The sequence below is a fragment of the Desmodus rotundus genome, chromosome Y, assembly GCF_022682495.2.
Source record: "Desmodus rotundus isolate HL8 chromosome Y, HLdesRot8A.1, whole genome shotgun sequence".
Classification (NCBI taxonomy): Eukaryota; Metazoa; Chordata; class Mammalia; order Chiroptera; family Phyllostomidae; genus Desmodus; species Desmodus rotundus.
The window spans coordinates 5,649,283-5,917,571 of record NC_092332.1 but is presented as its reverse complement, the minus strand read 5'-3'; the positions used below and the strand labels follow the sequence as shown (position 1 = coordinate 5,917,571).

The 268,289-nt window shown below is 41.0% G+C and overlaps 3 protein-coding genes and 3 pseudogenes across 3 annotated transcripts; 5 read left to right on the top strand and 1 right to left on the bottom strand.

The window, feature by feature from the left end:
• The first annotated feature begins 19,538 nt into the window (after window positions 1-19,538).
• On the top strand, window positions 19,539-20,314 carry LOC139440614 (ubiquitin-conjugating enzyme E2 D2-like). The gene is made up of 2 exons (XM_071220441.1): window positions 19,539-19,628; window positions 19,835-20,314. Exons 1-2 carry the CDS (start codon window positions 19,539-19,541, stop codon window positions 20,312-20,314), a joined length of 570 nt encoding a protein of 189 aa, XP_071076542.1.
• A 39,999-nt stretch (window positions 20,315-60,313) lies between these two features.
• On the top strand, window positions 60,314-159,687 carry LOC139440597 (gamma-taxilin-like). The gene is made up of 10 exons (XM_071220430.1): window positions 60,314-60,365; window positions 79,460-79,763; window positions 81,564-81,655; window positions 137,527-137,697; window positions 139,287-139,481; window positions 142,274-142,393; window positions 143,923-143,997; window positions 147,275-147,367; window positions 155,940-156,035; window positions 156,912-159,687. Exons 1-10 carry the CDS (start codon window positions 60,348-60,350, stop codon window positions 157,230-157,232), a joined length of 1,485 nt encoding a protein of 494 aa, XP_071076531.1. The 5' UTR covers window positions 60,314-60,347; the 3' UTR covers window positions 157,233-159,687.
• Window positions 159,688-182,536: 22,849 nt separating this feature from the next.
• LOC139440613 (coiled-coil domain-containing protein 112-like) lies at window positions 182,537-199,714 on the top strand (annotated as a pseudogene).
• Window positions 199,715-220,156: 20,442 nt separating this feature from the next.
• LOC139440598 (lys-63-specific deubiquitinase BRCC36 pseudogene) lies at window positions 220,157-241,695 on the top strand (annotated as a pseudogene).
• Window positions 241,696-261,022: 19,327 nt separating this feature from the next.
• Window positions 261,023-266,657, bottom strand: LOC139440599 (ubiquitin-conjugating enzyme E2-17 kDa-like). Its single transcript, XM_071220431.1, has 2 exons — window positions 266,642-266,657; window positions 261,023-261,441 (listed from the first exon to the last, which is right to left on the bottom strand). The coding sequence occupies exons 1-2, from the start codon at window positions 266,655-266,657 to the stop codon at window positions 261,023-261,025; spliced, it is 435 nt and encodes a 144-aa protein (XP_071076532.1).
• A 56-nt stretch (window positions 266,658-266,713) lies between these two features.
• Window positions 266,714-268,289, top strand: part of LOC139440612 (histone-lysine N-methyltransferase PRDM7-like) — a 5,639-nt pseudogene continuing 4,063 nt past the window's right edge.

Below are 268,289 nucleotides of genomic sequence, written 5' to 3'. Positions count from 1 at the left end.
GAACTATGATTGAAAAAATATTCACTCAGTAGAGGGCTTTCTATTGTATGTGAAAAGGGCTAACACGGAATGAAATCAAGTAGGGATACATGGTGAGAGGCTCAAGTGGGGACGTGTTTGTATTGTATGATTTTGGAAAACAGAAACCTCGGCCTTGAGGCTGGTGGTTTCTCTCTTTAACATGACTTAGAGATACATATATTTGGGAAACATCAGTGCAATTCCATCCATAGAGATTGTCAAATGGCCATTGATGCTCCTTGGATGTTGCTAGTCTGGGAACTTGGTAGAGAAGGAAATTATGTTGAGCTTTCCCCATATCTAAAGATGATGCAGTGCATGGAAATGAAAAGGGAAATAGACTGTGAAGGAATCCCTTGTGGGACCCGGAGCTTGCATTGTCACCACAATGAGAAGGATACATAGGGCCATTCCTATCCAGAGACAAAGCATATGGCTCTGGCAGCCTTTTCGGCATCCTCTCTGACCATAGGTTCCTCTTTCAGCACGGCCAGAACCAGAGACGCATCCATGTCCCTCCTGCTGTCTGGCCTTTTGCACGCAGAATTCGCTAACCCTAACCCGAACCCGAACCCTAACCCTAGTGCTGCATAGGAGGCCTGGGGTTGGGGCCATGACTCTGTGTAGGCCACTGCCCCAAACCATGGAGAGTGGGCCACCTCCTGTCCTCTCCAACACCCAGGAAGGTGGTATTGAGCATATCCTATGGAAAAGACCCTTGCCAAGCCCTTGCTGTGGACTGAGTTCAGGGACAGCACCTGGCTGAATTCTGTGCACCTCAACTGCATACAGCATTTACGAAGCCTCTGACAGAGCAGCTTCTGTAGGGCACCTGCCTTGTATCAGTGCCCCAATGGAGTTTACTATTCCACTGACACCACCTCAGAGCTCTTAACTGTTGTCTGGTTAAACACCTGTTTGTTAGTTGAAGTCCTATGGGAAAATAAACATAACAAGAGCACAGGAGATATGAACAACCTTGGTGATTCCTGGTCACCCATTCCCAAATGATGTCCACATAGGCCAGGTGCACAGAATCCCCCTGGGCAGCAGTGCGGGAGGCCAGAGAACTCACAGTTAGAACAGGGTAAACATCTATCTCTCTGTAAGCAAGGGTTCTGACAGAGCTCTGAACTCAAGATGTTCTTAGGAACAGAAATGACCTGAATACAAAGAGAAGACAAAAACAGCGAGTGAAGGATGCTGTCATATCCTTTCCTGCATGAGGAAGACCTAAGCACGATGGCCCCTGTTTTTGCTTTGGTGGGTTGACAAAAGAGGGACACCCAAACCCCATGACCTGGAATAGTGACCTTTGTGTGCCTCTCCTGGTGCCAGGCTTGTGAAGAGTGCATATGTAAACACTGTAGATTTCCATCCCAGTGAGCTTGGCAACCCGGTCACCAACATGGTGACCTGCAGAAATGGCTTGATTTCCTGCACCATGACCTTCCATTATCAACCCCAGATTCTGAGACCTCTTGAGGGCACTCATTGGAAGGCATGATGTGTGGAAAAAGCTACAAAATCAAAAATAATTAGGATAGGGTACTGTGGTCAATGTCCATGATCCTGCCTAAGAACCACCACTCAGTGTCCCATGCCAGCTCTCCTCCCCAGAAATCCTGGATCCCTGTACCTAACACCATCTCCATGATTTCAAAACTCCTTCCACAGGAGCAGAAGGCTGAGAGGACATTGACATCCTGCAGTCGTGACCTTGGGGTGTTCATTTTCTCCACAAATTCAGGAAACTGGACAGCTTTCATGAGCCCTAAGAATATTAATCACACTGCACATTCACATTTGTATGAAAACTAGGCAAAATTGTGCTATCCAGACACTTCCTGAAACACCATTCTTGCCCAACAAGAGGGGTTAGTTGAAGCAGAGCCCTCCCAGGGGGAGGGGTGTGGGACACAACATAAATGGGGAAACAGACTTTGGAGGGAGAGAGTTGTTGACAAACGGAGGTGGTGTTCTTTACTGTCAATAAAGAAAAAATGGTGCAGTTGTGCCCACGTGTGTAATGAACAGAAAGCTCCAATTCAGACTGTAAATTGATGTCCTTCTGGATCAGGAAATGCGCTCCCTCTTTTTCTCTAAGTCACTATTTTCTTTAAAAAAAAAAACCCTGAATATTATCAGAAAAAAAAAATCTAATCATTCAGGTGTTTGAGAAGAGAGAAGATGATGGCATCTTACCTGTTTTTGAGAATATTGCAGTTGCTGGGATAGTAGATGTTTGAGAAGGAGACACTCTGTCAAACAGCTGGAGCTTGCCGAGCAGGGCAGACACTGGCATATTCCAGGTGTTTGATATAACTGAACAGCCAGGCTACTCCAGCTATGTGACAGCATTACAGGTGCTGGTATGCTGCAGAAGTCTGAGAACTTTACAGATGCTGGAAGAGTACAGGTGAGTGAGAGCACAGCAGATGCCGTGGTAGTCCAGGTGCATGAGAAGAACACTGGAGATGCTGAGGAGGTTCCTGTTTTGGAGAAAACCGCAGGTGCTGAGAACAAGTACTGGTGTGTGAGAACAATGAAGATGCTGGGGTAGTCCGAGTGTTTCAGAACACTGAAAAATCTGGCATAGGCCAGGTGATTGAGAACACTGAAGATGCTGAGGAATTCCAGATGTTGAAAAATATTGCTAGGGTTGGGATCATCCACATGTTTGAGATCCGCTTGATGCAGGGATATGCTAGGTATCTAGGCACTATTGCCAACTCTGGAAGAAATGAGGTGCCCGAGAAGGCAGAAGATGCTGTGAAAAGTGCAGGTGTATTTGGAGGATACAGATAGCGGTGCAGTTCATGTTTACAAGAACTCAGAAGGTGCTGGAATATTGTGAGTGTTTTTGGAGTATCATAGAGGGAGGAAGAGGGCAGGTGTTGGGAGCAAAGTGAAACTAGGATACTCCTGGGTTTTGAAAACACTGCAGAAGCTGGAATAGTCCAGGTGTTTTGGTTCCTGGAAAGTTGAAGATGTCCAAGCATCTGTGAACTTCAGTCATGCTACCTCTGGTCCAGGTGCATGGGAAAACTGCAGATGCAGCGACATCCTTGGTGTTTGAGATCATTGCAGGCGCTGAGTTAGTCTTCATTTTCAGCACTTGGCATACGTTGGGAAGAGTCCAGGTCTTGAGAAACACTGCGGATGCTGGGAGAGTCTAAGCATCTGAGAACACTGAAGGTGGTGAAATATTGCAGGTGTTTGCACATGTTACAGGCTCAGAGAGGATTCAGGTGTTTGAGAAGAAAAAGTCGCAGAAGTCCTCCAGGTGATTGAGAACACTGCTGAGGCTGAAATACAGCAGGTGTTTGAGAACCCCGAAGATGCCAGGAATATTTTGTGTGTTTGAGTTCCTTTAAGATGCTGGATTGCCCCGGTGTTTGACAACTTTGAGACCCTGTAGTATCCATAATTTTTTCAGTGCCAGATAAAGGTGTGACAAAATAATGAAAATTGTATGTTATTTTGTCAGTGGAGAATAAACTTGATGGTTCCATTACCTCCCTTTATATGTGTGTCCATCATTATTTTTTTTAGAAAGCGTCGCCTCTGAGAGCCGAAATGGCCTCTGACATGCTTGTGTTCCTCTTGCAGCCCTTCTTCACAGTGTACAGTTTGCAGTGACTTTCAGGCACCGTGTCATCTTCAACATGCACCCCATCGACACCAAAGTAGAAAGCCCTTTTCCAATTAATTTAGGTTTCACGACATGATTGGGTGCCATACAGCGAACAGTTTTCTGTTTTGTGCACAAGTCATAGTTTTGATATTGACATGTTGGTACCCTACAGACTATATACATGATAGGACTCTAAAGTAGTAAGTTCAGTTTAAAAACATTCAAAAGTTGTTCTTGGTTCTTTGTAAACATGCATGAATACTAACAACTTGAAAATATCCAAATAGGAAATACTTTATCAAGAGAGTTGCAAGACTTTCACTTCAAATAGGCATAATTAACGGAAGATTCTTTGTAAAGTTTCTCTCACTGGATTAACCAGCATCACATGTGTCCAAACTTGACATTCTTTATCTGAAAATATTCAGAACAAATTTGCTTTCATTCTCTTGTGGAAAATTCACCACCCCTTTTATTTATTTGACATTTGTTGAAGGCCGTGGAAACATATGCCATACCATTTTTTTTCTCTCGAAATTAATATTTGTCTTATGTGAACAGTTATAAAAATTTATAGTTGCTAAATAGTTTTTAGTTTTATCAGTTTTAAACAAAAATTTATAAACAAGAATTTGCAATAACAATATTTACACTTTTTATATGCTCTTGAGCTTCAATTATTTTTTTTGTGCGACTGATAATTTCTCATCTCCCCACAAAGTTTCTTGGATAGTTTATTATCTTCTATCCTAATGGGCAGTAATCTTTTCTTCAACACCCTTAAACAAAATCTGGAAAATGCACTCAGATATAATCAAGCCTCATAAGGAATTTTGACATACAATATCTGAACTGCAAGTACAGTATTGGACTTTCAGATAAAGGAGACAGTAAATCTGTCTTTATTTATTTTTAATTAATTTATTTTTATTCAGTTACAATGGTCTGCATTTCCCCCCCATCCCTCCACCTCACCCCAGCCAGGCCCACCTCCCTTTCCCACCTCTACCCTCCCCCTTGATTTTGTCCTTGTGTGCTTAATACTAGCTGCTATAGACTGCTCTCCCCACTATCCCCTCCCCACTTCCCTCGGGTTATTGTTACATTGTTTTTAATTTCAATGTCTCAGGGTATATTTTGTTTGCGTTTTTCTTTTGTTGATTATGTTGCAGTTAAAGGTGAGGTCATGTGGTATTTGTCCCTCACCGTCTGGCTTATTTCACTTAGCATAATGCTCTCCAGTTCCATCCATGCCATTGCAAAGGGTATCAGCTCCTTCTTTCTCTGCTGTGTAGAATTTCATTGTGTAAATGTACCATAGTTTTTGTATCCACTCATTTGCTGATGGGCACTTAGGTTGCTTCCAGTACTTGGCTATTGTAAATTGTCCTCATATGAACATTGGGGTGCATAGGTTCTTTCAGATTGGTGTTTCAGGGTTCATAGGGTATAATTCCAGCAGCAGAATTGCTGAGTCAAAGGGCAGTTCCATTTTTAGTTTTCTGAGGAAATTCCATACTGTTTTCCACAGTGGCCTCACTAGTCTGCATTCCCACCAACAATGTACTAGGGGTCCCTTTTCTCCACATCCTCTCCAAAATCTGTTTGCTGATTTGTTTATGTTGGCCACTGTGACTGGTGTGAGATGGCACCTCACTGTGGTTTAGTTTTGGAACTGAATAACACAGTAGAAGGAATCAAAAGCAGGTTCGATGAAGCAGAGGACCGGATCAACAAAGTCAGTTTTTTCTATACTTTCTTCAGATTATTTATTTTTATTATTACCTTATCCATGCAAAGGCTTCTGTATTAATCATCCATGCAGTATATGTTTATTGGGAATGTATTATGTACTGGAGTTTGCTACTTAAATGCCTTGGACAAATACGACAAAGGTAAATTAGGCAGGGTCTCTGCCCTCAGAAAATGTGTAGCCTAAAGTAGCTCCCATCTTTAACACCTCCAGCAGTCTTCTATTATATACTTTAACTTGTTCATTGGATGTTTCTTATACTCATTGGACAATAAGTGAAAGAGTCATATTCCATTTAAAAACTAGTTCCAGTCCCATCTCACCCAACTTAATCAATGCGAATATAATTTTCCCAAGTTATGGCTCTTAAATTAGAAGTGTATCTGACTTTTCTCCCCCTGCCATCTTTACCCATATTACAAGATGTTGACCCATCTTCCCCAAAGTTTCTTTCTCCTTCATCTCTCCCATTGCCATTTCTACTGCTACAACTGCAGTTCAAATGTAGCAGGAACATGTCAGTGATGGTCTCTATGTGACACATCTGTCCTTAATTAAAGAATTTTAGTTGAGGGACACTGGGCTGGGGTGGAGGGATGGGGAGAAAATGCAGACAATTTTAACTGAATAAAAATTTAAAAAAAAGAGAGACACTGAAAGAAAGAACAACCTGACAGTAGCCAGAGTGAAGGAGGGAGATGGATAATGGGGGTGGGGAAGGGGGAAGGGTTATCAGGAACATGAATAAAGGACCCATGGAGAAAGCCAAAGGTGGGAGGAAGGATGGATGGTAGGAGGTAGTGATGGATTGGGTGGGAGGGAGTTGGGGGTTAAACGGAGTTTGAGATGGTGTTTGTGGGAGGTAATACGGTCAGTGAGAAAGGAAAAGACTTTCCATTGAACAATGTTTTCCTATTTGAATATTTGAAACAATCCTCTGTTCCTCTCTGTACCTGTCGTCAAAACTTCTGGTTGTCTCTAAAAGACTCACACCACCTCATCACTATGAGGAGCCTTGGAAATTATCTAGTCTAACAACCTACTTTCACAGATAACAGGTCTTGAAAGTTAATTGACTTGTGTGGACTCTTAATTTGGGCATGGTTGTCTAAGTTACATCTAACTGCTTTTTATGTCCATAGAGTCCTTACAGTTTGGCTTTGTTTGCAAACTATTTCAGATGTATGAGCATGTACGTGCATGTATGCTTGTGTATAACTTCATATTTTGGGTTTCATTTGAATCAAAATTAATTGCTAATTATTACCTGATAAAAACATTGGTTCTGAATCTGGTTTATGCTTTACACCACAATTACCATTTGGTTCATTCTAAGTTCTTGTCTCTGAATTAAACCTTGTAGTATAAGACAGAATTCTATAATTTCTCCTTAGTATCCCCAGCCTGTTAGTGTAGTTTGGAAAGTGTTTCATTTACTCAAACATAACCCTGGAGTGTAAGAAGCGTTGCTAGAAAAGTCAGGGTTTTCTCAAGGCTTGAAAAGTTAATTATTATGCTTTTGTAAATTACAAAGATTAAGTGTATAATTCCTAGGCTTTGGCCTTTTTCAAACCTCCTTCTTCTAATATTCAGGAATCTCTCCATTTATCTACAAGTTGTTGTAACAAGGAAGTACTTACCCTTCACCCACCTCCCCCACTTGAAGCACTCTAGCAAGCAAGTCATTAGGTCTTATGTATTTATATACATGAAGAATATTCACATGCTCTTTGACTAGGACTTCCCACAGAGTACCACACCAGTATGTTTTATATCATGTTACAAGCAGCTGGACACAATAGTTATAAATTGTAGAATAAATACAATGGTCCTTTATAAATTTTGTCTTTCTCAAATTTCTGTCTTGACGTGATTACCTTACATTTTTTCACTGTATAGTTTTCCTTCTGTCATGAATGAGTGTTGTGGAAAAGCTGTATTTCTTCCGTGAAAGAAAGCACTCTGATGGGGGAAGATGGCGGCAACATAGGTGGGAGCGCAGTCCACTTCCCCTTAACGCCAGTGAAATACCTAGCTGATCTGAGGAGCAGAGCGAACAGCCAACAGTATCCCAGCATATATGAAGATCAGAGACCAAAGATACAGGACATTGAAAGATCTGACGGTAAGAAGAGTGCTCAAAGACAATAAGGTCCCCGGACCCGGGACTGCGAGGTACAAGGGCAGCAGAAGCGCCAGCCCAGGCGCAGGGGCTGCTGCAGGAGTCTTGGGAGAGGGCCAGGCTGAGCTGTAAGCAGCCGGGTGCTTGATTGGACCAGGGGGGCTTGAAAAGGAGGAATTTCTCAAAAAGAAAAAGAAAATAGAGACACTCAGGGGCTAGTTAGAGAACTCTCTGTAGCAGCCGAGGCCCCTGGCACCACTCCCCCCTCCGCCCCTGGACTGCGAGCACGGGATAGGCAGCACCGGAGCCACAGCGCTCACAAAGGTCCGGTCTCGTGCGCGCAGATTAGCGAACGGGGGCCCATACATGAAACCCCGGAGGGGCGCCCACACCTGAAACCTCTGAGATCATTTGGAGCAGAGGCTAGCTGCTCCACCCACAGGCCCAAAACCTCGGAACCTAGTGCCACGTGATTCAGTCCCAGGGTGGCCCCGCCCGCCTGAGACACTCAAGCCCAGGGTGGCCGGATTGGCCCCCCAAGCACAGGGCCGCTGGCTCGGGGGGCTGCGCAATCACCAAGCGCAGGGCAAGCTGGATGTGTGTTTTCCAAGCACAAAGCCGCTTGCGAGCAACATAACCCCAAGGCGGCTGAATCCACCGCCAGTGCGCGAGCATCCCAAGCCCAGGCGACTGGATCTGCTGGCTGCGCGCCCCAAGCACAAAGCCGCTTGAGAGCGTCACAAACCCAAAGCGGCTGGATCCCCCTGCTGCACGGGAAGGCGTCCCAAGCCAAAGCGGCCTGAACTGCCCCTTGCGTGTCCCAAGAACAAAGCTGCTGGATTGGCTGATCAACGGCCTGTTTGCCTGCCAGGGACCACACCTACAATGCCTACCTAACACTTGCGCACCCTGCAGGGCCTATTAGCTCTCTAGGACAAAGGCAGAACACCCAGAAGAGGGGAGCTGCAGTGCTAGGGGAGTCTGCAGGCTGAAGAACAGCGAAGAGTGTGACCCAGGAAGGGAGAAAAGTGAAACCAATCCTTCCAACCACCCCCTTCCCTTGCACAGACAAGACACCAGCAGAACTAACCTGACCAGTTTAAAGCCAGCAGAAGATTTTTTTTTCTTTTCTTTTCTTTTTTTCTTCTTTTTTTTTCCTTTCCCCCTGAATTCCTCCTTCCTCTCTCTTTTTTTTTCTTCATTCCTTCTTCCTCCCACCCTTTACCATTTTTATGTCTTCTTCCTGCCTTCTTTTATCTATTTCTATGCTTTAATTTTTGTTAAAATATCTTCTTATCTTGCCTCCGATCTTTCTTTATTCCTTCTTCCTTCCTTCCTTCTTTTCCTCCGTTTCTATTTCCTTTTTCCCTCCTTCCAATCTTTCTTTTGTTTTTGTTTTTTTTCTTTTCTTTTCTTTCTTCCCCCCTTTCTCTTTTTCCCACAGGTGAGACAACAAAACCTGGAGTGCTGAAAAGACTAGAGTTAGACCGTGTTAAACCCATAAACGTCAGCTCAAGACCAGTGAGCACAGGAGATTAAGGAGACAGCACCACCGAATCCCATTGGCATTCTACCATAGAAGTTCATATCATAAATCCAGGGAGTCAGAATAGAGCAATTTAAGAAGCAGAGGCCAACAAGAAGAGCCTCACAAACAATGGGAAGACAAAGAAACAATCCCCAAATGAAAGGAAAGGAGGAACTCTCAGAAAGAATGCTAACCGAAAAAGAGGCAAGTCAACTATCAGATACTGAGTTCAAAGCAATGGTCATCAGGAAGCTCACTGAGCTCTCTGAGCTCAAAGAGAACTACCAGAAACTACAAGGAAACTACAAGGACTCACTGCAAACTATATCAACATGAAAAAGGAAATAGAAAATATCAACAAGAGCCAAGAGGAAATGAAGAATACAATTTCTGAATTGAAGAACACAGTAGAAGGAATAAAAAGCAGACTTGATGAAGCAGAGGATCGGATCATTGAGCTGGAGGACAAAGTAGAAAGAAACACCCAGAAAGAGCAAAAGAAGGAAAAGAGGCTCAGAAAGAATGAAGAGGCAATAAGGGAAATGCAGGACAACATGAAACTTAACAATATCTGTATAATAGGAATACCAGAAGGAGAAGAATAAGAGCAAGGGATAGAAAACCTGTTTGAAAAAGTAATGATGGAAAATTTCCCTAACCTGAGGAGAGAACAAGTCACCCAAATCCAGGAATCACAGAGAGTCCCAAGCAAGAGGAACCCAAAGAGACCCACTGCAAGACACATCATAATTAAAATGGCAAATTTCCAAGACAAAGAGAGGATCTTAAAGGCAGCAAGGGAGAAAAAGGAAGTAACATACAAGGGAGCCCCAATAATGTTAGCAACTGACTTCTCAATGGAAACGCTCCAAGCCAGAAGAGAATGGCAAAAAATATTCCAAGTAATGAGAACCAGAGGCCTGCAACCAAGACTACTTTACCCAGCAAGGCTCTCAGTCAAGATAGAAGACCAAATAAAGAGTTTCCCAGACAAAAGAAGTCTAAAAGAATACAGCTCCACCAAACCAGCTCTGCAAGAGATGCTAAAGGGGACTGCTTTAAGGAAAGGAAAGAAAAGAGAAAGTCAGAGGAACAGAGGTAGGAAAAAAGGTCAATGAATAACTACCTATCGATAATAACCTTAAACATAAATGGATTAAATGCTCCAATCAAAAGACATAGAACAGCTGAATGGATAAGAAAACATGACCCACACATATGCTGCCTACAAGAGACCCATCTCAGGACAAAAGACTTACACAGACTGAAAGTGAAGGGCTGGAAACAAATTTTCCAAGCAAACGGACAGGAAAAAAAAAGCAGGGGTAGCAATACTCATATCAGACAAAATAGACTTCCAAAGAAGGGCCGTAAAGAGAGACCCAGAAGGTCACTTCATAATACTCAAAGGAAGAATCCACCAAAAAGACATAAACATTGTAAATATATATGCACCCAACATAGGAGCACCCAAATACATAAAGAAAATCATGGAGGATTCCAAGAAAGATATTGACAGCAACACAATTATAGTAGGGGACTTTAACATGCCACTATCAAAAATGGACAGGGCTTCCAAACAAAATATCAATAAGGATATTGTGTCATTTAACAATAACCTAGAGGAAATGGACTTAACTGATATATACAGAGCTTTGCATCCCAAAGAAGCAAAATACACATTCTTTTCAAGTGTCCATGGAACTTTTTCAAAGATAGACCACATGATAGGACACAGAGCAAGCCTCAACAAATTCAAGAAAATTGAAATTATAGCAAGCATTTTCTCTGACAAAAAGGGGCTGAAACTAGAAACCAACCCCAAGGGTAAAAACCAAAAACACTCAAAATCATGGAGACTGAATAGCATGCTATTAAACAATGAATGGGTCAAGAACGAGATTAGGGAAGAAATCAAAAACTTCCTGGAAACAAATGAAAACGAACTCACAACAACCCAAAACCTATGGGACACAGCAAAGGCAGTCCTGAGAGGAAAGTTCATAGCAATACAAGCCTACCTTAAGAAGTTAGAAACAATTCAAACAAACAACATAACGCTATGCTTACAAGAACTGGAGGAACAACAACAACGACAGCCCAGAGCAAGCAGAAGGAAGGAAATAACCAAGATCAGAGCAGAGTTAAATGACACAGAGACTAAAAGCACAGTTCTAAGGATCAATGAATCCAGGAGCTGGTTCTTTGAAAAGATAAACAAAATCGCCAAGCCTTTAAGTAGGCGCATCAAGAAGAAAAGAGAGAGGATCCAAATAAACACAATTAGAAATGAAAGAGGAGAGATTACAACTGATACCACAGAAATACAGAGGATTGTAAGAAATTACTATGAAGAACTGTATGCTAAGAAATTTGAAAATCTAGATGAAGTGGACACATTTCTAGAAAAATATAATCTTCCAAAACTGAATGAAGAAGCAGAAAACCTGAACAGACCAATATCAGCAAAGGAAATTGCAGCAGTCATCAAGAAACTCCCATCACACAAAAGCCCTGGACCAGATGGTTTCACAGGAGAATTCTACAAAGCATTTAAGGAAGAGCTAACCCCCATCCTTCACAGACTATTCGAAAAAATCCAAACTGATGGAAGACTCCCAAACTCTTTTTATGAAGCCAACATCATCCTAATCCCAAAACCAGATAAAGACACAACGAAGAAAGAAAACTTCAGGCCAATATCGCTGATGAACATAGACGCTAAAATTCTCAACAAAATATTAGCAAACCGCATCCAGCAATATATTAAAAAGATCATCCACCATGACCAAGTGGGATTCATCCCAGGGATGCAAGGATGGTACAATATTCGCAAATCAATAAACATAATACATCACATCAACAACAGCAAAGACAAAAATCACATGATCATATCAATAGATGCGGAAAAAGCGTTCGATAAGATACAGCACCCATTTCTGATAAAATCACTCAGCAAAGTGGGAATAAAGGGAGCATTCCTCAACATAATAAAGGCCATATATGAGAGACCTACAGCCAACATCACACTCAATGGACAAAAACGTAGAGCTTTCCCACTAAGATCAGGAACAGGACAAGGATGCCCTCTCTCACCACTCCTATTCAACATAGTGTTGGAAGTCCTAGCCTCAGCAATCAGAGAAGAAAAAGCAATAAAAGGCATCCAAATTGGAAAGGAGGAAATGAAACTGTCACTGTTTGCAGACGACATGATAGTGTACATGGAAAACCCTATAGACTCCACTCAAAAACTACTCGACCTAATAAATGAATTTGGCAAAACAGTTGGATACAGAGTCAATACCCAGAAATCAAAGGCATTCCTGTACACCAACAACGAAACTGCAGAAACAGAAATCAGGAAAAAAATCCCATTCGATATAGCAAAAGAAAAATCAAGTACCTAGGAATCAACCTAACCAAGGAGGTAAAAGACCTGTACTCATAAAATTACACAACACTGAAGAAAGAAATTAAGGAAGATACAAACAAATGGAAGCATGTACCATGTTCATGGATTGGAAGAATTAACATCATCAAAATGGCCATACTACCCAAAGCAATTTATAGATTCTATGCAATCCCTATTAGAGTACCCATGACATATTTGACAGATATCAAACAAACATTGCAGAAATTCATATGGAACCATAAAAAACCCCAAATAGCTGCAGCAATTTTGAGAAAGAAGAACAAAGCAGGAAGGATCACAATACCTGATATCAAGCTGTATTACAAAACCACTGTAATCAAAACAGCCTGGTACTGGCATAAAAACAGGCACATAGACCAATGGAACAGAACGGAGACCCCAGAAATAAACTCAAGTCTATACGATCAATTAATATTTGATAAAGGAGGCAGGAGCATAAAATGGAGCAAAAACAGCCTCTTCAACAGATGGTGTTGGGAGATCTGGACAGCTACGTGCAAAAAAAAGAAACTCGATCACCAACTTACGCCATACACGAAAATAAACTCAAGATGGATAAAAGACTTAAATATAAGCCATAACACCATAAAAGTCCTTGAGGATAACATTGGCAGGAAAATCTCAGACATTCCACGCAGCAACATCCTCACAGACACATCCCCTAAAGCAAGGGACATAAAGGAAAGAATAAACAAATGGGACCTCATCAAAATAAAAAGCTTCTGCATGGCTAATGAAAACAGTAGCAAATTACAAAGAGAACCAACAGTATGGGAAAACATATTTGCCAATGATACCTCAGACAAGGGCCTGATCTCCAAAATTTATAAAGAACTCACACTACTCCACTCCAGGAAGACAAAGAACCCTATTAAAAAATGGGCAAAGGACTTGAACAGACACTTCTCCAAGGAAGACATACAGAGGGCCCAGAGACATATGAAAAGATGCTCAGCATCACTAGCCATCAGAGAGATGCAAATTAAAACCACAATGAGGTATCATCTCACACAAGGAATCTCACAGTCAGAATGGCCAACATAAACAAATCCACAAACAAATGTTGGAGAGGATGTGGAGAAAAGGGAACCCTCGTGCAGTGTTGGTGGGAATGCAGACTGGTGAGGCCACTGTGGAAAACAATATGGAATTTCCTCAGAAAACTAAAAAGGGAACTGCCCTTTGACCCAGCAATTCTGCTGCTGGGATTATACCCTAAGAACACTGAAACCCCAATCCAAAAGAATCTGTGCACCCCAATGTTCATAGCCGCACAATTTACAATAGCCAAGTACTGGAAGCAACAGAAGTGCCCATCAGCAAACGAGTGGATCCAAAAACTATGGTATATTTACACAGTGGAATTCTATGCAGCAGAGAGAAAGAAGGAGCTTATACCCCTTGCAACAGCGTGGATGAAGCTGGAGAGCATTATGCTAAGTGAAATAAGCCAGGAAGTGAGGGACAAGTACCATATGATCTCACCTTTAACTGGAACATAAGCAATAGAAGAAAAAAGCAAACAAAATATAACCAGAGACATTGAAGTTAAGAACAATCTAACAATAGCCAGGGCGGGGGTGGGGGGTGGGGGCGGGGACAGTGGGTAGAGGGGATTACAGGAACTACTATAAGGGACACATGGACAAAACCAAGGGGGAGGGGGGAGGGGGGGAGGGAGGTGGGTTCACCTGGGGTGGGGTGGAGGGATGGGGAGAAAAGGCATACAACTGTAATTGAATAACAATAAAAAAATAAATAAATAAAAATTTAAAAATATGAAATGAGACAATTAAAAAAAGAAAGAAAATAAATAACCTGAATGACTTTTGTCACATGCAAAAAAAAAGGAATCACTCTACTTTTAATTTTTCATGTAGTATTAACTGCAATCTAGGGAGATTTCGCTGGCCTTCTCCTAATTTTTTTCATAATAATGCTTAAAATATCATCAGGAAAGGTAAAAAGTAACAAAAATGCAATATTCCTGAAATGTTTATGGAAAGAGGTGAAAAATGTGAGCAGCTTTAATGGTAGTTTTTCTTACTGAATGGGAAAAAAAGTAGCATAATGATTTTAAAATTATTGGTCTTTAATATTTATGAGCTGTTATTTAATTCATCAAAAATACTTAACTCCACCAAAAAAGTACTTGACCGAATAAATGAATTTGGCAAAACAGCTGGATACAATCAGGGCCCTGATTCTCCCATTTCCATTAAGTATGTTAACTTTTTATATACAAAACCACCTACAAGTGGAAAAATAAGCTACTTTATTTGGCTTCAAAGTGGCACATTAAAAATTGAGGTTAATGTCAACAGTACTTCACCATATGTTCTGCCTACCATGTCTATTTATATATGCTTTTCATAGTTAATGAAAGTAGTAAATTAATTTTTACTTCCCCAGAGTTTACAATTTATTTTATCAAATGTTTTATTAATCCTAGAAGTTTTTTCTATGCGGTTGCCACCTATGATTCATGATTCCTTATTGATATGTTACACCTTGACCTTGGAGTAGAAGGAAGCTTTACTTCTTGACAGTATTTTTTAGTCACTTTGTAGTTTGAGAGGCAGATTTTATCCTTTCTGATATTTACCAAAGTCCACATTTCCAAGTTCCTAATAATAAATACATTACATTGTTATTCCTGAGAACATGCTTGGACCTGTTATTGTTTCAGAATGCACATTGAATTTGGTATTTTCTGCTTACAGTACTCTTCATTTTCTCAGTACTTTATACGAAAATGCATGACCTTTTGCACTTTGATGAAGCAGAAGTAATTAAGGCCAAACTGACGGAATTTTAAATATGTCCAATTCATCTAGCCGGAAAGAATGACCAAAGGTAGTCGCAGCTATGTCTTCCATTTTAAGTAATGACGTGAGTGGTTCTAAAAAAATACCAGAAGGGGTGAATTGTTAAAAGTCAGAAGATAGTTGTAAACATACTTCATTACATCCCAAGTACAGTGGAAACCAGCAGTTTCAGAAAGGAAGAAAAATATCTACAGAGTAGTTTTATGGAAGTGGATTTGAACTAAACCAAGAAAGGACTGCAGGGTGGAGACAAGGTGACGCGCTTACCCTTACAGAGCAAAATACTGTCATGCAAAGGAAAAAGTTAAGCTAGTATGCAGAAGCTACATGCGTGATACTATTCTGGATTTAACGTAGCATTAGAAGGCTGTGGTTCACATCATCTTTCCAAGTGTGAAAGCGACACAGACTGAGACTTACGTCACAAAGGCTAAATGATTTTCCCTGCCACGGTTTTTCCAGTGGTGTCTCAACCTTACTGGGACATCTGAAAGTTGCATTGTAATATACAGCAACCAATCTTGTAGGAGAATGTGAGCGACAAATCCCAAGGCTCATAAACTCATCTCAGGCTCTGTGATTTCACAGCTGCATTTTAATGTGATCTCGTGCTATTTCCTGCATCATTAAATATGACACACCAAATTGTATTCTCTTTAGCCATGAGTTAGCATGACTGCCTTCTAAACATGAACTTGGAGTGAACATGACTTCACCTTGACATCATGCTTTCTTTGCTTCAATTAATTTCAGTGCTTACCCTGTTTCAGTTAACTGCATAACATCTTTTAAAGTCTTATTATTAATGTAGGTTATTTCTGAAGGCAGCAAATCATATTTTTTAAATATATAATGTTATGCATATATATTTCCCTACTCTGGCTTTACAGTAGATGGGGAAAGGAAGTATTAAAGGATATAATAAATAATCCTAACAAGAGAAATCATTGTTAGTTGCCTTTTCAATACTCACCATCACCACCTCCCTTCTTTCTTGCTGTCAGAAGTCAGATTTTGCATGGGGGAAGCACTTTAAAAGTCTTCAGCCCTGAGTTTCATTTTATCTAGCCCAATCAGGGCAATGTGTTTCCCAATTTCACAGTCCACATTATAGATGTGAGGGGCCGTGTGATCCCAGTCTGGACTGCAGGCACAGAACACAGTCTGCCAGCGTCACCCTTGGAAAACAGTTTCTTTACCCTTGAAAACGGAAAGGCAAGGTGTTACCAGTTTCTTGTCTCCCATTCTTCTGCATGGAATGCTCCTGCTGTATCTGGATTACAGCAGCCATCTTGACAACAGTAGGGAAGCCAAAGGACACCCAGCAATACAGTTAAGCCACGTGAGAAGTGTCAACAGCAACTACTTAGTTTCTTCCCTTTCTTGTCTGCAAAAAAGTAAAACTATGCTACCTACTTAGGCATTAATTGTTTGCATTATTTTGATTATTACTGACACAAAAAGTATTGCAAATTGACCCATGCAGCATGTTTTCTAAACATAACAAATGAGTTAGGTTTTGTCTCAGTAATAAGCTAACTATAAATCTCATGGACTAAAACAAACACATATCTCTTACTTTTGAGTCTTCAGTTTATCTATGATTTTGTTTAGTCTCGTCATCTTGTCTTGGCTTGAATTCTGGTGGAATGTAGAACTGAGGTTTGAATGAGGTGTTTTCCCATATGGAGGCCAAGAATGAATGTGTATCCATTACCTAGAACATTTTTTAGTAGGCAGCTGTCACAAGCTAATGAGGAGTGGCAATAATTAGCAATTCTTGGAGATTTGCACATCACATCTGTTCTCTTGCCATTGATCGAGAAAGTCACATGCCCAAGGTCAACATTATAGCAGGGAAATACATTCTCACAGCAGTAAGGGGTAAAGGGGAGAGTGAACATATTCTGTGCATATAATGTACAACAAATAATTTTAACTATGGAATTATTATGTTGCATAAATAGTTACATTCATTTTTATCGCTACTAAATATAATATTATTAAATAACAGGATATTTATTTTACTTATTTGTTTTTAAAGATTTTATTTATTCATCTTTAGAGAGAGGAAGTGAGGGAGAGAAACACCAAAGTGTGGTTGCCTCTCAGGCGCCCCCTAGTGAGGACCCAGTCCACAACCCAGTCATGTGCCCTGACTAGGAATTGAACACCCAAACTTTTGGTGTACAAGAAGGCACTACAACCAACAGAGCTACACCTTCCATGGCTCCCTTCCCTTTATGCTTAGTGTATGTTCCTCACACCATGTGCTAAAGTGGTCTTTTTGAAAGCAGAAATTATTCACATCATATTCTACTTCAAGTACTTCCAGGTTCCTTACAGCATTTGGAATAAAATCAAACTTCCTCAATTCATCTGAAAGTCTGTTCACAATCTCAACATTGCCTTCTTGGCTTTAGGCATTCTTCAAACCACACATTTTTCAACACACCAAAATGCATTTAATTCCTGGAAATAGTCATGCTTTCTGTCACATCAGGTCTTTCACAGCTGCTTACCCTCCTGCCCCAGTTACAGTCTTTCCATTTTTCCTTCCTGCCTTTTTACCTTGTCTAAATTCTACTTACCCATCCTACCTAACTGCTAGTGATCATGCCTGACTCAGCTCAGATAGAACTCACTCTGAAGAGTCACCTTTGGTCCTTCGCCTTCTTATAGCCAGGGATCCATAAATATGTTTTTATCACAGTATTTATAATGTGCCATTTTTTTTAATTTTAATTTTTCATTGTTATTCAATTACAGTTGTGTGCCTTTTCTCCCCATCCCTCCACCCCAACCCAGCCAAACCCCCCTCCCTCCCCCACCTCCACCCTCCCCCTGGATTTGGTCCATGTGTCCTTTATAGTAGTTCCTGTAATCCCCTCTTCTCGCTGACCCCTCCCCACTCCCCCCTGACCATTGTTAGATTGCTCTTAACTTCAATGTCTCTGGATATACTCTGGTTTCTCTTCAGATCGCATAACGTGCCATTTTAATGACGTAAATACATGTAAATGAAATTTCCGCTTCCTCCATCAGACCATGAATGCCTTTAAGTCAGAGATCATATTATATTTGTCTTTGCACCTAACATAGATCCTAGCTCACCATGTTCAGTAAATTAGTGATGATCGTTACAGGAAGTAAATGCATCTAAATCTCATGCTCCTGCGAGTGCTGGGACCAAGAGTAAAAATAATTGAGCCCTCCGGCCCTTTTCAACACATTATGTAGGTTGAAAAAAATTCAACCTATGACATTGGATTGAAATAAATTTCCCAAAGAATACAATGAAACTCGAAATGTGTGCAGAAATACAGACATGGCTTGACAGTGGGTAACTAAGTAGATTAATGGTGTGTGTAGAAGCTTCTGGTCATTTTGAACATCTACTGGTGGAGCTAATGTTCAAAATGAACCTACTCTTCTGTGCCCTGGTCATTTCACACTGCAATCAGCAGCACAGAATGGGGTAAATATGGTGAGAATCTTGAGGAGAGCGGCCAGAATACATTGCCCTTCAATACACTCTGAAACTTATTGTTTTCTCGTTAAATCTCACCCCTATGCACATGTCATGTGTGAGGAACAAGCACTTGATTCTGATCACAAACTCCTAAAATATCTCCTAGGAGCTGGCGTTAGGTCCTGCACTTCCACATCGGAAAGCGGTTTTCATAGGAGAAAACCCACCAGCAGTGTGACCAGGAGCAGAAAAGGCAGACAAGATTGTAGTGCTTTTCCAATGTATTCCTCTTCTCATGGTAAAATATCCCAGGGGCTCCCTTTCTTGTTGTGCTTCCTTATTCTTTACAGAGGATTAGAACCATTTTTTTTTCACACAAGTTCAATATTTATTTGTTTGTTTGTTTGTTTACTTATTTTATGGACAGCTCTAATATGTTGCTATACTAGTATTACTATAGAATTATTGTTATAGTAATGACTGCCTCTCATTTAGGCCCTCTGTCTCCCCTGGCCCGGCCCCCACTGACTTGCTGATGTCCTCAGCCAGCCCTTGTGACGTCACAGAGCATATTCCCTCCTCCAACGGGGCCGCAGGGTCGGTTGGGGCAGGCCGGTAGAAACGGTTGGGGCAGACCGTTAGGAGCGGCTGGTCCTGTCACCGGGAGACTGTGTGTCCAGGCAGGCAGCGCAGCCTTAGGCCTTAGGCTCTGAGCGGCAGACAGCAGTGGAGGAGGAAAAGATGGAAGAGCTAGGGATGCAGGAGCCAGAGGTGCAGCGGGAGGAGGTACAGGAGCCAAGGATTGAGGAGCCAGGGACCAGTGGCGCACAGGTGAGCAGTAGCCCCTCAGGTCCTGCTGGTTCAGGTGAGTCCCCAACTGTCCCTCGCCCCGCCCCCACCATACACTCCACAGCCCGGCTCCAGCTTCTCACCCACCGACCTGGGGTGGCTGCCCCTCTAACCCTGGTCCCCGTAAGCCACGCCCATCCTAACCCATGGTCCGCCCTGACCCGTGGTCCCCCCTTTGTCCCTGTCAGGATATCCAGGCCATCCCCGCTCCCTTGGACACGTCCACGGCTCTGAGGAGACTGCACAAAGAACTGACGGACATCAGGAACGACCCCCCGCCCATGTGCTCCGCGGGGCCGGTGGACGACGACATGTTCACGTGGAAGGGGACCATCATGGGTCCCCCGGACAGCCCCTACGAGGGAGGGGTGTTCTGCCTAAACATACAGTTCCCACGCAATTACCCCTTCAGGCCTCCGCTGATATACTTCACCACCCCCATCTACCACCCCAATATCAACCGAAAGGGATATATCTGTCTAGATATTTTCAGGTCCCAGTGGTCTCCTATAATGACCATATCCAAACTCTTGCTGTCCATCAGCTCCATGCTATGTGACCCCAACCCCAACAATGCCTTCGTTCCGTCCATTGCAAGAATGTACCTAAAGAACAGGGACACCTATGATACCATGGCCCGAGCTTGGACCAAGAAGTATGCCATGTGAGTGAGGGGCAAATGGTAACCCATCACCTCAATAAAACACCTGGCTGTTGAATGGGCTGTGCTTTGACTGCTTTCTTGGAGGCATCCTTTCCCCATCTTTCTGGGCACATGGTGAATACCTGCCACATCAGGGTGTGTGTGGAGGGCAGTGGGGACACACTGGGGGTGGGCCAAGGTCAGGGAATGGGGAGGCATGGGGGCTGGACACCTGCCACATCAGAGTGTGTTTGGAGGGGTGACGGGACCATCGGAGTTCTTTGGGGCCCCCCTTGTACCTAGTAAACTCTCAAATTTCTTGCATTGAATTGTTTCAAACTGAATTGACTGAGGCCCTACATCTTTTTTTCTCCTTACTTATGTGGGGGGATGTATTGCTCAAAGCATCATTAATCACAGCATTAAGTGAAAGCGCTCCCCCTTTAAATTATGTTCATATGCAGTTCCATTCCTTCACATTTCTAAAGCTATATAGCTTGAAGCCATGATTATCTGTAAAGATGTATAATTTTTGATATTTTTAACTGCTATGATGTAGACACATCCAATCTGCTTCTACTTTTCTTAACATTTACATTTTGAGCTTAATAAAGTACCACTGTAAATATTCCTATCTTGTCACTTTAGAATTACTTTCATTCTTTCAAAGACATAAGATCAAAGTGATATTATTACAGTGGGACAGTACCTGATGGATTTTGTATTTTCAAAGTAGGAACACAATGAGGAGAACAAACCTCAAATTCCTACTTTAGTTTAGACTTGTATTTTCATGAATGTTTATTATGTGTGGCATGATCAATATGTAACCTAGTTTTGGTCAAACTTATAATTGTCATAGCCTTCATTTTTGCTTCATCAACCTTGTCAGTTCTGCTCTATAATGAAAGTTGTTTACTAATTATAAATGTGCCTTGTCGTTGGAAAACATTTTGAATAATCCGTCACAGTGAGCTTACCAGAGTATTGGAATCACTGTGAAGCATGCAATTTAATTTTTAAGATTGATATTTTAAGACTGATGCATAAATATATTTATTTCTAAAAGCCCACAGTAATGCATGATATGTCACAGGTAAATTGGATGTCCAGAAATATTTCTCCAGAATGAAAGGACTGGTAAACAATAATATAAACTCTCCAATATCCATAGGGTAGGCTTTTGGTAGTCCTTATGCACTTCATATACTTGAAAGAAGTAATTGTGATTTATCAGTTTATGGAATGTATATAAAGACAATAGATTAGAATTTGTTGTAAAACTCACACAGAATTATCAATCATTTCCCACGAACATCAACACAAAGACAGGTCAGAACATTACGTAAGTGACTATTGAAAAATATAAGTTAACCATCACTCATTTTAAAAATGTGGCTTAAAGCAAGTTAATGTAAGGAGCAAACGCCCTGTTATCAATAAATATAGTGCCCAAGTGATGATAGAAAGGTTATCGGTTTAGTAATACTAACATCTTGCATTACCATCTTGCACTTTACAGTTTAAAAACCACATTGTCACCCTGGCTGGTGTGTCTCAGTGGATTACGTGCCAACCTGCAAAACGAAGGGTCGTTGGTTCAATTCCCAGTCAGGGCACATGGCCCCGTCTCCAGTGCGGGGCGCGCAAGAGACAACCACACACCGATGTTTCTGTCCCTCTCTTTCTTCCTCCTTTCCCCTTTCTCTTAAAATAAATCAAATCTTTAAAGCAATAAAAATTACATTCTTGTGTACAATCACATTGGCATTTGTTTTTCACCCTCTTTCAGGGTTGTCAGCTGGGATTAACATTTTCATTTTACACAAAAGGACTATAACGCTTGCAAGGGGTAAGTCCTTTACTGAAGATCAAATAATGTGAGAAGTCCATAAAGCAATGTCAACATTTTGAAATTAAGAAGTATAAATCCTTTCGAACCTGTGTGGTTTTTGCAAACCAATGTCACCCCTATAAATTTGATCTTAAAACACTGAGTAAACTGGATGAAATATGCTTTAAAAAAACTAAGTTTGTGGACAGAAGACAGTGGACAAGTAGGTGGAAGCTGAGTCCACTTGCTCTTAGCCCCCAACTCAGATAATGGGCTGATCTTCTGAAAAATAAACTGAACAGTCAACAGAATAATAGCTGGTTTGAAGTTTGGAAGCCAAGGTGTACAGAAGATACTTCACAAGGGTGGTAAGGAGGTTTTATGGGTCGATAGGGAAGTACCTTAAGCAGAAATAACCTGTGTGTGGTGCCTGCAGCTGTGGAGCGGCTGGTCAGAGATCGCAGCTCTGCAGCTTCCTCCCCTCCCAGGGGACCCAGGTGGGGGTGCCTTGGATACCCAAAGTCAGGGATATCCAGGCTAAACACACACACACACACACACACACACACACACACACACACAGCAACACACCCATAGCTACAGCAGCAAATGCCAACCAGGAGAGTACCAGAGGGAGAGAGGGGAATTCTATCTGCACCTGGGTTGGGCGGAGACAGGCTGCGACCAGCCCTGACTGGGAGAGACTCTTGGCGTTTTGGAGAGGTGGTGTGCCTGGAAAGCCCAACAGTGACTCAGCACTGCAGTGGGAGTGCCCAGAGAGACTTTTTCAAAGGGGAGCTGAGGTGTGCTGGGCAGGGACCCTGTGCACAGCTGCCCTGCCAGCAAGGGGAAAGGATTGAGAATGCAGTTTGCTCCCACTCAGTGCAACTGAGCAGAGAGATCAGAAAGGTGCACAGCAAGAGGATTTCTTGGCCCCAGCTGAGCACAGCTGTCAGGCTGGAGGCTACTCAGAGTGGAAAGTTAGGAACTCTTGTTTGCTGCGAAGTGGGGGGCTGGGAACAGGATGGGAGGGAATGGAGCACTTGAGATTATTTCCAACCAGACAGAGATGCCATCCCCAGGGGAGATCAAACCTCTAGGAAGGGGTGGTTGCACCCAGCACCCACCTCCTGCAGTCCTGCAGGCAGGAGAGCCTGAAGAACCCCCTACAGGGTGCATATCCACAAGAGAAAGACAGAAAGAGAAATGCCAGACAGGCCCATTTTGAACTTCTCTCAGGGAGACAAAATACACTGGTGCCTAGGGTCCTATTCCACTGAGGCCAGCAAGGCAGGGAGATCAGAACGTGGTGCAGCAAGGCGGAGAATCAGGGCCCCGCCCAGCCTTGACTCTCACACAGAGCTGCCATCTGCACCAAGCAGGAGAGAGTGGATCCTCTCACACAGATTGGCCTGTCCCTTGAAACAAAGACCTAATTCATCAGAAAATATATATAATTGGAAATCAGCGGCAACAGAACAAGACAGGTGGTGCAGGGGCCGGAGGGAACACACACACAATTTTCCCAGAACACTGAACAGCGCCTCCCAGAGAAGACTCAGGGGTCCCACCTTCCCAATCTCAATAGAAGCCCCCACTAGAGGGAGGTGAAGGTGATATAGGTGGAGCTGCCCAAAGTTTGATGGGACCTTGGGACCTTGGTTTGATGGCACCTGGGACCTTGACCTGATAAAAACCAGAGGCAGATTCAGAAGGAGAAAGAGAATGTGAGCACCAGACTCTGCTGAGATTAATTTCACCTCATTCCTCTTCAGAATTTGAGTTATTTTGTTTTCTTTTGCACAGCCTTTTGAGACTTCTTCGCATCCACTGTATTCCAACTAATTAATCCACTATTCTTTGTCTTTTATTTCTTATTCTTTTTATTTAGATTTTTATGCTATTTTTATTTTATTTTCATTTCAAATCTCACATTGTACTCTTCCTTTGCTTTACTCCATTTTGCCTCCTTCCTGCCATTTCTTATTTTCATTGTAAATCTTATTTTCACGCTACACTTTGTTCTTATTCCTTACTCTTACTATTTTTCCTGCCTCTATCTTCTCAAAATGATTCTTCCTGCACTTAGTCAACTCTCATTCTTTTCCCCCTTCTTATAATATTCTTATTTTCTTTCCACCTTTATTAATTGTGGCTTCTTTGGCAGGGATATTACAGTTGCTATTAGTGAAGATATTGCTGCATGGAATATCTCAGATGTTTTTGCTGCCGTTTCCCTTGAACACTCTTATGGTTTGTATGTCCATGAAACCTGTATTGCAAGCTTTTGTACACCGTGAGTTTAGTTTTGTGAATGGTGCAGGTTGGAGATCGAGTTTCACTTTTTCGCATGTGGCTGTCCTGCTTTCCCTTCACGTGTTGTTGAAGGGGCGATTTTGACCCCATTTTCCGATTCTGCACCCTTTGTCGAATACTCAGGGACCATAGAGACATGGACGGATTTCTGGGCTCTCTGTTCTGTTTCGTTGTGCTATGTGTCTGTTCTTAGGCAAGCACCAGGATGTTTTGATGACAGTGGCCTCATAATCAAGCTTGAAATCGGGTGTTATCCCTCCTGCCTTGTTCTTCTTTCCCAAAATTGCTGCAGCCCTTCGGGGTTGTGTGTGGTTCCATATAAATTTCTGAAATGTTCGTGCTCTATCTGTGAAATATGTGACCGGTCCTTTAATAGGGTTTGCATGGAATGTGTAAATGGCTTTGGGTTGTATGGGCCTTTCAATGATGTTAATTCTTCCAATCCATGAGCGTAGGACATGCTTGTGTTTCCTCATGTGTTCTTCATTTCTTTCCTCAGTGTTGTGTACTTTTCTGAGTACAGATTTTTTACAGCCTGGCTTAGGGTTATTTCTAGGTACTTTATTTTTCTTGTTGCTATATCAAATGGGACATGTTTCCCTCTGATTTGTGTTTCTGGGGTTTCCCGATTGGTGTACCAAAATGCCTCTGGTTCCTGAATATTGACTGTGCATCCCGCTGTTTCACCACATTCACTTGTTAGGTGGAGTAGATTTGTGGAGGAGTCTCTAGGGTTTGGCATGGCATGACACTATCATGGCATGTGCAAAAACTGACAGGATTGCTTCCCCCTTTCCATTTTGGACCCCTTTGGTTTCTTTTTGTTGTCTGATTGCTGAGGCTAGGACTTCCAATACTAGGTTGAATAGCCAGTGGTGAAAGCTGGCATGCTCGCATTGTTCCTGGTGTTAGTGGGGAAGCTGAAAGTTGTTGCCCATTGAGTGTGATGTTGCCTGTAGGTCTCTGGTACATGGCCTCTATTATGTTGAGGAATGCTCCCTCTGCTCCCACTTTGCTAGGTGTTCCTCATCACAAATGAGCGTTGTGCTTTATCGAATGCCTTTTCTGCATCTATTGCCATAATCACGTAATTCTAGTCTTTCGTTTTGTTTATGTGATGTATTGCGTCTATTGCTTGGTGAATATTATAGCATCCTTGCATCCCAGGAATGAGTACCACTTGTTCACATGTATGATCTTTTGAACGCATTGCTGGAGGCGGCTTGCCAAGATGTTGTGGAGGTTGGAGAGTGCACGTCCATCAGCGATATTGGCCTGGAGGATTCTTTCTTGGTTATGTCTTTATGTCGTTTTGGCATTGGGATGAAGCTAGCATCATGAAAAGAGTTTGGTAGCCTTCCACGTTCTTGGAGTCTTTGGAATAATCCGTGGAGGACAGGGGTTAGCTCTTCCTTACAGGCTGTGTGAAATTCTTCTGTGGAACCATCCTGTACAGGGCTTTTGTGTGTCGGGAGGTTTCTGATCACTGCTTCAATGTCATCAGCTGCTTTTGCTCTGTTTAGGCTTTTGCCTCTCCTTCATTCAGTTTCGGAAGTTTCCGTTTTTCTGGAAATATGTCCATTTCACTGAGGTTTGGCCATTTCATGGCATATGCTTCTTTGTAGCCGTTTCTTGCACTCCTTTGTATTTCTGTGGCATCGGGGTAATCTCTCCTCTTTCATTTGTGTTTGCGTGTATTTCGGTCCTCCCTCTTTTTTTCTATTCGAGTCTGCCTAAAGTGTTGTTTTTTTGTGTTCAAAGAATAAGCTTCTGGACTTACTGGTCCTTGGAATTGTGGTTTCAGTGTGTGTGCCATTTCAGTCTGCTGTGATGTTGGTTCTCTCCTTGCTTCTATGTGGTGTGGGCTATCTTTGTTGTTGTTCCTGCAGTTCCTGTAGGGGTAAGGGTTAGGCAGCTTGCTTGAAAAGTTTCTACCTCGTTTACGTAGGCCTGTACCCCTATGAACTTCCCTGTCAGCATTGCCTTCACTGTGTGCCATAAGCTTTGGTTTGTTGTGAGTTCATTTTCTTTTCTCTCCAGACACTTTTTGATTTCTTCCTGCATGTCCTTCTTGACCCATTCATTATTTCATAGCATGCTGTTGAATCGCCATGAGTTGGAGTGTTTTCTAGTGTGTTCCTGGTGGTTCCTTTCTACTTTCAGTGCCAAGCGGTCAGAGAAAATGCTTGATATGATTCCCCTTTTCTTGAAATTGTTGAGGCGTGTTTTGTGACCCATCACGTGGTCTGGCTTTGGATATGTTCCATGTGCATGGGAAACGCATGTGTATTTTGCTTCTTTGGGATGAAAGGCTCTGTCTATATCAGTTAAGTCCATTTGATCTAAGACAGTGTTCAATGCTGCAAAACCGTTGTGGATATTTTTGTTTGGAGGATCCATCCATTTTTAGCAGTGGGGTGTTAAAGTCAGCTGCTATCATTGTGTTGCTGTCAATGTCACTCCTGGAGTCCTGCCTGATTGTCTTTAGGGTTTGGGTGCTCCAATGTTGGGTGCATATGTATTTGAAAGGTTTGCATCTTCTGGATGGCTTATACCTTCAGTGTTATGATTTGACCTTCTGGGTCTCTTTTTAGGCCCCTGCCTTGGAGGTCTATTTTGTCAGGCTGAGTATCGCTACCCTGGGCTTTTTTCCCCTGGCCGTTTGCCTGGCAGTTTTGTTTCCAGCCCTTCACTTTCAAGGTGTGGAGGTCTTTTGTTCTGACGTGGGTCTCTTGTAGGCAGCATATGTGTGGGCAATGACTTCCTATCCATCCCTGTGTTCTTTCGTCTTGTGTTTGCAGCATTTAATCCATTTCCATTGAAGGTTATTATTGATAGGTACTCATTCGTTGCCGTTATTTTGTACCAGTGTTCCTCCCTCTGTCACTTCTTTTTCCTCTGTTTTCTTAGAGTGGACCCTTTAGCACCTCTTGCAGAACAGGCTGGGAGGAGGAGTATCGTTGGAGCCTTCTTTTGTCTACACAGATCTTTGTTTGGCCTTCCTTTTTAATTGAGAGCCTTGCTGGACAGAGTAGTCTCAGTTACAGTCCTTTGGTTTTCATGACTTGGAATATTTCTGGCCCAGCTATTGTGGCTGGTAGCATTTCCATTGAGAAGTCAGATGCTAGGCTTATCGGGGCTCCCTTGCATGTGTCCTCCTGTTTCTCTCTTGCTGCCTTGAGGATTCTGTCTTGGTCTTGGGGAGTTGCCATTTCAATTATTATGGGTTTTGGAGTACGCTGCTTCAGGATCCCCATGATTGGGACATCTGTGTTTCCTGGATTGTGTGACTTTTTCTGTCATCAAGTTAGGGAAGGTTTCCATCACTACTTTGGCAAACACATTCTCTATGCCTTGCTCCTCTCCTTCTCCTCCTGGTATCCTAATTGAAAGGATATTATCACGTTTCATGTTGTCCTGCAATTCCCTTAACCCCTCCTTGTTTTTCTGAGACTCTTTTCCCTCTCTTGCTCTTTCTGTCTGTTTTCTTCTGCCTGGTCCTGCAGTTCGCTGGTTCGATCATCTGCTTACTGGAGCCTGCTTTTGATTCCTTCTACTGTGTTCTTCAGTTCAGAAGGTGTATTCTTCATTACCTCTTGGACCGTTGTGCACACCTACTCCCTCCTCTTTCATGTGGATATAGTTTTCATTGAGTTCATTGTACTTTCCCTGTAGTTTTTCATCAGTCTGGGAGCCCACTGAGGTCATGTGTGATGGTTGTTTTTCAACTACAGCTTGTATGCATTTATCCGCCACAGTACCCTTCACCCAGCAACCCCAGCTCCCTCTCTGCCTTGTTTCTAACCTCCCATGGATTTGATTGATGTGTCTTTTGCAGTGGTTACTGAAAGCCCTGCCCTGTTTGGCTTCTACACCTCACCTCTTCCTACTCTCAGTTTTTTTTTTGAAGTTCAGCATTGGTGGTTATATTTTACTCGTTTGTTTTCTTTTGTTTTGTTCTTTAGGATGCCGTTAAAGGGTAGATTCTGTTGTATTTGTCCCTCACCACCTGGCTTATTTCACTTAACATAATGCTGTGCAGTTCCATCTATGCTGTCACAAAGGGTAGAACCCCCTTCTTTCTCTGCGCTACATAGCATTCTATCGTGCAATTGTACTATAGGTTTCTGGTCCACTCATTTGTCGATATTCACCTAGGTTTCTTCCAGTACTTGGCTATTGTAAATTGTCCTCATATGAACATTGGGTGCATAGGCTTTTAAATTGGTGTTTTAGGATCCTTAGGGTATAATCCCAGCAGCGGAATTGCGGGGTCAAAGGGCAGTTCCATTTTTAGTTTTCTAAGGAAATTCCATAGTGTTTTCCACAGTGGCCACAGCAGTCGGCATTCCCACCAACAATGTACTAGGGTTCCCTTTTCTCCGCAACCTCTCCAACATCTGTTTGTTGATTTGTTTATGTTGGCCACTCTGACTGGTGTGAGATGGCACCTCATTGTGGTTTTAATTTGCATCTCTCTGATGGCTAGTGAAGCTGAGCATCTTTTCATATGTCCCTGGGTCCTTGTATGTCTTCCTTGGAGAAGGGTCTGTTTAAGTCTTTTGCCCATTTTTTAATTGGGTTGGATGTTCCTGGAGTGGAGTTGTGTGAGTTCTTTATATATTTTGGAGATCAGGCCCTTGTCTGAGGTATCCTTGGCAAATATGTCTTCCCATACTGTTGGTTATCTTTTCATTTTAATGCTGTTTTCTTTAGCCATGCAGACACTTTTTATTTTGATGAGGTCCCATTTGGTTTTTCTTTCCATTATTTCCCCTCCCTTTAGGGGACATGTCTGTGAGGATGTTGCTGCGTGGGATGTCTGAGATTTTCCTGCCAATGTTTTCCTCTAGGACTTTTATGGTGGTATGACTTATATATAAGGGTTTTATCCACCTTGAATTTATTTCTGTGGATGATTGAAATTGGTGATCACTTCATTTTTTTTCACCTAGCTGTCCAGATCTCCCAACACCATTTGTTGTAAAGGCTACTTTTGCTCCATATTATGCTCCTGCTTCCTTTGTCATGTAAATTGACCATAGAGACTTGGGTTAATTTCTGGGCTCTCTGTTCTGTTCCCTTGTTCTGTGTGTCTCTTTCTGTGCCAGTACCAGGCTGTTTTGATTCCAGTGCCCTTGTAATACAGTTCGATATGAGGTATTTTGATCCCTCCTTTTGTTCTTCTGTCTCAAAATTGGTGCAGCTGTTTGGGGTCGTTTATGGTTCCATATAAATTTCTGAAATATTTGTTCTATATCTGTGAAATGTGTCATGGGTATTTTAATAGGGATTGCATGAATCTATAAATTGCTTTGGGTAGTATAGCCATTTTGATGATGTTAATTCTAATCCATGAGCATGGTATGTGCTTCTGTTTGTTTGTGTCTTCCTTAATTTCTTCCTCAGTGTTGTGTAGTTTTCTTGTTACTATATCAAATGGAATTTTTTTTCTGGATTTCTGCTTCTGATATTTAATTGTTGGTGTATAAGAACGCCTTTCATTTTTGAGTATTGACTTTTTATCTGGCTGTTTTGAAAAATTCATTTCTAAGGTCAAGTAGTTTTTTGGTGGAGTCTATAGGATTTTCCATGTACACTATCATGTCATCTGCAAACAATGCCTGTTTTGTTTCCTCCTTTCCAATTTGGATGCCTTTTATTGCTTTTTCTTGTTTGATTGCTGTGGCTAAGTCTTCCAGTACTATGTTGAATAGGAGTGGTGAGAGAGGGCATCCCTGTCTTGTTCCTGATCTTAGTGGGAAAGCTCTAAGTTTTTGTCCATTGAGTATGATGTTGGCTGTAGGTCTCTCATATATGGCCTTTATTATGTTGAGGGATGCTCCCTCTATTCCCACTTTGCTGAGTGTTTTTATCAGAAATAGGTGCTGTGCCTTATCAAATGCTTTCCCACATCTATTGATGTGATCATGTATTTTTTGTCTTTGCTTTTGTTTATGTGGTGTATGATATTTATTGATTTGCGAATACTGTACCATCCTTGCATCCCTGGGATGAATCCCACTTGATTATGATGTATGATCTTTTTAATGTATTCCTGGACGCGGTTTGCCAATATTTTGTTGAGGATTTCAGCGTCTATGTTCATCAGCAATACTGACCTGAAGTTTTCTTTCTTTGTTATGTTTTTATCTGGTTTTGGCATTAGGATGATGTTGGCTTCATAAAACGAGTTTGGGAGTCTTCCATCTTCTTGCATTGTTTTGAAATAACCTGTGGAGGATGGGGGTTAGATCTCCATTAAATGCTGTGTAGAATTCTCCTGCAAAACCATCTGGTCCAGGGCTTTTGTGTGTTGGAAGCTTTTTGATGACTGCTTCAATTTCATCAGGTGTTATTGCCTGTTCAGGCTTTCTGCTTCTTCACTCAGTTTTAGAAGGTTATATTTTTCTAGAAATTTGTCCATTTCATCTAGGTTTTCACACTTCTTGGCAAATAGTTCTTCGTAGTAATTTCTTACAGTCCTTTCTATTTTGGTGGTATCAGTTGTAGTCTCTCCTCTTTCCATTCTCATTGTGTTTATTTGGGTCCTCTCTCCTTTTTTCTTGATCAGCCTGCTGAAGGGCTTGTCAATTTTGTTTATCTTTTCAAAGAACCAGCTCCTGGATTCATTGATCCTTACTTTTGTGGTTTCTGTCTCTATGTAATTTAAGTCTGCTCTGATTTTGGTTGTTTCCTTCCTTGTACTTGCTCTGGGTTGTCTTTGTTGTTGTTCCTTGGGTTCTTGTAGGTGTAGAGTTAGGTTGTTTATTTGATATCTTTCTATTCTTTTTATGTAAACCTGTATAGCTATGAACTTTCCTCCAAGGACTGTCTTTGCTGTGTTCCATTGTTGTGAGTTCATTTTCATTTGTTTCCAGAAACTTTTTGATTTCTCCCCTAATCTCATTCTTCACCCATTCATTGTCTGATAGCATGCTATTCAATCTGCATGTTTCTGAGGGTTTGGGTTTTTTTTTTTTTTTCCTTGAGGTTTCTTTCTAGTTTCAGTCCCTGGTGGTCAGAGAAAATGCTTGATATGATTTCAATTTTCTTGAACTTGTTGAGGCTTGCTTTGTGTCTTATCATGTGGTCTATCTTTGAAAATGTTCCATGTGCATTTCAAAAGAATGTGTATTTTGCTTCTTTGGGATGAAAAGCTCTATATATATCAGTTAAGTCCATTTCATCTAGGGCATTGTGCAATGACACAATGTCTTTGTTGAATTCAATATCTGATGGTTAACTTGCCTTTTTTTCATTCAGCATTTTTTCTGAGGCTTCCTTCTTTCCTTTCATTTGGGGATTGTTTCTTTGTGTTCCCATTGTTTGTGAGACTCTTCCTGTTAGCCTCTGCTGCTTATGTTGCTCTGTTCTAACCCCCTGGGTTTATGGTGTAAGTTTCTGTGACAGAATACCTGTGAGATTCAGTGGTACAGTCTCCTTGTTCTCCCGATCTTACTGATCTTGGGCTGTGGTTTATGTTGGCTCTGTGCATGTCTTTGTTTGGGGGTCTTGCTGGGTCTTTCTTTGGTGGGTCCTTCTCACCAGCTGATTATCTGAGGGTCAGTCTGTTCCCCACCTCTTGTTTTCTGTGGTGCAGGTGTGGGCAGGTTGTGTTGGAGCTGGTTCTTCCATGTGTCCAAGTTTTGAGACTTTTCTCTTGCTCTTGTTCCTTTGTTTGTTCTTAGTAATTTCTTCACTATTTAGTTGTATTTCCAGATAGATCCTGGGTTTATTTAGTGTGACTTCCACTCCCTCCTTCACCTTCTTCTGCTCTTATCTGTTGACGGTTCCTTTGTTGGTGGGTTTCCTCCTCCGTGAGGTATCCTGGTGTTCACAGCTTCTACCTGCTCTTTTTTATGATCGGTAGTAGGGGGAAGGCAAAATGGTTTAAGAGAACAGGAGTGTATTATATGATATTTAAAATACCAGCTCTTAGCAAAGAGATAGGAGATCCTTTGGATATATATAGTGTTAACCATGATAATTCTCCCACCTAGCCACGTTTTAGAAAGGGTGGAAAGAACATAAGACTCTTGTTGTGCGGGGGAGGATTGTGAGTTGGATCTAGAAAGCTGTGAGCTTATGGGAGGTCAGATTATGAGGTAAAGTGAGAGTAAAGGGTAGAAACTAGGTGTAATATGTGAGAGAAATAGAGTTAACCACACCAGTAATAAAGTTCAGGAAACAGTGAAGTGGGCTGAGATCTAGGAGGGGTTCTGTGTAGTATTTACAGATGTATGGAACAGCTATTATTTACAATAGTAATGGAGCAACAATCATATGACAGAATCTATGTGATCTGGATAACTAGAATAGGGAGTATAGGTCCTAGAGTAGTGTGCTAATGGAACCCCAGTGAAGTGAAAGACAGTTAATTAACAATACACTGTGAAAGAGAGAACAAGGGGAAACCAGTCAAACAATGCAAATTAACCAGTCAAGGGAAGAAGACTAAACAGAAAGAAGAGAAGTACAAGAATACTAATAAAGTGAATTATGTAAGAATAATGAAAAAAAATAAAAATACAAATATACAACAGCTTGCAAGTTCTTGGAGTAGCAAAGCGAAATTTGTTTCACTGTCTCAGCTGTTGAGATGCCCCTCTTTGGGTTCAACTCTGGTCTTTTCACAGCTCCAGGTTTTATTGTCTCACTTGTGGGGATTGAAAAAAAACCCCAAAATGAAACAAAGATGGAAGCAAGAAGAGATATAAAGGGAGAGAAAGAAGGAGTAGAACAAGAAAGAAGGAAAGAGAGGAAGAAGGTGTTAAGAGAAAGAAAAAATAAAAAAAAATAATAATAAAGAATTATTTTAAAAACAAAAACAAGCCTGCTGTCTTCAAACTGGCCAAGCCAGTTTTGCTGGTCTTTTTGACTGCAGTCAACTGAGGGGGCCTAGCCCAGTTCATCTCCCTTCCGGACCACCAGCACCTGGGCAACCTCCTGCCCAGCTCTCCAGCGGCCCCTGGACCCACAGGTTCAGGCACTCACCCTCCTCTGGCCTATGGGTGTGCTCGTGGGGGCCTTCCGTGATGTACATTCTCCCTGGTCGGTGCCTGTGGTCTCAGCACCCCCACCCCGAGGTGTGTACTCTCCCCTCCGGTGCTTCAGATTTGGGCTCGGTACTCCCCAATCCCCCGCGGGAGTGTAGGGTAGCCACTTGGGGAGGAGACTGGAGCTGCTGCTGCAGGAGAATTCCCCAAAGTCCCCCCCCCCCAGGGGTCTTTTTCTTTTTGAGAAAATCCTCCTGCTCAATTCTGCCACTCCATACAAGGAAGGGCCTGTCCTCTCACACAGCCCACCTCTCCAGCTAGACCAGGGACTGTGTGGGTCAGGGCACCACACAGCCCAATTCTCAACTCTCCCCAGCCAGCGTCCACTGTCTCTGTGGGTTACCACTTCGTCCTTATTCCCCTCCCTGCGACTTCAAGCAACCAGGTCTCTCTCAGAGCTGCTCAAGCCTTGTTTGGCAGGGGAGGGAGCCCTTAACTCAGCTGTCTCCCAGGAGTCTTGTAGCAGGCCCAGCGGGTGTGGGCCTGGGGCTTCAGTTGCCCTGGTCCCCGCACTGGTCCCAGGCACCTTTTTTCCTGAAGCAATACCCTTCAGGGGCACTGCTTCAGGTACCAACTACATATCTTATCGTGTGTTTTTTCAGTGTCCTCTATACTTTTTGGTCTCCTATCTTCATAAATGCTGGGGTACTATTGGCTGTTCACTTTGTTCCTCAGTAGATTGGCTAGGTGTTTCACCCATGTGCAGGGGGAAATGGACTCTGCTCCCACCGATCTTGCCGCCATCTTCCAGTCCTACATGTTTAATTTTAAAGACACTACCAAACTATATATTGAAGCCACCATACCATTTTAACATTTAAAGCATATGTTAAATAAGAAAACTCCTTTGTTATTAATTTATTCATATTTATTATGCATATTAAATAATATTCATTATGCATATTTTAAATGTAGTTAAATCCTTTATTTTGCCATTAGAAAATTAATCTTAGATTACAATATTTTTACTTTATATTCACCCCATGGTAGAAGAGAATGGAAGCCTCTTCATGTTTCTACTATCGAATATGCTTGATCTTTATCAAATATGCTCGATATGTTTACCTCTGTAATCTTGTAAAAACAAGATGGTCTCCACAGTGCTCAAGAATGTGTTTTTCTCCTCTATTTTTTTATAAGTGGAGAATATACAGCAAAATAAAACCAACAGATTTTTCCAATATTCTGTAGTTTGCGAGTGGAAAATGCAAGATCTTACTGGGTTGACTTAAAAGTAAATTTTAAAGAAACATAAAAGAATTTAATTTTTATCCCTTTTTTTCTTTACATTTTCATGTAGGTAGACCCAAAGATCAAATTGCAGAAATTGCTTTTTCTAAAAAGAATAAAAACTGCTTAGAAGGAAAGCTAACATTCTATATTTAAAAGGCCAACATAAATGACAACTGGGGTGACAGTTTCACCCACTGCAAAAGAAAAAAGAGTCCATGCTTTCAACTGCAATATTTGTGACTCAACTGGTAAGTTTTGTTGAGAAGTCATTACATGCTACACACTCTACTAGGCATTGTGGGGAGGTGGGAGTTTAACAATAGAGGTTAAAAAGTATAATGGCTTCCAAACCATTTCTGTCCAGTTGGCAACATGCGTATCCCACATGAAGAGATTTGAGAGTGATATAGATCAGCATACAGTTAATGGTAATAGCTGGTGTGTACAGGGATTGTGGGCCAAACATTGGGCAGACAGCTATGCATATGTTTTGCACTCGAGTCTCACAACCCTGTGAGGTCACTGTCATCATCCCCATGTACAGATGATTATAGATAAGGACACTGAGGCTTGGAGAGCCAGTTAAAATCTAACATGTCATTTGCCATGGTCTGGTTTTCCATGCTCACTGAAAATGTCTCTCTCAAGTACATATCTTTCCTGCGTCAGGGATGTAATGGACAGGTCCCCTCTCTGCAAATGTACAGCCTGAGCTGGGAGGCAGCTGTAGGGTATAATCTTTGGCCAGATGTGGCCCTGAGACTTAGTCATATTAGACCTGCATATTAAACTCACCGGAGCTCCACAAAGCACGAATTAGAGCACAGAGCTTTTCCATTCCGGAGAGCTTCATCTGCTTTGTTTTCCATCTTTATTTTAGCCAGAGAACTCTTTTCTGAAACATTTTACACTACGAGTGAGGGGAGAAGATAAAACAGAGTTGCTTTGGTTGAAGAAGAAGGTGGGGGAGGAGCCAGAGACCCACCTGCTCCCACCACTTTTCTCCCCTGGATACCCCTGAGAGGCTCATATTTAAGCAGTTATAAAGCTTCACTAACTCTTGCTTCTCTGAACCAAGGAGCCATAAAAATATTATCCTGTTGACTGCAGCAGGATGAGATACCTGGTGCGAAGATGAAAATGATGCCCAGGCAAGCAGGTAAAAGAGGATACTCCTCATGTACTCTGGTACTTAGAAGACTCTGGTGTCCACAGAGGCGTGGTTCACCTGCTCCTCACCTTCTCTGACACCCAGATTCCACAGTTATAGCATCCATGTTCAAATGCAAGTATTTCAGAAAGGAGTAAAAGTTTAAGCTATTGCCTATCATTTGCACCTAAGTCTAATAATAAAGGGTCAGAAAGTTTTTAATAGCTAGGAGACAGAGGATGAAAAGAAAGACTGTCCAAACTGGGAAGGCAGGGGCTAAAAAAAAAAAAAAAAAATCTCTGCTTCACAATGTTGCTGAGACCCAGCCTTGAGTGTGAAGTTTTTGGCAAGAAACCTTCCTGCTGATTCGAGTAGGTGAAATCCTGTCCGAGCAGAGGCACCTCAGGGCACAAACTAGCTGGACAAAATATTTGCTTAGACTTTCACACAGGCCTTTAAATAGAAAACAGAACACATATGACCAGATTTGAGAATTTGGTGTGTAGCATGGGGTCATTTCACTGCTCTTTAATACAAGCAAATCTTTTGAAGTAGATTTTATTGCTTCCAAATTCTTTGTATTCTTTGGAGGCTTTATTTCTTACTTTGTGGCATCATGTGGGTTTCTTTTGATTTCTTAGATGAAAAGAATATGATAACATATTCAACATCTTTAAAAGGAAAAAAAAAGAAACAGAAATCCCAAAGTCATACATTTTCTAGAGAGGGAACTTTTACCCTTGTGTTTCTGTTGTGAGTCTTTGATAATCTGCCAGGATTTGATTTTGAGCCATTAATTCATTAGGATGATATAAAAATCTATCTCCTCTGCTCCATTGCCAACAGCTTGAGTCATTCCTCAGAAAAGCTAACTTTACAGATGACAGCTTGCAGAGCCCATTGGCAAATTTCCAGGTTAGAGATTTCCAAAAGAGGAAAATTTCCTGGAGAGTTTCAGTGTGAAGATTTTTGGCAAGACTCTGTCTTTTGACTGTTTTGAACCCTCATCTTTCCTTTGTATACACCTCAAAGATTAGAACAAGATGTCAGACTGAGCACATGTGCCTACCTCTCCAAATCTTTTCAATTAACATGATCCTTTTTTTTTGATCCTTAGTTTCTTAATTTGAAATTTCAGTTTTTTAAATTTTTATTGTTATTCAATTAGTTGTCTGCATTTACTCCCCATCCCTCCACCCCACCCCATCCAAACCCACCTCCCTCCCCCACCACCAGCCTCCCCCTTGATTTTGTCCCTGTGTCCTTTATAGTAGTTCCTGTAATCCACTCTCCCCACTGTCCCCTCCCCACTCCCCCCTGCCCATTGTTAGATTGTTCTTAACTTCAATGTCCCTATTTATATGTTGTTTGCTTTTTTTCTTTTGTTGATTATGTTCCAGTTAAAGGTGAGATTCTATGGTGTTTGTCCCTCACCACCTGGATTATTTCACTTAGCATAATGCTCTCCAGTTCCATCCATGCTGTTGCAAAGGGTATCAGCTCCTTCTTTCTCTCTGCTGTGTAGAATTCCATTGTGTAAATGTGCCACAGTTTTTTGATCCACTCATGTGCTGATGGGCACTTAGGTTGCTTCCAGCACTTGGCTATTGTAAATTGTGCTGCTATGAGCATTGGGGTGCCTACATTCTTTTGGATTGGTTTCTTTTTGGATTGGTTTCAGGGTTCATAGGGTATAATCCCAGCAGCGGAATTGCTGGGTCAAAGGGCAGTTCCATTTTTAGTTTTCTGAGGAAATTCCACATTGTTTTCCACAGAGGCCTCACCAGTCTGCATTCCCACCAACAGTGCACTAGGGTTCCCTTTTCTCCGCATCCTCTCCAACATCTGTTTGTGGATTTGTTTATGTTGGCCACTCTGACTGGTGTGAGATGGCACTTCATTGTGGTTTTAATTTGCATCTCTCTGATGGTTAGGGATGCTGAGCATCTTCTCATATGTCTCTGAGTGTTCTGTATATCTTCCTTGGAGAGGTGTCTGTTCAAGTCCTTTGCCCATTTTTTAATTGGGTTGTTTGTCTTCCTGGAGTAGAGTCATGTGAGTTCTTTATATATTTTGGAGATCTGGCCCTTGTCTGAGGTATCATTGGAAAACATGTTTTCCCATACTGTTGGTTCTCTTTGTATTTTAGTACTGTTTTCTTTAGCCATGAAGAAGCTTTTTATTTTGATGAGGTCCCATTTGTTTATTCTTTCCTTTATGTCCCTTGCCTTAGGGGACTAAAGTTTTTATTTTTGAACTATAGTTTGCATCCACTAGTATATTCTATTACTTGCAGTTGTACAACATTAGTGGCTGGATAATCATATACTTTACAAAGTGACAGCCCTGATATTTCAAGCGCCCACCTGGCACCTTACATAGTTATTACAATATTACTGACTATATTCCCAATGCTGTACTTCATATCTCAGGACTATTTTGTGACTACAAATCTATACTTCCTAATCCCTTCACCTTTTCACCCATCCCCTCGGCTCCCCCACCCCGTTGGAAACCATCAGTCTATTCTCTGTGCCTATGAGTCTGTTTACATTTTACTTGTTTATTTTACTCTTTAGATTCCACACATAAGTGAAATCATATGGTATTTGTTTTTCTCTGACTTATTTACTTAGCATAATACTCTTTAAGGCCACAGGATTTGATATATATATATATTCATTCATGAATTTAATTGGGGTATCCTAAAGAGGTTTAAGAAATCATATGTATTTTTTATGTTAATGAATCAGTTTTATTCAAAAATATAATTTTATGAAATCAGAAAAGAAGCCCTTCACTCCTGAAGTCATTGAACCCGATGTGCTGCCCACTCCTCTGTGGCATTTCCTGGACCTGTGTCTTGGGGAGAGGGCTTCACAGCTTACCTCTTGGTTGTTGAGAGGATCTAGAAGACAGACAGGTGACCAAGAACAACGTTTTATTTCAGACACACACACAGAGAGACTTCCAACCAAGATGGGAGCATATGTAAACACGTCTCACCTCCTTGTACAACTACATCAAAATTACACATGAAATATAGGACAGCCATCACTGAGAACCATCAGAAATATAGTTGAATGGGAGTCCAACTACTACAGAATTAAAGAAACCACTCTAGCCAGACTAGTAGGAGGGGCGGAGACACAGAACGTGCTGGTCCCACATCCACATGTGGTGGATAAAACTTGGGAGGTATATCTTAGGAGTGAGGAGTCCCAGCCCCACACCAGGATCTCCAGCCCAGGTGGCCAGTGCAAAGAAGGTAAGTCCCCATGATTCTGGATGTGAAACCCAGCAGGGATTGAGTTGGTGGAAGAAACTTTGGAAGTCCCAAGCAGTTCTCTTAAAGAACCCATAATGCACTTGCTCACACTCACTCCCTCTGTGTTCTAGCACTGGAGTAGCAGCTTGAAAGGCACCAGTGGAATGCAGGGAAACACTGAGTGTCTGGCATCAAGGCGAGAGCTGGGGGACAGCTTTCTCCCAGACAGAAAGGCAGGCAGAGGCTGATGTCTATTTCCTGTGCCCTTACCAACAGGGCCACAGAGCCAGCAGGCTGATGCCATATCTGAGAATCCAACAACCTGGCCAACACTGTTTGCCCCACCTTGGAGATCCCCAGAGACTCCATCCCACCCTAATTATGGGCAAAACCAAACTGCTTTTTTCCCATGTGGATGGCTGGTTTGGGATCATGTTTCACAACTTCCTCTCAAACAAGGAACAGCCAGTATCAGTGCGCACCCAGCTCCCCTACCTTTTGCTAAGTAGCCCCAGGCCATCCTAGATTCACAGTTTGGCTTTGCCTAGGAACCTCAAAGTCCAGCACAAGTAGCGGCTACATCAGATTACTCTACAGTTCAGGCAGGATGGCCTTGGGCAAAACATAGGTGGAGGCTGACCTTGGCCTGCACCACCCAGGATATCAAAGAGGCTGTGCACCCAGTGGACAGCTACAGACCACATTGGAGCACCACTATCATGCCTGGGCATAGCTGGTCCTCCATGGAGGGCAGAGGGTGGCGGTCAGTGGTCAGAGCCAGTCTTTGCTGCTGACAGGCCTGGGTAAATCCCTCCCCCTGACCTGCCAACAGAAACTGAGTCTCAACTACAAGCGAGGGTGTACACACCCCACACTAAGGGTACACCTCCAGTACCCAGCTTGGGCGATAGAGGAGGCTGTGTCATTGGACCCTACAGGACACTTACTACATTTGGCCACACAACCAAAACACAGAGTCAAAGCAGCTCTGCCTAATACATAGAAACAAAGACAGGGAGGCTGCCAAAGCAAGCAGACAACAAGACATGGCCCAAATGAAAGGACTGATAAAAACTCCAGGAGAAGAGCTTAAAAAAAATGGAAATAAGCAATCTATCACATGCAGAGTTCAAAGCGCTCTTTTGTAAGGATGCTCAAGGAACTTAGTGAGGACCTCAACAGCATAAAAAAGATCCAGTCAGAAACAAAGGATACACTAATTCAGATAAAGAACCATTTACAGGGAAACAACAGTAGAGTGGATGAAGCCGAGAATCAAATCAATGACTTGGAACATTTCCTATTCTGTCATTTATATAAGGAAACGAAAAAACAACCAAACAGAACTAGAAGAAGAAAAAAAGAATCCAAAAAAATGGGAATAATGTAAGCATCCTGTGGGACAACTTCAAGCGTACCAACATTCACATAATAGGGGTGCCGGAAGGAGAAGAGACAGGGCAAGACATTGGAATTACATTTGAAAAATAATTAAGAGCGGGGAAGATGGCGGCAACATAGGTGGGAGCGGAGTCCACTTCCCCTCAACGCCAGGGAAATACCTAGCTGATCTGAGGAGCAGAGCGAACAGCCAACAGTATTCCAGCATATACGAAGATCAGAGACCAAAGATAGAGGACACTGAAAGATCTGACGGTAAGAAGAGTGCTCAAGGACAATAAGGTCCACGGGACCCAGGACCGCGCGGTACAAGGGCGGCAGAAGCGCCAGCCCTGGCGCAGGGGCTGCGGCAGGAGTCTTGGGAGAGGGCCAGGCTGCGCTGTGAGCAGCCAGGTGCTTGATTAGACCAGGGGGGCTTGAAAAGGAGGAATTTCTCAAAAAGAAAAAGAAAATAGAGACACTCAGGGGCTAATTAGAGAACTCTTGGTAGTAGCCGAGGCCCCTGGCGCCCCTCCCCCTCCACCCCTGGACTGCTACGCTCACCTGAGGTCCGGTCGCGCGCGCGAGCAGATTAGCGAACGGGACCCACACTTGAAACCCCGGAGGGGCGCCCACACCTGAAACCTCCAAGATAATTTGGACCAGAGTCTAGCTGCTCCACCCACAGGCCCAAAACCTCGGAACCGAGTGCCACGTGATTCAGTCCCAGGGCGGCCCCGCCCGCCCGAGAGACTCAAGCCCAGGGCGGCTGGATCGGCCCCCAAGCACAGAGCCTGTGGCTCAGCGGCCTGCGCGCACTCACCAAGCACAGGGCCGGCTGGGTGCCTGTTTTCTAAATACAAAGCTGCTAGCGAATGTCCTAACCCCAAGGCGGCTGAATCCGCCACCTGCGCACCAGCGTTCCAAGCCCTGGCGGCTCTATTGGTCCGCCGGCTGCGCGCTCAGGGCACAAAATAACGTCACAGACCCAAAGCGGCTGGATTCCCCTGCTGCGCTCGCACGCGTCACAAGCCAAAGCAGCTGGATTGGCTGATCAACGGACTGATTGACTGCCAGGGACCACACTTACAAAACAGCGAAGAGTGTGACCCAGGAAGAGAGAAAAGTGAAACCAATCCTTCAAAACACCCCCTCCCGTTGCACAGACAGGACACCAGCAGAAATAACCTGACCGGTTTAAAGCCAACAGAAGGTTTTTTTTTTTTTTTTTTTTTTTTATCCTTTTTCTTTTTTTTTCCTTTCCCCCTGAATTCCTTCTTCCTCTCTCTCTTTTTCTTTTTTTTCATTCCTTCTTCCTCCCATCCTTTACCATTTTTATGTCTTCTTCCTGCCTTCTTTTATCTATTTCTATGTTTTAATTTTTGCGAAAATTCCTTCTTATCTTGCCTCCGATCTTTCTTTATTCCTTCTTCCCTCCTTCCTTCCTTTCCTCCTTTCCTATTTCCTTTTTCCCTCCTTCCCATCTTTCTTTTGGTTTGTTTTGTGTGTGTGTGTGTTTTTGTTTTTTTTTTCTTTTCTTTCGCCCCCCCTTTCTCTTTTTCCCACAGGTGAGACAACAAAACCTGGAGTGCTGAAAAGACTAGAGTTAGATCGTGTTAAACACATAAACATCAGCTCAAGACCAGTGAGCACAGGAGAGTAAGGAGACAGCACCACCGAATCCCATTGGCATTCTACCATAGAAGTTCATATCATAAATCCAGGGAGTCAGAACAAAGCAATTTAAGACGCAGAGGCCAACAAGAAGAACCTCACAAATAATGGGAAGACAAAGAAACAATTCCCAAATGAAAGGAAAGGAGGAAGTCTCAGAAAGAATACTAACTGAAAAAGAGGCAAGTCAACTATCAGATACTGAGTTCAAAGCAATGGTCATCAGGAAACTCACTGAGCTCTCTGAGCTCAAAGAGAACTACCAGAAACTACAAGGAAACTACAATGAACTCACTGCAAACTATATCAACATGAAAAAGGAAATAGAAAATATCAACAAGAGCCAAGAGGAAATGAAGAATACAATTTCTGAATTGAAGAACACAGTAGAAGGAACTAAAAGCAGACTTGATGAAGCAGAGGATCGGATCAGCGAGCTGGAGGATAAAGTATAAAAAAACACCCAGAAGGAGCAAGAAAAGGAAAAGAGGCTCAGAAAGAATGAAGAGGCAATAAGGGAAATGCAGGACAACATGAAGTGTAACAATATCCGTATAATAGGAATACCAGAAGGAGAAGAAGAAGAGCAAGGGATAGAAAACCTGTTTGCAAAAGTAATGATGGAAAATTTCCCTAATCTGAGGAGAGAAAAAGTCACCCAAATCCAGGAAACACAGAGAGTCCCAAGCAAGAGGAACCCAAAGAGACCCACTGCAAGACACATCATAATTAAAATGGCAAATTTCCAAGACAAAGAGAGGATCTTAAAGGCAGCAAGGGAGAAAAAGGAAGTAACATACAAGGGAGCCCCAATAAGGTTAGCAACTGACTTCTCAATGGAAACGCTCCAAGCCAGAAGAGAATGGCAAAAAATATTCCAAGTACTGAGAACCAGAGGCCTGCAACCAAGACTACTTTACCCAGCAAGGCTCTCAATCAAGATAGAAGACCAAATAAAGAGTTTCCCAGACAAAAAAAGTCTAAAAGAATACAGCTCCATCAAACCAGCTCTGCAAGAGATGCTAAAGGGACTGCTTTAAGGAAAGGAAGGAAAAGAGAAAGACAGAGGAACACAGGTAGGAAATAATGGCAATGAATAACTACCTATCGATAATAACCTTAAACGTAAATGGATTAAATGCTCCAATCAAAAGACATAGAACAGCTGAATGGATAAGAAAACATGACCCACACATATGCTGCCTACAAGAGACCCATCTCAGGACAAAAGACTTACACAGACTGAAAGTGAAGGGCTGGAAACAAATTTTCCAAGCAAACGGACAGGAAAAAAAAGCAGGGGTAGCAATACTCATATCTGACAAAATAGACTTCCAAAGAAGGGCCATAAAGAGAGACCCAGAAGGTCACTTCATAATACTCAAAGGAAGAATCCACCAAGAAGACATAAACATTGTAAATATATATGCACCCAACATAGGAGCACCCAAATACATAAAGAAAATATTGGAGGATTTCAAGAAAGATATTGACAGCAACACAATTATAGTAAGGGATTTTAACACCCCACTATCAAAAATGGACAGGACTTCCAAACAAAAGATCAACAAAGATATTGTGTCACTTAACAATACCTTAGAGGAAATGGACTTAACTGATATATACAGAGCTTTTCATCCCAAAGAAGCAAAATACACGTTCTTTTCAAGTGTCCATGGAACTTTTTCAAAGATAGACCACATGATAGGACACAAAGCAAGCCTCAACAAATTCAAGAAAATTGAAATCATATCAAGCATCTTCTCTGACCACAAGGGTCTGAAACTAGAAACCAACGCCAAGGGTAAAAACCCAAAACACTCAGAAGCATGGAGACTGAATAGCATGCTATTAAACAATGAATGGGTCAAGAACGAGATTAGGGAAGAAATCAAAAACTTCCTGGAAACAAATGAAAACGAACTCACAACAACCCAAAACCTATGGGACACAGCAAAGGCAGTCCTGAGAGGGAAGTTCATAGCAATACAGGCCTACCTTAAGAAGTTAGAAACAGTTCAAACAAACAACCTAAGCCTATGCCTACAAGAACTGGAGGAACAACAACAAAGACAGCCCAGAGCAAGCAGAAGGAAGGAAATAACCAAGATCAGAGCAGAACTAAATGACATAGAGACTAAAAGCACAATTGTAAGGATCAATGAATCCAGGAGCTGGTTCTTTGAAAAGATAAACAAAATCGACAAGCCTTTAAGTAGGCTCATCAAAAAGAAAAGAGAGAGGATCCAAATAAACAGAATTAGAAATGAAAGTGGAGAGATTACAACTGATACCACAGAAATACAAAGGATCGTAAGAAATTACTATGAAGACCTGTATGCTAAGAAATTTGAAAACCTAGATGAAATGGACACATTTCTAGAAAAATATAATCTTCCAAAACTGAATGAAGAAGAAGCAGAAAACCTGAACAGACCAATATCAGCAAAGGAAATTGAAGCAGTCATCAAGAAACTCCCATCACACAAAAGCCCTGGACCAGATGGTTTCACAGGAGATTTCTATAAAGCATTTAAGGAAGAACTAACCCCTATCCTTCACAGACTATTCGAAAAAATCCAAACTGATGGAAGACTCCCAAACTCTTTTTATGAAGCCAACATCATCCTAATCCCAAAACCAGATAAAGACACAACGAAGAAAGAAAACTTCAGGCCAATATCGCTGATGAACATAGACGCTAAAATTCTCAACAAAATATTAGCAAACCGCATCCAGCAATATATTAAAAAGATCATCCACCATGACCAAGTGGGATTCATCCCAGGGATGCAAGGATGGTACAATATTCGCAAATCAATAAATATAATACATCACATCAACAACAGCAAAGACAAAAATCACATGATCATATCAATAGATGCGGAAAAAGCATTTGATAAGATACAGCACCCATTTCTGATAAAAACACTCAGCAAAGTGGGAATAAAGGGAGCAGTCCTCAACATAATTAAGGCCATATATGAGAGACCTACAGCCAACATCACACTCAATGGACAAAAACGTAGAGCTTTCCCACTAAGATCAGGAACTAGACAAGGATGCCCTCTCTCACCACTCCTATTCAACATAGTATTGGAAGTCCTAGCCACAGCAATCAGACAAGAAAAAACAATAAAAGGCATCCAAATTGGAAAGGAGGAAATGAAACTGTCACTGTTTGCAGACGACATGATAGTGTACATGGAAAACCCTATAGACTCCACTCAAAAACTACTCGACCTAATAAATGAATTTGGCAAAACAGCTGGATACAGAGTCAATACCCAGAAATCAAAGGCATTCCTGTACACCAGCAACGAAACTGCAGAAACAGAAATCAGGAAAAAAATCCCATTCGATATAGCAACAAGAAAAATAAAGTACCTAGGAATAAACCTAACCAAGGAGGTAAAAGACCTGTACTCAGAAAACTACACAACACTGAAGAAAGAAATTAAGGAAGATACAAACAAATGGAAGCATGTACCATGTTCATGGATTGGAAGAATCAACATTATCAAAATGGCCATACTACCCAAAGCAATTTATAGATTCTATGCAATCCCTATTAGAGTACCCATGACATATTTCACAGATATAGAACAAACATTGCAGAAATTCATATGGAACCATAAACGACCTCGAATAGCTGCAGCAATTTTGAGAAAGAAAAACAAAGCAGGAGGGATCACAATACCTGATATCAAACTGTATTACAAGGCCACTGTAATCAAAACAGCCTGGTACTGGCATAAAAACAGGCACATAGACCAATGGAACAGAATAGAGAGCCCAGAAATAAACTCAAGTCTATACGATCAATTAATATTTGACAAAGGAGGCAGGAGCATAAAATGGAGCAAAAACAGCCTCTTCAACAGATGGTGTTGGGAGATCTGGACAGCTACGTGCAAAAAAATGAAACTCGATCACCAACTTACGCCATACACGAAAATAAACTCAAGATGGATAAAAGACTTAAATATAAGCCATAACACCATAAAAGTCCTTGAGGAAAACATTGGCAGGAAAATCTCAGACATTCCACGCAGCAACATCCTCACAGACATGTCCCCTAAAGCAAGGGACATAAAGGAAAGAATAAACAAATGGGACCTCATCAAAATAAAAAGCTTCTGCATGGCTAAAGAAAACAGCACCAAATTACAAAGAGTACCAACAGTATGGGAAAACATATTTGCCAACGATACCTCAGACAAGGGCCTGATCTCCAAAATATATAAAGAACTCACTCGACTCCACTCCAGGAAGACAAACAACCCAATTAAAAAATGGGCAAAGGACTTGAACAGACACTTCTCCAAGGAAGACATACAGAGGGCCCAGAGACATATGAAAAGATGCTCAGCATCACTAGCCATCAGAGAGATGCAAATTAAAACCACAATGACGTATCATCTCACACCAGTCAGAATGGCCAACATAAACAAATCCACAAACAAATGTTGGAGAGGATGTGGAGAAAAGGGAACCCTCGTGCACTGTTGGTGGGAATGCAGACTGGTGAGGCCACTGTGGAAAACAATATGGAATTTCCTCAGAAAACTAAAAATGGAACTGCCCTTTGACCCAGTAATTCCGCTGCTGGGATTATACCCTAAGAACACTGAAACACCAATCCAAAAGAATCTGTGCACCCCAATGTTCATAGCAGCACAATTTACAATAGCCAAGTACTGGAAGCAACCGAAGTGCCCATCAGCAAACGAGTGGATCCAAAAACTATGGTATATTTACACAATGGAATTCTATGTAGCAGAGAGAAAAAAGGAGCTTATACCCTTTGCAACAGCATGGATGAAACTGGAGAGCATTATGCTAAGTGAAATAAGCCAGGAAGTGAGGGACAAGTACCATATGATCTCACCTTTAACTGGAACATAAGCAATAGAAGAAAAAAGCAAACAAAATATAACCAGAGACATTGAAGTTAAGAACAATCTAACAATAGCCAGGGCGGGGGTGGGGGGTGGGGGCGGGGATAGTGGGAAGAGGGTATTACAGGAACTACTATAAAGGACACATGGACAAAACCAAGGGGGAGGGTGGAGAGGGGGGAGGGAGGTGGGTGCACCTGGGGTGGGGTAGAGGGATGGGGAGAAAAGGCATACAACTGTAATTGCATAACAATTAAAAAAAAAATACGACCTAGCATTAACAAAAAAAAAAAAAAAGAAGAAAAATAATTAAAGCAAACGTCCCTAATTTAGTGAAGGAAATAGACATGCAAGTCCAGGAATCACAGAGAGTCCCAAACAAGATGGATGGAAAGAGGCTCACTCTAAGATTCATCACAATTAAAATGCAAAAAGTTAAGGAGAGAATCTTGAAAGCAGCAAGAGAAAAGCAGTTAGTTGGCTACAGGGGAGCTCCCATTAGACTGTCAGCTGATTTCTCAGAAGAAACTTGGCAGGCTAGAAGGGATTGGCAAGGCATATCCAAAGTCATAAAAAGCAGGGACCTACAGCCAAGATTGCTCTGCCCAGCAAAGCTATCATTTAGAATGGAAGGGCAGATAAAATGCTTCCCAGACAAGAAAAACCTGAAGGAGTTCATCATCACCAAACCATTATCATATGAAATGTTAAAGGGACTCATTTAAGAAAAAGATAAAAATTATCAAAAGTAAAATGGCAACAGATAGAATCTATCAACAATCGAATCTAAAAAACAAAAAACTAAGCGAACAAGAAGACAAGAGACAGAATCATGGATACAGAGAGCATTTTGAGGGGTGCCAGGTGGAGAGAGGTATGGGGAGTGGGTGAAAAGGGGAGGGGATTGAGAAGTATAAATTGGTGGTTACAGAATAGCCATGGGGATGTAAAGTACCATCTAGGAAATGGAGCAGCCAAAGAAATTATACACATGACCCATGGACATGGACAATGGGTTGGGGATTGCCTGAGGAAGTGGTGGGTGCTGGGTGTAAGAGGGCAAACAGGGAAAATTGGGACAACTGTAATAGCATAATAATAAAACAGAATTTTAAAAACACTATTTCAGAAGATACTAGGAGCCATGAAGAAAACAGACTTAGGTAATATGACTAGAGAGTGATAGGGACTATATTGGTTTTCTATTGCTGCCCTAACAAATGACCTCAAACACCACAAACTGTGTGGTTGCAGGTGCTGTGGGTTGGAAACCTGAAGCGGGCTCATCGGGTTGTGCTGCTTTCCAAAGGGTTGGGGAGTGCCTATTCTCTGCTCATGAGGTGCTGCCAAAATCCACTCCTGATGGAACAGTTCATTTGCTGCATCCGTAGCAAAGCCACTCCCAGCTTCCATGGGCCCCCTGCAAGCTAGGCCTGTGGTCCCTTCCTCCAGCCTCAAAGCCAGCAACACAGGTTGATTCCTTCCCATAGCATCTCTAACCCAAACTCTTGCTCCCTTCCCACCTTCAAGAACCTTGGTTACCTTGTCCCACCTGGCTGACTGGAGCCTCTTGCCATGTTACCTCTGTGACCTGTCTTACATCTGTAAGCTCTTGCCACATGCTACTCCACAGTGCTGGGTTGGGACTTCTGCAGTGACTCCCCAGCAGGGTCAGGGAAGGGCTTCCCAAGACCTTGCCATTTTTAAACTCAGACTTGGCTGTTAAGACAGAGCCGGCCACAGGGAGAACTGGGAAAGCCACCCCCAAAGGGACAGCAAGTGTCCCCAGGTCAGAGAGAGCCAGGCTGGCTGGGGTGCAGGGGAAAGACGGCTAGTGAATAAAGAGCCCTCGGGTGGGTTGAAAATGTTATAAACCATTAAGGAGAAGGCATGAGATGACATGATCTACTTTGTATTTTTTAAAGATCACCCTATGATTTGACCACCCTCTTGTTCCCATATCTATGCAGTCAACTCTGTCCACATTGTTCAGGAAGAATATCCAGAGGGAAGAATACAAAGTACCTCATTCCAGCTAGCATAGCACTTCAAAGGTCTATGAGAAAAGAACACACTGTCCACATGTTTCTAAAGGAAGTGTACTCCTTGCTGTCCACATTCACTTTCTCTTCCCCTTTCTTCTTCTTAAAAAATGAGAACACATCATTCTGGAGTCACCAGGATGGAGCAGGTCTATAGCCACCCCACTCCTACCCCCCACTGATGACAACCACAAGCTCAGGACAAAATGTAAATGTCTGGTAACTATGGACTCCGGACAGGAAGCAGCAGCAAACAGACTGGGGCAGGGAGTCAGACCTTGATGGACCACCAGCACAGTGGTGAGCTGATTCGTTTTCCCTCTTTGACCTCACCTTTGTCCTAAAGATGGTGAGTCTCAGCATTGCTCCATAGGCAGGACGGGAACAACACAAAGAGGCCGGACAGGGGGCCTGTCAGAGTGTGAGGGGGGGACTGCCAGGAACCTGTCCATCTTCTCCTCTCCTGGTCCTGCTCCTACCCTGAAGCTGCAGCCATGGACTTGGCATAAACTCCTAAAATGCCAAAAAGTCCCCCATCTGTGGTGAGGACTGGGAAAATTGACTCCTGTGCTCCATAATTTGGGGGAAATCTGGCTTATTTTGTCTCTTGCCACTTTGCTCTGAAAACCACCCAGTTACATGAAGTGTCAGCACAATGCATTGGGGGAGAGGAATCTATGATTCTGAGAGAAGTCAGCACTTTTAGCTGAAGGGGTGAGGAAGGTGTCAGAGACTCTAGAAGACATGCTGACAGTGAGCTGAGCACACACACAGCTTACTGTGGAGGCCAACACGGGCTCTGTGCCACACTGGTGTTGAGGTCACCCCATCAGATGCTGAGACAGAACTGGACTCTGCACTTAATGTTCTCACAGACTTAGACAGTGGCCTCTCAACCTCTGCCATTCAGTGGTGGGAAGACAGACTATGAAAACTGGCCCAGTAAGAGCAGCACATCCATTGGTAGCTTCATGCAAAGTTACCAATAATTGAGGGAGAAAATAATTGAATTTGAACAGGCACAGAGGTCAAGTGGAAGAAAGACAGAGCTCCAGGGCCCAGGCTGCAGTCCCTCCCCTCCACGGAATTTATTTCTGAGACCAAGTTCATTTTTGCAGATCGTTTATGTTTTCAGTTTTTCTGTTTCCTGTGTTAAAGACTAAATTTCTTTCCCGAAAGGTAAACATATGAGGGGGGCTCCCAAGCCCCCTGGAATTTACTTATAAAAATTATGTATTTATTCTTACATGTTTAAACTTCAGTCACTTCAAAGTACTCTCCATTTGATGCAGTGTGCCTATCGAGACTTTTTTTTCCACTTCTCAAAAGCATTTTTGAACTCATTGCTTTTGACGCCTTTTAGTGCCTCTGCTGCTTTTTGTTTCACCTCTTCCACATCAGCAAAACGTTTCCCTTTGAGGACTGTGTTCATTCAGAGAAACAAACAAAAAAAAGAAGTCGTTTGGGGTGAGATGGGGTGGATAGGGAGAATGGGGCATGGGGGTCATGCCATTTTGGTCAAAAACTGCTGAACACTCAGTGCAGTGTGGGCAGGTGCGCTTGTAAATCACCCATCACAAAATGGGCAAAGGTGTTGAAAGAGTCTTCAAAACAATTCCCTGAAGCCAAATGCAGCCTCTCACAACAATGCCAGCTGGTGTCCTGACACAGATGGGTTCCTAGGACACTCACCTAGTGGGGGAAGCCTGGACTACAAGGGGCCTGCCCTCTAGCAGGTAATTCTGGTTTATTTGGGTCCTCCCTCATAAGCAAGTGAAGAGCAGCTCTTGGCCCTCAGTGTGGGTTTGGGGAAGGTGCTAATTCAGCATGAGTTCCAGCAAGTGCACAGATCCAACTGGACCTCAGCACCCAGGGAGACAAGGCTCAGTTTTGTGCCCCTAACTAGGTTCACCTGGTGGGGTCAGCCTGTGTGTGCCGATGGCCCACCAACCCTCCTGGTTCAGATGATAAAAATGGAGGCAGTGTGATCCACGCCCCGTGATACGTCAAGGGAGAGATTCCACTCCAGTCATCACTGGGGGCAAGGGCTGGGGATGAGTAACAGGCCTCCACAGGGAATTGCTCCAAGTGTCCCCCAAAATGCTTCACCTTCCAGGACACTGTTTACCATGGAAGCACACTCATGGATAGGGCATGGCAACTCACGTTTGTGCATCCGTGTGGTCACCTTTCTGCCCTTACTCCCAGTCACCCCAATGTGTGTTGTGACTTGTTCTATAAGCCACCTCACATGCCTGGAGATGGGCAGGAATAAAAGACAGAGAAAGAGAGATAAATGGGGAGCTCTCTGCTTTCTCCAGGAGGTCAGAATAACTGAGAATTTGCTGGAGGAGAGACCCAGAGCTCTCGGCCAGATTCCACTGTATTTGAGGCATTCATGGAGTATGGCATATTTAACCAGCTCACAAAAGCCTTTGACCCCTCTGAGGTTTTCTCAGCTTGGCTTTCCCACCATGAGAGCCCAACTCTATGCATTGGGTCACTTGGTGAGTAAAACCATTGTTTGCCTATGGGGATAGGAAGTGTCAGACCAAATGACTGCAAAGGAAAAGAAAACATGATAGCTACCCTCACAGATATGTCTTGGAAGTCAGTGCACTGCTGACCACACACAGCTGTCACTTGAGAACATTATAGCAATTCCTCTTAACAGCAATTCCTCTTTTATCACCATCAACCCCATCTGCTATCAAACCTGCAGAGAAATATGAACTGTCACCACCTTGGGGAACTTCTTTGACAATACTAGAGTGGGAGCCAGAACATGATGAATTGCCCAGACATCCAGGAGACAGCTCAGTTTTACTCATACTTGACAAGTGGATCAGCATTACTGTGATATGGTATGGGCCATCTGTTCCAATTTACCCTAGTAGACTTCCCCACTAAGGGGAAGATAACATGCTCAGGTGTTGTGTAATTTGGCTGTATCGTGGTTAAGGTGAATCAACACCTTACTGCCTGTCAAAGATACTTGGGTAGGGAATTAAGAATAATTTGTTGTGCCTTAAAATAGCCTATGTGGAAGGTTATAATGAGTGTTAATATGTAAAATTAATTCAGATTGTAAAAGGTCTTGAATGCTATGCTTAGGAATTTGGGCTTCTAGACACAATGAGGAGCCTTGAAAGTAATAATATAATCTCAACCATAGTATAATTATATATGTTATTTGTTACATAGCTTTGTTGGCAATATGAAGGATGCATTAAAGAGATAAGGGTTGAGGTATAGAGTTAGTTTGGAGCAATATAACACAACCAAAGTGGAAAACCATGGGCACATGATGGATATTGATGGGTTATACAACTGCAAGTACAGTAGAATTCTAAAGGCTGCTAGATTAAACACCTCAATTTCCAATTAAAGAGTAAATAATGTTAATTGGTACATAAGAAACTACACGCTGTCAGCTGATTTCTCACTACAAACTTTGCAGGGCAGAAGGAATTGGCAAGAAATATTCAAAGTGATGAAAAACAAGGACCTACAACCAAGATTACTCTACCCCGCAAAGCTATTATTTAGATTTGATGGGCAGATAAAGCGCTTCCCACACGAGAAAGAGCTACAGGCATTTATCACCCCCAAAACAGTAATAAATGAAATGTTAAAGGATCTTTTTTAAAAAGGAGAAAAATATATTTAAAATATGAACAATAAAATGGTAATAACTACACGTCTATCAACAACTGAATGTAAAAAACACAATAAGTGAAGAAGCAGAACAGACAAAGACTCATAGAGGGAACATTTTGACTGGTGCCAGGTGGGAGGAGTGTTGGTGGGATGGGTGAGAGAGTTGGGGGGATTAACAGGTACAAATTGGTTGTTACAGAAAAGTCATGGGGATGTAAAGTACCGCATAGGGAATACAGTTTATAATATTTTAATAAGTGTGGGTGGTTTCAGATGGGTATGAGATGTATTGGAATGATCACTTAGTGAGTTATATGATGTCTAACTACTGGGATGTATACCTGAAGCTAATATAATATTATATGTCAACTGTAATTGAAAGAGATTGAAAAAAATACAGTGCTAATGATAAATCAGGAGCAGAGAGAGGCAGTTTCAGGAAAGTAGGATTATGGGAAGTGAAAACATTAAGAGATGTTCTAGAGCAGGGTTGTCAAAATTTTCTTGAAGGAGCATATAGTAAATATTTTAGGTTTGCCAACTGTAAAATCTTTGTTCCCTTGAACTCTGTTGTTACAATAGAAAAGTAACCATAGAAAGTGGAGTAGCTGTATTTCAATAATTTTTTTTACAAAGCCAGTGCCCAGGCAATAGTTTGTTGGTGCCCTGTACTCCAGTAGTGCTTCTCAAAACTTTAATGTGTGTATGTATCATCAGAGTAACTGGTTAAAATGTACATGGTGATTCAGTAGGTTTGAAGTAGAGTGGTACTTGGCCATCTTTTGAGTAGCTTTCAGAGTGTTGTGTCAAAGAGGTAAGGAACAGGTTAACTATAAGTGTAACAACCATAATAAGTTCATGTTTTTAAAACAGAAGTCATTTTAAAACTCTCATTTCTACTTCAGTCTAACCCATTAGCCTAACTTCTACACATATCCCATTCTATGCATGTGAGATGCAACTGATTAATGTTTCTCTCCCTCTCTTTCTCCCTCCCTTCCCCTCTCTCTAGAATCAATAAAATAAAATAATTTAAAAATAAAAATAAAAAAGTTTTAACAAAAATATGTAGTCAAAAACTAGCGGTTTCTTGTGACTAAGACTTTTAAACTACCTACTCCAAATGAAGAAACTATTATGAAGTATCTGAAATTCACAGTAAAATTTTTCAAAAATCCTGTCTTACAACACATTTCCACTACATAAAAGTGTTTCGTATTGAACTAAATTACTGTCTGTGGGAAGTACGTGACATGAAAAGATGTGCTGGAAAAAAATCCAGTGATTGGTTTAATTAGCTTTTAATTTTTAAAGCCTCTTATCTGCCAGTTATGCTACCTCTCTGAAGAGGGAAAGACAGAAATCATCCAATGTTGCCTAATATCTCTGAAATATAAGTCCATAAGTTGCCTTTGAAGCTAGGGATCTCTAAATTTACAGACTTGACATAGAAAATATTTCTTAAAAACTAGTCACCTGTCAGAACATGCTATGGGGATGAGGAAAAAAAAGGTCCCTCCAACATTTCAGGACACTTACAAACCCTACTGTATAGAGTCAAGATAGATTTATAAGCAAAGACAAACATTTCTTTGCTGTGGGAGTAACATTATTTAAGCTTTGTGTATAAAACACATTTGACTCCTTGCTGTCTATGCTTCATGAGTATTCTGAGCTTCACTTCACATTACACTTGTGAATAGAAAACATACTTCTAGTGTTGAATAAATTCAAGGCGGTAAAACAGACTAATTTTTAATATTTTATTCCTCTAGTATAAGTAAGAGAAATTACTCTCTTCAGTTTAAATGTATGGTTCTCTTGAACCCTTTTATTGGGCACATGTACCATTGTGATAATAGATGCTTATGATAATCAAGTTGAAAAGAACATTGGTTTTCTCAATTGTATTTTGCCAAAGTATCTCTCAAAAGAAAGTCTTAAAGTGTTTCTTTTGTTTTCTTAACATTTTATTTACTTTAAGAGAGAGGGGCAGGGAGGGAGAGGAACATCAATGAGTGGTTGCCTCTCTCACACCCCATACTGGGGACCTGGCCCGAAATCCAGGCATGTTCCCTGACTTGGAATCGAACCAGTGACCCTTTGGTTTGCAGACCTGCATTCAATCCACTGAGCCACATCAGCCAGAGCTGAAGGTGGTAACATTTTTATAGGTTATTAATTTACACCATGCTCTATTTTTGTTACTGTGTGGTAGGATGTAGGGTAAGTGGAGGCAGTCTGGCTTCCTCTCCCGGGTGTCTGGGTAACTAAGGGAAGTCGTGTTCTCATAGCCTTGAGACTGGGTTCAATAAACTGTTCCCATAACATGAAGTGGGCTCGCATGTGTAGAATTATGCTATGCTATATGATTTTCTGGCTGGAAGCCGGCTTTGTTTGCCTCCAGTGCTTAAGCCAGTAGGGACTCTCTGCTGGGTGCCATGACATGTGCCACACTGGGTAGCCAGGGCCACACTGCATGCCCCACAGAGGGGACAGGTGACACTCAGACAATTGCAGGGACACCCACAGCTTGCAGCATGCATGGCTTGCCCACCCGTAAACAAAGACGTGTCTGACATCCCAACGGCTCTGAGAATATCCCTCTGTCTGCCCAAATACCATGGACATGTCAGGGCTTGAATGGTCACAACACAAAGGACAACTTAAAAATAATATTTAAAAACTTGGAATACTCACATAACACTATGAATATTGATTCCAGCCCCCCAATTAACTTTAAAGTTGTCTCTAGTACTGTTTTTCTGCTTCAATACTTCAATACTTTCCATAAATTCTCAATTAAGTCCTTTATTAAAGGAACAGAAAATATTAATAAAATACAAAATGATTATGATGAGATAATAAATGGCCATGTTCAGGTTTATGTAATAAAAGATGGAAGTAATCCTATTATTAAAACAGTAATGATCAACTATAACTCAACATTGCATAAAGAGTCTGGAAATGTTTGAAAATAAAATGTGCTGCCATGGCTGGCATGGCTCAGTTGGCTGCATGTCCTCTCGCTGACCGAAAGTTTGCTGGTTTGATTCCTGGTCGGGACACATGCCTGGGTTATGGGTTTTAGTCCCCATTCGTGGTGCATATGAGATGCAACTGATTAATGTTTCTCTCCCTTTCTTTCTCCCTCCCTTCCCCTCTCTCTAGAATCAATAAAATAAAATAATTTAAAAATAAAAATAAAAAAAGTTTTAACAAAAATATATAGTCAAAATGCTAAAAAGTTACTACATAACTTGGACTTTTTTATTAACCCAGGGAGATCTCTTTTTCTGTGTTTAACCAATTTCAGAATGAAGATCTTATTTGGTAGTAGACATTCTCTACAAAAAAAAAAAAAAGTAAGATAAATGTTGACTATCTTTTGATTTAAACTAAAAGCTTCCTTTAAATTCCTTAGAATAATGGCTAATAATCATCAACCATCAGGAAGAAGAGTGAGATGAGAACCCATTCTTCTGAAATTATTAGTGGCTTTCTTAATCACCCATTAACAAAGAAAATCATTCTTTTAGTTGATGATAGTGGCATTAAAAATTTACTTGTGGCAGGAAATTCAAATAATATTTGTTTATTTACTTATCTGTTTGTTTATTTATATGTGATTCCATAATTGCTACTAGGAGTGGTAAAAACACTAAACGTGGTAGCAGAATTTAAGTTTAGTAGCTCAACTCTCCTACATGAAAGTGTACATATGTTTTCTGGATCACTGACTAGGCTCTGGGAAGAAATTCACCTTGAGTACTTAGTCTTGTCCTTTTCTTGCTATTTTTTTCTTTTTTTAATTTTAATTTTTATTGTTATTCAATTACAGTTGTGTGCCTTTTCTCCCCATCCCTCCAACCCACCCCAGCCAAACCCCCCTCCCTCCCCCTCCTCCACCCTCCCCCTTGATTTTGTCCATGTGTCCTTTATAGTAGGTCCTATAGACCCCTCTCCCCACTATGCCCTCCCCACTCTCCTCTGGCTATTGTTACAATGTTCTTAATTTCAATGTCTCTGGTTATATTTTGTTTGCTTTTTTTTTTTTCTGTTGATTATGTTCCAGTTACCCAGCAATTCCACTGCTGGGATTATACCCTAAGAACCCTGAAACACCAATCCAAAAGAACCTGTGCACTCCAATGTTCATAGCAGCACAATTTACAATAGCCAAGTACTGGAAGCAACCTAAGTGCCCATCAGCAAACGAGTGGATCTTGCTATTTTTTTCTGATCCCATTACATTTATTAGAATAATCCTGAATAGTATTAGGTTATAAAGACAGGCAGAAGAATGTGTGTGGGGGGAAACAACAGAAAATAAAAGTATCATTTTTAATTGATACTTTGCAATTGTTTGTTTACTTGTTTGTAATCATGCTTTGAATTATTTAAAAAGTCTGTCAAATACGAGTAAAAAATATGCAGACATGAAATTAAAAAGATAATTTTAATGTTCCTTTCCTATTTACAGCACCATAACTACAGGTATATATTACCCTAAGATGATAGCATCACTCTCATTTTTTGATGTTGTTTTGACCTTTAAATTGTCCAAGTAGCCTAAAGTGATGAGGAAAATGGGGATTGGATAGGGAGGGAAGAGTTTATCCAGCAGAACTGCTGAGAGACAGAAACACTAAAAGTTATATAGAGAGACTGATAATATTCCCCAAAAGCAGAATATACACTTGTGTATAACAAGTGTCCTTTCTTCATTAGTATTCACAATTCAATAAAATAATGGGATTGAGAAAATACTTTATCAATTTTTCACAAAAAATGAAGACCTGCTGAATGTTATTTTTGTTTAGTAAATTTTATGTTTAAGTCTCATGTTCCTCTTAAAGAAATGCCAAGTACTGGAAGCAACCTAAGTGCCCATCAGCAAATGAGTGGATCCAAAAACTATGGTATATTTACACAATGGAATTCTATTCAGCAGAGAGAAAGAAGGAGCTTCTACCCTTTGCAACAGCATGGATGGAACTGGAGAGCATTATGCTAAGTGAAATAAGCCAGACGGTGAGGGACAAATACCATAGGATCTCACCTTTAACTGGAACATAATCAACAGAAGAAAAAAGCAAACAAAATATAACCAGAGACATTGAAGTTAAGAACGATCTAACAATAGCCAGGGGGGAGTGGGGAGGGGACAGTGAGGAGAGTGGATTACAGGAACTACTATAAAGGACACATGGACAAAATCAAGGGGGAGGGTGGAAGTGGGGGAGGGATGTGGGTTCAGCTGGGGTTGGTCGGGGGAGGGATGGGGAGAAAAGGCATACAACTGTAATTGAATAACAATAAAAATTTAAATTAAAAAAAGAAAAAAAAAGAAATGCTTAAAGATTTCTTATCTTTTTTCTAACTGATATTTTCTGACTAAAGTATCAAAGGAAAATAGTGAGTAAAAAAATACACAAACACAGCTTTAAAGACATTTCTGAAAACGTTTGTAAAGTTATAAAGGGAAAAAGTCATTAATTATTTTAGAAGACCCATTGTATTGGTATATTTTTTTTGAGTATGGAGGGAGGCTAAAATATTTTCTGAACACCTACTATATGCTAAATGCCATTTTGGTTAGAGATCATCAATGTATAAGGCAGGCATAAAATATAAAACCTCTCAAAGAGCTTACATTCTCAAGGGAATAAAAAAGACAACCAAACACAGATCATTTCAAAAACTGATAAAAGCTCTTAAGATGATAAAATACAATGACATAGGGTGATTGTGGGTAGAGTAGAGAGGGGCAGATGCCTTCCCTAGGTAAGCAGGGGAAATCTATGGGAATTTGAATTAAGATCTGAAGGTAAAATAGAAAAAGAGCATTTTAAGCATAATGCAAGGCATGGCTCTGGCATGGCAATGACTTTGATGTTTAGTTTTGGGGTTTGGGGGGGGTTGTTTGTTTGTTTGTTTTTAAGCCAAAGAAAGAATTCCATAGGACTCTGAAGAAACAAACAAACAACAAACAACCTAACTAACTAACAAAAACTCTACCATCTAGAAAACCACTGAGAGAATTAAGGTGCTGGGTTTCTTCAATGCTATGTGTTAATTCTTATACCATGAATATCAATTAAAAAATCTCATGGAGGTTTAAACCTGGATCACATCTTTGGTAATTAGGACTCAAGCAGATCTTCCATTGTGTAAATGTACCATAGTTTTTTGGTCCACTCATTTACTGACAGGCACTTAGGTTGCTTCCAGCACTTGGCTATTGTGAATGGTGCTGCTGTGAACACTGGGGTGCACAGGTTCTTTTGGATTGGTGTTTCAGGGTTCTTAGGGTATAATCCTGGCAATGGAATTGCTAGGTCAAAAGGCAGATCCATTTTTATTTTCCTGAGGAAATTCCATGCTCTTTTCCATCTATGCAGCAGAAAGAAAGAAGGAGCTCCTACCCTTTGCGACAGCATGGATGGAACTGTAAAGTAAAATAAGCAAAATAAGCCAGGCACTGAAAGACAAATACCATGTGATCTCACCTTTAACAGGAACCTAATCAACAATACAAATGAACAAGGAAAATATAACCAAAGACACTGAAATTGAGAACAGGCTGGCAGTGACCTTATCAGGGGAAAAGGGTGAGGCGTTTGTAGGGACAATGATAAAGGACACAGGGACAAAAACATGGGGTGGGGGGTGGAAATGGGAGGGAGGGGGGAGGGCTGGGGGTTAGGCTGGGGTGGGGAGAAAGGCAGAGAACTGTAGTTGAACAACAATAAAATTAGAAAAAAAAAAAGACATCTTCCATTCCTACAGAAACATTCCGACTCAGTTCATCTGCATTTTATACTTTGCTTAAACTTAAAACAATTACATTGTTTTCCTTTGTTCAATGAAAAGGACAATATATTTGTCTCAACATTAAAAAAGGTCATAGTTAACATGGGCACACTTGTTAGTTGGTATCTATTAAAAGATACTATCCAGATTAGGGGTTAGCAAACTGTTTTGTAAAGGACAAGATAGTAAGTATTCTGGGCTTTATGCACATATGGTGTTTGCCTCAGATACTCAGTTCTGTTTTCCAGCATGAAGGCATTGATAGACAAATATGAATTAATGACTCTGGCTATATTTAAATAAAACTGCATGTATATATACTGACATTTCAATTTCATATAATTTTATGCCATGAAATACCATGCTTCTTTTGATTTTGTTTCAGCCAGTGAAACATGTAAACACTATTCTTAGTTAGAATGTTTATTCGTATATGCACAGGCTTGAGTGAGCATTGGCCGTATTATAGAAGTCCAACTCAGTGTTTGTAGTCCGTCAGTCTTATCTACTGTAGGGCGAAGCCAGATCCCTCAAAATACGTTAGAAGCATTCGCTGAGCTCTTCGAACAGTGAGCTTTAGGAGTGTTGTAGTTCGCCGGCTGCTGCTGGGTGATTGGTTATAGAGGTTTCGGATGCTTGCGTCATATCTTCGCGACTAGGGAAAAGACCGAGTGCGGTGTGGAGGCGGCGCTGTAAGGAAAAGGAAAGCCGGAAATGGTTGGACGATGATGGAGGCATACGAGGTCAGTCCGAGAGATGTTCTGTTTACCGCCTGGGTTATAAAGCGAACAGTATCGTTTGTCACTAATTTTAGTCCGGAGACGCACGTTCGCGTTTTTTTCTCCTACGGTGGTGACAGCGGCAACAGGTGTATGGGGTTGGACCGTAACCACGCAGTACAGGTTTCTGGTGCTATTTTGGAACTGGCCAGTGATCATGAGGGGCACCAAGTTGCATCCCGGACTGATAGATAAAGGGGTCGAAACAAGGGCTTGTGAGTTGCGACACTACGTGCGTGGAGTCACACACTGTCACCGTAGAATCCTTGGAGTCCTGTTTCGGTGTCCTAGCCTGCGCCGATGGCGCCGCTGACAGGTGACAATAACGGACAAAAGTTCCTGTTCATACTGCTTTCGATGATGATATACAACTGTTCTGGCAACAAACGTTTAATCAGTTAGTATGTTAAATAACTAAGTTCAAAGGTTGAGTAATTAATGACTTTTTTTGGACCACTTTTTCTGTTCAATAACTTGGTATAAGTAGAATCTATTTGTGTTTCTGTTATTTTATTTTGTATACGCACTTGCACATTTCCTTTGTTTTCTGATGTTTTTATTGCACATCTTTCTACTTTTATTTGTTTCCTCATTTAACTGACTATTGAGTGGTATTGAAATACTTGATTAAATATTACTTTGGAATTTTCACTTTCAAAACAAATAAATTCGTATATTTGTAAAAATTACTTTTAAGTAAGTTCTTTATGACACTTAAATTTTAAAATTTCTTGTGGATAACAAACTTGGAAAACTATTCTTCAATTCTAAATTAATCTCTGCGCCTGTTTTTTTTGAAGCAGACATAAAAAGACCCCGTGGCAGCACCAGCAAGCACAGTTTTCCTTGCCTGTGCACATTTAAACTTTAAACTTTAAACTTTGCTCATTTTTCTGCTGCTTCTCAGACTGCATAATTTGTTTTACATTGTCACTTAAGGACATATTTTCATTGATTTTTGAAGAGAGAGAGGACGTGGGAGAGCAAACGGACGAAACATCTCTCTGTTGCTTCCCTTAGCGCGGGGAAGCAGGTGGAACCCTCAGCCCTTTGCAGTTCAGGACAGCGCTCCAACCCACTGTGTAATTTTCCTTGACCTACCTTCCCGTTCGTGGATCCTTCTGCCTGCTAAAACCTGCTGTTGAACCTATCTACTGAATTTTTAATTACAGTTACTGAACTTTTCAAGTCTCCAGTTTCCATTTGGTTCATTTCATTATAATTTATATTGGTACTGTTACTTTGTTGATACTTTTCCCCCCAGCTGATTTCCTTTAGCACTTTATGCTAGCTCTGGTTTTTCCTAGCTCTGAGTTTATTTACAGCACTTGATTTCACATCTGTATCTAGTATGTTCAATGCCAGCTCTTCCTCAAGGACAATTTCACTTAACTTCTTTTATTCGTCTGACTTACCCAGACTTTCATGTTTCTTTACATAACTTGTAATTCTTTTTGTTGGCTACTGAATATTTGGAATATTCTGTTTTGGCTGTCAAACAAATACTAATCTTGATTTAGATAACAGACCTTATCGAAAGAGACTACTGGAATAGAGAGAATATGCTGACCTAAGACCTGTGAAAGTGTCTCACACTAAGCAGAGAATGATTTCTATTTTTCCCTATTGGGGCGAGAAAGCAGGCTTAGTAGAAACTTTTTAAGGGGAAATCGAGCAAACAAAGGTGACTGAGCCGCAGCTGATTGTTGCAGTTAGCTGTTGATAGAGGCATATTCTGTGTTTTAGTGCTTGATCGTGAGTAAGCCAGACCTCAGGGGTCTGTGGGAAGAAAAGTAGCTTGAGTAAGGTTTGGTCAAGAAAAGGCAATACTTTCTCTCTGCTGCATAGAATTCCATTGTGTAAATATACCATACCTACTATAAAGGACACATGGACAAAATCAAGGGGCAGGGTGGAGGTGGGGGAGGGAGGGGGGTTCAGCTGGGGTGGGATGGAGAGATGGGAAGAAAAGGCATACAACTGTAATTGAATAACAATGAAAATTAAAAGAAAAGAAAAGGCTATACTTAACTAAGAAACAGGCAGCTATGAACACCAAACTCTGGAAATTGGACAATATCCTCCTAGTCTTTACACTTACTGTTTCACTGATTTGTCGCTAAGTGGGGTTTAAGGCACGTTATTCACAAAGTGTGCTGGACTGTAACTCCCTGGAAAGTAATCCATTCTAACTGGGAAATTTCTCCAGGGTAACTTTTGGAAAGACTGCTTGGAATTATGCTGTCAGTTATTTAAAGTGTCCCAGGTTGTCTTCATTTTCGCACCACCACTTTCCCTTCTGCCTCCCCCCACCCCAATTATCCTTTCCCACCTCCCCTCCTCCTCTGGTCTGGTTACTGTTACTGTTTGGGGTTCTGTGTGTGTGTGTGTGTGTGTGTGTGTGTGTGTGTTTAACATTTTAGAGAGATGGGAACAGAGGAAGAAAGAGAGGGAGAGAAACATCGGTGTGTGGTTGCAGGCCCAGGCATGTGCCCGGGAACTGAACCAGTGACCCTTTGGTTCGCAGCCCACGTTCAATCCACTGAGCTACACCAGCCAGGGCAGTTTGTTCTAAATTTCAGTGTCTCTGGTTCTATTTTGCTTGCTTGTTTGTTTTGTTGATTAGGCTCCACTTATAGGTGAGATCCTATGCATTTGTCCCTCACCGCCTGGCTTGTTTCACTTAGCATAACGCTCTCCAGTTCCATCCATGCTGTTGCAAAGGGGAGGAGTTCCTTCTCTCTTTCTGCAGCATAGCATTTAATCGTGTAAATGTACCATGGTGTTTGGATCCACTCATTTGCTGATGGGCACCTAGGTTGCCTCTACCACTTGGCTTTTGTTAAGTTGTGCTGTTGTGAACATTGGGGTGCATAGGATCCTGTGGATTGGTGTTTCAGGGTTCTTAGGGTATAGTCCCAGCCATGGAATTGCTGGGTCAAAAGGCAGTTCCATCTTTAGTTTTCTGAGGATATTGCAGACTGCTTTCCACAGTGGCCTCACCAGTCTGCATTCCCACCAACAGTGCACTAGGGTTCCCCTTTCTCCACAGCCCCACCAGCACTTGTTGTTTGTTGGTTTGTTTGGATAGCCATTCTGACCGGTGTGAGGTCATATCTCCCTGTGGTTTTACTTGGCATCTCTCTGATGGCTAGTGATGTTGCGCATCCTTCCATATGGCTCTGGGCCCTCTGTATGTCCTCCGTGGAGGAATGTGTGTTCAAGTCCTTTGCCCATTTTTTTAATAGGGTTTCTTGTCTACCCAGAGTGGAGTCGTGTGCGTTCTTTATATATTTTGGAGAGCAAACTCTTGTCTGAGGTATCATTGGCCAATATATTTTCACATACATTTGTTTCCCTTGTCATTTGGGGGAAATTTTCTATAGCCATGCGAAAGATTTTTAATTTGATGAAGTCCCATTTGTTTACTCTTCCCTGTATGTCCCTTGCTCTAGGTCGCATATCAGTGAAAGTATTGCTGTGTGGAATATCTTGAGATTTTCCTGCCTATGTTCTCCTCTAGGACTTTCGTGGTGTCACGACTTATATTTAAGTCTTTTATCCACCTTGAGTTTATTTTGGTGTGTGGGTACATTGGTGGTCGAGTTTTACTTTCTTGTATGTAGGTGTCCAGATCTCCCAACGCCATTTGTTGAAGAGACTATTTTTACTCCATTTTATGCGCCTGTATCCTTTCTCGAATATTCATTGACTGTAGAGACTTTGGGCTCTCTTCAGCCTCCTTTTGTTCCGTTCCATTGGTCTATGTGTCTGTTCTTATGCCAGTACCAGCCTATTTTGATTACCATGGCCTTGTAATGTATAGTATGATGTCAGGTATGGTAATCCCTCCTACTTTGTCCTTCTCTCTCAAAATTGCTGTGGCTATTCAGGGTTGTGTATGGCTCCCTATACATTTTTGAAATGTTTGTTCTACGTCTGTGAGATATGTCATTGGTACTTTAATGGGGATTGCATTGGATCTATAAATGGCTTTGGATAGTATGGCCATTTTGATGATGTTAATTCTTCCGATCTGTGAACACAGAATATGATTCCATTTGTTTGTGTCTTCCTTAATTTCTTTCTTTCACTGTTGTGCATTTTTCTGAGTACAGGTCTTTCACCTCCTTGGTTAGGCTTATTCCTAGGTACTTTATTTTTCTTGTTGTGATGTCAGATGGGATTTTTTCCCTGATTTCTGTTTCTCATATTTTTTTGTTGGTGTTCAAAAATGCCTTTGATTTCTGAATGTCGACTGTCTATCCCACTGCTTTGCCAAGTTCACTTATTAGGTCAAATAGTTTTTTGGTGGAGTGTACAGTGTCTTCTATGTACACTATCATGTCATCTGCAAGCAATGACAGTTTTACTTCCTCCTTTCCAATTTGGATGTCTTTTATTTCTTCTTCTTGTCTAGGACTTCCGATACTACATTGAATAGAAGTGGTGAGAGCGGACATCCTTGTCCTGTTCCTGATCTTAGGGGGAAAGCTTTTAGTTTTTTCCCATTGAGTATGATGTTGGCTGTAGGTCTCTCATACATGGCCTCTATTAGGTTGACGAATTCGCCCTCTACTCCTGCTTTGCTGAGTGTTTTAATCACCAGTGGGTGCTGTACCTTATCAAATGCTTTTTCCGCATCTATTGATACAATCATGATTTTTGTCTTTCCTTTTGTTTATCTGATGTATAACATTTATTGATTCATGAATATTGTACCATCCTTGCACCCATGAGATGAATCCCACTTGATCTTGGTCTGTGATCTTTTTGATGTATTGCTGGGTGCAGCTTGACAATATTTTGTTGAGGATTTTAGCGTCTGGGTTCATCAGCAATATTGGCCAATAGTTTTCTTTCTTTGTTGTATCGTTATCTGGTTTGGGAATTTGGTCATGCTGGCTTCGTAAAGAGAGTTTGGGAGGCTTCCCTCTTCTGGGATTTTTTTGGAATAATCTGAGAAGGATAGAGGTTAGCTGTTCCTTAAATGCTTTGTAAAATTCTCCTGTGAAACCATCAGATAAAGGGCTTTAGTGTGACGGGAGTTTCTTGATTACTGCTTCAATTTCACCAACTGTTATTGGTCTTGTTCAGGCTTTCTGCTGCTTCTTGACTGAGTTTTGGAAGCTCATATGTTTCTTAAAATTTGCCCATTTCACCCAGGTTTTCAAATTTCTTGGCATATAGTTGCTTGTAGTAAAATCATACAATCCTTTGTATTTCTGTGACATCGGTTTTTATCTCTCCTCTTTCAATTCTGATTTTGTTTATGTGGGTCCTCTCTCATTTTTCCTTGATGTGTCTGCTTTAGGGCTTTTAGATTTTGTTCATCTTTTCAAAGAACCAGATCCTGGATGTATGGAGCCTTTAGATTGTTGTTTTCATCTCCATGTCATTTAATTCTGCTCTGATCTTGATTATTTCCTTCCTCCCACTCAATTTGGGGTTTTGTTTTTTTTTTTTTTTTTGGTGGTCTTCCTCCAGTCCTTGTAGGTGTAGGGTTAGGTTGTTTATTTGAAACATTTCTATTCTTTTTAGGTAGGCCTGTATCACTATGAACTTCTCTCTCAGGGACTGCCTTTGCTCTGTCCCATATGTCTGGGACTGTTGTGTGGTCATTTTGATTTGTTTCCAGAAACTTTTTGATGTCTTCCTTGATCTCATTATTGGCCCATTCATTTTTTAATAGCATGCTATTCAATCTCCATGAATTTTGAGCATTTTTGAGTTTTTTCATTGAGGTTGGTTTCTAGTGGCAGTCCCTTGTGGTCCAAGAAGATGCTTGATATGATTTCAGTTTTCTTCAATTTGCTGAGGCTGGTTTCGTGTCCTATCATGTGGTCAATCTTTGAAAATGTTCCATGTTTATTTGAAAAGAATGTGTACTTTGCTTCTTTGGGATGAAATGTTCTTTTTATATCTGTTAACTCCATTTGATCAAGGATATTGTTCAATGCTGCAATATCCAGGTTGATATTTTATTTGGAAGATCTGTCCATTGTTGGCTGTGGGGTGTTGAAATCCCCTATTGTAATTGTGTCATTGTCTACATCCTCTTGAAGTCCTCCAAGATTTTCCTTATCTATTTGGGTGCTCCTATGTTGGGTGCATATATGTTTACAATGTTTGTGTGTTCTTGATGGATTCTTCCCTTGGGTATTATGAAGTGTCCTTCAGTGTTTCTTTTTATGGCCCTTATTTTGAGGTCTTTTTTTTTAATTTTTAAAATATTTTTTGTCTGATATGAGTATTGTTACCCTGACTTTTTTCCCTGGTCATATGCTTGGAGTGGTGTTTGTTTGTTTGTTTGTTGTGTTTTTGTTTGTTTATTTGTTTGCCCCCCCCTTCACTTTCAGTCTGTGTAGGTCTTTTGTTCTGAGATGAGTCTCTTCTGGCAGCATATGTGCACCTCATGCTTTCTTATCCATTCAGCTCCTCTATTTCTTTTCATTGCAGCACTTAATCCATTCACACTCAAGGCTTCTAATGATGGATATTTATTCATTTTCCCCCTTTGTGCTGTGTTCCTCTTTCAGTCCCCCTTCTCCTCCCTCTTCTTATGGCAGTCACTTTAGCATCTCTTGCAGTGCTGGTTTGGTGGAGGACACGTATTCTTTCAGCCTTCTTTTGTCTGGGGAACTCCTTTTCTTGCCATCCATTTTATTTTTATTTATTTATTTTTTAATGGTAAGGCTGTCCTTTGATAAACTACAGTCAAAAAATCCTGTACTTTTCCACTTTATTATTATTATTATTATTTTAATTTTTATTGATATTCAATTACAGCCTTTTCTCCCTGTCCCTCCTCCCCACCCCAGCCGAACCCACCTCCCTCCCCCATTTCCACCCTCCCCTTTGGTTTTGTCCATGTGTCCTTCATAGTAGTTCCTGTAATCCCCTCTTCCCACTGCCCCCCCCCCAGGCTATTGTTAAATTGTTCCTAACTTCAATGTCTCTATTATATTTTGTTTGCTTTTTTCTTCTATTGATTACGTCCCAGTTAAAAGTGAGATCATATGGTATTTGTCCCTCACCGCCTGGCTTATTGCACTTAACATAATACTCTCCAGTTCTATCCATGCTGCTGCAAAGGGTATAAGCTCCTTTTTTCTCTCTGCTACATAGAATTCCATTGTGTAAATGTACCATTGTTTTTGGATCCACTCGTTTGCTGATGGGCACTTAGGTTGCTTCCAGCACTTGGCTATTGTAAATTCTGCTGCTATGAACATTGGGTTGCATACGTTCTTTTGGATTGGTGTTTGAAGGTTCTTAGGGTATAATCCTAGCAGCAGAATTGCTGGGTCAAAGGGCAGTTCCCTTTTTAGTTTTCTGAGGAAATTCCATACTGTTTTCCACAGTGGCCTCACCAGTCTGCATTCCCACCAACAGTGCACTAGGGTTCCCTTTTCTCCGCATCCACTCCAACATTTGTTTGTGGATTTGTTTATGTTGGCCACTCTGACTGGGGTGAGATGGTACCTCATTGTGGTTTTCATTTTCATCTCTCTGATGGCTAGTGATGCTGAGCATCTTTTCATATGTCTCTGGGCCCTCTGTATGTCTTCCTTGGAGAAGTGTCTGTTCAAGTCATTTGCCCATTTTTTAATTGGGTTGTTTGTCTTCCTGGAGTGGAGTAGTGTGAGTTCTTTATATATGTTGGAGATCAGGCCCTTGTCTGAGGTATCATTGGCAAATATGTTTTCCCATACTGTTGGTTCTCTTTGTAATTTGGTGCTGTTTTCTTTAGCCATGAAGAAGCTTTTTATTTTGATGAGTTCCCATTTGTTTATTCTTTCCTTTATGTCCCTTGCTTTAGGGGATGTGTCTGTGAGGATGTGTCTGCGTGGAATGTCTGAGATTTTCCTGCCAATGTTATCCTCAAGGACTTTTATGGTGTTATGGCTTATATTTAAGTCTTTTATCCATCTTGAGTTTATTTTCGTGTATGGCGTAAGTTGGTGATCAAGTTTCATTTTTTTGCACGTAGCTGTCCAGATCTCCCAACGCCATCTGTTGAAGAGGCTGTTTTTGCTCCATTTTATGCCCCTGCCTCCTTTATCAAATATTAATTGATCGTATAGACTTGAGTTTATTTCTGGGGTCTCCGTTCTGTTCCATTGGTCTATGTGCCTGTTTTTATGCCAGTACCAGGCTGTTTTGATTACAGTGGCCTTGTAATACAGCTTGATATCAGGTATTGTGATCCCTCCTGCTTTGTTTTTCTTTCTCAAAATTGCTGCAGCTATTCGGGGTCGTTTGTGGTTCCATATGAACTTCTGAAATATTTGTTCTATATCTGTGAAATATGTCATGGGTACTCTAATAGGGATTGCATTGAATCTATAAATTGCTTTGGGTAGTATGGCCATTTTGATGATGTTAATTCTTCCAATCCATGAGCATGGTACATGCTTCCATTTGTTTGTGTCTTCCTTAATTTCTTTCTTCAGTGTTGTGTAGTTAGTTCTGAGTATAGGTCTTTTACCTCCTTGGTTAGGTTTATTCCTAGGTACTTTATTTTTCTTCTTGCTATATCAAATGGGATTTTTTTCCTGATTTCTGTTTCTGCAGTTTCGTTGTTGGTGTACAGGAATGCCTTTGATTTCTGGGTATTGACTCTGTATCCAACTGTTTTGCCAAATTCATTTATTAGGTCGAGTACTTTTTTGATGGAGTTTATAGGGTTTTCCACGTACACTATCATGTCATCTGCAAACGGTGACAGTTTCATTTCCTCCTTTCCAATTTGGATGCCTTTTATTGCTTTTTCTTGTCTGATTGCTGTGGCTAGGACTTCCAATACTATGTTGAATAGGAGTGGTGAGAGAGGGCATCCTTGTCTTGTTCCTGATCTTAGTGGGAAAGCTCTAAGTTTTTGTCCATTGAGTGTGATGTTGGCTGTAGGTCTCTCATATATGGCCTTTATTATGTTGAGGACTGCTCCCTGTATTCCCACTTTGCTGAGTGTTTTTATCAGAAATGGGTGCTGCATCTATTGATATGATCATGTGATTTTTGTCTTTGCTGTTGTTGATGTGATGCATTATGTTTATTGATTTGCGAATATTGTACCATCCTTGCATCCCTGGGATGAATCCCACTTGGTCATGGTGGATGATCTTTCTAAAGTATTGCTGGATGCGGTGTGCTAATATTTTGTTGAGAATTTTAGTGTCTGTGTTCATCAGCAATATTGGCCTGAAGTTTTCTTTCTTCGTTGTGTCTTTATCTGGTTTTGGGATTAGGATGATGCTGGCTTCATAAAAAGAGTTTGGGAGTCTTCCATCAGTTTGGATTTTTTCATATAGTCTGTGAAGGATAGGGGTTAGCTCTTCCTTAAATGCTTTGTAGAATTCTCCTGTGAAACCATCTGGTCCAGGGCTTTTGTGTGAATGGGAGTTTTTTGATGACTGCTTCAATTTCGTCTGCTGTTTTTGTGTGTTCAGGTTTTCTGCTTCTTCTTCATTCAATTTTGGAAGATTATATTTTTCTAGAAATGTGTCCATTTCACCTAGGTTTTCAAATTTCTTGGCATACAGTTCTTCATAGTGTTTTCTTAGAATCCTCTGTATTTCTGTGGTATCAGTTGTAATCTCTCCTCTTTCATTTGTGTGTATTTGGATCCTCTCTCTTTTCTTCTTGATGAGCTTACTTAAAGGCTTCTCGATTTTGTTTATCGTTTCAAAGAACCAGCTCCTGGACTCATTGATCCTTAGAATTGTGCTTTTAGTCTCTATGTCATTTAGTTCTACTCTGATCTTGGTTATTTCCTTCCTTCTGCTTGCTGTGGGCTGTCTTTGTTGTTGTTCCTCCAGTTCTTATAGGCGTAGGGTTAGGTTGTTTGAAATGTTTCTATCTTCTTAAGGTAGGCCTGTATTGCTATGAACTTCCCTCTCAGGACTGCCTTTGCTGTGTTCCATAGGTTTTGGGTTGTTGTGAGTTCATTTTCATTTGTTTGCAGAAAGTTTTTGATTTCTTCCCTAATCTCGTTCTTGACCCATTCATTGTTTAATAGTATGCTATTCAGCCTCCATGATTTTGAGTGTTTTGGGTTTTTTCCTTTGGGGTTGGTTTCTAGTTTCAGTCCCATGTGGTCAGAGAAAATGCTTGATATGATTTCAATATTCTTGAATTTGTTGAGGCTTCCTTTATGTCCTATCATGTGGTCTATCTTTGAGAAAGTTCCATGGACACTTGAAAAGAATGTGTATTTTGCTTCTTTGGGATGCAAAGCTCTATATATATCAGTTAAGTCCATTTTCTCTAGGGTATTGTTAAGTGACACAATATCCTTGTTGATATTTTGTCTGGAATACCTGTCCATTTTTGACAGTGGGGTGTTAAAGTCCCCTACTATAATTGTGTTGCTGTCAATATCTTTCTTGAAGTCCTCCAAGATTTTCTTTATGTATTTGGGTGCTCCTATGTTGGGTGCATATATATTTACAATGTTTATGTCTTCTTGGTGGATTCTTCCTTTGAGTATTATGAAGTGACCTCCTGGGTCTCTCTTTACGGCCCTTCTTTGGAAATCTATTTTGTCTGATATGAGTATTGTTACCCCTGCTTTTTTTTTCCTGTCCTTTTGCTTGGAAAATTTGTTTGCAGCCCTTCACTTTCAGTCTGTGTAGGTCTTTTGTCCTGAGATGAGTCTCTTGTAGGCAGCATATGTGTGGGTCATGTTTTCTTATCCATTCAGCTGTTCTATGTCTTTTGATTGGAGCATTTAATCCATTTACGTTTAAGGTTATTATCGATAGGTAGTTATTCATTGCCCTTTTTTCCTACCTGTGTTCCTCTGTCTTTCTCTTTTCCTTCCTTTCCTTAAAGCAGTCCCTTTAGCATCTCTTGCAGAGCTGGTTTGGTGGAGCTGTATTCTTTTAGACTTCTTTTGTCTGGGAAACTCTTTATTTGCCTTTCTATCTTGATTGAGAGCCTTGCTGGGTAAAGTAGTCTTGGTTGCATTACTGGTTCTCTGCATTACTGGTACTGCATTACATGCCTCTGGTTCTCATTACTTGGAATATTTTTTTGCCATTCTCTTCTGGCTTGGAGCGTTTCCATTGAGAAGGCAGTTGCTAACCTTATTGGGGCTCCCTGTATGTTACTTCCTTTCTCTCTCTTGCTGCCTTTAAGATCCTCTCGTTGTGTTGGAAATTTGCCATTTTATTTATGATGTATATTGCAGTGGGTCTCTTTGGGTTCCTCTTGCTTGGGACTCTCTGTGTTTCCTGGATTTGGGTGGCTTTTTCTCTCCTCAGATTCAGGAAATTTTCCATCATTACTTTTTCAAACAGGTTTTCTATCCCTTGCTCTTCTTCTTCTCCTTCTGGTATTCCTATTATTCGGATATTGTTACGTTTCATGTTGTCCTGCATTTCCCTTATTGCGTCTTCATTCTTTCTGAGCCTCTTTTCCTTCTCTTGCTCTTTCTGGGTGTTTCTTTCTACTTTGTCCTCCAGCTCGCTGATCCGATCCTCTGCTTCATCAAGTCTGCTTTTAATTCCTTCAACTGTGTTCTTCAATTCAGAAATTGTATTCTTCATTTCCTCTTGGCCCTTGTTGATAGTTTCTATTTCCTTTTTCATGTTGATATAGTTTGCAGTGAGTTCATTGTAGTTTCCCTCTAGTTTCTGGTAGTTCTCTTTGAGCTCAGAGAGCTCAGTGAGCTTCCTGATGACCATTGCTTTGAACTCAGTATCTGATAGTTGACTTGCCTCTTTTTTGGTTAGCATTCTTTCTGTGACTTCCTCCTTTCCTTTCATTTGGGAATTGTTTGTTTGTCTTCCCATTGTTTGTGAGGCTCTTCTTGTTAGCCTCTGCTTCTTAAATTGATCTATTCTGACTCCCTGGGTTTATGATACGAACTTCTATGGTGGAATGCCAATGGGATTCAGTGGTGCTGTCTCCTTAATCTCCTGTGCTCACTGGTCTTGAGCTGACGTTTATGGGTGTAACACTGTCTTACTCTGGTCTTTTCGGCACTCCAGGTTTTCTTGTCTCACCTGTGGGAAAAAGAGGAATGGGGGCAAAAAAAAAAAAAAATGAAGGAGGGAAAAAGGGATTAGAAAAGGAAAGGAAGGAAGGGAGTAGGAATAAAGAAAGATCGGAGGCAAGATAAGAAGGAAATTTTTATCAAAAATTAAAACAACAGAATAAATAAAAGAAGGCAGGAAGAAGGAATAAAAAAGGTAAAGGATGGAAGGAATAAGGAATAAAAAAAGAGAGAAGGACAGAAGGGGGAAAGAAGGAAAGAAAAAAGAAGAAGAAGAAAAAAAAAAAGTTATTCTGCTGGCTTTAAACTGGTCAGGTTAGTTCTGCTGGTGGTCCTGTCTGTTGAACGGGAGGGGGTGGTTGGAAGGATTGGTTTCACTTTTCTCCCTTCCTGATCCACACTCTTCACTGTTGTTCAGCCTTCAGTCTAGTTGCTCATGGTCCTTCTGCTTCCCACTAGGCCTTTAGTTCACCAGGTGTGGCTGTCCTTGAGTTGCACCAATTACGGGCAACTCACACTCCACCTTCTTGCTCTTTGCTGTCTTAGATGCTAGGGGCTTTTGGTGCTGCTGTGGGGTAGTTCAGCCCCCTACTGGGTCGTGTCTTTCTGGGGAATGCAGTCTCTCCTAGCCCTGCAGCTCCCCTCTGCTGGGCGTTCTGCCTTCCTCTTGCTGGGCGTTCTGCCTTCCTCTTAGAGAGCCAGTAGGCCCTTCAGAGTTCTGTGCCCCGGGGCTACGTAGGAGTTTTCAGAACCAGTGCTTTTTTTGGCTTTGGTCGTCTGCAGGCAGCCAGGCTGTTGATCAGGTTGTGTGGCCGATCTCCGCTTTGGACTTCGGTTGGTTGTGGATCCCCTGCTTTGGGTCTGTGCGCGAGGGGCAGCCAGCCACTGATGTAGTTGTGCGCTCACCCAGGAGCTTTTTGTCTGTGCTCCCAGGCAACTGGGCGCTTAGTAGGGCGCCTGCCCAGCGAGGTTTCAGGTGTGGGCCCCAGGCCACTGATTGGGGTACGCACCCACTGGGGCACTTTGGGACTGGCGCTCAGGCAGCTGGGCCTCTTATCAGGGCTTGGGCTTGCCCGGGGCTTCAGGTGTTGGCCCCTAGATGCCCGCCCGCCGGGCTTCTGGTGAGCGCTGGGGCTGCTTTTCCACATTCACAGTCCAGGTACTGAGGGGGGAGGGGCGCCAGAGGCCGAGGCTGCAGCAGAGAGTTCTCTAACTAGCTACTATGTGCCGCTATTTTCTTTTCCTTTTTGAGAAATTCTTCCTATTCAAGTCCCCCTGGTCCAAACAAGCACCTGGCTGCTCACACAGCCCAGCCTGGCTCTCTCCCACGAATCCTGCAGCAGAACCTGCACCAGGCCTGGGCTTCAGTCGCCCTCGTCCCTGCGCGCCTCCCGGGGATCTTATTGTCCTTAAGCACTCTTCTCACCGTCAGATCTTTCAATGTCCTCTATCTGTGGTCTCTGATCTTCATAATATGCTGGAATACCGTTGGCTGTTCGCTCTGCTCCTCAGATCAGCTAGGTGTTTCACTGGCGTTGAGGGGAAGTGGACTCTGCTCCCACCTATCTCGCTGCCATCTTCAAAACCCCCCTGCCATCCATTTTAATTGAGAGCCTTGCTGGGTAGAGTAAGGTTGGTTGCAGGCCTTTGCTTTTCATCACTTTGGTATATCTCTTGTCATTCTGTCCTGGATGGGAGTGTTTCTGTTGAGAAGTCAGCTGCTAGCCTTATCAGAGCCTCTTTGTATGTTACTTCTTGTTTCTCTGTTGCAGCTTCTAAGATTCTCTCTTTGTTTTTAAAACTTGACATTTTAATTATGATGTATCTTGGTGTGGGCCTCTTTGGGTTCCTCTCGACTGCGACTCTCTGTGCTTCTTGGACTTGTATGGCGTCTCTCATCAGGTTAGGGAAGTTTTCCATCATTACTTTTTCAAACAGGTTTTCTATCCCTTGCTCCCATTCTCCTCCTTCTGGTATCCCTATTATACGGATATTATTATGTTTCACACTGTCTTGCATTTCCCTTAACCTCTCTTTGTTGTTTTTGAGTCTTTATTCCCTTTTCTTGCTCTTTCTGGGAGTTCTCTTCCTACCTGGTCCTCCAGCTCGCTGATCCAATCCTCTGCTTCCTGCAGCCTGCTTTTGATTCCTTCTACCGTCTTCTTCAATTCAGAAGGTGCATTCTTCACTTCCTCTTGGCCTCTGTGGATTATTCCTGTGTCATTTTTGGTGCTGATATAGTTTGCAGTACGTTCCTCGTAGTTTCCCCTGTAGTATTTCGTAATTTGCACTGAGCTCATTGATCTTCCTTATAACCATTGCTTTGAACTCAAAATCTGGTAGTTGACTTGCCTCTATCTCATCCTCTTTCTAAGGATCCCTGCTTTCTTTTCCCCTGGGGGTTGTTTCTTTGTCTTCCCATTGTTTGTGAGACTCTTCTTCTTTTCCTCTTCTCAAATTGATCTGTTTTGACTTCCTGACTTTGTGGTGTGAACTTCTATGGTAGGAGACCTGTGAGATTCAGTGGTGCAGTCTCCTTGGTCTCCTGAACTTGCTGCTCTTGAGATGCCGTTTATGTTGGTCTCTGGATGTAACTGGGTTTTGATTGTGGTTGGGTCGTTCTTTGGTGGGTCCTTCCCTCCAACTGGTTGACTGAGGGTCACTCTTCCCACCAGTCTTGTGTGATGTTGTCCAGGTGCTGGCAGCAGAAAACCACAAAGCCCAGGAAACAAACACACACTGGCAAAAACAACTCCTCCCTGCTACCCACCCACCTCGCACCCCCACAATCCCACTATCAACAGCAATTCCACCAGTATTAATAAGGATGTACAGAGATTAAGACCATTATAAGAAAGGAGAACAGATATGAGATGACGTAATGAAGGAAAAATGATTTTGAGAGATTAGAGGAAGGAGCACTAATAAGAGTTGGCAGTTGGAGCTATGCGAAGAGACAAAGTAAAGTTTATATCATGAATATAAAAGGGAATGAAGAATGTGGAATGGGGCATGAGAAGGGAAGCATATAGTTTTAGGTTTAAACAGAAGTTAAAGTAATATAAAATAAAGTGAGAGAGAGAAAGAGGAAGGAAGGAAAATACTGAATAATCAATAAAAAATATAGGAACCAAATTGGAGAGAAAGATCCACCACAGCACTATCAACAACAAATGACCTAAAATTAATATAGGTGGTATGGAAATAAAGAGGGGAAAAAAGAAACAAGGAAAAGTCTAAGAGATGGTTAGAGGAATGGGAGGTGATTTTGAAATGATAGAGGGAGAGGGAATACTAAGTGAGGAACAAAAACCAGGCTATGACAGGAAAAAAATTAAAATTTGGGATGTAAGGGAAGAGAAAAAAGAAAGGAGAACAAAGGAAAATAAAAGGGCAGGATGAAAGAGAAATAGAAGAATGAAAAACAGCAGGCTAAGACGGCACTATGAAAAAATTTGAGACAAAGAAAGAGTAGGAGAGGGGACCAATAACATTTGATATTTGAAATACAACATTAGTGCAGCTCTAGAAATAAATTTGAAAAAAACAATGCAATGACGACTGCCCTTCCCACAACCAACTAGCAAAGATTGCTAAAGGTGGAGAGAGGACGTGGGCATTTTAACAGCAGGGAAAAAGGATGTGGGATGACCATTCATGAGAAAATTGGTTTTGTGTGTCTGGGCAGAAAAGAAATAGTGAGAGTGCAGAATGGAAACAAGTTGTAGCAAGAGGGAAAGCAAAATTTGAAATGAAAATAATGCAGGGAAAAGAGGAAGGTGAAACTGGGTAAGAGATGGGAGGGGCAAAAATAGGTGAATTGAAATACACTGTAGTATAAAATCTAGTGACTTAATCTGTACAATCTTGCTGGACAAGAAATGAATGTTAAAAAACTACGTGGGAAAGAAATTATCGCAAGTCATGAAGACAAGCACATGGCTTTCATCTCCGTAGCCTCTAGTATTTACCCCTGTTATTTTTCTTTTTGGATCCATGTCTGGTGGTGACCCCGTCTGACCTTAGGCACCCTGTTGGAGACGTCCAGGGATCTACTGTCTGTGGCTGTCTCCTTGAGTTGTTAATCGGGTCGCTCTGCACTCAGCAGTCAGGCTGAAGCTAAACCAGGACCAGGGCATCGACCCTGCTGGGATCTATGACCATGTCACTCTCGTGAGAGACAACCAGAGTTGGAATGTTTTAGGGCTCATTCTGTAGTTGGAGAGTGTACCGCCTAGGCTGTCTTGGTTTTGCTGTTGGGAGAAAGAAAGAAGCAGCAGCCTTAAAGTGATTGAGTTTCTTTGATTTTTTTTTTTCCAGAAATTTGGCTACATAACATGTCCTGTTAATTACGTAGGTGAGGGGAATGATCTCTTTCTGCAAACAGCTGCAGTCCGCAGCCCAGCTTCCCTTTCCAGGCTGTGTAGATAAGAGGGAAGGAAATGATATTAGGAATCATTTTGTGTCCATGTTTATTGGGCAGCCTTAATGCTTAATAACACTAGATGCCTGTGAATGATAGGGAGTGTGGGTAATCCCTGAGCACCTTGACTGTCACCCCATTTTTAGAGGCTTTTGTGATAAAAAAAAAATGTATGATTTTCAGACTGCAGATGATCTACGAAAGTGATCACAAGACAAATTAGTTCAAGGTCTACAATGGTGTGTCTAGAGTCAGGTGATTAGAGTAGAGAAGGAACCCTATAACCTGAGAAGGTGGTCAGCAAGGGGGTACTCCTGATGAGTAGCAGCCTTGAGCAGGTTTTAAAGGTTGTAGTTGCTCAGACTTTTAGGATAAGGTGGAGTCAGTGTTCGGTGTGCTACTTCCCTCCCAACCTGGAGACAACTGGGACAACTTTTAACGTATGTTGCAAGTCTAGCATATTAGTGGTAGCTAGAGCATTGAGAGTTACTGAGTTCTGTACACCCGTGTACATCCTTGGTTCTTCACAAGTGGTGCTGAGGCAAAACAGGATCCTATTGGGTTTGACCTTAACTGAACCATCAGTAAACCAGACCCAGGCATTTGGAGAGCCTCTGTTAATCTCCCTGGGCCAGACACTTGATAGGCAACATTATTCCAACACAATAATGGACACGTTTTTGCATAAAGTTGAGATGCTGTTGGGTCTAGCTAGGTAAATTCTTGACCATGCCATTTTGATATGACCAATGAAGCTTGTTGGGCCTTTTCTACATTATTAGTTTTATGAATAGACTCAGTTAATCCACTCCAAAAAGAGAATATGAGCCTTGAGAGTCAGGAAGGCTCTATGGACTTAAGTGTTCAGTGTTAGCAGGAGTGTAGGGGCAGGCTGATACAAAAGGGATATATAACTGATATGTATGGGAGGCTGCTTATCTTTACCACAGAGACTTGGAACAAAATGGAATCCTGAGGGCTTATGGGCCCCAAAGGGATTCTATCTGTGGCTTTTTCAAAGGGGAGAACTCCCACTGGCACCTAGGGGATGGGTTAAGTAAAAGCTTACTACACTTCATATGCAATGTTTATATGTGTATGTGTAGTAATTTGTACTATATATTCAAGTATAAAAATAACAATAATAGTACATTTACTTAGCCTTGAGCTGATTTGTTTGTTTTGCTTCATTTGTTTACTGTGAACCCTGCCTAAACCCCATCAGTTGAATTGACTAATTTCTTGCCTCACAGAACCAAATGGCACAGTTAATTGGGTACCTGTTTCCAATACGACCATAAAAGTTTGGACTTTCTCTTCTCTGTAGCATACATGATGGGTGTTTTTGGACTTTGGTTCCTTTGGGGCACAATAAACCTTGGCCCAACCCTAACATCTTTCACCTTAACGGGATCTAAAGTCAGAGTATACACAGGGTACCTACCCAGGGAGAAATCAGTGGACATGAAGAGAGGAAGAGTTTGGTCCAAATGAATAAGCAAGATGTGCTTTCTTTTCTCTTTTGCTTTTGAGTAGTTTTGAGAGCTTAGCCTTCATTTCACCTTGAAGGCAAGCCTGATTAGTCTTATGTAGTAACTTCTTTTTTTAAAAAAAAATATTAAATTTATTTTTAGCGAGAGGGGAAGGGAAGGAAAAAGAGAGGGAGAGAAACATCAATGTGTGGTTGCCTCTCATGCGCCCCGCTGCTGGAGGCCTGGTCTGCAACCCAGGCATGTGCCCTGACTGGGAATCCAGCCGGCAACACTTTGGTTCACAGGCCTGTGCTCAATCCAGTGAGCCATACCAGCCAGAGCTTAGGTAACTTTTAAAAGTCCTCTGTTCATCTGCTCTCCCACTGTCTCTCTTCTCAGGTTTTTGACTCTAGTGATTGTTTGTTTGTTTGTTTTTCTCTTGATTGCTGCCCTTTACTCTAGGTTGTTGAAGTCACTAATTATGTCTTTAACGTCTTTATCTAAAAGCTTCCTGGGACAGTTACCCCAACGGCAAGAAAAGGCACACTCGTGTACCGGTTTCTCAGGGAGCTCTCAGAAAAGTTGTATGGGTCCAGAAGCTTTTCAAAATGTTGTCTGTGTTGTTCCCTGTGGTGCTATTAGCCTGCACTGATAAATACTGCGGGTAGCTGTCCCTAGCGTGCTCTTGGCCTGGGGTGTGGAACTGTAGGTGGGAGGTTGGAAATCGCACAGTGCTCTGCTACTGCAAAGCAACTGCTATTTTATTCACTTGTATTAGGCTGTTATTTCGCACTATAAGTGTTCAGAAGATTTCAGAGTTCTTCGGGAGTTGATGCTGATAGATCCTGCCAGTGCTTTGTTGTTGAAGCTACAGTGCCTTGGAGTTTCTAATCCACCATTATGGTAGTGCCTCCTCTCCGTTTTCCTTTAGTGACGCAAAGCGGCATTACTATTTTATTTAAAAACAACAACAACTATGAAACCTTGCCAAATGATGACTTATGCCTGTTGATTATACCATGTACAAAAAGTAAAAACTGCATTTAAATATGAAGAAAGTAATGCAGAAAACTGTATTTTTATGTACTGCATAGTTTTCCTCCCTTGATTACATTTGATTTAACCCTTTTCTTCCTGCTTTTTTCTTCCCTATTTCCTCTAGCTTGTAATTGGCACAATGGGAGAATCTGGAATTTGCAGACAAGAAGTAAAAGCAGTTATGTTGCATAACTCCCAACCAAACCATTTTCTTCAGCATCAAGACTCAAATTGTGGTGGCACAAGTAGCAAATACTCGCTGGACGAGGATGAAGGCAGTGACTTTATAATAAAAAACAGTAATTTGATGAGTCCAGCGCTTTACACACAGGAGCCAAGAGAGAAACCTCCTCAGCTAGATGGTGGAACACATCCCTCTGATAGGCCACAAGATTCAGAATGCAACAGGAACAAAGAAAAAACCTTAGGTAATCATGTCGGTGCAGTGGCTGGACATTTTCATGCACAGCTCATTTACTTATGTTTTTGGTAGCACATGTGATTAAGGGATGTGGCCAGGTTTGAAGTAGGATGTTGTTTAGCTACTACACTTACTTTTTTGTTGGTCATGTCAGTGTGCCTGTCTGCTGCAATTTTATGCATGAGGTGAAAATGCAGAGTGGGAAGCTTAGTAAAGCTTAGTTATTTCACTCTGAATTATCAAGAATTGTTTGTCCTGAAAACATGTGTGGCCAGTTTTGCACAGGTGGTGTTCGATTTGCCTTGTGGTTTGACCTTTTAAAGTAGTCCAGCCAATACTTACAGTTAACTCTGTATATTTGCTCCATTTCCTTAAACGATGCTCACTAAAATTTAGAAATGACCTATGTTTGACCTATGACCCCTGTTTACAAAGTGAGTTATGGATTTCAAGTTAGGTTTTCCTCCCTTGTACTGTTGACTCACTGGTTGCCCTTCAGTATTTAATTCCAATTTTATGTAACAATTACCTAGTCTGATTTGACTGATTTCTGCATGTGACTATAACTAGGATTTTCTTTCCTTAATCTGTCACTCTTAAATAAGATTATTGAGTGGAACACAGCTTCATCACTGCTAGGTTCTTGCCACCTTACACAACCCCTGTCAGGCAGCCATGGACCAGCAGGCCACTTCTAACTTTAGAAATCCTACACAAGGCACTTTCCGAGGGGTTTTCAGGTGACCTCTGAAACCAATGTAACCTTTAAAGCTTGTAAGAATGTGGAAAGTATGTATAACCTTGCAAACAAGACATATCTTCAGAAATAGTGCCCCAGCACTGTATGAAATACACTTTCAGGTTAAAATTGTTTAGTTTAAAATGGTTAGAGTTTCTAATCTTCAGAAAATTACAATTTACCTTTATTTCTTTACACATTAAGTAATTGTATTCCTCTTTTTATTTGGCATTGGACTTAATAAAAGATTTTAGTACTAAAATTTCCTGTGCATAGGAAAATGTTCATTTTGAAGTCAGCCTATTCGTCCCTCCCCCTACCCAGCAGACTGTAAGATGTGCAAAATATTAAAGTTTTCTTCAGATTAAAAAAAGAAGCAGAAAGAAATACTTGTGTATTCACAGACAGGACATTTAATGTGAACATTTTAGCAAATAAGTATGTACCTACCCTGCAGGGTAAGAAATAAAACTTTATTATCTACTTTGAACCATCATTTTTTTCCCATGTATTTCAGCCATCTCCTTCTCCCCACCACAACTTTTGACGTGCTGTTTTTAAAACTCTTTCCTCAAGGGAAGGGCTCATTGCCGTCCCCCTTTTGGTACTATACTTGGTTAATACCCAGATTATGCTTAGTAAATCATCACAAAACAATTACAACTCTAACTGGTCACAGGAAAAATTCTGTGTCACGTGAGACTATATGCATTTAAGATACATGCAGACTGTGTGGCTTTTTGAATAGCTTTCTGAACTTCCTTGTGTATTTGTCTCTGATAGGAGGGAGTTCTTAAAAACCTTCCCACCCTTTGTAAAACATCTTAACTTGGAATCAGTGATTAGGCAAGTATTTTTAAGCTTTTAGTCAGTGTTCTTACTGTTTAAGTGCAAGTTGGCCAATATCTACCAGTGTTACTTGGTACATGAAGATGTTTGGGTGCAGGAAGCTAATAAATCCTAATTTGAAATTAGTTTCTCTAATTTAGCTGATGAATCTCTATACTTAACAGATTGAAATAATTTTACCTTCTGGTTATTTTCTTCTTTTATATGATTAATCATTAGGGAAAGAAGTATTATTATTGATGCAAGCCTTAAATACTCTTTCAACTCCAGAGGAGAAGCTGGCAGCTCTCTGTAAGAAGTATGCTGATCTCGTGAGTATTAACAGAGCGAGGCCCATATAAAATATGGCAAACTGTGTGCGTGCTTGATAAGGTTTTCATATACCATTGTAATATAGCTTTATATGTAAATTATATTTGATTTCATAATTGAAGGGAATAATCTAATTTCTTGGAAGTTAGGTTGGTTGTATGGCCTTGTTTTATGATGTGCTGAACATTATAATGCTTTCTGAGATGTGGAATAGATACCCTAAAACTTAGCCAGCCTCAGCATTTCTAGGTCATCATGTTCATTTGTATGTGTACATGCCTCTCTTTTGGGAGTGAGTGATTTCTGTGTTTAAATTCAGAAATTCTAGACATGAAAGAATAACTAGGGGCAGGAGCTTTAGGCATTTTGATTGAAATTGTATGTCCTGTGAAATAGTCTTTACAGTGATATTTTTCCTTTTTTATTGAATTTATTGGGGTGGCACTGGTTAGCAAAATTATTTCAACCAGTCTACTGCAATAATATTTAAAAGCAAGCAATACCTGACTATTTAGTCAGGGGCAGTGATCACTTTTCCCCTTAGATTGTGAAATAAAATACATGACAACAGTTAACCCATCAATAGTCATCTGGTGGAAATGAGTAAAAATTATACCCATTTTTTTTGTCAGATAGTTAAAAATGTAATACATTGTTTGGTGTAGAAGTTTAGTAATTAGTTTATTTGTGCCATGAGCTGAAATAGGTTGGAAATTGCTGCTCTAGTGGAATAGCCACATCATGAAAATCAAATGAAAAGTGGAAGAAAAAGAAAACTGAAACACAAAAATAAAAGAAAAAGGTGGGTGGACGAAGGACAATAAATTAGGTAGAAAAACTAGCGGAATAGAAGGCGAGGTAGTTCACTTGGTGATGGGACAGATGCAGCCAGCCATGAAAGGAGTAGAAAAGAAAGAGTATATTGACTTGCACAGTATTCTAGGGTAGTCTCAAACTCATGAAGGTCACTTGGGCATCTTGTCAAGTTGCAGTTCTGATTTAGTACATGTAAAATACACTTTACATTAGATACGAAGTGGGCTGGGGGAGATAGCTAAGATACTACATTGTAACAAGTGCCAGGTGGCCAAGGATGGCCAAAGCTGCTGGTCCAGGCACTAGACCAGCACGTCCAGGAATCAAGTGGTGTTTTATTTATTTACTTAGAATTTGAGGGGGTGGGTAGGGGACAGTGGAGGATATGGTAAGCATTTGTTTCAGGAAGTGGTGCATTAGAGACTTGCCTAAGGTAGTACCCTCTCTTGGAGGGCAGCCATTCTTGTGAATAATAAAAGTACACATATTTGGGTTTTAAAACATGTTTTTAAATGCATTCCCTAAAAAGTAGAGTTAGGATATGTAACAGTGAGACCACCTAGAACTGTATCAGTCAAAGAAACAAGAAGAGGGCTACATGGAGGTGAGAGAGACTGATGTGTACACCCACACCCCAGAGTGGTGACCCACTTTGAGAAGGAATTCACAAACTTAGAGCTTCTCCTTTATAAGCAAAGTGTTTGTACCCTGCATTAGGCATGGCAGCTTTTAACATAAGCACCTTTCATGGCTAGCTGCGTCTGTCCCATCACCAGGTCAACTACACCACCTTCTATTCTGCTACTATTTCTACCTAACTTACATTCCTTCCTCTACTCATATTTTTCTTTTCTTTTGTTTAAGTCTTCTTTTTGTACCACTGCTCATTTGGTTTTCATCATCTGGCTATTACACTAGGGAGTATCTTACATATCCAAAAATGCCCAAAACATCTGATTTTGAAAAAAGGCTGGGCAATCCAAAAGGCTGTAGTGAACCGAGAAACACTTCTTACAGGGTTGATGCCCAGACTCTCTAGCCCCAGTGAGAAGCAACCGTTTCAAAAGTTTACACTGTTATGTGAAAGAGATTCCTTTGCTAATCTAAAGATCATGGGCCTGAGGGTCAGGGACCTGTTGGGATACTCTTCATGAATGCAGGTATTGGTGAGTACCATTTTCATACTGTCCTACCTTGCTATAGTTGTCTGTTGATTTTTTCTTCAACTGTAGAGTCTATGTTTTCACTTTTTCTTTTGGTATTTTCATTTTTACCCTTCACCTGGTGGTTGTGCTTTTCCCCATGTCTTGCTAAAGCTGGTGGGAGACATCTCTTTCTTTTTTCTTTTTCTCACCAAGGGCCATCTTTGTACTCTACATGTGTTATGCTCCAATGTGCTAGTATCTCTGGGAGGTGAACTTTTAAACATGTCTGGTGCCCTGGTTTTTGTGGCTGCTGCCCTGGGGATATGTCCTGATCCCCTGGCTCCCAGAGCCAGGGGACTTGCACTTGTGGTTCCCTTGAGACCGTAATAGCCAGGGATACAGCTCTTAGCAGACTGTGACCCCCAGGGTGCTGCACAGACATCAGAGTGAAATACAACCCTGTCTTTCTGAGAAAGATGCCTACTTCTTTGTGTAGGAGCTTTGGCCTGAGGGTCAGGCTTCTGGTAAGGCACACTCCTGGAGCTGTGTGCTCCCAGGGAACAAAGGCTGCACATGCAGGCTTTGCACTCTCACATTGTCTCACTACAGCTCCCAGTATCTCCTAGAAAGGAGCTTATACTCACACCTATTGTCTGGAATTGTGATTTTAGTGCCTGTCACCCAGGGACACCTCCAGGTCACCTGGTCTCAGGGCAATCTCAATGCATGCTTCCACCTGCATTCCCACAGGGCTGTGTATGTACTTGCATATTTTAAAAGTTACTGAGTTTCTGGCAACTTCTAGCTGCTGGTGAGATTGTCCCCCTCCACTCTTTGGACAACTGAGGTCTTGGCTCAGCTGCAGTAACTGGGAGCTATTAAAAATAAAATAGGATGCTTGGACACAGTTTCAAGAGTCCAACAAGAGCTACAGCAAGGTAGGACAGTGGGTTCCTCTACACGAGGCCACTCCTTCAAGCCTGAAACCGGATTGTTTCATCTTACATAGAAAAAAATAGACTCAGCCAAATGGTTGAGAGGAATAGAGGGATATATAGTCAAACCTCAGTTCTCAAATGTCTCCCATTTCATACAAGTTAGTTCGTGACCAAGTTCATGGGGAAAAAGTCTCTGTTGTTCAACAAAAGTTCATTTCTTGACATGACAACCCTTTCATGCTGATATCCTGTATGATTAGTCACGTACCCCTCAGGTAACAATGAAAGGAGACAGTATGTTGGTATGAGTTGGTTTACCACTATACCTTGTGTTGTTAACATCTCAGCAAATTGTGTTGTGAATATTTATGGGTTTTTTGCCTTTGTTACTGCTTATTGTTAAACACTTATAGTAAGTCACCATGGGTCCTAAGCAGCTTACTGATAGCAGCAAAGTGAAAGGGGAACTTGTGAGAACAACATAGAACTTAAAAAATAATTGCCAAGTTTGGTAGAGGTACTTGCATGTCTGATGTGCGCACTGAGTTTGGCAAGGCAAAATCGACAAGTAGGGCAATTTTAAAACATCAAGAGGCCATCAGCAATGCTGATGTTGCTATGGGTGTGAGAGTGCTCACAAAACAATGATCACAGACAATTGAAGGGGTGGGAAAATTCTTGTTGATTTGGATAAATGAAAAGAAGCCACTGATAGCATTTCAGTGTCTATGATATGTGAAAAAGTGAAGATGCTGCGTTCTGGCCTCATGGAAGACACCCCTGGAATGAGTGCAAAAGTGAATTGTTTCAGTCTAGTAGGGGGTGCTCTGAGAAATTTAAGAAAAGAAGTGCATTCTAAGTGTAGTGAGGCATGCGGAGGGTGCCAGTTCTAACAAAGTGGCTGCTGATAATTTCATCATATAATTTCAAGAATACATACAGGCTGAGAGATCTGTTCCCCAACACGTGTTTGACGGTGGTGAGACAGGACTCTTCGGGAAGAAAATGTCAGATCAGAGTAGCTGCATCACACAGGAGAAGTCATTGCCTCAACACAAGTCAGTGAAGGGCAGGCTGATGTCACTGAGTGGGAATGTGAGTGGGGCCTTGAAATTGGAGCCTCTGCTCACCTAGTATTCTGAAAACTGCAAGTTTTGAAGAAAAATAACTTCATGAAAAGCAGGTTAAATGCGATGTGGGGGGCTAACGGCAAGGCTTGGTTAACATGGCAGTTTTTTATTGAGTGGATTCATAAAGTGTGTGTCCCACATATGAAGTCATGCATCCAGGAAAAACAGTGGCCACTCAGAGCACTTCTTGTAATGGACAGTGCTCCTGTCTGCCTCTAGGCTTGGAGGCTGAATTGGTGAAGGAACACAGCTTCATCACTGCTAGGTTCTTGCTACCTTACACAACCCCTGTCAGGCAGCCATGGACCAGCAGGCCACTTCTAACTTTAGAAACCTTCAGGGAGTTCTGGAAGGAACACTTTAATATCCTAACTTGCTTGAGGCTTATTGTCAAAGCAAGGAGTGAAGTGGCTTCCAGGACCATGCAATCAGCCTGGGAGAACTGCAGCCTGAGTCTGTTGCTTAAAGACCTATTGTGGGCTTTGTGTGTTGTGGACAATATCGTGTCTCTGGACAAGTCCACAGGCTTGAAGGTGGATGATGATGATGGGGAGGATTTGGTGGAGGCCCACAGCACTGAACTGACCCCCGAGGAACTTCTAGACCACCAGAGGGACCAGCACCAGACAGCAGCTGAAGGATTCCCTTCAGAGGCAAAGGGGAGGGAGGATATTCCTACTTCAGTAATCAAGAAAACACTTGGGAAATGGGAGAAGTTCAAAGTTTTATTGAGAATTGTCACCCTGACAGACAAGTAGCAAAGCATTCAGCAACTTGTTCAATGACAATGCACTGTCTCACTTCACACAAGAGTGAATGTGCAGGCAAAACCAAACATCATTGGATAGAATTTTAGTGAGACAGAGGCCCAGTGAGCCTGAAGTAAGTGCTAGTGGAGCAGAGAGACAAAAGAGAGAAAGAGCCCCAGAAGAACAGCCACTTGATGTTTTTACGGAAGGGGACACCCCCTTCCAAACAATAGCATCCCTCCATCCCTCCATTCCTCTTCTCCATATTCAGTCATCACTAGTTCTCAACATTGAAGGTAAGTTCTAGTGTGCATGTAAATTTTTACTTTTTACTGTGCATTTCATTTCATTTTTGTTAAAATACCATTTATATTGTATTGCTTTTGTTTTTAAAATGTCTGTTTGTAGATTAAACACTACATTAGACATGGGCTATACATAAGAAATGTTAAAATGGGGAATCATTTCTGGGTCTGGAATGGATTAATTCAATTTTCTTTCTTTCTTTCTTTCTTTCTTTCTTTCTTTCTTTCTTTCTTTCTTTCTTTCTTTCTTCTTTTCCTTCCTTCCTTCCTTCCTTCCTTCCTTCCTTCCTTCCTTCTCTTCCTTCTCTTCCTTCTCTTCCTTCTCTTCCTTCTCTTCCTTCTCTTCCTTCTCTTCCTTCTCTTTCTTCTCTTTCTTCTCTTTCTTCCTTTCTTCCTTTCATCTCTTTTCAGTGACCACAGGGGAGGGAGAAATGGGACAACAGGGGAAAGAAGGGGAAGGGCCAAGTCAAGGAACATGTATAAAGGACCCATGGACAAAGACAGCAGGAGTGTAGGAGGATTGAAAGTGGAGGGGGAGGGCAGTGTAGGGCAGAGGAGGGTAATAGGGGGAAAATGGGGGCAACTGTAAATGAACAACAATAAAAAGTCAATTTACATTATTTCTAATGGGAAAATATGATTTGGTTTTTGAACAACTTGCTTTTCGTACAGGCTTCTGGAATGAATTAAGTTTGAGAACCAAGGTTCCACTATATTCCAAATGAAAGAGCAGGATAACCCCCCACCCCACACCAAAAAAAAAACCCCCAAAAAACGCCTTAATGAAATTGAGATAAGCAGTTTCCCTAGTAAAGTGTTGAAAGTAATGGTCATAAAGAAACCCACTGACCGTGTAAGCAGAATGGTTGAACACAGAGCTCCAAAACAGATGAGAATTATAAGAAAGCACCTATTGAAGTTACAAATTATTGCACTGAAAAAAAATACAGTAGAGGAATTAACAGCAGATGAACTGGAAAAAAATGGTCAGTGAACATTAAGAAGACAGTGTAGTCTAACTTACCCTGTCACAGCAGAAAATAAATAAATACATACATAGAATTTATTTTAAAAAAACAACCCTGAAGATAGTTTAAGAAAAATAAGGGACAGCATGAAGTGGAAAGAAACTAACACCCAGATCCAGGAAGCACACAGTTTTCCAAAAAGGGACAAAAAGAAAACCACAGCAAGACACATCATAGTTAAAACATAAAACTTAAATGCAAAAGAGAGAATACAAAGCTGTAAGAGAAAAACAAGTTGTTATGTACAAGGGAATCCTATTAGACGGTCAGCAGGATTTTTAGCTGAAACTTTGCAGTTCAAAAGAGCACTGGCATGATACAGTCAGAGCACCAAAAGAACATCCAGTTAAGAATACTGTGCTGGCAACATTTTCCCTCAGAATTGGAGAGATACACATTATTTTCCCAGACAAATGGTAAAGGAGTTCATTACCACTAAACCATCCTTAGAAGAAATAGTAAAGGGACTGAAAAGAGACAGTGCTAATTAGTTGCCAAAATAATGAAAATGTGAAGCTCAGTGGTAAGGGTAAATGTTTACAAAAGGCAATAGATTAATTACTTATGGATGTAGTGTGAAACTTGAAAGGCAAAAGTAGTCCAAATAACTACAAAAACAATAATTAGTTAAGAGATACACTAAATAAAAGTTGTAAAATTAACATTAGGATAAAAAGAGTGGTGGGGAGAATAAAAATGAACAGCTTAAGAATGCATTGATTTTGTCCATGTGCCCCCCATAGTAGTTCCTGTAATGGGGGAGGGCAATGGTTCGGCTGGGGTGGGGTGGAGGGATGGGGAGAAAAGGCATACAACTATAATTGAATGACAATAAAAATTTAAAAAGAAAAAAAATAATAATTATATTACCAAAAAAAAAAAAAGAATGCATTGAAAGTTATCAACTTAAAATAGGCTATTATAAACATGGGAGTTACATATATATGTGTGTATGTGTGTGTATGTGTATGTGTATAGGTATGTATGTATGTATAGATGTGTGTGTGTGTCATAACCCCAAAGCAAAACCTATAGCAGATAGAGAAAAGAGCCAGCCACACCATTCACTACTTTGTTGTCTGTGTCCATGAGCTATACATACATGTTCTTTGCCTGCCCTCTGGGATCTGTCAGTCTGTTGCATGCCTCCATGCCTCTGCTTTTGTTTGTCGGTTAATTTTGTTCATTAGCTTCCACATATCCATGAGATCATATGGTGTTTATCTTTCACTGACTGGCTCATTTCACTTAGCATAATGTTTTCCAGGTCCATCCATGCAGTCAGAAAGGGCAAAGGTTCCTTCTTTTTCATAGCTGCCTAGAATTCCATTGTGTAAATGTACCACATCTTTTTTTTAACTCATCTACTGTTGGGCACTTGGGTTGCTTCCAAATCTTGACTTTTGTAAATAATGCTCCTGTGAATATAGGGGTGTATACAGCCCTTCTGATTGGTGTTTCGGGATTCTTAGAATATATCCCTAGAACTGTGATTGCTGGCTCAAGTGGCAGTTCAATTTTTAGGTTTTTAAGGTAACTCCATACTGGTTCACACAGTGGCCACACCGGTCTGCACTCCCGCCAGTGGTGCACGAGGGTTTCCTTTTCTCAACATACTCACCAGCACTTGTCGTTTGTTGATTTATTGGTGATGGTCATTCTCAGAGGTGCGAGGTGATACCTCATTGTGGCTTTAATTTGTATTTCTCTGATGATTAGTGACATTGAGCATCTTTTCATATGTCTATGGGCCATCTCTATGTCCTCTTTGGAGAAGTGTCTATGAAGATCCATTGGCCATTTTTTAATTGTGTTTTTTTGTCTTCCTGGTGTTGAGTTGTATAACTTTTCCTATGTATTTTGGAAATTAACCCTTTATCAGATGTATTGTTGGCAAGTATGCTCCCCCATTTAGTTGGCTCCCTTTTCTTTTTTGTTTATGGTTTCTTTTGCTATGCAGATTCTTTTCAGTTTGATGCAGTCCCACTTGTATATATTTTTCTTTTTTTTTCATTTGCCCTAAGAGACATTGGCAAAAGTACTGCTACACAAGATGTTTGAGATTTTAGTGCCTGTATTTTCTTGTAGGATTTCTATGGCTTTGTGACTTACATTGAAATCTTTACCCATTTTGAGTTTATTCTTGCATGTAGTGTAAGTTGGTGGTCTATTTTTTTTTTTTTGCATTTATTAACACCAACCCAATTTTGTTAAGAGAACTTACTGGAGACACTGTTTTTACTCCATTGATGCTCTTGCCTCCTTTGCCAAATATTAATTGACCATAGAGACATGGGTTTATTTCTCGGCCCTCTGTTCTGTTCCTATGATCTATGTTTGTTTTTTGTGCCACGACCAGGCTGTTTTGAGTACAGTGGCCTTGTAGTATAGTTTGATATCAGGTATTGTAATCCCTCCCAATTTGTTCTTTCTCAAGGTTGTGGAGGCCATCCAGGGTCTTTTTGATTTGGTGAATATTTGTTCTAGACCTTGAAATATGCCATTGGTACCTAAGAGACGTTGCATTGAATCTGTGGATTGCTTTGGGTACTGTGGACGTTTTAATGATGTTAATTCTTCCTGTTCTGCAACACGGTATATACGCTTTCACCTTTTTGTGTGTCTTCTTGTATTTCTTTCTCTAAGGTCCTATGGTTTTCCGAGGACAGGTCTTTTACCTTGTTGGCTAAGTTTATTCCTATGCTCCCTTTTTTGTTGTTGTTGTTGTTGCAAAGGTAAATGACTTTTTTTTCTTAGTTTCTCTGAGAGTTCCTTGTTGGTGTGTAAAAGTGCCAGAAGCTTCCTGGTCCAGGACATTCTGCTGGGAGTTTTATGATTACTTCTTCAATTTTATTATGTGTTACAATTGTGTTCAAGATTTCTTATTCTTCCTGATTGAGTTCTGGAAAATTGCATGGTTTTAGGAATTTGTCTGTTTCACCAGAGCTGCCCAATTTGTTGGCACATAGTTGTTCATAGTATTTTTAGCATTTTCTTACAATCCTGTCTACTTCTGTGATGTTCATTGTTACTTTGCCTCTTTCACTTCTTAATTTATTTGGATGAGTCTGGCTAAAGGTCCATCAACCTTGTTTATCTTTTCAAACAACCAGCTTGGTTTCAATGATCCTTTGCTTTTTTGTTTTTTTTGTTGTTGTTGTTTTTAGTCTATGTCTTTTATTGCCACTCTGATTTTTATTATTTTTCCCTATACTCACTCCGTTTTTGTTTTTGTTTTTGTTTTCCTAATTCTTTTAGGTGTAGGGTTAGAGTGTTTATTTGAGATACTTCTTGCTTTTCGATTTAGGCCTGTAATGCTATGAACTTCCCTCTCGGGACTGTGTCCCACAGATTTTGAGTCGTTGTGTGTTCCTTTTCATTTGTTCTCAGGTATGTTATTTAGTAGTCCATGTTCTATTGTATGTTTTCTCCATTATCAGTTATCATCCCTAAACCTCTTCCCCCCACACCCATACCCCTCCCCCTGTAGTCGCCACACTGTTGTCCATGTCCATGAGTTCTTTTTCCTTTCTGCTTGATCCTGCCACCCCTCCCTCAAATGTCCCCTAACAAGAGAGATCATTTCGGTTTTCAAAACTACTCTAAGAATGTTTTGTTAATTGCATTTGTTAATTTGTCATGGCCACTGTTCTGAAGTCTGTTTTGTCTGATACAGGTATTGCTACCACAGCTTTTTTTAAAAAATGTCCATTTGCATGGAATTTCCTTTTCCATCCCTTCAGGGTGTCAGCCCGTATAGATTGTTCTGTTCTGAGATGGGTCTTGTGTACAGCCTCTGTGCAAGTCATGTTTCCTTATCCATTCAGCTCTATGGTGTGTTATGCTCAGCACATTTAATCCATTTACATTTAACATTATTATTGGTAGGTATTTATTCATTGTAAGTAATTTTGTTTGTGCCTGTGTTGTTGTCTCTCTCCCTCTTTTGTCATCTTCTTTCTTTGCTGTTGTTATTCAAGCACAGTTGTCTCCATTTCCCACCCCCAACACCCCCTGCCCTACCCATCCCTGCCTCTTACCCCGGATCCTACCAGGATCCCTTTAAAGTAGTCCCTTTAGTGTCTCCTGCAGAGCTGGTTTGGTGGAGATGTGGAGATGTACTCCTTTAGACTTCCTTTATCTGGGAAGATCCTTATTTGGCCTTCCATTTTAATTGAGAGCCTTGCGGGCTACAGTAGTTTTGGTTGCAGAGCTTTGCTCTTCATTACCTGCAATGTTTCTTGCCAATCACTTCTGGCTTGGACGGTTTCCATTGAGAAGTCAGATGCTAATCTTATCCGGGCTCCCTTGTATGGTACTTCCTGTTTCTCTCGTGCTGCCTTTAAGGTTTTCTCTTTGTCTTGGGAATTTTCCATTTTAATTATTACGTATTTTGGGGTGGGCTTCTTATGGTTCCTATTGATTGGGACCCTCTACATTTCCTGGATTGTATGACTTTTTGTCTCATCAAATTAGGGGAGTTTTCCATCATTCCTTTTTCACACAGGTTTTATATCCCTTGTTTTTCTTCTCCTTCTGGAATCCCTATAAAGGAACATGAGGTCACCAACAAGAAAAATGATTGTGAGAGTATAGGGGGAGGTGATTTAATAAGAGAAGGGATTAGAAACCAGGTGAATTAATAAGAGTAGGGAATAGGAGAACAGGAGAAAATAAAATTTACTGCTTAAATAAAATAGTGAGGGAATAGGGCAAACTGGTGTAAAACAAGGAATAATATGATACAAGGTTTGGAGAAAAAAAATAGTGGCAAAATAGGAACCACACTGCAGTAAAACAACCACCTCAAGGACATCCACAACAAAGGACCAAAGATTGGTAAAGGTGGAAAGAGAATAATAACATTATAAGCAACAGAAATGGAAGAAAAGGAAAAAAAGAGATAAGATTGTGAGTTGTCTAAAGGAAAGAAAACTAAATTTGATAGGGTAGAGGGAGGAGAAATAATAAGTGTATGTATTAAGACACCAGGCTAAGATAGGGAGAAGATAAAATTTAAAATGGAAGTAAGACAGGGCAGAAGGAAGGTGAAATGGAGTTGGACAGGGAAACAGTAAAGCACATCTTGGTCTGTCCTGGATTATTTCTGTGAATGTATAGTTTCTGATGAACTAGCTGTGTGTTCCATGTGTGGGACCAATCTGTGTAAAAGGGTCAGCCTTTTCCTGCTTGGTGCTGATGACAGCTCTGTGTGAGAGTGGAGGCTGGGCCAGGACAGGAAAACCTCTTGTTGTGCCAATTTCTAATCTCTGTGCTCTGCTCTTTCTAGCTGAATAGGGCCTGAGGAGGAGCCATCATAGTGTCATGTAAAAGCTCATAAAGGGCTCCTTTGGAGATTCTCTTTCCCCTGCGGATTTGTGGCTGGGGTTCTTGAGCCTGGCCTTACCATACTGAGGAGATTGCATCCTGCAGGTGTGGGATGGGCATGCCTTTCCATTCTCAGTGGTCTGTATTCCACCATTTGGATGGCCCTGCCTGGCTGCAAAGAATCTCAGTGGCTTAGCTCTAGCCAATCCAGGTCCTGGCTCACTGCTTTTTCAGGAGGCTCAGAGCCATTCTGCATGCATTCTTCCAATGCCCACTACCCCTCCCCTACACTGTGGCTGTCAAGCCACTCTTGAGTGGGGTCCCGCAGTCCTTTCGTAGTGCAGCCAGCTACATCCAGTGGGCATGAACCACATTTTGAATCTGGCCTCTTTGCTGGCAGGGCAGCTGTGTGCCTTTGTGTTCCCCACTCATCCACACCTCCACTCCCCTCTTTTGAAAAGGTCCCTTTGTGGCACCCGCACTGTGGCTGCGAGCCACTCCCCAGCTCTAAAAGGCAAAAAGTCTTTCTCTGCCCAGGCTGGCCACAGCCTTCCAGTGCCTCCAACAGTCTCAGGAGCCGCAATTTCCCTCCTGGACTCCTGGTTGGCGCTGCAGCCATAGACATGCCACTCACTGTGTGTGTGCTGCCCAAGTCTCCCAGACTTCGTATATCCTTCCAAGTCTCTCTCAATTAGGGTTGGGGGTTCCCTGTGCCCACACCCCACTACAGGAGGGGTGGGAGCCACCAAACTGCGCTTACTCTCCTCTGCTCTCAGCTTTGCCTCAGGCACCTTGCACAGGGTACTTCCCACGCAAATTTAAAATCTCTTACTGGATGGTGCAAAGCCTCTTCTGCATTCCCTGGCTTCAAGAGTTCATATCTGCTACGATTCCATTGATAGTTCAAGGCACTGGCTGGATGTTCGGTTGAGAACCATCTGTCCTGGGGACAAGAGCAAGTGGCACATGGAGAAAATCAAGGGGGAGGGAGGGTGGTTCGGCTGGGGTGGGGTGGGGGGATGGGGAGAAAATGCAGACAATTGTAACTGAATAAAAATAAATCTGCATCAAAAGAAGAATATCTTTTGTAACTATGATGAGTATGTTAACTAGACTACTGTGGTGATTCTTTTGTCAGTATACCACTAAATTGAATCATTATGTTGAACTCCTAAAATCACTATACATTATGTCAAGTATACCGCAATAAAAGTAAAAGTAAAAATAGCATAATTAACCTTCAAGCAAATACCCAAGATGTTTGGGTATTATTATGCAGATGAGTACTTTTCAGCTTTGAACCTTGGAACTCATTAAGACACCAAAGTTCTTAAAACACTAAGTGTACTTACGAGAAAAAAGAAGGTGCCAGATTTCACTCTTTTCATATTAAACCCTGCTCATTGAGATACACCTGAGAGAAGATCAAATGGTGCATTCAAACAGGACATGCAGACAACATATAACCCACAAAGAATTAGCAGCAAGAAGATATGAATGGCATCTATGGATTAATAAGGAAAGAACAATAGCAAGTAGAAAAAAGGACAGAAGACTTGAGAAATTTCATTGAAAAGGAAAAAACAAAGACGTTTGATCCTGTTAGTAATCAAGGAGTGCAAATTAAGAAAACACAGTATAGTGGTCATACCAGAGGGAAAGGTGTGGGGATACTCAAAGGCAAACGGAGGTGGTGGATAAGTGGTGATGGAAGACCATTTAACTTTGAGTAGTGGGCACACAGTGCAATACACAAGGGATCTACTATACAAATGCAGACTTGAAAACTATGTAATCTTATAACCAGTGACACACCTGCCAGGTGTCCCCAGTAAATGCAATAAAATATAAAAACAGGAGATGCCATTTTAGCTGTAGCAGTTAAGAACTTTGATAATAAAAAGTGTTGAACATTGGGTGGATCTATAAATTGCTGCTTGGGATGTAAATCTGTCAGCCCTTCTAGAGAAATTGATGTTAATTCTCCCAATCCATGAGCATGGTACATGCTTCCATTTGTTTGTGTCTTCCTTAATTACTTTCTTCAGTGCTGTGTAGTTTTCTGAGTACAGGTCTTTTACCTCCTTGGTTAGGTTTATTCCTAGGTACTTGATTTTTCTTGATGCTATATCAAATGGGATTTTTTTCCTGATTTCTGTCTCTGCAGTTTCATTGTTGCTGTACAGGAATGCCTTTGATTTCTGGGTATTGACTCTGTATCCAGCTATTTTGCCAAATTCATTCATTAGGTCGGGTAGGTTTTTGGTGGAGTCTATAGGATTTTCCATGTACACTATCATGCCATCTGCAAACAGTGACAGTTTCATTTCCTCCTTTCCAATTTGGATGCCTTTTATTGCTATTTCTTGTCTGATTGCTGTGGCTAGGACTTCCAATACTATGTTGAATAGGAGTGGTGAGAGAGGGCATCCTTGTCTTGTTCCTGATCTTAGTGGGAAAGCTCTAAGTTTTTGTCCATTGAGTATGATGTTGGCTGTAGGTCTCTCATATATGGCCTTTATGATGTTGAGGAATGCTCCCTCTATTCCCACTTTGCTGAGTGTTCTTATCAGAAATGGTGCTGTATCTTATCAAATGCTTTTTCCGCATCTGTTGATATGATCATGTGATTTTTGTCTTTGCTGTTGTTGATGTGATGCATTATGTTTATTGATTTGCGAATATTGTACCATCCTTGCATCCCTGGGATGAATCCCACTTGGTCATGGTGGATGATCTTTTTAATGTATTGCTGGATGCGGTTTGCCAATATTTTGTTGAGAATTTTAGCATCTATGTTCATCAGCGATATTGGCCTGAAGTTTTCTTTCTTCGTTGTGTCTTTATCTGGTTTTGGGATTAGGATGATGCTGGCTTCATAAAAAGAGCTTGGGAGTCTTCCATCAGTTTGGATTTTTTCAAATAGTCTGTGAAGGATAGGGGTTAGCTCTTCCTTAAAGGCTTTGTAGAATTCTCCTGTGAAACCATCTGGTCCAGGGTTTATGTGAGATGGGAGTTTTTTGATGACTGCTTCAATTTCGTCTTCTGTTATTAGTCTGTTCAGGTTATCTGTTCTTCATTCAGTTTTAGAAGATTATATATTTCTAGAAATGTGTCCATTTCACCTAGGTTTTCAATTTTGTGCATACAGTTCTTCGTAGTAATTTCTTACAATCATTTGTATTTCTGTGGTATCAGTTGTAATCTCTCCTCTTTCATTTCTAATTGTGTTTATTTCGACCCTCTCTCTTTTTTTCTTGATGGGCCTACTTAAAGGCTTGTTGATTTTGTTCATCTTTTCAAAGAACCAGCTCCTGGATTCATTGATCCTTAGAATTGTGCTTTTAGTCTCTGTGTCATTTAAGTCTGCTCTGATCTTGGGTATTTCCTTCCTTCTAGTAGCTCTGGGCTGTCTTTGTTGTTGTTCCTCGAGGTTTTGTAAACGTAGCGTTAGGCTGTTTGTTTGAAATGTTTCTATCTTTTTAAGGTCGGCCTGTATTGCTATGAGCTTCCCTCTCAGGACTGCCTTTGATGTGTCCCATAGGTTTTGGGTTGTTGTGAGTTCATTTTCATTTGTTTCTAGGAAGTTTTTCATTTCTTCCCTAATCTTGTTCTTGACCCATTCATTGTTTAATAGCATGCTATTCAGTCTCCATGATTTTGAGTGTTTTGGGTTTTTTCCTTTGGGGTTGGTTTCTAGTTTCAGTCCCTTGTGGTCAGAGAAAATGCTTGATATGATTGCAATATTCTTGAATTTGTTGAGGCTTCCTTTATGTCCTATCATGTGGTCTATCTTTGAGAAAGTTCCATGGACACTTGAAAAGAATGTGTATTTCATTCCTTTGGGATAAAAAGCTCTATATATATCAGTTAAGTCCATTTCCTCTAGGGTATTGTTAAGTGACACAATATCCTTGTTGATATTTTGTTTGGAAGACCTGTCCATTTTTGACAGTGGGGTGTTAAAGTCCCCTACTATAATTGTGTTGCTGTCAATATCTTTCTTGAAGTCCTCCAAGATTTTCTTTATGTATTTGGGTGCTCCTATGTTGGGTGCATATATATTTACAATGTTTATGTCTTCTTGGTGGATTCTTCCTTTGAGTATTAAGAAGTGACCTTCTGGGTCTCTCTTTATGGTCCTTCTTTGGAAGGCCCTATTTTGTCTGATATGAGTATTGCTACCCCTGCTTTTTTTTCCTGTCCTTTTTCCTGGTAAATTTGTTTGCAGCCCTTCACTTTCAGTCTGTGTAGGTCTTTTGTCCTGAGATGGGTCTCTTGTAGGCAGCATATGTGTGGGTCATGTTTTCTTATCCATTCAGCTGTTCTATGTCTTTTGATTGGAGCATTTAATCCATTTACGTTTAAGGTTATTATCGATAGGTAGTTATTCATTGCCATTATTTCCTACCTGTGTTCCTCTGTCTTTCTCTTTTCCTTCCTTTCCTTAAAGCAGTCCCTTTAGCATCTCTTGCAGAGCTGGTTTGGTGGAGCTGTATTCTTTTAGACTTCTTTTGTCTGGGAAACTCTTTATTTGGCCTTCTATCTTGATTGAGAGCCTTGCTGGGTAAAGTAGTGTTGGTTACAGGCCTCCAGTTCTCATTACTTGGAATATTTTTTGCCATTCTTTTCTGGCTTGGAGCATTTCCATTCAGAAGTCAGTTGCTAACCTTATTGGGGCACCCTTGTATGTTACTTCTTTTTTCTCCCTTGCTGCCTTTAAGATTCTTTGTCTTGTAATTTTGCCATTTTAATTATGATGTGTCTTGCATTGGGCCTCTTTGGGTTCTTGTTGCTTGGGACTCTCTGTGTTTCCCTGATTTGGGTGACTTTTTCTCTCATAAGATTAGGGAAATTTTCCATCATTACTTTTTCAAACAGGTTTTCTATCCCTTGCTCTTCTTCTTCTCCTTCTGGTATTCCTATTATTCGGATATTGTTAAGTTTCATGTTGCCCTGCATTTCCCTTAATCCTTGTTCATTCTTTCTGAGCCTCTTTTCCTTTTCTTGCTCTTTCAGGGTGTTTCATTCTACTTTGTCCTCCAGGTCGCTCATCTGATCCTCTGCTTCATCAAGTCTGCTTTTCATTCCTTCTACTGTGTTCTTCAGTTCAGAAATCTTATTGTTCATTTCCTCTTGGCCCTCGTTGATAGTTTCTATTTCCTTTATCATGTTGATATAGTTTGCAGTGAGTTCATTGTAGTTTCCCTGTAGTTTTTGGTAGTTCTCTTTGAGCTCAGTGAGCTTCCTGATAACCATTGGTTTGAACTCAGTATGTGATAGTTGACTTGCCTCTCTTTCCGTTAGCATTCATTCTGAGGCTTCCTCCTTTCCTTTCATTTGGGGATTGTTTCTTTGTGTTCCCATTTTTTGTTAGACTCTTCTTGTTAGCCTCTGCCTCTTAAATTGATCTGACTCCCTGGGTTTATGGTATGAACTGCTATGGTAGAATGCCAGTGGGAATCAGTGGTGCCCTCTTCTTAATCTCCTGTGGTCACTGGTCTTGAGCTGATGTTTATGGGTCTAATGCGGTCTAACTCTGTTCTTTTCAGAGCTCCACAATTTACTTCCCATCTGTGGGAAAAAGAGAAAAAAGGGGAAAGAAAATAAATGGAGAAGGGAAGGAGGGAAAAAGGGAATAGAAATGGAAAGGAAGGAAGGAAAAAGGAATAAAAAAGACTGGTGGAAAGATAAGAAGAAGGAATTTTAACAAAAATTAAAACAAAATAATAAAAGGAGGCAGGAAGAAGGAATAAAAAAGGTAAAGGATGGAAGGAAGAGGAATAAAACAAGAAGGACAGAAAGGAAGAAGGAATTCAGGGGTAAAGGAGGAAAAAGGAAAAGTCTTCTGCTGGCTTTAAAGGGGTCAGGTTACTTCTGCTAGTCTTCCTGTCTGTGAAAGGGGAGGGGGTGGTTTGAGGGATTGGTTTCACTTTTCTCCCTTCCTGAGCCACACTCTTCGCTGTTGTTCATCCTTCAGTCCAGTTCCTCCAGGTCCTTCTGCTCCCCACTATGCCTCTCGTTCACCAGTTGTGCTGTCCTTGAGTTGCACCAATTAGGGGCAACTCACACTCCACCTTCTTGCTCTTTGCTGTCTTAGATGCTAGGGGCTCTGGTGCTCCTACGGGGTATTTCAGCCCCCTACCTGGTCAAGTCTTTCTGGGGAATGCAGTCTCCCCTAGCCCTGCAGCTCCCCTCTGCTGGGCTTTCTGCCTTCCTCCTAGAGAGCCAGTAGGCCCCGCAGGGCTTTATGTGCAGGGGCTAGGTGGGAATTGTTCAGAACCAGTGCTTTTAGGTGTGGTCGCTTGCAGGTAGCCAGGCCATTGATCAGGTTGTGCAGCTTATCTGCGGCTTTGGGCCTGGGTTGAGAGGCCTATCAGCCACATTGGGCCTGTGTGTGGGGCATCCAGCCTCTGATCTGGGTGTGCACCCTCCCAAGATTTCAGGTGTGGGCACCCAGCCCGGAGCTTTGAGTCTGTGCGCCCAGGCAGCCAGGCCGCTTATCAAGGCGTGCACCCACCCAGAGTTTCAGTTGTGGACGCCCAGTGCGCTGATCTGGGTGCGAGCCAGCTGGGCTTCAGGTGTGCGCTGGGGCTGCTTATCCCACATTCACAGTCCAGGGGCTGAGGGGGGGAGGGGCGCCACAGGCTGAGGTTGCTGCAGACAGTTCTCTAACTAGCTGCTGAGTGCCTCTATTTTCTCTTTTTGGGAAATCCTTCCTATTCAAGCCCCCCTGGTCCAGACAAGCACCTGGCCTCTCACACAGCCCAGCCTGGCTCTCTCCCAAGAATCCTGCAGCAGACCCTGCACTCGGGCCGGGGCTTCAGCCATCATGGTCTCTGCACAGGTCCCGGGGACCTTATTGTCCTTAAGCACTCTTCTTACTGTCAGATATTTCAATGTCCTCTATCTTTGGTCTCTGATCTTCATATATGCTGGAATACTGTTGGCTGTTCGCTCTGCTCCTCAGATCAGCTAGGCGTTTCACTGGTGCCGAGGGGAAGTGGACTCCACTCCCACCTATCTCGCCACCATCTTCTGGTGCCTATGGATGAATCTTAACAACATAATCTAGGGTCACTAAAAATTCCTGAAGTAAATAAAAACAAAGTAAATGGAAAATTAAATTAAATTAAAATGGTATTAAGTAACGTAAAAAGGAAAGTAAAGGAAGGATGAACACAGTGTTCAGGTTATAATTATCTTGAATTGGGGAATACAAGGGGATAATAAGAAGGGTAAGCAATTGTTAATGTATAGGTGTTGTGTTTGGGACAAAATAAGTCAACAGGCCTTGGAATTACCAGTGAGTGTGTCGTGACTCAAAAATGGTGATTAATTCAACTCTGGGTATCTGGAACCTGAAATACAAAGAAAAATTAACCATATAGCCATCACCTGGAGGGAAACTATTCTTAAATTTTTTGTAAGCCTTTTGTCTTGTATATTTGGGTGTGTCTATTTTGTACAAGTAGACAATATTTTTGTGCATATAATTTAGTATTTTTCCACGTACCATTACTTTTTTATGTATTTATAATTCACTTTTTAAAAAACAGAATGATTATGGTTCAATACACAACTTCTTTACAACCAAACAATAAAACAGCACAGGAAAATTTTTAAAAACAAGATATTTCATTTGCAATGCTGGAGATATGGTTAACATTTTAGTCACAAATGAGCTCTTAAGAAACCAGTTACAAAGACACTAATAATCCAAGGGAACTAGAAAAAAAAGAATATGAAGTAATACAAATGGCAATTACGAATTAAGACTATGATGACTGAGCTGAACAATGAATGACAAAAGAATAATTTCTCTGTACTCATACTGTCAAGAACAAAAAGACTGTGTTGCACAGTCTAAATTCATAAGCACTGACGGATTGATGAGGAGTATCTTTATAATTTTTTTTTCATTTTCTCCCCACCCTTTTTATTATTGTTGAAGTACAGTTGTGTCCCTTCCCGCTCCCCTCCACTCCCCCCAACCCCAGCCATCCCTACTTCCCACCCTTGATCATGGCCCCCTTTGGTTTTGTCCGTGTGTCCTTTATACCTACTCCTGAAAACCCTTCCCCTTCTCTCCCCCATTTTTCCCTCCCACCTCCCTTCTGGTTACTGTCAGTTTGTTCTTAACTTCAGGGTGTCTGGTTCTGTTTTGCTTCCTTGTTTGTTTCCTTGATTAGTTTACACTTACAGGTGAGATCCTATGGTATTTGTCCCCCGCCGCCTGGCTTATTTACTTATCATAATGCTCTACAGATCCATCCATGCTGTCACAAAGGGTAGGAGCTCCTTCTTTCTGCTGTGTAGTATTCCATCCTGTAAATGGACCACAGTTTTTTTGATCTATTAATTTACTGGTGGGCACTTGGGTTGCTTCCAGCACTTGGCTATTGTCAAGTGCTTTTCTCTAACCATGCAGAAGCTCTATATTTTGATGAGACCCCATTTGTTTATTCTTTCATGTTCCTTGCTCTAGGGGACTTAGTGGTGAAAATATTGCTGCGTGGAATTTCTGAGATTTTCCTGCCGATGTTCTCCTCTAGGACTTTTGTGGTGTCATGACTTATATTTACAACTTTTATCCACCTTGAATTTATTTTTGTGCATGCTATGAGTTAGTAGTCGAGTTGATTTTTTTTTTTTTTTTGCAAGTAGCTGTATATATCTCCCAACACCATCTGTTGAAGAGGCTGTTTTTACTCCATTGTATGCCTCTGCCCCCTGTGTCAAATAATAATTGACTGTAGAGACTTGGGTCTATTTCTGGGCTCTCTTTTCTGTTCCATTGGTCTATGTGCCTGTTCTTATGCCAGTACCAAGCTGTTTTGATTATAGTGGCCTTGTACTACAGTTTGATATCAGGTACTATGATCCCTCCTTCCTTGTTGTTCTTTTTCAAATTTGCTGTGGCTCTCTCGGGTCATTTATGGTTCCATGTAAATTTCTGAAATGTTTTTTCTATATCTGTGAAACATGCCATGGGTCTTTAGTAAGGATTGTATGAATCTATAAATGGCTTTGGGTAGTATGCACATTTTGATGATGGTAATTCTTCCAATCCATGAACATGGTGCATGCTTCCATTTGTCTGTGTCTTCCTTAATTTCTTTCTTGAGTGCTGTGTACTTTTCTGAGTACAGGTCTCTTTCCTCCTTGTTTATGTTTATTCCTTGGTACTTTATTTTTCTTGTTGTGATATCAAATGGGATATTTTTCCTGATTTCTCTTTCTAATATTTCATTGTCGGTGTTCCAAAATGCCTTTGATTTCTGAATATTGACTCTGTATTCCTGTGTATTGCCCAATTCACTTATTAGGTTGAGTAATTTTGGGGGGGAGTGTATAGGATTTTCATTTTTTTTAAGGAGAAATTTATTTATTTATTTATTTATTTTTAAATTTATTTATTTATTTTTATTCAGTTACGATTGTCTGCATTTTCTCCCCTTCCCTCCACCCCACCCCAGCCAGTCCCACCTCCCTCCCCCACCTCTACCCTCCCCCTTCATTTTGTCCTTGTGTCCTTTATAGTAGCTCCTATAGACCCCTGTGTACACTGTCATGTCATCCGCAAACAATGACAGTTTTGCTTCTTCCTTTCCTGTTTGGATGCCTTTTATTCCTTTTTCTTGTCTGATTGCTGTGGCTAGGTGTCCCAATACTATACTGAACAGAAGTGGAAAGCAGACATCCTTGTCTTGTTCCTGATCTTAGTGGGAAAGCTCTAAGTTTTTGTCCATTGAGTATGATGTTGGCTGTAGGTCTCTCATATATGGCCTTTATTATGTTGAGGAATGCTCCCTCTTTCCCACTTTGCTGAGTGTTTTTATCATGAATGTGTGCTGTACTTTATCAAATGCTTTTTCCACATCTATTGATGTGCTCGTGTGGTTTTTGTCTTTGCTTTTGTTTTTGTGGTGTATTGTGTTTATTGATTTGCAAATATTGTACCATCCTTGCATCCCTGGGATGAATCCCGCTTTATCATGGTATATGATCTTTTCAATGTAGTACTGGGTGTATTTTGCTGCTGTTGTTTTGAGGATTTTGGCAACCATGTTCATCAGCGATATCGTCCTGTAGTTTTCTTTCTTTCTTGTGTGTTTCCCAGGTTTGGGGATTAGGATGATGCTGGCCCCAGAAAAACAGTTTGGGAGTGTTTTGCCTTCTTGGAATAGTCTGTGAAGGATAGGGGTTGGCTCTTTCTTAAGTGTTTTTGTAAAATTCTCCTGTGAGTCCATCTAGTCCAGGGCTTTTGCGTGCCAGGAGTTTTCTGATTACCGCTTGGATTTTGTCAGCTGTTATTGGTCTGTTCATGCTTTCTGCTGCTGCTTCATTCAGTTTTGGGAGATGGTATTTTTCTAGAAACTTGTCCATTTCACCTAGATTTTCAGATTCCTTGGCAAATAGTTGTTCATAGTAATTTCTTACATTCCTTTGCATCTCTGTGGTATTGGTTGTAATCTCTCCTCTTTTCATTTCGATTGTGTTTATTTGGGTCCTCTCTCTTGTTTCCTTGATAAGTCTGTTTGAGGCTTGTCGGTTTTGTTTATCTTTTCAAAGGACCGGCTCCTGGATTTATTGATTCTTAGAATTGTGCTGTTAGTCTGTGTATTCTTTAATTCTGCTCAGATCTTGGTTATTTCTTTCCTTCTATGGGCTGTCTTTGTTGTTGCTCCTCCCATTCTTGTACCTGTGGGGTTAGATGGTTTATTTGTAATGTTTCTGTCTTTTTTAGATAGGGTCATATGGCTATACACTTCCCTCTCCAGACTGCTTTTGCTCTGTCCCAAATGTCTGGGACTGTTGTGTGTTAATTTTCATTTGTTTCCAGAAACTTTTTGATTTCCTCCTCGATCTCATTCTTGACCCATTCATTGTTTAATTGCATGCTCTTCCATCTCCATGAGTTATGAGCATTTTTGAGTTTTTTCCTTGAGGTTGGTTTCTAATGTCAGTCCCTTGTGGTTGGAGAAAGTGCTTGATATGATTTCAATTTTCTTGAATTTGTTGAGGCTGGTTTTGTGTGCTGTTATGTGGTCTAGCTTTGAAAATGCCCCGTGATTATTTGAAAAGAATGTGTACTTCGCTTCTTAGGGATGAAAGGTTCTATAAATTTATCTGTTAAGTCCATTTGACCTAGGACATTATTCAATGCCACAATATATTTCTTGATATTTTGTCTGGAAGATTTATCTGTTGTTGACTGTGGGGTGTTAAAATCCCCTAGTATAAGTGTGTTGCAGTCAATATCTATCTTAGCATCCTCCAAGATTTTCCTTATATATTTGGGTGCTCCTATGTTGGCTGCATATATGTTTACAATGTTTATGTCTTCTTAAAGGATTCTCTCCTTGAGTATTATGAAGTGTCCTTCTGGGTCTCCTCTCATGGCCCTTGTTTTGAAGTCTATGTTGTCTGATGTGAGTATTGCCACCCCAGCTTTTTGCCCCTGTCCATTTGCTTGGAATATTTTTTTCCAACCCTTCACTTTCAGTCTGTGTAGGTCTTTTGTTCTGGGGTGGGTCTCTTGTAGGCTCCACACGTGGAGGTCATGATTTCTTATCCATCCAGCTATTCCATGTCTTTTAATTTGGAACATTTAACTGGAACATTTAATCTATTTTCCTTTGTAGCTGTGTTCCTTTCTCTCTCTCTGTCACTCTCCCCCTCCCCACCCCATCCCCTTGTCATAAAGCAGGCCCTTTAGCATCTCTTGCAGAGCTGGTTTAGTGGAGGTATACTGTTTCAGCCCTCTTTTGTCCAGGAAGCTCCTTATTTGGCCTTCCATTTTAATTGAGAGCCTTGCTGGATAGAGTAGTCTTGGTTGCATGCCTTTGGTTTCCATTACTTGGAATATTTCTTGCCACTCCCTTCTGGCTTGGAGCATTTCCACTGAGAAGTCCGCTGCTAGTCTTATCAGGGCTCCCTTGTATGTCACTTCCTGTTTCTCCCTTGCTGCCTTTAAGATATCCTATTTGTCTTGGAATTTTGCCATTTTAATGATGATGTGTCTTGGAGTGGGCCTCATTGGGTTCCTCTGGATTGGGACTCTCTGTGTTTCCTGGATTTGTGTGACCTTTTTCTCTCATCAAATTAGGGAAGCTTTCCATCATTACTTTTTCAAGCAGGTTTTCTATCCCTCGCTCTTCTTCTCCTTCTTGTATCACTGCTATATGGGAATTATTACATTTCATGTTGTCCTGCAAGTCCCTTAACCCCTCTTTGTTCTGGTTGCGCCTTTTTTCCATTTCTTGCTTGTTCAGGGGTCTGTTTTCTACCTTGTCAGCCAGCTCGCTGATCTGATCCTCTGCCTCATCTAGCCTGCTTTTGATTCCTTCTACTGTCTTGTTCAATTCACAAGTTGTATTCCTCATTTCCCCTTGGCTCTTGTTGATAGTTTCTGTTTCCTTTTTCAGGTTGATATAGTTCTCAGCGAGTTCCTCGTAGTTTCCCTGTAGTTTTCGGTAATTCTCAATGAGCTCATTGACCTTCCTTATAACCATTGTTTTGAACTCAATATCTGATCGTTGACTTGCCTTTATTTCATTTGGCTCTCTTTCTGAGGTTTCCTCCTTTCCTTTCGTTCCCTTTCATTTGGGGATTGTTTCTTTCTCTCCCATTGTTTGTGGGTCTCTTCTTGTTAGCCTCAGCTTCTTAAATGGATCTGTCCTGACTCCCTTGGTTTATGGTGTGAAATTCTGTGGTAGGAGATCTGTGAGATTCAGTAGTGCAGCCTCCTTGACCTCTTGAACTTGCTGCTCTTGGGCTGCTGTTTGTGTTGGTTCTCTGGATATAATTGCGTCTTGATTGTTGTTGGGTGGTTCTTTGGTGGGGCCTTCCCTCCAGCTGGTTGAGTGAGGGTGACTCCGCCCGCCATGTCTTGTATGCTGTTGTGCAGGTGCTGGCAGCAGAAAACCACAAAACCCAGGGAACAAACCCACATCCACAAAAATATCTCCCCCACCGCCGCATTCTCACTATCAGGAGGAAATGAACCAGTTTTAATATGGGTGTAAAGAGACTAAGACTGTTATAAGAAAGAAGAGATATAAACTGTAGTACAAGTTCTAGTGGCTTAATACGCACAAACTTGCTGGACAAAAAATGAATGTTAAAAAGTTACAGAGGAAAGAAAATAATTGCTAACCAAGGAGAAGACCAGAGTGGATTTCCTGTCGGTAGCCTCTAGTATTTACCACTGTTTTTTCTTTCTGGATCTGCCTCTAGTGATGTCAGATGTTGACCCCGTCAGACCTTAGGAAGCCTGCTCTGAGACTGCTAGAGATCTGCTGTCCATGGCTGTCTCCTTCAGTTGTTAATCTAGTGACTTTACACTCAGCAGTCAGGGTTAAGCCTCTAAGGGTGGTGCAGAATTCCTCATTGGATCAGGGCTATTGTTTCTCCTCAGGCTACTGCTGCCTGGAGGCGAGCAGTCTGCCTGAGCAGGATGGCTGCTGCTCTGTGGGGGATGACTCAGCACCGGGATCCCAGTGGCCGCTTCTCAGTTCTTGGCCCTAAGCCTCCATTCCCAGTCTCTCCTCAGGTATCTCTAGTTCACTCTGACCCCCTTTGCCAGGGATCTGTGGCTGTGGCTGTGTCATTAAACTATCAATCTGGTCACTCTGCACTCAGCAGTCAGTCTTAAGCACTGCAGAGCAGGGGCAGAGACCCTCCTGGGGTTGGGGCTGTTGTTTCCCTTCAGGCTGCTCCTGCTTGGAAGGGAGTGGTCTGCCTAAACAGGATGGCTGCTGTGGTCTGGGGGATGACTCAGCACAGGGTTTTCCTGTGGCTACTCTGTCCACTCTCTCCCAAAAGCTCCCATCCCCAGTCTCTCCTCAGGCGTGTCCAGCCCACTCTGTCCCCACCTTTTCTGGAACCCCGGGAAAGTGACAGCAAGTGAAAATTTGTGCGTCAGCCCTTTAAATGGCTCTTTGCGTCTCCAGCCATAGCGATGTCTCTGGCAGAGCCAACCCTGCCGCTTTTCACTGCCAGCTGTTCTCTGTACTTTTTGGGCTCTGGTGCTCTAGGCTGGGGATCCCAGCTTAGGGATGAGACCCCACTCTTCTCAGGGGGGTCCAACCTGCTGCTTAATTACCCCTCCGGTGCTGCCACCTGTGGGCACCCAGCCAGCCCTCTCAAGTCTCCACCACACTCCTTAGCAGACAGGTTTTGCCAAAGCTGATTCTTCTGGGTGTCCAAGGTTGTAAGGCTTCTCTCTCACTGTTGTTCAGTTGTTTGTTCCAGGTGGTTTCTCCACAGTTTAGTTGTAATTCCAGATTGGTCCTGGGAGGAGGTTAATGTGGCTTCCACTCACTCCTCTGCCATCTAGCCCGGTCCTATCTTTACAATTCTTATAGCTTATTGCTAATAAATGTAAGTATTGAATTACTAAGAAGAAGAGAGCAACATTTTACAGTCTCTTAGTGTATATTTGAGTGCAGTATTTGAAGTATCTTTGTTCTTGTGAAGCTGAAAAAGCATAGGCAGCAAAGCTGGCACAGCTTAAAAGCAAAGGCTTTTTGGTTTGCATCTTGGCATTGCTACTAGATACCTGTATGACCCTGGGCAAGTAGCTTTACTCTAGTCTTGGTTTATAAATTTTGAAAATGGAGGAAATAATACTAGGTGACGTATAGGTTTAGTAAATGCTCAGTAAATACTGGTTGTTTATGAAATGGAAAAATATCTTCTCATTGTGTTGCTTCAACTTGTCTTATGTATTAATCAGTTGTGTTTCTGTATCTTAGGTGGTCTTAATTTTCTTTGCCCCTTCCTTTTGCTTTGGGATATTGCTGTCCATTTTTTAGTTTAGCAAAGAGAACATAACTTTGCTTTGACTCAAAAGCTGTGTTTCAAAATCTCAATCCTCTTTGCCTACTTCCAAAATGGACAAGGTAGAAGGGGGGAAAAAAAAAAAAAAGAAAGTCAGGGATAGTCCCTGAAGATGAGATAGCCACATCCCATTCTCTTACAGTTTTTTCAGGGCCTCTTCCTCTGGGGCAGATACTTTAAGAGCAGTGATTCAGTGCCCTGCAGGACTCTACTTTCTCTGAAAACTTCAGGAACAACAATGTGATGGCCCTTCCCTGCTTGGAACATGGATTGTGTATATAAGGTGAGCTTAAACCTTGCTAAATACCTTCTGGATTTGAGAAGGCAATCCCTACTGACACTACTGCAGTGGAGAAGCAGGCGGTGGGAGCAGGCAGGGTATTGGCAGTTATTATTAACCTCTACACTTAACCATAAGTGCCAGTGCCTGTTGTCTGTGGGAAATAAATTCCCAGGCCTTGTTCTTTGAGTACCAGACCACAGTATATTTGTAGACTCCAACTTGTGCCCATTCTTCCTCAAGGAAATCAGAATAATCCTCACATCGTGACCTAAACACAAATCCATGGAGGCTAGGCTCTGGGAAATGGAAGATGTCTGCAAAGTGTTCTTCTTACTATCCCACCAAACAAAAACAAAAACTCACAGTATCTTTGATACTGCTATCTCATGAAAGGGAAACACCAAAATTCATATCCAGCTCTATGGTCAGTACCTCAACTTCTGTTCAACTACTATTTACTAAAATTTGGTTCTCTGCTGGGAACTTTTCTCGTTTTTTTGTTTTTGTTTTGTTTTTCTCTCTCCTATATCTGAAGGCTGGGAGGTAGATCCTTCCTGTTTCTGCCTTAAAAAAAAAAATCAAAAACACCCCAACCACCCATGTTTCTTTAGATTTAAGACAAACAGAAGTGTCCTGGTAATCTTTTCTTATTGCTACCATGGACCAGCCTTCCTGGTCATTCCCCACTTAGTGAAGACTTTGCACTGACCCACTATGGTCCCAACACCCCAAATCCTACCACAGGCTAGGAGCTTGCTCATTGAGGTCAGCGCATGTAACACTGGGGCCATGGCTTCTTTTTTATCAAGTTATGGTAAAATATACATAACATTACAGGTATTGTTTCAACCATTTTTGAGTGTGCACGTTCAGTGGTATTATGTACTTTCACGTTATGTTGCAAGCATTGCCACTGTTCACCTTAGAAATTTTCATCATCCCAAACTGAAACTCCATAACTGCTCATGCTCTCTCCTCCCTCAGCCTCTAGTAACCATCATTCTACTTCCTATAACTCATATTCACTACTCTAATGACTTAATATAAGTGGAATCATACCGTATTTGATATTTCTTGCCAGGTTTATTACGCTAAGCAGGGTGTTCCAGGTTCATCCATATTATAACAGGTATCACATTTCATTTCTTTCTAGCTGAATAATATTACCTTGTGTGTGTGTGTATTACACACAATGTGTATGTGCATGCATGTGTATGTGTGTATACAAGTATACACAAATATAAATGGATAAACAAAATTTGATTATTTCTGTATTTTGACTGTTTTGAATAATTCTGTTACGAACATGGGTGTACAAATACATATTCAAGTACATGCTTTCAATTCTTTTATATGTATCCCAGAAGTGGAATTGTAACCGAACAAAACGGAGGTCCAGCCGCACCAAAACTGCAACATAGCATTGCAACAAAATCCAAATTGATGAGGCAGGTGCTGGTGGAAAAGGAACGAGGTTTATCCGGGTGCCATACAACCTGGGAGAATGGTGGGCTCTGGTCCCACAGACCCATCTCAATCTCTGTGCTCAAGCCTGAGGATCTTATAGGGATGGGGAGCAGATGGCTTCTCCCCATGCCTCCCCCACATCCAGTTATCTTTTTGTGCTCCTCCAGCCCTTATCCATTAAATTAGTTTACAGCACACTGAGAGCTCTATCCATTCATCTTTCTAGCATTCGGGGCCTTTAGGTACATACCTATTGCTAATATTTCCAGCTTTTTGTTTGCTCAGTGCAAGAGCCTCAGTGCCTCCATCTTGGTCAATGGGGAGACTCCTGCTGCTTCAACATAACAAAATTGCTGTATTATACAGTAATGTTATGTTAACCATAGTGGCTGCACTCCATCAGCAACGTGCAAGGATTCCAATTTTGCCACATAATATAAACGCTTGCTTTCTGGGTTGTTTTTTTCCCCCCCTGAAAATAACCAAGCTGATGGGTGTAAAATGGTATTGTATTATGATTTTGTTTTTATTTTCAAAGTCATTAGTAATTTGGAGCATCTTCCATATGTTTATTGGCCATGCATGTGTCTCCTTTGGAAAAATGTCTCCTCAGTCCTTTGCACAGTGCTTGATGAGGTTTTTTTTATTTTTCCCTCTCTACTTTTAGGAGCTGTTTGTGTATTGTGACTAAAAATATCTTTTCACATATGTGACTTCCAGATATTTTCTCCCGTTCTGTGTGTTGTCCTTCACCCACTTGATAGTGTCTTTTGATGTATAGCACCTTCTATTTTGATGAAGTCAGATTTGCAGGTTTCTTTATGTTGCTCGTGCATTGCTGTCATATCTAGGAGTCATTGTCAAATCCAATGACATGAAAGATTTTCCCTATTTTTTCCTAAGAGTTTTATTGTGTTGTTACATTTAACTCTTTGATCTGATTTGTGTTAATTATTGTATATAGTGTTAGGTGAGTGTCCAAAACTGTTCCTTTGTTTGTTTGTTTGTTTGTTTTTGCATACAGATACTGTTTTCCCAACATGTTTGGTTGAACAGACAGTGAGTCCTTTCTCCATTGAATGGTTTTCAGCACACCTGTTGAAAATCACTTGGCTGTGTATTTGAGAATATTTTTCTGTGGTCTTTACTCTGTTACGTTGGTGCAGATGTTAGTCTTTGTGCCAGTTTATTTTGATTACTGTAGCTTGGTAGTAAATTTTAAAGTCAGGAAGTGTGACACTTTCAGCTTTGTGCTTCTCAATATTATTTGGCTATTCTGGATCCCTTGAGATTCCATATGATTTCATGATGGATTTTTCTACTTTTTCAAAACTTATCATTGGTACTTATATACGGATTGCATTGAATTTGTGGATCACTTTGGGTAGTTTAGCCATTTTAATAATTTTCTGATATTAGTATAGCTACTCCACCTACCTTTTGGTTCTGTGTTTGTGGAATATTTTGGTGCGGAATGGATAATTTTTATACTTATAGAATAGTTATTCTGCCCCAAGCCTATTTGTGTTTTGGATCTAAAGTGAATCTGTTGTGGACACTAACAGTTGCATCATGTGTTCTTTATTGAAATTTTTATTGTGATATATCATATAACATTCTGTTAGTTCAGGTGTACAGTGGTACAATTGGGTATGTGTATATAATGTGAAATGATTCACTGTAAGTCTAGTTAGTGTCTGTCAACACTCATAGTTACACAATTTTTTCTTGTGATGAAAACTTCTAAGATTTGCTGCCTTCGTAGCTATCAAGTACACAACACAATGTTACTGACTGTAGTCATTATACTGTACATTATATCTCCAGAAACATATTTGTATTTTAACTGGAACTTTGTACCTTTTGACCCACCTTCACCCATTGTCAGCCAGCCTCTTTCCCTGTCACAGCCCTCATCTCTGGCAACGTGCATTCTGTTCTCTGTCTCCGTGACTTGGCTTTTGTTTTAAATTCCACATATAAGTGCACTTAACACAATATTCATCCTTTTATGTTGACATATTCACTTTAGCATAATGCCCTAAAGTCTTGTGTGTTGTTACAAATGACAGAATTCCCTTCCATTTTTATAGCTGATTAATATGCCATTGTGTGTGTGTATGTGTGGGCATGTGTGTATAACATTTAAATTTTTTATTATTCAAGTACATTCAATTTTGTATTAATTTAGGTGTAGAGAGTAATTTAGTTGATTGAGAGTGATCAGACAACTATACAAAGTGTAGGACAATGTTTAATCATTCATCTATCGATAGATACTTAGGCTGTTTCCATGTCTTGGTTATTGTGATTTATACTGCAACGCAGATACTGTTGTAAGTTATTATCTCCCAACTCCTTTACACAAAATGCTCAAGTGCTGGGTCATGTAGTACTTTCATGTTTAGTTTTTGAAACTTTGTTCTCCACAGTGGTTGTACTAATAATGTACATTCCAACCCACAGTGCACAGGGAATCCCTTTTATTCACATTCTTGACAACACTTGTGATTTTTTTTTTTTTTTTGGTTTTGTCTTCTTCATAATAGCCATTCAAATGGGTGTGAATGGTATCTTATTTTGGTTTTGATTTCCATTTCTGTGATGACTGTTGGTACTGAGTACCTTTTCATGTACCTGTTGGCCATCTCTATGTTTCTTTAGAAAGGGTCTAGTTGGAATTTAAACCATTGTTTAATGAGATTGCTTGTTTATTTGTTTTGTTTCTGTTCTTTGCTATTGAGTTGTAGGAAGCCTATGTGTGTTTTGGATATTAAGCTTTTTTGAGACAGAACTGGAAAATATTTTGTCTTATTTCCACAGGTTTCTTTTTGCTTTGTTGAAGGTTAGCGTTTGCTGTGTAAAACATTTTTTTTGTTTGTTTGTTTGCTGTAGTCCCCCTTGCTCACTGAATTAAGGGGCTCACAACCTGTTTTCTTCTAGGAATCCTATAGTTTCAGGCCTTACATTCAAGTGTTTGGTCAATTCCTAGTTCATATTTGTGTATGGTGTAAGAATCATTCTTTTGAATGGGCTCTTTGTTACATGTCTGATTTAATGACAATATCGTACAATTTTCATAAATAAATTATGGTATACTTATTTTTAGTACTTTTATCTTTTGGCCCTTATGCTAGCTTTATAAGTTCTTAGTTCACCAATTTCACCTTAGACTGTGCTCAGTTTTACTATATGCTTAGGTTTAGCAGTACGATTTGTAATCTTACATTATGCTATTCTGAATTTTACTAGGTAGGTTGAGCTTTACCAGTGAGATTTATAATTCTGTATGTTTTTCTGTTACTATTTAGTGCCCTTGCATTTCGGCTTAAAGAAATCCCTTTAACATTCCTATTAGGGCCATTCTTTTGGTGATGAATTCCTTTATCGCTGTTTTGACCCAGAGACAAATTTGCTGGCGTTTCCGCCCCCCCCCCACTCCCATTTTTCATGTGTTTCAATATATCGTGTCCTTCTCTTCTGGTCTGCATTGCGTCTGCTGAAAACTTCCTGGTAATTTTATGAGGGTGTATCTTGTACACAACCAGGTGTTCTTCTCTTGGTGCTTTTAGAATCTCTCCTTGTCTTTAACTTTGGACAGCTTAGTTATAATGTATTTTGGTGTGGTGTCTTTGGATTTGTGTGACTGTTACACTCCAGGCTTTGTAGATTCAGATGTCTGTTTCTTTCCCCAGGTTTGAAAAGTTTGCAGCCATTGTTTCTACAAATAACTTCTGTGCCCTCCCCCTTTCTCACTCTTGTCTTCTCCTTCTAAGAGCTCTATAATGCAAATGTCGGTTTGCTTGATGTGCCATAGCACCCTTAAAGTACTTTCACTTTCATCATTTTTGTTTGTTTCAGCTCTGAATTGTGTGAGTTCCACTTTCCTCTGTTTGAGTTCAATCATTCTTTTTCTGCCTCATCTAATCTGCTGTTGAAACCTCTGTTTTGTTTTTCAGTTTAATTGTATCATTCAGCTCTAGGACTTCTATCTGATACTTTCTTATATATTTACGTTTTTTGCGGAAACTCTCAGTTTGTTCATTTATTTCTCTTCTGAGCTTGGTGAGCCTCTTTATGTTTGTTTTTTTAAACTCAATTTTAAGTAAATTGGTCGTCTTTAGTTCATTATTTTTTTTATATGAGGTTTTCTCTCTCATTGTGGGAAGAACATACTCCTTTGTTTCTCCATTTTCTTAGTCATTATTTGATGGTTCTTAAGCCTTAGATATTACAGCCCCTCTTCCGATCTTATAAGACTGGCCTTGAGTACAGTATGAACCCTGTTCAACCTTGTGTAACATAGCTGTTGCCTGTCTCCTAAATTTTTGTTATTGCCCAAGCAGTCTACTTTATTAGTAGCTCCCAGTAGTTGAGGGTGTGCCAAGACTTGTCTGTGTGTACAAGGGGGGATCTCAGTCAGCATCTAGTTTAAGGCTGATTGGAAGCCACACCCTGAGGCAGCAGCTTTCACAATACGCAGATACAATGTTTCAGGGGACTACTGGAAGAAGGCCATGTGTATCTCTCTCTCTCTCTTTGCTGGAGCACTGGCATGATATCCCATTAAGAACATTCTCTTTCTTTGCTACCATCCCATTGAACATAGCCCTGCTGGCCACCAGAGCCAGGCTATCAAAGGATGTGTCCTCCGGGCCACAGACACAGATTCAGTGTCTCTTTTCTTGGAGATACTGGTGATGGGGGAGAGTATAAAGATAGTGCCTTCTGCCATCCACCTTCTCTGGAGAGAAAAATGGTTGACTCCTGGATATGTGTTTAATTAGACACTTGGCCCTCAAGCTAGAGCTCTGAAGATATGCCAATAAGGCTCCTTCACAGAAAGACTGGGGTTGCATTTCAGTCTGCTGTCTCTGCCCAGTGCCAGGGGGAGGGATGTGCATAGATGGCAGGATGAGTTTCTCCATTTGACCATAGAGTGCAAGCTCAACTGGCGTTCCGAACCAGGCAATCAAGGGCATTATATGTGTGGTGGCCACAACAGTCAAAGTGTCAGATAAGTGCCTAAGTTGCTTTCTGAGGCATATTGGTGACCTGGTACTGAGCACAAAGATGGCAGTCACTGGCCTCCATTCCCTGAAAACATCTTTGTAGGCATCTACATGTGTGCCAAACCAGACACCCACCCCGCAAGCTGAAGCTCTAAGCAGATAGGTCCCTTCTGTAGAAAGACTCAGGGTTTATTTCAGCCCGCTGTCTGTGTAGTTCCTGTGGATAGCTTGCCAAGAGCTGTTTCTCTGGTTTTCCCTTATTCATCCATTCAACTACTTATAGTCTTGTTATAGTCCCTTGGGACTCATGAACAGAAGCCCCCACCTGCCACCAGAATCAAAGCGATCAAGGAGTGTCTTCAGGAGCACAGTCACAAAAACCAGGGCACCACAGGTAAACACTAGGACACCAGGCAGATGTGCACACACACAGGTAATAGGAGAGGGAGCAAAGAAAGACAGTGAAGATAGCACCCACCTCTGAGACCTCTGGACAGGATTACAGTGGCCCTTAGATGGGTGTTTAGTTAGATATTTGCCCTCAGGTCACAGCTGTAAATATAGGTTAGGTTAGTAGGTTATAGGTTAGTAGGCCTTTTTCACAGAAAGGCTAAGATTTCAGTCAGCTGCCTCTGTGCTGGGACCAGGTGTCAGTTGGTTGGTTACTGCACAAATGAGTCCCTTAAGACCTGTTTCTCAGTTCCATTATTGACTGTGGGTCTCTTAGACATAAGTCTTGCTGACTGTCAAATTTAGATGTTTGGGGGACTTGTCACTCAAGTGGAGGTTTAAAATGTGGGGTAGCCAATATGGAGTTCCATATGTAATTGTACATTTGCTGTGATTGTGGGATAAAGTCAAGTCAAAAGTCTCCAACATCACCATCTTGACCTGGAATCCTGTTAGAGAGTAAAAGGCACTGTTGTCAACTAGCACTCTTTTGACCTGAACAGGTCTCACTTTTGGAAGCACCTGGATTTGTTCCAAACCCATTCTGCCACTCTCTGCTTGTGATTAGGGAATTTACTCCATTTACATTTAAAGTAATTGTTGATAAGAAGGACTGGTTTTTACCATTGTGTTTTACTCTTTGTGTTCTGCATTGCTGTGGACTTTGTGTTTATTTTTTGGTAGTAAAATGTTTTAATTTCCTTGTTGCATTCTTTGTATATTCAATAGCCTTTTTTGTATTTATTATGGAGATTGCATTTAACAACCTGATGCTATTCACACTGTTCAGCATATATACCAGCTTAAATTCAGAAGCATACAAAAGCGGTTTACACAGCTCTGTCACCACTCACTTTTAGTTATTACTCGCAAAACTACTGATTTTATGCACTCTGTGTCCAAAGTAGGCAACTTGGTTTTTTAAGTGTATTAGTCTCTTAATTTATGAAGAAACACAACTGGAGTGTGAAACACAATTACAGTAATAGTAGCTTCTATATCACTTTGAGTTTTGTCCAGCTTTCTTTTATTTTGACCTGAATTACTCCCTTGAGGATTTCTTTAAAAAACAAACAAACAAACAAACAAACAGAAAACCTTTATTAATTGATTTGAGAGAGAGAGAGAGAGAGGAGGGGAAAGAGAGAGAGAAGAGAGAAACATTGATTTGTGGTTCCACTTATTTATACATTCTTTGGTTGACCCATGCATGTGCCCAGACCAGGACTCGAACCCCATAACGCGGCCATATCACGATGACACTGCAAGCAACGGAGCCTCCCTGGGGCATTTCTTTCAGGATAGTTCTAGTAATCACAGTAATCACAAATGCCTTCCTTTGCTTTTATTTATCTGGGAAAGGTTTTATTTTCCCTCAGTTTTGAAGGAGAGTTTTGTCAGCTATAGGATTCTCAGGTGAAGGCTTTTTATTTTTCTCCCAGCAGTTTGAAGGCACTGGCTTCTGGTCTCCCAAGATTTTTGCTAAACAATGAGCTGCTTTGAAGATCTCTGTGTCTTCAGTACTGCACAGTTTTATCACAGTATTTCTCAGTGAAGGCATCTGAGTTCATCCTTCCTAAAATTTTAGTTTGCTTCTTGGATTTGTGGATTGATATTAAGCATCTATTCTGGGAATTGTTTGGCCTTTATTTTCTCAAAGAACCTCTCTGTCCCCACTTTACTTCTCTTCTTGGACTACCACAGTGCATGTATTGGTCCACTTGATTCTGTCCCTCAAATCCGTTGGGCTTTTAGATTGTTTCCCAGTCTTCATATATCCTGGAGTTGATCATTTCCATTGTTCTAACTTGGCATTCACTGTTTTGTCTTTTCTTTTACCTGGTTACATCTGATTCTGAATCCATCTAGTGAATTTCTCATTCCAATTATTTTACTTTTCAACTCCAGATTTTATTTTATTTTATTTTATTTATTTTATTTTATTTTATTTTATTTTATTTTATTTATTTTATTTTTGGTGGCGGTGCGGGGAGCAGTGGAGCAGGGTTCTTTTTTTGGTTCTTTTTTTTTTTAATTTTTATTGTTATTCAATTACAGTTGTATGCCTTTTCTCCCCATCCCTCCACCCCACCCCAGCTGAACCCACCTCCCTCCCACACCTCCACCCTCACCCTTGACTTTGTCCATGTGTCCTTTATAGTAATGCCTGTAATCCCCTCTTCCCACTGTCCCCCCTGCCCCCGGCTATTGTTAGATTGTTCTTAACTTCAATGTCTCTGGTTATATTTTGTTTGCTTTTTTCTTCTATTGATTATGTTCCAGTTAAAGGTGAGATCATATGGTATTTGTCCCTCACCGCCTGGCTTATTTCACTTAGCATATTAGCATAAGCTATTTTCACTGGGATTTCACTAATCCCACCAACAGTGCACTAGGGTTCCCTTTTCTCCACATCCTCTCCAACATTTGTTTGTGGATTTGTTTATGTTGGCCACTCTGACTGGTGTGAGATGGTACCTCATTGTGGTTTTAATTTGCATCTCTCTGATGGCTAGTGATGCTGAGCATCTTTTTTCTCAGCATCTTGTGTCTCTGGGCCCTCTGTATGTCTTCCTTGGAGAAGTGTCTGTTCAAGTCCTTTGCCCATTTTTTAATTGGGTTGTTTGCTTTTTTTGGTTCTTTTCTCAGTATTGATATATCCATTTTATTCATACATTGTTTCCTTACTGTGTATACAAGTCTTCGGTAATTCTCTCATCTGGTTTTCCTCTGGGATGGTTTCTGTTGACTTTACTATTTTTTGTTTGAAAGAGGGATATTTTTCTATATCTTTGTATGCCTTACAACTTTTTTCTTACTGAAAATGGGTCATTTAACTTCTATCATGTAGTAATGCTGGGTATTGGATTCTCTTCAATGAACGAGGTTTTTTTTGTTGTTGTTCTGTTAGTTTTGTGCAGTGTCTGTATGTTGGGTATTAGCCTAAGATAAAAACTTAAAGTCTCCTTAGGTTTTCTTTGTTCCTGGGCTTTGTATGCCAACTTCCTTAATTTTGCCAAATATATGGTTGTTTCTGTACATCCCAGTGCATCAATATCTGGCTTGCTGAGTTGGAAAGAGGGATAAATAAAGTGGGAAAATAATAGTAAGCTTGACTCTGTTTGCAGAATCCTCTGCATGCCTCTTCACATGGAGGCTGCAACAATGGTGTCTCATATCTGTGCCTTCATCTTCATGATCAGGTGTACTCAGAATACAAATTGCCTGATATTCAAGGGGCTGTGTCCTTATTGCCCTAACTCTTCTAAGCCAGTTCAGGAACATTAGTATGACCATCTGCCTTGGGGATGTGCAGTGGAGGAATGAGTAGCTGCTACATTACTGGTTGATTTTGGTTGTCCTAAAATCAACCAAAATTTACCGCTATTTATCAGCCAAGAATTTCCCTGGAAGGTGCATGCCTTTCAAAAACAAAACCAAAAAATTCCAACTTCCAAAATGATTATGTCAGACAGTCTCTGCAACAGCAGTTGTTGGCTAGGTGTGGAGACAGATTCCTGGCTCTGGCTACTCTGCCATCTTCCATTATGTTACTTCAGCTTCTTATTCTTTGACTGTGTCCCCCTGGCCATTCTCTGCTGTGGTCACCTCATGTACCATGGGACCTTCACAGTTACAAGTACAGGTACCCCATGCAAAGTAACCACCATCAGTCCAGCATAATTTCATGAAGGATTCCTGCTGCATTTGTTCTGTCTAACCCTGTTTACCATCTACTGTCCACCTACCTGCCATCTTAATGTGTATGTTTTCCCCCTAGATTTCACAGATCATAACAACCACTGTCTTTGGAAATACTTGTTTTTCCTTTACTCATGTATGCCACTTGCCTGGAAGGACTCTTACTCTGGGTTCTGAAAACACAGCCAGGCAGATGAAAATGCAAGTAGGGGTACATGGTGTGTGGTCACTATATGATAATACCTCCTTCTCCTTAGTCACTACAGTAGTATAAAAGCCCCATATTATTGGTTACATTTTTATTAACTATTAACCTCAACTTCGTTTCATCTTCTCTCTCTCTTTTTTTTTTGAAGTCACTTTTTTGTTTGTTGTAGATTTTTTTGGAAAGATTCTTTATATATATATATATATTGTTGTTGTTCAAGTACAGTTTTCTGCTTTCTCTCTCTATTTTGTTGTTTTTGAAGTTACTTTTTTGTTTGTTGTAGTTGTTTTTTTGGAAAGATTCTTTTATACATATATATTTTTTATTGTTGTTCAAGTACAGTTTTCTGCCTTTCCCCCCACCCCTTCCAGTGCTGCAGTCTTCCCCACTTCCCTTCCGTGTTCCCACCCCCGCTTGTTATTGTCCATGCATCCTGTATAGTTGTTCCTGTAAACCCTTCACCCTTTCTCCCCATTTTCCCCTCCCCTCTCTCCTCTGGTCACTGTCAGCCTGTTCTTAATTTCAGTGTCTTTGATTATGTCTTGCTTGGTTTTTTTCTTTTGTTGATTACGATCTACTTATAGGTGAGATCATATAATATTTGTCTTTCACTGCCTGGCTTACTTCACTTAGCATAACATTCTCTAGTTCCATCCATGATGTCGTGAAGGGAGGGAGCACCTTCTTTCTCTCCAATGCATAGAATTCCATTGTGTAAATGTACCATACTTTTTTGACCCACTCATGTGCTGATGGGCACTTAGGTTGCTTCCAGCACTTGGGTATTGTAAATGGTGCTGCTATGAACACTGGGGTGCATAGGTTCTTTTGGATTGGTGTTTCAGGGTTCTTAGGGTGTAATCCCAGCAGTGGATCACCCTCTCTCTTTCTAAGCAGATGACTATGGCTTTTACTTTTTAGACAAAGAGAGGCCATCAGACTGCCAAGGTATCTAATTAAATCTATAACTTAATTGCATCAGTGCCCATCTTCTCGGGGTCTTTCTTTTACTTTCATATCATTAATGTTTATTAGCTCAATGACTAGTACCTAAGTCAGTTAGGTTTGATATATCACCTTTAGTGTTTCTCAGCTGCAGTGTCAGTTTGTTACTGCTGTTATCAATGAAGAGTAGAGTTACAATAGGCATGACTGTCTTTTGACTCATTTTCTTCTCTAAGAGAATCTTTGGAGTGGGAAATAACGAGGTTGAGTGCGTGCAAAGTCTATACCCACTTTCAATGTGCCATTCTTATAGTCCATGATAAGATGAAAAAGCAAAATTATTATTTAGCTAAATGTATTGAGGTAATGTTGACTAATATCATAGTGTAAATTTCAGTTGTACAACACTGTGATTGAATACTGTAGACTGTATTTGCATGCTTACCACCAAAGGTTAAGGTTTCTTCAGTGGAAGTGTTTTTAATAGCTGTAAATACGTTGTTGCTTGACAGGTTTCCTGGATATCGCACTCTTGCTCTTGAACAATTTTAATGTATCAACATTTATTCTTCATGAAAGCTTTACTGAATTCTCAGCAAGACTGCTATCTCATGTGTTAGTGCAAAATAAAATAATTTGCTCTAACTACAAAATTGGCTTCCTCACTCATAAAGATTCCTGAATGCTGCTTATTTGTTTTGGTGTTTGTTGTATGTTATTGTAGAAAAGTAAAACTACATAGTATTTTTTTTCCTACCACCACACTGTAGTTTTCAGTCTACTACTAGATATTTTAATAAACAAGCTTGTTCCCATCTGTCAGACCATGATAATGCCTCTTAGAAAATTATAGAAAGATAAAAAACAATAATTATCCATTTCTACCTTGAACAAAAATCTCATGTTGGTCAGCGGGTAGTTTTGCTAAACACCATATTCTTTCAGGAGATAGATGGCATATGTAATGCAGTGCACCACAATTCCCTCACTGAGTGCTGAATATTCCGTAACACTATTAACTGGCAAGCATGGTATTTGCCCCTCACCACCTGGCTTATATCACTTAGCATAATGCTCTCCAGTTCCATCCATGCTGCCACGAACAGTAGGAGCTCCTTTTTTTCTCTGCTGTGTAGAATTCCATGGAGTAAATGTACCATAGTTTTTTGACCCACTCATTAACTGATGGGCACTTAGGTTGCTTCCAGCACTTGACTCTTGTGAATTGTGCTGCTACGAACACTGAGTTGCATTGGTTCTTTTGAATTGTTGTTTCAGGATTCTTAGGGTATAATGCCAGCAGTGGAATTGCCAGATCAAAAGGCAGTTCCATTTTTAGTTTTCTGAGGGGATTCCATACTGTTTTCCCCAGTGGCCGCACCAGTCTGCATTCCCACGAACAGTGCAATGGGGTTCCCTTTCCTCCGCATCCTCTCCAACACTCATTGCTTGTTGATGTGTTTATGATGTCCATTCTCAAAGGTATGAGGTGGTATCTCCTTGTGGTTTTAATGTGCATCTCTCTGATGACTAGTGATGCTGAGCATCCTTTCATACGGCTCTGGGCCCTCTGCATGTCCTGCTGGAGAAGTGTCTGTTCAGGGCCTTTGCCCATTTTTTAATTGGGTTGTTTGTCTTCCTGGTGTGGAGTTGGATGAGTTCTTTATTTATACATTACAAAGAGCAAACCCTTGTCCAACATGTCACTGGCACATATGTTTTCCCATATGGTGCATTACCTTTTCATTTTGCTGATGTTTTCTTTAGCCATGCAGAAGCTTTTTAATTTGATGAGGTCCCATTTGTTCTTTCCTTTATGTCCCTTGTTCTAGGGGACATGTCTGTGAGGATGTTGCTGCATGGAATGTCTGAGATTTTCCCGCCTGTGTTCTCCTCTAGGACTTTTGTGGTGTCATGACTTATATGTAAGTCTTTTCCATACTGAGTTTATTTTTGTTTTTGGTGTAAGTTGGTGGTCAAGCTTAATCTTTTTTGCATGTAGCTGTTTCGGATCCTCCCACACCATTTGTTAAAGAGGCTATTTTTACTCCATTTTATGCTCCTGACCCCTTTGTCGACTATTGATTGACCTTAGAGTCATGGTTTATTTCTGTGTCTCTGTTCAGTTCCATTGGTCTATGTGTATGTTCTTATACCAGTACCAGGCTGTTTTGATGACAGTGGCCTCATAATCCAGCTTGATATTACGTATTGTGATCCCTCCTACTTTGTCGTTCTTTCTTGGAATTGCTGCAGCTATTCGCGGTCGTTTATGGTTCCATGTACATTTTGGTATGTTTCTTGTGTATCTGAGATACATCATGGGTATTTTGATAGGTATTGCATTGAATCTATAACTTGCTTTGAGTGGAATGGACATTTTGATGATGTTAATTCTTCCAATCCATGAACACAGTACATGCTTCCATTTATCTGTGTCTTCCTTATTTCTTTCTTCAGTGTTGTGTAGCTTTCTGAGTACGGGCCTCCTACCTCCTTGGTTAGGTTTATTCCTACGTACCCTATTTTTCTTGTTGCTAATTTAAGTGGGATTTTTTTTCCTGATTTCTGTTTTCTGATATTTCATTTTTGGTATACAAAAATGCCTTTGGTTTCTGAATATGGACTTTGTTTCCCACTGCTTTACCAAATTCACTTACTTGGTTGAGTACTTTTTTGGTGAAGTCTATTGGATTTTCTATATACACTCTCACGTCATCTGGAAACAATGCGAGTTTTGCTTTCTCCTTTCCAGTTTGGATGCCTTTTATTTCTTTGTCTTGTCTGACTGCTGTGGCTAGGACTTCCAGTACTATGCTGAATGGGAGTGGTGAAAGTGGACATCCTTGTCTTTTCCCTGACCTTAGTGGGAAAGATTTTAGTGTTTTCCCACTGAGTATGACGTTGGCTGTAGGTTTCTCGTAAATGGCCTTTCTTAAGTTGAGGTGAGCCCCTTTTACTCACACTTTGCTGAGTGTTTTTCTCTTTTTTTTTTTATCATGGATGGATGCTGTACGTTATCAAATGCTTTTTCTGTATCTGTTGCTACGACCATGTGATTTTGGTCTTCCCTTTTGTTTGTGTGATGTATTATGCTTATTGTTTTGTGAATATTGTCCCATTCTTAGCATCCCTGGGATGAATCCCACTCGATCACAGTGAATGATGTGTTTAATGTATCACTGGATGCAGTTTGCCAAATTTTGTTGAGGATTTTAGTGTCTGTGGTCATCAGCAACATTGGCTTGTAGTTTCTTTTTTTCTTTGTTGTGTCTCTGGTTTTGAAATTAGGATGATACTGGTTTCATAAAAAGAGTTTGGGAATCTCCCCTCTTCCTGGACTTTTTGGAATCGTTTGAGAAATGTAAGGGTTAGCTCTTCCTTTAATGTTTTGTAAAATCTCCTGTGAAACCAACTGGTCCAGGGCACTTGTGTGCAGGGAGCTTTTTGATTAGTGCTTCAATTTCACCAGCTGTTATTGGTCTGTTAAGGCTTTCTGTGTCTTCTTGATTCCATTTTGGAAGATTATGTATTTCTAGAAATTTGTCCAGTTCACCTAGCTGTTGAGTTTCTTGGCACATTGCTGTTCATATAGTTTCTCATGATCCTTTATATCTCTGTGGTATCAGTTGTACTTTCCCCTCTTCCATTTCTGATTTCATTTATTTGGGTCCTCTCTCTTCGTTTTGTTGATGAGTCTGGTTAAAGGCTTGTCAACTTTGTTTATCTTTTCAAAGAACCATCTCCAGGGTTTATTGATCCTTTGAATTCTTCTTTTAGTGTCTATGTCATTTAAATCTGCTCTGATCTTGACTATTTTCTTCCTTTTACTCACTCTGGGCTTCTTTTGGTTGTTGTTCCTCCAGTTCTTGTAGGTGTAGGGTTAGGTTGTTTATTTCAAATGTTTCTGTTGTTTTGAGTAGGCCTGTGTCACTGTGAACCTCCCTGTCAGCAGTGCCTCAGCGCTGTCCCATAGTTTTGGGACTGTTGTATGTTTATTGTCACTTATTTGCAGAAACTTTTTGATTTCTCCCTTGATCTCATTCTTAACCCATTCATCATTTAATAGGATGCTGTTTAATCTCCATGAGTTGGAGTGCTTTTCCCCTTGAGGTTGGTTTGTAGTTTCAAGCCCTTATGTTCTGAGAAAATGCTTGATACAATTTCAGTTTTCTCGAATTTGTTGAGGCTTGTTTTGTGTCCCGTCATGCTGTCTGTCTTTGAAAATGTTCCATGTGCACTTGAAAAGAATGTGTATTTTGCTTCTTTGGGATGAAGAGATCTATATATATCAGTTTTGTCCTCTTGATCTAGTGTGTTGTTCAGTTCCACAGTATCCTTTTGATATTTTGTTTGGAAGATCTTTCTATTGTTGACTGTGGGGTGTTAAAATCCCCTACTATAATTGTGTTGCTGTCTACATCTTTCTTGAAGTCCTCCAAGATTTTCCGTTTACTTGGGTGCATGTTAATTTACAATATTTATGTCTTCTGAATGGATTCTTCCCTTGAGTATTGTGAATTGTCCTTCAGTGTCTCTTTTAATGGCCTTTGTTTTGACGTCTGTTTTGTCTGATATCTGTATTGCTTCCTGGCTTTTTATTTTTATATTTTTTCCTGTCCATTTGCTATTCATGTTGTTTGAGTACATTACTCATTATGCTATGACAGTTTCCCAATTTTCTTTTCCCCATCATCTGCCCTCTGCCCTGCACCTCCCCTTCCATCAGCATCCCACCCCGGTTAGTTCTGTCCATGGCTTATACATATAAGTTCTTTGGTGTCTCTATTTCCTCCTCGTATTCTTAACCTCCCCCTGTCTATTTTATGCCCAGCAATTATGCTTCTTCTTCACTGTACCTTCCCCCCTCCCCATTCACCTCCTCCCCCTCCACATTGATAACCCTCCATGTGATCTCCATTTCTGTGATTCTGTTCATGTTCTAGCTGCTTGTTTCGTTGTTGTTGTTGTTGTTGTTTCTGGTTTGTTGTTGTTGTTGTTGTTCACTTGTTGATAGTTATGAGTTTGTTGTCATTTTATTATTCATAGTTTTTGACCTTCTTCTATTCCTTAGGTAAGTCCCTTTAATATCTCATATGATAAGAGCTTGGTGATGATGAACTTCATGAACTTGACTTTATCTGGGAAGCACTTGATCTGCCCTTCCATTCTAAATAATAGCTTTGCTGGATGAAGTCATCTTGGATGTTGGTGCCTTTCATGACTTCAAATACTTCTTTACAGCCCCTTCTTGCTTGCAAGGTTGCTTTTGAGAAATCTGCAAAATGTCTTATGGGAACTCCTCTGTCAGTAACTCTCTCCTTTCCCCTTTCTACTTTTAAGATTCTCTCCTTATCTTTAATCTTGGGTAACTCAATCGTGATGTACCTTGGTGTCTTCCTCCTTCAGCCCAAATTCTTTGGGAGTCTCTGGGATTCCTGGACTACTAGAATTCCTGGAAGTCTGTTTCCTTCTCCAGAATGGGGAAGTTCTCCTTCATAATTTTTCAAATAAGTTTTCCATTTCTTGCTGCTCCTCCTCTCCTTCTGACACCCTTGTGATTCAGATGTAGGAGGTTTTGAAGCTGTCCCAGAGGTTCCTAAGCCTCTCTTCATGTTTTTGAGTTCTTATTTCTTCATTCTGTTCATGTTGGATGTTTATTTCTTCCTTTTGTTCCAAGTTGTTGTTTCAAGTCCCAGTTTCCTTCTCTTCACAGTTGGTTCCCTGTATATTTTCCTTTATTTTACTTTGTATAGCTTTCATTTCCTCCTTCATTTTCTGACTGAGCTCAATCAATTCTCTGAGCATCCTGCTTAGCAGTGTTTTGAACTCTGCATCTGATAAGTTGTCTATCTCCATGTTGCTTAGCTCTTTTTCTGGAGCTGTGAACTGTTCTTTCATTTGGGACATATTTCTCCATCTCAGCGTACCTGTTTTGTTGTAAGGGACGCAACCTTCAGTGCCAGCCTGGTTGGGGCAACCCTCTTTGTGGCATTGTGACATTTTGCAGGGAGGGGTCAGAGAGACAACAATGTCACTCACTCACTCCGTGCCAGTCCCACTTTCCAACAAACTCTCCTGTGAGAGTGGGCGTTTCTCCCTGCCTTTGCAACCCCCCTGGGATATTACAGCTAGAGGTTTTGAGTCTTTGGTTCTGGTCAGCAGGCCACTCTTTGTGCACACGGTCTGCAGCCTTGCCACGGGTCCTCTCCACCCAGCTGCCTGTCTCTGCCCTTCTGACCAGCCTGGATGAATGTTTCTTTTAGTCCTTGGTTGTGGGAGTGCCCTGCAGTTTGATTTTCTGGCAGTTGTGGTTGTTTATTGTCGCCAAAGTCGTTATTATCCTTCTTTTGGTTGTGGGAGGAAGTGAAGCGTTTCTACCTATGCCTCCATCTTGGGTCCCACACCTTCTATTATTTTCCAGCCCTTCACTTTCATTCTGTGTAGGTCTTCTGTTCTGAGGTGGGTCTCTTATAGGCAACATATGTGTGGATCACGTTTTCTTACACACTCAGCGACCCTATGTCTTTTGATTGGAGCACTTAATCCATTTACATTTAAGGTTATTACTGATAGGGACTTGTTCATTTTTCCTCCTTTGCACCTCTCTTTGTCACTTTTTTTTTTTTTTTTTACCTTTTCTTAATGCAGACCCTTTAGCATCTCTTGCATTGCTGGTTTGGAGGCAGTGTGTTCTTTGATGCTTTTGTCTGGGAAGCTCCTTATTTGGCCTTCCATTTTAACTGAGAGCCTTGCTGGACAGAGTGGTCTTGGTTGCAGGTCTTTGCTCTTCATTACCTGGAATATTTCTTGCCATTCCCTTCTGGCTTGTAGTGTTTCTGTTGTGAAGTCAGCTACAAGCCTTAAAGGTACTCCCTTGTATGTTACTAGCTGTTTCTCTTTTGCTGCCTTTAACTTTCTCTCTTGGCCTTAGAAGTTTGTCTTTTAAATTCTGATGTGTCTTGGAGTGGGCTTCTTTGGGTTCCTCTTGATTGGGACTCTCTGCGCTACCTGGACTTGTGTGATGTTTTCGCTCATCAAATTAGGCAAGTTTTCCATCATTACTCTTTCAAGCACGATTTCTATCCCTTGCTCCCATTCTCCTCCTTCTGGTATCCCTATTATACGGATATTATTGTGTTTTCATATTGTCTGCATTTCCCTTAACCCCTCTTTGTTGTTTTTGAGTCTTTTTTTCCCTTTTCTTGCTCTTTCTGGGAGTTCTCTTCCTACCTGGTCCTCCAGCTCGCTGATCTGATCCTCTGCTTCCTGCAGCCTGCTTTTGATTCCTTCTGCTGTCTTCTTCAATTCAGAAGGTGCATTCTTCACTTCCTCTTGGCCTCTGTGGATTATTCCTGTGTCATTTTTGGTGCTGATATAGTTTGCAGTATGTTCCTCGTAGTTTCCCCTGTAGTGTTTCGTAATTTGCACTGAGCTCATTGACCTTCCTTATAACCATTGCTTTGAACTCAAAATCTGATAGTTGACTTGCCTCTATTCATCCTCCTTCTGAGGATCCCTGCTTTCTTTTCCCCTGGGGGTTGTTTCTTTGTCTTCCTATTGTGTGTGAGACTCTTCTTCTTTGCCTCGTCTTCTTAAATTGATCTGTTTTGACTTCCTGACTTTGTGGTGTGAACTTCTATGGTAGGAGACCTGTGAGATTCAGTGGTGCAGTCTCCTTGATCACCTGAACTAGATGCTGTTGGGATGCCCTTTATGCCATTTACGTTGGTTCTCTGGATGTTGCTGGATTTTGATTTGTGTTGGGTTGTTATGTGGTGGGTCCTTCCCTCCAGCTGGTTGACTGAGGGTCACTCTTCCCACCAGACTTGTGTGATGTTGTGCAGGTGCTGCCAGAACAAAATGACATAGACCAGGAAACAAACCCACACCCACAAATATAACACCCTCACCACAATCCCAGTCTCAACAGGAAATTAACCAGTATTAATAAGAGTGTAAAGACTTAAGACTATGATAAGAAAGGAGAATGAAAATAACATGATGAACCAAAAGAAATGAATTTTGGAGGGTAGAGGGAGTAGCACTAGCAAGAGTTAGGTGTCCAAGCCATGCAAAGAGAGAAAGTAAAATTTACATCATGAAAAAAAAAGAAAGGAAATTGAGAGTGTGTAATGGAGGATGAGAAGGTAAGTGTATAGTGTTAGGTTTAAACAGAATTTAAAATAATATAAAATGAAGTGAGAAAGAAAGAAAAAAGGAAGGGGAAAATATAAAAGAAAAGAAAGGAGGCAGATTGGAGAGAATGATACACCGCGGCACTATCAACTACAAATGAGCTAAAATTAATAGTGGGGGTAGAGGGGGATGGAATAAGAGTGAAAAAGGAAGGAAAGAAAAGGTTAACAGATGTCTAGAGGAAAGGGAAGTGATTTTGAGATGATAGAGGGAGAGGAAATTCTAACAGAGACACAAAAACCAGGCTAAGATTGGAAAAACTAAATTTGAGATGAAAATAGAAAAAGGTAGAAAAAAAGAGCAAAAAGAAAAAAAAGAGGCAGGATGAAAGAGAAAAAGAAAACAAAGAAAAAGAACAGGCTGAGGCAGGGCACAATTGAAATTGGAGGTAAAAAAAAAAAGTGGGAGAGGGGGTTGGTAAAATTTGATACTTGGAACACAAAACTAGTGAAGATCTAGAGATCAGATTTTAAAAATGCAAGAACAACTACCCTACCCACAACCCACCTGCAAAGATTGCTAAAGGTGGAGAGAGAACGTGGGTATTTTAAGTGCGGGGAGAAAGGATGTGGGATGACCATTGACAAGAAAATTGGTTTTGAGAGACTGGACGGGGGTGAAATACTAAGAGTTGTAGTGAGAGAGAAAACAAAAGTAATGAGAGGAAAGGGAAAGGTAAATTGGGGTAACAGATGGGAGGGGCAAAGTATGTGATTAGGAATACACTATAGTATAAAATCTAGTGACGATATATACAACGCTGCTGGACAAGAAATGAATGTTAAAAAGCTATGCAGGAAAGAAATTATCACAAGTCATGGAGAACACCAGAACGGCTTTCATGTCAATAGCATCTAGTATTTACCACTGTTTTTCCTTTCTGGATCCACCCCTGCTGATGTCAGATGGTGACCCCGTCTGACCTTAGGCACCCTGTTGGAGACATCCGGGGATCTACTGTCTGTAGCTGTCTCCTTGAGTTGTTAATCGGGTCGCTGTGCACTCAGCAGTCAGGCTTAAGCACCAGAGGGCCAGGGCATGGACCCTGCTGGCACGGGGGCTACTGTTTCCCCACAGGCTGCTGCCGCTTGGAGGGGAGTGGTCTGCCTAAGCAGGATGGCTGCTGCCCTATGGGGGATGACTCAGCACCAGGGTCCTGGAGTCTACTCTCTCAGTTCTGTCCCCAGAGCTTCCGTCCCCAGTCTCTCCTCAGGCATCTCCATCCCACTCGGCCCCACACCTGTGCCAGAGCCCCAGGTAAGTGACTGCAAATGAAAATTTGTGTGTTGGCCCTTTAAATGGCTCCAGCCATCCATCTCTGGCATGGAGCGACCCTGCCTCTTTTCCCTGCTGGTACTTTTTGGGCTCGGGTGCTGTAGGCTGGGGATCCCAGCTTAGGGTTTAGACCCTACACTTCTCAGGGTGGGGTCCACCCGGCTGCTTAATTATGCCTCTGGCACTGCCACCTGTGGGCTTCCAGCCAGCCCTCTTGTGTCTCTACTGTACTGCCTACCAGCCACATTCTGCTCAAGCTGATTCTTCTGTATGTCTGTGGGTATACAGCTTCTCTCTCACTGTTGTTCATTTGTTTGTTCTGGGTGGTTTCTCTAGAATTTAGTTGTAATTCCAGATTGGTCCTGGGAGGAGTTTAGCGTGTCCTGTATTCACTCCTCCTCCATCTTGGGCTGTATTCCTATGTCTTTTTTTTAAACACTGCTGTTCACCCTATTACAGATGTCCCCATTTTCCAACCCATTGCCTACCCCCTTCCCTGTGTCCATGTCCCTGGGTCAGGCATACATGTTCTCTGGCTACTCCCTTCCCCTTTTTTCACCCAGTCCCCTCCCCTTGGATGGCTGTCGGTCTGTCTGTGGGCCCATGCTCTTTCTATCTTGTGCCTCAGTTCACTTGGTTCACTACATTCCACATGTAAATGAGAGCATATGCTATTTTTCATCCACCCACTGGCCTATTTCACTTGGCATGATGTTCTCCAGGTCCCCCATGCTGTCACCAAAGGTAAGAATTCTTCCCTTTCTTACGGATGAGTACTATTCCATTGTGTAGATGTTCCCACAGATGTTCCTACCCACTTGGTCTGCAGAGGGCACCAGTGCTGGGGCCAGACTCTTAGCTCTTGTAAATAAGATGCATGTATACTTTCAGATTGGTGTTTTGGGATTCTTTCCACACATCCTAGAAGCGTGGTCTCTGTATCAAAAGGCAGTTCTGTTTTCGGCTGTTTAAGGAAAGTCTGCCATTCCTTTTCACAGGTGCTGCACCATCCTGCATTCCCATGAACAGGGTCCCTTCCCCTTTCTCCACAGCCTCAGCAGCATGTGTTGTTTCTTGATGGCAGCCATTCTGACAGATGCCAGGTGATATCTCATTGTTTTAATTTGCATTCCTCTGATAACTAATGATGCTGAGCCTTTTTCACATGTCTGTTGGCCATCTGTATGTTCTCTTCAGAGATGGCGTCTATTCAGGATTATTTGTCTTCCTGGTGTTGAGTTGCATAAGTTCTTTATACGTTTTGGAGATTAAACTGTCATCCGACGTATCACTGGCAAATGTGTTTTCCCATACAGTGTGCTCCCTATTCATGGCAATGATGGTTTCTTTAGCAGGGCAGAAGCTTGTTAGCTCGATGTAGTCCCATTTGTTTACTTTTTTCCTTTTTCTCCCTTGTGCTAGGAGACACTTCACCTTAGCAAGCAATAATTGCTATGCAAGATGTCTCATATTTTACTCTGTTTACTTCCAGGATTTTTATGATTTGGGGACTTACATTTGAGTCTGTTATGCACTTTGAATTTCTTCTTGTGTATGGTGCAAGTTGGTGGTGTACTTCCACTTTTTATTGCTTGCTATCTGTCCTTTTTTCCTAACACCATTTCTTGAAAAGACTTTCTGTACTGCATTATATGCTCTTGCCTCCTCTGTCAAATAAATTAACCGTAAAGCTGGGTGTATTTCTTGGATCTTTGTCATGTTCCACTGATCTACATGCCTGTCCTTATACCAGTGCCAGACTGTTTTGAATACAGTGGCCTTGTAGTATAGTGTGATTTGTGCAACTTTGTTTTTCTTTCTCAAGATTGCTGAATCTAATTGGGTGTGTGTGTGTGTGTGTGTGTGTGTGTGTGTTTTGTTTTTGTTCCACATGGATTTTTTGGAATATTTGTTCTAGATGTGTCAAATATGTCATTGGTATTTTCATAGGAATGGCATTGACTCTATAGATTGCTTTGGTTAGCATGGCCATTTTATTTTATTTCTTTAAAAGAGTTATGTATTGTTAGAGAGCTGAAGGGAGGGACAAAGGGAGAGAAACATCAATGTGTGGCTGCCTCTCACATGCCCCCTACTGTGGACCTGGCCCAAAACCCAGGAATGTGCCCTGACAGGAATCGAACCAGCAACCCTTTGATTTGAAGGTTGGCACTCAATCCACTGAGCCACACCAGCCAGGGCAGTATGGACACTGTAATGATGTTAATTCTTCCAATTAACGTATACACTTCCACTTACTTGTTTCTTCCTTAATTCCTGTCTTCAGTGTTCTGTAGTTTTCTGAGTATAGGTCTTTTACCTCGTAGGTTAAATTAATTTCTAGATACTTTGTTTGTTGTTGTTGTTGTGTTTGTTGCCCATTTAAATGGGCTTATTTTATTAGTTTCTCTTTCTGATAATTCATTACTGGTGTATAAAATGCCACTGATATCTGAGTGTTAATTTTGTAATCTGTTACTTTGCCAAATCCATTTATTAGCGGTAGTAGTTTTTGCTGGGGTCTTTAGGGTTTTCTGTGTACAATATCATGTCATCTGGGAGTAATGACGGTTTTACTTCCTCTTTCCCAATTTGGATGCCTTTTATTGCTTCTGGTCTGATTGCCATCACTATGGCTTCCACTACTCTCTTGAATAAGAGAGGTGAAAGCAGACATCCCCACCCTGTTCCTCATTTTAAGGTCTTTTTCCCACTTAATATGATATTGCCTCTAGGTTTGTCATATATGGCCTTTATTATGTTGAGGTGCGATTTTTCTATTTCCACTTTGCTGAGAGTGTTCTTCATGAATGGCAGCTGGATTTTATCAAATGCTTTTTAAATTTTTTTTTTGCTTCTATTGATATGTATGCTGTGATTTTTATCCTCTTAATTTGTTTTTGAGATGTATCACATTTATTGATTTGTGAATATTGTACCAACCTTGTATCCCCAGGTGAATCCCACTTGATTGATCATGGTGTATGATCATTTAATGTACTGATGAATATGGTTTGCTATTTTTGTTTTGAATTGTTAGCATCTATATATTCATAAGGGGTTAAGGCTCATAGTTTTTTTGTAGTGTGTTTATCTGCTTTTGGAAACAGGATAATGAGGGCCTCATAAAAAGAGCTTTGAATTCTTTCCTGCTCTTGCATGTTTTGGAACATTTTGAGAAGGGTAAGTTCTATTCTTCTTTGAACGTTTGGTAAAATTCACCTGTGAAGAAGTTTGGCCCAGGAGTTTTGTTTGCATTGAGATTTTTTTTTATTCGTGCTTCAATTCCTTAGTTTTTATCGCTCCATTCAGGATATGTGATTCTTCTTGATTCACTTTTGGAAGATTGTATGTTTCTAGGAATGTATCCATTTATCCCAAGTGGTCCAGTTTGCTGGCCTGTAGTTATTCAGTATATTTGCTTACAGTTTTTGTATTTATGTGATGTTGGTTGTCACTTCTATTTCATTTATTTTATTTTATTTGATTTAGGCATTCTCTCCCTCTCCTTCTCCCTCTCTCTCTCTCTCTCTATTGATTAGTCTGCCTAAAGGATCGTCAATATGTTTTATCTTTTCATAGAACCAGCTCTTGGTTTTATTGATCTTTTATATTGTTATTTTAGGCTCTGTTTCATTCATTTCCATGCTTACCTTTATTATAGCCTCTCTTCTATTTACTCGGTGCTTTGTTTTTCTTTTTCTAATTCTTTCGGGTATAGGGTTAGATTGTTCATTTGAGATTTTTCTGTCTTCTTGATGTCTGTAAACTTCCTTCTCAGCACTGGTCTTGCTATCTCCCATAGGTTTCTGGTTGCTGTGTGTTCATTTTCATTCATTTCAAGGTATCATTTGACTTCTTTCTTGATCTTACCACTAAGCCCTTCATTATTTAATAACATCCTATGAACCCTCTCTGCGTTTGAATTTTTTTCGCTCTTTTTTCACTGTTGTTGTATCCACTTTTTGTTGTTGATATCCACTTTTATACTTGAGTTAGGATCCAGGAAAATGCTTGATATGAGTTCAGACTTCTGCACCTTAAAGACTTATTTTGTGCCCTAACATGTGGTCTATCTTTGAGAGTGTTCCATTTGCACTTGAAAATAATGTATATTCTGCTGCTTTGGGATGCAATGATTGGCAAAAGCCAATTAAATCCATTCTATCTAGTGTGTTGTTTAAAGTCCACTGTTTCCTTGTGGACTTTATGCCTGGCAGATCTATCCATCGATGCCAGTGGGGTGTGAAAATCCCCTCCCATGGCTGTATTGCTATTGATTTCTCCCTAAAGTCCAAGATTTTCTTTATGAATGCAGGTGCTCCTATATTTGGTTTATATATCTTTACAAGAGCTATGTCCTCTAGTTGTAGCAATCCCTCTACTGCTACTTTGTGACCTTCTGTGTTTCTTATTATGGCCTTTGATAAAGACTGCTACCCCAGCTTTTTAATTTTATTTGCAGGGTGTATTTTTTCTCTTCAGTTTCAGCCTTTGTAATTTTTGTTGTGCTGAGGTGGGTCTCTTGGAGACAGCATATATATGGGTCATGTTTTCCTATTAATTGAGCTATCCTGTGTCTTTTTATTGGGGCATTTAATGCACTTACATTGAAGGTTATTATTGGCATGTACTTATTTATTGCCAATTCTTTCTTTATACTATGTTCTCCCTCTATTTCTTGTTCTAATTGTCTTCCCCTTAACATTTCTTGCAATGCTCATTGGTGGTAATGAAGCTTTTTATTTTACTTTCAATTTTAAATGATAGCCTTGCTGGGTAGGGTAGTCTTGGTTATAGGTCTTTACTTTTTATCACTTTGAATATTCCATGGCCATCCATTCTGGCCTGCAGTGTTCCTTTTGAGAAATCAGCTGATAGTCTTGATAGGACTCCCTTGTAAGTAACTAACTATCTCTCTCTTGCTGCCTTTAAAATTCTCTTTGTCTTTAATTCTTGCTGGGGTTTTTTTGTTTGTATGGTTTTTTTTTGTTTTCAATGATGTGCCGCCTTGTGGGTCTGTTTGGATTCATCTTGACTGGGGCTATCTGCGCTTCCTGAACTTGTGTGACTTCTTGCTTCACCAAGTTAGGGAAGTTTCCTGCCTTCATTTCTTCAAACAGGTTCTCTATTCCTTGCTCACTGTCTTCTCCTTCTGGTAGCCCTGTGATGAAGAGGTTGTTACAGTTGATGTTGTCCCAGAAGTCCCTTAGACTTTCGTAATTTCTCTTCTCTTTTTTTGTTCATGCTCTGCATGAGTGCTGTCATCTCATCCTCTAATTTGCTGATTCAGCCCTCTGCTTCATGTAACATGCTGTTGATTCCTTCTAGTGTATTCTTCATTTCAGATACTGTATTTTTTTCTTTAATGCTTTCTGTGTGCTTCTTACTGTTTACTATCTCTTTGTTTAAGTTCTCACCGAGATCATCCATCTGCTACTTAGGGCATTGAGCATCCTTATAACCACTGTTTTAAACTCGGCAGCTGGTGCTTTGGTTGCTCTCATTTCATTTCATTTTTTTTTGGGGGGGGGATTCCTGTTTGTTTGTTTGTTGTTTGTTTGTAGCATTTTTCTTTGCTCCCATTTTCTCTGTATATTAGGTATATCTGCTTTGACTCCCAAAATCGTGATGTTGGTTTTATTATGAAGGTGTCTGGTTGGGCTCAGTGGCACAGTCTTCTAGATCACCTGAGCTAGGGACTCCAGGGATGTTTCTTGTGGCTTATGTGCACCCCCCAGCTATAGTTGAGTCTTGAATGCTCTTGGCCCTTTCTTGGGTGCAGGTAACCTGCACACTGGGTGGCTGCAAGGGTTCAGCCTGAACCTGAATCACCATGTATGAGTCACTGTGCAAAGGCTGTCCCCGAAGGCATTGTTGTTCCCAGCAGGGTCTGGTGCCTGCAGGAATCCCCCTTTGGATGTGCCACTTGTGTGGCTAATTGGGTTGAGCTCTGGTGTTGGGTGAAGCCCACCACTACTTGTGTTGGTTCTGGGTCTACTTTGCTGGGGTTCAGTTGCAGGGCAATGTGACACGTGTGAAGGGGCCTTCAGCTTCCTCTCTGTAGCTACCATGCTGTTCACTGTTTGTGTCTGTGTCTAGTGGACCTGAGTGTGCATGTGAGGGGCCAATCTGTGTAAAAGAGTCAACTTCTTCCCACTTAGAGGTTAGGGCAGGTCAGTAAAAGGACTGAGGCTCCCTGAGGTCTACCTCCACCTTTCTGCTACTCTGCCTCCCTCCCAAGGTTGCCTGGTCTTTTTCCACAGTCTTCTGAAAAAAAAAAAAGACTCTAGGATGGGCCCAGGCTGGCCACAATCCATGGCTCCTGGTACAGTTCGTGAGCTCGCTAGTGCAGGGCAACTGGGGTCAGGAACAGGGCTTCTGGGTGCCTTAGTTTGTGACCACAGAGTCAGGCACTCAATGAGGGGAAAACGGTCCCTGCTTCAAAGACAAACCACATAGTCTTTGCCAGAGTCTCCAACTCTAGTTTCCCCTGGACGGTCTTGCCGCAGGTTCAGGTTTGGTGCAGCCTTTCATCCTCTCTGCAGGAGCAAGCTCAGCTGCCCTGGACTCAGGGATGATAGACCAAGAATCTCCCATTGGGGATGATGCTGACCCAGCTCACAGAAAGGACCTAAGTTCTTCATCCTGGTGCCTCACAGTAGCTTTTGGGGGACTCACACTTAACATCCCTGCTCTGAGTCTCTCTTCCTTTCCCACATGGAAACGAGACCAGTGGACATATCCAGGACTTGGGGAGATGATCCAAACAGCCTCCCCCTGGGGCTGTTGTCTGCAAGCCTGTAGGAGGGATGCAGGCACCTTTCCAAGGGTAGCATGGGCTACACTCGCAGGGGGTATTGGAACCCTGTGAACTGCCCCCACGCTGGTTCTATAGCAAGAGGGGAGTTCATCCCTGGAAGTTTGTGGAAGTTTGAGTTTCCCAGGTGAAGTGAATCCCACTGATTTTCACCTCCAGATGCTACGCCAGTTTCCTATTCCCATCTCTGTTTCCCTGGGTGGGTGATATCTAAGTGGGATTGAGACCCCATGCTGCTGACCCCAGAGGGGAGGGAATTTCACAGGCTTGATACCCCTCAGGCTTCTCAGCTGCACACATGGGCTGGGGCAGGGGCTATCTCCCCTTCCCATCTCTGCCTTCTCTACCAGTCTCTATGTGGCTTTGACTGCATTTCTTGATTATGAAATTTCAGTTCAGTGAGCCTTCAGTTGATTGTTCATGTCTGTTGCTCCAAAATGTAGTCATAAATCAGGTTTGGGGAAAGGAGCACGGGGACACAGTGACCACCTACTCTGCACCACCCCCAGAATCCCTAGATGGTGTTGATTCATATGAAGTTTTCTTAAAAGATTCGTATATTTTTTTAGTTTTAGAGGTTACTTTATTGTTGTTCAAATACAGTTGTCTGCCATTCCGCCCCACCACTCCCCCCCCCACCCCAACCTCGTCATCCCCAGCTCTCTCCCCTGATTCCACCGCCCCCTCCCCTGGGTTTTGTCCCTGTGTCCTTTACAGTTGTTCCTGAAAACACTTCTCCCCTTTTCCTCCTACTGTTCCCTCCCACCTCCCCTCTGGTTACTGTCAGATTGTTCTTCATTTCACTGTCTCTGGTTCTGTTTTGCTTGCTTGTTTGTTTTGTTGATTAGGTTCCACTTAAAGGTGAGATCACATGGTATTTGTCCCTTACTGCCTGGCTTATATCACTCAGCATAATGCTCTCAGTACCATCCATGCTGTCGCAAAGGGTAGGGGCTCCTTTCTCTCTGCTGCATAGAATTCCATCGTGTAAATGTACCATACTTTTGTGATCCACTCATTTACTGATGGGCACTTAGGTTGCTGCCAAATTGGTTTTTAATACAAGTAAAGTAGATTAATACTGGTTTGCTTTGTACACTCAATCACTTGCATATTTTCTTTTCACAACTGAAGTACAAGAGATTCCATGACTGTGATTTTTTACTTGTAACTCAAAGGTTCATAGTGTACTTTGTAAATGTAAAGTGTGCTTGTTATTTTAGCTGGAGGAGAGCTGGAATGTTCAGAAGCAAATGAAGATTATGCAGAAGAAGCAAGCTCAGATCATGAAAGAGAAAGTTCACTTGCAGAGTGAACATAGCAAGGCTGTTTTGGCAAGAAGCAAACTAGAATCTCTTTGCAGAGAACTTCAGCGTTACAACAAGACATTAAAGGTTATTGGTTCATTGCTCTGCTTTCAGGAGGTATACCTAGGCTGATTTTATACTCACTGGCTATCTGTTTGAAGTAAATCCTTGCTTCTGTTGATGTGGTGGGATATATACACATATATCGATATCTATATTATACCTATCTATATCTCTCATATATATTAGTATATATATATATATATATATCCACATATCCATATATCCATATATATGGCTCATGGTTGACCTCTTGTGTGCTTGCTCTGGTACATTAGGTTCCTGAGGAGAGGGATTTTTGGAGTCCTTGAAAAAGAAACTGCCTTTCTTTTTTATTTCGCTGGTTCTAGTGCTATGTGGTCAGGTCATTGTAAATCAAAGACTCGCTTTTTCCACCCAACTTTTGGTTTTGGGTTCAAGGAAGAGCCCTTGAATGTATCTCATTTGATTACAGGAAATCTCCCGTGCTCAGGAAATGTTATGTCCATAGTCCTCCAGCTTAGGAACCTCAAAGTTGTCAGATGCCTTGCTAACCATTTAATGTAGTTGATTACTGTCTCCTTCTTGGGTAAGGGATTAAATGCCTAGGTGAAACGAAGAAATTAGTAGCAATAGACTTGAGTCAGAATTACTTTGAGAAGGAGAGGTATGATGTCAAGCTGTACCATGGCTGCTAATAGGCTAGTTTGCATAACTGCTCTCAGACTTCTTTCAGCTATTCAGGAACTAAGTAACTTTAACTTATACTTTGGCTAATTATAAAGGAAGAGGCAGCAGGCATCAAATTTTGTGTCAGTGAGGAAAGAGAGATAAAGAGCATGGAGGATACAAAAGAATCCCTATATTGGGAGCATATCTGCTTTTAGCAATGGGTAAGAGATACAGTTGGAGGATGATGTCAGTTAAGCAAAACCTCAGATTACCCTGCCACAGAAAACTCCCAAGGACCTAGAGTATACGACCGTTTCTGAAATGAATATTCATCTTGTGTAAGGGGGTTATTTTTTTTCTTGCTTATGAAACCTTGGATTTTGATATAATACAAATAGATGGTTGACTCCCCTCCTTACACAAACATAAGTCAACATTTTGACTGGCTTGGTAAAGGCTTAGGTAATGTTCTCTTTGATGCTTATATCTTAGGAAGAAATGAAAGTAAGCTTTTTAAAATGAGTATTTAATTTGTCCTATGCTCTTTGAAGAGGTGTGTCATTAAAAAGTAAGCTGGTAGGTGTGAAATATCTCTTCAGCCTTATGTAATAAGAATGATGGCCTGCCTAAAGCCTGAGGAGGGCATCTGGGAAAGTAATGTGGAAGAAGCTGATTGTGTAGAGAAGCTCCTACTTGTACTTTAGTTCAGTGAATAGCCAGGAGGTCAGATAACACTTACTTTATATCAGGGCAACTTGTATCTCTCTGACAATTTAATTAGGAAGATCTGCCCACTTCTAAAAATAAGAGCTTTCTGGTAATACATCAAGAGAAGAAACTGTAGCTCAGAAGCAACATTTTCGGCATGATTATTGAACCCAGATAGCAGCAGCATCCTTTATATCTTATAAAGCATTTTATCTATGGGTTTAATGCAATTAACAGAAATTATTTTGGATAATAAGGAAGAAAATATGGAGCAGGCACGAGAAGAGGAAGAAAGTCGTAAAAAAGCAACCTCACATTTCCAGTTAACTTTAAATGAAATCCAAGCACAGCTGGAACAGCATGACATACACAACACCAAACTGCGCCAGGAAAACACTGAACTGGGAGAGAAGATGAAGAAACTCATTGAAGAGTACACACTGAGGGAGGAGGTAAAAATGTTTTGTTTATTTAGACAGCATCTCGTTACCACCAAAACGTTTTCCATTCATTGCTAATTTAAAACTTTTCTCACAGGATGATATTTTAGAACTTTTGTATGTGTATCATCAGGCATTTATTAGGAAAGTATTGGCACTGTGTGAACTAAAGGACTAATTATATCATCACTCCATGGCCCAGGTGTCAGTGGCTTTGGATGTCTGAGATCATTTTTAGGAGATATGTTAAGTACTACTTGTGTGCGATGTGGTACTAGAAGGTGGTGATTTTAGCATAGAGATTGTTTTTCCCATACCCAACCTAACAATAAATATCAGGCCCCCAAATACCCTATCTCAGACTTCCATGATAACCTGTTCCATGTGTAAGTAGCAATGCATTCTGCCAACTGTATTATTTGGAAGAGAAAAAATGGACCTCCTTTTACTTCATTATCCACTCCTCTTAGAGGTCTCACACATACACACACACACAGTGAAGTTAAAAAGTGTTACAGAAATGATCTGTGCTTGCAGAACCTGATTATTGTGTTTATTTTACAATCTACTCTGGCAGTTAGATAGGGTCTAGATTAGAAGCCAATAGGTGATTAAAGTGCTCGTTTTAGTTTCCTTACTTTTAGAGGTCAAATATGTAGGAGAAGAGGCTTTGGGTTTTTGGAAGAATGCCTCTCCTGCCTTTATTATGCTTTAAGGTAGCAAAATGTTGTTTCTGTTATTTATGTATGTTGAACTCCTTACATAAACAGATTTAAATTAATAATGAAAAAAGATTGTGACCAATTAACATGGGTTAAAATTGCCAATTTTGTGTATTTTACTACCAACAAAGTTGTACCTGTTGCAATTCAAATTTTATATTGTCTTAATTTATACTTTTACATACTCTTTGAAAACATATTTAAGGTTTGTCAGTATTTTCCAACCATTTTCTTCCATCTCATTATGGGAAATTTCAAGCTTAAAAGTAGATTATACCACTTAGCTTCAAAAGTTATCCACTTTTGGCCCTGGCAGGTGTGGACTGAGTGCCAGGCCTGCGAACCAAAGCATCGCTGGCTCCATTCCCAGTCAGGGCACATGCCTGGGTTCCTGGCCACGTCCCCAGTAGGGGGTGCAAGAGAGGCAGCCACACATTGATGTTTCCCTCCCTCTCTTGCTCCCTTCCCCTCTGTCTAAACATAAATAAAATAGTGTTAAAAGAAAAAAAAAGTTATGGACTTTTGTGTCAAGCAGCTGTTGTTCTGTCTGTTTTTAAACAAATCTAAGATGTCACTTAACACTATTTGAATGTGTATACTTGAAATGACAATATTATTTTTGAAGCAGAACCACAGTAACATTGTTAGAGCTAATAATTTAATAATAACCACTTAATCAAATGCCTTGTCACTGTTTAAATTTCTCTGCCTCATCCACCCCTTAAGATTGTTGGAATCAGATCCAAACAAGTTTTATGCATTTTATTAGATACCGTGTCAAGCCTTTGTAATATAGACTCATTTTCCTATTAGTAGATTTACAAACTCTTCATTTTGTTAAGTGGAATCTTAAACTTTTAACTGTTTTTAATAATGACAGTGTACTTCTCTATAACATAGGGAATTTGCAAGGTGTATTTTCATGTCGTATCACTTGTAAGTCTTGTGCATTTTAGGAGTTACAGAATTTTCTGTCTCTTTTGGTCCAGATATAATTTCATAATCTGCCCTGGCTGGTGTAGCCCAGTGGATTGAGCGCCAGCCTGTGAACCAAAGGGTCAGCAGTTCAGTTCCCAGTCAGGGCACATGCCTGGGTTGTGGGCCAGGTCCCCAGTAAGGGGCGCATGAGAGGCAACCACACATTGTTTGTCTTCCTCTCTGCTTTCCTTCTCCTCTCTCTAAAGTAATAAATAAAATCTTTTTAAAAATAAAAAATTAAATTAAAAATATATACTTTAATAATCCAATCAAATATTTTTGATCAAAGGCACATCTAAGGTAGTTCTCAGAAGTTAATTAGGTTTCCTGTTATGAACCAGCATTTCTTGCTATCACATGGGATGTTTTTAGCTGAAAAAGTTAGTATTTCTCCATCTGAGAAGGATGTTCTGATGACTTTATTGTGCATGACTAGCACTTAGCAATTTTGTTGGGAAATAATAATGACCTCCCCTCTTACCAGGTATGTATGTAATATGTGCTAGGTTGCAAGCACCTTAAATATTTTAACCATTGCATTGATTTTTACAAAAACTCTGTAAGGTCGATGTGGTTATCAACCTTTGTAGATTCATTAAGAAAACAGATTCATTAAGGGGCAGAGTTTGTCCAAGGCCATCATCACTAACAAGCATCTGACCCTATGCTATTCCATTTCTACCATTATACCATGCTGCTTGCTACCCACAGAAATTTGGGGAACATTAATTAGGGGGGAATGGTCAGGAATTTTTGTGTAGGATGAATGAGTTTAATATTAATAGTTTGATCTCCATCCTTTTCTTGATAGCTTGGGCCTAACTTTTAATGTAGAGCAGAAATGGGAAGTTCAAAGCTGTTGATGGGGACAGGCCACCTCCAACAACATTGGGTGCACATAGTAGAGCGAAGGGATGGTTCCTGTGGGTGCAGGATGGTTGCAAGATATTGTACATAGATGTTTCTGCAAGCATAGGGACAGAGAGATTTGATGTTATTAGCAGAAAGAACACAGAAGCAAGTAATTGTAACTCGTGTTATTTCTCTTCACCAATGTGTATTATTTTTTCATTAAGTGATGGAAAAATTTTGTTTTTCCTGTAGCATATTGATAAAGTGTTCAAACACAAGGAGCTGCAACAACACCTTGTGGATGTCAAGCTTCAGCAAATAACACAGCTCATAAGAGAAGCTGATGAAAAACATGAAAGAGAAAGAGAGTTTGTAAGTTCTATCTCTTAAAGAACATTATTGCTAAAACTGTAACCAAAGCCTTTAAAAACATCTAAGCTAATTATTTTACATACACCTGAGTCATGCAATTTGCGTTTTCACTGACTGGATTGAAAAACTTATAATACATTCACCCTTTTATTTCTGATAACATTTTCATATAAAAACACATAGTAGGATTTTTAGACCAAATTAGTGGAAAGACCTACATAGGTTTGTAGGGGGAGCGGGGCCTACTTTCTTGATTTTTAGGGAATGATCATTAAGCTGAGAATTATGGCAGTCATTTGGCAAGTTAGGCCTTGAGAGCTAGAGGCAATTTTATTTCACACCGACTTTATAAATTGTGAAAATAGTGAGATTCCACATTTAACATATGCAAACTAATATATATGCTTAACTTAAGTGAAGTGATAAATGATTATAATAGTATGGGCTGGTCCACCTAGTGTGTCATTCAAGCAGTCTAGGCTCTGAGGTAAGCATGGTGTGAAATACTCAGTTCCTAGGTGTGAACAACTCATACTAAATGCAGGGCTATGGTTTAGAGTGATGCATCTTCACAGCATGAACCTTTAGTGTAAGCCAACACTAGCATCCAGTGCACACCTGAAGAAGCAATTGCCATTTCCATCGTGGAGTATAAATGTGTGTGTGTGTGTACATAAACATGCATGTATACATGTATTACATGTGTATACTTTGTGGTGGGTTTAAGGACCTTTTAAGACTTAATTGCACTATGTGTAACATTTTGCTTGAGCAATTTTTGATGACTGAATTTCATAACTGTTACCATGCAACTTCATTGTATAATTTCGTTTGAAACCCGTGTGCATCATGTGGGGCAAAAGCAGGTTTACACTGTGAGGACATGGAACAAAATACAAATTTTTATTCTTGTACTGGTATCTACTATTGTATTACTTTTCATACAAACAAGTGTAAACTGGCTTTGCCCCACAGTTTATTCACTAGAGCCGTCTTCCCCCCATGTTTGAAAAAGTAGTCAGAAATCTGTTGTCTATTTTTTCTTTCTTTTCCTCTTCTTTCTTCTTTTATTTATTTCTTCCTCCCTTCCTCTCTCTTTCTCTCTCTTTCTCTTTCTTTCTTGGCCCTATAGTTATTCTACCTCACCTTGCCTCTGATGGAGCAGAAGGGCTTCTGAGCCATTCAGATAAGTGAAGATTCCTAGTCCTGTTTTTTTGCGTCTATTTCGTCTAATTATTTTCACCTAAAACACCTCAATGTAACCCTGAGTTTCATACACCTCATTAGGCCTTCGGGACTCTCTTCTCCTTAAGCAGCTCAAAGATTATTCCTACATTCCTAAGTGTTAAAAGTGGTACACAGCACACATAGGGGTAATTGAAATTGATGAACTAGAATGTTTTACCCACTGACCTGTGATTCTTTCTAAAATAATGACAGTAAATACTAATGTTGACTATCTGTTCAATTGACATTTTAGACATGTGTAATTACTATTAGTGTTTTGCCAGAATGTTTCTGTTTTCTAGTTATTAAAAGAAGCAACAGAATCAAGGTACAAATATGAAGAAATGAAACACCAGGAAGTACAATTAAAGCAACAGGTAACTTGCCAACACAGGAATGAGGCAATTTCTGAGTATTCTTGCTCCCAGGCAGAGCCAGGTAGAAGAGAAGGGTAGGCAGATTTCTTGCCCTTTTGGAATTTTTCTGTTCACTTAAGGAGACTAACTTATTGTGATTGGACTAGGACTTTTCTTGATTTTAGCCTTGTAAATCCCATGCCCCAAGAAACCCCTCAGTCCCAGGATAATCAGGTTAACTGCTCAGCCTATTTTCATTGTGGCCTTTCTATGTTAGGTATTTTTATAGTATCTTTGTGATTTTGTTCTTCAATGGAAGTAAAGCAGGCAGACAAATACACATTTTGTTGTATGTGTAGTTTAAAAAACCACATGCTCACACAGGTCCACTACCAGCTAATGTTATATGTGTGAGTACTTTTGAAAAGAATTGGGGTTTTCCCTGTTTGTCAATCATTCCTCTTCTGTTGTCCCATTGTAGTCTATTACTTGTGAAATTAAGGAAGCAGATGTACAAACTCAAAGTAAAAACAGAGGAAAGTGTGTGTTTTTCATCTCTGAAACATTACTGATACCCACCTGGTTTGTACAGAAAGAAGCAATTAGGTATTTGTATGTATACTTATTCAGTTTTGGTTAATTAGATTATATTCTGTTAAAAAAACACTTCCTGTTTAAAATTTATTATATAATGCAAGTGTAAGAACTCCATTAATTAGTTCTAAAGTATACTAATACTTTAAGACTGCTGTGTAAATTCATGAGCAACCCTTCTGTGAGTGCTGTTTGTCTCTGGGAATGTTTTACAATGTAGTGATACTCTGTTAAGCTACTAATGTAACTTACTGTGGAAACTGAATAGTAGTCAAGTAGGAGAAGTTTACTGAACTTTCCGTCATAAGCTGTGATCTTGTTACTATGGTTCTAGAAAATTTAAACCCCTTACTTATTAGCTTTATACACTGAGTTGTTCATAAAAATGTGGGGAAGGTATAAAACATCTATGTACGGGTTTGAAAGATGTTCTCTAACATAGGAAGGAGGGATTGATAATTGTTCCAGTAGTAAGTCACTGGAGATCCTTTTTAGCAAGCTCACCAGGCCACCCACCTCTGATTCTGTTGTGCTGTTACCAGTTTCTGACCTGTCACTACAAGTCTTATGTAATCATTACTTTGTGTTGCTTGCTGTTACCTCTTCCTTTGCCCACTCCTTAAATGTGGCTGTCCTTCCCAAGATGCAGTCACATTCTTTGCTCTTACCATGCCAGTTTCCAGCTTTGTTGACAGTCTCGTCGTGTTGGTGTGTCTGAAGCCACTGTTTGTGACCTGGCCACATGAGCCCAGGTGTCATGTCAGTTTTCACCAACTGACTACCCAGGGTGGGCCAGCATTGACCTCGCAGATGGGGCTGTCTACCTAGATGTGCCATCTTCACTAAAAACGGGTCATGCCAAGACTGTCTTAACTTGCAACCTCCCGCTGGCCCTCAAAGGCCAGAACTCCCTCAGTGTGCCTGAGCACTGCAATTGTTCCTCCCTTTAGGCCAGCAGCCTCAGAGGTGCACAGTTAGTGTGTGCCCCTTGAAAGGCTGCACACAAATCCTCAGCATTCTTCTTAGTTTGCCCCTAAATTTCCATTCCTCCTCACCCTCGCCCTCACCTTTTCAAAACAGCAGGCATGTTTTGTCTGTCTTCTACTTTCCTTGTCTAGCTTCTCACTGGTAACATTGCTTTCAGTCAGCTTCTCCTTTCCACATACAGCAGAACTTGCTTCTCAGTGCTCCCCATGTGGCCCATCCCACCCAGTAACTGGTGGGCTGGTTCTGTCACATCACATCCTACCTCCTCCCCATCCGGTTCACAAGTTGTTGGATATTCCTCATGCAGCACCAATTGAAAGCAAAACTGAAAGTTCTGTTTCTTGGCTGCTGATTAGCTTTTATTCTCTTCCACTTTTCTTTGGCAAACCACTTGGTAACACTCACCCTTAGCCATGGACTCCCATTCGTCCCTTCCAGTTACCACATACCAGACACATTAAGCAAACAATTCTAGGAATAAAAAATTATAAATTTTAAATTGCATGCCATTCTGAATTGCATGATGAAATCTTGCACCAGATATTTTGTCCTTCCTGGGACATGAATCATCCCTTTGTTCTGGGTGTTCACACTATAATGCTACCTGTTTATCTAATTGATACCCATTTACCAGGGGGAGAAAGAGATAGACTACATTCATATAACTTTTGTTACAGTGCATTGTTACAACTTTTATTATTGACTATTGTTTTTAGTCTCTGGCTGGGTCTAGTTTACAAATTAAGCTTTATCTTAGGTATTATGTATAGGAGAAAATATAGTAATATGTATTTTTGGTACTCCCTGTGGTTTGAGGCATCCCCTTGGGGTCTTGGAACCTGTCCCTTGTGGAATACAGTACTTCTCTGGGACTCTGGTTTCTCATCCTCACTGTGATATCATTATATTAGGTTGTCTCTAAAGCATTCCATCCTGATCTAAATAAGTAAAATAATTTAACCAAACCTACATATTATGCCTAAAATTTAGGCATAGTTCAGGGTCACCCACATGCTTTCTTTTCTGGCAGCTACAGAGACCCCCACCCTGACAAAAATGATGACTCCATTCTACATTCAGTGAGCATTATTTTTCCAGCCAGCATAAAAATTCCTTAATAGTAGGGGTTTAAACAAATTGGTGTTTCTACGTTTTTTTAGCTTTTCTTTGTCTCAGCTGTACTCCCACTAACTCCCACTAAATTCTTTCTTCTCCAACCAAACCATTCTTTGGCATCTGTTTTACCTCCCTCCTATGTTCAGGGAAGAAAATAGCATTCATATTAAGCTTAGCTTAGAATTATTCAGATAGTACACTTTAAAAGAAGGACTCTTTTGCAAGAACAGTTTTTCAAGTGTAAGCAGAGGACTGGTGCATAAAACATTATGGTTATATGAAATGTATAGCTATACCACTGTACATTATAATGCTTTTTATTGTAATTGATGGAATGGAGCTAGTGGATATGTCTACACTTTAAGGATTTGCACAGATTAAAGCAACAAAATGTCATAAATTTTCAGTGCAGCTCAGTGGCTTATAAGAATTCCAGCCATCCTGTGATTTTGGTCACTCCAAAATTTAGTATGTGTTTGTTCTTACTTTCATCACATACAACAACTCACTGATGTTTAGCCATATTGTGTTCTTTCTATAGCGATTGGGATTTTCAAATCACTTACCTGGGACTCAGAATATTTGATACTTTCTTTCGCAGCTTTCTCTTTATATGGATAAGTTTGAAGAATTCCAGACTATAATGGCAAAAAGCAATGACCTCTTTACGAACTTCAGGCAGGAAATGGAAAAGGTATTTTACATATCCATAGTGGAATATTGCTTTTAAATTTATATGTGATTGCCTCAGCATAATTCCTGTTTGGATGAGCTTACAGTCATCTCATACGATCTTAACTTCAGTTTTTCTAATCCTCCATTGCCATATTCAGTCACTGTGTCCAGAAATTACCTCAAGGTGATAATAGTCATCATACTCTTGAAAATGTGTCATTTTTTAAAATTATTTTCTTTATAATTTTAATTTTTTATTGTTATTCAATTACAGTTGTGTGCCTTTTCTCCCCAACCCTCCACCCCACACCAGCCGAACCCCCCTTCCTCCCCCACCTCCACCCTCGCCCTGGATTTGGTCCATGTGTCCTTTATAGTAGTTCCTGTAATCCCCTCTCCTCGCTGACCCCTCCACACTCCCCCCTGACCATTGTTAGATTGTTCTTAACTTCAATGTCTCTGGTTATATTTTGTTTCCTTTTTTCTTTTCCTCATTATGTTCCAGTTAAAGGTGAGATCTTACGGTATTTGTCCCTCACCGTCTGGCTTATTTCACTTAGCATAATGCTCTCCAGTTCCATCCATGCTGTTGCAAAGGGTTAAGCTCCTTTTTTCTCTCTGCTGCATAGAATTCCATTGTGTAAATATACCATAGTTTTGGGATCCACTTGTTTGCTGATGGGCACTTAGGTTGCTTCCAGCACTTGGCTATTGTAAATTGTGCTGCTATGAACATTGGGGTGCACAGGTTCTTTTGGATTGGTGTTTCAGGGTTCTTAGGGTATAATCCCGGCAGCAGAATTGCTGGGTCAAAGGGCAGTTCCATTTTTAGTTTTCTGAGGAAATTCCATACTGTTTTCCACAGTGGCCTCACCAGTCTGCATTCCCACCAACACTGCACGAGGGTTCCCTTTTTTCCACATCCTCTCCAACATTTGTTTGTGGATTTGTTTATGTTGTCCATTCTGACTGGTGTGAGATGATACCTCATTGTGGTTTTAATTTGCATGTCTCTGATGGCTAGTGATGCTGAGCATCTTTTCATATGTCTCTGGGCCCTCTGCATATCTTCCTTGGAGAAGTGTCTGTTCAAGTCCTTTGCCCATTTTTTAATTGGGTTGTTTGTCTTCCGGGAGTGGAGTTGTGTGAGTTCTTTATATATTTTGGAGATCAGGCCCTTGTGTGAGGTATCATTAGCAAATATGTTTTCCCATACTGTTGGTTCTCTTTGTAATTTGGTGCTGTTTTCTTTAGCCATGAAGAAGCTTTTTATTTTGATGAGGTCCCATTTGTTTATTCTTTCCTTCATGTCCCTTGCTTTAGGGGACATGTCTGTGAGGATGTTGCTGCGTGGAATGTCTGAGATTTTCCTGCCAAGGTTTTCCTCAAGGACTTTAATGGTGTTACGACTTATATTTAAGGCTTTTATCCATCTTGAGTTTATTTTCGTGTATGGCGTAAGTTGGTGATCGAGTTTCATTTTTTTGCACGTAGCTGTCCAGATCTCCCAACACCATCTGTTGAAGAGACTGTTTTTGCTCCATTTTATGCTCCTGCCTCCTTTGTCAAATATTAATTGACCATAAAGACTTGAGTTTATTTCTGGGGTCTCTTTTCTGTTCCATTGGTCTATGTGCCTGCTTTTATGCCAGTACCCGGGCTGTTTGGATTACAGCGGCCTTGTAATACAGTTTGACCTCAGGTATTGTGATCCCTCCTGCCTTGTTCTTCTTTCTCAACATTGCTGCAGCTATTCGGGGTCGTTTATGGTTCCACATAAATTTCTGAAATGTTTGTTCTATATCTGTGAAATATGTCATGGGTACTCTAATAGGGATTGCATTGAATCTATAAATTGCTTTGGGTAGTATGGCCATTTTGATGATGTTAATTCTTCCAATCCATGAACATGGTACATGCTTCCATTTGTTTGTGTCTTCCTCAATTTCTTTCTTCAATGTTGTGTAGTTTTCTGAGTACAGGTCTTTTACCTCCTTGGTTAGGTTTATTCCTAGGTACTTTATTTTTCTTGTTGCTATATCGAATGGGATTTTTTTCCTGATTTCCGTTTCTGCATTTTCGTTGTTGGTGTACAGGAATGCCTTTGATTTCTGAGTATTGACTCTGTATCCAGCTGTTTGCCAGATTCACTTATTAGGTCAAGTACTTTTTGATGGAGTCTATAGGATTTTCCCTGTACACTATCATGCCATCTACAAACAGAGTTTAATTTCCTCCTTTCCAATTTGGATTCCTTTTATTGCTTTTTCTTGTCTGATTGCTGTGGCTAGGACTTCCAATACTATGTTGAATAGGAGTGGTGAGAGAGGGCATCCTTGTCTTGTTCCTGATCTTAGTGGGAAAGCTCTAAGTTTTTGTCCATTGAATGTGATGTTGGCTGTAGGTCTCTCATATATGGCCTTAATTATGTTGAGGAATGCTCCCTCTATTCCCACTTTGCTGAGTGTTTTTATCAGAAATGGGTGCTATATCTTATCAAATGCTTTTTCCGCATCTGTTGATATGATCATGTGATTTTTGTCTTTGCTGTTGTTGATGATATGTATTATGTTTATTGACTTGCAAATATTGTACCATCCTTGCATCCCTGGATGAATCCCACTTGGTCATGGTTGATGATCTTTTTAATGTATTGCTGGATGCGGTTTGCCAGTATTTTTTTGAGAATTTTAGCATCTATGTTCATCAGCGATATTGGACTGAAGTTTTCTCTCTTCATTGTGTCTTTATCTGGTTTTGGGATTAGGATGATGTTGGCTTCATAAAAAGAGTTTGAGAGTTTTCCATCAGTTTGGATTTTTTCAAATAGTCTGTGAAGGATAGGGGTTAGCTCTTCCTTAAATGCTTTGTAGAATTCTCCTGTGAAACCATCTGGTCCAGGGCTTTTGTGTGTTGGGAGTGTTTTGATGACTGCTTCAATTTCGTCTGCTGTTATTGGTCTGTTCAGGTTTTCTGCCTCTTCTTCATTCAGTTTTGGAAGATTATACTTTTGTAGAAATGTGTGCACTTCACCTAGGTTTTCAAATTTCTTGGCATACAGTTCTTTGTAGTAATTTCTTACAGTCCTTTGTATTTCTGTGGTATCAGTTGTAATCTCTCCTCTTTCATTTCTAATGGTGTTTATTTGGATCCTCTCTCTTTTTTTCTTGATGAGCCTACTTAAAGGCTTGTTGATTTTGTTTATCTTTTTAAAGAACCAGCTCCTGGATTCATTGATCCTTAGAATTGTCATTTCTAGTCTCTATGTCATTTAGTTCTGCTTTTAGTCTCTATGTCATTTAGTTCTGCTCTGATCTTGGTTATTTCCTTCCTTCTGCTTGCTTTGGGCTGTCTTTGTTGTTGTTCCTCGAGTTCTTGTAGGCATAGGGTTAGGCTGTTTGTTTGAAATGTTTCTATCTTTTTAAGGTCGGCCTGTATTGCTATGAACTTCCCTCTCAGGACTGCCTTTGCTGTGTCCCATAGGTTTTGGGTTGTTGTGAGTTCATTTTCATTTGTTTCCAGAAACTTTTTGATTTCTTCCCTAATCTCCTTCTTGACCCATTCATTGTTTAATAGCATGCTATTCAGTCTCCATGATTTTGAGTGTTTTGGGTTTTTACCCTTGGGGTTGGTTTCTAGTTTCAGTCCCTTGTGGTCAGAGAAAATGCTTGATATGATTTCAATTTTCTTGAATTTGTTGAGGCTTGCTTTGTGTCCTATCATGTGGTCTATCTTTGAGAAAGTTCCATGGACACTTGAAAGGAATGTGTATTTTGCTTCTTTGGGATGAAAAGCTCTCTATATATCAGTTAAGTCCATTTCCTCTAGGGTATTGTTAAGTGACACAATATCCTTGTTGATATTTTGTTTGGAAGACCTGTCCATTTTTGATAGTGGGGTGTTAAAATCCCCTACTATAATTGTGTTGCTGTCAATATCTTTCTTGAAGTCCTCCAAGATTTTCTTAATGTATTTCGGTGCTCCTATGTTGGGTGCATATATATTTACAATGTTTATGTCTTCTTGGTGGATTCTTCCTTTGAGTATTATGAAGTGACCTTCTGGGTCTCTCTTCATGGCCCTTTTTTGGAAATCTATTTTGTCTGATATGAGTATTGCTACCCCTGCTTTTTTTTCCTGTCCTTTTTCCTGGTAAATTTGTTTGCAGCCCTTCACTTTCAGTCTGTGTAGGTCTTTTGTCCTGAGATGGGGCTCTTGTAGGCAGCATATGTGTGGGTCATGCTTTCTTATCCATTGAACCAGTCCAAGTCTTTTGATTGGAGCATTTAATCCATTTACATTTAAGGTTATTATCATTAGGTAATTATTCATTGCCTTTTTTTTCATACATGTGTTCCTCTCTCTTTCTCTTGTCCTTCCTTTCTTTAAAGCAGTCCCTTTAGCATCTCTTGCAGAACTGGTTTGGTGGAGCTGTATTCTTTTAGACTTCTTTTGTCTGGGAAACTCTTTATTTGGCCTTCTATCTTGATTGAGAGCCTTGCTGGGTAAAGTAGTGTTGGTTACAGGCCTCCAGTTCTCATTACTTGGAATATTTTTTGCCATTCTTTTCTGGCTTGGAGCATTTCCATTCAGAAGTCAGTTGCTAACCTTATTGGGGCACCCTTGTATGTTACTTCTTTTTTCTCCCTTGCTGCCTTTAAGATTCTTTGTCTTGTAATTTTGCCATTTTAATTATGATGTGTCTTGCAGTGGGCCTCTTTGGGTTCTTGTTGCTTGGGACTCTCTGTGTTTCCCTGATTTGGGTGACTTTTTCTCTCATAAGATTAGGGAAATTTTCCATCATTACTTTTTCAAACAGGTTTTCTATCCCTTGCTCTTCTTCTTCTCCTTCTCGTATTCCTATTATACCGATATTGTTACGTGTTATGTTGTCCTGCATTTCCCTTAATCCCTCTTCTTTCTTTCTGAGCCTCTTTTCCTTTTCTTGCTCTTTCTGGGTGTTTCTTTCTCCTTTGTCCTCCAGCTCGCTGATCCAATTCTCTGCTTCATCAAGTCTGCTTTTCATTCCTTCTACTGTGTTCTTCAGTTCAGAAATCTTATTGTTCATTTCCTCTTGGCCCTTGTTTATAGTTTCTGTTTCCTGTTTCATGTTGATATAGTTTGCAGTGAGTTCATTTTAGTTTCCCTGTAGTTTCTGGGAGTTTTCTGTGAGCTCAGAGAGCTCAGTGAGCTTCCTGATGACCATTGCTTTGAACTCAGTATCTGATAGTTGACTTGCCTCTCTTTCCGTTAGCATTCTTTCTGAGGCTTCCTCCTTTCCTTTCATTTAGGGATTGTTTGTTTGTCTTCCCATTGTTTGTGAGACTCTTCTTGTTGGCCTCTGCTTCTTAAATTGATCTATTCTGACTCCCTGGGTTTGTGGTATGAACTTCTATGGTTGAATGCCAATGGGATTCAGTGGTGCTGTCTCCTTAATCTCCTGTGCTCACTGGTCTTGAGCTGACGTTTATGGGTGTAACACGGTCTAACTCTGGTGTTTTCAGCACTCCAGGTTTTCTTGTCTCACCTGTGGGAAAAAGAGAAAGGGGGACCTAAGAAAGGAGAAGGGAAGGAGGGAAAAAGGGAATAGATAAGGAAAGGAAGGAAGGAAGAAGTAATAAAGAAAGATCTAAGAAGGAATTTTAACAAAATTAAAACAATAAATAAAAGAAGGCAGAAAGAAGCAATAAAAAAGGTAAAGGGTGGAAGGAAGAAGGAATAAAAAAAGACAGAAGGACAGAAGGGAAGAAGGAATTCAGGGGGGAAAGGAGGGAACAAAAGAAAAGTCTTCTGCTGGCTTTAAACTGGTCAGGTTAGTTGTGCTGGTCTTCCTCTCTGTGAAATGGGAGGTGGTGATTGGAGGGATTGGTTTCACTTTTCTCCCCTCCTCAGCCACACTCTTTGCTGTTGTTCAGCCTCCAGTCCAGTTCCTCAGGGTCCTTCTGCTCCCCACTAGGCCTTTCGTTCAGTTGTGCTGTTCTTGAGTTGCACCAATTAGGGGAAACTCACACTCCCCTTCTTGCTCTTTGCTGCCTTAGGTGCTAGGGGCTCTGGGTGCTCCTACAGGGTAGTTCAGCCCCCTACTGGGTCAAGTCTTTCCAGGAATGCAGTCTCCCCTAGCCCTGCAGCTCCCCTCTGCTGGGTGTTTTTCCTTAGTCCTAGAGAGCTGGTAGGCCCTGCAGGACTCTGTGTGCATGGGCTAGGTAGGAGTTGTTTAGAACCGGTGCTTTTAGGTGCGGTCACTCGCAGGCTGCCAGGCCATTGATCAGCACATCTGGTGCTTTGGGCCTGGGTCGAAATCTGTCATTATTAAAGAGAATTCTCCTTCTCCTAATAAGGACAATATGTTGTTAGAAGTAGCTATCTCTTAAAACTCACTTCAGATGATCTCTACTTGTTTTTTCTTCTAAAAGTGTTGTGTACATTACCTTTTAGAGATTCAGACCAAGGAAAGTAATATATTTTGGTTTGAATAGGTTATTTCTGAGGATATAGCTAGTGCCTAAAGTATTTTTTACTTTTTAAATTATTTTTTAATAATTTATTTACTTTCAGAGAGAGGGGAAGGGAAGGAGAAAGACAGGGAGAGAAACATCAATGTGTGGTTGCCTGTCAAGCGCCCCTAGCTGGGGACCTGGCCCACAGTCCAGGCATGTGCCCTGACTGGGAATCAACCCGGTGACCCTTTGGTTTGCAGGCCCGAGGTCAATCCAGTGAGCCATACCAGCCAGGACACTACTTTCTAAAATTTGACTTTACTACATACAGGGACATCGCTATAAAATTTAAAAGTTAGTATTAAAATTTCTCATAGAAAGCTTGGTGGTGTGGCTCAGTGGATTGAGTGCCAGCCTGCGAACCATAGGGTCACAGGTTCGATCCCCATTCTTGGGCACACGCCTGGGTTGTGGGCCAGGTCCCAAGTAGGTGGTGCATGAGACACAACCACACTCCCTCCCTTCCTGTCTCTGAAAATAAATAAATAAAATCTTTAAAATAAAATTTGGCATAGAAATCTCTTTTGGGTCATTCCAGTTCAGAATATGGGGTAAAGGGCAAGTTCAGTGAGTACCATTACCTGCCTCTGTCCAGAAATTAATAGGGAGCAGCACCTCAGTGTGGAGCATGGACTGTGGAACTAACATCTGTTCTTTGTGACTTCCTTGGGGCAAGCTATTTACTTTGGCATTTGCACTTTAAAATTGGATTTTAAGAAAGGGTGGTCAGTAGAGGATAAGTAACAATAAGGTCTGGCATTTTATAAATAGTCAGTGGATATTAGTCATCATTATTATTACATCTTGAATAGCAGTTGAAAGGAGGTTTTCAGTAGTCACGTTTGTCATGTTAATAAGTGTCCTTGCATTATTTATTGTAGACCATTGACAAGTTGTTTAACCTTACTGTTCTTCCATTGTTAAAAACAAGAATAACAAAAGTATCTGCAGTATTTCAAACAGGCCTTGTGCATGTTAAGTGCTCCAATTAGCATCTTCAGATGTTTTTAGACCTACTGAGATGGAGAATTCAGAGAGCCTGAGAAAATTAGTTTTGCCCTCCAGCTGAGGCCCCAGTTGAGGGGAACTGTTATGTACAGTGAATGTGTTAGCTGGACTGTAGCACATGCATGCTTTTGATACAGAACATTTTAAGACAGGGGCTGCCCATTTCTCTACTGTGGTGAATCCTCTGGACTAGGCCAGTTTTGTGTGTGTCTGTGTGCTGGTGGCTATACAGATCCTGGCAGGTCAGCACTCAACTCAGATCTTCTCCATGCTTTTCCCATGGGCTCTGTCACACTCTGCCTTGTGGTGCAGTTTTGTGGTTAATAACCCGTGACATAGGGCATTGGTTCTGTCTTATCCTTGTTTCCTCTAACACTGCCTGGCTTAATTAGTGTGTCTACTTGAAGCAGAGCTGATGATGTGCAGACCAACAATAAAGGAATATTGGAAAGATGGGCGTTTGATAGTCATCATTGATTCTCATTTGGAATTTCTGAAAATGAGGATATTGTAGCAGTTGAATTAACAATACTCCCCTTGTGTTTAGATCCATTTTATCTTTGGCAAAATCTTAAGTAAAAGTCTTGTGACTTGCAAGGGTGATGAAACCTAAGGATTTAATAATTCTACCTCCATCTTCCTAGACACCTAAAATCTCCCTCCCCTAGTTCTGCTACTGTTCTGGTTTTAGATTCTTAATTTCTTTGTGGCCTAAGAATCTCTATCCTTCCAAGAATCTGATGAATTACTTTAATGTGCTGTATCACATTTTGAATTTTGAGAACACTCAGAAACATGGAATCCCTCCCCGACCCCTAGGAAGCAGGAGGTCGTGTATCTTCCTACGTCAGTTGCAACAAATTGTATTCCAACCTTAACTGAGAGATTTGAGAGTATCTAAAGTTAGCATTTTGTCTTCCTCTAACATTGAGAAAATTAAATTTGTTTTTTTATAAAGACATTCATACTATCAGCTTGTGAGACAAGTGCAGTGATGAGAGAGGAAAAAGGAACATTATAAAATGTCTCTGTTGTAGGGCAGGGAATAATACTTAGAACTTAAATTTGCATTGTGTTGATTCACAGATGACAAAGAAAATTAAGAAACTGGAAAAAGAAATGATAACATGGCGTACCAAATGGGAAAGTAATAATAAAGTACTTCTGCAAATGGCTGAAGAGGTGAGAAGGTTTTACGTTAATGGTGAATGCTCATTTATTTCAGTATTAAGGCAGGCTGGAATGTCTGGGTATTTGCTAAAGTAACTGCAGGTATGATTATTAAAGTTTGATTAGTTTCCTGCAGTGAGTTAGGTTGTGTTGACTGTGGTATGTAAACTTCTTTCCCCAAGTAATTAGCTCAGGTTTTTGTTGCAGATTTTGCTTTCTTCTACAGTAAATGAGCTTCTGCCGACTAAAGGTTTGTGACACTTCCTATGCTGCTTCCCTCACAGTTTTTGATTCATTAAATCTAGGGTGTGGCCCAAGAATTTGCATTTCTAACAAGTATTTGTGTAAAGCTTATGTTGCTGGTTCAAAGGCCACAACTTTAGAGTCTCTCCTCTTCCATACAGACAACTTTATTCACATTTCCTGCGGAGAGAACACCAACTTGTGATTCAATTGCTTTTTCACCCTGATTTATCCTTTCCAAAAGACAACAAACCATGTTTTTGTCAGACTTCGAAATAAAGCTGAAATGTATCTCAAGTGCAATTAGTATATTTTACACCTTCATAAACTTGATAGGGCTAGTTTATAACATTTCAGAAGATAAAACATGAGGGCTCTAAAATGGTGGAAGAGAAGGAAAATTCTTCTTATTTCTGGCATCTTAAGATGCTGGATTTTCTTATTACTTGACACAGTCATGAAGTACATTTGGGTTACCTAATGTTTGTATTGCTTCAGAATAGTTATACATATCAGTAATCAGAAAGGTCAAAGGCATGAAAAAAGTAGTTCCCAGGTTCGCTCAGATTACTTAATTTTGTATTTGGTAATATAATTCATATTTACATATAAAGAGGTTACTAACATTCTATCTCTTTTTTTCAGAAAACTATTCGTGATACAGAGTACAAGTCTTCTCAAAGGAGGCTGGAACGTTTAGAGAAGCTGTTTAGAGCTCTTCAAGTGGAGAGAAATGAGCTCAGTCAGAAGGTGGAAGACTTGAAAGAGCAGGGCTCTGGGAGAGCAGCAGATGTTGATTTAGCAACACCTGGGATACATCCCTGTACAGCTGCTGATTCTCAGAAAGAGCTGAACACTTCCTCCAGAGGAGCTCCAGGAATCTACTTGCAGGATGAGACCAAGGGAGGAGATGAAACAAAACACAGTTCCAAAGACCCTTTCCACGTGATCTCTCCTGGGCATTGATTCAGTTGCTGTAGTGACAAGTGCTTCACTTTGTATATAACTTCTCCGTAGCAGTTAGAATAGATTTTCTGATGAGAGTTCTCTACTTCTGCATTTTCTTAGAACTGTTGCTTAGCAGTCTTGCGTTGTTTTAGTGCATACATTTCTACAGTGGTATTACCTATCTGCCTTATTTCCCCCCTCATTGGAATACGTCTACTCGTTGCCATATCGTTTCAGTGTTACCGCTTAGTGTGTTCATTGCCTTATCTCTGCTTCTTGCATCTAATTGTAAATTTAGATTCGTTCTAACAGTGGCTCCCTATGTGAAAACTAAAACTAATTTAAACTCTCTAGTGCACTAACATAAGAACAAACCATATAAAAACAATTAGTTTTGTTTATTGGCTCATTTTAATGCCATCTAAAGTTAAGACGAGTATGGGGTACGAAACAAGCATAGTATGTTTGATTCATATGCAGCTTTTTGGTAATATCTTTAACACTCGACAAACTGAGATGACTGCCGAGTCTCAAAGTAGGGGCAGCTTATGTATATGAAGATGCCATTGTAAAGAAACTGGGGTTTGCAGGCAAGTCATTGGACAAATAGGCTCAATATTTGTGTGTCTCAAAAAGCTGTACTGCTTTAGTTTATGTTAGAGAGAAGTCTAAAGAAAAAAAATCGGTTAATAGGGCTCTGCACTTAGAATGGGGAAATTTCTGAGCATTGTGATTTCATTCCTTATTTATGTCAATGCCTAAAAGCCACATATTTTATTTCAATGATCCTCTCACACCTATAATCTAAAATTGGTTAAAAATGCAAAGTTATCTAATAGGGAAAAGAGCCAAGAATCTAAGTAAAGTGTAAACTTCCACCGCTGACCATGATAATCAACAGGCCAGACAGAATAGGAAATGTAAGTGAAATTTGACTAAATATTGTGCCAAAATTAGCAGAATCAAAACATCCCACCCCCCACCCCCACAACAAGCTTTTATGAGTATCTCCTTTAGCTCTCAGATGAAATTTTGGGCCCAGCTCTGTGCGTAGAAGTGAGGATACGAGTCAGAAATACAATTTAACTTAGAATTGATCCTAGTGATCAGATCGTACCAGCACCCAGCTGCATCTAAGCTTTTAGCACTTTACAAAGACAGTTTTGTGGCCCATCACACTTCTTTGTCACTTGTTTTGTGTGGAATATAAATCTTGGGTTGAGAGCAATGTGGTTGACAGAACTTGGTCTGTCTACTCTTTTGGTTGTACTGGGTATGTTAGGTAATATTGTGTGAAATAACATATTAAAAGGATCCAGATTGTTTGAGAAGCTTTTGGTTTCCTTTCATCACGTTTCCTCGTTACCAAGTGCAGAAAGGCAGGGTGGGGCAAGGACCTGATGAAAAGTGTTCCCTTCTAAATGACCTGTAGCACACCCAGTATCTACTGTATTCTAGAACTGGAGTTGGCAAACCAGAACTGTCACTGGCTAGCGCTGCCTTTACGAGGGTATTTGAACAAGTCTTAAATGTTTGATAGCTGACCCTTTGGCAACCCTTGTTTGAAAACACCGTAGCTGGCCCAGGAAAAGTTTACACGCCGCCATCAATTAAATTGTGAGTGTTTGTGCCATTTTGTGGGAAGTTCTGGAGTTCTAAAATTCATAGTGGTAGTGGGTTCCAATGTAGGGAAGTTAACGTGGGTGTGAAAGAGCAGACCGTTTCATATTCAGAGCTACAGAAATACATTACGTGGTTCTTGAGACATTTTTTTTAGTTACTAGTGACTAGAGACATATAGTCACTACTATGAGACATAGTGACTGTCTTATTACACCTGTTACCACAGTTCATTCTCTTCCGGGTTCCAGAAATAACTACCTCCTTCAGCCTGCAAATGAAAATAACCAAACGAAAAAGAAAGGGATGTAGTGCTACCCACACTGCCTTATTTTTACAGCTCACCCATCTTTCATAGACATAACAAAATTGACGAGGCAGTCTTACTTCGTTTTTCAAAGACATTTTGTAGAATTTTATTTCATCTGCTCTGTCAAGGTTTAGTAAATGTGTAATGATTAATTTAGTAGCCTCTGTGTATTCTTTCCATTTAATGACCCTAATTGTATTGCCCTCAAGTTCAAACACAATTTTTGTAAACAGCTGGCTTCTCAGGTTTTAAAACCTAGTTAATTATAGCACAATTCAGATAAGCAGTGGGTAGAGGAACATACCCTCAGTTTGTCTGGCAAAAGTCACTTAGCAAGACCTCTCTCAGCATATAGAAAGCTAGAAGAATGAGGTTTTTTCCTTTGTTTGAACCTTGTCAGAATTGTAAGAATTACAGCCACAAGCTTTTTATTTTTGATATTTGAAAACTTGCCTTAAAGTATTAGACAACATGGTGCTAGAAACATTTGCACACAGAAACATTAATATGTGTGCTATAAATTGCCTAACTTTTAAATTTTATTTCCAGATATTTTTCTACCTAATTTACTGTGCTGACATTGGTTAATAAAGTTATGTAGCGTTAAGGTGTGCAATTCTGTAAAACATCATCTGTATATTGTATTGCGTCTTCTCCACCCTAAGTCAAGTCTCCTTCCACCACCACTGATCCCCCTTTACCCTCTTTGACCTTCCCCACCGCACTTTCCCTCTGGCAGTTGCCTTACTGTTGCCTGTTAGTGTTTTGTTTTGTTTTGCTTTTGCCTCAGTCCCTTCACCTGTTTCACCCAGCCCCCAAATCCCGTCCCTTCGGACAGCTGGCAATCTGTTCTCTATATCCACGGGTCTGTTTCTATTTTGTTTGTTTTGTTCATGATCGTCCACACTACACATGACTGAGATCATATGGTACTTGTCCTTCTCTGACTGGCTTTTTTCACTTAGGATAAAGCTCTCCAAGTCCATCCATGCTGTTGTGAAAGGTAAGCAAAATTCTATGTTCTAGCTGAACAGCCTGGGAGAAGGCTGATGATTTGTTTGGGTGCCCAGTTTAGGCACAAATGAAAAGAGGTCAACAGGAACGTAATGGTTCCACTTAAAGGTCAGATCACATGCTGTTTGTCTTTCACCACCTGGCCTGTTTCACTCAGCATAATGCTGTCCTGTTCCCCCCATGATGTCTCAAAGGGCAGGAGCTCCGTCTTTCTGCTAACGCCATAGCCCACTGTGTAAATGTATCAGAGTTTTGTGGTCCACTCCTTTACTGATGGGCGCTTAGGCTCTTCCCAGCACAAAACAACAAGCAAGCAAAATATAACCAGAGACGTTGAAATTAAGAACAAACTGACAGTAACCGGAGGGGGAAGGGTCGTCAGGAACATGAGTATAGAACACTTGGACAAAGCCAAAGACGGGTAGGATTGAGGGTGGGAGGTGGGGATGGGTTGGGTGGTGGGCAGTGGTGGGCAGGAAATGGAGACAACGGTACTTGAACAATAAAAAAAAAAAGTAACGTAATGGGATCAGACATGAATCAGTTTTCTGTTGCCACAACCAAAATAAAAAACTTTCTACATCAAAGAACTTAAGAAACTGAAAGATAACTTTAAAAATGGGAGAAACTGTTTCTAAAACATACATGTGATTCAGCATATAGTATCCAGAAAACACAAAGAACTCTTACAGCTTGACAACAAAAAAGAATTAAAAGCTGGGTAAAGGACTCAAAGGTATATAATAAAGATACGAAAGGAAGCTCAACATTAGTAATGTTTAGGGAATTGCAGGTCAAAATTGTGAGAGACCACTTCATTCTCACTAGGCCACTTTACTTTTTTAAATTTTTTAAGAAGATTTTACTTGTTTTCAGCCCTGACTGGTGTGGCTCAGTGGGTTGAGCTTGGTCCTGCCAACCAAAGGGTTGTGGGTTCCATTCCCAGTCGGGCCACGTGCCGGGGTTGCAGGCCAGGTCCCCAGCAGGGGGCGCATGAGAGGCAACCACGCTTTGATGTTTCTCTCCCTCCTTTCTCCCTCCCTTCCCTTCTCTCCAAAGTTAATAAAATCATTCTTTAAAGATGTTTATTTAAATAAAAATATTTATTATATTTATATATCATAAATAATAATATTTTTGTCCGTATGTATTTCTTTTCAGGGAGGGGAGAGGGAGAGGGATAAAAACATCGATGCGTAAGAGAAACATCGGTAGGTTGCCTCTTGCTCACCCCCAATGGGGGACCCGGCCGGCAACCCAGGGATGTATGTACCCTGAAGGGGAGTTGGACCAGCGACCTTTCGGTTCACCAAGCTGCACTAGCCAGGGCTCATGAGGACATTTTAAATAGCACTAACAGTAGGCAAAAGAAGGGTAAAGATCAGGAATTGGAACTCGCCCTGGGTGGTGTGGTAGAGTGGATTGAGCGACGGCCTGTGAACCAAAGGGTCTCTGGTTTGCTTCCCAGTCAGGGCACATGCCTGGGTTGCGGGCTAGGTTCCCCAGTGCCCGGCACGCGAGAGGCAACCACACACTGATGTTTCTCTCCCTCTTTTTCTCCCTCCCTTCCCTTCTGTCTAAAAGTAAAGAAAGAAAAGCTTTAAAAAAAAATTTTAGAACAGATAGTGGGACTCATGTAAATTCTTTAGGCAAGGGTGATATGACAGCTGCTGTGGAAAAAGAGTTCGGCGGTTCCTCATACACTTTAATTATATGACACGGCTCTCCAACTTTATATTCAAGATAATTGAAAAACGTGCCCACATATGTTCATAACACTATTCACCATAGCCAAAAGGAAACAACCCTTATTTCAATGGATGAATGGGTAAGTATGTACATTCTGACATGTTGGGAGCCATGCTGCCTGGTTTGAGGGACTTGCAGCCTCATTAGCAGAGAATAAGGTCCCATTGCTAGATCTCAGTGAAAAGGCCTTGGGGCCATGAGCCACTAAGGAGACAGAACATTTCCTCCTGGCAGGAGTGCAGCCCCTGCCTCCCGCACTTCTCCCTGCTTGGCCCGGGCAGATGGCTGGTTAGCCAATGACAGGTAAGACTCTTCAAGGGAGGGACGACCTAAGTCAGGCACAGTCACGATGGACCACCTGGGAAGGACTTAGGAGTCTACAGAGAAAGGGCAGAAAGACCCTCACCCCTTGGCTTTGTCATAGCCTGACACCTCAGTCTTTCTGTAGAATCTCCCAGTGTCTTGGTTGCTTTGCTCTCCCCACGTGACTCGGCCTGGGAACAGTGCCAGGGGCAGCTGTGTTCTTGTCCTGGAACAGATGGCTCCCAGGGGCAAATCTGGGCAGAGGAGGAATACACGTTGTTTCCTTTCAGACCTGCACTGCCCTGTAGCTGTGAAACAGACACCTGAGCTAAAGCCAACCCTGACCTGAGACAATCCCTGTGTGTCTCCAACTATTATCTGTAAACGAAGTCAGTTTCTCATGACTGTAGCTTTTTGGACATTGGTGGATGAGCTCTATGTGCATACTATGTATCTCTGTGTGAGCTGAAGTCATTACAAATGCAGGAAAGGACATGATCAGGACCTTTCTCCTTTGAGAGACTGGCCACCTTACCTGCCCAAGCAGATCATGTCTTGGTAGATTTATTCTCATCGGCAACGGTGGGGGAGCTCTGCAGGTGGAGCTCCTGCCCGCCACACACACACTGACATGGCCATACAATAGTATATCTTTCAGTGATTAACAAAGATGAAAGAATACCTTTCACAATCCTGGCAAATCTCAAAAACATGCCATGTTGAAGAAGCAGCATGCCAAAGGTACACGAGTCCATTTATATCAACTTTTGTGAAGCATGCTTTGTGTTTGTTTTCATGATGCTTTGCCATGTGCAGTTGCTGATACTGGAGGGACAGTCCCTCCCAGCGCTATCTAATTCACATCATAAAAATACTATTCATTTTTCACTTAGATGACAGTCAATATCACATGTTTCACGTGTACAATGTTAGACACATAACGTACGAAGTGATCATCCTGATGAGACTAATACCACCTGCCCCCATCCACAGTTATTACAATATTGCTGTGCACATAAAGCATTGCACATCAAAACGTTTCACCACTTTCAGCCAGCACCCCAAAGCCCTCCCATCTGGCATCCACGGTCTGTCCTCTGTAGCTGTGCATTTGTTTCTATTGCATTCATTTTATTTTTTAGATCCCACGCATAAGTGAAATGATAGGGTTTCAATTTGTCTTTCTCTGTCTGCCTTACATTTTTTAACTTTGCTGTTGGCACTATTACAGACATCCCCATTTTCTCCACTTCTGCCACCTCCACCCAGCCTCTGGACCCCTTCCCTGTGTCTGTACCACACTCTTGTCTGTGTCCATGGGTCACACGTATACGTGTCCTTTGGCTACTCCCCCCTTCTTTCACCCAGTCCCCCTCCCGTCCCCTCTGGCAGCTGTCAGTCTGTCCATGTGTCCATGCATCTGTCTCTATTCTGTCCTTCACTTCAGACTCCACGTACAAGCGAAATGTGTTATTTGTCTTTCTCTGACAGATCTATATCACTTAGCGAAATACTCTCCGAGTCCAATCATGCTGCCACAGATGGCAAGCTCATTCCTTTTTATGCATGAGTAATGCTCTATACTATATGTGTATTCTGTCCATAAAATTCCAGCCATTATTAATATGACAAGAATGGTGGGGGGAGGCAGATGGCGGAGGAGTGAAAGGAAGTCGCAATGACCTCCTCCCGGGACCAGTAAGGGATTAAAACTGACTTGTGGAGAAGTCACCAGTAGCAAACAACTGAGCATTAGTGAGAGAGAAGCCTTGCGACCTCAAACACACAGAAGAATCAGCTTCAGCACAACCTCTCTGCACCTGCACAACAGCATATAAGACATGGTGGGCAGACTGAGCCTCAGTCAACCAGCTGGAGGGAAGGATCCACAATAGAATGGCCCAACAATAATTACAACCCAATGACATCCAGGGGGCCAACATACATGGCATACAGGGCACCCCAAGAGCAGCACGTTCGGGAGATCAAGGAGAAGGCACTACTGAATCTCACAGGTCTCCTACCACAGAAGGTCCCACCTCAAACCCAGGGAGTCATAGCAGATCAATTGAAGAAGCAGGGGCTAACAAGAAGAGTCCCACCAACAATGGGAAGACAAAGAAACAACCCCCAAATGACAGGAAAGGAGGAAGCCTCAGAGAGAATTCTAAATAAAAGGCCAGTTGACCATCAGATTAATATCTGATTAATATCAGATTAATATCTGAGTTCAAAGCAATGCTTATAAGGAAGCTCAATGAGCTCACTGAGAATGACCAAACACTACAGGAAACTACAGTGAAGTCACTGAAAACTATGAACATGAAAAAGAAAAAAGAGACTATTGACAAGGACCAAGAGGAAACGAAGAATACAATTTCTGATGTGAAGAACACAGTAGGAGGAACCAAAAGTAGGCTGGGTGAGGTAGAGGATCGAATCAGCGACCCGGAGGACGAGGGAGAATAAACACCCACAAACAGCATGCAACAGAAAGAAAGGAAGAAAAAAAAAATAAAAGACTCAAGAAGAACAAAGAGGAGTTAAAGCAACTGCAGGACGGCAAGAAACATAATAATTTCTGTGTAATACAAATTATTACACAGAATGTAATGGAAACCTTTAATGGAAACATTTCCTGATTAGATGAGAGAAAAATGTCACACAAACACAGGAAGAATCCTAATCAAGAGGAAGTCTAAGAGGCCAACTCCAAGACACATCATACTAACAATGGCAAAATTCTAGATGAAGAGAGAACCTTAAAGGCATCAAGGGAGAAGCAGGAAGTAGCATATAACAGAGCCCCGATGAGACTAGCAGCTGACTTCTCAATGGAAACACTTGAAGCCAGAAGAGATTGGCAAGGAATATTCCAAGTAATGAAAACAAGAGGCCTGTAACCAAGACTGCTCTATCCAGCAAGGCTCTCAAGTGAAAAGGAAGGCCAAATAACAAGCTTCCCAGATAGAAGAAGGCTCAAAGAATACACCTACTCCAAACCAGCTCTGCAAGAGATGCTAAAGGGTCTTCTTTAAGAAAAGGGGTGGGGGCGGGGGGAAGAGAGTGAGAGAGAGAGGAACACAGTCATGAAAAAGATAGCTATGAGTAAGACCCTGTCAATAATAACCTGAAATGAAAATGTGTTAAATACAAATGGATTAAATGCTCACAACAAAAGACAGGGAATAGCTGAATGGATAAGGAATCACGACCCACACATACATGCAGAAAAGCACTTGATAAGGCACAGCATGCATTTATGATAAAAAAGAAAAAACACTTAGCAAAGTGGGAGCAGAGGGAGCATTCCTCAACATAATAGAGGCCATATATGAGAGACCTACAGCCAACATCACACTCAATGGGCAACAACTTTCAGCCTCCCCACTAAGATTAAGAACAATGCAAGGATGCCAGCTTTCACCACTGGCTATTCAACCTGGTATTGGCATTCCTAGCCACAGCAATCAGACAAGAAAAGGAAATAAAAGGCATCCAAATTGGAAAGGGGGGAGTAAACCTGTCACTTTTGCAGATGACATGATAGTGTACACAGAAAATCATGTAGACTCCACTAAAAAACTACTTGACCTAAGAAAAGAATTTGGTAAACAGCGGAATACAAAGTCCATATTCAGAAATCAAAGGCATTTCGTACACCAACAATGAAACCTCAGAAACAGAAATTGGCAGGGAGTAGGTGGTGGAAATCCCATTTGGTGTAGCAACAAGAAAAATAAAGTACCCAGGAATGAACCTAACCAGGGAGGTTAAAGACCTGTACTCAGGAAACTATAAAACACTGACGAAAGAAAATAAGGAACACACAAATAAATGGAAACATATACCGTGTTCATGGATTGGAAGAATTAACATCATCAACACGTTTATACTACCCAAAGCCATTTGCAGATTCAATGCATCCCTGTTAAAGTACCAGTGATATATTTCACAGACAGAGAACAAACATTTCAGAAATTTGTATGGAAGCATAAACTACTCCAAATAGCGGCAGCAATTTTGAGAAAGAAGAACAAAAGGAGGGATCAAAATACCTCATATCGAACTGTATTACAAGGGCACTGGGATCAAAACAGCCTGGTACTGGCACAGAAAGAGACACACAGACCAAGGGAACAGAACAGAGAGCCCAGAAATAAACCCAATCTTTACGGTCAATTAATGTTTCACAAGGGGGGCAGTAGCATGAAATAGAGCAAGAACGGCCTCTTCAACAAATGGTGCTGGGAGATGTGGACAGCTGCATGGGAAAAAATGAAACTCAATCACCAACTTACGCCATACAGAGAAATAAATTGAAAGTGGATAAAAGACTTAAATATAAGTCATGACACCACAATAGTCCTGGAGGAAAACTTCAGCAGGAACATCTCAGACATTCCACGCAGCAACATCTTCACTATATGTCCCCTAAAGCAAGTGACATAAAGGAAAGATTAAACAAATGGAACCTCATGAAATTAAAAAGCTTCTGCATGGCTGAAGAAAATAGCATTAAAATAAAGAGAGGAAGATGGCGGCAACATAGGTGGGAGCAGAGCCCACTTCCCCTCAACGCCAGGGAAATACCTAGCTGATCTGAGGAACAGAGCGAACAGCCAACAGTATTCCAGCATATACGAAGATCAGAGACCAAAGATAGAGGACATTGAAAGATCTGACGGTAAGAAGAGTGCTCAAGGACAATAAGGTCCCTGGGACCCGGGACCGCACGGTACAAGGGCAGCAGAAGCGCCAGCCCTGGTGCAGGGTCTGCTGCAGGAGTCTTGGGAGAGAGCCAGGCTGCGCTGTGAGCAGCCAGGTGCTTGATTGGACCAGGGGGGCTTGAAAAGGAGGAATTTCTCAAAAAGAAAAAGAAAATAGAGACACTCAGGGGCTAGTTAGAGAACTCTCGGTAGTAGCCGAGGCCCCTGGCGCCCCTCCCCCCTCCGCCCCTGGACTGCGAGCACAGGATAAGCAGCACCAGGGTCACGGCGCTCACCTGAGGTCCAGTCGCGCGCGCACATGGGCAGATTAGTGAACGGGGCGTGTACATGAAACCCCGGAGGGGCGCCCACACCTGAAACCTCCGAGATCATTTGGAGCAGAGACTAGCTGCTCCACCCACAGGCCCAAAACCTCGGAACTGAGTGCCGTGTGATTCAGTCCCAGGGCGGCCCCGCCCTCCCCAGAGACTCAAGCCCAGGGCAGCTGGATCGGGCCCCCAAACACAGAGCCTCTGGCTCGGCGGGCTGCACGCTCACCCAGGGCAGGGCCGGCTGGGTGCGCTTTTTCCAAGCACAAAGCTGCTGGCGAGTGTCCTAACCCCAAGGCGGCTGAATCCACCACCAGCGCGCCAGCGTCCCAAGCCCAGGCGGCTCGATGGGCCGGCTGCGAGCTCAGAGCACAAAGCAGCTTGAGAGCATCACAAACCCAAAGAGGCTGGAGCCACTGACTGCGTGTCCCAAGAACAAAACTGTAGGATTGGCTGATCAACGGCCTGATTGCCTGCCAGGGACCACACCTACAACGCCTACCTAACAAGTGCACAACTTGCAGGGCCTACTAGCTCTCTAGGACAAAGGCAGAACACCCAGCAGAGGGGAGCTGCAGTGACAGGAGAGTCTGCAGGCTGAACAACAGCGAAGAGTGTGACCCAGGAAGGGAGAAAAGTGAAACCAATCCTTCCAACCACCCCCTCCCATTGCACAGACAGGACACCAGCAGAACAAACCTGACCGGTTTAAAGCCAGCAGAAGATTTTTTTTTTTCTTTCCTTTCCCCCTGAATTCCTTCTTCCTCTCTCTTTTTTTTTTCTCATTCCTTCTTCCTCCCATCCTTTACCATTTTTATGTCTTCTTCCTGCCTTCTTTTATCTATTTCTATGTTTTAATTTTTGTTAAAATTCCTTCTTATCTTGCTTCCGATCTTTCTTTATTCCTTCTTCCCTCCTTCCTTCCTTTCCTCCTTTCCTATTTCCTTGTTCGCTCCTTCCCATCTTTGTTTTGTTTTTGGTTTTTTGGTTTTTTGGGTTTTTTTTTCTTTTCTTTACTTTCTCCCCCCCTTTCTCTTTTCCCCACAGGTGAGACAACAAAACCGGGAGTGCCGAAAAGACTAGAGTTAGACCACGCTAAACACATAAATGTCAGCTCAAGACCAGTGAGCACAGGAGAGTAAGGAGACAGCACCACCGAATCCCATTGGCATTCTACCATAGAAGTTCATATCATAAACCCAGGGAGTCAGAACAAAGCAACTTAAGAAGCAGAGGCCAACAAGAAGAGCCTCACAAATAATGGGAAGACAAAGAAACAATTCCCAAATGAAAGGAAAGGAGGAAGTCTCAGAAAGAATACTAACCGAAAAAGAGGCAAGTCAACTATCAGATACTGAGTTCAAAGCAATGGTCATCAGGAAGCTCACTGAGCTCTCTGAGCTCAAAGAGAACTACCAGAAACTACAAGGAAACTACAATGAACTCACTGCAAACTATATCAACATGAAAAAGGAAATAGAAACTATCAACAAGAGCCAAGAGGAAATGAAGAATACAAGTTCTGAAGTGAAGAACACAGTAGAAGGAATGAAAAGCAGACTTGATGAAGCAGAGGATCGGATCAGTGAGATGGAGGACAAAGGAGAAAAAAACACCCAGAGAGAGCAAGAAAAGGAAAAGAGGCTCAGAAAGAATGAAGAGGCAATAAGGGAAATGCAGGACAACATGAAACTTAACAATATCCGTATAATAGGAATACCAGAAGGAGAAGAAGAAGAGCAAGGGATAGAAAACCTGTTTGAAGAAGTAATGATGGAAACTTACCTAATCTGAGGAGAGAACAAGTCACCCAAATCCAGGAATCACAGAGAGTCCCAAACAAGAGGAACCCAAAGAGACCCACTGCAAGACACATCATAATTAAAATGGCAAATTTCCAAGACAAAGAGAGGATCTTAAAGGCAGCAAGGGAGAAAAAGGAAGTAACATACAAGGGAGCCCCAATAAGGTTAGCAACTGACTTCTGAATGGAAATGCTCCAAGCCAGAAAAGAATGGCAAAAAATATTGCAAGTAATGAGAAACAGAAGCCTGCAACCAAGGCTACTTCACCCAGCAAGGCTCTCAATCAAGATAGAAGGCCAAGTAAAGAGTTTCCCAGACAAAAGAAGTCTAAAAGAATACAGCTCCACCAAACCAGCTCTGCAAGAGATGCTAAAGGGACTGCTTTAAGGAAAGGAAGGAAAAGAGAAAGACAGAGGAACACAGGTAGGAAAAAAGGGCAATGAATAACTACCTATCGATAATAACCTTAGACATAAATGGATTAAATGCTCAAATCAAAAGACATAGAACAGCTGAATGGATAAGAAAACATGACCCACACATATGCTGCCTACAAGAGACCCATCTCAGGACAAAAGACATACATAGACTGAAAGTGAAGGGCTGGAAATAAATTTTCCAAGCAAACGGACAGAAAAAAAAAGCAGGGGTAGCAATAATCATATCAGACAAAATAGACTTCCAAAGAAGGGCCATAAAGAGAGATCCAGAAGGTCACTTCATAATACTCAAAGGAAGAAGCCACCAAGAAGACATAAACATTGTAAATATATATGCACCCAACATAGGAGCACCCAAATACATAAAGAAAATCTTGGAGGATTCCAAGAGAGATATTGACAGCAACACAATTATAGTAGGGGATTTTAACACCCCACTATCAAAAATGGACAGGTCTTCCAAACAAAATATCAACAAGGATATTGTGTCACTTAACAATACCCTAGAGGAAATGGACTTAACTGATATATACAGAGCTTTTCATCCCAAAGAAGCAAAATACACATTCTTTTCAAGTGTCCATGGAACTTTCTCAAAGATAGACCACATGATAGGACACAAAGCAAGCCTCAACAAATTCAAGAAAATTGAAATCATATCAAGCATCTTCTATGACCACAAGGGGCTGAAACTAGAAACCAACCCCAAGGGTAAAAACCCAAAACACTCAAAATCATGTAGACTGAATAGCATGCTATTAAACAATGAATGGGTCAAGAACGAGATTAGGGAAGAAATCAAAAACTTCCTGGAAACAAATGAAAACGAACTCACAACAACCCAAAACCTATGGGACACAGCAAAGGCAGTCCTGAGAGGGAAGTTCATAGCAATACAGGCCTACCTTAAGAAGTTAGAAACAGTTCAAACAAACAACATAACCCTATGCCTACAAGAACTGGAGGAACAACAACAAAGACAGCCCACAGTAAGCAGAAGGAAGGAAATAACCAAGATCAGAGCAGAACTAAATGACACAGAGACTAAAAGCACAATTGTAAGCATCAATGGATCCAGGAGCTGTTCTTTGAAAAGATAAACAAAATCGAGAAGCCTTTAAGTAAGCTCATCAAGAAGAAAAGAGGGAGGATCCAAATAAACAGAATTAGAAATGAAAGTGGAGAGATTACAACTGATACCACAGAAATACAAAGGATCGTAAGAAATTACTATGAAGACCTCTATGCTAAGAAATTTGAAAACCTAGATGAAAAGGACACATTTCTAGAAAAATATAATCTTCCAAAACTGAGTGAAGAAGAAGCAGAAAACCTGAACAGACCAATATCAGCAAAGGAAATTGAAGCAGTCATCAAAAAACTCCCATCACACAAAAGCCCTGGACCAGATGGTTTCACAGGAGAATTCTACAAAGCATTTAAGGAAGAGCTAACCCCTATCCTTCACAGACTATTCGGAAAAATCCAAACTGATGGAAGACTCCCAACTCTTTTTCTGAAGCCAACATCATCCTAATCCCAAAACCAGATAAAGACACAACGAAGAAAGAAAACTTCAGGCCAATATCGCTGATGAACGTAGACGCTAAAATTCTCAACAACATATTAGCAAACCGCATCCAGCAATATATTAAAAAGATCATCTACCATGACCAAGTGGGATTCATCCCAAGGATGCAAGGATGGTACAATATTCACAAATCAATAAACATAATACATCACATCAACAACAGCAAAGACAAAAATCACATGATCATATCAATAGATGCGGAAAAAGCGTTCAATAAGATACAGCATCCATTTCTGATAAAAACACTCAGCAAAGTGGAATAAAGGGAGTAGTCCTCAACATAATAAAGGCCATATATGAGAGACCTACAGCCAACATCACACTCAATGGACAAAAACTTAGAGCTTTCCCACTAAGATCAGGAACAAGACAAGGATGCCCTCTCTCACCACTCCTATTCAACATAGTATTGGAAGTCCTGGCCACAGCAATCAGACAAGAAAAAGCAATAAAAGGCATCCAAATTGGAAAGGAGGAAATGAAACTGTCACTGTTTGCAGACGACATGATAGTGTACATGGAAAACCCTATAGACTCCAATCAAAAACTACTCGACCTAATAAATGAATTTGGCAAAACAGCTGGATACAATGTCAATACTCAGAAATCAAAGGCATTCCTGTACACCAGCAACGAAACTGCAGAAACAGAAATCAGGAAAAAAAATCCCATTCGATATAGCAACAAGAAAAATAAAGTACCTAGGAATAAACCTAACCAAGGAGGTAAAAGACCTGTACTCAGAAAACTACACAACACTGAAGAAAGAAATTGAGGAAGATACATACAAATGGAAGCATGTACCATGCTCATGGATTGGAAGAATTAACATCATCAAAATGGCCATACTACCCAAAGCAATTTATAGATTCAATGCAATCCCTATTAGAGTACCCATGACATATTTCACAGACACAGAAGAAACATTTCAGAAATTTATGTGGAACCATAAACGACCCCGAATAGCTGCAGCAATGTTGAGAAAGAAGAACAAGGCAGGAGGGATCACAATACCTGAGGTCAAACTGTATTACAAGGCCGCTGTAATCCAAACAGCCCGGTACTGGCATAAAAGCAGGCACATAGACCAATGGAACAGAAAAGAGACCCCAGAAATAAACTCAAGTCTTTATGGTCAATTAATATTTGACAAAGGAGGCAGGAGCATAAAATGGAGCAAAAAACAGTCTCTTCAACAGATGGTGTTGGGAGATCTGGACAGCTACGTGCAAAAAAATGAAACTCGATCACCAACTTACGCCATACACGAAAATAAACTCAAGATGGATAAAAGACTTAAATATAAGTCGTAACACCATAAAAGTCCTTGAGGAAAACATTGGCAGGAAAATCTCAGACATCCCACGCAGCAACATCCTCACAGACACATCCCCTAAAGCAAGGGACATAAAGGAAAGAATAAACAAATGGGACCTCATCAAAATAAAAAGCTTCTGCATGGCTAAAGAAAACAGCACCAAATTACAAAGAGAACCAACACTATGGGAAAACATATTTGCCAATGATACCTCAGACAAGGGCCTGATCTCCAAAATATATAAAGAACTCACACAACTCCACTCCAGGAAGACAAACAACCCAATTAAAAAATGGGCAAAGGACTTGAACAGACACTTCTCCAAGGAAGACATACAGAGGGCCCAGAGACATATGAAAAGATGCTCAGCATCACTAGCCATCAGAGACATGCAAATTAAAACCACAATGACGTATCATCTCACACCAGTCAGGATGGACAACATAAACAAATCCACAAACAAATGTTGGAGAGGATGTGGAGAAAAGGGAACCCTCGTGCAGTGTTGGTGGGAATGCAGACTGGTGAGGCCACTGTGGAAAACAATATGGAATTTCCTCAGAAAACTAAAAATGGCACTGCCCTTTGACCCAGTAATTCCGCTGCTGGGATTATACCCTAAGAACACTGAAACACCAATCCAAAAGAATCTGTGCACCCCAATGTTCATAGCAGCACAATTTACAATAGCCAAGTACTGGAAGCAACCTAAGTGCCCATCAGCAAACGAGTGGATCCAAAAACTATGGTATATTTACACAATGGAATTCTATGCAGCAGAGAGAAAGAAGGAGCTTATACCCTTTGCAACAGCATGGATGAAACTGGAGAGCATTATGCTAAGTGAAATAAGCCAGGAAGTGAGGGACAAATACCATATGATCTCACCTTTAACTGGAACATAAGCAATAGAAGAAAAAAGCAAACAAAATATAACCAGAGACATTGAAGTTAAGAACAATCTAACAATAGCCAGGGCGGGGGTGTGGGGTGGGGGCGGGAACAGTGGGTAGAGGGGATTACAGGAACTACTATAAGGGACACATGGACAAAACCAAGGGGGAGCGTGGAGAGGGGGAAGGGAGATGGGTTCAGCTGGGGTGGGGTGGAGGGATGGGGAGAAAAGGCATACAACTGTAATTGAATAACAATAAAAAATAAAATAAAATGAAATAAAATACAAAGAGAACCAACTACGTGGGAAAACATGTTTGCCAATGATACCTCGGACAAGGGTTTGATCTCCACAATATGTAAAGAACTCACACAACTCCAGTCCAGGAAGATAAAAATAAATAAATAAATAAATAAATAAATAAATAGGCAAAGGACTTGAACAGACACTTTCCCAAACAGGACATAGAGAGGGTCCATGGGCATATGAAAAGTTGTTCAGCATCACTAGCCATCAGAGAGATGCAAATTAAAACCACAATGGGACACGACTTCACAATGGTCAGAGTGTCCATCATAAACAAATCAACAAACAAGTGTTGGAAAGCATGCAGAGAAACGGGAACCCTAGTACACTGTTGGTGGGAATGCAGACTGCTGTGGCCACTGTGGAAAACAGTATGCAATTTCCTCAGAAAACTAAAAATGAAACCGCCTTTTGACCCAGCAATTCCACTGCTGGGATTATACCCTAAGAACTCTGAAACACCAATCCAAAAGAACCTATGCACCCCAATGTTCATAGCAGCACAATTCACAAGAGTCAAGTGCTGGAAGCATCCTAAGTGCCCATCAGTTAATGAGTGTGTCAAAAAACTATGGTAAAGTTCCACAATGTAATTCTACACAGCAGAGAGAAAGAAGAAGCTCCTACCCTTTGCGAAAGTGTGAATGGAATTGGAGAGGATTATGCAAAGTGAAATAGGTCAGGAGGTGAGGACAAATACCATAGGATCTCACCTTTAACTGGAACATAATCAACAAAAGAAAAAGGCAAATAAAACTTAACCAGAGGCATTGAATTAAGGACATTCTAACAATACCAGAGGGGAGGGGGGGCAGGACAGTGTGGGGAAAGGTGTTCAGGAACTACTGTAAAGGACACAGGGACAAAACCAAGGGGGAGGGTGGGAGCAAGGTATGGAGGTGGGTTTTGCCAGTGTGGGCATGAATGGCGGGGGTGGAGGGGGGAATGTGGACCACTGTATTCAACAACAATAATGTAGTTCCAATAAATAAATTATATTTAAAAATATTTTGAAAAAGAAAACCATACAGAATCCACCATAACCATACTCGACCTAATAAGTGGATTTGGCAAAGCAGCAGGCTACAAAGTCAATATACAGATATCGAAGGCAATTTTGTGCACTGACAACAAAATGTCAGTAACAGAAACGGGGGGAAAAAAACCAGTTGCTATAGCAACAAGACAAATAAGTACCTAGGAATAAGCCTAACCAAGCGGGCAAAAATTCTGTACTGGGAAAACTACACAACACTGAAGAAGGAAGCTCAAGAAGACACAAATTGATGGAAGCATGTAGGATAGGAAGAATCAACATTGTCAAAAGTCCATACTACCCAAAACAATTTAGAGATTCAAAGCAATCCCTATTAAAATACCAATGACATATCTAACAGACATATAACAGATATTGCAAAAAATCATATGGAACCATAACTGACCCCAAATAGCCTCAGCAACTTTGAGAAAGAAGAACAAAGTAGGAGGGATCACCATACCTGACACCAAACTATATTACTAGGCCACGGTAATCAAAGCAGCCTGGTAGTAGCATAAGAACAGACATGTTGATAAATGGAATGGAAAAGAGAGACCAGAAATAAACCCATGTGTCTATGGTCAATTAATATTTGACAAAGGTGGGACAAGTATAGTATGTTGTTAAAATAGCCTCTTCCACAAATGTTGTTGGGATTTCTGGAAAGATACCTACAAAAAGAAAGAAAGAAAGAAACTCAATCACCAACTTACAGCATACACCAAAATAAACTCAAGATGGATAAAAGACTTAAATATGAGTCATGACACCTCAAAGTCTCAGAGGAGAACATAGGCAGGAAAATCTCAGATATTCAATGCAGCAATATTTTCAATGAGATGTCCCTTAGAGTAAGAGACATAAAGGAAAGAACAAACAAATGGGATTTCATCAAGATAAAAAACATCTCCAGAGCTAAAGAGTACATCAGCAAAATGAAAAGGGAACCAACTGCTTGGGAAATCATATTGTGACAATGACACATCGGAGAAGGGTTTGATCTCCCAAATATATACAGAACTCACACAAATCCCAACATGTGAGACAAACAATCCAATAAGAAGTGGACAAGGGATGTGAACAGACACTTCTGCAAGGAAGACATACAGAGGGCCCAGAGACATATGAAAAGATGCTCATCATCATCAACCATCAGAGAGATGCACGTTAAAACCACAGTGAGATACCACTTCACACCAGTGAGAATCGCCATCATAAACAAATGAACAAACATCAAGTGTTGGCAAGGTTGTGGAGAAAAGGGAACCCTAGTGCACTGGCAGTGCGATTGCAGACAGGGGCACCCACTGTGGGAAACAGTATGGACTTCTGTCATAAAACTAAAACTGGAACTGCCTTTTGACCCAGCGCTTACAGTGCTGGGATTTTACCCTAAGAGCCCTGAATCACCAATCCAAAAGAACCTATGCTCCCCAATGTTCATGGCAGCACAATTCACAATAGCCAGGTTATGGAAGCAACCGAGGTGCCCATCAGTAAATGACTGGGTCATTGACTCTCTGGCACCTTTACACAAGGGAATACTACACAGCAGAAAGAAAGGAAGAGCTCCTACCCTTTGTGACAGTGTGGATGGAACTGGAGAGCATTATGCTAAGTGAAATAAGCCAGGCACTGAAGAAAAATTGCCATACGATCTCACATGTAAGTGGAACCTAATCAACAAACAAGCAGTAAAATATAACCAGAGACATTGAAATAAAGAACAAAGTGACAGTAACCAGCATGGAGTGGCTAGGGGCTAATGACAGGAAGAAAGGAAAAGGTGGTCTCATCAGAGAACATGTATGAAGCACCCCTGGACAAAGCTAAAGGGGGGAAGGATTGAAGGTGGGAGGTGGGGGTGAGGGGAGCAGTAAGTAGAATGTGGTGGTGGGAAAATGGAGAAAAGTGTACTTGAACAATACAAGAGAGAATGGTTTTCACAACAATGATGTAATCTGGCCACCATTATTAAAATGAGAACATTTTGTGTGAATCAATGTAACCTGGAATGCATGTGCATGAACATTACGACTTCATTGTCCTAGTCAGTAGATGCCACATGGTAGATGCCACTGAGTGAGCATGTGTACTGTGTGGCCATTGCATTCAAAATGACTCACTGAATAAACAACAATCAGGCATCAAAATTTGCACCAATCTTGAACAGTCTTCTGAGGGAACCATGCAGGTGACTCATAAAGCCCCAGCTGTGGGCAACTGGTGATTGGAAGCTTTGTCATGACCATTCACCTACTTTTGCATCACATCTCCTGCATTTATTTTTGGCAAGACATCAAACCACCCAGGTGATTCAAGTCGCTACAGCCCAGGTTTGGCACACTATGACTTCTGGCTTTTCCCAAAATGATAATCACCTTGGAAAGGGAGGAGATTTCAGAACGTCGATGAGGTTCAGGAACATATGACAGGGTGGCTGATGGTGATGAGGAGACCTGTGTGAGGTCCTATGGTGCCCACTTTGGAAGGGACTGAGCTTTCATTGTGCTCTGCATAATGTTTCTTGTATCCTGCATTTTCTTCAACTAATATCCATACCTTTCATAATACATGATATATGTATACTACGTATGTGTGTGTGTGTGTAAGTATATATCCCTCATCCTTTGACAGACACTTAGATTACTTTCCTATCTTAGCTATCATCAAATACTTCTCAATGAACATAATGTGTGCATGTGTCTTTGAATTAGGGTTCTGGGATTTTAAGGTATCTAAAAGTGGAATTGCTGGGTTCTTCTTTGTCTCCTATAACCTTGGCTTTCAGATCTGCTTGATCTGATATATATGTACTGCTACCCTAGCTTTTTCTTTTCATTTTTGTTTTTATGAAATATCTTTTTCTAGCCCTTTCCTTTCCATCTGAGTGTGTCTGTCAATCTGAAGCAAGTATCTTTTGGACAGCATATGTAAGGGTCCTGTTTTTTTATTTATTCAGCCACCCTCTATCTTTTGATTAGAGCACTTAATGTCTTTACCTCAGAAGGAATTATTGATAGGTATGTAGGTATTGCCATTTAATTATTGATATGTTAAAATATTCTCCCCCATTTTAACTTAACGCATGTTTGTTAAACACCAGTTTTAAACCAGGAACACCAGGGAACAAAACACATCAAACCCTGCCTTCCTAGCACTTACATTCTGTTTGAGGGAGACAGCCCCTAAATAAGCACTGTGAATTCCTTAACATATTAGAGATGGTAAGTGCCTGGATGCAAGTGACGTAGAGAAGAAGAGGCAATGTGGGGTACTTGGAAATTGAAAGAGAACAGGGAAGAACCCACTTGCTTTGGGGGAGCAGTTGTGATTAGATTTTTCTTGACTAATTGCTCTGACTGGGACTTCCACTACAATGTTAAGAGTAATGAGACAGGTCATCCTTGTGTTGCTCCTGATTTGGGGGGAATAGCTTTTGGTTTTTCAATGACATACCTTTTGGTTTTAAGGTATGACAGCTGAGGGTTTGTCATATATGGCCTTTAATATATTGAGGTACTTTCCTTCTATGCACATTTTAATGAGTATATTAATTGTAAGTGGATGTTACCAAATGGTTTTTCTCCATCATTAAGATCATAAGATGGAGATCCAAGGAGGTGGAGGAGTAAGTGAAAGCTATATTAACCTCCTCCCAGCACCTATCTGGAATTACAACAAAATTGTAAGGAAATCATCTTGAGTAACCAACTGAATGCTAGCTGGAGAGAAGCCTTACCACCACAAACAGACGGAAGAAAACACTTCAGCACTATGTGACTGACAGTGAGTGCAGAGGAGAGGCGAGAGGGCTGGCTAGGCTCCCATGGGCAGCAGCAGAAGTGCCAGAAGGGCTTTTCAGTGGCGGGGCCCACTGAGAAGTGTGGGGTCTAAATCCCAAGCTGGACTCCCCAGCCTACAGCACCAGAGCTGGAAAGGAACCCAGATAACTATCCAGCTGTGAAAAGCAGCAGGGGTCCTGTTGGCAAGAGAGACACAGCTAGCGATGTAGAGAGCCTTTTGTTGTTGTTGTACAATTGCAGTTGTCTCCATTTTGCCTGCCTTTCTCTCCCATGCCCTATCCACACCCACCTCCCACATTCAACTCTCCCATCCTTGTCTCTGTCCATGGGTCTTTTATACCTGTTCCTTGACTTGATCCTTCCCCTTCTTCCCCACTCTCCCACTATAACCCCTGCCCCCACCACCTGTCCTTTGGTTACTGTCAGTTTGTTCTTTATTGCCATGTCTCTCATGGTATTTGGCTTGCTTCTTTGTTTTGTTGATTAGGTTCCACTTATAGGTGAGCTCCTATGCCATTTGTCTTTCACCACCTGGCTTCTTTCACTTTGCATAATGCTCTCCAATTCCATCCACAGTTTCACAAATAGTAGGAGCTCCTTCTTTCTTTCGTCAGCATAATGTTCCATTGTGTGAAGGTGCCAGAGTGTTTTGATCCATTCATTTACTGATGGGCAATTAGACTGTTTCTAGAACTTGGCTATTGTAAATTGTACTGCTATGGACTTTGGAGTGCGTAGGTTCTTTTGAATTGGTGACTCAGGGTTCTTAGGATATAACCCCAGCAGTGGAATTGCCAGATTCAAGGGCAGTTCCATTTTTAGTTTTCTGAGGAAATTCCATATTGTTCTGCACAATGTGGAATGCACCAGTCTGCATTCCCACCAACAGTGCACGAGGGTTCCCTATTCTCCACAACCTCACCAACACTTGTTGTTTGTTGATATGTTTATGATGGCCATTCTGATCGTTGTGAAGTGCTTGTAGTTTTAATTCGCATCTCTATGGTGGTGAGTGGTGCTGAGCATCCTTTCATATGTCTCGGGATCGTCCATATATCCTCTTGGAGAAGTGTCTGTTCAATTCCTTCGCGCACTTCGTAATTGGATTTTTTGTCTTTCTGGTGGGGAGTCACGTGAGTTCTGCATATATTTGGAAGATCAAACCCTTGTCCGAGGCATCATTGGTACAATATGTTTTCCCATGCGGTTAGTCCCTGTCCATTTTGGTGATGCTCTCTTTAGCTGAGCAGAAGCTTTTTGATTTGATATAGTCCCATTTGTTTACTCGCTATTTGTTTGCTGCACTTTTTAAAGTTCCAAAGCACAAAATTTCGTTTGCAGCCACTTATCATTGGTGCTGGTGAAAGGGGTTGGGGGACAGAATTGTCAGAGTGGACTAGTGATTCTCCTTTTTTTTTTTTTTGCCTTTGGTTTTTTTATTTAATTATTATTTTGGGGGGTTGGTAATTGGGTTAATTTAATTAATAATGTTAAAATAATTCATTGTTCATTATAGTTACATTCTTGCCAAAATTTAAGCATACTTTATAATAATTTTTATAAATGAATGAATAGCATAAGAATTTACTCACATCCCAAATATAGTCAAAGTTGGAACTAGTGATTCTTGAGGAGAGTCTGCAGAGAGAACTGAGGGAACTGCTGCCACAATCAATAAGCTGAGTCACTCCCCACACTGTAGGAGCTCTCTCTGTCAGGGAGAGCACTTCTCTCTGAAAGGCATCAGCCTGAGGGGAAAAAATAGCCCCACCCACAGGAATTACCCTGCCCAGCCCTATAGTGCTTAAGCCTGACTGCTGATTACAGACTGATTAGATTTACAGTTGGTCAGTTTGATGGTTGATTAGTTTAACAGCTAAGGTGGAAAATAAAAAGAAGCAGCCAAAGTGGGAAGACAAAGAAATAGACCCCGCATGAAAGAACAACAGGGTTTTCCCAAAAAACTAGATGAAATAGAAGTGAGCAACTTATCAGACAGAGAGTTTACAGTAATGATTGTAGGGATACTCCGCACCATGAAAAAGGCATAGCAACTATAAAAAGATCAGTCAGAAATAAAAAATGCAACATCTGAGATAAGTAATACAGTGGAAGGAATAAAGAGTAGGTTACAGGAAGCAGAGGATCAAATCAGTGTTTTTGGGAAGGCAAGGTAGAAAATAGTAACGAGGCAGAGCAGCAAAAAGAAACAAGAATTTCAAAAAATGAGGAGAGCATAAGACGCATCTTGGACGACCTGAGGCTTAACAACATCCACATGTTGGGAATACCGGAAAAAGACAGTGAGCCAGGACTTGAGAACCTGTTTGAAGAAATAATAACTGAAAACTTCCCTATTCTGGTGAAGGAAAAAGCCACACAACACGTCCAGGAAGCTCAGAGTTGCACCCAAAGAGGCCTCCACTGAGACACATCATAATTAAAATGACAAGGCTTACAGACAAGGAGAGAATGCTTACAGCCACAAAAGTGATGAAAAGCAAGGACTTACAACCAAGGCTATTTTACAAGCCAGGCTATCATTTTAAAGTGAAGGAAAAATAAGGAGCCTCCTAGACAAGGAAAAGCTACAGGGGTTTGTTAACATCAAGCCAATAGTGCAAGAAATGTTAAAGGGCTTTGCTTTAAAGAAGGAGAAGGAAAAGAAGAAAAAGAAAAAGAATAAAAGCCAGAGATAAACAGTCTAAAAATGGCACTACATACGTATCTATCAATAATCACCTAAATGTAAATGGCTTAAGTGCCCCAACAAAAAGATGGAGGGTAACTGAATGGATAATAAAGCAAGACCCATATATATGCTGCCTCCAAGAGACCCACCTCAGATCGAAGGAAACACAGAGACTAAAATAAAGGGTTGAAAAATATATATTTCATGCAAATGGAAAAGAAAAAAATAGCTGGGGTAGCAATACTTATACCCAACAAAATAGACTTTAAAACCAAGGCTACAATAAGAGACAAAGAAGGGCACTACATCATGATAAGGGGAACAATCCAACAAGAGGGTGTACCCCTAGTAAACAGGCACCCAACATAGGAGCACCTGAGTATGTAAAGCAAATCTTGATGGGCGTATAGGGAGAGAGTGACAGAAATACAGCCATTGATGGGGACTTTAACACCCCATTGACTTCAGTGGGTAGATGTTTCAGGCAGAAAATCAACAAGGAGACAGCAGCCTTACATGACAGACTAGGTCAAATGGATTTAATTGATATCTTCAGAGTACTTCACCCCAAAGCAGCAGAATGTACACACTTTTCAAATGTACATGGAACATTTTCTAGGATAGACCACATGCTAGGACACAAAACAAGTGTTAGTAAATTTAAGAAGACTGAAATCAATCAAGCATCTTCTCTGACCACAGTGCCACGAAACTAGAAATCAACCACAAGAGAAATGGAAGCTAAATCACAGGGCAATGAACAATGAATGGGCTAATGATGATATCAGGGAAGAAATCAGAAGATACCTTGAAACAAAGGAAAATGAGGGCACAACAACCCAAAATCTGTGGGACACTTGGAAAGCAATCCTAAGAGGGAAATTCATAGCATTGCAGGCCTATCTCAACAAAAGGAAAAATGCTCAAACAATCTAACTTCACACTGAAGGGAACTTATAAAGGAAAGACAAAGCCCAATGTGAGTAGAAGGAAGGAAATGAGTATGATCAGAGCAGAAATAAATGAAATAGAGTCTAAAAAAACAATACAAAAGATCAATGAATCCAAGAGTTAGTTCTTTGAAAGGATAAAAATGATAGGCAAACCTTTAACCAAACTCATCAAGAAAAAAAAGAGAGGACCCAAATAAGTAAAATCACAGGTGAAAGAGGAGAAACAACAACTTACACCAAAGAAATACAAAGGATTGTACGAAAATATGATGGACAACTATATGCCAACAAACTGGACAACCTGGATGAAATGGATAAATTCCTAAAACATACCATTTTCCAAAACTAAATAGTGAGAGTAGTAGAATCTAAATAGAGAGATTGCACCAAGTGAAATTGAAGCAGTAATCAAAAATCCCCAACAAACAAAAGCTCTGGATCAAATGCCTTCCACAGGTAAGTTTTACCAGACATTCCGAGAACTAACATGTCTCTTTCTCAAGCTATTTCTTAAAATTTAAAAGGAGGGAAGGCTCCCAAACTCATTTTCCAAGGCCAGCATTATCATAATTCCAAAACCAGAAAAAGACACTACAAAGAAAGAAAATATAGGCTATTATCCTTGATGCAAATAGATGCTAAAATTTGCAACAAAATACTAGCAAACCCAGAACAGCAATGCATCAAAAAGATTATACACCATGATCAAGTGGGATTTATTCTGGGAATGCAAAGTTGGTACAACATTTGCAACCAATAAATGTGATTCATTGCATAAACAAAATGAAGGACAAAAAACACATGATCACATTAATAGATGCAGAAAAAGCATTTGATAAAATCCAGCACTGATTTATGATAAAAACTCTTAGCAAAGTGGGAGTAGAGGGAGCATACCTAAACACAATAAAGGCCATGTATGACAAACTCACTACCAGCATCATACTCAATAGGCAAAAACTACAAATGTTCCCCTTAAGATCAGGAACAAGCCAGGGATGCCCACTTTCACCTCTCCTACTCAACATAGTACTGGAAGTCTTAGTCACAACAATCAGGCAAGAAGAAAAAATAAAATGCATCCAAATTGGAAAGGAAGAAGTAAAACCACCTTTATTTGCAGATGACATGACACTGTACATAGAAAACCCCAAGATTCCAGCAAGAACCTATTAGAATTGATAAATGAATTCAGGAGGATTCAAAATTAATATCCAGAAATGAGTAGCATTTTTATATGCCAATAATGAACTAACACAGAAATTAAGGGAAATTAAGAAAACAATCCCATTCAAAATTGCTTCAAAAAGAATAAAATACCTAGGAATAAACCTAACCAACAATATAAAAGACCTGTATGTGGAAAATTACAAGACACTGAAGAACAAAACTGAGGAAGATACAGATAAGTGGAAGCACATGCCATGTTCATGGACAGGAAGAATTAACATCATTAAAATGTCCATACTACTCAAAGCAATGTATGGATTCAATGCAATTCCTGTCAAGATTCCAATGACGTGTTTTACAGAACTAGAATATAAATTTCAAAAATGTACATGCTCTGCATAGCAACAGTGATATGAGAAAGAAGAACAAAGTTGGAAGAATCACACTGCCTAATATCAAATTATACTATAAGGAAGCATCCTTAACCTTTTTGGCACCAGGGACCAGTTTGGACAGTTGGGGCACAGGAGGTGCAGCTCAGGTGAGCTTTGCTCAGTTGCCCGCAATGGAAGGCTTGGAGAGGAGATGGGTGACAGAGCTTGGGCAGACTTCACTCATGGTCAGATTCCTAGTAGGCTGCAGATTTCTAAGTCCAGAGTAATCAAAACAGCATAGTATTAGCATTAAAACAGACACATAGATCAATGGAACAGAATAGAGAGCCCCGAGATAAGCCCACACCTTTATAGTCAATTAATACTCAGCAGAGGAAGCAGGAATATACAATGAGCTAAAGACAGGTTATTCAATAAATGATGTTGGGTAAATTGGACAGATATGTGCAGAAAAATGAAACTAGTCCACCTTCTTCCACTACACACAAGAATAAATTCAAAATGGATCACAGACTTAAATGTTAGAATCAAAACCATAAAAATCCTAGAAGAAAACATATGCAGCAAAATCTTGGACACTGCTCATAGCAATTTTTCATTGGATATATCTCCCCAGGCAAGGGAAATGAAAGAAAAAAATAAACAAGTGGGACTACATCAAACTAAAAAGATTTTTGCATGGCAAAGGAATCCATCAACAAAATAGACAACACACAGAATGGGAGAACATACTTGCCAATACATCTGATAAGGGGTTAATATCCAAAATTTACAAAATACTTCAAAACCCAACACCAAAAAAACAACCCAATCAACAAATGGGCAAAGCACCTGAATAGACACTTCTCCAAAGAGACAGATGGCCCATAGTCAGAAAAGATGCTCAATGTCACTAATCATCAGAGAAATGCAAATTAAAGCCACAGTGAGATACCATCCCACACATATCAGAATGGCTATCATTAGTGAATCAATACACAACAAGTGCTGGTGGGGATGTGGACAAAAGGGATCCCTTTTATACTGTTAGTGGGAATGCAGACTGTTACAGCCACTGTAGAAAGCAGTATGGAGAATGTACCTCAAAAGATTAAAAGTGGATCTGTCTTTTGACCCAGCAATCACATTTGTGGGAATGTATCTGGGGAGCCTAAAATACTAATTCAAAAGAGCAGGAGCACCCCTATGTTCATCACAACATTATTTACAATTGCCAAGATAGGGAAGCAGCCCAAGTGTCCTTTGTCTTAATAAAGATTAAATCAAAAAATAAAACAGAAAAAGAAATACTTCTGGAAAATAATGATGTAATAATATGTATACATTGGGAAAAATTTGTGGTAAAAATTTAGAAATGTGAAAATTTGCCTTTTAAAAGCACATTTTTCTTATTCCTTAGGCTGAGAAATGTTTTCATATTAGGGGAATACTCCATCTGTTCCTAATATTTAATTCTGAGTCATTCTGAAGTGATATAATGTAATTTTTCCTTTTCTTTTATTACAGTTGTTGAAAAGCTAGGAGAAATGATGGAAGAAATCAAAAATGCAATTAACACTTTTAAGGAAGAGCAGGGTTAATGTATGTTTTAAACACGTTTTAATAGAAAATTATTGACCTATATATGTTTCCAATAAATGTTCACTAGGTTGTTACATATAAACCATTTTATTGTTATACATTTAATATTAGTTATATGCAAATGCCTTTCTTCTTTCAGCTTAGCATAACACTTTTCTACTTCTCTTTTTAGGTTTTAGGTAGCTTTTTGTGCTTAAAGTGAATTTTCATTTATATTTGGACACTATGAAATCTCACATAAGAATTTTAAAGATGTCTTATACCCTGAGGAAAGTCAAGACTTAGATTTATTTATTTTTTTTTTTTTGCAGGAATAAAGTAATTTTATTTTTTTTTCTTTTTCCTTTTTTTTTTTTAATTTCTTTTTTTTTTAAATTTATTTATTGTTATTTAATTACAGTTGTATGCCTTTTCCCCCATCCCTTCACCCCACCCCAGGTGAACCCACTTCCCTCCCCCCTCTCCACCCTCCCCCTTGGATTTGTTCATGTGTCCTTTATAGTAGTTCCTGTAATCCCCTCTACCCACTGTCCCCGCCCCCACCGCCACCCCTGCCCTTGCTATTGTTACATTGTTCTTAACTTCAATGTCTCTGGTTATATTTTGTTTGCTTTTTCCTTCTAGTGCTTATGTTCCAGTTAAAGGTGAGATCATATGGTATTTGTCCCTCACTTCCTGGCTTATTTCACTTAGCATAATGCTCTCCAGTTTCATCCATGCTGTTGCGAAGGGTATAAGCTCCTTCTTTCTCTCTGCTGCGTAGAATTCCATTGTGTAAATATACCATAGTTTTTGGATCCACTCGTTTGCTGATGGGCACTTCAGTTGCTTCCAGTACTTGGCTATTGTAAATTGTGCTGCTATGAACATCGGGGTGCACAGATTCTTTTGGATTGGTGTTTCAGTGTTCTTAGGGTATAATCCCAGCAGCAGAATTACTGGGTCAAAGGGCAGTTCCATTTTTAGTTTTCTGAGGAAATTCCATACTGTTTTCCACAGTGGCCTCACCAGTCTGCATTCCCACCAACAGTGCACGAGGGTTCCCTTTTCTCCGCATCCTCTCCAACATTTGTTTGTGGATTTGTTTATGTTGGCCATTCTGACTGGTGTGAGATGATACCTCATTGTGGTTTTAATTTGCATGTCTCTGATGGCTAGTGATGCTGAGCATCTTTTCATATGTCTCTGGGCCCTCTGTATGTCTTCCTTGGAGAAGTGTCTGTTCAAGTCCTTTGCCCATTTTTTAATTGGGTTGTTTGTCTTCCTGGAGTGGAGTTGTGTGAGTTCTTTATATATTTTGGAGATCAGGCCCTTGTCTGAGGTATCATTGGCAAATATGTTTTCCCATATTGTTGGTTCTCTTTGTAATTTGGTGCTGTTTTCTTTAGCCATGCAGAAGCTTTTTATTTTGATGAGGTCCCATTTGTTTATTCTTTCCTTTATGTCCCTTGCTTTAGGGGATGTGTCTGTGAGGATGTTGCTGCGTGGGATGTCTGAGATTTTCCTGCCAATGTTTTCCTCAAGGACTTTTATGGTGTTACGGCTTATATTTAAGTCTTTTATCCATCTTGAATTTATTTTCGTGTATGGCGTAAGTTGGTGATCGAGTTTCATTTTTTTGCACGTAGCTGTCCAGATCTCCCAACACCCTCTGTTGAAGAGGCTGTTTTTGCTCCATTTTATGCTCCTGCCTCCTTTGTCAAATATTAATTGATCGTATAGATTTGAGTTTATTTCTGGGCTCTCTATTCTGTTCCATTGGTCTATGTGTCTGTTTTTATGCCAGTACCAGGCTGTTTTGATTACCGTGGCCTTGTAATACAGTTTGATATCAGGTATTGTGATCCCTCCTGCTTTGTCCTTCTTTCTCAAAATTGCTGCTGCTATTCGAGGTCGTTTATGGTTCCATATGAATTTCTGCAATGTTTGTTCTGTGTCTGTGAAATATGTCATGGGTACTCTAATAGGGATTGCATTGAATCTATAAATTGCTTTGGGTAGTATGGCCATTTTGATGATGTTAATTCTTCCAATCCATGAACATGGTACATGCTTCCATTTGTTTGTATCTTCCTTAATTTCTTTCTTCAGTGTTGTATAGTTTTCTGAGTACAGGTCTTTTACCTCCTTGGTTAGGTTTATTCCTAGGTACTTTATTTTTCTTGTTGCTATATCGAATGGGATTTTTTTCTTGATTTGTGTTTCTGCAGTTTCGTTGTTGGTGTACAGGAATGCCTTTGATTTCTGGGTATTGACTCTGTATCCAGCTATTTTGCCAAATTCATTTATTAGGTCGAGTAGTTTTTGAGTGGAGTCTATAGGGTTTTCCATGTACACTATCATGTCGTCTGCAAACAGTGACAGTTTCATTTCCTCCTTTCCAATTTGGATGCCTTTTATTGCTTTTTCTTGTCTGATTGCTGTGGCTAGGACTTCCAATACTATGTTGAATAGGAGTGGTGAGAGAGGGCATCCTTGTCTTGTTCCTGATCTTAGTGGGAAAGCTCTAAGTTTTTGTCCATTGAGTGTGATGTTGGCTGTAGGTCTCTCATATATGGCCTTAATTATGTTGAGGACTGCTCCCTTTATTCCCACTTTGCTGAGTGTTTTTATCAGAAATCGGTGCTGTAAGGACTTAGATTTATAAACATAAATAATGTTAAATGGAGAAGATGACATGAAAACAGCAATAATTTAAATAAGAGAAAAATACAGGGTTAATATGGATTGATTTGCATCTTACTATTCAACTATATTACTAATAATGAGTTGAGCACCATATCAAGAAAAATTGACATATAGGCTTTAACAGAGGAAGCCTTCAGGGCAATGGTCAAGCAAAGTTCCAAACACCAAGTACTCTTCCAGAAAAAGTGGTAGATTTTGAAAAATTCCTTCAGCAAACAGGAGGTCGACAAGGGGACTGGGATGATTTTGATCACCAGAGCTTTGTAAAGGTGAGAAACAAACATAAAGGGAATGAAGGGTGTTCTAGAACTCAGAAGTTCTCCCTTCCTGGGAGAACGCATGATAAGATTCAACAGCGTGAGAAATGGTCTCAAACATTTTTGGTCTTAGAGGAAAGGAAAAAAAAGGTAATAATAATTATGATAGCCATTGTTTATTGTATATTCCTGTGCTCTAGGTACTGCGCTAAATTATTTAACATTTATTCACTTTACAACTCCACGAAGTTTATCTCTTGCCATACCATCCCTCCCCAGCCAATCTTAACAGAAGGTGAAAAAGGCATTGAGAAGTTAAGTAACTTTACTTAACTAATGGAACCTTGGTTTGACTTTCTCAAGGCTAAACATTTCTACCCTAAGAAATAACAGAGTGAGCCAGAAAACTTCTGATTGTGGGCATAACCCTGTGTGTCCACCAGAAATGTAGAAAATCCAGATCTGCCCCAGCTTTTGATAAAAGGCATCTTACCAGCATAGGCCACATGGTTTTCAATGAAAAATAACAAAGACAGTAGAAAAAAATCCTTAACTTGTAAAAGTTTCACTGAGGTTTACAACCTCATCCCCATTGCTTATTTGGAAAAACTCAAAATGTTGAGTGCCCCAGAGAAAAGAGTAGCAAATGTCTAAAAAGTTCCATTTTCACAAAAATACTCTTCTGGCTTTGGTTTAGTTAGGACGTCTTAATCTTGGCACAGTTGACTCTTTGGGCTACGTAATTCTTTGCTATGACTGCTGTCATGTGAATTATAGGAAGATTAGCAACATTCCTGGCTTCCACTCACTAGATGCTAGTAACATCCCTGTAGTTGTGATTATCAGTTGTGATTGTTTCCAGACATTACCCAATGTCCCTAGAGGGCAAAAGTTGCCCCTGGTTGCGAACCATGAGTTTAGGTGCTTGAAGTCTCAGTCACATCTTTTATAGGCTTCAGTTATTATAAACCTCAAGTCGCTTGATATAACAACAGAAGTATGACTGTTGAACAGATGACATACCTAGGCAGCATCAAAGAAATATTGATTCCATCTTTAGTCAAAGTTTTTACAAGAAATATCTGGGGAACAGGAAACAATACATTGTTTCAGCTCCTCTGAATCAGTTAAATGTCGGGAGAATGAAACTTGAGACTTTTAAGAAAAATTTTGAAATATAAGTCATTTTTAAAAACTCAGAACAACAAGGTGTTAGGAATTACATGGGCTTTTATGCTGGATACTGGGAACATGGGGCCCCTGGCTCAGCAAAGTGGCACATGGACTAGCGTATTAGCATCACGTGGGAACTTCTTAGAACTCACCAGGTCCCAACTGTAGACCTAATCCAAACTCTGGGGATGGATCCCAGGAATCTCTGTTTTAACAAGTCGTCCAGGTTATTTTGCTATAGGCTAGAGTTTTGAGAAAAACCTCTCTAGGGAAAAAGAACAGACAAGTGCCTCATGTAATAAAGGTCAAGCACTTTGATTGTGTCATACTGTCTTTGTTGACATCCACTGTTTCCTAATATTTGATGCTTGACTAAATGTAGGGGTGAGGTAGGGGCTGTGAAAATCAAGGTGGCATTTACTGAAGTACAGCATGTTGGAAGAGGAGAAGGATATTTGAAGAAAGCATCAGAAATGTAGTTTTAAATCTAAGATGCTGAGTAGGAGATGTATCATTTTTTATCTTCATTTGTTTAAATAAAGATACTTATTTTCAGACATGGCCTGAACTTTCCCTGATATTGCTGTGGATTGGCACATTGAGTAACAGCTGTACTAGATGGCATTTGGTATTACTTTAATCATCTGTGATTCCTATCACATTGCCTTGTATAGAGTATACATACAATGAGGATCTATTGAATGAATGAATGATACACCATGAGGAAAGATGAGGGAACACTTTCCTGACTTGAGAGTAAAAAAACTCAGTGGATGTATCCATTATGGATAGAGAAGGCTGCTAGCATTTTAAATAATCTTTACATAATCTGTAAGTTAAGCTAATTTGCTTTTTTGTTATTTGACACTTTCAGAGCACTACATGCCAGGCCTTGACTCATTTTAATCTTCACAATATCTTTGCTTGAGAGATACTACCTACCACTTTTACAGACAAGCAAAATGAAGACAGAGTACTTCAGTGACTCATCAAAAGCCACACCTACTAGAAGGCAAAGCCGTGATCTGGTCCTGAATATCCTGGCTTCAGAGCCCATGCTCTCATCCATGCCACTTTTAATTCCTCTTCTGATATTTGAACAAAAAAGGGTCACTAAGAAAGGATTCTAAGCTTAGATGGAGGATTTGGAAGCATAAGTGAGATGATAGAGGAAAAGGGTGTTTCCCATGCACACAAACCAATGAGGTGTAGTCCCTAGGCACCTGAGATGAAGACAGGAAGAGGAATGCCAAAGGCATAAATCATTCAGTTTTTAAGACACATTAATTTTTAAAAAACAGAAGTACAAAAAGGACACTGGTTAAAAACAAACAACAACAAAAAGCACTTGGACACCGAAGCAACCAGAATACTGCAGTCGATGTTCTTTTTAAAAAGATGGACTCAAGGCATTTTTAAGTGCTGTTGATTATTTAAAATATTTTTCTTTTGCTCTGTTTTCTTAATCAATTAGTCTGTTCAGAATCAGAAAGCTAAAAAGCAGGAAAAGAGAGCAAATTTTCAAGTTAAAGGAAAAGGCAGAGAACACTCCTGTGCTTGTTTATGACAAAGAAGATAATCAAAAGCAAAAAGAACAAAGAAAGAACAAATTGGCAGTGGAAGGTTGGAAAAATAAGAAAAGTATAGAAATGTCAATGAAATATGCTTCCCATTAAAAGAAGAAGGGAAAGAGAAAAGCCAGCAGAAAGAATGCTGACACCAGTTTAAACTAAAATTACTACTACAAAACTACACCCAGCAGAAAAAAGAACAGGAAGAATTTTTAAGACTTGAAAAGGAGAAAAGACAAAAAACAGGAAAGGCAGTAAAAGGGAAATTGCTGCTGATGAAGTTTCCAGATTTCAAGAAAGAGAGTAAATGTGTTTCCTAAATAATTTGCAGTGCTGCACACAGAGGTATTGTTTCCAGATTCAGTTCAGGAAAAAATGAGTACTTCTGACATGTTAGGCTTGTACCAACCAAAATGAATAAGCCATGCTCCCTCGTTTCTAGTAGATAATAGTTGAGTGGGAAAGACGTGCAAGTAGATGTCTGTATAATGTGGTAGATAGTATAGTGATGGACGTGTGGACAGAGAATTTTAGGAGATGGATATGCAGGGAGGGAAGGTTACCATAGCTATTAATATCAGAGAGAAGTGATACTTGAGTCTTGAAGGAGAAGAAAGGAGTGTAACGGTGGTTTGTGGGGACAGCAGGTCTTAGGGCATTAAGTGGAAGATGAGAACCAGCAGGAGACAAGGCTGGAAAGGTAGCCAAGGCCAGGTCATGAATGTGTTTTCTTTGCTAAACTTGACCGGCTTTTCCACACTGCCAATTTCCTAACTGGTTCATTGTCTATCTTCCACCATAACAGAAGCCTCACAAGGGCAGATGTTTTGTACTTTTGTTCATTCTTGCTCTTTGTACATTCTACATACTCAGTATACTTAAAGGAATCAAGGTTATTGCTGAGAGGTAGGACTATAAGTGATTTCAAGCAAATATATACAAGAATTATGCCAATCACAGAAAGAGATTATATTCTTATCAGACAAAAGAGTTCAGCCCAAAGAGTATTAAAAAGACAAGGAATTTTATTTTAAAATGAAAAAGGGTACAAATGAAATATAACTGTTATGAATATAACTGTTATAAACCGATATATGGATCAAAATACATAGCAGCAATACTCATAAAGCAAAAAACAAGGGAAGTAAAAAAACTAGAAACATTATCAGTGGGATTTCTTTTAGTCTCTATAAAACACATCTCTCTAAATAATAAAATACCCCTTTCCCCCAAAAAAGTAAGAAGGCCATATAATAAAGGACATAGAAAAAGAAAATCTGTGAAACAAAAAATGTGACAGATCTAAAACCAGACCATATTCTTTTTTTAAAATTTTTATTGTTATTCAATTACAGTTGTGTGCCTTTTCTCCCGATCCCTCCACTCCACCACAACTGAACCCACCACCCTCCCTCACCTCCACCCTCCCCCTTGATTTGGTCCATATGTCCTTTACAGTAGCTCATGTAACCCCTCTCCCCACTGTGCATGCCCACTCCCCCCTGACTATTGTTAGATTGTTCTTAACTTCAATGTCTCTGGTTATATTTTGTTTCCTTTTTTCTTTGTTGATTATGTTCCAGTTAAAGGTGAGATCATATGGTATTTGTCCCTCACCGCCTGGCTTATTGCACTTAACATAATACTCTCCAGTTCTATCCATGCTGCTGCAAAGGGTATAAGCTCCTTTTTTCTCTCTGCTACATAGAATTCCATTATGTAAATGTACCATTGTTTTTGGATCCACTTGTTTGCTGATGGGCACTTAGGTTGCTTCCAGCACTTGGCTATTGTAAATTCTGCTGCTATGAACATTGGGTTGCATACGTTCTTTTGGATTGGTGTTTGAAGGTTCTTAGGGTATAATCCTAGCAGCAGAATTGCTGGGTCAAAGGGCAGTTCCCTTTTTAGTTTTCTGAGGAAATTCCATACTGTTTTCCACAGTGGCTGTACCAGTCTGCATTCCCACCAACACTGCACGAGGGTTCCCTTTTCTCCACATCCTCTCCAACATTTGTTTGTGGATTTGTTTATGTTGTCCATTCTGACTGGTGTGAGATGATACGTCATTGTGGTTTTAATTTGCATCTCTCTGATGGCTAGTGATGCTGAGCATCTTTTCATATGTCTCTGGGCCCTCTGTATGTCTTCCTTGGAGAAGTGTCTGTTCAAGTCCTTTGCCCATTTTTTTAATTGGGTTGTTTGTCTTCCTGGAGTGGAGTAGTGTGAGTTCTTTATATATTTTGGAGATCAGGCCCTTGTCTGAGGTATCATTGGCAAATATGTTTTCCCATACTGTTGGTTCTCTTTGTAATTTGGTGCTGTTTTCTTTAGCCATGCAGAAGCTTTTTATTTTAATGAGGTCCCATTTGTTCATTCTTTCCTTCATGTCCCTTGCTTTAGGGGACATGTCTGTGAGGATATTTCTGGGTGGCATGTCTGAGATTTTCCTGCCAACGTTTTCCTCAAGGACTTTAATGGTGTTATGACTTACATCTAAGTCTTTTATCCATCTTGAGTTTATTTTCATGTATCGCGTAAGTTGGTGATCGAGTTTCATTTTTTTGCACGTAGCTGTCCAGATCTCCCAACACCCTCTGCTGAAGAGGCTGTTTTTGCTCCATTTTATGCTCCTGCCTCCTTTGTCAAATATTAATTGATCGTATAGACTTGAGTTTATTTCTGGGCTCTCTGTTCTGTTCCATTGGTCTATGTGCCTGTGTTCATGCCAGTACCAGGCTGTTTTGATTACAGTGGCCTTGTAATACAGTTTGACCTCAGGTATTGTGATCCCTCCTGCCTTGTTCTTCTTTCTCAACATTGCTGCCGCTATTCGGGGTCATTTATGGTTCCATATGAATTTCTGAAATGTTTGTTCTATATCTGTGAAATATGTCAAGGCTACTCTAATAGGGATTGCATTGAATGTATAGATTGGTTTGGGTAGTATGGCCATTTTGATGATGTTAATTCTTCCAATCCATAAGCATGGCACATGCTTCCATTTGTTTGTGTCTTGCTCAATTTCTTTCTTCAATTTTGTGTAGTTTTCTGAGTACAGGTCTTTTACCTCCTTGGTTAGGTTGATTCCTAGGTATTTTATTTTTCTTGTTGCTATGTCAAATGGGATTTTTTTCCTGATTTCTGCTTCTGCAGTTTCGTTGTTGGTGTACTGGAATGCCTTTGATTTCTGGGTATTGACTCTGTATCCAGCTGTTTTGCCAAATTCATTTGTTCAGTTTAGTAGTTTTTTGGTGGAGTCTATTGGATTTTCCATGTACACTATCATGTCGTCTGCAAACAGTGACAGTTTCATTTCCTCCTTTCCAATTTCAATGCCTTTTGTTGCTTTTTCTTGTCTGATTGCTGTGGCTAGGACTTCCAATACTATGTTGAATAGGAGTGGTGAGAGAGGGCATCCTTGTCTTGTTCCTGATCTTAGTGGGAAAGCTCTAAGTTTCTGTCCATTGACTATGATGTTGGCTGTAGGTCTCCCATATATGGCCTTTATTATGTTGAGGAATGCTCCCTCTATTCCCACTTTGCTGTGTGTTTTTATCAGAAATGGGTGCTATATCTTATCAAATGCTTTTTCCGCATCTGTTGATATGATCATGTGATTTTTGTCTTTGCTGTTGTTGATGTGATGTATTATGTTTATTGATTTACGAAAACTGTCCCATCCCTGCATCCCTGGGATGAATCCCACTTGGTCATGGTGTATGATCTTTTTCATGTATTGCTGGGTGCGGTTTGCCAATATTTTGTTGAGAATTTTAGCGTCTATGTTCATCAGCGATATTGGCCTAAAGTTTTCTCTCTTCATTGTGTCTTTATCTGGTTTTGGGATTAGGATGATGTTGGCTTCATAAAAAGAGTTTGGGAGTCTTCCATCAGTTTGGATTTTTTCGAATAGTCTGTAAAGGATAGGAGTTAGCTCTTCCTTAAAGGCTTTGTAGAATTCTGCTGTGAAACCATCTGGTCCAGGGCTTTTGTGTGATGGGAGTGTTTTGATGAGTGCTTCAATTTCGTCTGCTGTTATTGGTCTGTTCAGGTTTTCTGCCTCTTCTTCATTCAGTTTTGGAAGATTATATTTTTGTAGAAATGTGTGCACTTCACCTAGGTTTTCAAATTTCTTGGCATACAGTTCTTCGTAGTAATTTCTAACAATCCTCTGTATTTCTGTGGTATCAGTGTAATCTCTCCTCTTTCATTTCTCATTGTGTTTATTTGGATCCTCTCTCTTTTTTTCTTGATGAGCCTACTTAAAGGCTTGTTGATTTTGTTTATCTTTTTAAAGAACCAGCTCCTGGATTTATTGATTCTTAGAATTGTGCTTTTAGTCTCTCTGTCATTTAGTTCTGCTCTGATATTGGTTATTTCCTTCCTTCTGCTTGCTTTGGGCTGTCTTTGTTGTTGTTCCTCGAGTTCTTGTAGGCATAGGGTTAGGCTGTTTGTTTGAAATGTTTCTGTCTTTTTAAGGTAGGCCTGTATTGCTATGAACTTCCCTCTCAGGACTGCCTTTGCTGTGTCCCATAGGTTTTGGGTTGTTGTGAGTTCGTTTTCATTTGTTTCCAGGAAGTTTTTGATTTCTTCCTTAATCTCCTTCTTGACCCATTCATTGTTTAATAGCATGCTATTCAGTCTCCATGATTTTGAGTGTTTTGGGTTTTTTCCTTGTGGTTAGTTTCTACTTTCAGTCCCTTGTGGTCAGAGAAAATGCTTGCTATGTTTTTAATTTTCTTGAATTTGTTGAGGCTCGCTTTGTGTCCTATCTTGTGGTCAATCTTTGACAATGTTCCATGTACATTTGAAAAGAATGTGTATTTTGCTTTTTTGGGATGAATAGATCTCTATATATCAGTTAAGTCCATTTTATCTAGGGTATTGTTAAGTGACACAATATCCTTGTTGGTATTTTGTTTGGAAGACCTGTCCATTTTTGATAGTGGGGTGTTAAAATCCCCTACTATAATTGTGTTGCTGTCAATATCTTCCTTGTTGTCCTCCAAGATTTTCTTTATGTATTTGGCTGCTCCTATGTTGGGTGCAGATACATTTTCAATGTTTATGTCTTCTTGGTGAGTTCTTCCTTTGAGTATTATGAAGTGACCTTCTGGGTCTCTCTTTATAGCCCTTTTTTTGAAGTCTATTTCGTCTAATATGAGTATTGCTAAGCCTGCTTTCCCCCCCCCCCTTTGCTAGCATTCTTTCTGAGGCTTCCTCCTTTGCTTTCATTTGGGGATTGTTTCTTTGTCTTCCCATTGTTTGTGGTAGTCTTCGTATAGCCTCTGCTTCTTTTTTTTTTCTTCTTCTTATTATTTTTTAATTTTTATTGTTATTCAATTACAGTTGTATGCCTTTTCTCCCCATTCTTCTATCCCACACCAGCTGAACCCACCTCCCTTCCCCACCTCCACCCTCCCCCTTGGTTTTGTCCATGTGCCCTTTATAGTAGTTCCTGTGATCCCCTCTTCCCACTGCCCCCCCCACCTATTGTTAGATTGTGCTTAACTTCAATGTCTCTGGTTATATTTTGTTTGCTTTTTTTCTTCTGTTGATTATGTTCCAGTTAAATGTGAGATCATATGGTATTTGTCCCTCACTGTCTGGCTTATTTCACTTAGCATAATGCTGTCCAGTTTCATCCATGCTGTTGCAAAGGGTATAAGCTCCTTCTTTCTCTCTGCTGCGTAGAATCCATTGTGTGAATTAGCCTCTGCTTCTTAAATTGATCTTCTGACTCCCTGGGTTTATGGTATGAACTTCTATGGTAGAATGCCAATGGGATTCCCTGGTGCCATCTCCTTAATATCCTGTGCTCACTCGTCTTGCACTGACGTTTATGGGTCTAACACGGTCTAACTCTGGTCTTTTCAGAGCTCCAGGTTTTATGTTTCACCTGTGGAAAAAAGAGAAAAAAGCGGGGGCGGGGGAGAAGAGAAGGGTAGGTGGGAGAAAGGGAATAGAAAAGGAAAGGAAGAAGGAATAAAAAAGATTGGAGGAAAGATACAGAGAAGGAATTTTAACAAAAGTTAAAACAAAGAAATAAATTAAAGGAGGCAGGAAGAAGGAATAAAAAAGGTAAAGGGTGGAAGGAAGAAGGAATAAAAAAGGAAAGAAGGGCGGAAAGGAAGAAGGAATTTAGGGGGAAAGGAGGGGGAAAAAAATAGTCTTCTACTGGCTTTAAACCTGTCAGGTTAGTTGTGCTGGTCTTCCTCTCTGTGAAATGGGAGGTGGTGATTGGAGGGATTGGTTTCACTTTTCTCCCCTCCTCAGCCACACTCTTTGCTGTTGTTCAGCCTCCAGTCCAGTTCCTCAGGGTCCTTCTGCTCCCCACTAGGCCTTTCGTTCAGTTGTGCTGTTCTTGAGTTGCACCAATTAGGGGAAACTCACACTCCCCTTCTTGCTCTTTGCTGTCTTAGGTGCTAGGGGCTCTGGGTGCTCCTACAGGGTAGTTCAGCCCCCTACTGGGTCAAGTCTTTCCGGGAATGCAGTATCCCCTAGCCCTGCAGCTCCCCTGTGCTGGGTGTTCTGCCTTCTTCCTAGAGAGCCAGTAGGTCCTGCAGGGCTCTATGCGCTGGGGCTAGGTGGGAGTTGTTTAGAACCGGTGCATTTAGGTGTGGTCGCTTGCAGGCAGCAAGGCCATTGATCATGTTGTGCAGCCTATTCGTGGCTTTGGGCTTGGGTTGAGAGGCCTATCAGCCGCTTTGGGCCTGTGCATGAGACAGCCAGCCTCTGATCTGGGTGTGCACCCACCAGAGGTTTCAGGTGTGGGCACCCAGCCCACTTATGGAGGTGCGTGCCCACCCAGGCACTTTGAGTCTGTGCGCCCAGGCAGCCAGACCGCTTATCAGGGCGTGCGCCCACCCAAAATTTCAGTTGTGGACGCCCAGTGCGCTGATCTGGATATGCACCAGCCGGGCTTCAGGTGTGCGCTGGGGCTGCTTATCCCACATTCACAGTCCAGGGGCTGAGGGGGGAGGGGCGCCAGAAGCAGAGGCTGCTGTGGAGAGTTCTCTAACTAGCTGCTGAGTGCCTCTATTTTCTCTTTTTCTTTTGGAGAAATTCTTCCTATTCAAGCTCTCCTTGTCCAGACAAGCACCTGGCCTCTCACACAGCTCAGCCTGGCTCTCTCCCAAGATTCCTGCAGCAGACACTGCACCCGGGCCAGGGCTTTATTGTCCTTAAGCACTCTTCTTACTGTCAGATATTTCAATGTCCTCTATCTTTGGTCTCCAATCTTCATATATGCTGGAATACCGTTGGCTGTTCGCTCTGCTCCTCAGATCAGCGAGGTGTTCCACTGGTGCTGAGGGGAAGTAGACTCTGCTCCCACCTATCTCGCCACCATCTTCTCTCTCGCAGCCATCTTCTCTCTTGCACTTAATTTTCCTAGTAAAAGAAAAGGAGTTTCAATTGATCGATAAAATAAGAGACACCAAAAAGAAATCAACTCCAAAAAGATGTGCATATATTATATTCAAGGAAAGTAAAGCTTTTACTACTGTTCAAAAAGGTCAATATGGAAGGAACATTAATATTTAAGGTGACTTTATTTTACTATGAAGCAACTAACCTTTGAAACAAATTCTACTTATTTTAGTTTCTTCCTTTTTAAGATTTTTATTTATTTATTTTTAGAGAGAGGAGAAGGGAAGGAGAATGAGAGGGAGAGCAACCTGGCCTGCAACCCAGGCCCCAATAGGGAATCAAACCTGTCACCTCTCAGTTTGCATGACGACACCCACCTCACTAAGCTGAACCAATCATGCCTCGCTCTTTTGTAATGTTATCTTTTTTTGTTGGTATACATTTTTTAGGATTTAGATAAACTTGATTTGAAAATTCTTGATAGACAAAGATGAAAAGGCAGAACAACAAAGAAGAGTGGCAAAGTTAAAGGAAAAGGTATCCTGTACTGAGATTAATTTATTTTTATTGTTATCCTAACTCCTTGATATATAAGGATAGAAACATCCATTTTCTTTATAACCAGCTGCAGTCCATCACTGGTGGTTCCCTGGGCTCAGGCTGCCAGGAGGATATCCCTGCCCATCCTAACAATCTTCTTTAAAATTTATGCTTATTTACATAAGTATAGTATAGCTTAGTACAATTTAAGCAACTATTGTTTGAATTCTGCCATTTCACATTATAAGCACCTCATTTTCTTTTATCCTAAATTAACTCTTTCTATTCTGTTCTTTTCTTCATTGTTTCTGTGTGAACCTCTCTTTTAGACCAATGGCGTTGCTGAATCTCAGTGATGATTCTTATAGCTAAAGATATTGGTAACTCCCGTGGATAAAGAAAGAACTTCGGAGTAGTTATTTATTCTAAATTTATTGTCTGGTTATGCCACTATTACACTTTGCTGCATCATTTCCTTCATAATAGAAATAGAATTAAATAATTGAACTAGAAAAAAATAAACTAAAGTAAGAGTTTATTAATAGGTTGATGTAGTCCAGATTTTATTTTAGCTATATAAATACACTGAAAAGTTTCCTGAAGAGGTTATTAACAGTTTTATTATTTAGTTACTATCAGATATTTTTCTTAAACTGTGCTGTCCTAGTAAGATGCTTACTATAGATCTTCCTCAAAAGTACAAACAACATTTCAGGTAAATTCACTGGCACTCATGTTACTTCTCATTACAGGTTGAAAGCAATGTTAGCAGAGACCCCTCTCAGCTTTACAAACCTACCAAAAGTGGGGAAGAATGGAATAAAAAGACAGGACCAATAGGCTGTGGACTGCTTCTACATATCCCACATTAGTAAAAAGGAGTTAGAATGGGTGTTCACTTTATAATAATTTAATAACTGTATGTTTATATTTTATGCACCTTTTGTATGTATATTATATATTAAAGAAAAAGTTGATAAAACAAATCTATATACATTTTTTAAAGTTAACATGTAATCAGTGCAACACACTCAGGAGGTGGCCCACATCAGCTCGGATGTGTGCTTTTCACTTCTTTCACATCAACGCCCATACCCTGGCCCCTTTTATCTACTTGAATAAAAATTTGCTGTGTTAAAAAAAATAAAATAAAAGTTAATGTTTAATCAGTTAGGATTTTTAAAAATTGTCCCATGTATTTATAATTGCTCTTCTCTTCTTTTCCTTAAGGCTGTTCCAACCTGGAGGCAAAAATGAAATTGGTATTCAGTTGCTGAGAATGTTAGCATATATAGCTATAATAGGACAGAGTGACTAACCAGGTTTTTCAAAGATCACTAGCACAGACAGACGTATTACTGTGTTATATGTGACTTGACAGTCATTAAGTTCCAAGTGGTATTGTCATTAGTATTTCCTGCTTACACGAAGGGGGTATTTAATGTGTATATGGGCCTATTATCGATGTAAAAGTTTCTTGAATTAGTTTATGTTACAAACTGTATTTCATTTAAAATACTGAGAACACTTCAAAGATGTTTTGTTTTTGTCATGCCACAAAATGAATTGGGACAATCACAGAGTGACATTTTTCAAATGAAAATTTTGTAACATTTATATTTTGGAGGTAAGTTAGCTTGAGTCACAAAAATGTATGATTTTCTTTTTTGTTTCAGTCATGAAATAAGTTAATATTTTTTCTAGGTTTATAAATTGGTAGTTTGTCAATTACTAAATTTTTGTGTGGTAAATACGTTGTATTTGAAGCATGCTTTCAAAGCTTTATATAAAGAATATTGCTGAAGAAAAGGGAAGATGGCGGCAACATAGGTGGGAGCGGAATCCACTTCCCCTCAGCGCCAGGGAAATACCTAGCTGATCTGAGGAGCAGAGCGAACAGCCAACAGTACTCCAGCATATACGAAGATCAGAGACCAAAGATAGAGGACATTGAAAGATCTGATGGTAAGAAGAGTGCTCAAGGACAATAAGGTCCCCGGGACCCTGGAACGCACGGCAGAAGCGCCAGCCCTGGCGCAGGGGCGGCTGCAGGAGTCTTGGGAGAGAGCCAGGCTGCGCTGTGAGCAGCCAGGTGCTTGATTGGACCAGGGGGGCTTGAAAAGGAGGAATTTCTCAAAAAGAAAAAGAAAATAGAGACACTCAGGGGCTAGTTAGAGAACTCTCGGTAGTAGCCGAGGCCCCTGGCGCCCCTCCCCCCTCCGCCCCTGGACTGCGAGCACAGGATAAGCAGCACCAGGGTCACGGCGCTCACCTGAGGTCCAGTCGCGCGCGCACATGGGCAGATTAGTGAACGGGGCGTGTACATGCAACCCCGGAGGGGCGCCCACACCTGAAACCTCCGAGATCATTTGGAGCTGAGGCTAGCTGCTCCATGCACAGGCCCAAAACCTCGGAACCGAGTGCCCTGTGATTCAGTCCCAGGGCGGCCCCGCCCTCCCCAGAGACTCAAGCCCAGGGCGGCTGGATCAGGCTCCCAAGCATAGAACCTCAGGCGTGGCGGGTAGCACGCTCACCAAGCGCAGGGCCGGCTGGGTGCGCCTTTTCCAAACACAAAGCTGCTGGCGAGTGTCCTAACTCCAAGGCGGCTGAACCAGCTACCTGCACGCCAGCGTCCCAAGCCCGGGCGGCTCAATTGGTGGGCCAGTGGCACACTCAGGGCACAAAATACGTCCCAAACCCAAAGCGGCTGGATTCCCCTGCTGCGCGCGCAAGCACCCAAAGCCAAAGCGACTGTAGCCACCGCTTGCGTGTCCCAAGAACAAAGCTGCTGGAGTGGCTGATCAACGGCCTGATGGACTGCCAGGGACCACACCTACAAAACAGCGAAGAGTGTGACCCAGGAAGGGAGAAAAGTGAAACCAATCCTTCCAACCACCCCCTCCCATTGCACAGACAGGACACCAGCAGATATAACCTGACCGGTTTAAAGCCAACAGAAGATTTTTTCTTTTTAATCTTGTTTTTTCTTTTTTTTTCCTTTCCCCCTGAATTCCTTCTTCCTCTCTCCTTTTTCTCTTTTTTTTCATTCCTTCTTCCTCCCATCCTTTACCATTTTTATGTCTTCTTCCTGCCTTCTTTTATCTATTTCTATGTTTTAATTTTTGTTAAAATTCCTTCTTATCTTGCTTCCGATCTTTCTTTATTCCTTCTTCCCTCCTTCCTTCCTTTCCTCCTTTCTGATTTCCTTTTTCCCTCCTTCCCATCTTTGTTTTGGTTTTTTTTATGTGTTTTTTTGTGTGTTTTTTTTCTTTCTCCCCCCCTTTCTCTTTTTCCCACAGGTGAGACAACAAAACCTGGAGGGCTGAAAAGACTAGAGTTAGACCATGTTAAACACATAAACATCAGCTCAAGACCAGTGAGCACAGGAGAGTAAGGAGACAGAACCACTGAATCCCATTGGCATTCTACCATAGAAGTTCATATCATAAACCCAGGGAGTCAGAACAAAGCAACTTAAGAAGCAGAGGCCAACAACAAGAGCCTCACAAATAATGGGAAGACAAAGAAACAATTCCCAAATGAAAGGAAAGGAGGAAGTCTCAGAAAGAATACTAACCGAAAAAGAGGCAAGTCAACTATCAGATACTGAGTTCAAAGCAATGGTCATCAGGAAGCTCACTGAGCTCTCTGAGCTCAAAGAGAACTACCAGAAACTACAAGGAAACTACAATGAACTCACTGCAAACTATATAAACATGAAAAAGGAAATAGAAAATATCAACAAGAGCCAAGAGGAAATAAAGAATACAATTTCTGAATTGAAGAACACAGTAGAAGGAATGAAAAGCAGACTTGATGAAGCAGAGGATCGGATCAGAGAGCTGGAGGATAAAGTAGAAAAAAACACCCAAAAGGAGCAAGAAAAGGAAAAGAGGCTCAGAAAGAATGAAGAGGCAATAAGGGAAATGCAGGACAACATGAAACGTAACAATATCTGTATAATAGGAATACCAGAAGGAGAAGAAGAAGAGCAAGGGATAGAAAACCTGTTTGAAAAAGTAATGATGGAAAATTTCCCTAATCTGAGGAGAGAACAAGTCACCCAAATCCAGGAATCACAGAGAGTCCCAAGCAAGAGGAACCCAAAGAGACCCACTGCAAGACACATCATAATTAAAATGGCAAATTTCCAAGACAAAGAGAGGATCTTAAAGGCAGCAAGGGAGAAAAAGGAAGTAACATACAAGGGAGCCCCAATAAGGTTAGCAACTGACTTCTCAATGGAAACGCTCCAAGCCAGAAGAGAATGGCAGAAAATATTCCAAGTACTGAGAACCAGAGGCTGCAACCAAGACTACTTTATCCAGCAAGGCTCTCAATTAAGATAGAAGACCAAATAAAGAGTTTCCCAGACAAAAGAAGTCTAAAAGAATACAGCTCCACCAAACCAGTTATGCAACAGATGCTAAAGGGACTGCTTTAAGGAAAGGAAGGAAAAGAGAAAGACAGAGGAACACAGGTAGGAAAAAAGGGCAATGAATAACTACCTATCGATAATAACCTTAAACATAAATGGATTAAATGCTCAAATCAAAAGACATAGAACAGCTGAATGGATAAGAGAACATGACCCACACATATGCTGCCTACAAGAGACCCATCTCAGGACAAAAGATTTACACAGACTGAAAGTGAAGGGCTGGAAACAAATTTTCCAAGCAAACGGACAGGAAAAAAAAGCAGGGGTAGCAATACCCATATCAGACAAAATACACTTCCAAAGAAGGGCCATAAAGAGAGATCCAGAAGGTCACTTCATAATACTCAAAGGAAGAATCCACCAAGAAGACATAAACATTATAAATATATATGCACCCAACATAGGAGCACCCAAATACATAAAGAAAATCTTGGAGGATTTCAAGAAAGATATTGACAGCAACACAATTATAGTAGGGGATTTTAACACCCCACTATCAAAAATGGACAGGTCTTCCAAACAAAAGATCAACAAAGATATTGTGTCACTTAACAATACCCTAGAGGAAATGGACTTAACTGATATATACAGAGCTTTTCATCCCAAAGAAGCAAAATACACATTCTTTTCAAGTGTCCATGGAACTTTTTCAAAGATAGACCACATGATAGGACACAAAGCAAGCCTCAACAGATTCAAGAAAATTGAAATCATATCAAGCATCTTCTCTGACCACAAGGGTCTGAAACTAGAAACCAACCCCAAGGGTAAAAACCCAAAACACTCAAAAACATGGAGACTGAATAGCATGCTATTAAACAATGAATGGGTCAAGAACGAGATTAGGGAAGAAATCAAAAACTTCCTGGAAACAAATGAAAACGAACTCACAACAACCCAAAACCTATGGGACACAGCAAAGGCTGTCCTGAGAGGGAAGTTCATAGCAATACAGGCCTACCTTAAGAAGTTAGAAACAGTTCAGACAAACAACCTAACCCTATGCCAACAAGAACTGGAGGAACAACAACAACGACAGCCCAGAGCAAGCAGAAGGAAGGAAATAACCAAGATCAGAGCAGAACTAAATGACATAGAGACTAAAAGCGCAATTGTAAGGATCAATGAATCCAGAAGCTGGTTCTTTGAAAAGATAAACAAAATCGACAAGCCTTTAAGTAGGCTTATCAAGAAGAAAAGAGAGAGGATCCAAATAAACAGAATTAGAAATGAAAGTGGAGAGATTACAACTGATATCACAGAAATACAAAGGATCGTAAGAAATTACTATGAAGACCTCTATGCTAAGAAATTTGAAAACCTAGGTGAAGTGCACACATTTCTACAAAAGTATAATCTTCCAAAACTGAATGAAGAAGAAGCAGAAAACCTGAACAGACCAATATCAGCAAAGGAAATTGAAGCAGTCATCAAGAAACTCCCAACACACAAAAGCCCTGGACCAGATGGTTTCACAGGAGATTTCTACAAAGCATTTAAGGAAGAACTAACCCCTACCCTACACAGACTATTCGAAAAAATCCAAACTGATGGAAGACTCCCAAACTCTTTTTCTGAAGCCAACATCATCCTAATCCCAAAACCAGATAAAGACACAACGAAGAAAGAAAACTTCAGGCCAATATCGCTGATGAACATAGACGCTAAAATTCTCAACAAAATATTAGCAAACCGCATCCAGGAATATATTAAAAAGATCATCCACCATGACCAAGTGGGATTCATCCCAGGGATGCAAGGATGGTACAATATTCGCAAATCAATAAACATAATACATCACATCAACAACAGCAAAGACAAAAATCACATGATCATATCAATAGATGCGGAAAAAGCGTTCGATAAGATACAGCATCCATTTCTGATAAAAACACTCAGCAAAGTGGGAATAAAGGGAGCATTCCTCAACATAATAAAGGCCATATATGAGAGACCTACAGCCAACATCACACTCAATGGACAAAAACTTAGAGCTTTCCCACTAAGATCAGGAACTAGACAAGGATGCCCTCTCTCACCACTCCTATTCAACAGAGTATTGGAAGTCCTAGCCACAGCAATCAGACAAGAAAAAGCAATAAAAGGCATCCAAATTGGAAAGGAGGAAATGAAACTGTCACTGTTTGCAGACGACATGATAGTGTACATGGAAAACCCTATAGACTCCACTCAAAAACTACTCGACCTAATAAAAGAATTTGGCAAAATAGCTGGATACAGAGTCAATACCCAGAAATCAAAGGCATTCTTGTACACCAACAACGAAACTGCAGAAGCAGAAATCAGGAAAAAAATCCCATTCGATATAGCAACAAGAAAAATAAAGTACCTAGGAATAAACCTAACCAAGGAGGTAAAAGACTTGTACTCAGAAAACTACACAACACTGAAGAAAGAAATTAAGGAAGATACAAACAAATGGAAGCATGTACCATGTTCATGGATTGGAAGAATTAACATCATCAAAATGGCCATACTACCCAAAGCAATTTATAGATTCAATGCAATCCCTATTAGAGTACCCATGACATATTTCACAGACACAGAACAAACATTGCAGAAATTCATATGGAACCATAAACGACCTCGAATAGCAGCAGCAATTTTGAGAAAGAAGAACAAAGCAGGAGGGATCACAATACCTGATATCAAACTGTATTACAAGGCCACTGTAATCAAAACAGCCTGGTACTGGCATAAAAACAGGCACATAGACCAATGGAACAGAATAGAGAGCCCAGAAATAAACTCAAACCTATACGATCAATTAATATTTGACAAAGGAGGCAGGAGCATAAAATGGAGCAAAAACAGCCTCTTCAACAGAGGGTGTTGGGAAATCTGGACAGCTACGTGCAAAAAAATGAAACTCGATCACCAACTTACGCGATACATGAAAATAAACTCAAGATGGATAAAAGACTTAAATATAAGTCGTAACACCATAAAAGCCCTTGAGGAAAACATTGGCAGGAAAATCTCAGACATTCCACGCAGCAACATCCTCACAGACACATCCCCTAAAGCAAGGGACATAAAGGAAAGAATAAACAAATGGGACCTCATCAAAATAAAAAGCTTCTGCATGGCTAAAGAAAACAGCACCAAATTACAAAGAGAACCAACAGTATGGGAAAACATATTTGCCAATGATACCTCAGACAAGGGCCTGATCTCCAAAATATATAAAGAACTCACACTACTCCACTCCAGGAAGACAAACAACCCAATTAAAAAAATGGGCAAAGGACTTGAACAGACACTTCTCCAAGGAAGACATACAGAGGGCCCAGAGACATATGAAAAGATGCTCAGCATCACTAGCCATCAGAGAGATGCAAATTCAAACCACAAGGAGGTACCATCTCACACCAGTCAGAATGGACAACATAAACAAATCCACAAACAAATGTTGGAGAGGATGTGGAGAAAAGGGAACCCTCGTGCACTGTTGGTGGGAATGCAGACTGGTGAGGCCACTGTGGAAAACAGTATGGAATTTCCTCAGAAAACTAAAAATGGAACTGCCCTTTGACCCAGTAATTCCGCTGCTGGGATTATACCCTAAGAACACTGAAACACCAATCCAAAAGAATCTGTGCACCCCGATGTTCATAGCAGCACAATTTACAATAGCCAAGTACTGGAAGCAACCGAAGTGCCCATCAGCAAACGAGTGGATCCAAAACCTATGGTATATTTACACAATGGAATTCTATGCAGCAGAGAGAAAGAAGGAGCTTATACCCTTTGCAACAGCATGGATGAAACTGGAGAGCATTATGCTAAGTGAAATAAGCCAGGAAGTGAGGGACAAATACCATATGATCTCACCTTTAACTGGAACATAAGCACTAGAAGGAAAAAGCAAACAAAATATAACCAGAGTCATTGAAGTTAAGAACAATCTAACAATAGCCAGGGCGGGGGTGGGGGGTGGGGGCGGGGACAGTGGGTAGAGGGGATTACAGGATTAAAATCTTTGTTTCTTTCACATCTTCCTGGCTGATTCAGTTTTCTTCTTCTGTTTGCCTCAATATATTTGGTCAAAACAGTTAACTTTATAATGTCTTAACTTTTCATGTTACAAAATTGTAATACCTAACTTAATTAGTTCCCATCTTATAGGAAAATTGTTATATGCATAATAAACATCCGAAACTTATATCTTATGACTTTTATCTTAGAGTATCTTTAATTATAAGTTGATACCTGTAGGTCAGATGACTCAAAAATTTACTATGAGTAGTGGTCAAAACCTCTTCTTCTTTTACATCTACTATTCAAAGTAAATATTATTTCCAAAGGAAACTGAATTCTAATTATATAGTTATTGGTGCAAAATTGGAGAATTAACATAAAACATCCTTAATCAGGAATGCCCATTTTACAGCATTCATTTTCCTTAACTTTTTAAAATTATTTGAGGTAGTTTAGAAATAAAATATAGAACAGGACAAGGGAATTAAAAAAATAGAATTGAACAGCTAGAAGATACAGAAAAGTATACATTTTGATGTGCTGCTTACTAACATGAAGCTGTTTTGCACATTAATGCAGCTTTCAATTTCCTGCATCTAAGGCAAGCATCCTAGGCAATCTGATTCTTATGGGATTTTTTTCCTTTGGTTCTTTTTTTTAAAAGATTTTATGTATTTATTTTTAGAGAGAGAGAAAGAGAGGAAGAGAAACATCAACATGTGGTTGCCTCTCCTGTGCCCCTCACTGGGGACCTGGCCTGCAACACAGGCAGGCACGTGCCCTGACTGGGAATGGAACCAGTGACTGTTTGGTTCCAGGCCAGAGCTCAATCCACCGAGCCACACAAGGCAGGGCTTTTATTTATTTTATTTTATTTTATTTATTTATTTATTTATTCTGTTTTTATTTTATTTTATTTTATTTTTTAATTCATTTACAATTGTCTGCATTTTCTCTCCATCCCTCCACCCCACCCCAGACAGTCCCACCTCCCTTCCCCACCTCTACCCTCCCCCTTGATTTTGTCCTTGTGTCCTTATTTTTTTTAATATATTTATTGATTATGCTATTACAGTTGTCCCATTCCTCCCCCACTCCACTCCATCCTGCCCACCCCCCTCCCTCCCACGTTCCCCCCCCATAGTTCATGTCCATGGGTCATACTTATAAGTTCTTTGGCTTCTACATTTCCTACACTATTTTTACCCTCCCCCTGTCTATTTTCCACCTATCATCTATGCTACTTATTCTCTGTACCTTTACCCCCCTCTCCCCCTCCCACTCCCTTATTGACAACCCTCATGTTCTAGTTGTTTGCCTAGTTTGCTCTCGTTTTTGTTTTATGTGTGGTCGTTAATAACTGTGAGTTTGCTGTCATTTTTACTGTTCCTATTTTTGATCTTCTTTTTCTTAGGTAACTCCCTTCAACATTTCATATAATAAGGGCTTGGTGATGATGAGCCTCTTCCTCTTGACCGTATCTGAGAAGCACTTTATCCTCCCTTCCATTCCAAATGATAGCTTTGCTGGATACAGTAATCTTGGATGTAGGTCCCTGCGTTTAATCTTGGGTAATGTAACCATGGTGTGCCTTGTTGTGTTCCTCCTTGGGTCCAGCTTCTTTGGGACTCTCCGAGCTTCCCGGACCCCCTGGAAGTCCATTTCCCCTGCCAGACCGGGGAAGTTCTCCACCATTTGTCCAAATAAGTTTTCAATTTTTTGTTCTTCCTCTTCTCCTTCTGGCACCCCCGTAACTCGGATGTTGGAACGTTTCAAGGTGTCCCGGAGGTTCCTAAGCCTCTCCTCATTTTTCCAAGTTCTTGTTTCTTCATTCTTCTCTGGCTGGATGCTTGTCTCCTCCCTCTGGTCCACAGCATCGATTTGAGTCCCAGTTTCCTTCTCATCACTATTGGTTCCCTGTACATTTTCCTCTGTTTCTCTTAGCATAGGCTTCATTTTTTCATCTGTTTTTCGAATAGATTCAACCAAGTCTGTGAGCATATTGATAACCAGTGCTTTGAACTGTGCATCCGATAGGTTGGCTATCTCCTCGTCGCTTAGTTGCATTTTTTCTGGAGCTTTGAAGGGCTCTGTCATTTGGGCCATTTTTTTTTTGTTTGTCTTGGCGCCTCTGCTACTTTAAGGGGCGGAGCCCTAGGTGTTCACCGGGGCGGGGTAATGCTGGTCACAGCGCTGTGACGCTGTACGTGGGGGCGGGGCCGAGAGGGAGCAATGGCGCCCGCTCCACTCTCCTCCGGATCTCAGTCTTTCACTCCGCTACCCACAATCAAACTGGGCCCCCCTGGTGCTGGTCCCCGAGTAAGTGGGCCTGTGCACACTCTAGGCCCCCGTGGGTCTCTCCAACAACCTCTCCTGTGAGGCTGGGAGTCTCCCCTGCCGCCCCAACCCCCAGGGGCGCCTTCAATCAGAGGCTTGAGGCTTTATTTCCCTGAGCTGGAGCCCTGGGTTGCGCAGTGGTCTGCTTCTCTGCCCGCCGTTCGTCCGGTTTATCTGTGGGCGAATGTGTTGCCGCAAGGTGCTACCTGCCACTCTGCCTGCCCCACTCTCCGCCACTCTGAGTCCAGCCCTCTCGGTTTATCTGTGCAAATGTGGGACTGCAGGTTCTGCTAGTGCTCGGACTGCCTGCGCCATTTGTCCCACACTCCGCCAGTCTCAGTCCCGCCACAGCCACGCGAGTCCTCTCCACCCCGGTGCCCGTCTCCGCCCCTCCTACCAGTCTGGATGAATGATTATTTTCTGTTTCCTTGGTGTTGGTCCCCCTTGCTGTTCGATTCTATGTCAGTTCTGGTTGTGCGAGGAGGCGCAGTGTGTCTACCTACGCTGCCATCTTGGTTCCTTGTGTCCTTATTATAGTAGTTCCTATAGACTCTGTTTTTTTTATTTTATTTATTTATTTATTTATTTATTTATATTCAGTTACAATTTTTTATTTTTTTAATAAAAGAAGGTGTGGAAGTTTTTTTGAGGAAACCCATCCTTCTACCTGAATCTAAAGTGAATGAGGAATTTGTTATATGTAGTGATCAAAATCTAGATTCCTAATCCTTGGTTACAGGCCATAGCCAAGGCTGGTTATAGAGACGCTGTGGAAGGCCACATGCTCCATAACCAAGGCTGGCTCTGTAACCAATGGAATCATGACCACATAACAAACCCTTTTTGGCTGAGGTAAAGTTACCATACAGGTAGCCTCAGTCTCACCCCAGGTTACCATAGAAGTAACCTAAGGCTCACCCCATTGGGTACACAGAAGTAAAGTTCCTGAGAGGTAACCTTAGTACCAAGAACACATAACATACCTACCATGGTGATTACTATGTTACAGCCTATAACAGAATCATGTGTGTAAAAAGAAAAAACACTTTATGTAACAGTTATATAACAAAAGGATATATATTAGAAGTTTGGACAAGAAAGATTGCCTTTGGCTGTTTGCCTCTGGCCATTCACCTTCCCTCGAGAGTGGTGTTTTATTTGCAGCTCCTCAAATGGTGCCCCGTGTAAGGACCTGGAAGGAGCTGGTCGGGACTGATTGCACCGCCGGCGAAACCGAAAGTGTCAGGAGTGGACTACTTTCGTAGGTAATCAGCTCTAACCATGGGGAATTCCATGACTAAAGAGCAACAGATATTTTTAATCTCTTAAAACAACTAGTAAAAGTTTCAGGCTGTGAGATTAAAGATAAACAGTTGCTTGCACTTTTGCAGTGTGTGAAATATCACTGCCTTTGGTTCCCGGTAAAGGGTACTCTAGATACCACAGTTTGGCAACGCATTGGAAAAACCCTACGAGAGGAGCAGGATAAGTCGGGAACTATCGGAGGTCACTTACTGGGGACATGGTCTATAGTTGAAGCAGCTTTGTGCCCTTTGCAGGCTTCAGTGACCTCTGAAGGGGCAGTAGTTAAAAGTTTCTGACTCCAATTCAGAGGATGATGAGACCCCTTCCTCTAAGGATCCCATTGCTCCTCCAGATCCAGGGGGCTTTGACCCCCTATTCCCAGTGATAACGACAGTCCTTTCCCCCTCCTAAGCCACCTCTTAGGCCCCCTGCTAGCTCTCCTTTCTCAATTAAGGGAGGCGGACATAAAGGGACCATGTTTCATTGTCTTAGAGAAGCCCAAAAAGAAGGATTCTTACTTTTTCCAGTGACTCTTCCTACTGGTCCTATGGAGGATCCTACCCATGAGTATTTACCATATAATATCTTTAAGGAAGTGAAAAGAAGTATTAAAGAAAATGGTTTGCATTATACTCATGGTATGGTGGAGGCTATAGGTGGACAATTTCATATGACCCCCTGGGACTGGAAAGTATTTTGTAAAACCTTGCTGACTCCTGCTCAGAATGCCATGTGGCTGAGTCTTTATCAAGATGAAGCTGGAGCACAGGCTGTTAAAAATTTGTCAAAAAATATTCCTATAGCAGTTGATATGCTTAATGGAAAAGGGGACTATGCTACTTTGGCTCGACCGACTGAAATGGATCAACGAGTTTTTGAGCAGTGTTCCAGTATAGCTGCCAAATGCTGGAAGCAGACTCCAGAGCATAGAAAACCTGATGGGTCCTTCATTAATATTAGGCAGGGACCGACTGAGCCCTATATGGATTTTATAGACCGACTGCAGACAGCAATTTTTCGGCAGGTTGAGAATGAGGATGTAGCACAAAACTTTATTGATACAATTGGCCTATGAGAATGCTAATCGAGACTGTCAGACTGTAATGGGCCCCTTAAGAGGCACTGTGCGAGATATAGGTGATTATATAAAAGCATGTCAGAATGTAGGGACCAAATCACTTTTAAAAAGATTGCCCTGGAAAAGGATGCTTAGTTTAACAGGACGAGACCCCTTAAGTATCTGGGTTCCTATCTCTATGACTAATTTTAAAAGCCCACTAATAAATAGTCTAACTTTTCAGTGTGCTATGGCAGATTATCTTGGAAAAATTATGTATGGCCTACCTTCTTTTAAAGTATTACAAGCTTTCCAATTTTTTCCTCTTACATTTGCTAAAATCATAATTGACTCCCCAATTACTGGAGCAATAACTGTTTACAGATGGCTCTGGAAAAACCGGTACTGCTGGCATAAATTGGCAGGATAAACAAGGATATTGGCAAAAGTGCTCTCAAAAGGGGGTCCTTTCTACTCAAAAGGCAGAGTTAGCTGCTATAATTTTAGGTTTACAGACTTTTGCTAAAGAGTCTTGTAACATTATTAGTGATTCATCCTATGCTGTGCAATTAGTGCGGAGGATCTATGAAGCAGTGATTAATGCTAAAGATCGCCAACTTATGACTCTCCTTTTTAAGTTGCAACAATTAATGTTGAATAGACAGCACACATGTTACACTGCTCATGTCCATAGTCATTCCGAACTCCCTGGTCCTATCTCTCTCGGAAATTTCCGAGCAGATATTATTGTCTCCAATTTAGCATTAAATGCTGCCAAAACTTCACATGATTTTTACCATAAAAATTATCAAGCCCTTATGAAAGAGTTTCAGCTGACAAAAAGTCAAGCTCAGGACATACGTGCCTGTCCAGATTGCCAGCAGGTAAGTGCTAACCCCTATCTTATAGGAGTTAATCCTAGAGGCTTAATCGCCAATGAATTATGGCAAACTAATATAACTCATGTCCCTGAATTTGGTCATCAAAAATTTGTGCATGTCAGTCTTGACACCTTTCCACGTATGATCTTTGCCTTCGCTCACACTGGAAAAAAAACCAAAAAGATGTCAAGACACATCTCTCAGGAGGTATAGCATACATAGGAAAACCTAAACAAATCAAGACTGATAATGGTCCAGGTTATACTAGGAAGGCTATAAAAACCTTTTTGTTAGAATAGAATATAAGGCACACAACTGGTATCCCTCACAATCCCACAGGCCAGGCTATAATTGAAAGAGCCCATCTAATCCTAAAACTTCATCTCAAAAACAAAAAAGGGGAATTTACTCACCCCCGCACAACAATTATCTAAAGCTCTGTTTACACTAAACTATTTAAATATTTTGGATTCAAGCCTAACTGCGGCCCAGATGCATCACTCAAAGTTAAAGGAGCTACCTCGTCCTCTGGTCCTGTATAAAGGCCATGAGAACTGCCTTTGGAAGGGACCGATCAAGTTAATAACCTGGGGGAGAGGGTGTGTTTTATCTCCAACAGGGCCCTTGTGGTTGCCTGCGAAGAGAGTGAAACCGTGGGTACATCATGAGCCTGGAGATGCGGATCACAGCTCTAAAGAAGAAGATGAAGACCCTCAAGATCCAAGAGAGTCCTCGGGCCAGTCATCGTCGAACTAGGACACCCCAACAGCATAGAGCAAACTCTCCTCGAATTACTTGGGGTTCCATAAAGCAGATGGACAAGGAAGCACACCAGCTCCTTCTTGCTCAAGGAGCCCCAGAAACTCCTGAGAATAAACTTCTAACGTATTTTGCCTTAATTACATGAAATTCACAATGATGTTACTCCCTACTCTTCTGCTTGATGATTTTTTGCCCACTCGCGGCTGGCAACATTTACTGGGCACATGTTCTTGATCTGCCTATTTTTCAATTACAAGAGTGGAATAACCCAAGCCCTCCGATCTTTGCCACCAAAAATACTACTTTTCATGGATGGAGCTTTCCTCATAGTGAGCTGACCCGGGTCCAACGATCGCATGAGCTCAATCAAGTATTAACATAGACTACTCTGTCTCCTCCTCTCTGTGTTACAGGAATAGATGATGAGTACTGTTTAGGGATACTTAGATATAATGTTACAACATGATTCCTTCCACTGTTTGGTAAGGAATCTGGGAGTCAACTGTGTGGGGCCAATTATGATTATTTGTATGTCTCAGGACTCAACCTTACTAATTATGATTTGTATAGCTCTCTCCCATCCTCGTGTACTTTAAGTAGCCTGTTTAGTAGTACTTGGCTGTGGAAACCATGTCTAGGAACTATGCATTTCCGGAAGAACTTGGGTAATTGGACTCTGAATGATTATGGCCCCCGCTTCACATTGTGGAATGGGGCTCGTCCAACCCAAGATCCGATGAATGTGTTAGGATGGTCCAATGTTGGATCTAGTGGAGCGGTTTATTCCGTAAAAAAATGAAAATATTACAGGACCTAAACATACCCATTTCCCTGGTGGTTGGTCTCCCAGCTCTTTGCTGAGCAATGTTCGGGACACGGGCATATAAACATTACCCAAAAGACAGTAGATGTACAAGAGTATCAATGCTATAATGTTACTGTCTGTACAAGTCACCCATATCTTTTTCTGCTAGCCAAGATGTCTCCCTACAAGAACAAGAGTCAAAGTTTAAGGTCACTGTGTTCTCGGGAACCTTTGCAAATTGCTTGAATTCTACCAATATTAACATGACATCTAAGGTAATAATCATTAAAAGGCAAGCAGAAGCCTGGATGAGGGTTAACCTCAAGCGTGACTGGGAGCCCCCTGGAATGCTCCAGCGATTGCATCTTACTATTGCAGAACTTTTTTTTTTAATATATTTATTGATTATGCTATTACAGTTGTCCCATTTCCCCCCCCACTCCACTCCATCCTGCCCACCCCCCTCCCTCCCACATTCCCCCCCCCTATAGTTCATGTCCATAGGTCATACTTATAAGTTCTTTGGCTTCTACATTTCCTACACTATTTTTACCCTCCCCCTGTCTATTTTCCACCTATCATCTATGCTACTTATTCTCTGTACCTTTACCCTCCTCTCCCCCTCCCACTCCCTTAATGACAACCCTCATGTTCTAGTTGTTTGCCTAGTTTGCTCTCGTTTTTGTTTTATGTGTGGCCGTTAATAACTGTGAGTTTGCTGTCATTTTTACTGTACCTATTTTTGATCTCCTTTTTCTTAGGTAACTCCCTTTAACATTTCATATAATAAGGGCTTGGTGATGATGAACTTCTTTAACTTGACCTTGTCTGAGAAGCACTTTATCTTCCCTTCCATTCTAAGTGATAGCTTTGCTGGATACAGTAATCTTAGATGTAGGTCCTTGCGTTTAATCTTGGGTAATGTAATTATGATGTGCCTTGGCATGTTCCTCCTTGGGTCCAGCTTCTTTGGGACTCTCTGAGCTTCCTGGACTTCCCGGAAGTCTATTTCCTTTGCCAGATTAGGGAAGTTCTCCTTCATTATTTGTTCAAATAAGTTTTCAATTTTTTGTTCTTCCTCTTCTCCTTCTGGCACCCCTATAATTCGGATGTTGGAACATTTCAAGGTGTCCCGGAGGTTCCTAAGCCTCTCCTCATTTTTCCAAGTTCTTGTTTCTTCATTCTTTTCTGGTTGGATGCTCCTTTCTTCCTTCTGGTCCACACCATTGATTTGAGTCCCAGTTTCCTTCGCATCACTATTGGTTCCCTGTACATTTTCCTTTGTTTCTCTTAGCATAGGCTTCATTTTTTCATCTGTTTTTCGAATAGATTCAACCAAGTCTGTGAGCATATTGATAACCAGTGCTTTGAACTGTGCATCCGATAGGTTGGCTATCTCTTCCTCGCTTAGTTGTATTTTTTCTGGAGCTTTGAAGTGTTCTGTTATTTGGGCCATTTTTTGTTTGTTTGTTTGTCTTGGCGCGTCTGTTACTTTAAGGGGCAGAGCCTTAGGTGTTCACTGGGGTGGGGTAATGCTGGTCGCTTCGCTGTGACGCTGTACGTGGGGGAGGGGCCCAGTGGGAGCAATGGCGCCCGCCTCACTGTCCTCTGGATTTCAATCTTTCAGTCTGATACACACAATCAAACTGGGCCACTCTGGTGCTGGTTCCCCAGTAAGTGGGCCTGCGCACACTCTAGGCCCCTGTGGGTCTCTCCAACTACCTCTCCTGTGACGCTGGGAGTCTCTCCTGCTGCCGCCCCAACCCCCACAGGCGTTTTCAATCAGAGGTTTGAGGCTTTATTTCCCTGAGCTGGAGCCCTGGGTTACGCAGTCTGCTTCGCTCCCCGCCGTTCGTCCGGTTTATCTGTGGGCGAATGTGGTGCCATGGGGTGCTACCCGCTGCTCTGCCTGCTCCACTCTCTGCCACTCCGAGTCCGGCCCTCTGGGTTTATCTGTGCAAATGTGGGGCCGCAGGGTCTGCTAGTGCTCGGACTGCCTGCGCCATTTGTCCCACACTCCGCCAGTCTCAGTCCCGCCACAGCCACGCGAGTCCTCTCCACCCCGGTGCCCATCTCCGCCCCTCCTACCAGTCTGGATGTGTGTATTTTCTATTTCCTTGGTGTCGGTCCCCCTTGCTGTTCAATTCTCTGTCAGTTCTGGTTGTGCAAGGAGGCGCAGTGTGTCTACCTACGCCGCCATCTTGGTTCTCTATTGCAGAACTTTTAACAAGAAAGAAAAGATTTGTAGGGACCCTAATAGCCTTTATAGTATCTGCAATAGTTATAGCTGCTACAGCAGCCACAGCTGATCTAGCCCTGCAAAAATCTGTCCAGACAGCTGAGCATGTTAACAGGATTCTAGTAAATATTTCACAGGATTTAGAACAACAAGCAGCCATTGGTCAAGAAATCATGGCTCAACTGCAAGCCCTAGAAGCTTCTGTACTATGGCTAGGAGAAAGACAGGATGCTCTGATAAAACAAGGTCTATTGACATGTGATCTGCAATTTTCTAGATTATGCATCACCAATCTTACTGTTACTAATGATACCTGGATAGAAGAAGAACAACTCTTGAAAACAGCCTTCAACACCAATTTAGCTACTAATATTAGGAAACTTAGGCAGAAAGTAAAGACTGAACTGCAAAACTTATTAATACAGACAAAAAAGGATAGTGCTGATTGTATTTGGCATCAATTCCAATGGTTAAATCCTAAAACCTGGTTCACTGGAATTTTACCAAGCAATTGGTTTCTTTTTGTAGTACTGATAATGATCTTATTAGTTGGAAAAATACTCTCAGGTATGTGTTCTTGGTTTTCTTTTCAAAAACACAAAAGGGGGAATATGTGGTGATCAAAATCTAGATTCCTCATCCTTGGTTACAGGCCATAGCCAAGGCTGGTTACAGGGACGCTGTGGAACGCCACATGCTCCATAACCAGGGCTGGCTCCATAACCAATGGAATCATGACCACGTAACAAACCTTTTTTGGCTGAGGTAAAGTTACCATAGAGGTAACCTCAGTCTCACCCCAGGTTACCATAGAAGTAACCTAAGGCTCACCCCATTGGGTATACAGAAGTAAAGTTCCTGTAGAGGTAACCTTAGTACCAAGAACACATAACATACCTACCATGGTGATTGCTATGTTACAGCCTATAACGGAATCATGTGTGTAAAAAGAAAAAACACTTTATGTAACAAAGTTATATAACAAAAGGATATATATTAGAAGCTTGGACAATAAAGATTGCCTTTGGCTGTTTGCCTCTGGCCATTCACCTTCCCTCGAGAGTGGTGTCTTATTTGCAGCTCCTCAGTTATATGGATCCTTTACCTAGACTATGTAGAATAAACATAATATAAATGTCTTCAGTTGGAAGCTCATAAAAGAGATGCCAAATAAAGATTTCTTATGCTGGTTTTAAAAGTATATTAAGACATTTGGGAAAAAAAACACTAAAAATTCTTTTAAAGCACCTATACTTCCACTGCCCCAGAGTAACTTTTTCTAAGAGTATGCTTACATACAGTGGTACCTTGGTACTTGTTAATTCATTCAGGACCTCATGACAAGTGTGGAAGCTGATGAGAACTAAGCAAGCAATGAATGATGAAGCATTTTCTCTTACGGGGCAGTGTGGTCACTCCTACAAGCTCTAGCCAGTGCAACGAGTCCAAATCAAGTGCCAAGTGGTGAAAAGCTTTCCTCATCTCAATGGTACAAGTACAGGGTTTGATGAGTTTTGATGCTGACGAGTACCAAGGTGTGACTATTGTTGCCAGTTTGCAGGCCAGCACTCAGTCCACTGAGTGGCCTGACTATACTTTTCAATAGCTACGGTCACAGAGTACATTTCACATATTTTCCTATATTTCTATATAATTCAAACACTATCACTTAATGGCTAAATAAGATTCCATAAATGGATGCTCTGTCATTCTCATACTTTGAAGACTCAAGCTATTTACACTTTAATAATGTAAGCTAGTAATGTAGAGTGGCATTTTATGTAGAAGTTAGATTCTGTCATGCATATATCAAAACCCTTGTATGATCAAAATCACCCATGAAAAAAGCCTTTTGTTTACCTAGGAGTGCATTATATTATTTCTCAGTGAGTCCATCATATAAGTATTTCCTCCAGATTTGGATCAGATTGCTGGTTCTTTTATTTTTTGAAATTTCTAAAAATTTTAATTGTTATTCAAGTACAGTTGTGTGCCTTTTCTCCCCGTCCCTCCACCCCACCCCAGCTGAACCCCGCTCCCTCCCCCACCTCCACCCTCCCCCTTGATTTTGTCCATGTGTCCTTTATAGTAGTTCCTGTAATCCCGTCTCCTCACTGTCCCCTCCCCACTCCCCCCTGACCATTGTCAGATTGTTCTTGAGCTGAGAATAAGATGAAATATTTGACTTACCTTTATGGCCAGGTTGAATAGGATTGTATTTCTGAACACATACAGAGAGTGCAGAATTGATTCTATTTATGTATAGTAAATTAAATGCATGTATATCTTTGAACATCTCAGACATTTGGTGGTACGGGTGTAAGTGAGAGAGATATTAATTGCAATAATGTATTGAAAACCATTGTGATTTGGCATACCTCAAGGCAAACAATTATGGCCTCCACATTTGTAAGAATCGTGAAGGACAGCCCTCTGCTTGTACCCAGCTTTTTGATAATGTGGTATTTGTTGTAGATACACAGGAAAAAGTGTGAATGAGATAAGTAGTACCTAAAATTATATAAGGCACCTTGGACTGTTAAGTAACTCCAGTCCACATGGTACATTTTTAGGAAATGCAATTTCTAAGAAAGGTATTAATTAAAGTTATACCCAAACTTCTATTATCTCAATTGATTATTTAAAAACCAAAAAGCAGAAACTATTTTAGGCGTGACCCTTCAGTGGATTTTTTTTTTGCACTTAAGATTTCCTTATGAAGTTTTATAGAGAACATGGCTGAAGCAACTTAAGAGCCCTCTTTGTGAAAAAAAATAGGTAGAAACATGTTATTTCATTTTTGTAGTATATGGGTAGTTGGAGAATATGTGGAGCTTGCTGCTGCAAATAAAACAGTGATGCTGGAGTCAAAACATTGGCTCAGCAGAGTACAATCTGAAGACTTGTAAAAGAATAATGATGCCACCAGTCACACGTGCAAACGTACACATATATAGTGCACTGCAATACATCTTGGAGTGAGTTATGATATTGTAGAGAGCACTGGGAACGGCCCAACTTTTACAGTGTCAATAATCTACTAAATAAGTGTTTGTTTCCATAGCTTGATTTGTAGCATTAGTTTCCGTATCCAGTCTGGTTGAAACAGTGGCTTCTCCCAAAGTGAGTCTGTTGGAAAATTTATACTGAGTCATTCCTGTTTTTATATATACCGTATCCTCACATTTTTTAGGTCCTTGATCTTCTCAAAAGTAATTTATAACTATTGGCACTGTGCTCCCTCCCAAACACCGAAGGAGTAGAAAAAGTTGGGTCGTGCACTACTTAGGAAGAAATCAGGCGATAGAGTTGTGCGTGTCACTCCCTGCTGACTGTGTGCAGTAATTACACTCAATTGGCTTGTAGGGGTTTCTTAGTTCCGTTCACCAATTCCTTCCGGATCAGGCCAGACGTGCTTCCGTAGCAGCGTGGCAGAACGGAGGTTGAGTGGTTGGTGGGTGAATGTGAGGTAAAGCTGCTGGAGTTGCTGAGGGGTCGGCAGGACCGGTTCTTCCAGTCCTGCCTTCAGGTTTTGCTGGAGCGCTATTCCTCTCTTGAGATTAGCAGGTAAGAAGCGACCTTGGTCAACCGGGTCGGCCGGGGGCCCGGGCCTCAGCAGAAAGGGGCCCTGGCTCCCAACGGCTAAGAAGGCGTCAGGAGGCCGCTTGCCGCCACCGCCCACCCGGCACTGCCCAGTGCCTCCCCTCTTCCGCGAGCCTGTGGTAACTCACTTCTCTCCGGACTAAGAGAGGATTTGGAGCTGTAAGTCTAGGGATTCTGGAATCACCTTTTGCGCCTTTTTCACTTCCCATTTCTCCTGTTAACTTTGACTTTTCTGTTTCACTGCGTGTTTCCGGTCTTGAGACTTTACAGTACAGAAGGAAAAGCGTTTGTCATCACATTTTAAGTAAACAGTTTCTCCTGTGTTTCCCTTTCCTAAGTCATTCTTTTTTTTTTAATTGAGGTAACATTGATTAATATACAGATATCGGGTGTGCAGAATGATAATTTGGTTTTCATATACACTATTGCGTGTTCATTACTAAAGTCCGTTTTCTTCGCTTGCTAGATATTGGACTCATTAACTCTGTATTGGACGAGTGTCAAACTCCTTTTCACCGAGAGTCACGGTACCCTCGGACTGTGTAAATGTAACTACTCTGTAACAGTTAAACGAGCGCTCAGAGCTACGGGGTGGGGTAAAAACAAGGTGGCGGGTACAACAAGGTGTCCGGCCTAGTGTTTGCACCTGTGATTTATTGAATGCATTGTGTTTGATGGATAGGAGCAGGACGGATCCTCTGGGCTTTGAATAGAAGTTAACTTTCTAGGAGCTATACATTTATAGAAGACAAGAATATTGGCAGAGGAATTATGATGTTCCGTTAAACAGCCTGGTAAAGTGTATTTCCACCTTCTAAGTTGGAGGTGCTCAGCAGTGTGATCTGGCAGAAGCTAAGAAACTATGAATTAGTCATTTAGACAAAAAGTCGAGGTGAGGAGGAGAGGGGGAGGCAGTCTTTGCTCTGCATTGCTGTGTTTTGAAGCAAGGCTCTAAAGCTGCATGGGACTAGCTGGCAAGAAAGAGCAGGTTGTTTTCTCTACATTTTTTGAACTCGGGAGTCTCTGTTATATTTTCAACACTGCGCCACTCATTCCGTTTTGGAAGTTTTATAGAATACTTCTGCATACTTGTTCAAGAAGTATTTATGTTAGGTGCTGGAGAAAAGCTGACCAAGACAAGCAGTTTCAATAGGGTCTATGGTATGCTTGTATAGCCTTCATAGGAGCAAAAAGGAAGGGCAGGTACCTAATCCACATTTCTTTACAGGTGCTTTTCCTAATCACCCTTTGCAGAACACACCACTCCAGTCACCACCGGAAATTACATATTTCTTGATTTACTTTTTAATACCTTTTTTGGCACACTGGATTGTAAACTTCATGAAGGCACAGTCTTTGTATACCTTGTTTATTTCTGTAGCACTAGGGTTTCTCCATCTAGTGTGCTAGCCATAAGCCACATCTGGTTATCTACGTTTAAATTAATTAATTTTTTTTATGCTTTGTAGAATTCTCCTGTGAAAAAATCTGGTCCAAGTCTTTTGTGTTTCTGGAGTTTTTTAATTTAATTTTATTTTATTTTTTAATTTTTTTTGTTATTCAATTACAGTTGTGTGCCTTTTCTCCCCGTTCCTCCATCCCACCCCAGCTGAACCTCCCTCACTCCCCCACCTCCACCCTCCCCCTTGATTTGGTCCATGTGTCCTTTATAGTAGTTCCTGTAATCCCCTCTACCCACTGTCCCCACCCCACTCCCCCCTGCCCATTGTTAGATTGTTCTTAACTTCAATGTCTCTGGTTATGTTTTGTTTGCTTTTTTCTTCTGTTGATTATGTTCCAGTTAAAGGTGAGATCATATGGTATTTGTCCCTCACCGTCTGGCTTATTTCACTTAACATAATGCTCTCCAGTTCCATCCATGCTGTTGCAAAGGGTATAAGCTCCTTCTTTCTCTCTGCTGCATAGAATTCCATTGTGTAAATGTACCATAGTTTTTGGATCCACTCGTTTGCTGATGGGCACTTTGGTTGCTTCCAGTACTTGGCTATTGTAAATTGTGCTGCTATGAACATTGGGGTGCACAGGTTCTTTTGGATTGGTGTTTCAGGATTCTTAGGGTATAATCCCAGCAGCGGAATTACTGGGTCAAAGGGCAGTTCCATTTTTAGTTTTCTGAAGAAATTCCACACTGTTTTCCACAGTGGCCTCACCAGTCTGCATTCCCACCAACAGTGCACTAGGGTTCCCTTTTCTCCGCATCCTCTCCAACATTTGTTTGTAGATTTGTTTATGTTGGCCACTCTGACTGGTGTGAGATGGTACCTCATTGTGGTTTTAATTTGCATGTCTCTGATGGCTCGTGATGCTGAGCATCTTTTCATATGTCTCTGGGCCCTCTATATGTCTTCCTTGGAGAAGTGTCTGTTCAAGTCATTTGCCCATTTTTTAATTGGGTTGTTTGTCTTCCTGGAGTGGAGTAGTGTGAGTTCTTTATATATTTTGGAGATCAGGCCCTTGTCTGAGGTATCATTAGGAAATATGTTTTCCCATACTGTTGGTTCTCTTTGTAATCTGGTGCTGTTTTCTTTAGCCATGAAGAAGCTTTTTATTTTGATGAGGTCCAATTCGTTTATTCTTTCCTTCATGTCCTTTGCTTTAGGGGACATGTCTGTGAGGGATGTTGCTGCGTGGGATGTCTGAGATTTTCCTGCCAAGGTTTTCCTCAAGGACTTTAATGGTGTTATGACTTACATCTAAGTCTTTTATCCATCTTGAGTTTATCTTCGTGTATGGCGTAAGTTGGTGATCGAGTTTCATTTTTTTGCACGTAGCTGTCCAGATCTCCGAACACCCTCTGTTGAAGAGGCTGTTTTTGCTCCATTTTATCTTCCTGCCTCATTTGTCAAATATTAATTGACCGTAAAGACTTGAGTTTATTTCTGGGCTCTCTGTTCTGTTCCATTGGTCTATGTGCCTGTTTTTATACCAGTACCAGGCTGTTTTGATGACAGTGGCCTTGTAATACAGTTTGATATCAGCTATTGTGATCCCTCTTGCTTTGTTCTTCTTTCTCAAAATTGCTGCAGCTATTCGGGGTCATTTATGGTTCCATATAAATTTCTGAAATATTCATTCTATATCTGTGAAATATGTCATGGGTACTCTAATAGGGATTGCATTGAATCTATAAATTGCTTTGGGTAGTATGGCCATTTTGATGATGTTAATTCTTCCAATCCATGAGCATGGTACATGCTTCCATTTGTTTGTGTCTTCCTCAATTTCTTTCTTCAATGTTGTGTAGTTTTCTGAGTACAGGTCTTTTACCTCCTTGGTTAGGTTGATTCCTAGGTACTTTATTTTTCTTGATGCTATATCAAGTGGGATTTTTTTCCTGATTTCTGTTTCTGCAGTTTCGTTGTTGATGTACAGGAATGCCTTTGACTTCTGAGTATTGACATTGTATCCAGCTGTTTTGCCAAATTCATTTATTAGGTCGAGTAGTTTTTTGGTGGACTCTATAGGATTTTCCCTGTACACTATCATGTCATCTGCCAACAGTGACGGTATTATTTCCTCCTTTCCAATTTGGATGCCTTTTATGTCTTGTTCTTGTCTGATTGCTGTGGCTAGGACTTCCAATACTCTGTTGAATAGGAGTGGTGAGAGAGGGCATCCTTGTCTTGTTCCTGATCTTAGTGGGAAAGCTCTAAGTTTTTTGTCCATTGACCGTGATGTTGGCTGTAGGTCTCTCATATATAGGTTGAGGAATGCTCCCTGTATTCCCACTTTGCTGACTGTTTTTATCAGAAATAGGTGCTGTATCTTATCAAATGCTTTTTCTGTATCTATTGATATGATCATGTGATTTTTGTCTTTGCTGTTGTTGATGTGATGTATTCTGTTTATTGATTTGGGAAAACTGTCCCATCCCTGCATCCCTGGGATGAATCCCACTTGGTCATGGTGTATGATCTTTCTAATGTATTGCTGGATGTGGTTTGCCAATATTTTGTTGAGAATTTTAGCGTCTATGTTCATCAGAGATATTGACCTGAAGTTTTCTTTCTTCCTTGTGTTTTTATCTTGATTTTGGGATTAGGATGATGCTAGCATCATAAAAAGAGTTTGGGAGTCTTCCATCAGTTTGGATTTTTTCAAATAGTCTGTGAAGGATAGGAGTTAGCTCTTCCTTAAAGGCTTTGTAGAATTCTGCTGTGAAACCATCTGGCCCAGGGATTTTGTGTGTTGGGAGTGTTTTGATGACTGCTTCAATTTCATCTCCTGTTATTGGTCTGTTCAGGTTTTCTGCTTTTTCTTCATTCACTTTTAGAAGATTATATTTTTGTAGAAATGTGTGCACTTCACCTAGGTTTTCAAATTTCTTGGCATACAGTTCTTCGTAGTAATTTCTTACAATCCTCTGTATTTCTGTGGTATCAGTTGTAATCTCTCCTCTTTCATTTCTAATTGTGTTTATTTGTATCCTCTCTTTTGTTCTTGATGAGCCTACTTAAAGGCTTGTCGATTTTATTTATCTTTTCAAAGAACCAGCTCCTGGATTCATTGTGCTTTTAGTCTCTGTGTCATTTAACTCTGCTCTGATCTTGGTTAATTTCCTTCCTTCTGCTTGCTCTCGGCTGTCTTTGTTGTTCCTCGAGTTCTTGTAGGCATAGGGTTAGGCTGTTTGTTTGAAATGTTTCTATCTTTTTAAGGTAGGCCTGTATTGCTATGAACTTCCCTCTCAGGACTGCCTTTTCTGTGTCCCATAAGTTTTGGTTGTTGTGAGTTCAATTTCATTTGTTTCCAGAAAGTTTTTGATTTCTTCCCTAATCTCATTCTTGACCCTTTCATTGTTTAATAGCATGCTATTCAGTCTCCATGATTTTGAGTGTTTTGGGTTTTTTCCTTGTGGTTGGTTTCTACTTTCAGTCCCTTGTGGTCAGAGAAAATGCTTGCTATGATTTCAGTTTTCTTGAATTTGTTGAGGCTTGCTTTGTGTCCTATCATGTGGTCTATTTTTGACAATGTTCCATGTACACTTGAAAAGAATGTGTGTTTTGCTTCTTTGGGATGAATAGCTCTACATATATCAGTTAAGTCCATTTTATCTAGGGTATTGTTAAGTGACACAATATCCTTGTTGATATTTTATTTGGAAGACCTGTCCATTTTTGACAGTGGGGTGTTTAAGTCCCCTACTATAATTGTGTTGCTGTCAAATCTTTCTTGAAGTCCTCCAAGATTTTCTTTATGTATTTGGGTGCTCCTATGTTGGGTGAATATATATTTACAATGTTTATGTCTTCTTGGTGGATTCTTCCTTTGAGTATTATGAAGTGACCTTCTGGGTCTCTCTTCATGGCCCTTCTTTGGAAGTCTATTTTGTCTGATATGAGTATTGCTACCCCTGCTTTTTTTTCCTGTCCGTTTGCTTGGAAAATTTGTTTGCAGCCCTTCAGTTTCAGTCTGTGTAGGTCTTTTGTCTGAGATGGGGCTCTTGTAGGCAGCATTGGTGTGGATTTTCTTATCCATTCACCTATTCTATATGTTTTGATTGGAGCATTTAATCCATTTATGTCTAAGGTTATTATCAATAGGTAGTTATTCATTGCCCTTTTTTCCTACCTGTGTTCCTCTGTCTTTCTCTTTTCCTTCCTTTCCTTAAAGCAGTCCATTTAGCATCTCTTGCAGAGCTGGTTTGGTGGAGCTGTATTCTTTTAGACTTCTTTTGTCTGGGAAACTCTTTATTTGGTCTTCTATCTTGATTTTGAGCCTTGCTGGGTAACGTAGTCTTGGTTGCAGGCCTCTGGTTCTTATTACTTGGAATATTTTTTGCCATTCTTTTCTGACTTGGAGTATTTGGATTGAGAAGTCAGTTGCTAACCTTATTGGGGCTCCCTTGTATGTTACTTCCTGTTTCTCCCTTGCTGCCTTTAAGATCCTCTCTTTGTCATGGAATTTTGCCATTTTAATCATGATGTGTCTTGCAGTGGGCCTCTTTGGGTTCCTCTTGCATGGGACTCTCTGTGTTTCCTGGATTTGTGTGACTTTTTCTCTCCTCAGATTAGGGAAAGTTTCCATCATTAGTTTTTCAAACAGGTTTTCTATCCCTTGCTCTTCTTCTTCTCCTTCTGGTATTCCTATTATACCGATATCGTTACGTGTCATGTTGTCCTGCATTTCCCTTATTGCCTCTTCATTCTTTCTGAGCCTCTTTTCCTTTTCTTGATCCTTCTGGGTGTTTTTTTCTACTTTGTCCTCCAGCTCACTGATCCTATCCTCTGCTTCATCAAGTCTGCTTTTCATTCCTTCTACTGTGTTCTTCAGTTCAGAAATCTTATTGTTCATTTCCTCTTGGCCCTTGTTTATAGTTTCTGTTTCCTGTTTCATGTTGATATAGTTTGCAGTGAGTTCAGTGAGTTCATTGAGTGCTCACTGGTCTTGAGCTGATGTTTATGGGTGTAACACGGTCTAACTCTGGTCTTTTCAGCACTCCAGGTTTTATTGTCTCACCGAGGGAAAACGAAAGGGGGGGAGGGGAGATGGGAAGGAGGGAAAAGGGAATAGAAATGGAAAGGAAGGAAGGAAGAAGTAATAAAGAAAGATTGGAGGCAAGATAAGAAGGAATTCTAACAAAAGTTAAAACAAAAGAGTAAAAGAAGGCAGGAAGAAGGAATAAAAAAAGTAAAGATGGAAGAAAGAAGGAATAAAAAAAAAGGACTGAAAGGAAGAAGGAATTCAGGGGGAATGGAGGAAAGAAAAGGAAAAAAAAAAAAGTCTTCTGCTGGCTTTTAATGTTCAGGTTACTTCTGCTGGTCTTCCTGTCTATGGAACGGAGGGCGTGGTTGGAGGGATTGGTTTCACTTTTCTCCCTTCTTGAGGCATACTTCGCTGTAGTTCATCCCCCTGTCCAGTTCCTCAGGGTCCTTCTCATCCCCACTAGGCCTTTAGTTCACCAGTTGTGCTGTCCTTGAGTTGCGCCAATTAGGGGCAACTCACACTCCCCCTTCTTGCTCTTTGCTGTCTTACATGCTAGGGGCTCTGGTGCTCCTACGGGGTAGTTCAGCCCCCTTCTGGGTCAAGTCTTTCCGGGAATGCAATATCCCCTAGTCCTCAGCTCCCCTGTGCTGGGTGTTCTGCCTTCCTCCTAGAGAGCCAGTAGGCCCAGCTGGTCTGTCGGCTGCTTTGGGCCTGAGTCCTACACATGGCCCGCTGGTCCAGCCGCTTTGGGACTGAGTTGCGCACAGTCGGTCTTTCCTCTGCTTTGGGCCTGGTTCACTGCTCGGTCAGCTGGTCCAGCCGCTTTGGGATTGAGTCGCGAGGCCAGCCGGTCTACTGCCTTGGGCCTGTGCATGGGGCAGCTAGCCTCTGCTCCTGGTGCGCATGCAACTGACGTTTCAGGTGTGGGCCCCCAGTCCGCTAATCTGGGTACGCACAACCAGGCTTCAGGTGTGCGCTGGGGCTGGTTATCCTGCATTCACTGTCCAGGGGCTGAGGGGGCAGGGGCACCAGAGGCCGCGGCTGCTGCAGAGAGTTCTCTACCTAGCCGCTGAGTGCCTCCGTTTTCTTTTTCTTTTTGAGAAATTCTTCCTATTCAAGCCCCCCTGGTCCAGACAAGCACCTGGCTGCTCACACAGCCCAGCCTGGCTCTCTCCCAAGAATCCTGCAGCAGACCCTGCACTCGGGCCGGGGCTTCAGCCACCCTGGTCTCTGCACAGGTCCCAGGGACCTTATTGTCCTTAAGCACTCTTCTTACCGTCAGATCTTTCAATGTCCTCTATCTTTGGTCTCTGATCTTCATAATATGCTGGAATACCGTTGGCTGTTCGCTCTGCTCCTCAGATCAGCTAGGTGTTTCACTGGTGTTGAGGGGAAGTGGACTCTGCTCCCACCTATCTCATCGCCATCTTCCTGAATTAATTAAAATTAAATCAAATTAAAAACTTAGTTCTGTTGGCAGTAGCCACTGCAGTACATCTCCTCTGTCAACACAATGACCAATGGCTTTTGTTTCTATTTCAATATTTCCGTTATCTCAGAAAGTTTCTTTGGACAGCATTGTACTGGGACATTGAACAGTATTTGACGTATTAAGTGAATATTTATTGAATAATGTGAGCTGAGCCCTGAAAGATGAAAAAATTTCTTGTTTTAAAAAAAGAGTAAGGCATCATACGAATGCCTTTCTCTGTCCATAGTTATTGATTCACTACAACAGCCCATACCTGTACTTAAGATTTCTATTTATATAATGTCATTAAGCTGTTACCTCAAGAAATTTAAAGTGTTCCAAAATTGTATGATATAGGATGTTAAGAAATACTTTAATAAATCACATTTACATTTTATTGGGATTAATTTTATGTGAACTAGTAGTATTTGGTTTAAAAAAATTTTCATTTTGTTGTCATTGTTGAACTTTGCTTATAGCTATTATTATAGGACCGTGGTTGCATTTCCAAAATGCAGGTGTGTTTGACAGGTCTATTCTTTAAAATTTCAGCATGGACAAAACTGTATAGACTAATGCATGTTGGCAGTAACCTGTGTAATCCTGGTCACAGCATAAGTAAAAGAGCAAAGTTGTTTGAACAACTAATGTAGTAATTGACTTAATAACACTGGTATAATTTTAGGACCAGGCATTACATATTAGATAATAGATATATCATGTTAGATTACATCAGTGAGGAGATTTTATATCTTTATTTAAGACTTGCATTTGTCGCTTGAGTAGAATTTTTAAAAAACACGTTTGGTTTCTTATGGTTCAATAACACATTTAAGATAATCTGTGCATATCACTTTTGTACTGATTTTTTAAAGTTTTTCATTTTCCTAATTTACAGTCTTTATTTTCCTTAGGTTAGCATTAAGTTCTTTTATGATGTATGGGATTCATCATTGACTTGAAGATACTTGTGAGGAAGCTCCAATCTTAAGCAAAGATGATTGGTCACAAAATTTCTATTAATACTAGAGTTTTAAGGTAAAACAGTGGGTTGACAAAGACATAAATCTTACCTACTACTGCAATTCAATTCCACAGGCATTTATTGAGTACCTACTGTGTGCCTGGGTATAGGGATGTGGTATTTAACCAACAATTTACTGATAGATATGAAACAGTTGATTCTTTAGAAGGCTAATATTTTTTTTAAATATATTTATTGATTATGCTATTTCAGTTGTCCCCTTCACTCCACTCCATCCTGCCCACCCCCTCCCTCCCACATTCCCCCCCTTTAGTTCATGTCCATGGGTCATACGTATAAGTTCTTTGGCTTCTACATTTCCTATACTATTCTTACCCTCCCCCTGTCTGTTTTCCACCTATCATTTATGCTACTTATTCTATGTACCTTTTCCCCCTCTCTCCCCCTCCTACCCCCCTGTTGATAACCATCCATGTGATCTCCATTTCTGTGTTCTGTTCCTGTTCTAGTTGTTTGCTTAGTTTGCTTTTGTTTTTGTTTTAGGTGTGGTCATTAATAACTGTGAGTTCGCTGTCATTTTTACTGTTCATATTTTTTATCTTCTTTTTCTTAGCTAAATCCCTTTAACATTTCATATAATAAGGGCTTGGTGATGATGAACTCCTTTAACATGACCTTATCTGCCCTTCCATAGAAAGCTAATATTTGACCTTATTTTCTGACCCACCTTTTTGGCAAAATTATTTCACTTCCCTGTTTCCTTTAGACTGACTAATAGGAATAATTTTTACTTTTCTAATAGTGAAAATTTCAAATGTATGAAAATTCAAATGTATATTGTTTGTTGTTTCAGTTGAGGTTTTTGTTTATTAGCCTTGAAAAGTGGTAATTACTAGTTACCTCAAGGGAATAGTAAACCTTGGATTATGAGCTTTATCAAATAAGAAGTTTCTTATGGGTGGTTTAGAAAAATGTTTTTTGATTATGTGTTATTGTTGCCATTTGTATTTAGTTAAGAGGAATTAGAGTAGGCTTTTTTATTTTAATTGAAGAGAAAAATATTGACCATTTTCTAGTATGTTATTTTTACAGATTCAACTGTTCAAGGAGAAGGGTTTGGATAATTTTTGTTTTACAACACATTCACAGTCTATACAGTCTTTCTGTTTCTGAGTCCTTCCATATTCCCCTGTGCATCCTGTGTTGCAACTGTGGCTGCCAGCCATCCCAAAACTATTCTGCCTTTTCATTTCATCCCTTATGTGAAGAATATCACAGTCTAAAAATGTATCCTTCAGAGTATGACGGCGATGGTGGGAGGCTCTTCATCAGTGACATCAGGGTACTTACAAAAATGCACGTACCTGGGCCTGTCCCCATCTACATTGGACATTGTGTAGATCTGGGAGTCTGCATTATTGCAAGCATCCCAGGTTTTTCTAGTACACCCTAAAGACTGAGATTGTTTGCCTGATTGGAGAAACAAATATACCGATCAGAACAAATCGATTGGAAGGGTGCTGCCCACCTCTCGTGCATATGAATCACCTGGAATGTTTTGAAAATGTAGGTGTCACAGATAGGCACAGGTAACCAGGTTTTTGGTGATCATGTGCAAAGAGTTGAACTGAACACACAGAGTTTATAGCAGAGAGAGAGAGAGTACAAATTGGTTAGGCTATAGTACACTCTGCAGAGCATGGGAACAGGCCAACTCCAAGCAACGATTTACCTCAGGGGCTGGAGGGATGCTGTTCTTATATGGTGTATCCTTCCTGGCTAGTTTTGGCCGGCTTTTATTGCATGCATACAAGTAATTGTATTACTTTAAAGCTACTGGGCATGTGGTCTCCCATGATTTTCCTTGATTGGCCACTGGAGAAGTGGGTTGCACAATGTTAATTTATTATGAGGCTATTATAATGAAGCAGGGGTCATCTAACATCTTCTGCGCAGGTGTGTTCATAAGTCACCAAGATTCATCGCTTTTCCAGAAAGCAGGAACAGGTTGTCTTAGAACACGGTCTCTGTCCTGTACCCATGTCCTTTATCTTAGTCCTGGGGCACCTCCGGGGTTTCCTCCCTCCTGACTATCTCCTGTCTCATAGATTCTACTTGCACAGGTCTGGATGGGTTCTGAGATAGTGTAGTTATAATAAGCTCTCTGGTGATAACTGATGCTGCAGATCCACTGACCACAGTTTGAGTTTGTTTGCACAGTAATTGTTTGAGGTCTAGGCAGGAAGGTAGTCCACTGTTAAAGACACTTGGAAATGCCATCAAAGAGATTGTACTAGAAAGGGGCAGAGCAAGATATCCAAAGTTTAGGAATCCAGTTAACTCCCATAAGTAGTGTTCTAGTGTACTCCCAAGTGGTCACTCACCTCCTGTAGACTAACAATATGCTAGTCACTAAGTGGCATAGGAAAATCATTTTAGTGTGGCTAAATTATTTTTTTCACTGCCCAGACTGATTTTCCTTCCAAAAAAATTTTTTTTGAGGTTCTATTTAGTCTTCGCTCCTTTTTGTGCTTCCACCCACCCCAAACAATTTGTTCTTAAGCCTGAACATTTTGAGATCTTTTGGAGACATCATTTATGATCCACTGATGAAGCAAGTTGATGTACGGACAAAAAAATGTTACTTTTTCATCCATGAGATACCAGACTTTTTATATGTATTGGTTAGAGTAGAAGAGGCATGAAGACTTGGCTTGCTTTGGTTTTTCAGACTACACACTCTGAGTTCAATTCTAGGGGTAAGAAGAAAGGAAGAGAACAGGCAGATGGTCTCCAAAGGAAAAAGAAAACTAAAAATAACCTCACTGGCCTGCTTTTAGGTACACTTACGACAAGATTACCCCTCTATATACCTGCACCAGGGCAGGTTGGACAGTAATCTATATCCCAAGTAGCAGTCATCAGGGCACCATAAAATCCCACACTATTCCTCTCAGAGAGGCTCACAGCCCAAAATTCCTCTGTATTTTCTGTGGCCTGCTTAATTTTCTTCCTCTCAACGTTTTAGGACTACTTGAGAACTCTAGTGTGGTCAGAAAAGGAACACTTTCCTAACTTAGTGGAGTCCTCAAATGACTTCTTAGTCCCTTCTGCTTGCCACTGCTGAGAGCTTCACTTTATGAACACAAGCTTTGCTCTGTAGCTGTGTAACTCCTATAAAACTTAGGCTCTACGCTATTGTAATGGGGTGTAGGTTTAATGAGTCCCAAGGAGCCCCTCAAGTTTAGCTTGGGGGCTGGGAAAAGCAGCAGTACTGGGATTGAGAATTATTTTGCATATCAGTAACAGCAGACTGGCCTCCTGGCTGGCTGGGAGCCTGGAAGATGGGTACGACCTTGACCCCTGATGTAACTGGGAAGCAGCTCCCCCATTACTACACCTGTGTGAGAGCTTGGAGATGGTTCTCTCCAGGCCATGGGGGCCCTGCCTGTCTGGAGTTACTCCGGAAGCTGGAGGAAGGCGGAGAATACAGGAATGCTAGCCATTGTGGGAGGAGTCAGAAATGGGGTTACAGAGGAAGATCCACTGGGCTTTAAACCTAGGCACTGCAGCTATTGGCAGGGACGGGCGCTTATCTACTTGGTTTTGGGAAGTGGAAGTTGGGGTTCTCCTGACCACGCAGCTTAGGGAGCAGGAAAGCAAGATATGACAGCTGTGTGGAACTCTCTTGACCATTTGAAAGGATGCAGAAGGATTGCCCCGCTTGCCATGGGGATGTGGTTTTGGATTAAGAACAGGAAACTTGCTGAGCTATGGATTTCTATTTTCTTTTCCTGAGATACGGTACCCCTGACTGGTTGGTTGGCAAGGGAGGCCAGACTGTGTGTGTATTTGCAGGTGTTTTAAAGGAACTTTGGGATTTAACATTCCACCATTACTCTAAACCTGTGTAACTTTTGAATAAATAGTTCCTTTCCTTTTTACCAAACTCTGTCATTGAGAGCTATAATTCCTACTTGGCAGTGGCGGGCAAAGAAGAAAAATGAGTAAAATCCCCAGGGAAAGGGGGTTTGTTTCTGTAACACCATCAGTTGAAAATGCTAGATGTTTAGAAGGCTTTAGTAATTAAGTATGCAAAATTTTAAAATAGTGTATCATCCGATGACTGATTTTTGGTATTTGCCTTCATTCCCAGAAACAAGTAAAATTAAAAACAGATCATTTAGATAGCACTTCTAAACAGATAATAGGACTTTAAAGCATGGTTTCTCAACCCCAGCACTATTGACATTTTGGTCCAGATATTTCTTTATTTAATGGGGCTGACCTGTGCAACACAGGACATTTAGCAGCATCCCTTTCCCTTACCAACTAGGTGAAGCAACCTTCCCTATTTGTGATAACCAGAAATATCTTCAGAATGTTTCTGAAAGTCCAAAGTGCCTTAGCACATCTGCCTTAGGGCATTAAGCCTTAATCCTTTTAGAATCTCCATTAAAAAGTTAATACCTCAAATGGCCCTGCTGTAACACTGTAGACCAGACAGTGTGAAGTATTAATTTATCCATATTAGTCATAGGAATTACTAGAATATGCAGGTGGGATAACCATGCTCAACTAAACATTCTGGAATGGATCTCGACATGAAAGGAATTATACATAACAAGCTCTTTACGTGAAAAGCAATCACTAAGGCACTAGGTTCTAAACATTATGTAAACATAATGTTTAGATTTCTGGTTCAGTGCACAGTCTTGGAGGGGGGAATGAATGTGGTTTTACAGTTTTTCTTTCCATCAAAGAATGATCCTCCTTGGGAGAATTGAATTGAAATGCATTTGTATTTTTTAAAGTGTTCCTTTCTAAAATTCATTATAGCTTTTTTCTAAGGTCATGGTATTTATTAAAAAATTTGGATAAAAATGGATTTATTCTAACATTCCTTAAGAATTAAGAAGCAGGTATAAGCATAATTACTTCTGGCAAATTAGTGAAAATTGAGATTTTTGTATATTTTTCCAGGCTTTTGACTTTTATTTGTACTGAGCAAGTACAGGAAATTCTCTTTTTAAAATCTACTTCTAGCCTTCTGGCAACCGACATAGAGGCTTCAGTAAATTCAGGTGAGTAAGATTGGTTTCTTAACTGCAAAGCATCCCTTTTTAAAAAATTGAAACAAAGGTTTGATTGTTACTACTAAATGATAAGAATATATTTGTTTTTTGGCTTTTGCAAAATGGGAGTTGTGTTTAAAGTAATTGGGAATTTGAAATGAGTTTATTATTGTTCTGAATTAGAAAGTCTTCAGTGGTTTGATAGTAAAGATGGAATCTTACATTTTTTTTTTCTTTTAGGCTGATATTTGCATTTTTTGTGTTGTCTGGACTGGATATGTTGGATTCCTTAGATGTGGACACAGAGGACATAATAGGGTGGATTTTCTCCCCACAGAAGACAGTGAGTGTGAGTTGTTAGCATTTTATTTTTAGTGGGACTAGTTGTACCTGGTGTAACTTATGTGTTTGATTAGCATATCTTTGCATTTATTCATCAACTATTAATATATTTTGTTTATCTATATTTTACTTGTAATAGAACACTCCCATTGTGTTCAAATACTACACTTAACAAGTCTAATCTGTAATCTTTCAGGAGAACAATTTGGAACTGTCTGGGATTAAAAGATTCACGATTGTAGCACCATCTTGTGTTGTGCACTTTCACATTGATGACTGCTTGGTTGATCACTCATATTTGACTTACGTTTGATTAGTTTTGTAGTATTTGCTCTTTTTTGTATGTCTTCACTAAAAAGCTCTTTGCCATCAAAAAGTTTCTTTTCAATCTCCTGGTCATCTTCCTTAATGTTTCATTAGTATTTATTCAGTGATTTCTTCAAGCTCACTGTTACTCTTCAGTAAGTTTTATTCTTAAAACTTTACAGATTTTGTGATCAATTAAATAAATTCTCAAAATTTAGAAATTACCTGGTCAACTAAATACGCACAAGCTTTGTAAACTACATTGTTCACTCTATTAAGTGTAAAAAATACTTAATATCAATTTAACTTATGAATGTTAGGAATTGTAACCTGGAGAAGGTGAAGCTAATAAGTTCCCAGGAAATCACACAATTTTTTTTAGAGGTTACCACATATCTGCCTTTTGAGAGTCAGCATTTACAAATTAACAGTGTCGTTCATTGGTTGGAGTGATCGTGGATAAACTTTGCAACAACAAGCTAATCCTTTATTTAGAAAGAAAGAGGTTTGATCTGTTGGGCATAGTTTATGGCTTTCTACTTTGCTGTTACTGAAATTCCCATTGTCTGTTTTTATGTGACTTTTAAAATCTGCCTGTGGATGAATGCTTTGTTCAAAGTAAGCATTTTGCCCTGGCTCATGTGGCTCAGTGCATTGAGTGCCAGTCTGTGAACTGAAACGTTGCTGGTTTGATTCATGGTCTGGGCACAGGCCTGGGTTGTGGGCCAGGTCCCCAGTTGGGGCATGCAAGAGGCAACCAATCGATGTGTCTCTACCTCTCTTTCTCTCTCCCTTTCCTTCTCTCTAAAAATAAATAAATAAATAAATAAATAAATAAATAAATAGCATTTGAACTAGGTCTATCAGAACTTAATACATAAATATCTAATCACTTTTCACCAGCTACAGAAGCAGCATTTATGATAAATTGTTCAATAGCTGCAGATTCTAACATGTTGGCAAGTAGAATTTATTGAATGTTCTGCTAAGAGTACTCAGCTAAATGTGTGCAGAAGGGTTTTGATAAATTACAAGATATGGTCCTTATTCTCTAGGAGCTTGTGGATGAAGTGAGGTCATGAGTCTAGTAACCTGCAAGTGGAGGTAATTTGTATTTTCCCTTTGTACCAGAATTTTTCTTTTTTTACTAGCTTAAGTGGAAGTCGGGGATTTTTTTTTTTTTGTAAGTTGGATATTAGACAGATGTGAAGGTAGTATTACAGATTCTGACTTTTGTTTTTATACTAAAAATGTATGCCCTGGTCAAATTATACACTATAGTTTCTTAGAGAAATATATACATAGCACTGTGTATAGTACTAATACATAGTACTATGTAAATACTATATATTCATAGATAGTACAGATAGGAAATTTTACACTGGGTTACATAGAAAAGCTGTTCTGTTTTTGCTAAAATATATGTTGTATTTTATTTAGAAAAAATTATTGATATTCAACCCCCAAAATAAAGTAGCCATTGTTTCTATAGAAAAGTATGGACTATAATATCTTAGTGAGAACACTCATACTATAGGTTACAATTACCAGAACATTCACTACTTATTTGCCATGCTTCCTACTTTTGTCTTTCCTTATATATTTTTTCTCCACTTTTAAGGACTATTTGCTGTCTCTGTGATTGAGCTGTGTTCTTGTCTGTCTTCAGTATGTGTTTACATTCCCCTACCAATATATTAGTGAAAATGAGTTTTTTACAATCCTTTACTCTCCATATTCTCTTTAATGTCTGCTTCCTTTTCTCATTATTTGATTTTTTGTTGTGAGAGGTTTGCTGAATCTTTGAACTTTCATATTATCTGTAATAATTGTGTATGCTACATACTCACTAGAATGGCTAAAATGGAAAAGGTGGGGGGAAAGGTGTTGATGAGAATGTAGGACAACTGAAACTCTCGTACAATGCTGAAGGAGCTTTATAACCATCATTTATAACTACCATTTGGCAGTATTTACTAAAGCTGAACATAATGTACATTCTAAGACCCAGCAGTTCTTCCCTCTAGTACATAGCCAAAAGATACTACACACCCAAAGATACTACAAGGTACTAGAATGTTCATTGCAATACTTTTCACAAGAGCACAGAAGTAGGAACAGCACAAAGTCCTTGTCATTGGTGTAATTGATAAATGATGTATTAGAATATTTATATAATGGAATACTGTGCAGTAGAAGGAAAGAAACTTTTACAACTGCATGCAAAATTTGAATGAATGTCACAAACGTGTTTTGAGAAAAAAAAGTACATAGTATATTACTCCATTTATATAAAACACAAAAATAGACAAAACTAATCTCAACTTTTAAGGAGTGGCCAGCAGGAAGTAGGAGGGAGCTGCTTGTTGTTGTCGTGTACTTTTTCTTGAGCTGAGTGCTGGTTTTACAGGTGAGTTTACAGTACATTGTAGATGTTCATTGAGCTGTTTAATGATCATAGGTGCACTTTCCTGATATTTATTATAGTTTGATGAAAGTGTTTAAATTTTTTAAAAATAGGGTTGGTACTCACCATCTCTTTTGAAACCAATCAGAATTCTGTTCTACATTGTATTTTCGTCTCCATGGACTCCATTACCTTGTTGAAGCCCACTGCAAATTTTTTGAAAAATCATTGCTGCTTAACTCTTGCTTAAAATGTTTCTGCTTATGTCTTAATTGTAAACTTCTGGAGGACTGATGTGTTTGCCTTACATTTGTCTTCCCTCTCAGTGCATAAAGCATTGCTATGTATCAGCAGTTGATGGATTGTTAAATCACTTGTACCTTCTCCAACAACATTGTTCCTCCTTCCTGTATTTTCACATTTAGCCTAGAGTATCCTCTGGCACCCCCAATATCTTCTCATTCGTAAGGCATGTGCAGACTGAGTAGAATATGCTTTCTGTGACTTATAGGTCTGTGTTTGTCCTACTTTGTGATAGCATATAAAATGTTAAAAATGTATTGGGTTGGCCAAAAAGTCCATTTATTTTTCCTGTAAAGTAAAAGACACATTTTTTATTTTCACCAATAACATGGAAAAATGTTGACCTCAATTAAAGTCTCGATTTGAGCACTATCAACTTCAACAGGTCTGCCTGGCCGTGGAGCATCTGTCCAGTGAGAAATCTCCAACACAAAAGTTCGCAAACTACTTTTGACACATTGGATCAGTCACAGCATCTTGTGAATACTCTGTACAAATCCTTTTAGCATTTCAGTTGCATTTTTACCTTTCTTGAAATAATGAAGTATAATATGCTGAAAATGTTGCATATTTTCTTCCATCTTTAATATTAAAATGGCTATACAAAAATTCACCAATTTTGATGTGTGTTTTTTTAATACACACTGACATAACAGCTGTCACAATATAACCTTAACAAAATTGTTTCAAATGAAGTTAAAGACAACTAATTACTACTAGAGCCATCTTACAGAAAAAAAAAAATACAAACGAATTTGGCCAACCCAATAAAAATGTTACATGAAACACAGAGACCATAAAGGGAAAATGTGATAGATGTGACTAAATAAATATTTTAAATTTTTTATAGCAAAAGATAAAGTTAGATAAGTGACAGACTTGGAGGGAATTGTGGTAATATATGTAATAGACAAAATACTAACATTGTTTATATTGCCTGCCACCCATCTGTCTAAACTGAAGAATTCTTAAAGACTGAGAAGAAAATGATATATCACTTTAGAAAATGACAAATTGTATGAATAGGTAATTCACCAAAGTAGTATAGATAGTCAACAAATACATAAAAAGAGGAATAGCCTTACTAGAAATCAAGGAGATGTAATAGAAGCAATGATGTTATGTTATATTTTACCTAACATGTCAATTTAGCAAAAAGTTTTAAAAGTTGGCAAGAATGTGGGAGAAAGGGCACTTTATTCTTTTGGTGGAAGTGAAAGGTACTACAGCCTTTTGAAGGGCATTTTAGCAGTACAGTTTTTCACTCTGTCTGATATTGTTTATAGTCTTATGTGAGTTGAAAAATGGCACCACAGGACATGTTGACCCAGAACCACAGAATATGACTTTATTTGGAATCAGATCTTTGCAGTGTAGTTAAGTTCATAAGGATCTTGAGATTAGTCACTTGTGCCTTTATAAGAGAAAGGAGAGGGAGATTTGAGACACAGAAGAGAGGCAGAGAGTTAAGAGAGGTATGAAATGGAGCTCCCCCAGAGCTCCAGAAAGAACCAACCCTGCCAATACCTTCATTTTAGATTTCTGGGCTCCAAAACTATGAGAGAATAAATTTCTGTTGTTTGCAAGCCATCAGGATTATGCTAATTTGTTCCTAACCTTGGGGGCTAATACTTGCACACAAAAATACATGTAGAAGAATATTTGGACATTATTTTCCAGCAGCAAATTAGAAGCAAAATAAATGCTCACCCAAAGTGAAGCAGTTAAACTCCGGTGTAGTAAAGAATACTCTGCAGTAATAAAGTGACTGAGGTAGATCTGTGAGATACAACCCAATCATCAGGCAGGAGTTAGCTTTGTAGCTTAGTAATTGTCTTTCATGTGCAGGCAGGCAAATAAAGGGATTGCTTTTCCTTTTAGTTGATGGCTAAACATGGCATATTCTCTAATAACACATCCCTCTACATACCAGCATATACAACATATGTATATATTACATCCACATTCACATTTCCCAGTTTTGCTGCTGCTTCTTCCCATGTACCCAGTTTTGCTTTCTGAAGTAATACGGGTTTTTACAATATATTACTACCTAACCTACTTCCATGTCACAAAATAAGCTTGTTTGACTTTATGGCTGTACTATGGGAAAGATTCATCCACTAAATTAGCAGTTCTCAATTCTGTATATCACACAGGGATTATTTTCTCTTTCAACATGTGATTGTCAAGGCACAACTCATAGGGCTTTTATGTGGACCTGGGTTAGGACCCAAGAGACATCTGTATTTTTTTCAAACTGTACAGTTGAGTCTGTTAGGCTGTCAGAACTCTTTCAGGGTTTGTTTTTTTTGTTTGCTTGCTTGGTTGGTTTTGTTTTTTTTCTACTACTGAATAGAAACACTAGGTGGTGCCATCTAATAATCTCCAAAGAAGTTTAAACTGTACCCTGAGTATGCATCCAGTTGTAAATTTGGAATGAATGGCAAGTTTATACTAAACAGTTGGCTAGTAACAAAAAAGGATCTGGAGTTCTAACTTGTCATCCAGTGTCTTATTTTGTTTTCTGTCCTGGGCTTTGATGATGCGTAGCCTTTACTTAATTATAAACATATTTTGGTATCTTTTACTCTTGACTGTATACATTTCCTCGTGTTGCTACATATTTCCCCCTCACTATTAATTAATAGCAGTATAATGTGCCTTTTGAGGAGATACAGTATGTTATATTTAATCTGTTGAACAATAATCTGTTGAACAATCCCTGTGTGGTACACAGTCAGAATTAAGAACCACTGATTTGGTGGAGAGTTTTAAATTGGTGAGTAGGTTTCCTAAAGTGTTCAAAGAATTAATGTATAATCTACTGTTCTATGTATTTCAGGGTACATAAAGCTGAATAGAGCACAGTACCCGATTTAAAGAATAGAAGAGTGGCTGGAGCTCCAGGTTGGTCAGGCCTGCATGGGCCCAAGGCGGACGTGAGCAGGGTCGGACCAAGATGGTGGTGCAGGCAGTTCATCTTGAGTCGGATGCTTTCCTAGTTTGTCTCAACCATGCTCTGAGCACAGAGAAGGAGGAGGTAATGGGACTGTGTATAGGAGAGTTGAATGATGACACAAAGAATGACTCTAAGTTTACATGTGCTAGAACTAAAATATGCACAGTTGCTGAAAAGGTAGATATTGTTCACATTCATTCTGTCATCATATTGCAACGTTCTGATAAGAGGAAGGATCGAGTCGAAATTTCTCCAGAGCAGCTATCTGCGGCCTCAACAGAGGCAGAAAGGGTGGCTAAACTAACAGGTCGCCCCATGAGAATTGTGGGCTGGTATCATTCCCATCCTCACATAGCTGTTTGGCCTTCACATGTTGATGTTCGCACACAAGCCATGTACCAGATGATGGATCAAGACTTTGTAGGACTTATTTTTTCCTGTTTCGTAGAAGATAAAAACACAAAAACTAGTGGGGTAGTCTACACTTGCTTTCAATCCATTCAGGCTCAAAAGAATTCAGGGTATGAGACAGTTGAAATCCCAATCCATATTGTACCTCATGTAACCATTGGGAAAGTGTGCCTTGAATCAGCAGTTGATCTGCCCAAGATCCTGTGCCAAGAGGAGCAGGATGCATATAGAAGGATTCACAGTCTTACACATCTCGACTCAGTAACTAAGATCCATAATGGCTCAGTATTTACCAAGAATCTGTGCAGTCAGATGTCAGCAGTCAGTGGGCCTCTCCTACAGTGGCTGGAGGACAGACTGGAGCAAAACCGACAGCATTTACAGGAGTTGCAACAAGAAAAGGAAGACCTTATGCAAGAACTTTCTTCTCTAGAATAAAGTGGGAGACAAAATGGGGGGAAATGAAAGTACCCATGTATAAAATTAAATAAGCTAAGTCAGTTTTGAAGAAAAAAGTTGGAAGGACTCACGTTATCTGACTTCAAGACTTACAGGAGTAATCAATATAACACAGTATATACCCAGCTGATTTTTGACAAAGGTGGAAAAGCAACTCAATGCAGGAAACTCTTGTTCAACAAATGATGTGGGCGTAACTAAACACATGAAGGCAAGAAAAAAAACTTTGGCATAAAATGGATACCTTATATAAAAATTTAATTTAAAGTGTGTCATGGACTTAGATGTAAGATGTAAAACTATAAAAAGTTTACAAGTAGCCCTGGCTACTTGAGGTTGAGTGGATTGAGTGCTGGCCTGTGAACCAAAAAGCTGCCAGTTCAATTCCTGGTCAGAGCACATGCCTGAGTTGCCAGCCAGGTTCCCCAGTTAGTGGCATGAAAGAGGCAGCAGATTGATGTATCCTTCGCACACTGCTGTTTTCTTCCCTCTCCCTCCACCCCTCTCAAATAAATAAATAAATAAAATTAATACATAAGAGCTTTGATAAATTAAAACTTACAGAAAAATAGAAATCAAATCACAGACAAACGTTTATTGTTTCGGGCTAGGAAACAGGTTATCAGCCTTCACCCCAAGGCACAGTGCTAAAATGAAAAGTTGGCATATTGGACTTTATCAAAATGAAAACTACCCCTATGAAAAATTTTAGAGGGATAAATTATGGACAGAATTATTTGCAAACCATATATCTGATCCATCTGGAATATATCACAGGAAAAACCAACAATGCAATGGGAAAGTGAGCAACATACCTAAATACACATTTCACCTAAGAGAATAGCAAGTAAGCACAAGAAAACATGTAATTTAAATATGCATATGCCATATGACCCAGGTGTTCAACTCCTAGACATTTATCACAGGGAAATGAAAACCTGTGTTGGCAAGAAAACTTGTACATCATTTAGAGAAGCTGTTTAGAGCTCTTCAAGTGGAGAGAAATGAGCTCAGTCAGAAGGTGGAAGACTTGAAAGAGCAGGGCTCTGGGAGAGCAGCAGATGTTGATTTAGCAACACCTGGGATACATCCCTGTACAGCTGCTGATTCTCAGAAAGAGCTGAACACTTCCTCCAGAGGAGCTCCAGGAATCTACTTGCAGGATGAGACCAAGGGAGGAGATGAAACAAAACACAGTTCCAAAGACCCTTTCCACGTGATCTCTCCTGGGCATTGATTCAGTTGCTGTAGTGACAAGTGCTTCACTTTGTATATAACTTCTCCGTAGCAGTTAGAATAGATTTTCTGATGAGAGTTCTCTACTTCTGCATTTTCTTAGAACTGTTGCTTAGCAGTCTTGCGTTGTTTTAGTGCATACATTTCTACAGTGGTATTACCTATCTGCCTTATTTCCCCCCTCATTGGAATACGTCTACTCGTTGCCATATCGTTTCAGTGTTACCGCTTAGTGTGTTCATTGCCTTATCTCTGCTTCTTGCATCTAATTGTAAATTTAGATTCGTTCTAACAGTGGCTCCCTATGTGAAAACTAAAACTAATTTAAACTCTCTAGTGCACTAACATAAGAACAAACCATATAAAAACAATTAGTTTTGTTTATTGGCTCATTTTAATGCCATCTAAAGTTAAGACGAGTATGGGGTACGAAACAAGCATAGTATGTTTGATTCATATGCAGCTTTTTGGTAATATCTTTAACACTCGACAAACTGAGATGACTGCCGAGTCTCAAAGTAGGGGCAGCTTATGTATATGAAGATGCCATTGTAAAGAAACTGGGGTTTGCAGGCAAGTCATTGGACAAATAGGCTCAATATTTGTGTGTCTCAAAAAGCTGTACTGCTTTAGTTTATGTTAGAGAGAAGTCTAAAGAAAAAAAATCGGTTAATAGGGCTCTGCACTTAGAATGGGGAAATTTCTGAGCATTGTGATTTCATTCCTTATTTATGTCAATGCCTAAAAGCCACATATTTTATTTCAATGATCCTCTCACACCTATAATCTAAAATTGGTTAAAAATGCAAAGTTATCTAATAGGGAAAAGAGCCAAGAATCTAAGTAAAGTGTAAACTTCCACCGCTGACCATGATAATCAACAGGCCAGACAGAATAGGAAATGTAAGTGAAATTTGACTAAATATTGTGCCAAAATTAGCAGAATCAAAACATCCCACCCCCCACCCCCACAACAAGCTTTTATGAGTATCTCCTTTAGCTCTCAGATGAAATTTTGGGCCCAGCTCTGTGCGTAGAAGTGAGGATACGAGTCAGAAATACAATTTAACTTAGAATTGATCCTAGTGATCAGATCGTACCAGCACCCAGCTGCATCTAAGCTTTTAGCACTTTACAAAGACAGTTTTGTGGCCCATCACACTTCTTTGTCACTTGTTTTGTGTGGAATATAAATCTTGGGTTGAGAGCAATGTGGTTGACAGAACTTGGTCTGTCTACTCTTTTGGTTGTACTGGGTATGTTAGGTAATATTGTGTGAAATAACATATTAAAAGGATCCAGATTGTTTGAGAAGCTTTTGGTTTCCTTTCATCACGTTTCCTCGTTACCAAGTGCAGAAAGGCAGGGTGGGGCAAGGACCTGATGAAAAGTGTTCCCTTCTAAATGACCTGTAGCACACCCAGTATCTACTGTATTCTAGAACTGGAGTTGGCAAACCAGAACTGTCACTGGCTAGCGCTGCCTTTACGAGGGTATTTGAACAAGTCTTAAATGTTTGATAGCTGACCCTTTGGCAACCCTTGTTTGAAAACACCGTAGCTGGCCCAGGAAAAGTTTACACGCCGCCATCAATTAAATTGTGAGTGTTTGTGCCATTTTGTGGGAAGTTCTGGAGTTCTAAAATTCATAGTGGTAGTGGGTTCCAATGTAGGGAAGTTAACGTGGGTGTGAAAGAGCAGACCGTTTCATATTCAGAGCTACAGAAATACATTACGTGGTTCTTGAGACATTTTTTTTAGTTACTAGTGACTAGAGACATATAGTCACTACTATGAGACATAGTGACTGTCTTATTACACCTGTTACCACAGTTCATTCTCTTCCGGGTTCCAGAAATAACTACCTCCTTCAGCCTGCAAATGAAAATAACCAAACGAAAAAGAAAGGGATGTAGTGCTACCCACACTGCCTTATTTTTACAGCTCACCCATCTTTCATAGACATAACAAAATTGACGAGGCAGTCTTACTTCGTTTTTCAAAGACATTTTGTAGAATTTTATTTCATCTGCTCTGTCAAGGTTTAGTAAATGTGTAATGATTAATTTAGTAGCCTCTGTGTATTCTTTCCATTTAATGACCCTAATTGTATTGCCCTCAAGTTCAAACACAATTTTTGTAAACAGCTGGCTTCTCAGGTTTTAAAACCTAGTTAATTATAGCACAATTCAGATAAGCAGTGGGTAGAGGAACATACCCTCAGTTTGTCTGGCAAAAGTCACTTAGCAAGACCTCTCTCAGCATATAGAAAGCTAGAAGAATGAGGTTTTTTCCTTTGTTTGAACCTTGTCAGAATTGTAAGAATTACAGCCACAAGCTTTTTATTTTTGATATTTGAAAACTTGCCTTAAAGTATTAGACAACATGGTGCTAGAAACATTTGCACACAGAAACATTAATATGTGTGCTATAAATTGCCTAACTTTTAAATTTTATTTCCAGATATTTTTCTACCTAATTTACTGTGCTGACATTGGTTAATAAAGTTATGTAGCGTTAAGGTGTGCAATTCTGTAAAACATCATCTGTATATTGTATTGCGTCTTCTCCACCCTAAGTCAAGTCTCCTTCCACCACCACTGATCCCCCTTTACCCTCTTTGACCTTCCCCACCGCACTTTCCCTCTGGCAGTTGCCTTACTGTTGCCTGTTAGTGTTTTGTTTTGTTTTGCTTTTGCCTCAGTCCCTTCACCTGTTTCACCCAGCCCCCAAATCCCGTCCCTTCGGACAGCTGGCAATCTGTTCTCTATATCCACGGGTCTGTTTCTATTTTGTTTGTTTTGTTCATGATCGTCCACACTACACATGACTGAGATCATATGGTACTTGTCCTTCTCTGACTGGCTTTTTTCACTTAGGATAAAGCTCTCCAAGTCCATCCATGCTGTTGTGAAAGGTAAGCAAAATTCTATGTTCTAGCTGAACAGCCTGGGAGAAGGCTGATGATTTGTTTGGGTGCCCAGTTTAGGCACAAATGAAAAGAGGTCAACAGGAACGTAATGGTTCCACTTAAAGGTCAGATCACATGCTGTTTGTCTTTCACCACCTGGCCTGTTTCACTCAGCATAATGCTGTCCTGTTCCCCCCATGATGTCTCAAAGGGCAGGAGCTCCGTCTTTCTGCTAACGCCATAGCCCACTGTGTAAATGTATCAGAGTTTTGTGGTCCACTCCTTTACTGATGGGCGCTTAGGCTCTTCCCAGCACAAAACAACAAGCAAGCAAAATATAACCAGAGACGTTGAAATTAAGAACAAACTGACAGTAACCGGAGGGGGAAGGGTTGTCAGGAACATGAGTATAGAACACTTGGACAAAGCCAAAGACGGGTAGGATTGAGGGTGGGAGGTGGGGATGGGTTGGGTGGTGGGCAGTGGTGGGCAGGAAATGGAGACAACGGTACTTGAACAATAAAAAAAAAAAGTAACGTAATGGGATCAGACATGAATCAGTTTTCTGTTGCCACAACCAAAATAAAAAACTTTCTACATCAAAGAACTTAAGAAACTGAAAGATAACTTTAAAAATGGGAGAAACTGTTTCTAAAACATACATGTGATTCAGCATATAGTATCCAGAAAACACAAAGAACTCTTACAGCTTGACAACAAAAAAGAATTAAAAGCTGGGTAAAGGACTCAAAGGTATATAATAAAGATACGAAAGGAAGCTCAACATTAGTAATGTTTAGGGAATTGCAGGTCAAAATTGTGAGAGACCACTTCATTCTCACTAGGCCACTTTACTTTTTTAAATTTTTTAAGAAGATTTTACTTGTTTTCAGCCCTGACTGGTGTGGCTCAGTGGGTTGAGCTTGGTCCTGCCAACCAAAGGGTTGTGGGTTCCATTCCCAGTCGGGCCACGTGCCGGGGTTGCAGGCCAGGTCCCCAGCAGGGGGCGCATGAGAGGCAACCACGCTTTGATGTTTCTCTCCCTCCTTTCTCCCTCCCTTCCCTTCTCTCCAAAGTTAATAAAATCATTCTTTAAAGATGTTTATTTAAATAAAAATATTTATTATATTTATATATCATAAATAATAATATTTTTGTCCGTATGTATTTCTTTTCAGGGAGGGGAGAGGGAGAGGGATAAAAACATCGATGCGTAAGAGAAACATCGGTAGGTTGCCTCTTGCTCACCCCCAATGGGGGACCCGGCCGGCAACCCAGGGATGTATGTACCCTGAAGGGGAGTTGGACCAGCGACCTTTCGGTTCACCAAGCTGCACTAGCCAGGGCTCATGAGGACATTTTAAATAGCACTAACAGTAGGCAAAAGAAGGGTAAAGATCAGGAATTGGAACTCGCCCTGGGTGGTGTGGTAGAGTGGATTGAGCGACGGCCTGTGAACCAAAGGGTCTCTGGTTTGCTTCCCAGTCAGGGCACATGCCTGGGTTGCGGGCTAGGTTCCCCAGTGCCCGGCACGCGAGAGGCAACCACACACTGATGTTTCTCTCCCTCTTTTTCTCCCTCCCTTCCCTTCTGTCTAAAAGTAAAGAAAGAAAAGCTTTAAAAAAAAATTTTAGAACAGATAGTGGGACTCATGTAAATTCTTTAGGCAAGGGTGATATGACAGCTGCTGTGGAAAAAGAGTTCGGCGGTTCCTCATACACTTTAATTATATGACACGGCTCTCCAACTTTATATTCAAGATAATTGAAAAACGTGCCCACATATGTTCATAACACTATTCACCATAGCCAAAAGGAAACAACCCTTATTTCAATGGATGAATGGGTAAGTATGTACATTCTGACATGTTGGGAGCCATGCTGCCTGGTTTGAGGGACTTGCAGCCTCATTAGCAGAGAATAAGGTCCCATTGCTAGATCTCAGTGAAAAGGCCTTGGGGCCATGAGCCACTAAGGAGACAGAACATTTCCTCCTGGCAGGAGTGCAGCCCCTGCCTCCCGCACTTCTCCCTGCTTGGCCCGGGCAGATGGCTGGTTAGCCAATGACAGGTAAGACTCTTCAAGGGAGGGACGACCTAAGTCAGGCACAGTCACGATGGACCACCTGGGAAGGACTTAGGAGTCTACAGAGAAAGGGCAGAAAGACCCTCACCCCTTGGCTTTGTCATAGCCTGACACCTCAGTCTTTCTGTAGAATCTCCCAGTGTCTTGGTTGCTTTGCTCTCCCCACGTGACTCGGCCTGGGAACAGTGCCAGGGGCAGCTGTGTTCTTGTCCTGGAACAGATGGCTCCCAGGGGCAAATCTGGGCAGAGGAGGAATACACGTTGTTTCCTTTCAGACCTGCACTGCCCTGTAGCTGTGAAACAGACACCTGAGCTAAAGCCAACCCTGACCTGAGACAATCCCTGTGTGTCTCCAACTATTATCTGTAAACGAAGTCAGTTTCTCATGACTGTAGCTTTTTGGACATTGGTGGATGAGCTCTATGTGCATACTATGTATCTCTGTGTGAGCTGAAGTCATTACAAATGCAGGAAAGGACATGATCAGGACCTTTCTCCTTTGAGAGACTGGCCACCTTACCTGCCCAAGCAGATCATGTCTTGGTAGATTTATTCTCATCGGCAACGGTGGGGGAGCTCTGCAGGTGGAGCTCCTGCCCGCCACACACACACTGACATGGCCATACAATAGTATATCTTTCAGTGATTAACAAAGATGAAAGAATACCTTTCACAATCCTGGCAAATCTCAAAAACATGCCATGTTGAAGAAGCAGCATGCCAAAGGTACACGAGTCCATTTATATCAACTTTTGTGAAGCATGCTTTGTGTTTGTTTTCATGATGCTTTGCCATGTGCAGTTGCTGATACTGGAGGGACAGTCCCTCCCAGCGCTATCTAATTCACATCATAAAAATACTATTCATTTTTCACTTAGATGACAGTCAATATCACATGTTTCACGTGTACAATGTTAGACACATAACGTACGAAGTGATCATCCTGATGAGACTAATACCACCTGCCCCCATCCACAGTTATTACAATATTGCTGTGCACATAAAGCATTGCACATCAAAACGTTTCACCACTTTCAGCCAGCACCCCAAAGCCCTCCCATCTGGCATCCACGGTCTGTCCTCTGTAGCTGTGCATTTGTTTCTATTGCATTCATTTTATTTTTTAGATCCCACGCATAAGTGAAATGATAGGGTTTCAATTTGTCTTTCTCTGTCTGCCTTACATTTTTTAACTTTGCTGTTGGCACTATTACAGACATCCCCATTTTCTCCACTTCTGCCACCTCCACCCAGCCTCTGGACCCCTTCCCTGTGTCTGTACCACACTCTTGTCTGTGTCCATGGGTCACACGTATACGTGTCCTTTGGCTACTCCCCCCTTCTTTCACCCAGTCCCCCTCCCGTCCCCTCTGGCAGCTGTCAGTCTGTCCATGTGTCCATGCATCTGTCTCTATTCTGTCCTTCACTTCAGACTCCACGTACAAGCGAAATGTGTTATTTGTCTTTCTCTGACAGATCTATATCACTTAGCGAAATACTCTCCGAGTCCAATCATGCTGCCACAGATGGCAAGCTCATTCCTTTTTATGCATGAGTAATGCTCTATACTATATGTGTATTCTGTCCATAAAATTCCAGCCATTATTAATATGACAAGAATGGTGGGGGGAGGCAGATGGCGGAGGAGTGAAAGGAAGTCGCAATGACCTCCTCCCGGGACCAGTAAGGGATTAAAACTGACTTGTGGAGAAGTCACCAGTAGCAAACAACTGAGCATTAGTGAGAGAGAAGCCTTGCGACCTCAAACACACAGAAGAATCAGCTTCAGCACAACCTCTCTGCACCTGCACAACAGCATATAAGACATGGTGGGCAGACTGAGCCTCAGTCAACCAGCTGGAGGGAAGGATCCACAATAGAATGGCCCAACAATAATTACAACCCAATGACATCCAGGGGGCCAACATACATGGCATACAGGGCACCCCAAGAGCAGCACGTTCGGGAGATCAAGGAGAAGGCACTACTGAATCTCACAGGTCTCCTACCACAGAAGGTCCCACCTCAAACCCAGGGAGTCATAGCAGATCAATTGAAGAAGCAGGGGCTAACAAGAAGAGTCCCACCAACAATGGGAAGACAAAGAAACAACCCCCAAATGACAGGAAAGGAGGAAGCCTCAGAGAGAATTCTAAATAAAAGGCCAGTTGACCATCAGATTAATATCTGATTAATATCAGATTAATATCTGAGTTCAAAGCAATGCTTATAAGGAAGCTCAATGAGCTCACTGAGAATGACCAAACACTACAGGAAACTACAGTGAAGTCACTGAAAACTATGAACATGAAAAAGAAAAAAGAGACTATTGACAAGGACCAAGAGGAAACGAAGAATACAATTTCTGATGTGAAGAACACAGTAGGAGGAACCAAAAGTAGGCTGGGTGAGGTAGAGGATCGAATCAGCGACCCGGAGGACGAGGGAGAATAAACACCCACAAACAGCATGCAACAGAAAGAAAGGAAGAAAAAAAAAATAAAAGACTCAAGAAGAACAAAGAGGAGTTAAAGCAACTGCAGGACGGCAAGAAACATAATAATTTCTGTGTAATACAAATTATTACACAGAATGTAATGGAAACCTTTAATGGAAACATTTCCTGATTAGATGAGAGAAAAATGTCACACAAACACAGGAAGAATCCTAATCAAGAGGAAGTCTAAGAGGCCAACTCCAAGACACATCATACTAACAATGGCAAAATTCTAGATGAAGAGAGAACCTTAAAGGCATCAAGGGAGAAGCAGGAAGTAGCATATAACAGAGCCCCGATGAGACTAGCAGCTGACTTCTCAATGGAAACACTTGAAGCCAGAAGAGATTGGCAAGGAATATTCCAAGTAATGAAAACAAGAGGCCTGTAACCAAGACTGCTCTATCCAGCAAGGCTCTCAAGTGAAAAGGAAGGCCAAATAACAAGCTTCCCAGATAGAAGAAGGCTCAAAGAATACACCTACTCCAAACCAGCTCTGCAAGAGATGCTAAAGGGTCTTCTTTAAGAAAAGGGGTGGGGGCGGGGGGAAGAGAGTGAGAGAGAGAGGAACACAGTCATGAAAAAGATAGCTATGAGTAAGACCCTGTCAATAATAACCTGAAATGAAAATGTGTTAAATACAAATGGATTAAATGCTCACAACAAAAGACAGGGAATAGCTGAATGGATAAGGAATCACGACCCACACATACATGCAGAAAAGCACTTGATAAGGCACAGCATGCATTTATGATAAAAAAGAAAAAACACTTAGCAAAGTGGGAGCAGAGGGAGCATTCCTCAACATAATAGAGGCCATATATGAGAGACCTACAGCCAACATCACACTCAATGGGCAACAACTTTCAGCCTCCCCACTAAGATTAAGAACAATGCAAGGATGCCAGCTTTCACCACTGGCTATTCAACCTGGTATTGGCATTCCTAGCCACAGCAATCAGACAAGAAAAGGAAATAAAAGGCATCCAAATTGGAAAGGGGGGAGTAAACCTGTCACTTTTGCAGATGACATGATAGTGTACACAGAAAATCATGTAGACTCCACTAAAAAACTACTTGACCTAAGAAAAGAATTTGGTAAACAGCGGAATACAAAGTCCATATTCAGAAATCAAAGGCATTTCGTACACCAACAATGAAACCTCAGAAACAGAAATTGGCAGGGAGTAGGTGGTGGAAATCCCATTTGGTGTAGCAACAAGAAAAATAAAGTACCCAGGAATGAACCTAACCAGGGAGGTTAAAGACCTGTACTCAGGAAACTATAAAACACTGACGAAAGAAAATAAGGAACACACAAATAAATGGAAACATATACCGTGTTCATGGATTGGAAGAATTAACATCATCAACACGTTTATACTACCCAAAGCCATTTGCAGATTCAATGCATCCCTGTTAAAGTACCAGTGATATATTTCACAGACAGAGAACAAACATTTCAGAAATTTGTATGGAAGCATAAACTACTCCAAATAGCGGCAGCAATTTTGAGAAAGAAGAACAAAAGGAGGCATCAAAATACCTCATATCGAACTGTATTACAAGGGCACTGGAATCAAAACAGCCTGGTACTGGCACAGAAAGAGACACACAGAACAAGGGAACAGAACAGAGAGCCCAGAAATTAACCCAAGTCTCTATGGTCAATTTACATGACAAAGGAAGCAGGAGCATAATATGGAGCAAAAGTAGCCTTTACAACAAATGGTGTTGGGAGATCTGGACAGCTAGGTGAAAAAAAATGAAGTGATCACCAATTTCAATCATCCACAGAAATAAATTCAAGGTGGATAAAACCCTTATATATAAGTCATACCACCATAAAAGTCCTAGAGGAAAACATTGGCAGGAAAATCTCAGACATCCCACGCAGCAACATCCTCACAGACATGTCCCCTAAAGGGAGGGGAAATAATGGAAAGAAAAACCAAATGGGACCTCATCAAAATAAAAAGTGTCTGCATGGCTAAAGAAAACAGCATTAAAATGAAAAGATAACCAACAGTATGGGAAGACATATTTGCCAAGGATACCTCAGACAAGGGCCTGATCTCCAAAATATATAAAGAACTCACACAACTCCACTCCAGGAACATCCAACCCAATTAAAAAATGGGCAAAAGACTTAAACAGACCCTTCTCCAAGGAAGACATACAAGGACCCAGGGACATATGAAAAGATGCTCAGCTTCACTAGCCATCAGAGAGATGCAAATTAAAACCACAATGAGGTGCCATCTCACACCAGTCAGAGTGGCCAACATAAACAAATCAACAAACAGATGTTGGAGAGGTTGCGGAGAAAAGGGAACCCTAGTACATTGTTGGTGGGAATGCCGACTGCTGTGGCCACTGTGGAAAACACTATGGAATTTCCTTAGAAAACTAAAAATGGAACTGCCCTTTGACCCCGCAATTCCGCTGCTGGGATTATACCCTAAGGATCCTAAAACACCAATTTAAAAGCCTATGCACCCAATGTTCATATGAGGACAATTTACAATAGCCAAGTACTGGAAGAAACCTAGGTGAATATCGACAAATGAGTGGACCAGAAACCTATAGTACAATTGCACGATAGAATGCTATGTAGCGCAGAGAAAGAAGGGGGTTCTACCCTTTGTGACAGCATAGATGGAACTGCACAGCATTATGTTAAGTGAAATAAGCCAGGTGGTGAGGGACAAATACAACAGAATCTACCCTTTAACGGCATCCTAAAGAACAAAACAAAAGAAAACAAACGAGTAAAATATAACCACCAATGCTGAACTTCAAAAAAAAAACTGAGAGTAGGAAGAGGTGAGGTGTAGAAGCCAAACAGGGCAGGGCTTTCAGTAACCACTGCAAAAGACACATCAATCAAATCCATGGGAGGTTAGAAACAAGGCAGAGAGGGAGCTGGGGTTGCTGGGTGAAGGGTACTGTGGCGGATAAATGCATACAAGCTGTAGTTGAAAAACAACCATCACACATGAAGATCAAAGCAATGGCAAGAAGGAACCTCAGTGGGCTCCCAGACTGATGAAAAACTACAGGGAAAGTACAATGAACTCAATGAAAACTATATCCACATGAAAGAGGAGGGAGTAGGTGTGCACAACGGTCCAAGAGGTAATGAAGAATACACCTTCTGAACTGAAGAACACAGTAGAAGGAATCAAAAGCAGGCTCCAGTAAGCAGATGATCGAACCAGCGAACTGCAGGACCAGGCAGAAGAAAACAGACAGAAAGAGCAAGAGAGGGAAAAGAGTCTCAGAAAAACAAGGAGGGGTTAAGGGAATTGCAGGACAACATGAAACGTGATAATATCCTTTCAATTAGGATACCAGGAGGAGAAGGAGAGGAGCAAGGCATAGAGAATGTGTTTGCCAAAGTAGTGATGGAAACCTTCCCTAACTTGATGACAGAAAAAGTCACACAATCCAGGAAACACAGATGTCCCAATCATGGGGATCCTGAAGCAGCGTACTCCAAAACCCATAATAATTGAAATGGCAACTCCCCAAGACCAAGACAGAATCCTCAAGGCAGCAAGAGAGAAACAGGAGGACACATGCAAGGGAGCCCCGATAAGCCTAGCATCTGACTTCTCAATGGAAATGCTACCAGCCACAATAGCTGGGCCAGAAATATTCCAAGTCATGAAAACCAAAGGACTGTAACTGAGACTACTCTGTCCAGCAAGGCTCTCAATTAAAAAGGAAGGCCAAACAAAGATCTGTGTAGACAAAAGAAGGCTCCAACGATACTCCTCCTCCCAGCCTGTTCTGCAAGAGGTGCTAAAGGGTCCACTCTAAGAAAACAGAGGAAAAAGAAGTGACAGAGGGAGGAACACTGGTACAAAATAACGGCAACGAATGAGTACCTATCAATAATAACCTTCAATGGAAATGGATTAAATGCTGCAAACACAAGACGAAAGAACACAGGGATGGATAGGAAGTCATTGCCCACACATATGCTGCCTACAAGAGACCCACGTCAGAACAAAAGACCTCCACACCTTGAAAGTGAAGGGCTGGAAACAAAACTGCCAGGCAAACGGCCAGGGGAAAAAAGCCCAGGGTAGCGATACTCAGCCTGACAAAATAGACCTCCAAGGCAGGGGCCTAAAAAGAGACCCAGAAGGTCAAATCATAACACTGAAGGTATAAGCCATCCAGAAGATGCAAACCTTTCAAATACATATGCACCCAACATTGGAGCACCCAAACCCTAAAGACAATCAGGCAGGACTCCAGGAGTGACATTGACAGCAACACAATGATAGCAGCTGACTTTAACACCCCACTGCTAAAAATGGATGGATCCTCCAAACAAAAATATCCACAACGGTTTTGCAGCATTGAACACTGTCTTAGATCAAATGGACTTAACTGATATAGACAGAGCCTTTCATCCCAAAGAAGCAAAATACACATGCGTTTCCCATGCACATGGAACATATCCAAAGCCAGACCACGTGATGGGTCACAAAACACGCCTCAACAATTTCAAGAAAAGGGGAATCATATCAAGCATTTTCTCTGACCGCTTGGCACTGAAAGTAGAAAGGAACCACCAGGAACACACTAGAAAACACTCCAACTCATGGCGATTCAACAGCATGCTATGAAATAATGAATGGGTCAAGAAGGACATGCAGGAAGAAATCAAAAAGTGTCTGGAGAGAAAAGAAAATGAACTCACAACAAACCAAAGCTTATGGCACACAGTGAAGGCAATGCTGACAGGGAAGTTCATAGGGGTACAGGCCTACGTAAACGAGGTAGAAACTTTTCAAGCAAGCTGCCTAACCCTTACCCCTACAGGAACTGCAGGAACAACAACAAAGATAGCCCACACCACATAGAAGCAAGGAGAGAACCAACATCACAGCAGACTGAAATGGCACACACACTGAAACCACAATTCCAAGGACCAGTAAGTCCAGAAGCTTATTCTTTGAACACAAAAAAACAACACTTTAGGCAGACTCGAATAGAAAAAAAGAGGGAGGACCGAAATACACGCAAACACAAATGAAAGAGGAGAGATTACCCCGATGCCACAGAAATACAAAGGAGTGCAAGAAACGGCTACAAAGAAGCATATGCCATGAAATGGCCAAACCTCAGTGAAATGGACATATTTCCAGAAAAACGGAAACTTCCGAAACTGAATGAAGGAGAGGCAAAAGCCTAAACAGAGCAAAAGCAGCTGATGACATTGAAGCAGTGATCAGAAACCTCCCGACACACAAAAGCCCTGTACAGGATGGTTCCACAGAAGAATTTCACACAGCCTGTAAGGAAGAGCTAACCCCTGTCCTCCACGGATTATTCCAAAGACTCCAAGAACGTGGAAGGCTACCAAACTCTTTTCATGATGCTAGCTTCATCCCAATGCCAAAACGACATAAAGACATAACCAAGAAAGAATCCTCCAGGCCAATATCGCTGATGGACGTGCACTCTCCAACCTCCACAACATCTTGGCAAGCCGCCTCCAGCAATGCGTTCAAAAGATCATACATGTGAACAAGTGGTACTCATTCCTGGGATGCAAGGATGCTATAATATTCACCAAGCAATTGACGCAATACATCACATAAACAAAACGAAAGACTAGAATTACGTGATTATGGCAATAGATGCAGAAAAGGCATTCGATAAAGCACAACGCTCATTTGTGATGAGGAACACCTAGCAAAGTGGGAGCAGAGGGAGCATTCCTCAACATAATAGAGGCCATGTACCAGAGACCTACAGGCAACATCACACTCAATGGGCAACAACTTTCAGCTTCCCCACTAACACCAGGAACAATGCGAGCATGCCAGCTTTCACCACTGGCTATTCAACCTAGTATTGGAAGTCCTAGCCTCAGCAATCAGACAACAAAAAGAAACCAAAGGGGTCCAAAATGGAAAGGGGGAAGCAATCCTGTCAGTTTTTGCACATGCCATGATAGTGTCATGCCATGCCAAACCCTAGAGACTCCTCCACAAATCTACTCCACCTAACAAGTGAATGTGGTGAAACAGCGGGATGCACAGTCAATATTCAGGAACCAGAGGCATTTTGGTACACCAATCGGGAAACCCCAGAAACACAAATCAGAGGGAAACATGTCCCATTTGATATAGCAACAAGAAAAATAAAGTACCTAGAAATAACCCTAAGCCAGGCTGTAAAAAATCTGTACTCAGAAAAGTACACAACACTGAGGAAAGAAATGAAGAACACATGAGGAAACACAAGCATGTCCTACGCTCATGGATTGGAAGAATTAACATCATTGAAAGGCCCATACAACCCAAAGCCATTTACACATTCCATGCAAACCCTATTAAAGGACCGGTCACATATTTCACAGATAGAGCACGAACATTTCAGAAATTTATATGGAACCACACACAACCCCGAAGGGCTGCAGCAATTTTGGGAAAGAAGAACAAGGCAGGAGGGATAACACCCGATTTCAAGCTTGATTATGAGGCCACTGTCATCAAAACATCCTGGTGCTTGCCTAAGAACAGACACATAGCACAACGAAACAGAACAGAGAGCCCAGAAATCCGTCCATGTCTCTATGGTCCCTGAGTATTCGACAAAGGGTGCAGAATCGGAAAATGGGGTCAAAATCGCCCCTTCAACAACACGTGAAGGGAAAGCAGGACAGCCACATGCGAAAAAGTGAAACTCGATCTCCAACCTGCACCATTCACAAAACTAAACTCACGGTGTACAAAAGCTTGCAATACAGGTTTCATGGACATACAAACCATAAGAGTGTTCAAGGGAAACGGCAGCAAAAACATCTGAGATATTCCATGCAGCAATATCTTCACTAATAGCAACTGTAATATCCCTGCCAAAGAAGCCACAATTAATAAAGGTGGAAAGAAAATAAGAATATTATAAGAAGGGGGAAAAGAATGAGAGTTGACTAAGTGCAGGAAGAATCATTTTGAGAAGATAGAGGCAGGAAAAATAGTAAGAGTAAGGAATAAGAACAAAGTGTAGCGTGAAAATAAGATTTACAATGAAAATAAGAAATGGCAGGAAGGAGGCAAAATGGAGTAAAGCAAAGGAAGAGTACAATGTGAGATTTGAAATGAAAATAAAATAAAAATAGCATAAAAATCTAAATAAAAAGAATAAGAAATAAAAGACAAAGAATAGTGGATTAATTAGTTGGAATACAGTGGATGCGAAGAAGTCTCAAAAGGCTGTGCAAAAGAAAACAAAATAACTCAAATTCTGAAGAGGAATGAGGTGAAATTAATCTCAGCAGAGTCTGGTGCTCACATTCTCTTTCTCCTTCTGAATCTGCCTCTGGTTTTTATCAGGTCAAGGTCCCAGGTGCCATCAAACCAAGGTCCCAAGGTCCCATCAAACTTTGGGCAGCTCCACCTATATCACCTTCACCTCCCTCTAGTGGGGGCTTCTATTGAGATTGGGAAGGTGGGACCCCTGAGTCTTCTCTGGGAGGCGCTGTTCAGTGTTCTGGGAAAATTGTGTGTGTGTTCCCTCCGGCCCCTGCACCACCTGTCTTGTTCTGTTGCCGCTGATTTCCAATTATATATATTTTCTGATGAATTAGGTCTTTGTTTCAAGGGACAGGCCAATCTGTGTGAGAGGATCCACTCTCTCCTGCTTGGTGCAGATGGCAGCTCTGTGTGAGAGTCAAGGCTGGGCGGGGCCCTGATTCTCCGCCTTGCTGCACCACGTTCTGATCTCCCTGCCTTGCTGGCCTCAGTGGAATAGGACCCTAGGCACCAGTGTATTTTGTCTCCCTGAGAGAAGTTCAAAATGGGCCTGTCTGGCATTTCTCTTTCTGTCTTTCTCTTGTGGATATGCACCCTGTAGGGGGTTCTTCAGGCTCTCCTGCCTGCAGGACTGCAGGAGGTGGGTGCTGGGTGCAACCACCCCTTCCTAGAGGTTTGATCTCCCCTGGGGATGGCATCTCTGTCTGGTTGGAAATAATCTCAAGTGCTCCATTCCCTCCCATCCTGTTCCCAGCCCCCCACTTCGCAGCAAACAAGAGTTCCTAACTTTCCACTCTGAGTAGCCTCCAGCCTGACAGCTGTGCTCAGCTGGGGCCAAGAAATCCTCTTGCTGTGCACCTTTCTGATCTCTCTGCTCAGTTGCACTGAGTGGGAGCAAACTGCATTCTCAATCCTTTCCCCTTGCTGGCAGGGCAGCTGTGCACAGGGTCCCTGCCCAGCACACCTCAGCTCCCCTTTGAAAAAGTCTCTCTGGGCACTCCCACTGCAGTGCTGAGTCACTGTTGGGCTTTCCAGGCACACCACCTCTCCAAAACGCCAAGAGTCTCTCCCAGTCAGGGCTGGTCGCAGCCTGTCTCCGCCCAACCCAGGTGCAGATAGAATTCCCCTCTCTCCCTCTGGTACTCTCCTGGTTGGCATTTGCTGCTGTAGCTATGGGTGTGTTGCTGTGTGTGTGTGTGTGTGTGTGTGTGTGTGTGTGTGTGTGTTTAGCCTGGATATCCCTGACTTTGGGTATCCAAGGCACCCCCACCTGGGTCCCCTGGGAGGGGAGGAAGCTGCAGAGCTGCGATCTCTGACCAGCCGCTCCACAGCTGCAGGCACCACACACAGGTTATTTCTGCTTAAGGTACTTCCCTATCGACCCATAAAACCTCCTTACCACCCTTGTGAAGTATCTTCTGTACACCTTGGCTTCCAAACTTCAAACCAGCTATTATTCTGTTGACTGTTCAGTTTATTTTTCAGAAGATCAGCCCATTATCTGAGTTGGGGGCTAAGAGCAAGTGGACTCAGCTTCCACCTACTTGTCCACTGTCTTCTGTCCACAAACTTAGTTTTTTTAAAGCATATTTCATCCAGTTTACTCAGTGTTTTAAGATCAAATTTATAGGGGTGACATTGGTTTGCAAAAACCACACAGGTTCGAAAGGATTTATACTTCTTAATTTCAAAATGTTGACATTGCTTTATGGACTTCTCACATTATTTGATCTTCAGTAAAGGACTTACCCCTTGCAAGCGTTATAGTCCTTTTGTGTAAAATGAAAATGTTAATCCCAGCTGACAACCCTGAAAGAGGGTGAAAAACAAATGCCAATGTGATTGTACACAAGAATGTAATTTTTATTGCTTTAAAGATTTGATTTATTTTAAGAGAAAGGGGAAAGGAGGAAGAAAGAGAGGGACAGAAACATCGGTGTGTGGTTGTCTCTTGCGCGCCCCGCACTGGAGACGGGGCCATGTGCCCTGACTGGGAATTGAACCAACGACCCTTCGTTTTGCAGGTTGGCACGTAATCCACTGAGACACACCAGCCAGGGTGACAATGTGGTTTTTAAACTGTAAAGTGCAAGATGGTAATGCAAGATGTTAGTATTACTAAACCGATAACCTTTCTATCATCACTTGGGCACTATATTTATTGATAACAGGGCGTTTGCTCCTTACATTAACTTGCTTTAAGCCACATTTTTAAAATGAGTGATGGTTAACTTATATTTTTCAATAGTCACTTACGTAATGTTCTGACCTGTCTTTGTGTTGATGTTCGTGGGAAATGATTGATAATTCTGTGTGAGTTTTACAACAAATTCTAATCTATTGTCTTTATATACATTCCATAAACTGATAAATCACAATTACTTCTTTCAAGTATATGAAGTGCATAAGGACTACCAAAAGCCTACCCTATGGATATTGGAGAGTTTATATTATTGTTTACCAGTCCTTTCATTCTGGAGAAATATTTCTGGACATCCAATTTACCTGTGACATATCATGCATTACTGTGGGCTTTTAGAAATAAATATATTTATGCATCAGTCTTAAAATATCAATCTTAAAAATTAAATTGCATGCTTCACAGTGATTCCAATACTCTGGTAAGCTCACTGTGACGGATTATTCAAAATGTTTTCCAACGACAAGGCACATTTATAATTAGTAAACAACTTTCATTATAGAGCAGAACTGACAAGGTTGATGAAGCAAAAATGAAGGCTATGACAATTATAAGTTTGACCAAAACTAGGTTACATATTGATCATGCCACACATAATAAACATTCATGAAAATACAAGTCTAAACTAAAGTAGGAATTTGAGGTTTGTTCTCCTCATTGTGTTCCTACTTTGAAAATACAAAATCCATCAGGTACTGTCCCACTGTAATAATATCACTTTGATCTTATGTCTTTGAAAGAATGAAAGTAATTCTAAAGTGACAAGATAGGAATATTTACAGTGGTACTTTATTAAGCTCAAAATGTAAATGTTAAGAAAAGTAGAAGCAGATTGGATGTGTCTACATCATAGCAGTTAAAAATATCAAAAATTATACATCTTTACAGATAATCATGGCTTCAAGCTATATAGCTTTAGAAATGTGAAGGAATGGAACTGCATATGAACATAATTTAAAGGGGGAGCGCTTTCACTTAATGCTGTGATTAATGATGCTTTGAGCAATACATCCCCCCACATAAGTAAGGAGAAAAAAAGATGTAGGGCCTCAGTCAATTCAGTTTGAAACAATTAAATGCAAGAAATTTGAGAGTTTACTAGGTACAAGGGGGGCCCCAAAGAACTCCGATGGTCCCGTCACCCCTCCAAACACACTCTGATGTGGCAGGTGTCCAGCCCCCATGCCTCCCCATTCCCTGACCTTGGCCCACCCCCAGTGTGTCCCCACTGCCCTCCACACACACCCTGATGTGGCAGGTATTCACCATGTGCCCAGAAAGATGGGGAAAGGATGCCTCCAAGAAAGCAGTCAAAGCACAGCCCATTCAACAGCCAGGTGTTTTATTGAGGTGATGGGTTACCATTTGCCCCTCACTCACATGGCATACTTCTTGGTCCAAGCTCGGGCCATGGTATCATAGGTGTCCCTGTTCTTTAGGTACATTCTTGCAATGGACGGAACGAAGGCATTGTTGGGGTTGGGGTCACATAGCATGGAGCTGATGGACAGCAAGAGTTTGGATATGGTCATTATAGGAGACCACTGGGACCTGAAAATATCTAGACAGATATATCCCTTTCGGTTGATATTGGGGTGGTAGATGGGGGTGGTGAAGTATATCAGCGGAGGCCTGAAGGGGTAATTGCGTGGGAACTGTATGTTTAGGCAGAACACCCCTCCCTCGTAGGGGCTGTCCGGGGGACCCATGATGGTCCCCTTCCACGTGAACATGTCGTCGTCCACCGGCCCCGCGGAGCACATGGGCGGGGGGTCGTTCCTGATGTCCGTCAGTTCTTTGTGCAGTCTCCTCAGAGCCGTGGACGTGTCCAAGGGAGCGGGGATGGCCTGGATATCCTGACAGGGACAAAGGGGGGACCACGGGTCAGGGCGGACCATGGGTTAGGATGGGCGTGGCTTACGGGGACCAGGGTTAGAGGGGCAGCCACCCCAGGTCGGTGGGTGAGAAGCTGGAGCCGGGCTGTGGAGTGTATGGTGGGGGCGGGGCGAGGGACAGTTGGGGACTCACCTGAACCAGCAGGACCTGAGGGGCTACTGCTCACCTGTGCGCCACTGGTCCCTGGCTCCTCAATCCTTGGCTCCTGTACCTCCTCCCGCTGCACCTCTGGCTCCTGCATCCCTAGCTCTTCCATCTTTTCCTCCTCCACTGCTGTCTGCCGCTCAGAGCCTAAGGCCTAAGGCTGCGCTGCCTGCCTGGACACACAGTCTCCCGGTGACAGGACCAGCCGCTCCTAACGGTCTGCCCCAACCGTTTCTACCGGCCTGCCCCAACCGACCCTGCGGCCCCGTTGGAGGAGGGAATATGCTCTGTGACGTCACAAGGGCTGGCTGAGGACATCAGCAAGTCAGTGGGGGCCGGGCCAGGGGAGACAGAGGGCCTAAATGAGAGGCAGTCATTACTATAACAATAATTCTATAGTAATACTAGTATAGCAACATATTAGAGCTGTCCATAAAATAAGTAAACAAACAAACAAACAAATAAATATTGAACTTGTGTGAAAAAAAAATGGTTCTAATCCTCTGTAAAGAATAAGGAAGCACAACAAGAAAGGGAGCCCCTGGGATATTTTACCATGAGAAGAGGAATACATTGGAAAAGCACTACAATCTTGTCTGCCTTTTCTGCTCCTGGTCACACTGCTGGTGGGTTTTCTCCTATGAAAACCGCTTTCCGATGTGGAAGTGCAGGACCTAACGCCAGCTCCTAGGAGATATTTTAGGAGTTTGTGATCAGAATCAAGTGCTTGTTCCTCACACATGACATGTGCATAGGGGTGAGATTTAACGAGAAAACAATAAGTTTCAGAGTGTATTGAAGGGCAATGTATTCTGGCCGCTCTCCTCAAGATTCTCACCATATTTACCCCATTCTGTGCTGCTGATTGCAGTGTGAAATGACCAGGGCACAGAAGAGTAGGTTCATTTTGAACATTAGCTCCACCAGTAGATGTTCAAAATGACCAGAAGCTTCTACACACACCATTAATCTACTTAGTTACCCACTGTCAAGCCATGTCTGTATTTCTGCACACATTTCGAGTTTCATTGTATTCTTTGGGAAATTTATTTCAATCCAATGTCATAGGTTGAATTTTTTTCAACCTACATAATGTGTTGAAAAGGGCCGGAGGGCTCAATTATTTTTACTCTTGGTCCCAGCACTCGCAGGAGCATGAGATTTAGATGCATTTACTTCCTGTAACGATCATCACTAATTTACTGAACATGGTGAGCTAGGATCTATGTTAGGTGCAAAGACAAATATAATATGATCTCTGACTTAAAGGCATTCATGGTCTGATGGAGGAAGCGGAAATTTCATTTACATGTATTTACGTCATTAAAATGGCACGTTATGCGATCTGAAGAGAAACCAGAGTATATCCAGAGACATTGAAGTTAAGAGCAATCTAACAATGGTCAGGGGGGAGTGGGGAGGGGTCAGCGAGAAGAGGGGATTACAGGAACTACTATAAAGGACACATGGACCAAATCCAGGGGGAGGGTGGAGGTGGGGGAGGGAGGGGGGTTTGGCTGGGTTGGGGTGGAGGGATGGGGAGAAAAGGCACACAACTGTAATTGAATAACAATGAAAAATTAAAATTAGAAATTATATATATATATAAAATAACCTCCAAATATATCACAATTGGAGTTAGGAAATAACTGGAACTGAATGATGATTAAAATATGACATACCAAAACTAATAAGGAAATGTGCAATCTTAAGTGTACATATTAGGAAAAAAGAAAAGCTAAAATTGACAAGTGTTGCACTCATCTTAAGACTCTACCATAATCAATTAAATCCAAAAAAAGTAGAAGAAAGAAAATGTACAGGTAATGAATGTCTGGAAGGGTAGGTGCTTAAGATTGTAACAATGAACAATTCTTCAGGTAAGATTCTGCATTAACTTTATTTTCTTTAGTGTTTAAATAAGCTGGAACAAACACAGCTATTTTTATTGTAAAAACTGTGTTACAAAATTAATAATCTAGAATGTTGTGGTGACAACAGAAGCCTTTTCATTGCTCTCCCAGCCTGGCCTCTGGTCAGTGAGAGGGGGAAAATGTTCAAAGTGGCTGCTTTTCTCATTTGCACGTCTGCATGTGCAATCACAGCAGTTTTGACAGAGGGAACTCCGCAGTTTTGGGCATCTAGAATGTATGTGATTCTGAGTCACCATTTACAGATAAGTTCTTTCCCACGTGGAATCAACCCCTATGGTCTTTGATTTGTCATTTGTAAAATTTCTCATTTTTATAGCTTATAACATTCATTGCTGAAAGACCCAAGCTTAGACTCAGGTCTGCCTTTTGAGAGCCTGTGAAGTTGGATCTAGAAAGGTTCTAGTAAACTGTCACCAGAAGTAGTATACTCCTGAATCTGGTGTCCAGCCTAGATGATATATTCACAAAAAGTGGTCTCATGAGAACAGCTCTCTTAAATTAGGACCTGAGATGTGTACTCCAGGAACAGGTGGGCACTCTTCTGGTCCTCATAGGCTGGCTGTAGCTACTCCCCACTGCTACTCACTCCAAGGGTTGCCACAAAGCTCACCTATTTTTTCCTTGGGCCCTATCACTCACCTGACATTTGGTCTTGCATACATCTCATGACCCAGCCCTACTGCTTTCTGGGGGGTTCACTGCTTGCCCAGCTGGTTGCCTGACTCCCATGTGACCAGAGCAGCTGAGCCTGGCCCACCCCCTCACCTCAGCTCTCAGGAAGCAGTTTGCATCAAGTCCAGACCTGGCTCACACCTTTGTCTGGCCTCAACCCTCTTCAGGGGCAGGAACACTCCCTCATCCATTACTTCAGATGTTAGTGGCCTGGTTCAATGGAAAGCAGCCAGGAGCCAGGCATAGTTGTGGACCTGAAGGTTAATGAAGAAATACATTAATAACACATCCATCATAAATGGAAAAGGTGCTCTGTAAATCAACTTGTTCAGATAATAAAAAGACAAGTCACAAACCTCAAATTGGGAGAATTTTTTTTGCAAAACATATTTGATAGAAGCTCTGTGCTCAAAATACACATAAGGCCTCTAAAACAAAGAACCCCATTAAATATGGGTAAAGATATGAACAGACATATAGCCAAGGAGGATTACTTTTACAGTGTGCGCAAACAAAAGGGGAATATATGGAAGGTGATTAAATTAGAAATGCCTAATTGAGTAGGCCAGGGAGGTTAGTCATACCCTAGGCATATCACTTCTTTAGGAAAAGGCTTATCTTCACCTTAAACAAGCTCTATGCATTATTTCTATGCCTCTGCATCAACAAACCTCTGAAAGACCTCTTGGCAGATCTGTCTACCTAAAGTGAGATACCACAATACAAATATTAGCCTTGCTCTCTCCCACCCTCATGTAACCTTCCTAAAGTTTGTTCCTTTATTTTAAACGCATAAAAGAAATGCAAAACTAATAGTCTCTGGATCATTTGAAATCTTCATCGCAAATCAAGGTCATCAGATAAACTGCTAAAAATTTATACGAGTTTGGATGGTTCTTATGTCAGCAGTAGATAGCAAATAAGTTTACCTAAATGGGTTAACACTATATATAGTTATGAATTACTAATTAAAACAACAGTGAGACAGCACTGCACTTCCATTAGATCTGCTGAACATTAAAAAGGGACAACATCTATTTTGGAAGGTAGGAAACTACACAAAACCTCATTCATTACTAGTGGAATACACAGCCACTTTGAATGACAGCTGGGCAGTTTACCAAAAGCTAAACAACTCTCATGTTACAGTCCTGTAACCAAACTAAAGTGGGATTCAGTTGCCCACCACCATCAAAAGACAAATTTTAGAGGCAAAGGATGGAGAGAAAGAAAATGGATTTTTCTCACATGCTCAGTGATGTGGGAGGATGGGGGACTTCATCTGCAGGCTCATCAGGCTCATCTCTTCCACAAAACACATGCAAAACCCAGCCATCCCAGCAAGACCAAACCCAAATGAAGTACCCAGAATACTCACTCCATTGTAAGGTACTGTTCTCTGGCCCTGACTGGTGTGCCTCAGTGGCTTGGCTATCATACTGTGAACTTGAAATATGTGTGTTTGATTATTGGTTAGGGCACTTGCCTGGGTAATAGCCCAGGTCTCTGGATAGAGGCATAAGAGAGGTAACTGATCCATATTCCTCCCTTACATGAGTAAGAGGTCTCCATCTCTTATTCCCTGCCTTCCCTTTTCTCTGGATACATTCAGGATTCACAGGAAGTATAACAGAACTAGGTATCGCAAGACTGATGTCAGGCTAGCTGGGAGGAAAAACAGAGGAATGTGAAGGAATATCAAGGCACAGCACCAGAAGAACCAGAGCTGGTGACGGAGCTGCTCCAGTCTCCAGGGTGGCACTCTCTTTGCACTTGCAGAGTGCTAGTGGGAAGGGGAGGACCCAGAATTGCTGGGCAGTGTCATGGAAATGGGAAAGTCCTAGAGTGTTCTCAGAACCAGGAACACTACTGGGATGGCTAGACAGAGCTGCTGACAGAGCTGCCCAGATGTCTGCAGATGCTGGACCAGCAGTGTGTCCTGTGTGCATATGTGCATACTGCATTGGGTTATCACTTGAATAGGATATTGCATCACAGTCTGGTTTGGGGGCAGCTGGGAGAAGGCATAGAGTGTTCTCAGGGACCAGGGATGGGACAAGGGACAAGGATGGTGGCAGAGCTTCCCCAAAGCCTCACAAGCACCCATATCACAGGGTGGCCCTCTGGGAACACTTGCATGGGAATATTAGGTCTTGGTGTCACATTTCAGTGTCAGGGAAGTGGGAGACGTCTCTGGGTGAGTGAGGGAACCAGGATACAACAGGAGAGACAGAGATCTTCATATTCATGAAGCAGAGACCACCAGAGGCTACAGCTCCTCCCTGAACAGAGGGGAAAGAGAAGGCCCTTTCCAGGTTCTCACTGGCATCACTGAGTTACTGACGCAACCTATTATGTTCTCCATGCCAAAGATACTTTCAAGTACATTTCTTCTACTTCACCAGGGAAGAGTAGGGAGCAATGGAAGACTCAGAGAAAAGCCAGTACAGGAATGTTAAGAGGAATTACCCTGGGCTTGTCAGCCCAGGTAATGGGAGGTGCTGGAGTGGAGGACCCTGGTAAACATGACAGCCAACTAGACTGGCTTTTGCCTAGGTTGCACTAACTGCCTACACTAATGGCTTTGTGGTATATCATCCTCCCTCAAGCTCCTCAACCATATTCATGTGTCACCTAAGGCAGGCCATGAGCCCCAGATAGAGAATACTGAGGATTCTGATGTAGAAGGGACTCCAAGGTAGAAAGATGTGGGGCTGGAGAAATCAGATTTAGGTCTGGCTGCATCTCAGGAGTTGACAAGGAAATTGTTTGCTTGTTCAGAAAACAAGAAGAGAAACAGTGTGATGTATAGGAAGGGGCTATTCAAACAAACTTTTCAAATCTGTAACAATTTTGTATGTTGATACATACATTAATATGCAGTAAACATATAAAACATAAAGGTGAATAATAACTAATTCAGAATAGCTGTCATCTTGAGAGAATGGAGTAGGTCTGGCAGCTGGCCATTGCTTTAAGATCTGACTGACCAATGACCTGTATGTAGGCAGGTGGGAAACATTATTATTAATCATGGTGATTAAGGCAGTTGAGGTTGTAGGTCAGGGTTGGAGCAATGGATCTTTGTATTCGTTCCTGGTGTCAGACACGACTTCATCCTCCCTAGTTTTGTGAGTGTGTGGTAGGGAGGTTTGGTACATTTTCATGGGTCTGGGGTTGAAACATAGTTGAAGCCAGGAGTTATCTTTAACGTGTTGGAAATTCTGCTTCTGTGGTCAACAGAACTGAGACTCTGTTCCTAGGATTATATGGTGACCAGACTCTAATGATTAAGGAAGGGTGTGGAAGGATAGTCTTAATCTAATGGTTAATGAAGTATGGAAAGATAGGAAACAAAGGAGGCAAAGTGGTCATGGGACTAGTAGCCTGGATGAAGCCAGTTGAAATGAAGATGACAGAAAGGAGAAGGGGTCATATTAAAAAAAGTGGAGTTTTGACATGGTTATATGACCTTTATTAAACTTTTTTCATTAAAAGCCAAATTATTTTTAATAAATGTGGCACTTAAATTATGAACACAGGATTGGGCCCCAGCAATGCTTTGTCTAATTTTTAAAAAACATTCTATGAATATTAGATGTAGCCCCTAGGAGAAGCATAGGCCATCATGATAGCTCATAAAACAGTTTCCAATCACCTTTTGGATGCTTCTCTGTTTCAGAAATCTGTGTGCCTAATCACCATCTCCAAATTTTGAAAACATTTACCAACCAAAACACTGATTTCTCTTCATCTTGTAGTGAAATGTTATAACTTCAGAAGGCAACAGAGGGTGAGTATTTCTGAAATCCCATTGAGAAAAAAATCTTCCCCATGGATACAAATGCAGGTAAGAGTAGGAAAATGCAGGGAGATTCAGAAATACAGAAATGTTTGATTGTATGTATAAGATCACTGTATCAGTAGTAGTGCAATCTAATCCATTGTTCCTCTTATGCTGTCTTGTCTGTATATCACTACATCATTCATCTGATTG

What these genes read in the sequence shown, in the direction of transcription:
- LOC139440614 (XM_071220441.1), top strand. Translation starts at nt 19,539, where the DNA reads ATGGAAGAGCTAGGGATGCAGGAGCCAGAGGTGCAGCGGGAGGAGGTA. An exon ending in CAGGGACCAGTGGCGCACAG is followed by an intron (nt 19,629 to 19,834) that starts GTGAGCAGTAGC and finishes TGTCCCTGTCAG; the next exon opens with GATATCCAGGCCATCCCCGC.
- LOC139440597 (XM_071220430.1), top strand. An exon ending in GTTACAACAAGACATTAAAG is followed by an intron (nt 137,698 to 139,286) that starts GTTATTGGTTCA and finishes TTGGATAATAAG; the next exon opens with GAAGAAAATATGGAGCAGGC. An exon ending in TTCTGCAAATGGCTGAAGAG is followed by an intron (nt 156,036 to 156,911) that starts GTGAGAAGGTTT and finishes TCTTTTTTTCAG; the next exon opens with AAAACTATTCGTGATACAGA.